The sequence below is a fragment of the Heteronotia binoei genome, chromosome 1 (assembly GCF_032191835.1).
Source record: "Heteronotia binoei isolate CCM8104 ecotype False Entrance Well chromosome 1, APGP_CSIRO_Hbin_v1, whole genome shotgun sequence".
Taxonomy (NCBI): Eukaryota; Metazoa; Chordata; class Lepidosauria; order Squamata; family Gekkonidae; genus Heteronotia; species Heteronotia binoei.
The window spans coordinates 56,848,522-57,136,879 of NC_083223.1; the positions used below are offsets into that span (position 1 = coordinate 56,848,522).

Genomic DNA, 288,358 nt, shown 5'->3' on the forward strand with positions numbered 1-288,358 from the left:
ACTTCCCTGCTCAGCACATTTCTATGAATCTTTTTGGAGCTTGCACTTTCCTTCCTGATCATCAGGTTAGCAGTTGTTCCCCGTAATCTTCAGATGGGCCTAGTTCTGCCTTAGCTTGGTGTCCTGCTTGCTCCTGCAAACATAGCAATAGTATTGCATCCTTATGTATCAACACATCTTGCAGTCTTGGGTCCCCACTCCCTACAAATATACCAAAAGGTGTTTCCCTGGTCTGTCTGAATTAGATCATTCGAAGAGGGTGCTATTTTTTTCAATTCCAACCCTCTGATCAGGGAGGGAGAGTGGCACGGTACAGCCCAGGGGTGGCCAAACTAGCTTAATGTAAGAGCCACATAGAATAAACGTCAGATGTTTGAGAGCCACAAAACATGAACATCAGATGTTTGAGAGCTGCAGGGAGAGAAGGAAGGAGGAGGGGAAGAGAGGTGGAAAAGAAGCAATTTTAAATGCATTCTCCAAGTTGCAAGCTGGCTTGGCCTGGATAAGTGATTTAAAGAGAGAAATGCCTTCTCCAAGCTTGCCAACAGAGAAGTGGGGGCTTTGAGAGCCACACAATATGTGTGAAACAGCCACATGTGGCTCCCGAGCCTCAGTTTTGCCACCTCTGCTATAGCCCAATCTCATGAGATCTTGGAAGCTAAGCAGGGTGAGTACTTGGAAGGCAGACCTCCAGGGACAACTCTGAAGAAGGCATTGGGAAACCATCTCTGCTTCTCACTTGCCTTGAAAGCCCCTTGCTGGGGTCAATGTAAGTTGGCTGCAACTTGATGGAATTCCCCCCCCCCCCCCGCCACCCTTCTGATCCCACACACTGGAACTGTAGTTTCTAATGCAAACTTTGACACCTGGTTACAGATCTGGTTGTTCCTGAGCCCTTTTACCAAAGTGTTGTTTATGTTATTTCTTCCTTCCTTCATCCATCACTGTTGTGAGGCCTGGTGGATAAATCTTCAGCAATGGGAAGTGTAGAATGTATCGGTCATACCATAAGTAACTGAGGGGACTATCCACTGCCTAATGGAGTGTTGCAATATGCCAGCAATGCCTTATATATGCCCTCTTGACTGACAGCTGCTTTTTTCACCAGGACACTTTCTGTTTGTATGCATTGTTCCACAAGGCCATTGGATTGGGGATAATGGGGACTGGAGGTGTTGTGATAAAAATCCTATTCTTCTGAAAGCTGTTTCAGTTCTGAGCTAGGAAGCTGAGGGGCATTATCATTACAGAGTTCAAGTTCTGCAAACTGCACTTTCAGGCTTGCTATAAGAGCATAAGAGAAGCCATGCTGGATCAGGCCAATGGCCCATCCAGTCCAACACTCTGTGTCACACAGTGGCCAAAACCCCCCCAAAACCCAAGTGCCATCAGAAGGTTCACAAGTGGGTCTAGAAGCCCTTTCACTTTGCCCCCCCCAAGTACCAAGAATACAAAGCATCACTGCCCCAGTCAGTTCTAATAATATATTTTGATGCCACTGATGGACCTCTGCTCCATATTTTTATCCAATCCCCTCTTGAAACTGGCTATGCTTGTAGCTGCCACCACCTCCTGTGGCAGTGAATTCCACATGTTAATCACCCTTTGGGTGAAGAAGTTCTTCCTTTTATCTGTTTTAACCCGACTGCTCAGCAATTTCATTGAATGCCCATGAGTTCTTGTATTGTGAGAAAGGGAGAAAAGTACTTCTTTCTCTACTTTCTCTATCCCATGCATAATCTTGTAAATCTCTGTCATGTCACCCGCAATCAACGTTTCTCCAAGCTAAAGAGCCCCAAGCGTTTTAACCTTTCTTTATAGGGAAAGTGTTCCAAACCTTTAATCATTCTAGTTGCTCTTTTCTGCACTTTTTCCAATGCTATAATATCCTTTTTGAGGTGCGGTGACCAGAATTGTACACAGTATTCCAAATGAGACCACACCATCGATTTATACAGGGGCATTATTATACTGACTGATTTGTTTTCAATTCCCTTCCTAATAATTCCCAGCATGGTGTTGGCCTTTTTTATTGCAATCGCACATTGTCTCGACATTTTCAGTGAGTTATCTACCATGACCCCAAGATCTCTCTCTTGGTCAGTCTCTGCCAGTTCACACCCCATCAATTTGTATTTGTAGCCGGGATTCTTGGCCCCAAAGTGCATTTCTTTGCACTTGGCCACATTGAACCTCATCTGCCACGTTGACACCCACTCACCCAGCCTCAACAGATCCCTTTGGAGTGCCTCACAATCCTTTCTGGTTCCCACCACCCTGCTATCACTGATGTACTGGTCCTACCTCACAGGAGTGTGTATTTCCAGATATACGGAATAATCATCCATACTGTTCAAGTATGTTTGTGAACTGTAACACGATCAGCACCTACCTTCTCATATTTGGAAGAGTGAGGAATCAGTGGTCCCACTTGCTGCAGCAGTTGGGAATTCAAACAAGTGAAACAGTTGGGCACAGTGTTAGCAATATAATGGTTAAAATGTGGCCAATACATGAGCTTCCATGCTCTCTCTTTTTACATAGTTCAGTCCCTAAATAGCCTTCATACATCTTTTGAATGTAGTATGCCACAGGGTCCTTGGAATCACTATCTTACTGCCTTTGAAAATCAGTGCAGCTATTGCTGATAGTTCATCCCTACAATTCCAATATTACCAGATCCTTTGATTGCGGCTGCTACGGTCCTCTGGCCAACTTTCAAGTATACACTGTTTGAGGACTTCTGTACCGTCATTTTTTATGTTTCATCCTTAATTTGTTGCAGTTTCCTTTCCGAAATAGGCAGAGACCTCTGTCAGGGCCTGGGGATTATGGGGATGAGTCGGGCAAGGCAGGGCCCTCTAGAGTTCCACTTTCTCAATGGCTCTTTGACAGACCAGTAAGAATCCTTGTTGGGGCTGTGATTTTTCTTTTGTGCACTCCCTCCCTCCCCAATGATGGGCATTTCACTTACTTGTTGAAATAAGAAACGGAAGGGCTTAGGCTGTAGCAGGTTGTCTACAAGCCAAAATAGATGGATGAAGACTTTCAATTCCCAGCCAGTGGTAATCTTCTATTTGTGTTTATTAGACTCCTGTCATTTCAGGCACATAACATCATTTCTCTTCTCTGGTTAAATAATCTTTATGGACTGTTGAGACTTAAGGGATCACAACCATGTATTTCGGAGAAATGTATATTTCAGAGGGAGGAAGTGACAGACATAGAAAAAGATAATCAGCCCCAGAAGGTTACAAGAATTAAACCTTTTCTGTTCTCTTTTGAGAAAGAAAATATCTGAGTACCATTCACAACTCTGTTTGTACAATAGTGCTCATGTTTACTTCAGTGGATAGTGAATGTGGAGGCCCTTGAGTGCATCATTTTATAAGCTCTGTATTGGGAGTCTGGAGATGAACAATGAGATAGCCAAGTTTGGACACAGAGGCCAATATGGGGGAAAGATCTGAAGTGATTTATAATAAAAGAACATGTCTCAATGGACTACAGTACTGAAAATTCAATTTCAGATAATTAAAAAGGGGAAAATAAAACAGTAAATTATATTTCTATCAAATAAACCTATGAAAGAGCTATATTTGTGAAACTGAACTCTCTCCCTAAAAGCTAAAATGACTAAACTGAGTCCTTCATACATTGGTCATGTTATGAGAAGTCAAGAGTCATTGTAAAAGACAATAATACTAGGAAAAGTTGAAAGCAGTAGGAAAAGAAGAAGACTACATGATTGACTCAATAAAAGAAACCAAGGCCCTCAGCTTGAAAGAGCTGAGTAAGACTGTTAATAACAGGACATTTTGGAAGTCTTTAATTCATAGGAATGCTATAATTCAGAAGTGACTTGACAGCATTTAATACACCTATAGAGTTCAGGTTATCATCTCAAAGAGGATACCACAGTGCTGAAGCAAGTATATAAAGATAATAATTTAGATAAAGCTTTGTGTTTGACAAAGGCTTAAAATGGGAGCTTTTTAGTTCAAGAACAAACATGACTAGTGTGGGAATAGTTTTATAAAACTATGCTTGATATAAAGATAATATCAGGCTAGACAGCTCTTTAATCTCTTTCACCAAGGAAGTTTACGCTCTAATATTCTTAGATTTAATAATGTTTTGTTTGCTGATTGGAACGAGAATTTAAATTTCAGTTTGCTAACTGTGTGGGAAATTTTGCATTAATAGTTTTTGTTGATAGAGCTTTGGAGAAAATGACTATAATTAAATATCTGAAAAGAGAGAAAAGAGTAGATGAGTTTTTGACATTTTCCCCAGTATTATTCCTGTTTTTCTCTTGTTTTGCTCTGATCTTTCCCAGACCTGGTTTGATACATGTTGTATGGATGGAGTGCATTTTTACCACAAGTTCCTGGGAGGAAAATAGTAAAAATGTAATGGACAGGAGTGCCCACAAATCACAGCTGTGTGTGTGGGGTGTGTGAGTTTTGCCTGTGGTGCTGGACAAAGAGACGTTTAACTCTTAGACTACTGCTCTTTTTCCAGTATATGCTGTTTGCCCCAAGTTACTTACTTGTGGCATGTAGTACCCCCAGGAAGCCTATTTGGATCAAGAAAAGAGCACAGGGAGAAGAACAACACTTAACCAACACTAGTGGACCTGCTGGTGGACCTCCTGGTGGCAACAGAGTTTTGGCCACTGTGTGACACAGAGTGTTGGACTGGATGGGCCATTGGCCTGTTCCAGCATGGCTTCTCTTATGTTCTTATGCTCTATCACCATGGTCCTAATCCAATTCCTGTGCTCCAATGCTGCTATTTAAAGAGATGGAATGTCTGATTGTGGATCTCCAGCATCTCCCCTGTTTTACCCTTAAGAACTATGTGAACAGCATATGAACCAAGGGTCATGTTTTTTTAATAACCCCATAATAGATGCCTGATGCTTTAGGCTACTTCTAACATGGACACAATTAAAAGTAGCTAAAGATCGATTCCTGTAAGAAGTAGAATATCACATGATCACATTTTTGTTGGAAAATAAACATTCCTCCCAGTAAGCTTAATGTTGTTTTAGCTATCATATTTCCCCTTTGGTTCATAGAGGAGAAAGAAAGAAAACAAAATTGCTGGAGTAAGGACAGCAAATTGGAAAGTCTGGTCTGTGGTTTAATGCAGTACTACTGCCATCTGAAAGTTTTATCAGTTATGAAACTAGATGGCAGATGTAGCTGTAGAGAGAGGGAAAGATCATTTTCCGTAAATTCAATTGGAAGGCTATCCAAGCCTTTGGAAACATTTAGGTAAAGACACATAAGCCCTGTTCACACAGCGTGTTGAGTCTGTGTTAAACTGACACAGTTCTGTTCCGAATATCTTTGTTCCGGATATTTTTCAATCAGACTGTCATTCGAATCACTCCGCAGTGAAACCCTCTTCTGCCGTCCACACTATGGCACCATGCAGTTCTTTTTTTCTCCACTTTTATGCACATATGCACACATGTGCATAATGTGCATGCGCATAGATTAAAACATGTGGTTATGCAGTTATGTGCATATCGCTAAGTAGTAAAAAAACCGGCAGCCATAAACTGGATGTCTGAGGCTCCTTTTGCTCCGGGACAGCCTTCAGACTTCCGGAAGTTGGTCGAGAACTATCCAGACGGGGAAACTATGAGGTGAAACCGGATAACTCAGAAAACACTGCAAAGGAGCAGGTAACAAAATACTCCAGTTCCGAGACGGAATTTTTTTTTTTTGGGGGGGGGGGGCGCTACTACGAGTTAATACCGGGAGGCAGATGTTGCTGTCTGATAAGCCACTTTTACTCCAGTATGAAACAGCAGCGACAACTGATTATACAATGTGTCTGAACAGCCCCATATAGTATTTATTACTAAGAAAGTAAACCAACCTAGGCAATTATGAGAGTGCATATGGGGGAATGTATGGGAGGTAGCGATGGATGAAACTGTACATGGAGTTTGTTTCATTTTTCCTTTTATAAAGAGTTTGTGTTGTGTAGTGGTTAGAGTGTTAGTGTGTTAGCCTGGAGAAGTTTGGGTTTAGCTACTTTGTCATGATCAGGGCTTTTTTTGTAGCAGGAACTCATTTACGTATTAGGCTACATACCTCTGATGTAGCCAGTCTTCCAATAGCTTACAGTAGGCCTGGTAAACTCTTGGAGTTCCTGCTACAAAAAAAAGCCCTGGTCATGATGATCATGGGATGACCTTTGGAAAGCCACTGGTATTCAGCATAACCCATTTTACAGAGTTTTTTTCTGAAAGAGCAATGAGCTCCTTAAGGGAACAGTGGGGTGATTAATGTAGTAGATAAAAAAAAAGATAAGTGTTCTTGGTGGGATCATAATCATCCCAATTTGTTGTTTAAAGGAAGGGCTCAGTGAAGGACAGGGAGCTGTTGGGGATATAAGTTTAAGGAAAAAATACTGGGCACCACAGTATACAGTTAAGACTGGAGAATCAAAAATACCACATGAAAAGCATTAAAACAATAAACATTATTATTAAAAGTGTCTGTGTTTAATCCTATAATGTGTGCATATGTTTTACAAACAGTATCCTGAATTATGACAACCAAACATAATTCATTAAAGTTCATACATCAAAGACAGTTAATTATACATCCTATATTAGTAGAAATCATTCTCCAATGTCAAGTCCAGAGTAATTGTATAAGAGAAAGCCTGCTAAGGAGTGTATCACATCATCAAAGTACTGCAACTCTGGATTTCAGATTCTCTTATAGATGAGTGGTTCACTCCAGCCGGACTTCTTTCAAAAAGACAAGCCTATAACAAGACAAGGATCCAAGAGCCCAATATACAACCGATGTAAGTCATTTTGAAGACTCTCTTTATCAAGAGATTGCAATCCTTATAATGGTTAGCCTCTTCTGGGAACAAAATGCTTCAAGATGGAATGTTACAGCCTGCAATATCAGTAGCAAAATGCAAGTACCTTTCCATTAGGCTTAGTATTCCTGCCTGCTTTCCGTGACTTATATCCCCCTATCCTCTCCACTTTCCTTGCCTCATTCTCTCCTTCTCAGCCACTCACCAGCTTGTCTTTTATCTGCTTCTCATCTTCTACTATGTTTATTATTTATTTACTTCATTTCTCCACAGTGGGGACTAAAGCAGCTTACAGTATTCTACTATCTTCTTTTTTCTTCACAGCAACTCTCTGAGGTAGGTTAAGCTAAAAGTATGTAGCTGGTCCCAAATCACCCAATAAGCTTTCACGACAAGATGGGGATTTAAACCTGGGTTTTCCAAATGCTACTCTGAAGCTGTAACTGTCACACCACACTGGCTTTCATGGGCGGCTGCTGTCGAACAGTAAAGCAGTGAGGCCTAGGCGAGTCATGCAAGTCAGGTGGTGTCAGGTCACCTTGCAGTCGCTGCCAGGCCTGGCCCTGATCAATCCTCCCTCAAAGGCCAAAACTGAAATCAAGCCTAGAATATTGAAGTTGCTTAGTAACTGCCACCGGGGGCTTCCATTTTTTTGAAGCAACAGGTGTTCCTTTTATCATTTGGGTTATTTTAACCCTCCCCCCATGTATTTTTTTCGTTTCAGATTTTTCTGAAAACCTGGAGCATTTTTCAGGATTGCAAAAAGATCTGCCTTCTCTGTTTACAGCTCAAATCATCGGATTTAAATATGCACAGATTTGACCAACTTTGTGATGAGAATATACAAGTGCGAACCCACAATACTTGTTGGAGGATCCTTCCCCCCCTCTTAGCCATGCTCCCCTTATCATTGTTGCTGTTCTCAGGGAGCCTGCCACTGTTCCCACCCTCCTTTCACTTCTGCTGCCTGCTTTGGCTCTCCCCAGTGCCTCCACCTCAGCACAGTCTGTGCTGCCAGGCCCTTTGCATCTCCTGCCCCCCTGTCACTTCCAGTGCTGGCAAGCTCTGCTTCCCTCCAGTGAGGCATCCAGCTTCTGCTACTGAGCCTGCCCACTTATGGCTTGCATCACCAATAAGCTAGACACAGCTCTGGTTCCTCCCCTGCCTCTGCTCATAGTGAGCACAGCATGCCTCTACAAGTGCACCATGACTCCCAGCCCTCCTTGGCCCACACTGCTGGTGATCATGACACAGTTCTGGGTCCTCCTGCCTTTTCTTCTAGCATGGCATCCAGTCTCTGTTGCTTGACTCACAGCAGCTCCCATCAACTCCACCATTTCAGCTGCTGCCAGAAGAGATAGGTTTGTTGTCTGTGTGAGCACTTGGCTGCTGGGCTCAGCAGGCTCCCCACCCGCCACATCAATGGGAGCAAGCTCTGCACAGATTCACCTCGGACATTTTGCTCCTGATTTCACCTGACCCTTTCCCCCTTCTATGTTGAATAAAGTATTTGGTTATTTTGGAGCTTTCAAAAGCTCTTGTGTACCATTTTCAGAAGTATAAATTAAGGAGATTATCTTGTTTCTTCCTTCAAGTCCCTGGGCTGGGCCAGCATCAAAATTTGATATCATGACAGGATGGGACAGCCGTAAACTTTCAAATAAAAAGCAAATAGATTAAAGGGGCTGCTCAGCCAGAGCAGGAAAAAAACTGAGGGAAAATCCTGTGTGTGAGGGAGGGAAGAAGGTGAGATTGCCATATTAGCATATTTGACACCCAGGGCTGATAATTTTTTAACACTCCCTTCCTCTATAACAACAATCAATAATAATTATTAAATAAGTGCACCTTAGAGAGCAAAAAGGGTTTCAGGGAATAAGTTTTTAAGAATCAAACCAGAAAATCTCTGCAGCAGAAACTGAAGGGAGGGGATGTTTTTGCAAGCCCAGAAGAACCAGTGCACTGTACGGGGTACCTAGCAGTACCAGTGCAGTCACAGAATGCCTAGCAGACTCCAATGCCATTGTGGCAATGCCAGCTCAACAGGACTGATGTCAAGCTCAGAATCACAGTTGAATAAAAAGGTGAGGGGGGGGGCTGGAAGCCCAGCAGGACCAGTGAAATGTACAGCACCCAGCAAACTAGTGCTTTCTATTAATAATATTAACAAATGTTTGCTACTGTAAGACTCTGAAATACATTCTGTCACCAAGCAGGATAGAGATGAGAAGGTCTTAAGGCTAAGAAGGAAAAATGAAAGAGGAGGGCACACAGAAAAAAATAGGTGAAGGGAGACAGAAATGAATGAGAACAGTATGGAAAAGAGGGAGATAAATTAAGAGAGAGAAAGGTTGTTTCATCTTGCTGCAGCACCCTAGCCCATAAGATATCTTCAGCCCAGACGATATCTGAGTGTCTTTGATCAGAGCCAGGGCCTTTTTGGCTCTGATTCTGACCTAGTGGAACTCTTTGTCGAATAACATCCATATCCTGTGGGCAGGGCTGGCTCTCCCTCTAGGCAAACTAGGTGGTTGTCTAGGGTGCCGGCAGGGTGGGGGTGCCAAAATCGGCCCTCCCCATACCCAAGACAAACCCCTAGTGTGCCTCTTCCTCCACTCACCCGCGCCTTTTCCTCACCCATAGCTTGTCCATCTGACCTCCTCCCCGTCACTTTTCCTCTTCCTCCATCCACCCGCGCCTTCCTTTCACCCATAGCTTGTCCATCTGACCTCCTCCCCATTGCTTTTCCTCTTCCTCTGCCCCCCTCCCGTGCCTTCCCCTCACCTGTAGCTTGCCTGCCTCACCTCCTCCCTGTCGCTTGTTCACCCTTTGGGCAGTGGGGCATGGTGCCACAGGGCTGCATTGGGGCGGGGGCACCAGGTGGCATAGGGCCACCAGGTTTGCCCCACCTCATCCGGTACTCCTCTCCCCTGTTTTTCTGCCCCTCCCAATGAGACAGTGGCACAGTTTGAAGTTCTTAGTGCCATCTGGAAATGTCTTAACTGTTGTAATTTTACTCTTCTAAATTGCCTATTACTGTAGGCTATTATTGTGCAGCTATCAGTGTGCTGGCTTGGTTGCCGGGCTTAGCATGATCTGTTAAGCAAGTCTGCTTCAGTCTTGGAGAAAGGGAAGTCTAGTTGGTCCTAGAGGGCTTTTTGCTATGCTCAGATTTCCCTGCACCCCTAGTGGCTACAGCCAGAACTGATTTTTAAAAATAAAAGGAAAGACATTCAGCTGCACGCAGCATGACACTAGCTTCAAGGGCCCTCCTTCAAGGGCCTTCCTTAAGCAGCACCCGGGGCAGACCACACCTGTGCCCTACTCTTGGAATGCCATTGCTCCAGGATCAAGGAAGGATAAACTTACAATAAGAATTCTTCCCACTCCACTCTACTTACTCAGTGGCACTTTTTGCAGTCCACATACTACTCCGCCCCCCTAATTAAATTGACTTACAAATATGCCATATTAGTTAGCTGCTGAGAATCAGAAGGTTGACTGAAATGACTTTTTTGAATTGGTACCACTTTGTCTTTCATAAGATGAGGGCATAAATTTCTTTGGTTGGATCCAGTGATCTATCAGTAGATCTATCACTCATAGTTGCAGATTCTTTCCCCAAAGCTGAACTTTCAGTCATCAAACTGACAGTTCAATGCAAGTCAAAGCCTCAATCAGATCACCTTTCCCTTTTGCTTAGCATTTGAGCTGGATGCCATGTTGAGAAGTTTTTGCCTCTGTTTAGTTAGCTGCTTACAAGGCTTTCTTGCATATATTATTTAATATGCTACATGGTCATGGCAGGTCAAGCCTTGGAAAATAAGCTGTGTTTTATCTTATGAGTTGCAGCTTGCAGTAGGTTTTATGTCTGTGCAGTCAGTATACAGAACCTTCTCAATCACTGGTAAAGGTACTTAACCCTCCATCCCACCCTGATCACACCCTGATTAAAGTAATCCATCGAGCACAAATCATCCCGTCTTTGCATCTACGTGGTCACAATAAGACATATAAATGACGAACAGAGTATTGCTGTTTTTGTGCTCTTGGAGCCATGGTTTCATCAGTTGTGTGTCTATATCGTTAAGGAGATATCACCATTTTTTGTTAATTGTTAAAACTCCTTTTATAGTGATTTGTACAGATGTGAGTTGTGTCTCTGCCTCTTATGTCTACGTTAATATATATGTATAACTTGGACTCTGGTGTAACTGTCCATTGCATCATTTATATTTATAGGAAGTTTGCCTAACATTTTTTAAAAAGTTGTGATCCTTTATTTTAAAAAAGTTAATTGTGTTGTTTCATCACAACAGTTAACTAGCTTTTGTAATTAGCCTAAATAGCAAATCAATTATGTACTTCATTTATAATCTGCATTTCTTGCTGAATTTCAGGGATTGCAACTAAAAATAATGCAGTAAAAACAATACAGTACATAAAACTAACAAGATAAGATATGCTGATACAGACTGGCCTTGTTCACATGTTACAGTGAGCACATGTACAATCCATGTACAATGTATAGTTGATTGTGTTTTTATGTGTGCATTGATTAATGCTCATGTTACAGTCAACGCATGTACAGCTGAATATGTGACATGCACTCCATTTTATCCCAGTACTGGTCTGCAGTTTTATTTGTAAAGCAAATACATGTTGGTTCTTTCCTGCAAATAGATGTGTACACACATACAGGCAGAATGTACATACGTTCATGTAACATGTGAACTAGGCTATTATGAAGGAGCATCACAAGACTGAAGAAAAATGCAGCAAAACACTTTATATACAGCAGTAATAAAGGTGGATTATGATGTTTGATTTTCTAAATAAAGCTTAATACACCCAACGAAGGCTACCTTTAATTCCACAGACATTAATATAAATGCCACTGAACAGTTTTGTTTTACATCCTTATTTTTTGTTGTGCTGATTAATGCTTTAAAAATAATTGACCAAAAATGATCAGGCATTTGACAAAATAGTTTTTGGTGCTTCAAAGGGTCAATTGTTGCTTCTTTTAACGTATTTAAAATCTTACAATTGCTTCCCACATGCTGGAGCTTTAAGGATCTTGTATTTGAAGATGCATCTTACCTTTATTTTTGTTTGGCTTTTGCTTGTCAAAGCATTTAAAGCTGACCTAACAACACTGGAAAGAACATGTTGTACGGTTCAAAAGAGCAATGTGGCCTGAGAGCTACTGAGGAGCTTGGAGGAAGGAGGGAGCGTTATGGTGTACAGTTCCTTTAGGTGTCTGTTGCATCAATGCCTAACAAGTCATTAAGGCCCTTTTGGGCATGTACTCATTTCCTAGTGCTAGGGTAGTTGAACATGCCCATATAGCAATGGTTGTGGAAGGCATGAATGCAACTGAAAACTAGCCAATGACACAAGTATATGAAAGGGCAACATAACAATGGGTTACAGCTAAAAGCCTGTAAAGACTTAATGATAAAATCATCGATTCAGATAATGCCATTGATACAAGTGTTCTCTCCCCGCCCTTGAGATATATGCAGATAGAGTGCAGCATCAATTAAGCTGGCAACAAGCAGTACATGAAATGTGATTTAGTTACCTGGAGTAATAAAGTGCTATGTTGGCTCAAGTCCTGTTCTATTTCTGGGAAGATATAGAAGATTTATATTTAGAACAACATGAAGAAAATAGGGTAGAATATGAGAGGAAGGGGAGAGAGAGAATTATATATCCACATTTTTCCATTTTGGACAGTTTCCTCTTTTTGCTGTTTTCATCCTGTGCTCATCTTTCTCCATTTCTACCCCTAAGAAGAAGAAGTGGTTTATACCCCACCCTTCACTTGAAGTCTCAGAGTGGCTTATAGTCTCTTCCCTTCCTCTCCCCACAACAGATACCCTCTGAGATAGACAGGGCTCAGAGAGCTCTCAGAGAACTGCTCTTGAGAGAACAACTCTGAGAGAATTGTGACAGACCCAAGGTCACCCAGCTGCTGCATGTAGAAGAGTGGGGAATCAAGCCTGGTTCTCCAGATTAGAGTCTACTGCTCTTAATGACTATACCAAACAGGCACCAAAACCTTATAAATATTAGAGACTAACAAGAAAATGGGTCATGGTGAAGTGGCTTCTGTACATCTATATGGTTTGAGCCTCTATGTTAGATAACAAATAATTGGTGGTTGTTACTACTAAGACATGTGACTAGTCAATCATTTGATCAGCAAATACCTGTTACTATTTATGCCATCCTGGGTAAAAAGTTGCATTGAAGCTGCACAACCCAGGACATTAAAAAACTGAAGGAAAGTTTTAACAACCATTGTGTTTCTGTCAACAAGCCACAGGAGACCAAGAAAGTACAGAAGCTGTTCACTGTGGACTCTTTAAGTTTTATATTTTCTCACCTCCATTTTTAAATACAATATGGAGGCTGCTCTTGGGCCTCTCCTACACTTCAAGAGAAAGTTTGTTGAGCAGCATAGCAGACAGTGGAGGGTCTTTTGAAGCTCTGCTGCATGACCAGAGTTTACTTTGTGGAGAGCCCTAGAAACACCCAAAGCAGTTGTCCATAGCTTGATTGGCAGCTCTGAGAGCCAACCACAGAGCTCCTATTCTGCTCTATGGGAGCAGATTATATACGAATATACCACCACACCCTGACTCAGCTGCATTCACTTTGCAGCACAAAGAGAAAAAGGTTAGTTCAATTGTTGTTTGCTGTATGGCTGACTTAGGGGAAGCTTTGAGGGACTCTTCCTCCCCCCATACAAGGTGGGATAATTTTTAAACCACCTGTCCTGGCTGGAAAGGTGTTCCTTGCTGTGGTTTCAGGGACCGAACCTAAAGCTGAAGCTGGACTTTCTTGGGGTCTTCTGCTTTGGGAAGCTATAACTTGGACATTCCAAATCCACTCTTCACCAGACTTGGAGGGCTGGTGGAGGAGAGCCTGCTGACAAATTCCTGTGAGTTTAGTGTCCCTAATTTGTGAGGGGCTGTTCTACTACCTCCTGAACCGAACAACCAAACAAGCCACAAACTGGTTCAGGATATGAAGTGACCCATGAATCAACACAAACCACCAGTTCAGGCAAGGAAATGAACCACCATTTCCTTGTTCATGCCCATCCCTAATGGACACCATAAGCTCTTGTGTATATTGCTATCTGTCTTAAGCACCTCCTTGAATCTTGTCTCTATTCTACATTAGTTGCCATGTTACCTTGTTGCCTTAGAATCAAAGAGTTCTTTTTACTCTCTACTATAGAAATTTATCTACACTTCAGCTAGATTTAATCTTTTCTAAGTCCAGTGTTTGGAACATTGAAAAGTTGCTCCCCAAACTCACATTAACTCCCACTGAATGCAATTGGACTTGCTTCTGAATAAGTTGCTTTAAGGATTTCAGCCTTAAACTCGTGGTTAAACTGCCTTGTGGTTTTTGGTAGTATTATGTCTACACAATTTCAACACCATTTTGTGTAACAGATCAAAACACTTCATTCTATCAGCAAATGCAAAGGAACCATACTGAAGACCAGGCACTGGATAACTGAGAGGCAGAAGGAAGCCACGATCAGAGAAGTTGGTCTTGATTTCTTCCCATGTTAACAAGGCTTTTTTTAACTTAGATGATATGGCTTCACATATGGCAACAATGTTTTTTATAATCCAGGCAGCCCTTAAAGAGACGTTGGGGAGGATCAGTTTACAGCTCAAGGCACCAAGGGGATCTCATGTCGACACTAATAAGATTTTTAAAAACTTAATGACCCTCTGTGGGTCTTTTTAAACCGTTACCACTGCAAATTCAACAACTGGATATTCAGGGGTATCTAACATAACTCCTTAATTCTTCCATAGGACATTTTTACATATAAAATGACATGTTAATTTATGCATGCCAGTAATTAAAGTTTATATTTATTGCTCATTCCACCATAAGATGCTACTGGGCTAACCAGTGTAGTAACTTGGGGAATGTCCTTTTACTTAAATCACACTTTAATGCTTATTAGACACATCCCTGTTTTGTGGAAGCAACTCAATGGATTCTATATATAGCATTGTGGCTGCCCATAAATGGGAGGGTAGGGGCAGTAGTCTTCTTTTAGAGTTGGACATTATTTTTGTTTTCCTCAGCCCTGAGCTTAGTAAGCTGGGCAAGACTGTTCTTCCTCTCTGCTCTGCCACTTTGACATCTCACTGGTAGGTATGTGTTCATTTTAAAAATGATATGCAACATTCAATGTCAGATGAAATGATTTTTAAGAAAATACATGTACTGTTATTTTTCCTTTGTGACATGGCTTAAGTGTGTGTTGATTAATTGTTCATTTTACCACAGGGGTCTTATGTAATCTTTCCCTCTTCATTTTGTGTCCAGGAATACCACCATGCTGCATGCTGGTGGCTGCTTAAATCCTCTCAGAGTCAATGGGATTTAAACAGATTACTTATGAGCTGTGTTGCAATCTAATGGTCCAAATAACTCGGCTCCATTAAAGTCAATGGGAACTTAACAGAAGAGGTTGTGTATATATATATATATATATATACACACACACACACATATACACCATCCAAAAGGCAAACATGCATAATTTCTTTCCTCAATATAAACACAGGAAAATGTATGAATGTTGGTGGCATTTATTTGCGTGGGCATAAATTTATAACTTGTGTTTGGTCAATTATTTTCAAGGAATTCTTTTCAGAGAACAAGCAAAAGAAGCCATTGGTCTTTAATAAGTTTCCAAAGCAATTTTTTTTTTAAAAATCCAGATTCTGCTTGTCACTGATTTTGAGTTGCTTTATTTTAAAAAAAAAAAATGATTTCTGATCTGCTGTTGTCTTTTGTTGATGCTTGGTACCTTTAAGTATCTTTTAAAATTTCCACAGTATTCCTTTTGAAGGAGTTTGGAAATAATGTCTGTGCTCTGATGCCTGATAGAAAGAGAGCAGAACTGGATGAAGAAGATGCAGACAGGAGCCAGTGAAAGTGCTGTGATGAAGGCTAATGGAAGCTGGGATGGCTGGAAATAGCTCTCCCTTTTATTGCCTCCTTGTTTGATTTTCCTGGATGCCTAGTGAAAAGGATAAGGCAGTAGCTGGGATCTGCAAATTTAACAAGGCATCTACAGCAAATCCCTTCTGTGTCCAAGGAGTTGGGTTGGTTACTTTTTCAGATCAATCCAAATTAGTCTACCATCAATTTGTGGACCCAACTAGCCTCTGGGCCCCTATTAAAGTCTATGCAGTTGAATAAAATTGGTGCCATTTATAGCATTTTGTCAGCTTATATTAATGGGGCCTTTTTTGTAGACCCCAAGAGGAAAATAAAAGGTCACTTCTTCCAGGCTCTGTGTAGTACATATAAATGCCTAGCAATCCTGATAGAGAAGTACAGTCTCTTTTTCAGACCTATGGCTCCTCTTCCTTATATGCTATCACAGGGATTTCTTTTAAGAAAATATATGTCTTGCAAGTGGACATGGCGATTTTGCTTACCTGTAATAGAATGGCTCCAGATCCCACTGATGCCTCTCAGGGGCCATTGCCCCACACTACTCTGCCCATAAGTGTATGATGCTGGCAACATCTCTTCTCAACTATTATTCAGCATCAACATAACAGGAGGGCTCCAATGACTGATCAAATGTCTCATTGTTTTAAAAGCTGGGATAAATAGAACCATTTTTAAATGCTTTTCAAGAAAATGCACGTGTTTCTGGGAAATTATTTTCTAATAAAGGTATTTCACAGAAGCATGTATAATATGTATAGGTTAGATGTGGAAGGTTTGATCAGTATGCAGCAAGTGAAGCCTATGCATGGGATGTGTGCAGAAACTCCGAATCTATTCCTTTCAGAGGCAAATTGGTTGAGGATGCTTTGCCAATGCTAGTGTACAAGCTGAGCAATGGAGGGAATGGTGACAGGTGCTTCCTTTTTCCTCCTCTCTCTTTGTTGCCTGAGGCAAATGGAGAGAAAGATGAGAGGGCAGAGTCCCTTGTGTATGTGAGTGTGTGCTTGTATAAGGGAAGTGCAACAAAAGAAGGGTTTACTTTGATTTTGCCCCATCCAATAGCTTTTCATATATATATGTAATGAAATATGTGTCTGGAAAAGAGAAGAGCAAAACCAAGATTTCCACCCTGTCATCCTCACCAAACAGCTGTCATGATGTTTGGGTATGTTTGTGTGCCTTATATTGGTGTGCAGATTTCTGCAACCCTTTGGCTGGGTCCAGACGGGCAGTTTTAAGCCAACACAGGGATGGCATGCAGATGGATTAAAAAATCAAGTTCAGATGTGCACATTTGCTTCCTGTCCCACTCCCGTACTTACCCCATCCTCGAGTGTCTCTGAGGCAGCTCAAAAAGTGGTAGCAAATTCTTCTGCCACACACCATCTGCCTTTCTTGGGATCTGAATGCGAGAGTGCACAAATGAGGTAGACTGGTGTTGTGAACCTGCCAGGATGCCCCAAGCCACTTCCGGCTTTTTTTAAAAAGAAAAAACCGCCACCGAGCACATGAGCGCATATGCGTTTGACCACTAAAATATATGGGGAAAAAGAAACCTGAACTGTGCTAAGGGGATGGTGTACAACAGCTGTCTGACCATGCCAAAGTGTCCCCCGCATGGGCTATGGACATCTTGCATTGGAGCACAACGGGAATAATCCTCTCCATTTGGGATGCCTTCCATGCACCTGAAACTGCCAGTCTGGATCCAGCCTTTGTTTATTTTTATGGTGGGTTGAATAGGCTGATGTAAGTCTTGTCCCCCACTCCATTTATGATGGGCCCCTGTTTTCAAAACTGTTGTTTGTTTATAAACACTAAAGTACCAGAAGTCATCAGGTTGCACTGATTTCCACCAGTTCCCCCACCCCTGGACTTGGGAAAGCCCTGAAGAGAGGTGCCAGTACTCAGTTCTGGTGAGTGGTCGAGGATAATACCATCACGTTGCAGCTGACTTATGATGACCCCACAGGGTTTCAAAGGCAAGAGATATTCAGAAGTGCCTTTGAATCATTACCCCGGACTGCATTGGTGGTCTCCCTTCCAAATGCTAACCTGGGACAACCCTTCTTACCTTCTGAGATCTGATGAGATCAGGCTAGCCTATGCCATCCAGGTCAAGGCTTGGATCAGTACCCTTATAAAGAAGCCCTGCTTATTTGTATATCTTCATTAGTTTTAAAATCAGACATATAGACACAGCACTGGTTCTAGGGCGCATGGCACCCCATGCAGGCTCCCTGCTATGGCACCCCCCTACTGCCAGCCCCCTCCCTTCTGCTGTGCTCTGTTGCACCCCCACTTGCCGTAACGAGGCTGCCTCTCTCTCCCCCCGCTGCTGCCAGCCCCCTTCCTTCCTGTCTGCCATACCTCCCTTCCCATCCTTCGTGCCTCCCTTCCAGTCTGCCGTGCTCTGCCTGTTCCCCCACTCGCCAAGACGAGGCTGGCCCTACTGGCTTTGAAGCAGCTGGCAAGGCTGCGTTTTGAGAAGAGAAAGCTGGAGGGGACTTCTCCCCTCTCCTTTCCAAAAGCCCAATTCAGCGCACTCCCTTCCCGGCTCCCTAGGCAACTGCCTAGTTTGCCTAGTGTGCGAGCTGGCCCTCTATAGACATCAATTAGGGTGAGAAGCTCTGCATTAGGAGAATGAGTTCCACTATATTTCCTGTGACATGAATTACCATAACAAGTTGACAGCCATCCAAAAATGTCTTGAATTGCATAGAGTTTGAATCTAGTAGTCTACTGATCTTGGGTGACAACTACCCAACTAACTGTATTCTTTTAATTGTCTGGATGCACATATCCATCCATTATAGTCAATAAGTGCACTCTACACATGGGCAGATCATTCATTGAGTTTCCCCTCTATCACTTGTGAGTCCATTGAGTATCCCAGAGTGTACTGGGAAACTGTCAGCTACTTATATTGTTCTTCCTTTGAAAACAGTGGAGGTATTTGCCTGCCAGAAGCCACCATTGGTTATTTATATTATACTTCTTCATGTACTACTACAATTGGTGGCTATTTTCTTCACATTAGCCATTGTTGACACTGGTCTAGATTTTGATCTAATCTTTTCCAGTCCTTCAAAGGCTAATATTTCATAAACAGGAGACTAGTGAATGGGCTGTCTGTCCTCTCGCCCAGCATTGGGTGTCCTTCCTACAGAGCCCTGCCTACATCCAGGAGTACTGCAAAAGAAGTAACCTTAAGACTATCCTAGGTCATGGCTTTGGAGTTTGGTATTACATCATTGTGGCCTCCTCTGAAAGTACATACTTGGCAAAGGGGCAGGGATGTTCCATATATGCACCTGCCCCAGGGAATGTACTCACACTATACTGTTCTACACTAGCCCTCAGCTGAATCCATTGTGCACAGGTAAGGGAAAAATTAAAGTACAAAATGTTTTGAAAATGGATTATTCATAAAAGTTTCTTTAAAAAACCCTACATTTTAATTGGTAGAACTTTTATTTCAACTGACTTCTAATATATTTATATCTTCTATTGGAAAATATGCTAATATTTACTGCAGTTGCTAATTTAAAATTGCATTATTCTGTACATTTATATGTTCTTAAATTCTTAACTTTGAATGGATAAGGATTTAGATGTATCAAGGATCGCTTGGACTGTGTCTCTCAAAGCAATTTGTGAAAGCAACCCTGGATTTCCCAGCCAACTTATTCCCTTTATGTGATTCAATCTAAAGAGCATGAAGCATATTGTATATTGAAAACACAATTATTTTATTTGACTTTGCTCACATTGTGATGATGAAATTTTCAAGAAAGTGTAAGCAGAACAAAGCAATAATGTAGTGGTGGATTTTCCTTTGGTTAATTGTTTAAAATCCACCAATGGAACATACTCTGTGTCCTTTTTTTACTCTGCCCAAAGCTTTGAGCTTATCTGAGAGGCAGTGTTATGTACCAGTTAATGGGCTAGCACTGGGAAGGCTTCACATTCATGAAGCTTATTTGGTGGCCCTGGGCTAGTGTCTTTTTCTCAGCCCAATCTATTTCACAGGCATGTTGTGAGGATAAAATGGAGGCGATGAGGAAGGGAGAGACATGCATGCTGCCAAAAACCCTGTGGAGGAAGCTTAGGATAGAAAATGTGACAGGATTTCTTCATTAGGAACTGACAGTATGACTCTTAACCAGGCTGACTCAGTAAAGAAAAAATAACAACCTGTATTGTACTAATGGCTGGCAACTCTGGGTTGGGAAATTCCTGGAGGTTTGGGATGGGTCCTGGAGAGGGTGGGATTTAGGAAGGGGAGGAACCTCAGTGGAGTATAATGCCCAAGGGTCCACCTTCCAAAGCTGTCATTTATTCCAGGGGATCTGATCTCTGTCAATTGGATATCAGTTATAAGTTAGGGAAACCCCAGGCCTCACCAAGGAGTTGGCAAGCCTAACTGTAATGTTGCATAAGCATTAGTGTAGGGTTTCAAGCTGGTACTTGATACAAATGGGGTTCAAAGACTAAAACGTTTAATATGTTCATAGCATAACTACATGAAATGGCTGAATATATGCTATAGATAGGGTTGCCAACCCCCCCGGTCCGGGTGGAGAATCTCCCACTCGGGAGGTTCTTAACCCGCCGGCCCACATCGGGCTGGTGGTGGGAGCCTCCCCCTGCGATGATGTCACCCGGAAGTGACATCATCAAAATGGTGGTGCCCGTGTGGGGCCGCTCTAGGCGGTTCCAGGAAAACTATGGTTTTTCCGGACGCTCTAGCCATTTGGGAGGTTAAAAACTCTATGGTACTTTTGCACCATAGAGTTTTAACCTCCCAAATGGCTAGAGCGTCCGGGAAAACCACAGTTTTCCTGGAAACGCCTAGAGCGGCCCCGCACAGGTGCCACCATTTTGATGACATTACTTCTGGATGACGTCATTCATCACATGCACATCTCATGCGCGAATGTCCCCCGCTGGGGGATGGAGGACTTGGCAACCCTAGCTATAGATGTTTCTTTGAGATTCGTCTAAGAATATCTTTAGTTAAATTCCTTTCTAACTGAAATCTTCATATGCAAGAAAATTACTACTAATATACCGTCAAGTTATTTAGAAAACTGCAGATGTGAAATATTTGGAGACTTGAGCTAGATTATTGTCATGTCTTTCATTTTTTTTTATGCAACCAAGGGGCTAAAAAATTCTGTGCAGTCTCTTTGTTTAAAGAAAAGTCAGCGAAGGTGTCAGGACTTCTTTGTTTCTTTAGGAGGCATTTTCTTCTGCAATTGTCCCAAGAAATGCAGTTACAATTTCATCCCTCAGTGAAGAGACAGCTATCATGTTTCTTTTCTACACCATAGGTGTGGATTTTTAGTGAAACCAATGCACCAATGTCATATTCTGATGGAAGCTGGCCAGGGGTTCTCGCAGTTTGAAATGGGCTTGGCCACCACAGTGACAGACACTTGTTTGGTGACAGAGCCAGTTTAGTAGTGGTTAAGAGAAACAGATTCTAAACTGGAGAACCAGGTTTGATTCTCCACTCTTCCACATGCAGTCAGCTGGGTGACCTTGGGTAAAATACTGTTCTCTCAGAGATGTTCTCTCAGAGCTCTCTCAGCCCCACCTAGCTCACAGGGTGTCTGTTGTGGGAAGAGAAAGAGAAGGAGATTATAAGCCCCTCTGAGACCCACTCCACATTAAGGGCAGGGTATAAATCCAACTCCTCCTCCTCTTTATTATGCAGAGGCATAGCCAGGATTTTAAAAGTCAGAGGGCTTTTTAAAAAGTAAGGGGGTACTCTTTCTCATCCACTGTGGGGCTTGCCGCTTCTCAGAAGCTTTCTGGGGTAGGGGCAAAAGCTGGAGGCACTGAAAGTGGCCTAGTCAAGGCAGCCAACCCTAAAACTGTGGAGTCAAAAAGGGACTGTACCCTGCGTGCAAGCAGAGGGTTTTCCTTCCACCCCTCTTTCCCTCACCCCAGCACTTTGTTGCCAGCTGCTCCATCCATCCCCCCTCCCTGGCCCATTCCACATGGCTTCCTTCACCTCCAGCTCCTCCATCTCCCTCCTCTCCACCTGCTGCTTTTGCTGCTGCAGTGAACTGTGCCCTGCTCAGCTCTCCCAGCTCCGGCTGCCACTGATGACACTTTGCTGGCTAAGCCATGGCAAAAAAAGAGGGAAAAAGTAGGCTGCTCCCTGGAGGGCCCCCTGGAAGTTGGAGGTCAGGGGCAGTGCCTCCTCAGCCTCCCCCGCCCTGGTGACTATGGGCCTGGTAGTATGTAATCTCTGCTCAGCTGCTTATGGCAGTGCAATCTAGCTGTTTAGGACACAAAGTGATGAACTACCACATCCAATTACAATTTTTGGTAGAATAAAAACAATCAGGATGTGATTATATACATTGGGATTGGACCATGTATATATTCCACTCCCCCCCAAATGGCTCCAAAGACCCTGTCATAAACTGAAATCTTTCATCTGATGGAAAGAATCTTCATCCAGTGGCAAGGAGTCTTTGGCTTCAAACTGTAAGATTTGGATTTAACACTCACCAGTACCACAGTAGATTCCCTTAACAGCATCCTTGGGAATTAGTTTAGTTCTCATTCAATGGGAAGTCTGCCACCTACAGAAAGCAGTTAACATTGATCAAGCCCAATCATGCTTTATGATGATGGTGATTTATATAGCACTTTAAGCTAAGCACTTTACATGGAATTTAACAAGACCTTTGAGAAGCCTCATAGTCTAATTATAGATGAGACTCAGAACAGAATCAGGCAGGGAAGACAAAAAGGAACATTAGAATATGGCAAGTAATGCATAATTTATAAAGGATGGCAAATCCATATAAGTGAACATTTGTTACAAGACACAGAAGCTTTATCTTTTGGAAGGGGAAAAAAATCCCTGCCTGTGAATCCAGGGGCTGGATGGCACAAAGGAACAGTCATTCATTTGATCCGCAGTGTCCTTTGGGCTAATATGGTTATTGAAAGTCCAGACTCCTTGTCTCCTTCCTTCTGTGGGTGGGAGCAGAAGAAGCTACAGGTAGACTTTGGGACTGGTCAGTGACAGATCTCATTAGTGAACTCAGCCATGAGCATTTCAATCAGGGCAAAGCATAGGTCGTTTTCGCACTCACCTCCAGCCGGTGTGACCCCCCCTCTTCACTGCGCAGGATCTGCGCGGATTTCCCACTAAATGCTGCGGAGCAGCCTTTTGCGCTGGAAACTCCCGGCGCAAAAGCCACTCAAACGTAAACCTCCAAAAAGCAGTTTCCGGCGCAAAAGGCTTTTGCGACGGGAGTTTCCGGCGCAAAAGGCTGCTCCGCGGCATTTAGTGGGAAATCCACGCAGATCCTGCGCGGTGAAGAGGGGGGTCGCGCCGGCTGGAGGTGAGTGCGAAAATGACCATAGTAAAATGAGGGGCAGAGCATTTTCTGCATTGGATGAAATTAAGCAATACTTTTTTATTTTCTTTTTTTACAGTTGGCATGTGTTGTGATTAAGATCTCTCTGAAGAATTTTAGAGAAGTTAGAAAATCTGTTATGTGTGAAACATAAGAAAATTTGCATAGCAATCTCACCTGCCTTGGCTACAGGTGGTACATGACAATAAATGAGAAAGAAGCTGATCATTTCAGCAGAGGATCATTTGTTAAAAAGGAGAGAGGTGTCTTGTTGCAGAAAATAGGAGTTTGGTTATTCAAAGGTAATATATCTCTGACTACCAGACTCTAAGAACAAATACCAGTGAATAGCCATTGATATCCAAAAACAGCATAATTAATACAACATAGTGAAAGCAAAGTAAATTGCTACACAATTTGAGAAGAACAAATCCAGTAATACCAATGATATTCAGAAAAGGTTCTCAGACTCTTCAGTAATGGCCTTCTTTTGTTTCTTAAAACCTTTGCATTTGCTCTGGAGCTTAGGCAGTGCATTTCATTGAACTCATTGTTCTAGTCAATAATCATGTATTTTCAAAAGTGCATACAACAGACCTGGTGCAGTAGATTCACAATCTAAAAAAATGACACATTTGCTCATGGTGGCTCAATGTCATCCACATTCAAAGTTCTGTATCCTTCAGACTGATAAAACCCATTAGCAGGGCCAGATCTAGGGGGGGTGGGACGGGACAGAGAGGGGTGCTTGCCCTGGTTGCCAACAGAGGAGGGGTGCCAAATTGGGTATGGAGTCCATTGTATTCTATGGGACCATAAGATTGGCCCACAAGGGGGGCGCGCCATTTTTTGATTTTGCCCCCCCCCCCAAAAAAAAGTGTCGATCCGGTCCTGCCCATTAGCACAGCCTGACATGGCATGGTAGGCACAGCAACAAAATGACTTCTATTGGAAGCAGAGTCGGACACAAAATAACCATCACAGCTTAACTTCAGTAGCACAGTGTAGATCCTTGTGTTGTGGTGGCAGCTGTTGCCAAAACAACATTTAAAAATCTGCCCAGCCAATCAAATCTCCAGTTGTCAATCAGAAGCCTTGCTGGGCAAAAGCAAGGCCCCACCCACTTCCTAAAAACATTTGGCAGGCACCCCAAAATGTGTTGTAGGTGCTGTGGTGCCCCCCTGGCACCTGTTGGGGACCCCTGTATTAGCATAATGTATCTAATAAATCTTTACTTCATTTTCAGTCTCATCAACCATAGGTTGGTGGAATTATGGATTTAAAAATATAATAAATAAATAAAGCAATAAATACTAAGAGCATTTAAAACGTGGAAGAAATTTAGCAACAGCTTCCAGCTACCTTATATAATTTGAAAACAACAGTTTCAGAATAATGTATTTACTAGAGCACTGAATGTCAGAGTTGACGATGTCAGAATGACAGAGTTGTCTAGCTTCACTAGACAAAGAACAGTTTAACAGTACATGTGAGATGGTTGCTATTGTTCCAGATGCACAAGTGTACTTTCTTTCAAAACAGAGAATACCTTTAAGCCTTCATGTATATTCGGCTGTTGGGAGGAAATTACATCTTTCCAAAAGAATTAAACATCTGTGTTTGGGATTTTTTAATAGTAACCAAATAATAGTGACTGTGAAGGAAATTGTAGGGATGTAGCCACAATACAAAGGAGAACACTTCCTGCATGAATCAGTAAGTAAACCAGATGTGATAAAATTGCTTCTGTTACTGTTTTCAATAGGTAATCAGAATAGTAATTAAACAGATTATCATCTCACGAAAATCCCAGTTCACACAGTTCATCAAAGAAGGCATTCACGCTTGATAAAAATAAGTCTTGCCTCATTAGATGTATTAGTTGACTTGGGTTTCTAATACGGTAATATTTTTAACCACATCTTAATGGTATATTTCCATGTGACTGATTGTAAGGAATGCTGTCTAATTTTTAATTTAATTACTGAGTTGGAGACACAACTGGGAATTCTTAAGATGGTTTGGAAGAAGCTAGTTTGCAGCCTCTTAAGGTCTTTAGCAATAACATGCTGCCATAAAGTGCCCCTTATAGTTTTGCAGGTAAGATTTTGCAATTGCATAATGTATCATCTACACAGAAAGCACTTTAAGAAAAAGTGTAAAAATAGCATCAGGCTTAATATTATTCTGCTGTGTTAAAATTAGGTGATGACATAAGTGAAAAAAGATGTAATGGGTTTTATTTGTTTGTTTGCTTGCTTATTCTGTCCTGCTTTTCTCCTCAGAGGGAACCAAAATTGCTCCAGAGAGCTGCACAGTGGTATACTACATACCGTGGTGGTCCTGGACTTATGCAATGTGCAAACCAAAGGATAGGTGTATAGGGGTCAAGAGCAGTTTGACAGAGCCAGATGTTGGGGTGGCAGAGGGGGCAGCCATCCTGGGCACCAGAGAAGGGGGGGTGCCACCAGCACCCATTTTCCCCTCAAAAAATAGGGAGATCTTCATGGTGGGAGGGTAGTGGGGTGCACAATTTTTTAACTTTTCTCCCCCTCCAAAAATAGGTACATCTGACCCTGCTGTTTGGTACTTGCCCTATGATTCACACTCATGCCTCTGGCCATGTCCAGTTTTATAGGTACTGGAACAGGAGGGGGAAAATATCCTTAACAATCTGCAGCAGCTAGCAAAGGTGTTCCTCCATGCTTTCCTGACGACGATGAACCAAACTTGGAGTTAAATATAGTTCTGGGCATTTTTAAACAGTTAACACTGTTGCAGTCCTGATAATTGTGAATTACATGCACATTGCTATGTCAGTCTCCTGGATGAGACAGTCCCTCATAATTAATACATTTCTCTGTATGAGGTTTATCTATCTGTCTAGGTGGAAAGATGCTCATGAGGCTGTATCTCTTTCTGACACTTTGGATCAAAGTTGTAATACCAATCAAGCAACAACTCTCTGCCAGAATATAAATATAGCCTGCATTTGGAAAGGCATTTAGCAATTTATTGAGACTGTCACTCTGCTAATAAATGGTGTCCTGCTGGATCACACTCCTAGATTCATAGACTCACTGTCAGTTTGTCTGTTTCTTTCTTTGTCTGTTTTCCATGAAGATTTCACCAGCATGCAACAATCTAACAATTACATGCACATAATTTTCATTATGTATTCCAGGATTCCCTAGTAGCGATATTTAAAGTCTCATAGCTGAGGTTCTTACATGTATGTTCATTACTCAGTGGCCCTGATCAGTTAGTTGGGACTAGAGACGAGCATGAATCAATGGATGAACTGATTCCTGCTTAAAATGGCTGATTCGTGGTCCATGATGAATCAGTTTAGCAAATGGTGCTGCACATGAAATAAAAACAAAACAGCTTGTTTTTTTTGGTGGTTCTTCTGTGTCATTATTGGTTCATTATCATAGAGTTTTTTCTGGGTGATATCATTGTGCCGGGTGATATCATTGCACGAGGTATGCTGCGGCATGCTAGTGCTTTCTAGCCCTCTCAAGGGCTGTTCCATGCCTTCAGGAACCAACAAACCATGATTATTTTTTAAAAAACAAACACACGCCCAAATGTTTCACATTTAATGTATATGGATTACTTGAAAATACATAGAAATTTATCCTCAAAGACTGATTCTTTACTAAATATAATTTGCATATTCGGCAGAGATATAGTAATGGAATTTGGCCTTGACAAATGTGCAGCTTTAGCGATGAATAGATGAAAGGTCGTTGAACATTAAGAAATCAGAATGCTAAACAACAACAGCATCAAAACATTGGGCTTCGAAGAAATAACAACTATTTTGGAAGCTGGCAACATCAAACATTTCACAGTGAAGAAAAATACATCATCATGTTGTTGTTGTTATTATTTCTGAAACTATTGCCAATCAGTTTTAAAAATTCTACCATTAAGAAAGGAGACCACCTTTGTACAGAAAACAGCTCTGAGCAAGAACAGCTATTGGTATACCTAACACACACAAAAACAGGAATTATTGTGGGCATGCAAAGGCTATTTACTGTTTGGACTCCAAATGAATGACAGTGCAGGACTTTAGGAAACAGATGTATAATTTTTATGATCAAGCTATGGGAAAATCCAGCTCAGCACCAAATTATCCTTTTGGCAGGCTTTTGTTTCTACTCTGTAAGTAATCTTTAATGCCACCTGAATCTAATATAGCACACTAACAGTACAATCCTAAACAGATTTACACCTTTCTAAACCCATTGACTGCAAAGGGTGTAACTTTTTCAAGGAAGTACTGCAAATCTGCTTACTCTGTAATAGGGTTAACTGGATTCAGTTGGGTTTCCTTTCAAGTAAACTTGCATGGGATTGAGAGGCATGGCTTTTATCATGCGATCCTAACTATTTAATCCAATCCACCTTCATGTTCCTGTTATATTGACACAGCAATGGGCACTCTTGATCTAAGCCACTTATTTTTGGAGGTGTATCCCACTTTGGCATAAAGTTGTAAGGAAAAACAACAAAGTGGGTTTGAAAGCCTTGGCTAAATAGAATTATTGCTGTTTAATTACAGGCTCTGTAAACAGCAACAGATCCCAACATGTCATCTAAGAGAGTGCCATTCTACCAAAAGAGGCACAAGCACTTTGATCAGTCCTACCGCAACATTGAGACCAGGTATTTGCTCCAGGAATATGCAGCAAGAAAGTAAGTACTACACTTTTTATCCTCGTGTGTACATGGCTTTTCAGAATTCTGTTTGACCTAATACATACTTTTGACCCATGGATCCACACAAGAACCACTAATTGTGCATGGGGGCCCACTTGCAATATGACAAACCTATTGTGTTTTATGGCCTGTTTGGGACTTATAGCATCAAAGCACAGGAGTGGTCACAATTCATGACTAATAGGCTATATTTGGCTTGATTGTCACAAGTTGGGTATGCCTTTTCTCTGGTGATGATCAACAACTTCAGCGGTCATAGGATTGTTTTTAAGGGTCTCAGTGCTGTTGTATCATCGTTGTTACTTACATGGTGTATAGATAGGGTTGCCAAGTCCAATTCAAGAAATATCTGGGGACTTTGGGGGTGGAGCCAGGAAAAATTGGGGGTGGATCCAGAAGACATTGGGGGTGGAGCCAGGAGTAAGATTGGGACAAGCATAATTGCACTCCAAAGGAAGTTCTGGCCATCACATTTAAAGGGACCTCACACTTTTTAAATGCCTTCCCTCCTTTGGAAATAATGAAGGATAGGGGCACCTTCTTTGAGGACTCATAGAATTGGACCCCCTGGTTCAATCTTTTTGAAACTTGGAGGTTATTTTGGGGAGAGTCACCTGATGCTATGCTGAAAATTTGGTGCCTCTACCTCATGAAATAGCCCCCAGCCCCAGATACCCATGGATCAGTTCTCCATTATACGCTATGGGAATTGGTCTCCATAGGGAATAATGGAGTGCCCAGCAAACATTTCCCTCCTCCACCCCGCTTTCTGATGACCCTAAAGTGGGGGGGAGGGCCTCCAAACCAGGGGATCCCCTACCCCCACCTGGGGATTGGCAACCCTATGTAAAGACCATGCAAAGATTTTTATTCTTATCATTGATAGTGGTGGGAAAGAAACAGGGTCTAGTTAATCTCAATGTAGTGCCAATGATTGAACTGAATGAGGCAGAAGCTACACTACTGGCAGGGCCTGATTAAGATACGCTAGAGCCCTAAACTATGCCAAGTTTAAGAGGCTCCATAGCATAACATTGCAAAAATAATGTAATTTAGAAATCCCCCCCCCCCCATATTTTGTTGTAATGCTTTCTTGGGAGGGAAGGGGTGCCTTGTTCTCTCAGTGTTAATGTTGGTGTCATATGACATACCTGAGAAGACACTTTCTTTCTCAACTGCATAATTATAAAGAGCTAATGTTAAATCTCTACCCATTGAGATGTCCTTTTTGACCTTCTGCATATTTGACACTTCTACACTATTTGACTTATATTTTTTTGCTGGAGAGCCGCTCATTAAGTTCTCAGTTCAGGCTAACAAAAGCTTCTCAATTTAAATTCTGGTATCATCTAAGCTGTCTGAGATTGTTTCCTTCACAGCTGCAATTGTTCTAGATACCTGGCCAGTTTCCCCTCCTCTTCTGCAATGCTGAGCAGAGGAGAATTCTAAATTTATACATATATAAGTGAACTGATGTCCAGTACTCTATGTACATAGTAAGAAACAGAAACCCCAATTCCACAGTATGTTAAGTTACTATTTCTTTGATTTTTGGAGGGCTGCTTCTAGACAGGCAATTTCCTATCAGTCATCTTCCAGCCTGGGAAAAACAACCTGTAGACTTTGTGCCCGGAGGTTTCATGGCTTGTCTGAAGAGGAGTCACAAGAACACCAGAAAAGGTAACACTGGCTTCAGCCATTTTCTTACTGTAACGAACTAAGAATGTTTGTCATGTGTGTGGTGATGAATCAGCAGGCAATGATTGGTTGAGTTGTCTTAATGGAACAGGGAGTGTGGGGAAGAAGAAAGCTCAGGCTGTCTAGCATTGTCTAACTACTTCCCTTATTCTAGAGGGAAGTAGTAAGGGCTGGGAAAAGGAGGAGAAAGAGCCCTTTGAAGGCCAGGAGAGATGCATTGGGATGAGAAGACTAGGGGCGTTTTTGCACTGACCTTAATCGGCAGCGACATCCCTCTTCACCACGCAGGATCTGCGCGGATTTCGCACCAATTGCTGCGGAGCACCCGGAAGAGCTGCAAAGTCCCGCGGCTTTTGCAGCGCAAATGGAAACCACCAAAAACCAGTTTCCATTTGCGCCGCAAAAGCTGCGGGACTTTGCGGCTCTTCCGGGTTCTCCGCAGCAATTGGTGCGAAATCCGCGCAGATCCTGCGCGGTGAAGAGGGACGTCGCTGCCGATTAAGGTCAGTGCGAAAACGCCCTAGGAAAAGGAGAGTTGTAGAAGAAGGCAGTTCATCAGATGAACAAGAAGGCCAGAAGAAAGAATATCAGAAGAAAATGAGGAGAAAGAATGGGCAGAGAAAACCATGAAGCTACAGAGATGCTTATAAGCTGATTTGAATGTTGTCAGATTGTTGACAGCAAACCTCTGGTTTTCTTAATTTTCTCATGGAATATTATCTTATCTCTGTAGTCCTGGAGAATTATGCTGTTGTACACATCACTTAATGTCCAGCGGGACAATGTATAGTGGCTAACTGCAGGACAGCAAAGTCCTCAAACCCTGCCTACCTTAAAAAAATGTCTTTCAAATTCTTCAGAAAGTTCAGGGTTTGGGAATACCAGAGCATGCCTCATAAATCTCACAGTGACATATGCTGGTACTGAAAAAGACTTCTAGAAACTGGTGCAATAAGGGAATTAGTGCTCAGAGCAAGTCCTGCACCTCAGCAAAGGTACTGTGGTATTACTAAATGCCTAAACTGTGTATTTTGGCAGCTTGCTCATAATATAGTTATCTTCATCACATCCTATTTATCACCAGGGGGTTTAAGGTGACTTCTCAGTGGCAGCCAAGAGATGTACTCCTATAATAAATATGCTGACAACACTATTCCTGTTTTGTGAGTGGCTGCATGCCCACTGACGTACTGTACAACAAATACAGCAGGAACATGAACACGATGTATTATGAAAGGTACAGTTAGGGCGACATCATCATTTCCCACCTTCACACAAGTTAAAGATCTCAAGTTACCTGTTGGCAACAGCAAGACTGTAACAAACAGAAGACAAATGCTAATTGCGCTTTTAAAAGTGATAAATTAAATTTGAATATTTGAGTTTACTAACATTGGAACATAGAGATTTCATATAGAGTGGTGGCATGCCTTTGTTGTTCTCTTGTAGCTGGCTCTTGTACTGCACCAGTAAAATACAAATAGTTTGATCTCACAGGCTGGTGGGGTCACATGTGTACTTGCCGTGCTACTACTCATGAACCAGGTAGATCTTTGATCACTCAAGTATAATTGACCTCCAGTCTGATCTAGAAATAGGTTAGCTACACTGGACAGTTAGACTGCTAAACTAACTCTTGGTGTTTCAAAAATCTGAAATTATCTTGTTTACCTTTAAGGTACCTACTGGTCCTTGAAGTGATTTCAAACTCTTTCTGCAGGTGTGGCAACATTCTTAGTGATATGGCTTTTACAAATAGAGCTTCCTCTTCAGCCATGTACAATGTTAAAGAGTTGAAAATAAAACACAGCATAAATTAGGGGTGCTTAAACCATGTTCAGTAAGGTGTCCAAACTGCACTACGTCATCTTACCGGGCTCTCACCATAAGACTACCACTACCATTTGTTGGTCCTTGCAGAATTCAGACAGACAACCTGACCTACTTCAGACTAAATTAAAGGGGTATATTAATGATAACCATGTTCCTTGTTGATCCAAGCAGGCAATTGTGTTTTTTTGCTAGGCAAAGAAACTAAGAGGGAAGTTGAGACACAAAGAAATAAGCTATGCTTATTCATGAGACATCTCTTGCTATGTCTCAGTAATGTATTTGGAGGATAAATGAAGAGACCTTTTTGAGTGGAAGGAGGGACTGAAATTCTTGATTTCCTTTAAACTCTGTTTAACCTCTGCTTGACCCTTGGAAAGTGCATACATGAATTAGGTTTGTGGTGTGTTACTCCTGAATATCTGAAACAGATCCTTAGAGGAACCATATCTCATTTTGTTCGTTTACAGTTGGCCTTAGTAGCAGTCAGTACTAGCTAAGGAAAGCAAAAGAAATCCAAAACTTGAAGTATTCCTTGAGATTTTTATTATACCACAAGAAGAGGGTAAAATAGTTCACAATACAGAATTTGCATCTGCTTAATGCTGCTAATGATACTTCACCTGCTTGCTACAGCATTTCAGTAGTCATATGAAAGCACTGAAGCTAAGTCCTAAAAAGTTTTAATTTGGGTTGTGCAGAAGTCTTGAGCAAAGCTCTCATGTGAGTGAACAGAGAAGAATCCGGTTTGCTACTGAGTTGTCTTCCTTGGAACAAGAGATTCACTCAGCCAGACTCCATGCTAGAGAACAACTGGATAAAGTCAGCATACAGAGGATGGTACTGTAAAATGCATCTTTGTTCTGTTTTGAAGTAAGACCATAAATCCCAGTTGAGGGGGTAGTACTGACTTTCACCATCTCTTGGTTTTGACTGTATTTCATTGTCACTTCTCCCTTGGTCCAATCAAACCTGTGAGTCTTTATTTTCATGCCATATTCTGTTTCATTATGCTAATTTTTTCATATTAAATGTAAACATTTTGGCTAATAATGTGTATAAAAAGCATATCACATGACAGCGATTTTCAAATGAAGTCATCAACCCAAATACATTGGGGACACCAGCACCAGGTTTTTAACTGTAAACTGCCAAGAACAAGACTATGAAGAGGTGACATAGAAATATTATAAAGAAAGAAAAGTAGGTGAGATGAAAAGTTTTATAAAGGCAATATTATTATTATTATTATTATTAATAGTGAGCCAAAACGAAGATGGAGGTGGAAGTAAAGAGGAGGGTGCTGGCTATAGTGGAACTGTTGCTGCCCTCAGCCAAAGGCCTGGGAGAACATCTCTGCCTTATAGACCCTGCAGGGCCCTTATGGTATTTTGCAGAGGGTTCCACCAGGTCAGGGGCAGGGCCCAAAAAACCCTGGCTTTAGTTGAGGACAGCCAGATAGCTCAACGGAGTGTAACATGCTTCTAGGGACATACTGGAGGAGGCAGTCTTGAAGATATGCAAGCAGACCACTCAAAGCCTTAAAGGTCAAAACCCAAGGCTTGAATCTGACTCAGTATTCCACTGGGACCCAATGAAGCTGGTGCAGCACAAATTGTATATGTGCCGTCTATGGCTTTCCTGTCAGAACTCATGCTGCCACATTCTGGACAAGCTGGAGCTTCTGGTAGGGTTGCCAATCCCCAGGTGGGGCAGGGGGTCCCCCGGTTTGGAGGCCCTTCCCCCGCTTCAGGGTCATCAGAAAGCTGGGGGGGGGGAGGATGTCTGCTGGGGACTCCATTATTCCCTATGGAAAATGATTCCCATAGGGTATAATGGAGAATCTGCTGGTATCTGATCTGCTGGTATCTGGGGCTCTGGGGGGCTCTTTTTTTGAGGTAGATGTACCAGATTTTCAGCATAGCCTTCAGTGCCTCTCCGCAACCCCCCCCCCCCGAACTTTCAAAAAGATTGGACCAAGGGGTCCAATTCTATGAGCCTTCAAAGAAGGTTCCCCATCCTTCATTATTTCTAATTGAGGGAAAGCATTTAAAAGGTATGCAGTCCCTTTAAATGTAGTGGCCAGAACTCCCTTTGGAGTTCAATTATGCTTGTCCTGACCTTTCTCCTGGCTTCATCCACAATGTCTCCTGGCTCCACCCCCATAGTCCCCAGATATTTTTTGAATTGGACTTGGCAACCCTAGCTTTTGAGTAAGTCTCAAGGGCAGGCCAGTGTAGAGCAAGTTACAGTAGTCTAATCTGGAGGTGACCATTGCATGACTTACAGTGGCTAGGTCAGGGTGCGACAGGAAAGGGCCAGTTGCCTGGCTTGGTGTAGATGGAGAAACATCAGCCTAGCAATATTTGTGACCTGGGCCTCCATAGTCAAGGAGGCATCCAGGATCACACCCAGACTCTTGATGGAAGATGCTGGTATCAGTGGTGTCCCATCAAGAGTGGAAAGTCTGGGCCCCAACCCTGAGGGCCCCACAGAACCTCCATCTTCACTGGATTCAGTCTCAACCTGTTCTTTTTTAGCCTTGCCAACACGGCCCCCAAATCTTTCGCCAAATTATCAGGGATGGTATCAAAGGGGTGTATATAGATGTTAAGTAGCATTGGAGAGAGGAACATATCAGGAGTACCCTGGTGACACCATCTCCCCTAGTGCCACCCTCTGTTCCTGACCATGAAGAAAAGAGGTAAGCCACTATAAGGCTTACATACAGAAGCGAGTGTAAGAGATGCTTTGGTGGATCAGACTAGTGATCCATGTAGTCCAATATCTTGTTTCAGGGTCTAGCTATAAGATGTGATACAAGCCAGAGATCCCTTGACTTGCAGTCACATATAACATTGGGAAACTCAGCTTATTAACTGTGAGTTCTGCAAGGGTGGGGAACTGCACTGAGTGACAGAGCCATTTATAAGGTGAGTCCCCTGATGATATGTGCAACTGTGAGTTGGCTTGTATCACATCTATTGTATAGCTAGGCCCTGCAGCCAACTACTTCCCTTACAGGACCAACAAACAGTCATAAAATCCATGGCCTCCCACTGATGTTCTCCTAGCACTGGTATTCAAAGGTTTACTGCCTCTGAATGTGGAAATCCTTTTTAGTTGCACGGCTAGTAGCCACTAATAGACCTATCCTCCATGATTCAGTCAAATCCTCTTTTAAAGCCATCTTTGCTAGTGACCATCACTGCACCCACTGGCAATTAATTCCACAATTCAATCCTTTGTTGAATGAAAAAATACTCCTTTTTTACTATCCTCAGTCTATTGCCCATCAACTTCATTGGTTGCTCCAGTTCTAGTGTTATGGTAGGCATAGGCAAAATTCTCTGCTGCTTTTACCACCCTTTACTAACTTTTCTGTATCTTGTATCCTTTAGTCATCTTGTATCTGAAATGATAAGGATTATCATGTAGATTTATGAATACAGAAGATATTTATACATCTCTTTCAGATCAGTTTATTGTCATGCTTAGAAAAACCAAAATTATTTGTTTTCCTTCTTCGTACATCATAGCTAACTCATTCTCTTTATCTACTTTAATATTTTTTTTGTCTCTGTTGCATCACAGGTAGAAGAAAAGAAAGCTCTGGAAAGATATGCTGTGGAAGAGACTATAAGCCGAGCCCCGGAAATTTTGGTACGGCTCCGATCTCATACTGTGTGGGAAAAGATGGCTGTGAAGCTATTCTTCACTGTCCAAGGATTTCCTACCCCTGTTGTACAATGGTAAGGCTTTGATCCATTCCAAGAATTTCAAAATGCTGTAAAGGGTTTTTTTCAATTGGTAGCTGTTGCTCAGCTATTCAGTGTCACATATATAATGGCTTAAGTTAAAAACTTTTTATAATCCTTTATGGAATGCTGAATGGCTACTGTTGACAGTGCAGTTAAAGGAGCAGAAGGTTTTAGACCTTATACTGCAAACTCACACTGGATATTGCAGAAATCTTAATTTAAAATATCAGTGCTCTTAACTTCAAATCTATTTCACACTAATCTAATTGCTTAGGAAAGAGTGATTGGAGATGTGCCATGCATTCTTCCAAACAGCATCTATTCTAATGTCTTACATTACTTCAATGCAAATGAAGAGCTAAAACTCCTATTAATTTTAATAAAGGTGGATAGCAACCACATATTACTGTGTCTGGTTGAAAGTATGAGGATGAATGCTGGAATTCTGTCTAAGAAAATGAGATTCAGTTGGCTTTATTGGTTTATGTGTGATTATCGAGCAGAGGGGGTTAGTAGAATATTTTTTCCTCAGTCTTCGGTAGAAGTGGATGACCTTTGGTGTGTCCTTCACTGAAACAGATCTTAATGAGCAATGCTGCTAAATCTCTTCCACCCCAGGGCAAATACACATATGCATATGATGCCACTCAGTGCCTGCAGTATCCAGTAATAAAGGGCATGTGTAAAAGCAACCTTCACAAATCAAACAGTACAAGAAACCTCAAACATCTTTCGTTCAGCACCAGACATTCAAAACACTTTTCAGTGGCAAGAGTTTCATATCTGTTGATCAGTCATTGAGTCTGTGATTTATATGCATGTGGAAACCTGCCCTTAGTCTAACCTCACATGGAAGTACCAGGATAGCTCTCCTTTCTTAGTGACTTCTCAGATTTTCTGTTTTAACCTCCCTCCTAATCTAGGTAGCAGTCTCTCATTCAAGTAATCATCCAATTTGTGCAAAAGTTTCTATTCCATTCTTTTTCTCAGTAATTTCTGAGGTGATTTCTAGGGAGGCATGACATCCCTTCTGAATTTTCCTGTAAGTGACATTATGCTTTCACTGACAACAATTGTAAAAAAACCCCATTCTGCTGGTCTCTGGAGCACTAGACCCACTGAGGCTGGGAGAATTTCTGCTGCCAGGAGATACAAGGCAACCCTTGGCTGTGTTCACTTCTATCATTAACCATGGAACTAGAGATTGGAGATGAACACCACATCATACAACAGTTAAAGACTTCATTTTGTAAGCTTTTACATGGCTCCTGAACATCTCAGTCAATCCAAAACAGAGGGAGAGAAGAGCTAGTGATTCTCTCCCCATCTGAAAATTCCCACAACTAGATGCAGTGCTGTGGATGCAATCAGAAAGCAGGGTACCCTTAAAGCAAAGAAGAGGCCATTACAGTAGGCAGAGCTTGTCAGGGAAGGGTGAGAAGAGCTGACCCTGTTCTACACATCTGTTCAAGGTACAGAAAGCCTAATTAGACTGCCTTATAAGGGACAGTCCTGAGAAAGGGGCCAGTAACAAAAAATTTACAGTAAGTCATCATTTTAGCACTGTTCCTATAGTGTCATTTATTTTCTATTCATCCACAGAAGGTCATTAAAACCTGAGCAAAGAGCCTGTGTTCTTTCCCTTTTGTGTCCAAACAGCACTAATTCTATCTTATTTACTGTTGCCATTTGTTTACCAGCACAGTATGTTTTCTTTTCCTTTGTCAGGTATAAAAATGAAGAATTGATTACCCCTGCAAGTGAGCCCGGAAAGTACAGAATTGAAAGCAAATATGGAGTGCACGTGTTGGAAATAAACAGGTAAATTATTCTGAGATATTACCAACCATTACATGAATAACTGACCCCTGTAAAATAGTGCACTGTGCAGTGAAAATGTGGGACACAAGACTCTATGATCCTATTGCTAGAACAGAAAAATAACTGAATATTGTAGTAAGCAAAACAGCACAAGGCAAAAACAGAGCAATCCTAAGCAGCGAGGCCAGGGGTGGAATTCTAGCAGGAGCTTCTTTGCATAATAGGCCACACACTCCTGATGGAGCCAATCTTCCAAGAGCTTACAAGGGTCTTTTTTTGTAAGCTCTTGGAGGATTGGCTACACCAGGGCTGTGTGGCCTAATATGCAAAGGAGCTCCTGCTAGGGTTCCACCCCTGAGCGAGTCCAATGAAATCAGTGGGTTTAGAAGGGCGAATTTCCTTTTCTGCTTAGAATTGTACTGTACTCTGTTTAGAATTGTACTATAAGTCCATATCAAGTCTTTCCCCTCTCACCTGCACCTACCTGTCCTTCTACTTCCCTGATTTTTATCTGTTCCTGGGAGAAGCTTTCCTTGGGGATGAGAGGGTATACTTCATAGAACTTATACTGATAGATCCAGGTGGGCAGCCGTGTTGGTCTGAAGCAGTGGAACAAAGTTTGAAGCCAGTGGCACCTTGAAGACCAACAAGGTTTTACTCAAGGTATGAGCTTTAGTCTACATGCACACTTCCTCAAATCTAGTGGAATGGAAAAAGGAATAACAGTCATACATATAGAGGGTGGGCAGTCAATAATGAAGGTATTTTTTAACAGATTAAAAGAATAATGAGCTTAGTATATGGTTATCATCTGTTCGGGCTCAACTGGAGGGGGGAACATACCGAAGGTTATAAATATGTCAGAGATTGATGTGAGAGTCTGTCATAGATTCCATCCATCTCCTGTCAAGCATGGACATGACCTTGCAGCATCTTTTTCTTTGAAGTGGGGCAATTGGCTGTTTTTTCCTTGTTCGTAGACCAGAAGTACATTCAAATCTACCATTCCAAATTACACAACATACTTAACTACATTCTTAATTGTTAAAAGTAGTAAACTAAGGCTGATTCCGCACTCACGTTGGTCTGGGCAGGCTTTCGTTTCCGTGCGGAGCAAGCTGGCGATTTCGCACCAGTTGCTCCGCGTTGCCATTTTGCGCGAGGCAAACCCGTGATTTGCCCCGCTGCAGTGTAAACCTGAAAAAACAGGTTTACACTGTGGTGTGGCAAATTGCGGGTTTGCCTTGCGCAAAATGGTGGTGCGGATCAGCTGGTGCGAAATCACCAGCTTGCTCCACACAGAAACGCAAGCCTGCCCCGGACCAAGGTGAGTGTGGAATCAGCCTAAGAGTTAACTAACAGAATCTTTTTTCTTAGAGGTGAAGTGTAGTGCTATGTTGGAGATATCTCTCTCTATATATTGCTTAGCCTTACATGAATGGAAGCAGATATGAGTAATGGTTAATTTTACCTTGGGGAGGAAAAACTGCTACATTTAGAAATCATGAATGACTTTTTGGCCAGCTAGATTGATTTTAATAATCGGGCTGCCAACCTTGGTTTCTGGGCAGAAGTAATTTGCAGGAGTTTAAGTAGCCATACAATAAACAAGAACTCAAAAACATTCTAGTAAATCTTGGAAGTTGTTGTTCTTGTAAGTGCAAGAAAATGCTAAGATTCTATTCTCGCACATCCATTCTTGATTGGCAATGAAAGCCCCCTGTTTCTTATCAGGAACTGGTCTAAAAACAGCTTGGGCCTCATGCCAGAATGATTTTTCTGTGGGCTAACAGCAGCTGATTGCCTTCTATGTTTTTCTGTTCAAGCAGCCTCTTCTTGGCTACTTCCACATGCTGTTATCACTTTTCCTGGCTTTTAGGCCCACTTAAAAAAAAAAAGGAACATAATCTCTAGAAAGGCCAGTGAATGAGGATCCTGGATACATTTGGAAAATGTAATGTTCTTCTAGGTTTCTTTGTTTCCAGTGAAGGTGTCTGCATGACTGATTTTATGAAATTGCCTTATACCAAATAAGATTTTGGTTCATATAGCTCAGTATTGTCTAATTGGATTGACAGTGCTGTCCATGTTTTCAGTTTGAGAAAGATCTTTGCTGCTCTAATAATAATAATAATAACAATAAATTTATTCTTATATCCCGCCCTCCCCTGCCAAAGGTGGGCTCAGGGCGGCTCACAGGCATGGAATTCCATGATTCAATAAAACAATACAGTACAAACAGCAATTTTAAATATAATCAATTACATAATAAATTAGTTAAAATAGATAAAATAGGTGCTAAATTACTATGAGTCATAATATCCACAAGATGGCTGGGTTTCAGTTTAGCCAGGTTCTGTTTCAAAAGCAAGCTGGAAAAGAAATGTTTTGCAAGCCCTGCGGAATTGATTCAGGTCCCACAGGGCTCGTACCATCTCTGGAAGATGATTCCACCATCGAGGGGCCATTGATGAGAAGGCTTGCTCCCTGGTTGTCCTCAATCTAGCCTCTCTTGGCCCAGGGATTGTTAGAAGATTTTGAGAGCTGGATCTCTATGAGATCCTTTAATTGGAGATGGCCAAGATTGAATGTGAAAGCGTCTGGAAGAGTGTGACATTATTGGGTGTGCTTGAATAGTGGGATGACAGGACAGTAGTATGCATTTAGTGTTAGTGGAGAATTTTCTGAACGCATGAAGCTATCTTGAACATATGAACATATGAAGCTGCCTTCTACTGAATCAGACCCTTGGTCCATCAAAGTCAGTACTGTCTTCTCAGACTGGCAGCGGCTCTCCAGGGTCTCAAGCTGAGGTTTTTCACACCTATTTGCCTGGACCCTTTTTTGGAGATGCCGGGGATTGAACCTGGGACCTTCTGCTTCCCAAGCAGATGCTCTACCACTGAGCCACCGTCCCTCCCCGCTGAGTTGGGTCATTAGTCTATCAAGGTCTGTACTGTTTGCTCTAACTGGTGGTGGCTCTCAAGTAGAGCCTATATTTTTAACTGGAGATGGTGAAGACTGAACATGGGATCTTCTGCATACAAAGCAGATGATTTCCCCATTGAGCCACAGCTCTGTCTAGATATTTACAGTATATTTGGGTATGAGTGCTATTTATTAGTGAGCTTTGGACAGCTGGGTAAAACAGGCATCTCTGAATTTGAGCCTGTTCATTTCATACAACCTGAGATTCTTACAGTACCTTCTTATGTAGAGTAAATCTGGTGAAATCAATGAGTTTAGATGAGTAAATTGGCATAGGATTACACTGTAAACCTTGATTTAATCCCAGTTTAAATCCCCATTCATGGGGAATAAATAAATTCTGGTTCATTGAAGGTGCATGGATTCCTGATCAAGTCAGGAAGTGTTCAACCAGGATCCATGCAAAGTGTGCACTTGAACAAACTGTCTTTTAGGTTACCAGCCTACAGCTGGGGCCTGGAGATCTCCTGCTTTTACAACTGATCTCCAGCTGGCAGAGATCAGCTTCCCTGTAGAAAATTAGCAATAGCAACCGTAGAGTATCACAAAAGTAAGAAATCACAAGTAAGACTTCTCACCCCACTATGGTGATTTGGGGTCCTATGGAACATGTAACAATGACCACTGAAACTTAATTGCACGATAAACCATAGTACTAGCATCCATTGTTATATTGTTTTAACTGATATTTTAATATTGTTTTATGCTTTGTCTTATGCTTTATGTATTATCAATGTTTTTATCTTGTTGGTCATTTCGACCCTAACCTGTGAGCCACCCTGAGCCTGCCTTTGGTGGGGAGGGTGGGATATAAATAAAATAAATAAATAGTGCTACTATTGCCGTATTCAGAATCACAATCAAATACAACGTTGTAAAAGTTTTTAGTCTATTCATGAGTGCATGTCAAGTGCTGCCTTCAGAACCTTCAAAAGATGATCCGCCGGCTCCTGCGGGTTGATTTAAAGTGCTAGTGCTCAAAAATGATTCTGTTCGCAAAAGTTTCTTCATGTTCTTAAGAAGTTCTTTTGCTTTCCAAAGAGCATGATTAATAGCTTCATCTAGTTCCAAAAGATGGAATTCAAAAAGGTGGGTAGAATAGGAGCCTCTGATGGGAACGCTAGCCTCTGTTGCCATACAATTGACTCTTTTTCGAAGAGGCATCTCCCACTCATCACCTTCCAATGGACCACTCACACAGCACTATGGACCCTTCTAGTTACAGTTAGATGCCATTGTGCCCTGTTGTGGCTTGATCAGTTAAGTTTTTTAAAGTGTTCAAACTGTTTCACCTCTCAGTGATTTATGACAACAGCCATATAAGATAGAACAGTATTGCTATCACCATCTTTCAGGAAAGGTCTTGAAAATAAGTAAAAACATTTGGCCCAGAAATCTAAGTCTGAAATCAAATCATATTCTTGAACTGGGAAAGAATGTCTTTATCTGCAGTAGATAAAGCTTGTGTGCTTTAACTTCAATTAGCCCTTTTTCTTTCAACAACTCATTCCTTTTAAAACCTCATCAAGTGGACCACAATAAAATGAATTAATTTCCAAAGCAGATAAATACAAGTTACTTGAATGACATCACTGGATGAAATGAAACTTTACTGGAGTTTTCTTTTCCTGTAGGACTGGTTTGCAGATACTACTGGACTTCCAAATTGAAAATGACATGGGTGATTTGGACTTTTAGGCTCAATACAGATGACCTATTTGGGCCGACACATGAACTCCCCACAGCCAGATTTTAATTGTGCATTCAAATGCGCACATCTGGGTCTCACCTCGCTCTCGCCCTTATGTCGCCCTCCAGTGCCTCCCTGCTGCCTTAAAAATCTCTGAAGCACTTCCCTGTCACCTTTCTTAGCCATCTGAATGGCTGGGGAGTTCCAGGAAAGTGTCTCCCAATGTTCTTAAGTGGTCTGACCACTCCTCCAGAGTGTGCGCAGCCCATCCCTCTTCCAGCAGTGGGGCACGCACTGTCTGACAACCACCTTGGACTGTGCTGGCTTTTTTCCTAACCCAGGAGGCTGCCACTCCAAGCTGCCCATCTGTACCAAGCCTTAGAGGTATATTTTCTGAAGACTTAGAAACTTGCTTTCCTTTGAGTGGAGGCAGAAGGTGTTGCTGGTTATCAGAAAAAAATTGGTTTGTTATATTTTTGGGAAGATTCAAATAGTTATATAACATTAGTTACAGTGGGGTTTTTTTTGTTAGGATTCTCTGCCTATTTCTGTATTCTTCTCAGCTGTTCATACCAATATGCTGAGCTTCAAGTCATCTGATACATGACCATGTAACGCAGCTTAGGAATTTCTTGGCTGTCATCTTAGCACTCCTCTGAAGCTTATGCAGAGAACTTTTCCTTCTGATGCAAGTGTGACATTTATTCCTATGAATATACTGGGTGCTCCCTGGCTCCAGTGGAAAAATTCTTGAGGAGCCAAAGATGTGGCATCACCCCATCACTTTAGAGCAGCAACTGGATCCTCTTTCATCTACCCGTTTCCCTGCCTCAGAAGACTCATACATCTGCACAGGAATTTTCAGAATTTCTGGTGTGCTAGATTTCTGTCTTTTTTTTAAAGCACCAAGATCTATTCACTCTTGGTTTTCACATATCTTGATTTTGAGCACATTCAGCAAGCAGTAGTAGATCCAGGTGGGAAGCTGTGTTGGTCTGAAGTAGCAGAACAAAGTTTGAGTCCAGTGGCACCTTTAAGACCACAAAGTTTTATTCAAGGTATAAGCTTTTGTGTGCATGCACACTTCTTTAGATACATTGAAATGGAAGTTTCCAGTCCATACATATATAGGTAGTAATTTGTGCAACAACTGGTTGGTAAACTATAACCTTCTACCTGTTAATATAGGTAGGGAATCCAGTGCCCTTAGTAAAAGCTATTAGGATACAGAAGCAGAGGAACTGGGGCTATTTCAGCGCTCTACAGGAAGGTTGCTAATTGCATTTACATCCCACCTCTGCTCCATCATGGAATGCAAAGTGGCACATATAAACTTCTTAAAAGATTTCCTGTCTCCTCTCTGAGAACTGATCAGGCCCAAACCTCTGACCATTCCCTGAAAGAGATCTGCTGAAGTGGTAGCAGCTACTGGCATGGGCCAATGATGTTTGCAGATGCTTCTTTCCATTTGGCAACCTTGCTCCTATCTGATACCAAAGTAACAGCTCTGATGACTGTGCAGCCATCTCCTGAGGTTCTCTAGTCAGGGCTCCAGAGCACTCTTACCTATTCAGTAAGGGGCTAATGTTAATGTTTCAACAGTTATCTGCAATGTGGGCATTTTTAAAATTTATTTATTTTGGTAAATTAGTATTCTGCCTTTTCCCAGATGGGCTCAGGGCAGATTACATCCAGATAAAACCAGTCAAATACAATAAAACCAATAAAATGCAATTAAAACAGCAACACAACATAGAACTGTATAACAAAGGCGGGCGGGCTCATAGTGCAGATTGGAGTATAATCAGTGGCCCAGATATAATAGTTCAGATGACAGATCACTGTGGGGGAGGATAGCTGATGGTACAGGCAATAAGGAAAAGGGTGCCCACTTGCCTTAACCAAACGCCTGGCAGAACAACTCCATTTTACAGGCCGTATGGAAAGGTAACAAATTCGTTAGGGCCCATATCTCTACAGGGAGCTGATTCCACCAGTATGGGGCCAGGGCTGAAAAGGTTCTGGTCCTGGTCAAGGCAAGACAGACGTCCTTTGGGCCAGGGCTGACTAGAAGATATTGGTTGGCAGTTTGTAGCAACCTTCGGGGCTCATATGGGGAGAGGCGGTCCTGCAGGTATGTCGGTCCCAGGTCACGTAAGGCTTTGAATGTCAATACTAAAACCCTGATGTGGATCTGATACTCAACTGGTAACCAGTGCAATGTGCATAGCATCAGTTGACTGCTTGCCTGTACAGGCAATTCAGTTAGGAGCCATGCTGCCGCATTTTGCACCAGTTGGAGTTTCTGGATCAGTCTCAAGGGCAAGCCTGCATAGATTGAGTTACAGTAGTCCAACCTGGAAGTGACCATTGCATGGATCATTGTCCTGGGACGTCAGATAGGGCACCAGCTGTTTGGCCTACCAAAGATGATAGAAGGCAGATCATGCAACTGCTGTGACCTGGGCCTCCATGGAAAGGAAGGCATCCAGTATTACCCCAAGCTCCTCACCTTCTGAGCTGGCACCAAAGGGGCACCATTTAGGGTAGGAAGTCGGATGCCCAACCCTAATCCAGGTACAGGGCCTCCGTCTTAGTTGGATTAAGCATCTCATTGGATTCTTTGGACCTTATGTTTCTACTTTTTGTTAGCAAACTGAATACTGATCTGTTCATCCTGGAATTACATGTGAGATTCTTATGCATGGTCTTTGTTTCCTTCCACTATGGTTTCCTAAGATGTGTCCTATGAATCCCTACAAACAGCTGCTGTAGATTTCCTCTGCATATTACTGTGTGGTTTTTTAAACACAGTGGTAATATTGTGGTCCTTATCAGTGGTTCATCCCAAAGATGTCTATGAGTAATTTCAGGGATGACTTCTAACATGCCCACAAAATGTGTGCTAGGCCTGCATAATTTAAAACCAGCCATCAGAAATTTGGTCTACCCACTACTTGACAAAGTGTAATAAGACAATTTTAGTTTCCCATACATACCTGATGAGTTGTGTTTTGTCTCAGTAGGTCATACATTGTTTTAGCTTTAATTTAGATTTCTTCCCCTGAAACTGTATCACATACCAAAAGAAACAAAATGTCTTTTCAGAGAAAAGGGATAGCACTATACATTCCAATTATAGAATGAATAAATAAATAGGTACATAGTGATGGAAAGGACATCATGGGTCATTCAATCTAACACTTCTTAACATTTTGATCAGATGCCAAAAAAGCAGGTGGACAAGGTCATCTCTTTCCCACTGCCTAACCTGCTCTGTTCCATCAAACCTCTAGGCAACCTTATCCATTGTCCCTTACATTCAAAAGGCCTTCCAAAACTGTATTCACATTCTTACAGAGAATATGGAAATCACTTTGTGGTTTCCACTATGTAACCAATATCCATTTATCAGGTTCCATCTCAGTTTTCCCCAAGAAACCAAATCCTTTACAGTATTCCAAATTCTTCAAATCTCTGATCAAATTCTCCAAATTTGGCATACAACTGCCCTTGTATGCCAAATTGCCAAATCTCTGATCATTTCTATACATAGATTAGGTTCAAATCTTGGAGCCAAGAATCAGACCTTTGGTAATGAAATCTGTGGTATATGGAGCTGTGCTGTGGCATATATGCTTCAAATGAAAACAGGGACGCTTGTATAACTGGGTTGCCCCTACTCTCACACCAAGGATCACTGCTTGACCAACCCCACCTCATCCTGCTGTTACGCACTGTTGATGACTCTTCTTTTCTTTCTGCATTCATTTGCTCTGCAATAGTTTGTTCTTAGTTTGCTAAGAAGCATTTGGACCCCTTTTAACCTCTGTCACTAACTGGAGATCCCATTTTCAAAGGCAGTGTACTACTGGATACATTGTGGAAAATAATTCCATGTCATGCTTGGAAACTCTTCCAGACTATTGTAGGAATCAGAATGCTGGGTTTGATTGAGATCAAGATCTGATCCAACAAAGCAGTCTTTATCTATCAAAGATTTCAGGTTTTCACGGCTAGTAACATCATTAGGGTTTGTGGAATCTTTCGGGCTCAAGTGCCATGTTCTACTGGAGAAAGTTTTTCTTCCAGACATTTCGTTCTCAGCTGCAGAGAACATCCTCAGTGGCATTGCAGCCAGAGCAGGCGCTCTTGTAGTGTATCGGCAGCGCGTCAGGCCTTGCGCGACGGCGACCAGGTGGCTGGACGCCCAGCGCAAGGCACGACGAGCTCCGCCCCTGACCAGCAGCGGCGGGAAGTTCAACAGGCCACTATTGGCCTGACCTGTCCAGTAGGCTGAACCGGGGTTTGTATATAAGCGGGGCCCGGCCCGCGTGTTCTCTCTCTTGCAACGTGCTCCTAATAAACTATGTTGCCCTACTCTCATCGGCTACGACGGAGATCGAGGGCAACCACCGACCACCATCGCCACCATGGCCACCCAGGGCGGGACCACCGGCTACATCGAGACATTCGACCCCGCCAATCCCGAGGGCTGGGAGTCCTACGCGGAGCGGGTCGAGTTCTATCTCAGGGCCAACAAGGTCACCGACGCCGGCACGAAGAGGGACGTTCTCCTAAGCGTCTGCGGGCCAGCCACGTTCGAGATCGCCAAGGGTCTCTCGGCTCCCGCCCGCCTCACGGAGAAGTCCTACGAGGAGATCATCAGGCTCCTCACCGGTCATTTCTCGCCACGGCCTTCGCGGGTGGCCCGTCGGTTCCTGTTCCACAGACGGGACCAGGCAGCGGGGGAATCGGCCGCCGACTACCTGGCGGCTCTCCGCAAGATCGCCGGGAACTGCAACTTCCCCCAGCTGGAAGAAACCCTGGCCGATCGCTTCACGTGGGGTCTCCGCGACGAGAGGCTCCAGCAGAAGCTCTTCGCCAAGGAAGAGCTCACCCTACAGAGCGCCTTCAGCGAGGCTGTGGCGTTCGAGCGGACTTCGAAGACCTTCCCCAGGGGTCGACAGGACGCCGTGCACCATGAGGACCTGGACCAGGATCGCCCAGAGGAGGGGGAAGCCCACCAGCTGCGCCGGCCACCAGCCGGCCCGCCCCACCGAGCTTCGCAGCGCGCCCGGGCGGCCGAACGGGCCCCATCGGCGGAAAGGCCACCTGCCCCCAAGTGTGCCAGTTGCGGGGGCCCCCACGACAGGCGGGACTGCCAATACAGGACCTGGGACTGCCGGAGCTGCGGAAAGACCGGGCACATCGCGAGGGTCTGCCGGGCCAGAACGGGCCGGTGAAGGCCAGCAACGCACCAAGAGTCGGCAGACTACCACTCCACGGCATCCACCTCCCTACAGGTACTGAACTTGCCCCCATGCGTCCCTAACAAAATCAAAATGGCGGTCCGCATCGAGGGCGCTCCATGCAAAATGGAGGTGGACTCGGGTTCCTCCATTTCGATTATATCGGAGGAGACCCTGAGAGACCTGTGCCCCGGGAGGTGGTTCCAGACAAGACCAGCGGACTTTGTTCTAAGAGACTTCCAGAAGAACCCGGTCCAGACCGCGGGGTGGGCCCGGGTGAATGTCGAGCGGGGGTCCTTCAAGGGGCATTTGGACATTTTGGTGGTCAAGCGCCAGCTTACCACCCTGTTGGGGCTGGCGTGGTTTAAACCCCTGGGAATACGGTTGGAGGGGGTGGGGCAAACCCTATCCACCAGCGGGGTCGGGGACGTATGCCGAGAGTTCCCCGATGTGTTCGATGGGTCCCTGGGCAGTTACAAGGGGCCGGCCATCTCCTTACCGCTGGACCCCACAGTCCGACCCATCAGGCTCAAGGCCAGGCGGGTGCCGTTCGCGCTCAAGCCTAAGATTGAGGCGGAACTGGACCGATTAATGGCCCAGGGGGTACTGGAGCCAGTAGAGTACGCCACGTGGGAGACCCCAATAGTCACACCGGTCAAGCCCAACGGAGAGGTGCGCATATGCGCCGATTATAAATGCACCATAAACAGGGCACTTCAAGACAATCCGTACCCAGTCCCGGTAGTAAGCCACGTCCTGGCGGCCCTAGCCGGGTCTAAAATCTTTGGGAAGCTGGACCTGGCGCAGGCCTATCAGCAGCTCCCGGTAGACGAAAAAACTGCAGAGGCCCAAACTATAGTTACGCACAGGGGGGCTTTCAGGGTGCGGAGGCTACAGTTCGGGGTGAGCGTGGCTCCGGGGATTTTCCAAAGCATAATGGATGCTCTCCTTAAAGGAATCCCTGGAGTCCAACCATTTTTTGACGATGTTCTAATCGCCGCCCCGGACCCAGAGGAATTCAACAACCGCCTCCGAGAAGTACTCCGTCGGTTCCAGTCAGCGGGGCTCAAGGTCAAGCGGGAAAAGTGCTTACTGGGCGTCCCGCGAGTGGAGTTCCTGGGGTTCGCTGTAGACGCAGCAGGGATCCACCCAACGGAGGAGAAAACACGAGCCATTGTTCAGGCCCCAGCCCCAAAATGCAAGGCCGAACTCCGAAGCTTCTTGGGCCTATTAAATTTTTACCACACGTTCCTCCCACACAAGGCAGCCCTGGCGGAACCCCTACACAGGCTGCTAGACAAAAACGCCCCTTGGGTCTGGGGCAAACGCCAAGCCGCCGCGTTTCAGGCGGTGAAAGATACGCTGGTTTCCAATGCGGTGCTCCACCACTTTGACGAGAACCTCCCGGTCATACTGGCTTGCGACGCATCGCCATACGGGGTGGGCGCCGTCCTCGGGCACCAACTCCCGGATGGGAGGGAGGTGCCAGTAGCATATTACTCTCGCACCCTCACGCAGGCGGAGCGAAATTACGCGCAGATCGATAAGGAGGCGCTGGCCATAGTAGCGGGGGTCCACAAGTTCAATGATTATCTTTATGGGCGTAGGTTTACGATCGCCACCGACCACAAACCGCTCTTGGGTCTTCTAGCGCCGGACCGCCAAACCCCCCAAATCCTGTCCCAGAGGGTACTGAGGTGGAACCAGTTCCTGAACTCCTACATGTACACGCTGGTCCACCGGGCGGGCAAATCCATGGGCCACGCAGACGCCCTCAGTAGGTTGCCGCTGCCCGAGGAGGGTTCAGACCCAGCCCCCGCGCACCACATCATGCTAGTGGAAAGCCTCCCGGAACAACCCCTACACGCGGCGGAGGTCGCCAAGGCCACTCAGAAGCACAAGATACTGGCACGGGTGCTCGACTGGGTGGTGAGGGGGTGGCCGGAGGGGAACATGGGGGAGGAATTCAAACCCTACAAGACCAGGAGGGAGGAACTGATGGCCCACAAAGGGTGTCTCTTATGGGGAAGCAGGGTGGTGGTGCCGCCCCAGTTACAAAAGCGGGTACTAGAGTCCCTACATGAGACCCACCCCGGCATAGTTCGTATGAAGGCCCTGGCCAGAAGCTATGTATGGTGGCCGGGGATGGATGGGGAAATCGAGAGCTGGGTGCGGGGGTGCCAGGCCTGCCAAGAGTCGAGGCCCGATCCGCCTAGAGCGCCCGCCACACGTTGGGAACCCTCCAGGAAGCCGTGGTCGAGGCTTCACCTCGATTTCGCCGGGCCCTTTCAGGGGCAAATCTTCCTGATTCTCGTGGACGCCTACACCAAATGGCTGGAGGTTTTTCCCGTAGCATCCACATCCTCAGCCTCTGCCATCCGGGCCCTACGCAGGGCATTATGCACCCACGGCATCCCGGACATTATCGTCTCGGATAACGGGGCGGCGTTTACCTCGGGGGAATTCCAGGCGTTCCTCCAGAGGTACCTCATCAAACACATACGGTCCGCCCCGTTCCATCCGGCCACCAACGGCCAAGCCGAGCGCATGGTGCGCACGACAAAGGAGGCCTTAAGCCGGATAGTACAGGGAGATTGGGAACACCGGCTAGCGGCCTTCCTATTCGACAACCGGGTGATTCCCAACCCTGCCACAGGGGTGAGCCCCGCAGAACTCCTAATGGGCCGCAAGCTCATTACACGACTAGACAGGCTGCACCCAGACAGGGCTTCAGACATTCGCGGGGACCCGGAGGTCAGGGACGCAGCCCGGGGGTTCTTCGCGGGCGATCCGGTGTACACACGAAACTACGCCAGGGGCCCCGAGTGGGTGGCGGGACGAGTAATGAGGGTCACGGGTTCCCGCCACTACGACATATCCACAGAGGGGGGCCAGGTAGTGAGGCGACACATCGACCAAATACGCCGCCGCACAATACCGGAGGAACCAGTGGGGTGGGAAGAAGGGAAACCCGAGGAGGAGCCGTCCAGGGCTCAACCGGAGGACACAGCCCCCCCACCGAATAGCCCGACACCGGAAGCGGCCGGGCCGGCAGCAATCGATAGACCGGCAGAATCGGACCAGCAGCCGCGGCCGACACCAGCGGAACCACCAGCCGAGGTCCCCCCGGAAACCCTACGCCGGTCCACCAGGGAACGGCGACCCCCAGCTTATCTTCAAGACTATGTGCATTCACTACGAGGGGAGGGGTGTAGTGTATCGGCAGCGCGTCAGGCCTTGCGCGACGGCGACCAGGTGGCTGGATGCCCAGCGCAAGGCACGACGAGCTCCGCCCCTGACCAGCAGCGGCGGGAAGTTCAACAGGCCACTATTGGCCTGACCTGTCCAGTAGGCTGAACCGGGGTTTGTATATAAGCGGGGCCCGGCCCGCGTGTTCTCTCTCTTGCAACGTGCTCCTAATAAACTATGTTGCCCTACTCTCGTCTCCGCTTCGAGTACATTACAGCTCTGACCTTCTTGGCTGCTGTGCATTGAGTGAGGCCAGGGCTGCTGGAGAGCTGCTATTTCTAGGCTGGAGGGGGTGTGGTGAAAGGGCAATTGGTTTGTGGATGTGCCCATTGTTTGGTGGGGCTTCCTGGAAGGGTAGTGATAAGGAAACTGGCTGTTGAATGTGACCATTGTTCTGTGTTGCTGGGAGGGTTGGAAGGGGTGTGAAGATAAGGAAGATGGTTGTTGACTGATTGTTCTGTGGAATTTGCTGGTTGTTCTGTGACTTTCTGCAATTTATAGTCTGTAGGGTGTTTTGCAGAGCTGGGTACCAAGACTGGTGGATGAAAATGCCTTCTTCCTTTCTGTTAAGTAGTCTTTATCTGCTTATGAAGAGAGTAGTCTGAGTCTTCACAGCAGTTCTCCTCATTGCAGCATTTATGGCACATTCTTAAATCCAAATAATATGTCAATATTGACTTTTTCTGTGCTGTGTACAGTTAGGCTAAATAGAAATGGGATGCAATATGCTATTAAACAGGCTGCATTAATCTGACATAATTCAAAACCTCCTGACTGGATGACATAGTCATAGTTTATCTAAATCCAACAGTAGTTTTAATTACAAATTGTCCTTTTCAGGAATTCTCCATGAGACCAACCGGTTTAATGCAAATCTTTTACATTTACACGCTGCACACAGCAATTCTCCCCAATGCCTGTATAATACATTTTTCTGATAATGAACAGAACAATGTATAGTTTTTCCCCTCTCGACTGCTGATTATGGTTTTTTGCTTCAGAGTTATTTTGTATTTGCAATGATGTGCCTCTAGGAGGAGCTGTAATCCTTACACATCGCAAAAGCAACCCCTTTGGTATCTCTGCAGGTATACTATTTTTCATAGGCAAGTGATCAAAATAGAGTCACATATGTTCCACCTTTGAATGATAAGAGGCGTAGTCGACAGTAAGTGTCCTGGCTGCGGCGCTGCCCTTTTTCTCCCCCTCCCCGTTTCATCTTAGCCTTTTCCCTCATGGAGCAAAGCACGACTGTGACATACCTATCTGCTTTCACAGAAAGCAAATGGCAAAATCAGCATCCGCCACCATGCTTGGTATCCAGACTCTCTGTGTGTCTCATTCCTTGTCAGCCGCATCAAGGGTTCATAACATCACAGGCAACTGAAAGCAATATTTGTATCCCTTTTGCCTGACTTTCCCAAGATAAAAGACGCCCCATCTTTGAAGAGGAAATCTGATGCAAGCATGCTAAATGTTCTATTTTAGTCATGGAAACTTCAAAGCGGTGACCTCTGACACTTCTCAGGTGGAGTCAGGAGGGGGGGAGAGGATTGTACAACAAACAGAGAGTAGAAGTCACGATGAAACTGGTATTTTTGCAAACGCATGCAAGCAAATAATCTGGGACCTATCATGGTAGACGTTTTTAATAGATGAGGATGGAAGTGTAGTTTTAGAAAGTGTTCAGGAGAGTTTGATTCAGCTTGTGCATCCCTCTCTGCCTGCTTGTGAGCGGCCTGCTTGTGAGCAGATTTGTTACAATGGCAAGTCTATGCTGAGTCTAAGATTGCCAGATTCACCCTGGCCACTGGTGGGGGACAGGGGGTAGGGTTGCCAGATCCAGGTTGAGAAACTCCTGGATATTTGGGGATGGTGCCTGAGGAGGACAGGGACTTCAGTTGGGGTACAATGCTATAGAGTCTACCCTCCAAAGCATCCATTTTCTCTAGGGGGATTGATCTCTGTAGTCTGGAGATGAGCTGATTCTGGGGGATCCCAGGTTCCCACCTGGAAGTGGGCATCCCTAGTTGTGATCCAGATGTGAGGCCACTGCAATTTGATGTGGGAACAGTGCACCACTATATTTTCAGGCCACACACTGTGAGATCTAGCAGCAAAACTTTCCTCAAGACCAACAGAGTGCCAAATTTTAGTATTAATAGCAACCTCTCTACTCCTGCCAACAGAGTTTTGCATTGCGGTGTCAGCTCTGGGTTAGGGAAATTCCTGAAGATTTGGGGGTAGAATCTGGGGTGGACAGGGTTTGGGGAGGTGAAGGAGCTCAATAGCATATAAGGCCATATAGTCCACTTCCAAAGCAGTTCCAGGAGGGCCAGTTGGGTATAATGGTTGAGTGCGCAGACTCTTATCTGGGAGAACCGGGTTTGATTCCCTACTCTTCCCCTTGCTGCTGTTGGAATGGCCTTAAATCAGCCATAGCTCTTACAAGAGTTGTTCTTGAAAGGGCAGCCTCTGTGAGAGCTCTCTCAGCCCCACCTACCTCACAAGGTGTCTGTTGTCGGGGAAGAAGATAAAGGAGATTGTAAGCTGCTCTGAGGCTCTGATTCAGAGAGAAGGGCGGGGTATAAATCTACGGTCTTCTTCTTCTTTAGTCAGATCATTTGTAATTCTTCAGGCCCCACCTGGAAGTTGGCAACACTAGTTTTGCTCGTGAACCTATATGGAATATATTGCCTTAAGGCCAACTCCCAGAAGACCTGCTAGCAAAAGAGGGTTCTTGTCAAGTGAGTTAACAGGGTGCAGCCTGAATATAGCTCACGTTATACTAGCTTACATTTTTTTTTTTGTTCATCCTATCTTCACTTGATTCTTTATCAAACAAGAAGTATCATATTATACAAGCATTAGGGATGCTACGAAAGAGTAGTGACTGCAGGTGGATGAAGCAAACCGTTTTCTGGGTAGGCACACCAGATTTGCAAGTTTGTAGTAAAAGCCAGCTGTGCATGTAGCCAATTGGCTAGCTCTTGTGCTATTATGAGCTTCTCCCTCCCATTCTGGAACTGGAGTTTGCAACTCCAGCAACTGAAGAGTGGTTGTTTTTTAGAAGATGCTAAATGAACATTTAAATCAGTGAATGTATATGACGCTCTTAAACGCTTCTAAGAAGCAGGAAGCTGGGGAGACTGAAATAAAGCTCAAATAGATCTAGTATGTAGGGTGTTTTTTTTTTTTTTAAAAAATAGCAAAGTCTCACTGGGGGGAAGACAGCATCTGCCGCTTTAATGTGATATGTACACAGCCTTTGTTTGCATTGCCCCATATAATTTATTGCTCCCATATTAGTTCTATGATACCTGATCTGGATAGCCCAGGCCAGCCCAATCTCATCAGATATTGGAAGCTAAACAGGGTTGACCCTGGCAAGTACTGGGAAGGGAGACCTCCAAGAAATACCAGGGTTGTGACATGAAGACTGGCAAAGGCAAACCACTAGAACATCTCTTGCCTTAAAAAGACAAGTCTAGCTTGTCACTAGTGGTGCAAAATGCTAAAAGAGCTAGAACTTCTGACTGCCAATCTTAGGATCTCCTGGTTATACTACACACACTGCCATATGATAAGAATAACAATTATTATTAGTTGCATAGTATTGACATAAACAAGGAAGAAGTAACACCACTCGTCCCCTTGCTATTTTAAACTAACCGTTATGGTAGCATCTAGGGTTGTTAGTTGATTTTGGTCATTTTGTTTCTTTTTAAGTAATGCTAATAAAGTTCTTGAGTCCCATTTTTTTTTTGTGCAACTGGATTAGTGTGGAAAGTATAGAAGCTGCCAGCACTCTCCACTAGGGAGGTAAACATGAGCTGATGCAGCTTTCTTTAACATCTGTCTCCACAAAAAAAAATCGTCAGAGTGTAGAAAGAGGTGAAAAGCAGCAGTTAGTTTCTGGCAAGGCCTAGCTGGTAAAAAGTCCTTCAGGAATCATTACAAAGGCCTTCATGTCTTACTGCTGTCTCATCATCTGGCCTGTAATGAAATCAGAACCATTGTAGAAAGACAAAACTGCACAAAATTAGGCCCTTTTCCCACACAGAGAATTGCCTGGATGCAGTTGGAACATGCAGTTGTGGCAACCCATGACTAGATTTCCCCCCAAATTTTTGAAGGCTAGTAGCTGCTGACCTCAGAGCCTGGACAGCCCAGGCTATCATGATCTTGTCAGATCCTGGAAGCTAACAGGGTCAGCCTTGGTTGGCACTTGGATGGGGGACCACCAAGGAAGTCCTGAGTTGTTATGCAGGGGTAGGCAATGGCAAATCACCTCTGGATCTCTTGCCTTGAAAACCCTATGAACTGACTGAGTCTTGATGGCAAAAGAAAAACCTGCTGCCAGGAATTAGGAACTGAAGGTACAATATTCCATTGGTCTGGGTTGCTTCCCAGGTCAATTTGGGATTGGGAAATTTTTTGGAGGTTTGAGGGTGGAGACTTGAGAGGGGAGGGACATTAGCAGGATATAATGCCAAAGAGTCCACACTCCAGAGCCTCTCCAGGAAAATTGATCTCTGTAATCTTGAGATCATTTGTAATTCTGGGAGATCTCCAGACCCCACCTGCAGTTTGGCAACCATATACTCAGTGCCTGGACAGTCCACTGGCCTCATTTTGATCTCATGCTCACCCATTATGAAGCTTCCAGTTTGGGGGCTATATCTGTACCTTTGAGAGAGAGAGAGAGAATGCTTGTAACTGTTTTACTGATCTTTTGTAAGTAATTTTGTTTCATCAATAAGGTTTCTAAAATTCATTGCAGAAAGTGGAACTTATGGAACATAGGAAGAGATAATAGAGCAAAGGCCTAGTCAGGTACAGTCAAGTTAAAAATAATACAGAATACAATGAGAAGTGAATCCCTTATTGCAGATTGCAGCTAATTGCCCTGGCATTGTCCTAAAGCATTCTGAATTTCAGTTGTGGTGTCAATATCCCAGCCAGCCCATGGAAATTGCCCATAATGTCCAAGTACGCTATCCAGAATGAGCTTGCCCAGTTTATGATGCATTGAGCTGAATACAGAGCACCAGCTATGTGCTGGAGTATACAAGGAGCCTGACAATCTCAGTGTTTTTGAAATACAGACAGGGGACAGAAGAGTATTTATTTATTTGGAGTCCCTCTTTCTCACAGAGAATATTTATTTATTTATTTACCATGAACTGAACCAGATAACAAATTGGTGCCCTGACCTGGATGGCCCAGGCTAGCCTAATCTCATCAGATCTTGAAAGCTAAGCCGGGTTGGCCCTGGTTAGTGCTTGGATGGGAGACCACCGAGAAAGTTCAGGATCACTGTGCAGATAACAAGCAATGGCAAACCACATCTGAATGTCTCTTGCTTTGAAAACTCTATGGAGTCACTATAAATTGGCTGTGACTTGATGACACTTTCCATCACCAGCAACATATGGGTGGTCACTGGAGTGTCTGCAGAATGGGAGTAATATGCATGCTCTGTCGAGCTCCCAATAATAGCCTAGTGGTGGTTTTCTGTGCCAGATGGAATTTCCAAGTTGATTTTGAGGAGAGAGCAATGTATCATTCATTGCAATCATCTAGCTTTGATGTTACTGTGGTGGGGATCCAGGTAGCCAGATTAGTCACATCAAGGAAATGGGCCATTTATGGGCTATGTTGAGTTGGCAGAGAGTGTTTTTTTTTTTTTTTTTGCAACTGTATTACCTTGCTTCTCCAATTATGAGGTTGGGTCTAGTAAAATGCTAATACTTTTAACTGGGTCAGCAAGGGTCAGTTGGACTCCATCAAAAGTGGGGAGAACAATGTCCTTCAAAACCTCTACCTTCCCAACAGACATTACCTTTGAATGTCCTTCAAAACCTCTACCTTCCCAATTGGCATTACACACACACACACGTGTATATGACAGCCAACCCCTAATCTGTGAAATGATTTGGCCTAAGGGCCTTATATAGAGATTGAAAAGTGTGGGTCCTGCATTGAGGACAATTGATTTCCAATAGCAACCCTTTTGGTCCTATCTGCAAGGAATGATTTGAACCAGTTCTTTCCACATCCCTGATACCCATTTCTGCCTCCCAGCATCTTCTCAACAAGAAGACATGACCTACTGTAACAAGGGCTGCAAATAAATCCAATAACAGCAACATAGAGACATGGTCTTTGTCTACGCTCAGATGGAGGTCATCAGCTAAAGCTAGCAGCGTCATCTCTGTCCCATAGCCTGGCCTGAAGCCAGACAGAAAAGTGTTTAGAGCAGATGAGTTATCCAAGAAGACTTGGAGATGGTCTGCTACTGCTTTCTCAGTCATTTTGTCTAGAAATGGTAGATTGAAGACCAGGTGATAATTGGCCATATCATTTTTCTGTAGTAATTTTTTTTTAAAGAAGCAGATGGATAACTACCTCTTTGGGAGGTATAGGGCAGGTACCTTGAGTTACTGACTAATTTATAGTAGATGCTAAAGGATTGTTGATGTGGTTCTTACATTATATTAGCAGCCAGGATGGGGAAACATTTAGGGTACAAGTAGTGGCCTTCACAGACCCCAGGATTTTATTAATATCCATTATGAAAACTGGGTTAAAATGGTCTATGAATAGACTAAACAGTGTATTAGTTCTTTCTTCTGGTGTACCTGCGTTACCACTAACATTCAGATCAGTGCAGACTCTCAATATTTTGTCAGTAAAAAAATTGGCAAAAGTATCACAGCTAATTGTCTGTGCCTGGACAGTAAAGGTTCAGATTTAGGTATCAGCAGGAGCTGACTTATCTTGAACAACTGAGATGAACCTGAAGTAGCTGGTGTAGAGAACAGCAGAGAAGTAACCTTCGTTTTCTGCATAGGTCTTACAATAAGCTCTATAGCATGAGCTATCAGATTCAGTAGGATTTCTTTGCTAACACCATTCTAGACCTCCCCCAACTCTTTCCAGATAAGCAAGCTCAACAGAACACATTTGGAATCCTAAAATTGCCCAGAGCAATCTGGAATCCAGTGGGATCATTTGCCTCCATGGATGAACCATGAACTATCTGGCCAGCATGCCTGCTTTTCCTGCCCCACCCCCAGCCATCTGATTGATTTTTTTTTTTTGTGATTTTGTGATTTTAACCTTTTATTGTATTTTATGAGTATTTTGATGTACACTGCCATGAGCCCAGTTCTATGGGAGAGGGCAGTTTAAAAATTGAAATAAATGAACAAACTACTTTAACCAGGCTTGTTCTCGTGCAGTGTGTTGGAGCCACATTCACCTTGACTTTAAGTTGGTGGTTGCAAAATCTCTAGCCCTGAAATAAAATCTTTTCTCAAAGGCTCAGTGGAAAAGATTAAGTCCAGACTGTGTCCTCTTTCATGTGTTTAGTTATGATTTGGGAGGGACCCAAGGCAGTCCTAAAGCTATAAAATCCTGGTCTGGTCTGGTCTGACAAGGAATCCTCAATGTGAATGTTGAAGTCCCTCAGAATGATTACTCCAAGGGTGTCCAGAACCACATCTGACAGTGCCTTGCCAAATCAGATCATCATATAGGGTGGCAAATTTAATATGTTAGCAGTTGTGGAGGACTTACTATGTCACAAGCTGCCCTTTGATGTGTAAGTATTAGGATTCTTTCTTTGTTTCTGTCCCTGTTTAGAGCCAACTATGATGATACTGCTACATATTCTGCAGTTGCTACAAATGTGCATGGACAAGTATCCACCAATGCTGCAGTAATTGTGCGGAGTAAGTCAGCCTTAGAAAAATAATCTATATAGTAATAGTGAAGTTGGCCAAATCTGAGGATATTTAAATTCAGTGATTGGAGCTGTGACAGAAAGACAGATTTTTCTACAAATCTGAAAAGGGCCCCAGGTTTGCAGAAAAAATGTGAAATTAAAAGAAATATATACATCTGTGCAAGATTTGGGAAGGAAAGAGGCCTCAGCCAAATATAATTCCATAGAGTCTACCCTCTGAATAGTAATTTTATCCAGGGGGACAGATCTCTGTCATCTGGATTGCAGTTGTATTCTGGGAGATCTTCAGGTCTCACCTGAAGGTTTGCAAACCTAGGTCTGGCAGTTACCTGTGGGTGGCTTGATACCACTTTACTTGCATGACTCAACTAAACCTGGCTATTTGCTACTGTTCAACAGTAGCTACTCTATGAAAGCCAGTGTGATGTAGCAATTAGAGATTTAGAATAGGGTCTGGGAGATCCGAGTTTGAATTTCTATCTTGTTATGGAAATCCGGTCCCCTCCTGGCCATGTCACGTCAGTGGCTAAGGCTGGGGGCCGTTATTGCCTCCTCGCCCATCTGGGGATTGGCAGAGGGTGGGATGCTGGGGGCTTATATAACCCCAGCCCCGCCCAAGAGCACACAGTGCTCTTTCAGATCTCGGCCTTCCCTCCTGCCCTATAATAGTGCAGTCTTTGCTGGTCGCTGTGTTTTGGGGCCAGGTAGGAAATTTTTCATTCCAAAAAATTGGCCTGGTTTGGGTTGTTTTTCACCTGTTCAGGTGTGGTTGAGCTACAATAGTTGAGTTCTTTATTTGGTCATTGGCAGAAGTTAGGTGAGGCATTTCACATATTGGTGAGCACCTGGGGTCCTCCCCCATTTGGGGCATGAGGCTGGCCGGATCGGCAGCTGGGCTGTATGGCTCTCTGTCATGAGGGCCGGCCTCTTGGGTGCCCTCGCCTGTACAGGCTCCTTTGGTTAGGAGGCCAGGCTAGGGAGGGTGATCCTGACTCAGCTGCTCGGCAGTAGCTATGGAAACGGCTCATGCCGGAGGCAGGGTGGCTCGCCCTACACAGGACCAGGCCGGCTATGGTAATATCCTATGCTGGTCCTGTCATTGGTTGCCCCACGCCATTATAAAGCTGTTAATAAAGTGGCCCTGATTTAAACCCAACTTCTGTGTGTGCCTCATTATTCCGACTGGGGGGGGGCAATGAGATGCCTCCCACAAGTCTTTGTGGGTTCCCACCTGTTTCATCTATAGACATCCCTGCAACAATGCTTTTGGGCCTCATATTATACCTGTCATTTTTTTACAGGGTACAGAGATGAAGAGCCATACCCTGGTGGAGTTTTACCCATTCGTTGTAAGTTCACTTTGCAATTCACAAGTGGGTCATAAAACTCAGGAGTACTTTATCATAAACCTGTGCCTGGTTGTCATTTTGCTACTGTGCCCAATTTAGAAAGCTAGTTTAACCTGTGACTCTTTCAACAGCCTGTAAACATTTCGGTAACCTCTGGATGTTTGAGGTTTGTGTATTTATTAGTGTTTGAAAGCATCTTTGATTTTGGTTCGAAAAGTGCAACAAAAACACAGATAATAATATCCAAGACATCTTAATCTTTACTTTTTAGTCTACTATAAGAGCCAGGCATAATAAATTTTTGTTTGGAAATTACTTTGATACTGTAAAAAGTGGATAGTTGACCACACTATGCATAGGGATCTACGTATTCTTGTTTTTCATGCTGCTTTTACCTTGCCAAGAAAAAATTACATTGAGCCCAGTCTTTGCTCATCATCTTTAGAAACTGATGAGACCTATTTGGATTAGATTAGGGCTGGACAAAAACCATGTATTGAACAATTAAGAGTAGCTTGGGTAAGAGTACTTGTGAAAAAGCAGGTAAATGCAGTCTGAGCTGCTGTTGTATGATTTCCCTATTCTTGTTTGATGAGGATCACTATATTCATTTATTACTATCTGACAGTTTGAGTTGATCAGAATATCTATGAGAATGGAAACACAGCAATTTCAGCAGCGTCCAAGCTATAATATCTTGCTTTGAGTGGACACAGATTTTTTGTTCTTTTGAGATAGAATAAAAAGCTGTGCCATTGTCATTGGTATATCCAAGCACACATTTCTTTGTCCCTCAATCAACCTGGACAAAACAGGTTTTTCAGGTTTTTGAAAACTGTAGACCTGTTTACCAAGAGTGTAATGAGATGAATGTGGGTAACAATTCATCCCATATGCTCTACTAATGGATGGTCTTTCTTTTTTAAATCCAAGTGGGTAGCCGTGTTGGTCTGAAGCAGTAGAACAAAGCAGGAATCAAGTTTCACCTTTAAGACCAACCAATTTTAATTCAGAACGTAAGCTTTCGTGCACTCTCTTAAGCACACTTCATCAGACGAGGGGATCAGGTATTGTGAGCTGAAATACAAGCAGTCTGGCAAACTAACTGGTCACATGGTCACATAAAACAGTGTGGCTAGGCCATTTGGTCTGGATAGCCATAAAATAAAATAAAATAAAATAAAATAAAATAAAATAAAATGGCTATCCAGACCAAATGGCCTAGCCACATTGTTTTATGTGACCATGTGACCAGTTAGTTTGACAGACTGCTTGTATTTCAGCTCACAATACCTGATCCCCTCGTCTGATGAAGTGTGCTTAAGAGAGCGCATGAAAGCTTACGTTCTGAATAATAATTGGTGGGTCTTAAAGGTGCAACTTGATTCCTGCTGTGTTCTATTTCTTTTTTAAAGTCCAACTTTTGTCTTTATGTTCCTCTTTCAAACTCCCTGGCAGTATTGCCATCCCACAATAAAAGAATACATTTGAGCTATTCATCACATTTATCTCTTCCATTCTACTTGTCAATATGTCTTCCTTGTGGCTTTGCATACAGTACCTCTGCCAGATGTGTGCTTCACCCATTTTGATGTTCAGTTTTTGGAGAGGTTTGGTGTCACCTTTGGTATGGAAGGTGAAACTCTTGTCCTTCGATGTGATCTCCTGGTCACTCCAGAGCTGACTCGTCTCCGACCTCGTGCTGAGTGGTACAGAGATGGTAAGATTTTTTTTTTCTTTAGGGAACATAATGTGTGCTTGTCCTTAAATTGGTTTTGGATTTGTCAAGAGATACAGTATAGTGATATCACTTTGAAATTGCTCTGCTGGTGTCCTTCAGCAGATCCTTTGCCTTGCAGGAAATGGCAGTCATCTAGTACTTGTTGCTTTTCTTTTTGCTGTCATGTCACAGCTGACTTATAGCGATCCCATTTCCAAGGCAAGAGGCATTCAGAGGTGGTTATTCTCTGTCTCTATGTCATGACGGTATCCCTTAGTAGTCTCCCTTCTGAATACTGACCAGGGCAGATCCTGCTTAGCTTCTGATGAGATCAGGCTAACCTGGGCTATTCAGGTCAAGATGCATGCAAATATTATCATGGGTTCCACATTCTATTATTAATAATATTAGACAGAAAGGCCAGTTAAAAGGTAAGGTTATCAGTGGGGTGCATCTGATACATATTGTTATGAAAAGGCTGTGATATTATAGTACTTGGTATGGAAATGCTTCGGTTTGCATTTATTATGTCATACAAGTCATGTTTCATTTTTCTATTATTTTTCCCTTTATCTCTTTTTTTCCCTGAATGTGTTTATATGAATGGTAAGGTGCTGAGAGGGACATGTGTGATTTATGTCTGCTAATTAGACCCCTTCTAATGCTGTGCTTGCTCCAAATGACTACAGTTTAAAGCATTTATTGTCTATTAAACTCTGGCTGATATGTTAACGGTGCAATGCAAAGCAGAATCACGTTTCCAAGCCCTTTGTCTTCAATGGTTTTTAACGGGTGTAACTTGTGGTCTATATTGCACTGCCAGTCAACCAAAACAGTTTCTGTGGGTTGGATTTCACAGAGTGTTTCTGCTGACAGAACGCTTTCCTTCAGTGGGATGTGGGATATTTTATGCACTCTGGAAATAAAAGTTTCAGGGGGTAGCCATGTTGGTCTGCTGTAGAACAATTAGAATCGAGTCCAATAACACCTTAGAGACCAGCAAGACTTTCAGAGTATAAGCTTTTGAAAGTTTATACTCTGAACATCTTTTTGGTCTCTAAGGTGTTATTGGACTGAAATCCAACTGGAAGTATAAGGAAAAACACTCCAAATTCTGGCTGCAGATTAAAATGCAAGAAGTCCTCTACCAGACCTGGTTCCAAGTTTTGGGGTCCTGGGCAGAAAGTAAAATAACAGAATCATAGAGTTGGAAGGGACCTCCAGGGTCATCTAGTCCAACTCCCTGAACAATGCAGGAAATTCACAAATACCTTCCCCCACCCCGCAATTCACAGGATCGACATTTTTGTCAGATGGCCATCCAGCCTATGTTTAAAAACCTCCAAAGAAGGAGAGCCCACCACCTCCCGAGGAAGCCTATTCCACTGAAGAACCGCTCTATCAGGAAGTTCTTCCTAATGTTAAGCCGGAAACTCTTTTGATTTAATTTCAACCCATAGGTTCTGGTCCTACCTTCTGGGGCCACAGAAAACAATTCTGCACCATCCTCTATATGACAACCTTTCAAGTACTTGAAGATGGTGATCATATCACCTCTCAGCTGCCTCCTCTCCAGGCTAAACATGGCCAACTCCTTCAACCTTTCCTCATAGGACTTGGTCTCCAGACCCCTTACCATCTTTGTTGCCCTCCTTTGGACCCATTCCAGCTTGTCTATATCCTTCTTAAAATGTGGTCCCCAAAACTGAACACAATACTCCAGGAGAGGTCTTACCAGAGCAGAGTTAAGCGATACCATCACATCATGTGATCTGGACACTATACTTTTGTTAATACAGCCCAGTATTGCATTTGCCTTTTTAGCCACCACATCACACTGTTGACTCATGTTCAGCATATGGTCCACTAAGACCCCGAGTTCCTTTTCGCACATATTACTGCCCAGGCAAGTCTCCCCATCCTATAAGCATGCATGAGATTTTTCTTACCTAAATGCAGAACTTTATATTTATCCCTGTTAAAATTCATTTTATTGGTTTCAGCCCAATTTTCCAGCCTGTCAAGATAATCCTGGATCCTTTTTCTTTCTTCTACTGTATTTGCAACCCCTCCCAATTTAGTATCATCTGCAAATTTAATAAGCATTCCCTCTGTTCCTTCATCCAAATCATTTATAAAGATGTTAAACAAAACAGGCCCCAAGACAGCTCCTTGAGGCACTCCACTTGTCACTCCTCTTCAAAAAGATGAGGAACCATTCACAAGCACTCTTTGGGTGTGATCTGCCAACCAGTTACAGATCCACCTAACAGTAACAGGATCCAAACCACATTTTACCCATTTGTCAACAAGAACAGTATGTGGAATCTTATCAAAAGCCTTACTGAAATCAAGATAAACTATGTCTACAACATTCCCTTGATCCAGCAAGCTAGTCATTTCCTCAAAAAAAGAGATCAGGTTAGTCTGACATGACTTGTTCTTGAGAAATCCATGCTGGCTCTTAGTAATCACAGCCATCCTTCCCAAATATTCCTGGACTGACTGTTTGATGATTTGTTCTAAAACTTCCAGGTATAGATATCAATCTGCCCTTTACTTGTACACCCTGGCCCACCTGCCTGCATTCTCCTGCCCCACTTGGTCATTTGTGCATCCTTCCTCCACCCACTTGATCATTTGTCAGCCCTCCCAGCCCTCTTAGAAGATATTGGATTTATATCCCACCTTATACTCTGAATCTCAGAACGGTCACAATCTCCTTTACCTCCCCCCCACAACAGACACCCTTTGAGGTAGGTGGGGCTGAAAGCTTTTTACAGCAGCTGCCCTTTCAAGGACAACTCCTGTGAAAGCTATGGCTGACCCTAGGCCATTCCAGGAGGTGCAAGTGGAGGAGTGGGGAATCAAACCTGAATCTCCCAGATAAGAGCCCATGCACTTAACCTCTATACCTAGTTGTAAACTGCCCTGAGCCTGCCTTGACGGGAAGGGCGGGGTATAAATTTAATAAACTAAACTAAAACTAAACTACACCACGCTGGCTCTCCCTTCCCCAGCTGTATTGGGCAGTATATACAGCTGGGAGCAGTGCTGTTGGGAGTGTCTCTACCAGTTACTTCCTGTATACCCTTCCCAGTCTGGGCAGTGCATGCAGACAGGAATATAGGTAGTGGTGGTAGAGCATATGGGCAGCAGGAGAGGTGAGTGGGTGGGGAGAGGTGGCAGCAGGCCTCTTCAAAAAACCTAGGCCTTGTCAGCTGCCTCACCTCAGGCTATGCCGACACCTGCCCTGTCTAGGGTTGCCAAGCGTGGTACGGTCTACGTCTTTCAAGCAAAGGAGAACTAAGACAGTGGACCATAAAGTACTGCCTTACAAGAGTGATGTGAAATAACATTCTGATTATGAAAGTACTACATTACAAGAGTGGTGTGAAATAACTTTTTAATTTTTCTATGGACATTTAATGAATTTTGGTTTGTAATGATAATAATATAATTGCATCATTATGAAAGAAATTGCTTAAGCATTTATTTGCAACATAAAAACACAGTGGTTTATAGTGTTTGCTAATCCCCAGTTGGGAGCAGGGGATTCCCCAGTTTGGAAGCCCTCCTCTGCTTCAGGGTTATCAAAAAGTGTGTGTGTGTGAAAAATGTCTGCTGGGTACTCTATTATACCCTATGGAGACCAGTTTCCTATGGAGAATCAGTCTGCGGGTATCTAGTGTTTGGCGGGAGGCTGTTTTTTCAGGCAGGGGCAGCAAATTTTTCAGCATGGCATCTGGTGCCCCTCCATAAAACACTCTCAAGTTTCAAAAAGATTGGACCAGGGGTTCAATTCTATGGCTGATTTCGCACTGACCTTTTACTGGCGCGACCACCCTCCTCACGCCGGCGGATCTGCAGGGATTTCGCACCAGAAGCGCCGGTGCAGCCAAAAGAGCCGGCAACTTCCGTCCCGAAGCCAGCTCAAACGGAAACCGCCAAGAAGCAGGAAAACGTTTGAGCTGGCTTCGCGACGGAAGTAGCCAGCTCTTTTGGCTGTGCCGGCGCTTCTGGTGCGAAATCCCTGCAGATCCGCCGGCGTGAGGAGGGTGGTTGCGCCAGTAAAAGGTCAGTGCGAAAACGCCCTATGAGTACCAATAGAAGATGCCCCTGTCCATTATTTTCAAATGGAGGAAAGGCATTTAAATGTGATGGCCAGAATTCATTTTTAGTTCAATTGTGCTTGTCACATCCTTGTTCCTGGTGCCACCCCCAAAGTCCCCAGATATTTCTTGAGTCAAACCTGGAAACCCTAGCCCTATACATGCTACAATTGATAAAGCCCCGGTCTGCGAACCGTGACGTAATTGGCAGTGATGCTCAATGATGATCATCAGCTGTTTGGCAGAGAGGGATAGGAGCAGGATTCAATCTAATTCTGTTCTTCTTCTTGAATGACTGACCTGTTGTATTGGTAAACTGTGTATATGAAATATATGCAATCCAGACTGCTGGATGGACTGGGAAAAGTGAGTGTGGTTGATTGCCCAATCATGCTAAAAGAGTTTAAACATTTTGGTTCCCCATTATGGGTTGGATCTGGCTAGCTTTTTCACTCATTCTCACCAAATTCTCCTTCTTATCCAACCCCCTGTCCAACCTGCCATTTGTCCATACAGGTTCTATAATCCCAAAAGTAGTCTTCTTGATGATCAGAGGGAAACCTTTCTTTCCTTTGTTCCCCAGTGTAAAGGGGGGGGGGGCTAGATCCAGCCCTATTGCCCTTAGCTGGTTCAGGCTAAAGACTCTTAAGTATTTTGACTCTCATTGAGAGGAAATTTGTCAATATATGTCTTGTCGAGAAATATCTTAAAGGAATAATTGTAAGTAAGAATTAGGGCAAGTGCAAACCTTTTCAGCTTCTAATTATTTGTTATATTTGTAATGTCATCAGTGTCAGAGGAAGTTAATAGGTCTTTGTCCACTTGCTTCTTGCCAGGTGTCGAGAGTTTGCATCAGCTAAATCAAAAATCCTTTTTATTCAGATTTATAATATGTATGTACGTATAATATGTATTGTTTTAATTGTTGAAGTGCCTGTGCTGTGAGCCGCCCTAAGCCTGCTTCGGCAAGGAGGGAGGGATACAAATTAAATATTACTATATTATTATTATTATTATTATATTAGGCCACACCATCTGGGATAATCAAGTGCAAACTGAATTGTGACAGAAACTTTTCCAGGCCCTGCAGCAATTCTGGCTGGCCAGCCAGGCCTCAGGGAGGCTGCCCCACAGTACATCTGGGCCCTGTGATCCCTGCCTGGCCCTGAGGAGGCTGCTGCACAGCGTGGCTGGGCCCAATGATCCTCACTGGCCAGCCAGGCCCCAGGGAGGCTGCCATATGGCTCCATTCAGTCCAGCAATCCTCGAGAGCCACACCAAGTCTATGCCCATTCATTTCAAAAGGATTATATTGCAGTGATGTTCATAGATTGCCAGTTTGAAATTATGTCATTGGATTTCATTACAGGGAAATTATAATTGATAAGTGTTCCACAAGGCCAGAAGCTGTGGCTCTCCACATCAAGGCAACTGGAGTTCTCTTACTTTTTCAGAGAAATCACTTTCTTGGTTCTAAAAAATAGCAAAGACTTAACAGTTTAACTGCATTTTTGAAGACCAAAGAAATTATATGGTTTTGGATCCAAAGGCTTTTTTCTCCTAGTGGTGCAAGGAACATTCCTCATTAACCAGTGAAAGTTTCTTTGCTCTGGAGGAAGACTTGACTGTGATCAGAACAGAATCTTTGTTTTCTGGTTGACTGGAATCTTTAAAAAGGAGTTTTGGCTGTTCATACTTATAATGATAATAATTTTTTTATTTATACCCTGCCCTCCACGCTGAAGCAGGCTCAGGGCGGCTTCTTACTTCTTCAAGGTGTCTTCCACCTGAAGATCTTTTCCAAACGGGATTAAAATGTTTTTGTAGAACTTGAGAGAAAGCACTGAATGCAACCAACATATAAAATATGCAAACTAGGGTATGACTGAGAGATGGGAGGTAGAGCCATTATAATGTGAAGCATTTCCATAAAGGGGTGGGGAACACTACAGAAATTTTATGGGTGCCAAAGTAACAGATGGTTTTAATGTATATATGCAGATAGTTGCTTCTCAGCACCAGCCTTGTTATTTGAAAATATGGCAAATTTGTCAGTTATGAGCACTTTATCTTTCAGTACATGTAGTTGCTGTCCAAAATGCCCAGCCGGTAGCTTTTTAAATAGTTGTTTTATATTTTTATCACAACTGTGGAATGTTCATCTATATTCCTGAAGTGGATGGTTCATTATAACAAGACGATTGTTGATTAGAATAGATCTGTGCAGAACAGCTCTTGGGACACACTCTCCTCCTGGGAAAAAGTAACAATTATTAAGGTAATAGGTAGGAACAGGTAAGAACTTCTTTGGCCAAGAAAAAAAAATATTCTACACATTTCAGTGCACCAATTGCACTAGTCAATCAGATTTAATTTACATTAATCAGATTTAATTTACATTAATCTTGAGTCACAACCTTTCACCTGTGAGAAGTTCAGACTTCATTTGATTCACTGCTCAGCAGGAATACCCAACAGATTTTAAATTAAGTGTGTATTTATAGAAGTTTCAGATTAAACTGAAATCTGGCCTTTCTCCCACTCTTTCCTGCTTAATCTGACATATGCTTTGAATAGTGAAGTTTATTAAAAAGGATCAAAAGTGCACACCGTGATAACTCTTGATTAAGGGTACAATCCACCCAAAGTTAAGCACATTTCAGTGATTTCAGTGGGAGAGCAAAGTACATGTTTAACTCTGTTCTATTGAAATCAATAGGATTTTAAAGTGTTTATCTACCTCATGCCCTAGATTAGGTTTTTATGACATAGCTTCTAAAGTCCACCCTCCCTTTTGGATAAAAATGGTGGTGGTGAAGCATCTAGTCATCAGGTCTCTGGAGGATAGCACAGAATAGTATAAAAATAGAGGACATACATCTTTATATAATCAGAGGTGGCATGAATTTGAAGACTGACAGTTCCGTCTTTGGAAAAGTAGAGTTTTCTAAGGCTTAAAGTCCTCCTTAAATAAATGTACCCTAAAATGGCTGCTTCCGTGATTTATGTGGGAAGGTCAATCATCATCCCTGCTGACTTTGATGACAGATGCTTAATCCCAGTTCTCTTCCAGATGTGCTGATTAAAGAAACCAAATGGACAAAACCCTACTTTGGAGAAGGCCAGGCAACTTTGTCTTTCAGCCACCTGAACAAAGATGATGAAGGCTTGTATACGATGCGCATAGTGACAAGAGGCGGAGTGAATGAATATAGCGCATTTCTGTTTGTGAGAGGTGGGGCTTTCTATTTTTTTTTCTTTGTACAATTCTGCTCCATTTTTTTACATCTGATTATAATAACTAAACATAATAGGATCCTGACCTACTTTTCCTCAGCTCCATCACCACTGAAGTTAGGAGACACTCAGTTTTAGTGGCTGTGCCTGACATTGTAGAGAGGCTGGAAGGAAATCTTTGCATACAAGGTCCATGCTCACCAGAGAACTGTCATATTTATGTAAAATAATAGATATGCAGATGAAAATCAGATGAATATATGGAAGTAAGGAGGGTTATACTTTGACCTTATATTTGCATTCACAATTCCCCTGCAAGTAAGAATAAGGTTACAGAAGTCCTTATGGGGAGAAACCCAGCACTACATTCCACTTCTTTTTAAATGAGCATATTCCTCTATGTGCAGAAGTTAGATTGTTTTAACCTGCAGCATATCCTGACAAATGCAAATAGAATTGTGGTTGGCTATATTCTTTGACAATTGAGCCCTGATCATAAACATATTTACTTGTAAATAAAACTAATTGAGTTTCAGGATCATGGCCTTTGAAAATATTATAGCCTTCATGACAGGACATAGTTTAGTCATTTTCCCTTCTGAAACACCATTACTATCCTGTGAGGTTTTTTCTATTTTTTTTCTCATTGAAGCATGCTGCCATTATCTCTGCAATGCAGTTGTTCACCTTTATACACAATCTTAAAGAGAAAATTATGTCTCACAACTGTTAAGCTGGTGGGAAAAAAGACAGTGAGTCGGAGGCTGGATATAAGCCATATCCACCAGTGGATTTCTGAACTAGTGGGCCTTGGGGTTTGTTGATAATGGGATCTTTGTGCTTCTCTTTCCTCCTGATCCAACCATTTAGAAAACATCTGATCTGGATATTGAAGGACTTAGCTCTGAAATTTTAACTAGATCCATTATATTACATATTAAAATTACCACATGCTTCATCATGCAATTCTTTTGCATGAACAAGCCATGAAATGTAGTTAACTGATATTTAACTTTTCACTTTCAGATGCCTTGGGATTAACTCCTTGGTTTAGTCAGAGACTCAGAATGATCCACATGGCAGTTATAATGCCATTTAAATTATGGTCACTTGATTGAATCTGGATGTTTCCTTGGTTTTAGATGCTGATGCTCCGGTAATTGGAGCTCCTGGAGCACCAATGGATGTGAAATGCCATGATGCCAACAGGGATTATGTTATTGTTACTTGGAAACCACCAAATACAACCCATGAACCTCCAGTTATTGGATATTTTGTGGACAGGTATGGTTCTGGTGGGATTGACATTTGGTTTGTTTTTGTTTGAAATCTTTCAACAGTAATTTAAAAATGGAAATATAGTGTGGTTTATGAGCCTGTGACAGCTCATTTGTAAGTGTGAGCCATACTTAAATACTGCAGTCTTCAAAAAAGCAAACATGCTTATGCAAACAACCCTTTCTATTAGGTCTATAGACAGACTTCCTCATTTGGTGGGGCTGCCACATTTCCGTGTGGGATTTCAAATGAACGAATGGGGAAAATATCAAGAGTTTTAGGGCGTTTTCACACTGACCTTAATCGGCAGCGACGTCCCTCTTCACCGCGCAGGATCTGCGCGGATTTCGCACCAATTGCTGCGGAGCACCCGGAAGAGCCGCAAAATCCCGCGGCTTTTGCAGCGCAAATGGAAACCGCCAAAACCCAGTTTCCATTTGCGCCGCAAAAGCCGCGTGACTTTGCGGGTCTTCCGGGTGCTCCGCAGCAATTGGTGCGAAATCCGCGCAGATCCTGCGCAGTGAAGAGGGACGTCGCTGCCGATTAAGGTCAGTGCGAAAACACCCTTAGACAAAATTTGCCAACCCATTTGCCGACTCATGTGTTTCCATGTATTTTAGTGTCTCTGAATAAGATCCCCCCCCCCAAAAAAAAAAAAAAAGTTTGCCTGGTCATAACTACTACCTCCTATAAATAAATGAGAAGTTCCTGAAGTTGCCTCTTATCACCTCTAAGTATTTTGCCCTATTCACAATTTTAGTTGCTAAAGAGAGTGTTTTTTTCAGGATACCTGAAGGGCATAAATGTCTGGGAGAATATTGCCTGAGCACATCAGGTGGGTAGAGGCTGGAGCACTATAGCTTTTGGAGTTTAAAATACCCTCCACTTAAAAATAAGTTTTTAATTTTTTTTTAAAACTAACTTTTTTCTTTAAATCCAAGAGACTGTCATGAATCTAAAAGATTAGCAAGAGCCTGGGTGTAAATGTGCATGTTCAATTTCTTTCCTGATTTCCTCCTCCTTGCTGCAGCCCTTACTGGAGGTTTTTCAGGATTATCTGAGGACTTCCGGGGGAATGAAGGAAGGGTCATCTTTTGAGTGAACTCCTTCCATTTGCTCATCCATAGTATCCAACTTTCTAGCATTCAATATATCTGGTAAACTATAGGACATATATGAGGACATGATTTCATATAATTATTCAGACAATACTGGTCTCAAATAAACGATTTTAAAGCATCTTCTGTTAAATACTGATTTCACATATTTGGAGAAATGTTTATTTTCTTCTGTTCGCTTTGCAACTAGGTGTGAAGTAGGTACTGAAAACTGGATTCAGTGCAATGATGCTCCTGTCAAAATCTGTGTATATCCAGTGACTGGATTGTTCGAAGGGCGTTCCTATGTATTCCGAGTGAGAGCAGTCAACCAGTCTGGTATCAGCAGACCATCTAGAATCTCTGAAGCTGTGGCAGCTCTTGACCCTGTTGACTTGGAGAGGTTACAAAGTAAGTTACCAAATAAAGAACTTTTCATTATTCATCAGGCAGTAATTGAACAGAAGGTAGCTTATTGACATTTGGTGGTAGGTGAGATGTTTTCTCCCTCTTTCCTACTATTACCATCTGTGGTGGACAGGTTAGGTTCCACCTCTCCATAAGAGTGGCCAATGAAAGTTGGTGAAATGTTAGCGAGTGGACAGTTGGAAAACAGCAGTTAAGAGAACAGTTGACCGTTGGCAGCTAGGGAGTCAAGAGGGAAAACATAATATCTAACTGAGTGAAACTGTCAAGAAAAGTTGTTTAGAGCTGGCTGAAAATAGTCGGTTTATAACAAAGGATTCCGATTGCTGGATTAGGGAAATGGTACAAAAGTTCAATTGGGAATGAAATATTGTAACTTGTACTTTTCTTTCTTCAGTGTTCTATCCAGGGGCTACATGTCTCAGGGGAAGAAACACATACAAGTTAATATCTTGGTGTGTGCATGTGTGTGCGCACGCACATGTATATAAAATAGGATATGAATAAATGATGGCAGTGTGTGAATGGAAGTGTTTGAGAGCCTTCAACTTCAATAACTTTGTGTGAATGAGGGCATATTGTTAAAGGGGCTGGGTTACCTTGTCTATTGATGTCTCTGAGGATGCGAGAGGACCTGAGAGGGGAAGCCTTCTATACGTTTTAAAAGAGACAAAAAAGGTTACATACTGACCTATGTGTAACCCAGAACTAGGCAGGGGCACAAACTGGGAAAATGGTGGCTCATTTTGGCTTGTGTTTCGTTTCATTGCCCAAATTGGTGTTTCATGGTTTGTTTGATTTCCCAAACCAGTTTGTGGTTCATTTGGTTTGGGAGGTGTAGAATAGCTCCCAGTGTTAGAGATGCCAAATTCACCAGAAGTCTTCAGCAGACTCTCCTCCACCCACTCTTCAAGTTTAATGAAGATTGGGTTTGAAATGTTCGAGGTATAACCGTTCAAATCAGGTGCCCCCAGGAAAGCTCAACTTCAGCTCTCATGTCAACTAACTCTTCTTCCTTCATGCTACAACGTGAAATCTGCTGTGTCAGTGTGCCTGCGTCCATAGAGCAGAATGGGAGCTCCATAATTGTCTTCCAGAGCTGCCAATCAAACTATGGACAACTACTATGGGTGTTTCTAGGGTTCCTAGAAGTCCACCTCTAGCATTGCCTAGGAACTGATTGAATTGGCATCAGGCTGTCTGGGAAAACAAACCACGAAAATGAACCAAAAAGGAAAAAAGATGGTTCATTTTCTGGTTCAGGCATGGTGTGACCAAATGAACCAGTTTGAAACAAACCATGAACCATCCTGGTTCATGCTTGAACTGCAGTTCATTTTTTCAGTTCATGCCCATTCCTACCCAGAACCTGCCAGAGAGAGATGCCTTAGAGGGTGGTAGGTACTCTGTGTGAATGGAGAGGGGCCATAAGAACATAAGAGAAGCCATGTTAGATCAGGCCAATGGCCCATCCAGTCCAACACTCTGTGTCACAGAGTGGCCCCAAAAAATTATATATATATATATATATATATATATATATATATATACATACACACACACACACACACACACACACACACACTGTGGCTAATAGCCACTGATGGACCTGTGCGCCATATTTTTATCTAACCCCCTCTTGAAGGTGGCTATGCTTGTGGCCGCCACCACCTCCTGTGGCAGTGAATTCCACATGTTAATCACCCTTTGGGTGAAGAAGTACTTCCTTTTATCCGTTTTAACCTGTCTGCTCAGCAATTTCGTCGAATGCTCACGAGTTCTTGTATTGTGAGAAAGGGAGAAAAGTACTTCTTTCTCTACTTTCTCCATCCCATGCATTATCTTGTAAACCTCTATCATGTCACCCCTCAGTCGACGTTTCTCCAAGCTAAAGAGCCCTAAGCGTTTCAACCTTTCTTCATAGGGAAGGTGTTTCAGCCCTTTAATCATTCTAGTTGCCCTTTTCTGAACTTTCTCCAATGCTATAATATCCTTTTTGAGGTGCGGCAACCAGAACTGCACACAGTACTCCAAATGAGACCGCACCATCGATTTATACAGGGGCATTATGATACTGGCTGATTTGTTTTCAATTCCCTTCCTAATAATTCCCAGCATGGCGTTGGCCTTTTTTATTGCAAATGCACACTGTCCTGACATTTTCAGTGAATTATCTACCACGACCCCAAGATCTCTCTCCTGGTCAGTCTCTGCCAATTCACAACCCATCAACTTGTATTTGTAGCTGGGATTCTTGCCCCCAATGTGCATTACTTTGCACTTGGCCACATTGAACCGCATCTGCCACGTTGACGCCCACTCACCCAGCCTCAACAGATCCCTTTGGAGTTCCTCACAATCCTCTCTGGTTCTCACCACCCTGAACAATTTAGTGTCATCCGCAAACTTGGCCACTTCACTGCTGACTTCCAACTCTAAGTCATTTATGAACAAGTTAAAGAGCATGGGACCCAGTACCGAGCCCTGCAGCACCCCACTGCTTACTGTCCTCCACTGCGAAGACTGCCCATTTATACTCACTCTCTGCTTCCTATTACTCAGCCAGTTTTTGATCCACAAGAGGACCTGTCCTTTTACTCCATGACTTTCAAGCCATCACACCATCCAATGCCAAGTCTATTGAAAGAAAACCCTGTTCACACAATATATTTGGTTTGCTGTTGGAACTGAAGTTTGCCATCAAATTAGTCATTTTGAAGGGTCACTGTGGCTGATTACAGACCGGCACTATGGGCTGACTCAGAGACAGTTCTGAAATCAACCCCAAAAATCCTTCCGCACACAAATATCTGCCGCCTGTCCCTGTCCTATACTCACCCCATCATTCAGCCTCTGCAGGCCAGCTCAAAAAGCTATCACTTCTGAAGTGGTAGCAAATTTTTGAGCCAACAGCCAGTCGCCCAGTTGGCGTCTGAAAGCGGCAGGGTGGATGCAAGGCAACTTGACTGTGTGAAAGCACCAAGCCATCCTAAGCTGCTTCTGCCTTCCTTCCCCCTTAAAAACTGTTGGGAGCGCTTGAGCGCATGAGCACTTAACTTGTTGGGGGAAATAAGAGCAGTCCGGCTTCAGAGGTGCTTCCATGTCCGGAGGCGCCCAGCCGCCTGGCAGGCAGGATGCAGGCGCTTCGCTGGGGAGTGTGTGGAGGCTATGGGACGGCTCTTTTTGAGCTGGCTGAATTCAGGATACCTCCCAACTGCCCCAAACTGCCCATCTGCTACACCCTGTATGTTTATTTTCAAATTATGATATACTTTTATGTTATACAAATTATGATATACAGCATTATGATATACTTTTCAAAGATAGACCTCAATGCATGCAGCAGAATAGTTTGCTATCAGGTGCCTCTCCTACCCTCCTATTTGATATTGTACCTAATGAGCCTCAGAAGCTCTTCTATCAACTGTGTATTATGGACAGTTTATTTCCAATTTGTCTGTGAATGGTCCTTACACCATTTGTATGATGAGGTGTCTAACACTTGCCCGGACATCTAGAAGTGACTTTTGTTTACCTCGGGTTCAATCAGTGCTATTCCAGGTGATGGCCACTATAGATGATTTGTTTGTAGGTGGTGTTATTTAAAAATTGTCTGGTATACCAAACATATATACATCATTTGAACTCCATTTTGAATTAGTCCACTGTACAATTAAACCTTTAGTCCATAAGGGAAGTCAGAATGTCCTTCATGGTCCACTAATTAAACCCCTTCATCTTGCAACAGGTGTAAACTGCTTACATGATACATCTCATGTAAGTGCCATGATCAAGTATCTGACTTGGTTGGATTGCTCACGAGATACCCCTTGGAATGGGCTTGCTTGAATGAGCAGTCTGAGGGAGTGGGACCCCTATTTAGAATGTGACATCTGGTTAGACTGGATTTCCCAGACATCTTTACCAAACAGTGAATAGTAGATCTATCATTCATGAAATTGTCTAATTCTTTTTCACGGTGTACCTTCACTGCAGATTCCATATGCAACTAATGTGGTGTTTAAAGGATTACTTCCATTTATTCTTAAGTAACTATCAATTTTGATGGATTTCCTCCATGTTCATATGACACTGAATGATATTCCCATTGTAGATAATCTCTTACAATATTTTATAATGATACAGGATAGATACATAAGATTGATCATTCCTTTTATTTAAATATAATATTCATAGAGGATGAATCTTCATCAATAGTTAACAGCCTGTGTTTGTTTCAGTTTTCTGTAAATCCTAGCACACTGATTATTAGATTACTCTTCCTGCTGATTGCATCAACCTGGTTATCAGTGAGAAAGTCAGACTATATACATAGTGAAAAAATACAATAAATACAGTAATCTCAAATACAAAGAATTAATTTTTGGCTTGGTTTCTCAGCTATTCATTTAGATGGAGGCAAGCAAATCGTTATCTATCAAGATGACCTTGAAGGTATGTCTTTGTGTCCATGATTTTATCTCCATATGTCTCTATTTGTGCTCCTCTGCTGCTGTTCCCCATGCTGTGTTCTATTCTGTCCTCTACTCTTCTCAGTGCATTTTCTTTCCATAAGGGCTCCCTACTTTTGTTTTCTTACAATGCAAAATTAAACATGCTCTACATATGTAACTAAGATCTTGGGGATGAGGGGTTTGGGAGAAAGGAATGGGAATCTTGATTTACTGTGCTTTTGAATGTTTTACAGGCCCTGCGGAATTGGAGCAGGTCCCGGATCTCCAGGGGGAGGTCATTCTACCAGGCAGAGGCCAGGGCTGAAATTTTAAATTTGGGCTTTTATTTTTTTAATGTACTTTATTTTATATGTTTTGTTTATGTTGTAAATCACCTTGAGCTCTGTAAGGAAGAAAGGTGGCTAATAAATGTTTTAAACAAATAAAAAATAGCAGCCCCAATAGAAGTGCAGACCTTTGGCAGTGGCCATAATGACTGAGGAATGTATTTAAATATTTTCTTAAATAAAAACAATTTAAAATTTCAGCCCTAGCCTCTGCCTGGTGGAATGACCTCCCCCTGGAGATCCGGGACCTGCGGGACCTGCTCCAATTCCTCAACATAAATTTGGGCTTTTATTTTTTAATGTACTTTATTTTATATGTTTTGTTTATGTTGTAAATCACCCTAAACTCTATAAGGAAGAAAGGTGGCTAATAAATGTTCTAAACAAATAAAAAATAGCAGCCCCAATAGAAGTGCAAACCTTTGGCAGTGGCCACAATGACTTAGGGATGTATTTAAATATTTTCTTAAATAAAAGCAAAGGGCCCTGGAAAAAGGCACTTGTCTTTGGTGAGAGTAGGCTGGTGTTCCAATAGCCTAATTTCCCCCTGCGCTCTGAATTAATACATGAGACGCTAATCCAAGTTGACTAGAAGACTGCTCTGCAGAATTTGTTAATCAGGTTTATTACCATATATCCCACCATTCTAGAATGGATCATTGTCTTACAGGCAGCCTATATAGGCTGCCTGCATGTTGGGCAATCCTCCCTTGTCTCAAAAAATAAGCTCAGATAATGCTGCTGTGCCATGCTTTTGCTCATTGACACCCAGCCATATGCCAAGGGATGCCAAGCCCCACATGCTCTTTCCCAACTATGAAGAACAGCTGTGGGACAGTTGATGCTGACCAGCACCAACAGAGCTTCCTTACCAAATAGCAACAGCCAATAAGCAGCTGGTTAAGGTGAGCTCCCTTTATCTTTATTATTAGATGCTTCAGGGTGCTTGCTAATACTCTCCTACTTAAATAACAGTGACCCACAAGAATATTGCTGCTACTATGTACAACCATTCATAATTAAGTTCAGAAAAATAAGCCCACATAATAATAATATTTTATTTATATCCTGCCCTCCCCGCCGCAGTAGGCTCAGGGCATCCCACCATGTTCAGTCTAGGGGAACTACTGAACTTCCTGCTCAGCCTGTGTGTGACTCATTGATGCCAATGTGTCTTTCTCTGGGGTGGGAAGGCAGAGTAATGGCCAGGCAAAAAGGCCTGCCAGTGATAACTGGCATTTCCTTAAATGGTAATGCTGTTTCCTTCACCCATTGGCTGCAATGAATGAGCCAGTTACAGCTTTCTTTATGCAAAAACATGCCTTGTTGTCACCCTCTTAAAGGTGTTGTGGCCAGATGAAGTCTGCCAAATATAAATTAGCTCTCTAGGTTTTGCACTAAAAAGACATGCAAGTACCAGAAGGATCAGGATGTAATTAATTTTACAGAGCATGCAAAGTTGTCTTCAGAATCTGTTTTCCTTGTGCCTCCCCCTTCCATATGATCCAGTAATATAAAAGACTAGTACTAGCTTGATATGGAATTAGATGTAACCTGCCAGTCACTTAAATTGTTTCTGGAGTAAATCAGGCCAGCTGAGCTGGTGTAGCCATACCCTGAGATCCACATACTCTCATACAACTCTATGAATTGCTACTTTGTGGTAATCTGAGACCAAAGGTATCAGGACTATTGGAGTCTTTCATTCCTAGGGTATAAAGTGAATGCAGCTGGATCTACCATCCACAAATGAAAGGAGATTGAAAAAGATCTTCCCCTTCACCTGCAATCCCATTCACTGATAAGCCTCTTCTGAGGGTCATGGGACCCTCCTGAACAACCTGTCAAGTAGTGTGGAAGGCTGCAGGAAGAAGGGGGAATAGTGCAAAATACCTCTTCCTCTTGGAGTTCTGATCCAAGGTTTGCTGTGTCCGTGCAAGAGGCAAGGGGAAATTTCATAATTTCTTCTCCTTGTAGCAGCAGGAGAGTCCCATGAACCTAAACTTTGGGGCTGCACAGGTTATTTCTAGAGGAAAGTGAAGGTGGAGAAGATCTGCTTCTGCCAGAGCCTTTCATTTCAGTAGAATGTGATGTCTCCTTTCTCATTGTCATTGTTAGTGGAGAGGGGAGTTTTCTTTTATTTCTGTGTTTTACATGTATTGTTTTTATAGTTAATTGCTGTGATCTTTCATGAGCATTCTTATTCTTGCTTGTTTTTCAGCAGCAGAAGTTCTTGGTCTCATGTCTTTGATCAGACCTTTCTTCTATTTGCATAAAGCGTGAGGGCTTTATCAAGCCACTTAGTAGAGCAGATTAAAGTGATACCAGTGTGATCAAAGGAATAAAAAACCTGTTGTGAGATGATTGCACATGTTGAAAATTTTGCTTTGACTGTAAACAATCAGTGCCCCCCCTTTAATTGTCTTGTGTTAGTTTCTCAAAATAGAAATGGGGCAGCCTTCTAAATAAACTGCAGAGATGATATTAGAACCCTTTAATAGCCAAGCAATGCACTCCAACGAGGGAGTTCAGAAAGACAAGCTCTTTCATAAACTCTGACCTGGGAGGTTAATCTGGCATTTAACACTTACTGAGTCTATTACTCCTCTAGGCGAAGTTAAGATTCCAGGACCTCCCACCAATGTACATGCTTCAGAAACCAGCAAAACATATGTTGTACTCAGCTGGGATCCACCTGTTCCCCGTGGCAAAGAGCCATTATCATATTTCATTGAGAAGGTACTGTGCCATGTAGTTGCAGTCAGCTGTAAGGCATTTTGTGGCCACATACCATTTAGTTTCAAATCATTCTCAGCAGAGGCAAGAAAAACAATAAAATGAGCAAACCCAAGGCTATGCAAAGGGTGGATAGAAAAGCATGGGAAACTGGGTATTTTGTTGCATTACTTAATATGAATTGAAAAATGAGGCATGGCAATAGAGAGATCAACAAGGCAGAGGTTGTGTTGTAGGTACCACTAAGAAACTGTGGCTTTTTGGTGTTCCTGTTACAAAAGGCTAGTGGAATAGCGGGACCATTTAGTGAGCTTACCTGAATGAGTAACAATTGATGGGTGTGCTTCCAAAAGAGTAATGAACAAGGCTCTTTTTTTTTTTTTTATGAAGCTCACTTGTCATCTACTGGAAATACATTGAATCTTAGCCCAACTCTGGAACCTGCTGTTAATTTTATGCCAGGATGGAGCAAGATGTTTTTGGGTGCAATAGGACAAATGAATACAAAGCTACTTGATTCTCAAAAATGACAGTCAGCTGCAATGATAGTCTTTCCCAAGACACAGCAGTGCTCAGAATGTGGTTCATACTCAGTTTTCTCAAAACAGTTTCCAAACTGTCAGTGAATAATGCCTGCCTAAAAGGGTATCTGGTTCATGTCTTTTTTTAAGTCCTCTTGTATAATTCATAGAATTGAGTCCTAGATTTTGATCCCATTTAGAGGCTCTGCAGAGAGAAACAGAGCTGATTCTCCTCTCCCAAGGAAGACTTCTGACTCCCACCCAAGCTATTCCTGGAGGTCCCCCATTCCCAAGGAGCAGAATTTTTAGGGGCATTTGAGGGTTCAGTGGGAAGGGGTGGTGGGAAAGTTATTCACTATGGGCAGGAATCTTACAGTTTGTGGAAATTTTAAGCAGAAGTCAAGCCATAAAGTCCTAGATTTGGAAAAAGTCTTGTAGACCATTTGTTCTTTACCTTGCTCAGTTAAGGAAATCCAAAGCTGAAGCATTCCTGACAAATAATTGTGCATCTTTTTCTTGATTACCTCCATTGATGAAGATCCTCTCTTTTAGATTATTAGTTACATAATCAAATTTGCTATTTTCATTATGAAGCATCTTTTTACATGAACAAACAAGTGCCAGGTGAAATTAAAAGATCATCTTAGGTTGCCTTTAACTTAGTGATCTGACATTATGTCAATAACCAAGCATATAGCTAGCAGTCTTGTCACAAGACAGAGGAACTCTATTGGCAGCTCTCACAAAATAGTAATACTGTTTCTCATTTTAATAGTCTATTGTTGGCAGTGGAAGCTGGCAGAGAGTCAATGACCAAGTGGCAGTGAGATCTCCTCGCTATGCAGTGTTTGATCTTGTCCAAGGGAAGTCCTATGTGTTCCGAGTTTTGTCAGCGAACAAGCATGGGATTAGTGATCCTTCTGAAATAACACCTCCTATTCAAGCACAGGATGCCATTGGTAAGGCAGTGTTATAAATCTGAGCAAAATAAGTCAAAGACATTCAGATAACACTTAAAGCAGGCTGTTCTGTCAGCATATTCCGTTCAGGTCACACTGTAATATATTCGGCTACGTACAAAATGATATGTCAATACTGTGGGTAATTGTTGGTTGTATCAAAGTCTAGAGTGGTTTATATATTTATTGAAAAGTTTTCTAGGCAGTCCTTCAGGTCCATTAACCTAGTAGATCCTAGCAACTGGCAGTCTCAAAATATTCCAGTCTAATAAAACAGGTGCTTTCAAATTGAAGTTCTGCCTTTTAGCTGTATTGGAAAGTTTCACAATCTTATTAGATCAGAGCTATAAAATATGTGTTGAGTGTATGGGAATTTTTAGAATTTTGAGAGAGAAAAGTAAGTACCACCACAATATACCATGAAGAACCTTCCCTGCATTCATACTTTTTTTAAAAAATAATTTTTCCATTAAATGTAAAGTCTATTGGCAAGGAGTGGGAAATGGAACATTTCAGCTTTTGTAGGGAATCCATAAAACATCCAGGTATTAGTGTAAACACCTGAGCCTATTAATATTTATCCCATTGAAACAAATTGTGGCTTTAGTTACCATCTATAAATTTTTATAAGAGCAGATTCTCTGCTAGTGGAATCTATTTGAGATCATTACTGGGGAATAAATAATCCTGTGTACAGAGGATTTTATCTGGCATGTGTATGAAGGTATTTTGGGTGTGAAAGGTGCTAGGAGAGTAGAATAAATTAACCTGGTAAAGGCTGTAAGAATGTAAATCCTGTTTCTCCTCCTCTATCTTTGTCTCTTCCATTTTCTTTTACTCCTTGTGGTGGGTGGATTGTCTCCCCCTTCCTTTTTAGAGTTGTTGTGGCAAAATAGTCTCAAACTATAACAAATTTGCTACAAAGACAATATGAGTCAAACTGCAAGCACAGGGCACCTGATGCCATTTAAGCTCTGCCTACTACTCCGTCTTCTTGGAATGAGCTAAAGCTCCCTGCCTCTCCTTCCCCCCAATTTCATCACCATCATCACTAAGAACATAAGAGAAGCCATGTTGGATCAGGCCAACGGCCCATCCACTCCAACACTCTGTGTCACACAGTGGCAAAAATTTTTATATATACACACACACTGTGGCTAATAGCCACTGATGGACCTGTGCTCCATATTTTTATCTAAACCCCTCTTGAAGGTGGCTATACTTGCGGCCGCCACCACCTCCTGTGGCAGTGAATTCCACATGTTAATCACCCTTTGGGTGAAGAAGTACTTCCTTTTATCCGTTTTAACCTGTCTGCTCAGCAATTTCATCGAATGCCCACGAGTGGCATGGGATAAGAGTCAAGGACTCAACAGAAAAAATGGAAGGAAAGAATGTGAAAGTGACAAGGAAAAGCAGAAAAGGAAGGGGTATGAGAGGGTGAAAGAAAACAGTGAGAGGAGGGGAACTTGAAAAAGGATAATGTACGAAAGCTGTTTGGAATCAAGGCAGCAAGTTAGTAGGCACCAGATTGGAATTGTGATTAATTTTTATCAGTAGTCTTGTTTAACACACTATTTCTATTGGTGTCTTTCTGAAGAACCTTAATAATCATTTTAATGCCACAGGGCACAATATGAACCCCAATGTGATTTATTGGAAGAAGAATCTGTTGAAGTGAAGCATTGTTAAGATCTCAGTGGAAGTAATAAGCACATGGTCCTTCCATTCAAATCAGTTGGGCTTAAAACTGTCCAGCTTTGACTGAGCAGTAGGACTGTCAACAACAACAAAAAAATTCGGTAATATCCGGATTCGGAAATATTTGGAAATAAAATTTTTGGTATTCCGGATATTACCGAATAGGGTATTCGTATATATCCGAATATACCGCTATATTCGGATATATATGGTATTCGGCTCCCATTATACCCTATGAGCCATTGAAGTCAATGGCAAAATAGGGTCAATAGCAAAATAGAGAAGTCGCCTGGAGGGGAGGGGGTTTGAGGGAGAGCCCCCAAATTTGCAGGGGACCTGCAGGGGACTCTCCCCTACAAAACCCCCAAGTCCCAAAAAGATTGGGCCAGGGGGTCCCTGTCTGTGGGCTCCCCAAAGCCCCCAAAACTGCAGGGGACTCTCCCACATGCAACCCCCATGGCCCAAGAAGACTGCACCTATCTGTGGACACCCCAAAAGGTACACTGCTCCCAATGGTGGGAAAAAACCAATTAGCCACTTCCCCCACTGTAATTATCATGGGAAAAGTGGCTCTGGGAGCAGCGTTTTTTGGCGAGAGCCCCCAAAACTGCTGTGCATGTCCAATTCCTGGGACACCCAAAGCCAAACCTACCTTCAAATCAGAGAATTTCTATAGGACCCCAATGCACTATATTCATCTATCTACTCTGTACGCACCCTGGCACCAACATAAACCCAGTTGCCAACCTCAGTGCCACACAAAACACAATCTGGTCAAGGTCTGCTCTGCAGACCGGGCTGCAGCAAACCCAGATGCCAGCTCTCCAGCCCTGCCCCAAACAACGCAGGGAGAGCTGGCCAAGCACACCAACCATCCTGGTTCTGGGTCTCTCACCCAGATGCCAGCTTCCCTGCCATAGAACACATAATCTACAGATGCCAGTTCTCCAGCCCTGCCCCAAAGAACACAACTCTCAAACAACAGGAGCAGTGTACCGCACCTAGTCCACATCTGTATTTGACACAAAGCAAGATGAAGCATTTAGACTTACCTTGAGCGATGAATGGTTGGCTGGTCTAGACTCTTCGGCGTTACCCAGAGTGCACCACGAGGAAGCGAGCCAGTGTTGCACCCCAAATGAAGGAAATATATGAGAGGGCCTCAGAGAGTGAGAGGGAGGGAACCATTCCTTCTCTCTCAGCAGCAACACACACCAGCCATAACTGTCCCACTAGGGGAACTTTAGCCAAGGTGTCACTGACCTCCTCATCACAGCCCCCCCCCCCCCACCGTCTTTTACCTCCAGTGAAGAAGAAACAGAAGGAAAAGAAGAAATAGAGGACAAGAAACAAAGACGACATTGGATTTCCCTCCTGCCCTTCACTCTGAGTCTCAAAGCGGCTTACACAACAAGTCGCACAGTCTCCCTTTTGTCTTCTCCTGCCCTCCCCCCACAGCAAATGCCTTGGTTTGGCCTGAGAGAGCTCTCACAGAAGGCACCCTTAAAAAAAAACAACCTCTGAGAGCTCCATGGCTGACACAAGGCCACTCCAGCAACTGCTCTGCCAGCAGAGCAGTGGGGAATCACACCAGTTAAAAAAAAGATAACAGTCCATATATTTAACCATTATGGCACTCTGACTGGAGCTGCTGGCTTTTCTTAGCCCTTTCAAAAATTCTATTGGCTATGATGACTTCGGGATTGGGAAAATTTTCTTTTACTGCTCTGCACTGACTTCATGCAGCATTCTTTCTGTGTCAGGCAGGCAGCATGATGGGAGAAATGTTGGGGCTGGGCCATTTTCCCACCAATCAATTGACCAATTACTGGGCTCTGGGCTGAGGCTCCTTCTGGGCTCTCTCTACTTTTATTTTAGGAAGGAGCGTTTCCCTGACTTCTCTGATCAGACTGAGAGTGGATACAGGCACAACCAGGTGCTCACTTCATACACCCTCAGAGTCCATGTCTGGGCAGCAGAACAGTGGCATGTTGACCTTCAAGAAGACCAGCATTGCCACTGTGCCGGGACTGAGGCCTCGCGATGCAGGCTGACAGTGCTGCCCGCATGGAAAAAACTCGCTCTCAACGCTCGTCGGTGGGCACGAGAGGAACGCCTGGGCCACAGCAGAGAGGTCCAGCCAGATCGTCTCCTTCGAGACCCAGTAGTCCAATGGACTCATGTCCATTGCGGCGTGCAGGGCTCCTCAAGGTACACTCTGACCTGCGCAGCATCTGTGTCTGCTCTCATGGGCCCAGCGCTCCGGGAGCAGCCAGAAAACCATCTAAAGAGTGCCATCTCTGCAGTCTTCGGTGTGGGAGCCTTGTGGGAAACGCCGCCTAGCAGGGGAAGGGGGGGGGGTCGAGCAGCAGCCAGCAAAACAGAGGAGCTGCTTTCACCCCTCACTTCCTCAGCTCCTGCTGACCTTGCTTTCTTGGCCCGCCTCTGCTCAACCTCTTGCGAGAGCTTGTCTCACCAATGTTTGAGGTTGCTGACTCATTCAGCAACCTTGCCCTTACAGCATGGGTCACACATGGCTGCCTGCATGTAGACCTTCTGCTTCATGAGTGCCCCAAAACGTTGCTCAAGCCCGCTTTGAAGACGTCTCATGAGCGCGCGCACTGCTGGAAGGTAGTCTGCACAGTCTTCACATCACACCAGAAACTGGGCCAGTATCCCCTGGGCCATGTGGACCATGGGAACGACCAGTGCGATGCTTGCCGTGTCAGATGAGAGCATCTCCATGAAGGTCTTAAAAGGCTGAAGAACCTCCACAGTCTGAGGCACAGTCAACCAGTCCTCCTCGTTGAGCTGGCTCTCCTCTGAAGTGACCCTGCTCTCATCGATCTGGCCATCCAGGGCAGCTCTCAGCTCCACCAAGCGCTGCAGCATGGCACAGGTGGAGTTCCAGCAAGTGCTTACGTCCCCCATCAGGTGGTGATCTGGCAAGCAGATCAGTGCCCGTTTCTCCTCCAGCAAATGAGCGTCTGTATTGCTGTGGGAGAAGTGACTCACCATGTGTCGGCATTTCTGGAGCAGAAGCCGACACTTGTGAGTCGTCGCGATGTAATCATCATCCCTTTGGGATGACTGACCCACAGTGTCCATCACCACGTTGTGGATCAGGTGGGTTGTGCAGGGAATGCGTATAATGCCCACACGCTCGGTCATTGTGATCATGTTCATGCCACCATCTGTCACCATGAATCCCGCAGTGACCCCACTGCCTACCCATTCCTCTATCAGCCTAGTGTTGATGGCACTGATGTTGTCCCGCATGTGTGGCATGTCGATTGGCTTGGTATGCAGCAAGGCCTTGTGATAGCTGGCCTGGGGGCCCTGACCCTGCTTGTCGCTTTCACCCCCCCCACCTCCTTGGCTTGCCACCAGTGCGCAGTCAGGGACAGATACCCTTCATTTGAATTGTGGGGAGTCCACAAATCTGAGGTGAAGTGAACAGTTGCCCCGGCAGCATGGGACAAATGCTCCCTCACCACAGACTTCATTGCCCTGAAAAATTTTGGCACAATGCTCCCGCTCATTGTTGTGCGGCAGGGAACCTTGTACCAGGTGGCAAGTTTATGGAGCATCCCCTGTAAGCCATTACTATCCACTAAGGAGAACAGACGTCCCTTGGCTATCATCTCGGGATGTACCAAGTGATCTCCGCACTAAGGCACTTCCTCACTGCCCTTGTTGGTATGCTAAAGCCACCCTCACCAAGCATCTCGGTCACAGTTGCCGGGCGCTGCCTCCTTACCACAGAACTCCCTGGGAGAGCTCTGGAGGTGGATACAGCAGGAGGATCCACCTCCGTGCTGGGTGGTGTGGCCAACTTGGGCACCCCACTGGCAGCCTGTCTCTCCCCTCGAAGAAGCACTGCCGCATGGTGCTTCATCAAGTGGTTCTACATCCCCACAGTCAAGAGATGGGCAAGATCCCTCCCATGACTGATGCAGTCCCTACAAAGCTGGCACTGTGCAAACTGGGATCCTCCGTGATCTGGAAGTGCTTCCAGACATTGGAGGAGAATGAGTGCCCACGCTTACGGGAAGATGGGGTCACCGGAGCTGCCTCCTGCGAGGGGCTCAGGAAAGGCACGTTGTGCCTTGGGGTGATAGGAGTAGATGGCCCTTGGGGAGGAGGGGGTGGAGAGGGCGGCACCTGGGGGTGCCTCTCCATCTCTTCCTCCTCCACCTCCTTCAGTGGCATCTCCTCTTGTCCATCCCCAGAAGGCCTGCTGGAGTCCAGAGGAACCAGAGAAGTGGGTTAGTCAGTGGGCACCATCTTCTTCAGCTCTGCCATAACCCTCTGCATCCTTGGGGTGATGCTGAGAGACAGAAACTGTCACTCAGCCCCAGCCCCAAAGGCGACTGCTCTTGCTCCCTTTCCTCCCACTGCTGATGCTGAGCAACAACAGCTGGAGGAGCGAGTTCCTGAGCAGCAGACTCCTGCCCAGTGCCAGCAGCTACAGGCACCTCTACTGGGGCAACCCCTGAGGCAGCCACGGGGAAGAGGCGGGGTCTCTTCCTCACACCACTAAACCCCAAGGGTGGAGTGGTGAAAGGTCCCTCTGGAGCAGTCCCACGCACAGGTGTGGGGGTCCTCCCCCTTCCCCTCCCCTTCACCCCTCTGGTCTTCTACTTCGCTTTGCCCCCAGGGCCCCTCTTAGTTCCCTTCCTGCCACTCATCTTTCCCCTTGGCCAAGCTCTGTCTAGACTGATAGTGTTTGGGGTGTTTAGATCACCCAACCTGCTACACCATGCAACCTTACCAATTAGAACCTGACTCCTTTTTAATTACCCTCCTCCCACCAAATTTTCTTTTTTAAAAGAGGTTCCTAATCTATTCTGCTAAAAATTTCCTTTTTTGTGTTTAAGCTGGTAGTTTAAACTAGGGAAACCTGACTGTACCTGGCTGAATGTTTTAAAAGGCTTCCTCGAGATGGACAAATAAACTTTTTAGTGGAACTTTAAAGCTTCCCCTAACTGAATGTACTAGGACAAACCTGATTTCCGTTTAAACAAGAAATGCAGGTGTCCCCTAAATGAAAATAAATCTGGTGTAACCCTGACTAAATCAAATAGGCTGGCACTGACCGTCAGTCACTGAAGGCAAAGTGCACAGTTTTGCTACGCAGTTATTTTTAGTACAACCCCCCCTTGCCTAGGTTAGCTGCCTTTACAGTAAAACCTTTGCTCTTTTTAGATTCCTGACACTTCCTATTAAATCACCAAACTGCAACCCTACACTAAGTTAAGTGAAAGGGGGAAAAAAAAACTATCAGGCAGTCCCTCCTAACACCAGCCTAACAGATATGGATCCTATTTAAATGCCCTGCCAAAAAAATCAAAAACTGCAAGAGCACCAGACCAGAAGACCAAAAAACACCAGGCAAACCAAGCACCCCCCCAAAAAAAACAACAAACAAACAAAACCTCAGGCCACAGACAAGTAGACTTTGCCAAAGGACCACCAGACCAGGCTACTGGCTAGCAAACAACAGAGCACAAGGCAGAGAGACCAAGAAGGGTCACCAGCCCTCCCCCGCAACCTACCCACAAGCCCAAACTAGCACGCCAACCAGACCATGTAGGCTAAGTTGGCACTGAGGCCACAGGAGAAATAAAAGCCAAGGGACTGACCAGACCAGGCTACTGGCTAGCAAGCAACAGAGCACAGCAGAGACCAAGAAGGGTCACCAGCCCTCCCCTCTCCCCCGAGCCTTCCCACAAGCCCAAACCAGCATGCCAACCAGACTAGGTTGGCTAAGTTGGCACTGAGGCCACAGGAGAAATAAAAGCCAAGGGACTGATCGGACCAGGCTACTGGCTAGCAAGCAACAGAGCACAGGACAGACACTCAGGCCACAGAAAAATGGCCTGTTCCAAAGCAAACAAACAGAGGCCCAAAACAACAACAGAGCAAAGCAGAAATTATTTTAACAAACTAGGCAAAAGTGATTAAAGCAAACAATCCCAGCCAGGCCAGGCCAAAGCCACTCCCTTCCCCCTCAGCAACTCGTCCCCTCAACACAAAACCACCCAGACACCTACCCAAGGAAAACAGAAGATTTTCTAAAAGATAGAAACAGAAACCTACTTTTAAAAATTCCCAAGTCCCCTTCCCCACAATAAAGAAAAAAAAAGGAAGGATCTCACCCAGATGCTGAAATCCAGGTCCAGGATTCAGGATCAGGATCACCACACCAGGCCACAGAGAGCAGAGCAGTGGAGCTCTTTGCCAAAGCAGCAGAGGCTCAGCACCAGCTCACAGTCTCTCTATGGCAACAGGAACAGCAATGGAGTCCAGGGGGCAAGAGATGGTAAATAAATACCCTCTCTCTGCCCATGAACAGAACAGAACAGTTTGAAAATAAATTGTTCTGTTCTCTGTTTGGCTTGAGGGGGAAAACATGCAATTCCATTGGAGAATTGCAGTTTCTCCCTTACCCATGCAGAAATAGCCCTGCAGGATCCTGCAAAGCCACAAAGTTGCACTTTACAGAAATGCATGCCTCTGATTGGTCAGAGGCCTCCTTCCCCCCTCCCCCCATCCAGAGGCGGAAAAAGGCCAGGCAAAGGCAGGAAAGGCAATCACAGACTGCCTATTGCCTTTCCCTATTGTTTTAAAGGGAAGGAATAGCTTTACCGAATATTTCTGAATAGTACCGTAAATATTCGGAAATCAGGTTTTTGGAATTCAAAAATAGGCTCAGATGCCTATCCGGAATATCTATTTCCGAATATTTACCAAAATGGCTCTATTCGGTAAAAATTTGGTAAAGCTTTATCCGAATTGACAGCCCTACTGAGCAGTATTAACATTGTGCTGATTCCACAGTTGGGATATCCTGTTCTAAGAACTTGTTTACTGGTACAAGTTATTTTAGAATTGGGAAGCAAGTGGTTGTAGGTTATATATGTTACATAACTTGCTCCAAATGAAGTAAATGCTTCTTTCTATGGCATAGTTGTTCCATCTGCTCCGGGACGCATTGTAGCAACAAGAAATACAAGGACTTCTGTTATAGTACAGTGGGATAAGCCAAAACATGAAGAAGATCTGTTTGGCTATTATATTGATTGTTCTGTGGTGGGATCAAATCGCTGGGAACCCTGTAATCATAAGCCTATCAAGTATACCAGGTACAGAAAAATCTTTATATATTTTGTTTCATTTTCTACATTCCTCCCCCCTTCCCCAAACAAAATCCAGTGGTTTTTTTGTCTTCAGTATAGCTTCAGAAACACATATGGTCCCATTTCACATCTAAATCTAATATCTAAATGACACGACAATACAGAAAGGGAGAATACCTTGGATTCATTCTTTATAGGTGTTACCTAATACCTAGGGAGGAAAATGCTGCTATGGAAGGAGCAATATTAGTTGGTCTACTTATATGTTTCCTCCATCCAGACATTACTGGAGTTGTACAGGACTGGATCTCACTCCTACACTATTGTGGCAATTACATATTGGATCTCAGAGGGCTCCATGAAGAAGATGCCATAAGCTTCCATACAGAAGGTCCCAGGTTCAATTTGTGGAATTTTTTATTCGATTGTGTCAGCGATGGGAAGGATCCCTGCCTGAAACTTTGGACTTCTGCTGTCAGAGTACATAATACTAGGCTAGATGAATTAATGGACAACTTGATGTACTCATTTGTACCTTTTAGAGGCTACTGCTGGCACAGAATGCTGAGTAGGGATGGGCATGAACTGGCTCAGAAATTAGTTTGTGATGAATTTTTGCTGATTCGTGGTTTGTGAACTCAAGTTTGTGGCAGGGGGTAGAACTTGGAGGGCACATAGAGGAGCATCTAGGGGAAGTCCACTGTGAGTTTGATGTCTCTAGCAAGACCTGTTCTATACATTCCTGAACCTTCACCTGTCATTTTCTCCAAAAGCCCTTTCTTGGGCAGGGCCAGATCTAAGGGGGGGGGGGCAGAGGGGGGTGCCAAATTTGGTATGGAGTCCATTGTATTCTATGGGACTAAGATAGAATGGCCCATAAGGGGGTGCCATTTTTTAATTCCCTCCCCTCAAAAAAATGTAGATCCGATCCTGTTCCTGGGGCATCTTCTTTGGAGAGAGGGGAAACTTGGACCCCATAAATCCAGTCCTCACCAAACTTGGAGGGCAGGTAGAGAAGAGTGAGTCAGAGATCCCCTGTGAATTTGGTGTCTCTAGCACATTGGGTGGAGGGCCGTTCTACCACACCACAGACCTCACAAATCAAACCAGTTCATTTGGTGGCTAAAAGTCAGTGATAGTTCTTTTTTAAAAAAAATAAAAAGAGCTTTATTAAATCAGTTGAAATTAGCAGTAATCACATGTACAACTGGGGTAAAAAGTTCAATAAGATACAGTATGGTAATGAATTGATTGTGCTACAATACTCTGTTACAACAAATATAAAAAACAAAAGATAGACTGGGTATTCCACAAACCACAAACTGAATGTCATTTTCCTGGTTCATGCCCAGCTCTAACGCTGAGTTCACCCTTACTAATGTTCATTTGTTGAGTATCTTCACTGTCTTTCAGAATATGGGCACAATTTATTCTCATTCTTAGTAAAAACATTTCAGTGCCACTTTTCTGCCCAAATAGTCTCCAGAAGGCAAACATTGGGCGTTTTCGCACTCACCTTCAAGTGGTGCGACCACCCTCCTCACGCCGGCGGATCTGCAGGGATTTCGCACCAGAAGCGCCGGCGCACCCAAAAGAGGCGGCGACTTCCGTCGCGAAACCAGCTCAAACGTTTTCCTGCTTCTTGGCGGTTTCCGTTTGAGCTGGTTTCACGACGGAAGTCGCCGGCTCTTTTGGGTGCGCCGGCGCTTCTGGTGCGAAATCCCTGCAGATCCGCCGGCGTGAGGAGGGTGGTCGCACCACTTGAAGGTCAGTGCGAAAACGCCCATTGAAACATTTCATTTCAAATGAAAATAGTTTTAAAATAAAGTGCATATAAAAACAAATAATTCAATAAAAACATATGGACCCACAAACACACATAAGAACCCAAATAAGGAAGGCTATTCCAAACAAAACACAAAAGTCTTCACCCTCTGGCAGAAGACAATGATAGAGGGAGATAAACAAATCTCCTGGGAGAGGGAGTTTCAAAGTTTTGGCACCATGATCAAGAAGGCCCTTTCTTGAACTGCCACCCTTCTATCCTCAGATGGTAGGGACAACTGAAGCAGCATCTCTAAAGATGAGTGGAGTGGATGGGTAAGTTCATATGGTAGAATGTGATCTTTAATGTATTCTGGCTACAAGTTATATAGAGCTTTAAAGGCCAATAACAGGACCTTAAATTGGGTCTGGAAGCAAATATGTGAGCCAGTGTAGTTAGAACAAGACTGGAGTGATGTAGTCCCTGTGACCCACTCCAGTGAACATTCTGGCTGTAGCATTCTGTACAACTATAGCTTCCACACAGTCTTCAAGGCCAATCCCATGTAGAACACATTGTAGCAATCTGTATGTTACCAGGGCATGCACCACAGTGACAAAGTTTTTGCTGCTCAGGAAAAGTTATAGCCAGCTCACCAGTCAATACAGGTGAAAGGCACCTCCAGCCACCACAGTCACATTTTTATTCAACAGAAGGCTCTGGTCGAATAGCACCCCCAACCTACAAACCTGCTCCTTTAGAAGAAGAAGAATGGGTTTCATACCTCACTCTTCACTACCTGAAGGCATCTCAGAGCAGCTTACAATCATCTTCCTCTTCTTAAAATAGACACTTGTGGGGGAGGTGGGGCTGAAGGTGTTCTGCAGAACTGTGATTGAACCAAGGTCACCCAGCTGACTTCAAGCAGAGTAATGGAAAATCAAACCTGGTTCTCAAGTAGTTACGAGTCCACTGCTCTTAACCACTACACTAAGCTGATTCTCTTTAGGAAGAGTACAACCCCATCCAGAACAGCAGGCATCCCAATCCATAGTTTGAACCTCCACACCTCCCGGTAACATCTCCATTTTGTCAAGAATAAGTTTCAGGTTGGGAACCCACATCCATTCAAAAATTGCCTCCATGCACCAGTTTGTAGTTTCTACAGCCTCCCTGGGATTCTCTGGAAGCTCAAAACACAGCTGAGTGTCATCCATGTATTGGTAGCAGCTCAGCTCAAATCTCTAAAACCTTGCAAGACCCTGTAGGCTAGATGTCAAAGGGTGGAGCACCACAGCCCCACACTCTGAAACCTACCTTTCAGATAGGACCAAAAACACACAGAACATGCCTCCCAGTTCAATCCCGAAATGTAGTCCAGAAAGTTACCAATATCAATGGTATATCAAAAGCCACCAAGAAATTCAGAAGAATTAACAGAGGTGCTGTTAGGTTAACCAAGGCCATTAGGTTAACCAAGGCCATTTTAATTCCATAACTAGACCTGAAACCAGATTGGAATGGATCCCATCTTCTTCATTCAGAATTCTCTGAAGTTGTTTGGTGGCAGTTATTCAGTCTAATCAGCAATTTACCATGTGCTTTAAGCAGGATGGCCTGTTCCTATGGAAAAGTCCATGCTTTCCTTTTGTCATGATGTTCTCTTTAATTGGATTAGCTGACTTTGTCATGCCATCCATACATGATCTCCTGGTGATAAAGGCACCCAGAAAGATATTCCTAATGGCCGTTCTATAGATAAAGAACCATAGACATGGTGCCATGTCCTCATAGTCTGGGCCTTAGATTCTGTTGTCTTTCTGTCACTTGCTGAAATTACTGGAGTGGTATCCACTTTTGATTTATATGTAGGACTGGAATTCTCTCTATGTAACATAACCCAAGCACATAAATTGAAAGTGAAAAATCCGCTTCCTGTTTCTTTTAGGTTTGCTGTTCATGGCTTAGAAACAGGAGAGAAATACATCTTCCGTGTAAAAGCAGCAAATGCGGTGGGAATGAGTGAAAATTCTCAGGAGTCTGAGCCTATAACTGTACAAGCAGCCCTCAGTAAGTGACTTTTTGTAAGGCTTAAGCTTTGAAATAAAACAGTTTGCTAACCAGAGCCCTAGCCAGCTGCCTTCATCACTTAATGGAACTGCCACATTTCCAGGTGAAACTTTAAAGAAATTAATGGAAAATCTGGAGATTTCTCATCAACAAAAAATCTACAACCCATTTACCAAGCACATGTGCCCATTTTAGAGCTTAGAAGTTGTTCACCAAATGGGGGGGGGAGGGGAATCTGTTTGAAAATGTTTGCCTGCTTGATCAGCACAGTGGGCCATCTAGTCCAAATTCTGTTCTACACAGGTGTCCTGCAAGGCCTACTAGCAGAACATAGAGACCAAGGTTTCCTCCTCTTGGCACTGGTACTCAGAGTTTCACTGCCTCTGGATGCAGAGGTTACCTTTAGTTATAGCTAGTATCCACTGATGGATTTATCCTTCATGGCTGTCTAATCTTCTTTTAAAATCATCTGTACCAGAGGCCATCTCCGTCTGTTTATTGGCAGTGAATCCCACAATTTTACTCACTGAGTAAAGAAGTACTTTTTTTTTGTCTGTCCTGAATCTGTTGCCCATCACCTTCTTTGGGGGTCCCAGAGTTTTCATATTATGGAGGAGGAAAGGAAAAAAAATCTCTCTCTCTTTTTCCACCCCATGTTCCTCTACATTTCCCTGGCATGTAGATGGCATTTGGGGAGGGGGATTTCATTTGAGATGGTGAAAATAGTTAAATCCTTCCATGCTGAAGCATTGATTTTTTTTTTGCCCTTCCCTCAGTCTGCTTTAAAGAAAAAGAAAGAAAATGGGAGGGAGGCCTTTCATAGTTCTCCTTTTGTGATGTCTAGGTTGGTTCCCAATTAAGAGAAGAAACTTGGCATTCTTTATTTAGACTATTGTATTTCTGGACATAAGTCTAATGTTCTGTCTGCTTAACTTTTTAAAGCTTGTCCATCATATCCTTATGGAATCACACTTCTCAACTGTGATGGTCAATCAATGACTATTGGCTGGAAACTTCCAAGATACAGTGGGGGATCAAATATTCTGGGTTATTATATAGACAAACGGGAGGCTCATCACCACAATTGGCATGAAGTCAACTCTTCTCTTACTAAAGTGAGAATTTACACGGTCAGTATTGGGGTTTTTTCAATTTTAATATTTAGATTTAATTTTGTTTTTATTTTACTGTTTAGGTGATTGCACCCAGTCAGGTCTGAAATACTTGCTGAAGGAGAAGTAAAGAGAGCCAGTGTGGTGCAGTGGTTAAGAGTGGCAGACTTTAATTTGGAGAACCAGGTTTGATTCTCCACTCTTCCAAAAGAAGAATGTATCTGCTCCTAGGAATCTAGATACTCTACTTGGTGTTGCTCAGGCTCCAGGATGTCCATTCCAGTCCAAAGATTAGGATTCCCAAGGTCTCAGATTTTGTGGGGGAAGGTGGCTGAGTCACTGGTGATCCTTCTTCCCATCATACATGGATCCCTTGCCAAACAGGGCTTCCCTCTTGTGTTTTCTCTCTCTGTACAAAACCCTTCATATGGCAGTCTTGTGCTCAGTCTCCTCCTTGGCCTGGGTTTTCTCTCCACTTTTGAACATAATGCTACTCCCTCCAGATGACTTGCCCTGTTTCCATCCCCAGCTGTGATTCTGCCCCACAAGGCTGAGTCAGGGAGAGGGTAACACAGGTGGCATGCTGCTTGCATGCCCCTTCCTTCAAGAAAACCTTTGCCCCTCCTGTTCATACATTTCCTTTCATGGTTCATAACTAACTGGGACTCTTGGTACAACTCCATCTGTGTGTATGTACACATATGCATACAAAACAACAATGAATGTGATGATGAATTTATTCTAAGATGAACTTGTGTGGACATCTCTATACTGTTTTTCACAAAAGCTCACACCTCAAAACCTACTTAGTTGAATATCCCAAGCAATACTTCCTCTAAGACGTGAAGTCTTGTGAGCACCAATTCTACTTTGTGAGCTACTGGCATTAAAGTTGTGAGCTACTGCATAAATTAGTTTGTTTTGGGGCCATTTTTCCTGAGCTAAGACAAAAATGTGTGAGCTGGGAGGCTAAAAAACTGTGAGCTAGCTCACACTAACTCAGCTTAGAGGGATCACTGATCCCAAGTTACCTTTTCTTTTCCTTTTAAAAATTGCAATAGGCCAACCCTTATGAAACTTTGTCCCAATTTTTATAAAAGCAGTTAGAGCAAGACCTTTTCCCTTGCACATTAATCTTCAAATGGCAGTGAAGTTAAATATGAATAAATATATGAATTGAATATTTTACTACTATTTGAAAAGACACAGGAATATTATCTGCATTAATTTTTTTAATGTCAACTGTTCTGCAAAGGTAGAGGATTTGACAGAAAATTCATATTATGAATTCAAAATCGCTGCTGCAAATATAGCTGGCATAGGACAGGCATCTGATCCCAGTGATCATTTCAAATGTGAAGCTTGGACAATGCCAGAGCCGGGTAAGTCATTTGGCTATTCATAACATTAAAGCAGGTTTTTTAAAAAGTGAATTAGAGTTTAACATTTGTCATGCACTGGCAATAATTAACACATTAGATTTTTAACCACAGTTTGCATGATCAGTTTACTGGGGTGGGCATCATACAGTAATCACGTGTTTTCTTGTTCTCCATGTATCTAATTCCATATGGTTGCCCACTCTGGAAGTTTTGTCAGAAGAGTCCTGATGGGTCGATAACTGAATATCACCTCTATGGTGCTTATTTATTGTTTGTTTAAGAGATTACTATCCTTCACTTGCGAGGGTCTGTTTGATGTAGCTTCTCCTTGTGTTAGGAGTAGCAAATTAATACAACTCCTACTTGGTCCTACAAAGTAGGTAGTCCTATGCTGACATTTGGATTTAAAAGATTGCTAAATTTTGGGTTAGTTACAAACCAAGGAAAACAACACTTTCTGAGTAATGCATTTTGTTTGCTTGCTTGCTTGTTATGTTTTAGTGATGTGGTTTTTTTTATCAGCAAGGCTTTGGTTTTTGATTCATTTATAAAGGATGCGGTGGTTCTTATTCTGATATCAAGGGAATTGTTACTTAGTTCTTGGAGGCTTTTCTCTAACTTCCATTTCACAATCCTTCTTTATGTTTGTCAAACATGCCATCTTTTGTATATATCCAGGGCTTTTTTTGTAGTAGGAATTCCTTTGCATATTAGGCCACACACAACTGATGTAGCCAATCCCCCAAGAGCTTACAGTAGGCCCTGCAAGAAGAGCCCTGTAAGCTCTTGGAGGATTGGCTACATTGGGGGGGGGGGGCGGTGTAGCCTAATATGCAAGGGGTTCCTGCTACAAAAAAAGCTCTGTATGTACTGTATCATACTGCTGCTACATATTCTAAATTTCATCCAGACTGTTATAGTTGAATTACAGAAAATGCTAGATTTATATATCTGCTGTTCTGTTGTTCACTTTTAAAAATAAGATAGCATTACATTAAATTAAATTTGAAGGTCGGCTGAAACCTGCTATGGTCATTCTTGTATAAGGATATGTGAATACTATGGAATAACAATGATCAGTGCCAGCCTAAGCAGGTTTTACACCTTTCTAAAATCTTTTATTTCAATGGATTTAGAATGGTGTAACATTGCTTAGGATGGCACTGGATATTTACTTCTTGGATGAAATATGAACAAATAGACAATGGTTACTTGGTTACAAAAATGAATATGTGGATATTTTAATACTGTGGTAAGGAGTTTTACTGGGACTATTTCAATATAGAAATATAGCTATATAGAAATTTAACTATAGAGTAAAACTTCAGATTTACAGGATGGAAAGACATGGAAAAGTTATCTGTTTGTAGCTGGAATCATGAAAACTATTGTTCAAGCATTCTTTCAGTTTGTTTCTCTGCTACAGCATTGTTTGCTCTGTTAACTTGAAAAGTACTGTGCCACAAAACATAAGCAAATAGATATAAATTCCTCTGAGATAAAAATTGAAGTGTACTTATTCTTTGGAGAACTTTAATGGAGACTCCTAACTTCCATTCCATGTGTACTACTGATATAGAAACAGCAAAATCAATATAGCTGGAAATAAAACCATTCACAATCAATAAAAGAGTTGATTCCAGACTCATTGTACAACTTGGTACATCAGAATAATGGCATAAAACTACTTTATAAGTAATCATTCATGTCTACCTTCTCTTATATAAATGGTATTTGCATTCATGAATGCTCCTAGTAAAATATTTGCTATACCAGAATGAAACCATTAGGTTCTATTTAGATATCTATCTTACACCTGCATATTACACTTTAATACCAAACAATAATTCTTGCCCAAGGGGAAAAAAACCCAAGTATATACATGTGTCAAATGGCAACTTTCCCTCCAGTGTGCACCTAACTACTTTGTAAACTTTTAATCAGCACTGCGCTATCAAATTATGAGGAAAACTTCACCAGTCTTGTCCTCCTCAAGATTTCAGATTGACTTCAGATTACTGAATTGTGAAGATGTGCAGCAAAACATTGATAGGTGACCATCTGGTAAATTCACTGGTATTCAGCCAGTATGAAATAAAATTGTGTAGGAAGGAGATGGTAAAAAATTAGAAGGGGAAATCTGCTACTACTGAAGAATGATGAGAAAATGTAAGGTTTCTGAGAAATATCTGTTTGACTAAATTGCTGTCATCTATCGATCCATATACTTTAGGTCCTCCCTATGACCTTACATTTTGTGAGGTTAGGAACACATCCCTTGTGATTCTTTGGAAAGCTCCTATTTACGTTGGCAGCAGTCCTGTTAGTGGATATTTTGTGGACTACAAGCTTGAAGAAGGTGAAGAATGGATCATGTTCAATGAGAAACCAACATCACACCGTTATTTGAAGGTAGAAATACATTTTATGTAATATGTTTATTGTTTAGAATTTATTAATTTGTTAGAATTAATTCATTGTGTATCTCCTTCAAGGTTACTGAGTTACAGGAAGGGGAAACCTATGTATTTCGAGTTCGTCCTGTGAACGATGCTGGTATTGGCAAGGCATCTGATGTTTCTGAAGCTGTATTGGTTCAGGCTAAACCAGGTATGAAAATACAGGGCTAAATCCAGCCAGTTTTCCTACTAGTGAATAAGAGAAGATGGGGTCCCCCAAAAGGCTATGTAGAAAATGATGGAACCTGCAGGGGTGAAAACCATGTAGGTATGAGGGTTGTAGGAAGGAGAGGAAATGGGTGACGTTGGATAAAAAAGCCTCCTGGATCCAAGCCATGGTATTACATTTGGTGGGCTGGATACAGAGTTCATTTAGCTAAATGGATAATCTTCTGCTGAATGAAGACTTGCTCTGTTGAAGAGAGGACTCAGTCTGTGTTAATCTACCTGCCACTTAAATTTCTCTTAGCAGTTTCTGTTTACTGTGTCCCTCATAGAAACATTTACACTTCTTTAGCTTGGGCTTTTCTACAGACTAGGGGCCATGGCTCATTGACAGAGAATAAGCTTTGTCTTCAGAAGTTCCCATTCCTGGCATCTCTGGGATCAGGTGACAGGTGATGTGAAAGACTTCAGCCTGACCCCGAAGAAACATTTCCAAGTAGGAATAGACAATATTGATCTTTATCATCAGTGCTCTGATTCAGTATAAGTAAAATTCATGTGTGTACTTGTGTGTCTGTGAGTGGCCTGCCCGAGTTGGCCAGGCGGCTACTCTTATTTTGGGTTTTTAGAAAAAAGATCTATCTGATCTTTAATAACTAATCTAAAGGAGTTGAGTATGTTATTTTATATATATAGATCCAATTGGGAGCTGTGTTGGTCTGAAGCAACAGAACAAAGTTGGAGTCCAGTAGCACCTTGTTGGTCTTAAAGGTGCTACTGGATTCCCAACTTTGTTCTATTACTTTATATATGTTACATGTCAAGCGTTATGGTGACTGAGTTTTTAATGAATTTGTTGTGTGCCATCTTAGCCCTTTCAAGGGAAAGGCAAGTTATAAATATTTTAAATTAATAAAGTCTTCCTATGACAGCCAGGATAGCTATTGGACCCATTCCAGGCCCAAATTTTGACATTCTTACACAAAAGAAACTGAAGACAATCACAGGAATAGATTGGGCTGATTTAATTTCTTTTTCTTCTTTGGCCATAAACTGTAGTTTACTTTACTTATCTCTAAATCTGGTTCTGATCCAGTCTTCTAAAATGCAGAAGGATGTTTATGTGTTTCTTGATATTTCTAAAATGACATGAAAAATTGACTTATTTTTATGTAAGATAAATAGTATTGGAATGAATTAAAAACAGGAACAATTATTTGAATCCACCAAACTATAATTTGTATGAAAATGGCAGAGGGTGCATATGGGGATTTTTATAATAGAGGCTTTTGGGACTGCTTAGTTTTCTAGTCCACAATGAGGGCAATGCTTGGATTCAGGGTGCCATCTAGAATTCACTAGAAATTACAGGTTTGAAGGAACCACACAGCAGGCTTGATGAAAACGCCTAAGGAATATGTTTATTGCAGTGGTATGCAGGGCTTGTTTATTTCTTCATTTTAGTTTTCTTCAGGCCTCTCAGTATTACAGTAACAAAATTATTGGAGAACAGATGTCTGAGAACTTATAACAGTTACAAAACAAGTTTCTTGTTTGTCTGATCCTGACTTTAACTGTTTTTGACAAGAACAGCACCCAAATCCTACTTATCTTCAAAACAACTAAAGTCCCTAATGGACTCCCTGCATAACCAGCAAGCTGCCTAAGCCTTTTCCCTCTCAAATGTGCCCTAACTCTGATTGACCAAAATCAATGTCACTTTTCTGGCAAATGAAGAAAAACAAGGAAGGCCATAGTAGCTAAATGTATATGAGCCTCTCTACTGCCATATTCTTCTCATTGTCAAAGCATCCCTGAAATGGTACTGCCAACTATGAAATTTTAAAATATGACATAGGGAAAAATCCTTCCCATTGATGGATTTTTTTATGTTGCACCTATGGATTTCCCCCCTGTTTTTTTCTGGGTTTTTTTTCTTTTGAGGTTTTTGAGCTGTTGGAGCAAATTTGCAAACACATGAGTTTTGTTTTATATATTTTACATACACGCACACACTTATGTTTGTGGAATATAAGGAATTCATGCCATATGCTTATAATAGTATGTAGTCTTCATTCTGGCCTACCCTAATCCTATGTATTGGTGAGTCCAATGACTCTCAGATATGGATCCTGTGAGAAAAATCTCCTGGTTCTTAGCACTTTTAAAAAACATTTCATTATTAGAGAGTATGATGTACCTTAACATGATAATATGCAAACTAGCTCCCCATATTCTCTTGTTGAAATCCCAAAAATGAAAACTGTGGCCTTTGCCTCCCAGCTGAGACTTCATTTTGTCTACATGTTGAATAAATTAAAACTGTTCAGACTTTAAGCACACAATTAAATGCTGAAATGAATCAAAACTAGAGAGATGTGATTCCCCAACCTCCCCTTAGTAGTTATGATTCTAATCATATATTACAGACACCAAAGAAATCTCAGCAGGTGTGGATGAAGAAGGTAATATTTACCTTGCCTTTGACTGCAAAGAAATTACTGATGCTTCTCATTTTACTTGGAGTAAATTCTATGAAGAAATAGAAGATCATGAGAAGTTTAAAGTGGAAACAATTGGAGATCAGTAAGTTGGACCATCCTTTTTTTGAAATTCCAGGAAACTATTCAAAATTATTGCTACTTAACAGAAAATTCTGTTTTTTAGTTCTAAACTATATTTCCTAAATCCCGACAAAGATGATTTGGGAACGTACTCTGTTGCCGTTAGCGATACTGATGGTGTTTCATCCAGTTATATTATGGATGAAGAAGGTAAGAACAACTACTTCCTTGTTTTAGCTTAGATAGGCAGTTTTTTTGTAACACATGGCAGAGCAATGAAGACCATTAGTAAACCATCATCCTGAACTCCCTGAAGGAAAGACAAGATTAATTGCCCCCCAAGGTGGAATAAAGAGGCAGACTCTCACCTGACTTTTTCAGTGGGCGAGAGACCCAGCCCCCCAGCCGGAGCTGTGTGTCACAGCTCCCGTCAGGCAGGCCCAGCAGGGAGGCTCGCACTGGAGGGCCCAGACACCAGATGCGCACCTCAGCGAAAGGCACCCATCCAATTGAGTCTCCAGGACAGTCTGCATTCACACACCTCGGGTCACTAATACCCAAAGGTTGATCCTGCCAGACCCCTAACTCCCCAAAATGGGGAGGCTAACCGGTCCTCCCCAGGCCGCATGGCACCATAAACCCAGTAAAATCTGCCACAACTAAGGCCAAGTCTCTGCTTAGGGCTTAGCACCCACCGAGAGGCCCAAAGCCAAAATAAGCCCTTGCTGAAGATCCCTCAAGAAAAGCATATTATCCTTTTCCGAGAGATGCACCCCATCCCCTCTGTAGAGGTCAGGATATTCTGTAGAAATATCTGGATGGGGCAAATAGTGGCCCAAACCACCCTCCAATGCCTTACGAATCTCCTTATTTGCCCTGTAATGAGCCCTCTCTATCCCAGCTGGATTCCAAGCACTGCGCCACACCAAGCGCGGAATCATGGCCGACCAAACTATAATGGTACCGAGCCGTCTCTTCCTAATGTACTTGAAATCATCTCGAGCTTGCAAGGTCAAAGCCTTGCCTTTAATCAGCCCGAGATCATTCCCCCGCAGTGAATAATTAAAACCTGAGGAGGAGGGCCCACACACCCATGAAATAAAAGTGGGAGCAAGCCGGGCCACTGAAGACCTTGGCGCCCGCACCATTCAACCATAACATATTTGCTGAGCCCCAGCTGAGAGCCAACAGCAGTTCTCCAAGCTTGATGTGCCGCCCAAAACACATAACTGTGCCCACAGATGAGAACTCGTCTCCTCCAGCCAGGAACAACAGCATCTAAAAAGAGAAACAGAAAAGTTATAAAACCCAAACCTTAAACTATCCCAGCTCCTAATAACAAAGCTAAGAGTGGAGCAAAGGGCGAATATAACCTTTATAAGCCTGAGACTGTCAACGGCCGAGGCGTTGGATGGATGAAGAAGAATAGCCCAAGGCCGTGGCCATAGAGGCCGCCCCAATTCTAAAGGAGTGAGTACCGAACCTCACTCCCGACAACCCCAACAAAGCTAAAGCCCTAGATGTCACTGCCCAAAACTGATGTTTTGTCAGAGGGCTGCCTCCAATATGACAAAACAACAACCCTTCGCAGCCTCCCTGCACAGCCAAATAATCAGCCAATGCGGAAACTGGGCAAAGCTCCACCTCGGAACAAGGACCCAACTCCACCACAGTCCCAATGCCCTGTTGATCCATCTTGGATTGGCGGATGGTAAGAGCCGCCTTACCCCCCATTAACCTAATATCCCTCAGTGACAAGGCCCTGCCGGAAACATCATTCCTGGAGCTTGCCACCAATTTACTGATCCGCAGCACCCCAAAGAAGGACACCAAAGAGGCTGCATGAAACAAAACAGCCTCAAAATGAGATGCACAGACTGCACTCCACGTCCCTTTCAAACCCCTAAGAATCTCAGGAGTTATAGGGTTCCTGGTATCGGGCCTAGGCCCGACCTCTCTGGACCACCTTTCCAGCATTTTTCAAATACAAAAATCTGCTGTTTTCTCCTTATACCCCAACGCCTTGCTAGCAAAAGCCAGCGCAGACATGCGGCCTCTAATTGATTGCACGGCCAATCCCTTACCTTTTAAGGAAACACAGTAATGAAGCAACTGCTCCACTGGGAGCGGCCAAACAATGCGATACCCTACCTCAGCCCTAAAGTCTTCAAACTGCCACACAGCACGTTCGTAAGACTTCCTGGTGCTAGGCGCAATGGCTAGGCCTATTGCTCTGCAGGCCTCGGCTCTCCAATCAGCCATAGCTCCAGGGGCATTGGTGCCGCCTCCTGATCGGCATCCAGGGCCAACTGATGAAACCTCTCCATCTGTTTACGAGAGAGCATGTCAGCCACCCTGTTATTCACCCCAGGAACATGTTTGGCCAAAAACAAAACGTTAAGCTGCAGACAATGCAGAGTGAAGGCCCTCACCAATCTCATAACCCGTTGAGATTTAGATGAAAGGGAATTAATAACATGAACAACATCCATGTTGTCGCACCAAACATGAACAGTGCGATTGACCATATCGCTCCCCCACAACCAAACCACAACCAAAATGGGAAAAAATTCTAAAAACGTGAGATCCCGGCTCAAGCTGGCCTGCACCCATGAATCTGGCCACACCTCCATGCACCAGTGTCCACGGAAATAGACCCCAAAACCTAATGACCCAGTAGCATGACCTGAAGCTCTGCCTCAAGCCTCATGTCCTTTCTCCAAAAAGAAATCCCATTAAAGGATTCCAAAAACTCCTGCAGCACCCGCAGGTCCTCCCTCATGCTGCTGGTAACCCTAGTCCTGTGCTGTGGCAAGTGAAGGCCCACCATAGCATCACAGAACCTACGAAGAAAAGCCCTACTCGGAACAACCACTTTGCAAGCAAAGTTAAGGTGCCCAACTAACTGCTGAAGCTCAAGAAGCGTAACCTTTTTGAGGAGGAAAATACTAATCCTATCTCTCAAATCCTCCAGCTTCTGGCAAGGAATCCTGGACAATTGCGCTAAAGTGTCCAGCTCAATCCCCAAAAACACAAGGCATTGGGCCGAGCCCTCTGTTTTTTATTCAGCCAATGGCATACCCAACTCAGCGGCCAGCTCAATAAAGCTGGACAGCAACTGAGCGCAGAGCCCGCAGGGCCCACAAACAGGTAGTCATCCAAATAATGAACAACATCTTGTAAACCCACTTTCTCACACACAACCCATTCGAGAAATGTGCTGAAACACTCGAAAGCAGCACATGATACAAAGCAGCCCATAGGCAACGCCCTGTCCATGTAAAATTTACCTGCAAAAGAGAAACCCAACAGCTCAAAATAATCCGGATGGACAGGGAGAAGGTGAAATGCAGATTTCATATCACATTTAGCCGATTCAGCCCCCTGACCACAGCGTCGAACGACGCCCACGGCCTGATCAAAGGTAGTATACCTAACTGAGCATAGCTCCTCAGGTATCCCATCATTAACAGAAGAACCCTTGGGATAAGAAAGGTGGTGAATCAAATTAAATTCACCAGGTGCCTTCGTTGGCATCACCCCTAAAGGGGAAACCCTAAGGTTAACCACTGGAGGACTAGCAAATGGGCCTAAAATCCTGACCTCCGCCAGCTCCTTGGCAATCTTAGACTCCACTACATGCTCTAAACCCTTAACTGAACTGAGGTTCCAAGACCAAGTTGGTACCTGAGAACCCTAAAAATGAATTCTAAAACCTAACGTAAAACTGTTCAACAAATATAAACTGTCAGCCCTAGATGGGTACCTACGAAGCCATTGCTCAAGAGGTCCCACCTTTATCGGGCTGGGCCCCTTTTCCAGTTTGGGAAGGATCCCCACCCAGTCTTTTCTGACCCTTGCGTGGCCAAACTCTTGGACAGTTGTTAAATGAGTGTGGGCGAGCACACAGGGGGCATTCATGCTTGAACTGGCAAACTTTTTGACTGCACGCTCCCTGCGACCCAAACTCCCAGCAAAGCAAGCGGGGTTGAACCACCTGCCCCACAGAGCTGCGGGAAGATGATGATGAACTGGAAGGAGAAGAGGAGCCCTTAGAAACTAAGCGACCGCTGTCAGAGCGGTCCCCCAGATTGGGCCACACAGGTGACATCACCTGCAGCCACAACTGTTGGTGAATCCGATCCCAAGGGAGGGAAGGGTACAAAGCGGCCCTCATCCTGAATTCCTTGTTGTATTGAATCCAGGCCGGGCTGCTGAACATCGTATACCCTTTGTATATTATGTCCATGTACTGAATCAGCGCTGCCACCCACCAGGGCTGAGCACGCGCTATCACTCCCACATATATAAAAAACCCTGGAAGCCAATTGGCCCAGGTCCGATCAACCTTCCTCTTCTTAAGTTTCTCCTCTTTATCATCAAGCTCTTCCTTATGCATTTTCTCTAATTCCCTAAATAAAAGGGAGAATATGTCAACATATTCTCTCTTAAGGGTTTTTTCTCTTGTGGCAGGCAGCAGGTGATCGCCCAAAGGTAAGGCAACCTCACCAAAGGGCATAGCACCAAAAGGGACCGCCCCGTAAGGAGATGGGAAACCCCAAACCGCAGTTAAAGCCGCAGCTGTCCCCTGCTGCCCTACCCCAGGCCAATTACCAAATGAGCCAAACTGACCATGTGGCCACATCCAATTATTCTGCTGTTCCACACCCGAAGTTGAAGGAGTCCCAGAACCACCTGAAGCAGCACCAGCCCCATTAGGTGTGGCAGATCCTCAAGGCCCCAAGGGCCACACAGGCCTCGAATAGGGCAAAGAACCATCCCCTAACTTACCAGGAGGTACAGCAGGCACCAATGCTGTTCCCGCACCAACTGCACCAGACCGGCTAGATCCAGCATCCAAGCTGACCTGCCCAACAGCTCCTCCATTAGCAGTCGCAGCAGACCTGCCCTCCAAAATAGACAAATGGGTCAGTATATCTGTCTGCAAAGCCAACTTGGGAAACCACCCTTTCCTTGGCATCTTGAGAACCTATATATACAGAAGGCGTCTGCTTTGGAAATCACCCAATAACGAGGAGATTTGGTTTAATAATCAAGGGGGGGTTATTATAAAATTCCAGACAAACATACAAGGGTATAAAATCATACAACATACATACAGGCCTAAGAAAATAGGGTTGAAATAGACAGGGGTAAACACGAGGGTAGACAAACAGGGTATACTACCTTGTTCAGATGTCCTTACAACAAGAAGATATGGACGTGCATGGCCATGTGCCATGTCTCGTGCTCCTTACTTAGAGTAGGGAGGGAGGAACACTCTAGTTACATATTGCTCAGGCAGAGAGAGAGAGCAAGCATGGCTTGCTCTCATGTATATAATCTTAGGAGGGGGTGAGGCCCTCCCTGAAAAGGGGGTGGTTTGCAGTGGGCAGTGATGCTTCTTTCCTGGGTACCTGATTGGTTGCTCACCTTAAGCCAATGAGTAGAGCTGACTCTGGTCACCTGAATGGATCTCCAGGTAACAATAGATAGTGGTGGCTTAGTAATGTCCTCCCAGTAGGTTACAAAAGGCCAGGCTATGTGTTAATGGTTTGGGTGGTTCAGCAAAGATATCCCTGGGGAGAGGCAAGTATAGAAAACAAAGAATCTGTCCAGGTGTCAGACATTACGATAGTAGTAGACAAAGAGAAACTGAGTCGCAGAAAGAGCCAAGGAGATGATAACTGATTAATCAGTAGCTGAGGATTAGGGTGTGAGTGATACTTTCCAGCAGTCCCCATCGTTATTATGCATCCTGTTTGGGTGGAAGTGGAGGAACTGGGTGGGGTTGCACTGAGAGGAGGCTTCAAGGGGATGACCAGAACAAACTCTCTGCTGGGTTCACTCCATTTTAGATGGAGTGTTTTCTTGGCCTGTTTCTGGTCAGACTCCATTTTGTTTCCAGAAATAGGAGCTCCATTCTCTCTCTCTAGGTATTGGGGTGCTCCGTATTAACAGGCAGCGCCTCTCAGTTACATGTGAGAGCCCAACCTATCCCAGCCAAACTAGGCCATAACAGTCAAATGACCAGGCCTATTTTATCCAACCTCCACGATGATCTTATGAAAAGGGATTCCCCTTATAGCAATCCAGATAAACAAAAACAAACAAATGACTCCTGCGCAATCCCAGTGGTGACTGACTAATCCTAGGAGAGAGAGTAGATAGGTCATCAGCCACTGGCAAACGCTTGGCCGGAGGAGATGCACCAAATCTACAGCTGCACCTCCCCATTGGCTGAAACCACTAAGCACTGCCCAATGAGCCGTGTGCTATATTTGAATTTATGGAGCCAAGACAAACTGACCTCCAGTTTTAATGACAGGAATTCCCCATTTCATTGATTTGTACATATGTCACATGATCTAATACCAATCTTTGAAAGCCTACTAAAGCTTGAAATATATGGAACTCACTGACATGTACTATATTTTGGAATGAGATGAAAATATCTGTTGCCTTTCTTAATTATTCAGTTGCTAATTTTGTCTTTTTGTTGCTTGCAAACTTGCACACCACGCAATTAGTTCCATTTTCTGAGTCCTTATTAGCAATTCTAATATGCTAAGTAGGCTAATCTCCGTATCCAGCTATGTAGAGCCCAGGCTCTTGCACAAGTTCCAGGAGGATTTTCTGACATTTATGATCGATCTCTGTAAATACTTCTTGTCCACCAGCTTTCATTCTCTTTTGCAATCTTGTAAAAAAAGCCTTTTCAAAATGATGTGCTGGGGAACAGGGTCAACAGAGTGAAGTAAAAGGTAGATGTAGGCTTCATGCTGGTTTACTTAGTGAGTTTTCCCTCTTGCTTTGTTGTCTATTTCATTAACAACACTTGTTAATTCTGTGAGCCACAGTTTTTTTTTTTTAAATTGTCTATATATCTCAAATGTTTGGGTCTTCATCAAAAACTGAATTTCATAAGTGTTTTCCTCATTGTGCTTATTGGCACTTTATGGAATCCAACAGTGTTCTTAACATTTATTTTGATGATCGGAATAAACTAGTACCTGAACATTATTCATTTCAGAGCTTGAACGTCTGATGACACTAAGCCATGAAATAAGGAATCCAAGTAAGTAGGTCTTTTGAATCTAATATTCAGTCCCAGTAGAAATATATTTACACACCATTGATGGGAGTAAAGTAATTAAAACTTTTTTTAAATACATAAAGCAGCTTGCTTATCCTTCTATTAATTAAATGCAAATATTAGTTTCTGTTTAAGAGAGATCTTCTTCACCACTGCAAATGTATTTGGAGGAATGGATTCAGTTTGGATATGTCTAATATTTACTGGATTATGTATTTAAATGCCCTAAATAGTGCTATCAATACACACTTCAGCTTGTACTCTGACTCATAGAGAAACAGCTTTAATACACATCTGTGCAAATACAGTTGAGATTTTCCCTTTGGTTTTCTGAGCATTTTGCTTGTTTGTTGCTTAAAATGTTCAAAAGCTTTATCCTGCTGGGACTTGCATTTTGCGATATTATTTCCAGCAGGGTTCACATGTTGGCTTTGCGCTTTGTTCTTTCCCTGCAGCAATCCCTCTGAAGGCAGAATTAGCCTATGAGATTTTGGATAGAGGACAGGTTCGTTTCTGGCTCCAGGCTGAGAGCCTGTCAGCAGAAGCCAGCTACAGATTTGTCATCAATGACACTGAAGTTGCAGACAGTGATGTAAGTACATACCTGGTAGGAATGTGCGTGACAGGCTTTAATAGCATAACTTTTATTTGAAAAGGATCAGCTTTAACAGTGAATGAACTTTGTTTTTCACGCCGCATCACCCTATATATAGATGGCAGGTACAAATTCAGACACCAGCACTGTCTTATGAAACCTGTTCACATGGCAAGACCCTACTTTTTGCCAGTAAAATGCTTCACATGAAACAACAGAAAGAGGTTTTAATGTATTATTTTAAAGCATCAGTGGGCTGATTGACTGGCAGTGGTAGGCATTGAGGAGGTATTATCAAATCTGGAAGAATTTATCTTCCTCAAAAGGGGAAGGGGTAGAAAACTGAACCAGTGAAAATGGATTAGTTAACCCAAAAGATAAGTGGGGGAAAAAAAAGGGGGGGGAAGCTAAGTAGTTGAAATGTCCTTAACTATAAACAACAGATTCCTTTAATGATATTTAAGAACATCTCTCCATCATACAGAAGAGTCTAATGTGTTCCCTGCAAGAGCTACATATGGATGTCATGTGCAAAAACACCACAATAAAATACAAAGATCTGAATCAATGCATCACACATAAATGCAAACACCTGAAAATTTCAGGGGGAAAAGCCAAAATGGTATAATATGTATAATAAAAGATCAAATATCTTTCAGCACATGTCTTTTCTTTTCTATTTTCATGTAATCCAGTCTCCATTTCTCCCTGTCCCCTCTTGACTTACCTCCTGAACTGAAGGCTGCCAAGCTCATAATAGTCCAGAAACATTTTATTTATTTATTTATTTATTACTTTAAGCTTATATCTCGCCCTCTCCGCAAGCGGACTCAGGGTGGCTCACAACATCACATTACGTCCATTAAAAACCAATAAAACATATAAAACATAATTACATATTTAAATTATTTAAAACATTTTATGGTGCTGTATTAATACAGTACAGTATAGAGGTTCTGAAAATTCGATGGTGACCATTGGTACTCTGCATGGAGCTCTATATGATGTCCAGTAGCAGCTCTCTCTCGGTTAAATGTCGAAGGCCTGTCAGAACAATTCGGTCTTACAGCCCCTGCGGAATGTAGACAAATCCCGCAGGGCCCTTATGGCCTCTGGGAGAGTGTACCAGAGTTCTGGCACTGCCACCAAGAAGGCCCTGGCTCGTGTTGTACACAACCTGGCTTCTTTTGGTCCAGGGATGGACAATAGATTTTTCGTCCCTGAATGCAGTGCTCTCTGGGGAATATGCGGAGAAAGGCGGTCCCACAGATAGACAGGGTTTTAAAGGTCAACACCAACACCTTGAAACGAACTCGGAACACAACAGGAAGCCAGTGCAGCTCTTTCAGCACCGGCTGAATGTGCTCCCATCGAGGGAGTCTCATTAACAGCAGCGCCACAGCATTCTGCACTAGGTGTAGTCTCCGTGTTAGCGTCAAGGGTAGCCCCATGTAGAGAGTGTTACAGTGATCTATTCTTGAGGTGACCATAGCATGGATCACCATTGCTAAGTCATTGTGCTCCAGGAACGGGGCCAGCTGCCGTGCCCGCCGAAGGTGGAAAAAGGCAGATCTAACTGTGGCCGCTACCTGGGTCTCCATTGTAAGGGAGGACTCAAGGAGCATGCCCAAGCTCCTGACCTTAGGGGCCGGTATTAATGGCACCCCGTCAAGAGCCGGCAGATGAACCCCTCCCCCCGGACCACCCCAGCTGAGATAGAGAACCTACGTCTTCATCAGATTCAATTTCAGTCGGCTCAACCTGAGCCACGAAGCCACGGCTTGAAGGGCCAGCTCTAGATTTTCCGGTGTACATTTGGACTGGCCGCCCATCAATACATAGAGCTAGGTGTCATCTGCATATTGATGACAACCCAGTCCATACCTCCTGACAATCTGGGCAAGGGGGCACATATATATATTAAATAGCATCGGGGATAGGACTGCTCCCTGTGGCACCCCACAACTGAGATAGTGCCTCTGGGATGCTTCCTCCCCTATCACCACCCTTTGTCCCCAATCTTGGAGAAAGGAGATCAACCACTGTAAGGCGGACCCCTGAATCCCCACATCGGCAAGGCGGCTAGTCAGTAGCTGATGGTCAACCGTATCAAAAGCAGCTGACAGATCTAATAACAACAGCACCGCTGAGCTGCCCCGATCCAGATGGACTTCTTTGATTGTCCTTCGAAGATGGAAGTTCCATATGCATGTGCACAGAGCTCAGCATTAAAATGCTTAGCTTCTGCTTATTTAATTACTTTATTTAAAACATTTATTCTGTCTGTATCTCTGGAGACTCAAGAAAGGTAATACATGCAAGAACAATAAAACCACTACCAATAATTTCACGTTTCAATGAAAATGTACACAGGGCAACTTAAAACTGCCTGAAATACGTAATAACCCATCCTAGTAGCTTATACAGAGAGCACCTACTTCACTCTGACACATCTGCCTGCAATTCTGTACTATTTTATAGGAGACAGTGAGACTTTTTGCATTCAATAGCCAGTGATGGTAGCCAATCTGATTCTTGCCCCTCGTAAGCTGTTGATCAAGCACTGCTATGCCATACCCTCTGCATGCAGTGTAGGTGCAAAATTCTGCCAACAGGGCCCCTGTATTTCTGTGTCTTGTACCTCCTTAGCTCACCCCTGGAAATGAGTAAATTTTAGCAATAATACCATCCCTCCTTTTTTTCCTACACTGTGGGATCTTTTTAGTGTCCCTTACACAAAAACCTCTTAACAGCCTTATATAATAGAGGAACATTGTATGGATCTTTTCTGTTTTTGTCAACTCTCAGGAGCAATGATAACGCCACTGGTTTATATAAAAACAGGCCCCAAAGGAAACATTATTCATTTTTCTTTCTTCATTTCCACAATTGTGTCCAGGGACTTTTTCTTTTTCTTTTTTTGCTATTTCCAGAGCTACATAGAAACTTAGTATTTTTAGCAATGCTTTGAAATCATTAGCAGCAAAGATACATTTTTTAAAAGAAACAGAACTGTAATGTTATTTTACCTCTTTAATTAGCAAGCCACAGGTGACGTTTACATTTTTAGATGGATGATATTTTTGTGGAAGTTCTCATAAAAGCCTTGTATTTATGGCTGCCATAAAACCATTGAACTTCATCTTGCTGCATAATGGCAATAGCTAGAAATCTAATTATATTCTAAAACCTGCCTAGAGACAGGCACTGCAGCTGCTGATCTTGTTCAATAGATTGTCATTCTAGCAAGAATATTGTTGGGTTCTCAGCATTGGCCAAAAATAGATAATTTCTTTCAAAGCCCTAATTGGAACAGCTTTCCCCAGTCTTTCTTAAAAATATGGTTGAAATGATGTAACATGAAAACATTACTAAACTCCCATTTTTTTCAAATACAGTTGACCATTTTATTTGCAGATTGTCTGGCTATGAAAAATATATTCCAGTGTGGTATAAAGATCCCCATGCCCTACCCCCTGTCTAGTGGAGTATTATTATTTTTTGGGAAATATTCCTTTATTTATGCCATTAGAAGCTTTACAAGCTTTAGAAAAGTTACAAGAAAAAGATATCATTAATCACTTTAGCTACAAAAAGAAAATCTTTAAACTTATACAAAATAACTTATTCTCAATTAAAACATTCCATATGATCTAACATAAAGTCCAGACCTTCCTAGCTGCACAGCTGCATGCATTTCGCTTCTGTGAACTAAAACTACAGTGACCAATTAGATATATTTTTATATAACTTCTTTGACCTGTTCTCTTGGCCTATGTCTATTCCAGTATCTAATAAATAGAGTTCAAAGTTCAACAAATAATTCTTGGGAGCCCCTTTTTCCTGTACATATCCTCTTATATGCAGTTATCTTATTCATCAAAGCCAGCATGCTGTACCTTGCTCACCCAGCCATCTATACCTGGAAGATCTGGCTGCTTCCAAAATTTTGCCAGAAGTTACCTTGCTGCAACCAACAAGTTTTTAACTAGATATTTTTCCTTTTCTGCAATACTCTCCGGTAAAATAGTTAGCAAGATTACCTTGAGGACACACGGCAGTTTGCAGTTTAGAATATCAATTTCCTTAAGTCTGTTGCTCCAGAATTTTTCAGCCAGTGGGCATTGCCACTGAAAAGGGGTCCACACCTCCCTATTACATCACTGGCACAGACTGGACTTGCCTCTTGATATCTTAGTAGTCCTATCAAGCATGATATATCACTGTTAAGATATTAGAAGTCGAGTGGAGTATTTAAACAATTATGTTTCTGCTTTAATAATGGCCTACTATAAATGTAAACTTTGCCGCAGCATACCTGTTGCATCCAAATGTAGCCAGGAGCTATGTGTGGTGGCCGGGAATGGACGGGGAGATAGAAAACTGGGTCCAGCGGTGCAGCGCGTGCCAGGAGTCGCGGCCGGACCCACCCAGTGCCCCGGCTACACGGTGGGAGACGACAAGGAAACCATGGTCCCGGCTCCACATAGACTTCACGGGGCCATTCCAGGGGCAGATCTTTATAATCATTGTAGACGCATACACAAAATGGTTAGAGGTCATCCCCGTGGGGTCCACCTCTTCCGCAGCGGCAATTAGAGCACTGCGCAGGGTCCTGTGCACCCACGGCATCCCGGACACCGTGGTCTCAGACAACGGGGCAGCATTCACCTCGGGGGAATTCCAGGCGTTCCTCCAAAGGTACCTCATAAGACACATCAGGTCGGCCCCCTTCCACCCGGCCACCAACAGCCAGGCTGAGCGGATGGTTCGTACAACAAAAGAGCCCTGGGCAGAATAGTGCAGGGCGATTGGGACCACAGACTAGCCGCGTTCCTCTTCGACAACCGGGTCATCCCGAACCCAGTCACCGGGGTCAGCCCAGCCGAGCTCCTCATGGGACGCAAGCTCACCACAAGGCTGGACCGACTGCACCCCGACCGAGCCTCCGACGTGCGAGGGTCCCCGGAGATCAGAGACGCGGCTAGGGGGTTCTTCGCGGGGGACCCAGTGTTCGCCCGCAGCTACGCTTCGGGACCAGAGTGGGTAGCCGGGAAGGTACTACGGGTCGTGGGGTCCCGCCACTACGAGGTATCCTCCGAGGGGGGCCAGATCCTACGCCGGCACATCGATGAGATGCGCCGCCGGACCCTACCAGAGGTACCCACGGAAACGAGGGAGGTGGCGGGGTCCGAGGAGTCACCAACAACCCCTGCGCCAGCACCAAGCCCGCAACCGCAAGCAGAGGGGAACCAACCCCCAGAGACAGACCCGCAGCCCACCGACGCTCAGGCCCCCGGAGGGACCCCAGAAACCGAAGCCACCCCGGCACCGCAAGCAATCCCAAGGCGTTCAACACGGGAGCGCCGACCTCCCGCCTACCTCCAGGATTATGTCACGAACTAAGGGGGGAGGAGTGTAATGTATGGCATTTGCAGAACGCAACCATTTCATAATAGCGCAACAGCGAAATAGCGTTAGTCCGCCCAAGCAGCAGAGGCAACTGAGAACATCCAGGTGCCTCCGCGCGGGGCGCTGCCACCCGCCAATCACAGCTAGTGGCGGGAAATATGACCGGCCTGCATTGGACTGGCCAGCAGGAAGAATAGTTCCGGGGCTGTATATATGCGGGGCCCGGCCCGCGTGTTCCCTCTCTTCCTTTGTGTTTTGTACCATGTATAAACTATGTTGCCCTACGTTCGTCTCCGCGACTGGTACATTACAGTAGGCTTAGGCATTGGGGCTCAAACATTCTATACCTTTAGATTCTTGGGCCAATTAATGCAAATAAAACTTGATGGCATCTAGCAACAACACTGTGTATCCATACTTCTACTAAGTAGTAAACTGATTTAATGTTTAAGTGAAGAATCTGAGCAGGACAGATATGACAATATATACTTATAAAATCTTGTCTGGGTCTACAGTAGTCCTACTAGATCAGGCCAATGGTCCATCTGATTCCTTTTAAAGCCATCTAAGCTAAAGGCCATCACTCATACCTTCACAATGTAACAGACAGGACTAATAGGAAATAACAATTCCATTTGATCTGGTTTCTAAATCACTGGTGCATATTGTTAAGCATTCTCATCCACAGTAAACCTATTCAGTAAATATTCTCTTCTCAAATCTTCAGACTCATAGAATTAAGTGTGATCATTCAACTGGTGTTATTGAGATGGTCATGGACCGCTTCACTATTGAAAATGAAGGTACCTACACAGTGCAGATTCAAGATGGGAAAGCCAAGAATCAGTCATCACTGGTTCTCATTGGTGATGGTAAGTTACTAACCTGCCTTAGCTATAGTGTATTTTCAATAGTTCTGAACATCTGAATGACCAATTTCCCACCATATCTACTTTTTAGCATTTAAGGCTGTGCTGGCTGAAGCTGAATTCCAGAGAAGAGAATACCTGAGGAAACAAGGTAAAGTAGGAAGGCTTGGTCAACCAGCTTTCCCAAACCCAGGTTCATTTTGAGTCAGGAGCTAGGCAGGTGGAGCCATCTTTCATTACAGAACTTTCTTGCTGCTTGTTTCATACATAAATGCAAGTTTGCCACAAGTGCAAGTAGCAGAGAGCAATGGCTAATCCTGCATGTAAAGTTCTGCATTTAGGTAGGGAAAATCCAATGCATAGTTATCGGATGGGGAAGACTTGTCTTAGCAGTAGTATGTGCAAAAAGGATCTAGGGGTCTTAGTGGACCATACACTGAACATGAGTCAACAGTGTGATTTGGTGGCTTAATAGGCAAATGCAATTTTGGGCTGTATCAACAGAAGAATAGTGTCCAGATCACATGACGTGATGGTATCGCTTTACTCTGCTCTGGTAAGACCTCACCTGGAGTATTGTGTTCAGATTTGGGCACCACCTTTTAAGAAGGATATAGACAAGCTGGAATGGGTCTAGAGAAGGGCAACAAAGATGGTGAGGGGTCTGGAGACCAAGTCCTATGAAGAAAGGTTGAAGTCCTATGAAGAAAGGTTTAGCCTAGAGAGGAGGCAGCTGAGAGGTGATATGATTATCATCTTCAAGTACTTGAAGGGCTGTCGTATAGAGGATGGTGTGGAATTATTTTCTGTGGCCTCAGAAGGTAGGACCAGAACTAATGAGTTGAAATTAAATCAAAAGAATTTCCATCTCAACATTAGGAAGAACTTCCTGACTGTTACAGCGGTTCCTCAGTAGAACAGACTCCTTCAGGAGGTGGTGGGCTCTCCTTCCTTGGAGGTTTTTAAACAGAGGCTAGATGGCCATCTGACAGCAATGAAGATCCTGTGAATTTAGGGGGAGGTATTTATGAGTTTCCTGCATTATGCAGGGGGTTGGACTAGATGACCCTGGAGGTCCCTTCTAACTCTATGATCCCTTCTTATGAAAGCAGTAGTGGTACTTACTGTGATTTCAATTGTTTCTTGGGTCTTCATACACATGACTGGATTAGTTGGCCATAGATCTTTATTCACATGACTGGGGACTGTTAGGGTATATTTAAGGGGCTAAAGGTTATCTCATGGATACTGCCTAAATGCATGGCTTATTTTCCATTTCTCCCCAATATATAACGAGGTGGATCCTACCCAGATCCACAACACTAAGCAATGTTTATTAAAATATTTTCACCCTAGCTTTCATTTTGGCTCAAATGTGAAGTATTCAATCTGTGGAGTCTTCTGTTGTAGGAAGGACTATTTAAATTGGAGGAAGGCTACTTAAAGGGTGGTTGGATCCACCCCATTATTTCCCTGAAGTGACAGAAATGGCAAATAATCACTTGGAGATGTATGAAAATCTGTCTTGTTTTTCAGGTCCTCATTTTCTGGAGTATTTGTATTGGGATGTTTCAGAAGAATGTGAAGTGCTGCTTCTCTGTAAGGTGAACATGTTTTTAATATGTTTTAGTTAAACAACTTTCTAAAATTTAAACAAAGCATATTTATAGCTGAGTAGAAATGTGAATGAATTACCATATTTTAAAATAGTAGAAAACTGAAAAATTGTACTGATTTTAAATATTAGAAGTAATGTAGTAGAAATATGAGCATGATCTTAAAAATATTATGTATATTTGAGAATATAGCCCTTCAGGTACTTAGGAACAAGCTCCACTGAACTCAGCAGGGTATACTTCTGAGTAATACATAGAGATGTAAAATTTCCGAAAATTCTGAAGCCCGGAAAAACCCGGAAATTTCCAGAAAAAATGAAAAAAAAAATGCTACATTATCACTTTTTTTCTTTTCCATATTGAAAGTCATTCTGTTACTTTAAAAACATAAAATATGACTATAGACAGTTTTACTTGGCATGAAATTATCACAACTAGCATATTAAAATATAGTGTATCCAAATAATTATTACAAACAGCATTTACTTGTTAAATAATATTTATTTGTAATTGTAACAAATGGAGCAACAATCTCCTGAACTGTTTACTGGCTTATGTGGAACAGACAAAAAAACCTCCACAAAACAATTTTTAAAAATCCAGAAGTAACAATTATTCATATTTTGTCTCTACAGTATTAAATAAAAATAAAAAACTCATTCTCATAAAAAGAACTGAAGAGGGGGGAAGTGTGTAGAAGGGAGTGTATGACTAAGTTTCAATGAATGAGCATGGCCCAGGACTTGCTTGTCCTCAGTGCACAGTAATTAGAATAATCTGATACCATACATATTTTTTAGAAATAATTTGGAAAATATCTGAACACCTTGTCTTAAAATATTTTATTCATCATGTTAAAAATAAAACATTCCATAACCATTTTTTTTCAATTTTTCCAATTTTTCAGAAAAAAACAAAAAAGGCTTCAGGGGAAAAAACATTCCCCCCTCCCCAAATTTTTCTGCTTTTTTCCCGGAGCTTCACATCTCTAGTAATACGCTTAAGGTTTGGCAGTATTTCCCACTGACTTTTGATAAAAGAGTTAAATGAGTAACAGCAACTGGTGGTGGGGGGGCGGTCATAAAAGTGTAATGCAAAATCATGGTATATAGTAATGTTTTTGTTTTGTTTGTTTGAAAGGGTTTTAAAATCCCTTTTGCCCCCCCAGTCGGAAGAACGAGACAACGCAATGTGTGGGTTTAAAACAGGGCAACTTTATTTTGAACCAAACAGCCTGGGGCAACCTAGCAACTAACCGGGCAGGCGAAGGGTATCCAAACCCTTCCCAATCCGGATGGGCGAGCGACCCAGCCCCCGGCAGCAGCCCGGTAAAACTAGCTGCTGCCAGGCCGGCAGCGGCCGGGTATCCCACCCAATGGCGCCGCCGCCCGCCCAGGGCGGCTCACCAAAGGGGATGACCCTGTAGCGGGCCAAACAGCAGAGGGCCGTCAAACCCAGCTGCCGTCCGTCCCCCGCTACTTCCCTTAACCGGGAAAACCGTGGGTGCCCACCGGAACAAACCTGAAACAAGTCCCGCCCATAAAGTTACCTAACACAAAAACCCAACCTCAAAGCAACAGTACAAGGTAGGCAAAAAACATCCCCACCAGAGCCAATCAGTGGAGATGAAAAAATTCCTACCTGGCCCCGATAAACGGCGACCGGAGGAGCCTGTACTATTGCTGGGTGGGAGGGTGGGCCAAAACGGCCAGCAGAACTGCGTGGCCGCAGGCGTGGTCGGGCTTATAAAGCCCCTGCTGTCCACGCCTACCAATCCCCGGATGAAGGGGCCGTTGCCTCGCTCCATCCGGGGAGGCAAAATCGGCCCCCGCCCTAAAAGCCGGCTAAAGCCGGCGCGGGCGGGAAGGGGCCGGATTTATGCTCCAAAGCCCCGTTGGTTACCATATTGTGGGAAAATGTGACTAATTTAGCTGTTTTGGTTTACAGAAGCCTTTTCCTGCTAGCAAGATCTAGCTCTGCATGGAGTATTCATTAATCTAGTTGGTCATTCATAGCTTGCTTAGGAAAGATAGAAGAATGTGTAGCAATTCTCAAAGAAGAAGCTTTCCTACAACATTCATTTTTTCCCAACCTAGACTGGAACCACCACAGTATACATACCTACAGACTAAGGGACCAATCTTAAGCAAGTCCACTGATGTTACTCAGTGGGGCTTACTCCCAGGAAAGGGTTCTTAGGATTGCACTGTAAAACATGTACAGATTGTCCTATAGTTCTGTCCTATAGCTCTGTCAAGAAGAGGACTAAAGCACGCATTCTTGGCTTGTGTAAGATGATACATCTGCACTGACTTTATGAGAGATTAAATGCTGGAATTTGTTGTTTCAGGCCATAATTTAGTATCAAAGCACCAAATTTGCTAGATTTTTTACAAGTTTTAAATTATCTTGCAGTATGTTTTGCAATTAACAATGAAAAAAGAGCCACGTTCCTCAGCTTTCCTCCCAATTCAAGTTACTTTCCTTTACTTTGCGTATTTTCTAAATCTTCGAGTGCTCGGTAACGAATATTGCTGGGGACAAGGAAGCCTGCTCTTGCTGTACTTTTTTTTTAATGCTCGTATTTTTCTGGCCCCTGTAACATGAGTGTGACAAACTGCGGTTACAGAACAAACACCAGCTCTTTGATAGACAGCCTGTTCCAAAGTATAGAAGAGCATCTCTGAAAAGCAATCATCTTCTGTTCTTTTTGAAAACTCTTTCTAAAATTGCTTCTTTGAAGTTACAGTTTAAACTCGCTCATCGAACGATATTTCATATGTCAGCTGAGACACAACTATATTTCAAGCGTAAAGCAACACTGAAAATACTGTTTCTGCTTTGGCATTATACTGAGAGCTGAGCTCCAACTGGTGTTTCCAAAGGCCACCCTTCAAACAGTTTGCTTTGGAACATTATAACCTAGACAAGGACCTGTGACTAACAACAGCCATGGTCGCAAAAGACCATCACTGATCCCTGGACTGAATATTTGGTAGAATTGTGACATTTCTAACAGTGGCACCAGAGACATCATTACAGCAGACCCAAATAAATGCTGTGTACTTATTTGTGATAGGTTTGGCTTTACCTAGAGTCATAGGGTCAGGCCAGATGAGAGACTGAAGGTCTGTGAATGGCTCCCAGTGCACTTTTTTTTAATAAATAGCAGTGGCTGACGGGACACTAATTTGGATCAACGCAGTGTAGGGGAGGATGTTTAACTTTTTCTCCCAGCACCAGAATTCAAACACCCCTCCCACAGCCATTTCCTCTACTGGGAAAGCATAGGGGTTATCTATTTCGTAGCCAATGCTGCTGTTGAAACTTTTTCTAGTATCTGACGTGTTTTGACCCACAGAAGATGCAATGGGCAGATGGTGTTTCTGACTTTTTATATGGATGTCTGCAAGAGAGACAGTGTAGTGTTATGGATAAGAGCAGCAGACTCTAACTGGAAAACTGCATGAAGCTAGGTGACCTTGGGTCAGTCACAGGTTTTTGTCATGGGTGACGAGGATGACCTGGCATCAGAACCTATAGCCATGCTTCAAGTGCTCAGGAGGTTGACAGCCTGCTGCCCCCCTGTCTTGACCCAGCAGCAGAGGAGGAGGGGCAAGCACAGCTGCCAGCAGGGAGCCCAGCTAACTCTCTTCTGCCAGTAGTCCAATTAAGGGAACGGCTACACTGTGACTTAGCGACCGGGAGAAGGGAGGCACGCCAAAGGGGAAGGCGTTTGATTAGCCCTGAGTATTAGCAGGAGCCTCTGCTCGGGGCTGAGGGCCTCTGTGGAAGCAACACATCTATCTTGCGATGTGTGTCCACCTCAACTGTCTTTGAAACCTGATCCTTTGGCTTCTTGACTTCTGACTACGAGTGACATGGTTTTCGGTTTGTGTTTTGGACTTTGCTCTCTATTGGTTCCTATTCTGCACTGTTGATTCTGACCTCAGACTGGATTTGCTGCTTTGGACTTGCCCTGGTGGTTCCCTGTCTGCTTTCCAATTCAGACCCCGGCTGGAATTTGGTCTCTTTCCCTGCCTGTACCCCTGGGCATGACAATCTTTCAGGACTCTCTCGACCCCACCTATTTCACAAGGTGCCTGTTGTGGAGAGAGAAAGCTGCTTTGAGACTTCTCTACCTTAAGTGGGCGTTAAAAATCAACTCTTCTTCTGTAACAGTCCATAGAGTTTTCACTATTTTTACATAGTCTTCAATTGATCAAATGTGTTTTTAAATGGCACTTTCTGATTATTTCCAATAGAAACAAAGATGGTGGTATAACATATGTCATTGGACCTTTTACTGAAAGGCAAATGACACATCAAGAAATGTTGTCCCAACCAAGATTTAATACTTAATGGATTTTGTTATTCTTTTGCAGGTTGCCAATACGAAGAAGGAGACTGCTTTCAAGTGGTTCAAAGATGGAGCTGGAATTGAGTTGGAACAGTTGCCTGACTTGCAGAAAGAATTACTCTGCCTGACTATTCCAAGGGTATGGTGCATTTGATTTCTAAATGACACACACTGCTGTTGACCATCTTCCTAATTTTTCAACAAGAAGTTTAAGATCGTAGAGAAGTATTTGTTGCAGAAATAGTATTCTCTTTTCCTAAGGTACCTGTTGATGCTGACATCCCAGGCCTTTATTTCAGTTTCATGACAGAGGCTACCCTTTGCAAGTGTAGATGTTTTGTAGGTGGCACCTTGCAAAGTATATTTGCATGTTATGACTTTAAATAACGAACATGCTGTAAATACACAACATTCATGTGAAACGGTCATTACTGCGTACAGAGGAATTAGCTACTCTAGCTTCAAATTCTGTTCTGACTTCAGTGTATTTAAAGGACCAATGATGAATGCTGAACATGCCTACTTGATGCAAACTCGATGGTTCCAATGGTGAGGGGTGGTGTTGATGGGATCAGGTAGAAGACAGATCTCTGATAATATGAAAGCTTGCTCCTACCCCGCCATAATCCAGTGATAAGAAACAACAGTGTAAAATGCTGCAGTTGCTCAGGAGTATGCAGAAGATCATCTTAGGAATACATGGTATAACATTATTCACAATGAACTAAGAAAGAACATGAGGCCTAGCAGAGTCATTCATAGCACTTTTCCTAAGCAGTTTAATGAGCCCAAAGTAAAATGTGGCTTGGAACTTGTAATGTACTGAGTGACGAGACGTGTTGAAGGCAACATGCTTTATTAGCGAGTACATCACAAGGCAAGGCAACGTAGGCCGGGTCCCAATTATATACATACCCCGGAACAACCCTCAGTCTGGCCAGGTCCAATCCTGGCCAGTTAAACTTCCTGCCACAGATCTTGATTGGCGGAGCATATTTGCGGAGCTACATCCGGGGACCAGTGGACTTCCACTGGTCACCTCCGTAGCGTCCGCTGTGTTGTAATTTCAGGACTGAAATGCAAGACACAACACTCCTCCCCCCCTAGTTCAAGACACGAAGTCTTTCAAGTAGGCTGGCACCCTACGTTCCTGGGTCGACCTCCTCGGGGTTATTTGGGGAGTTGGAGCGGCCGCCGTGGCTGGCGGGGTGGCTGGTTCCTCGTGGTGGGGTGACGCCAGAAAAGGGCTGTCCGTCACCTGTTACTGTTTTGGAATCTCCTCTCTGGGGGGGGGGGTGCTCCCTCCGCTGTGGTGCTCTTCCACCCGCACAGTCGGTGCGGCCGGCATAGGCTGGGCAGCTTCCGGGGGTGTTGCTGTTAGTACTCCCCTGCTTCCCACTCCCCCATTTGCTGTCGGTTATTCCAGCAATGTGCGATGGTGCAGCTGGTCAATATGCCTCCTTAGGATTTGGCCCCCCTCTGACGAGACCTCGTAGGAGTGGGACCTGGTGACCCGCAGCACCCGGGCGGCTAGCCACTCCGGCCAGCTTGCAAAGTTTTTTGCGTATACTGGATCCCCTGGAAAAAATCCCCTAGCGGCTTCCCTGGTTTCGGGGGAACTGCGGAGGTCCGTACCGGTCAGGATGCAACCTGTCTAGCCTCGTGATCAACTTCCTCCCCATTAGTAACTCGGCAGGGCTTAACCCGGTGATGGGGTTGGGGGTGATTCTGTTATCAAATAGGAAAGCTGCCAGGCGGTGATCCCAGTCTCCCTGTACAATGCGACCCAGGGCCTCTTTAGTGGTGCGCACCATGCGTTTTGCTTGGCTGTTGGTGGCTGGATGGAAAGGGGTGGACCGAATGTGCTGGATGAGGTACCGATGCAAGAACTCCTGGAATTCCCAGGAGGTGAAAGCGGTCCCATTGTCCGTGACGAGGGTCTCAGGAGTCCCATGTGTGCAAAAGACCCTTCACAAGGCTCTGACTGCCGCTGCGGTGGAAGTTGAAGCTACGGGAATCACTTCCAGCCACTTGGTGTATGCATCGACTAAGATAAAGAATATTTGGCCCTGGTATGGCCCCGCAAAGTCTAGGTGTAACTGGGAGCACGGCCTCCTGTTGGTCTCCCAGCGGTGGATAGGGGCACTGGGCGGATCAGGTGGGGACTCTTGGCAGGGTTGGCACCTTCAACCCCCCCCCCTTCTATCTCCTTGTCCATCCCTGGCCACCATACATAGGTACATGCCAGGGCCTTCATGCGTACTATCCCCAGGTGTGTTTCGTGTAGGGCTTCCAGCACTTGCTTCCGCAATGGGGGGGAGGGAACCACCACCCTGCTACCCCAGAGAAGGCAACCCTTGTGCATGGAAAGTTCTTCTCTGCATGATGCGAATGCCCTGAATTCTGCGTCCAGTTTGCGTGTGGGACACCCCCTTCCCACCCAGTCTAAAACGCGTGCGAGGATGCAATCTCTACCCGTGGCCCTAGCTACCTTGGCGGCATGGAGGGGCCTCTCTGGTAGAGTCTCTATAAACATCACATGGTGGGCGGGGGTGGGATCCGGGTCCATAGAGGGCAGCGGCAGGTGGCTGAGGGCGTCCACGTGTCCCATAGCTTTGCCGGGGCAGTGGACCAGGGCATATGTGTACGAGTTGAGGAACTGGTTCCACTGCAGGATACGCTGTGACACAATTTGCGGTGTCTGGCGGTCTGGGGCGAGGAGGCCCAGTAGTGGCTTATGGTCTGTGGTGGTCGTGAAACGCCTACCGTACAGGTAGTCGTTGAATTTATGCACACCCGCCACTATTGCCAAGGCCTCCTTGTCTATCTGGGCATAGTTGTGCTCTGTGGGGGTCAGGGTCCTTGAATAATAGGCCATGGGAACCTCCCTCCCATCCGGGAGTTGGTGCCGCAGAATGGCGGTCACCCCGTACGGGGAAGCGTTGCAAGCCAGAATCACTGGTAAGGATTCGTCAAAATGGTGGAGCACATCATTGGAAACTAGGAGGTTCTTGACTGCCTGAAAAGCAGCGGCCTGCTTCTTTTCCCAGACCCACGGGGCATTTTTATCGAGGAGCCTAAGAAGGGGTTCTGCGATGGCCGCTTTGTGGGGCAAAAATGAATGATAAAAATTTAATAATCCTAAGAAACTTTGTAACTCCATCTTGCACATGGGGGCCGGGGCGTGGACAATAGCCCTGGTCTTGTCGGCCGTTGGGTGGATTCCTGCGGCATCTACTGCAAACCCCAAGAACTCTACCCTCGACACCCCGAGCGAACACATCTCCCGCCGCCTGGAAACAGTGGAGTACCTCATGCAGACAGCTGCTGAACTCCTCAGCGTCTGGGGCGGCGATCAAAACATCATCAAAAAACGGTTGCACTCCGGGGATCCCTTTGAGAAGAGCATCCATTATGCTCTGAAAAATCCCCAGAGCCACACTAACCCCAAATTGCAACCGCCGCACCCGAAAAGCTCCCCTGTGAGTCACAATGGTCTGGGCTTCTGCTGTCTCAGCATCCACCGGGAGTTGTTGGTACGCCTGGGCCAAGTCCAGTTTCCCAAAAACCTTAGAGCCTGTTAGGGCTGCCAGTACGTGGCTGACCGCCAGAACGGGGTATGGGTTGTCCTGAAGTGCCTTATTTATTGTGCACTTGTAATCAGCGCATATGCACACATCTCCATTCGGCTTCACTGGAGTGACTATGGATGTTTCCCATGCAGCATAGGATACCGATTCTAGCACTCCCTGGGCCGTGAGGCAGTCCTGCTCCGCTTCTATTTTTGGTTTAAGAGCGAACGGAACTCGCCTGGCCCTTCAGCCTTATCGGTCTCACATGGGGATCGAGGGGTAAGGTGATGGGAGGCCCCTTGTAGCACCCCAAGGACCCATCAAACACTTCCGGGAATTCCCAGCACACATGCTCGAAATTTTGCATTTGCATCTGCTGCACCCCCACTATTTGAATACCTAGCGTTCGAAACCAGGCCAGCCCCAGTAATGTGGTGAGCTGGCGTTTGACCACGGGAATGTCCAGCTTGCCCTTAAAGTTCTTAAACTCTACCCTCACAGTGGCCCAACCCAAAATCTGTACAGGGTTTTTTTTTGAAGTCTCGCAGTATGAAGTCCGCCGGTCGCAGCCGGGGCCGGCCACGGGGATAAAGTTTTTTTAGAGACTCCACCGAAATTATGGAGTTGGAGGAGCCCGAGTCCAGCTCCATTAGGCATGGAGTGCCCTCGATTAGGACCGACATCCTGACCTTATCTGGGGTGGTGAGGGGCAAGTTCATTACCTGCAGGCTAGTCGATGCGGTCGAGTAGGCATCAGTCAATTCGTGGTTGGTGGACTGGCATCTGTGGATGACCTTGGCCCAGCAAGCCTGCGCTATGTGGCCCACTCTTCCACAGTTCCTGTTGCGGTAGGGGCAGTCCTGGCGCTCGTGTGGATCCTCACAGCTGGCGCACTTGGTGTTGGCTGGTCTCTCTGTCGTTGGCCGCATTGGCGCTCTCAGCCCCATTCCTGGTTGGTGACGTAGCTGGTTTGCCTCCTCCTCCTCTGGGTTGCCCGGTGCCATCTCCTCCTGGTGGACGGCTTCCGCTCATGGGTTGTTGTAAGCTTTGGTTGCTCTCTCGAACGTGGTGGCTTCATTGAAGGTGAGTTGGAGGGTGAGCTCTTCCTTTGCAAAGAGCTTTTGCTGCAATCTTTTGTCTTGGAGGCCCCAGACGAAGCGATCCCTCAAGGCTTCCTCTAGCTTGTTGAAGCTGCAGTGTCCTGCAATTTGGTGGAGGGCGGCCAGGTAGATGGTGGCTGTCTCTCCCACTCCTTGATCCCTCTTGTGGAAGAGAAATCGGCGGGTGATGATGGAAGGCTGGGACAAGAAGTGCCTGGTCAGGAGTCTGACTATCTCCTCGTACGTTTTCTCTGTGATTTTCGCAAGGGCCAAGAGACCCTTTGCGATCTCGAATGTGGCCTCCCCACATACACTCAGGAGCACGTCTCTCTTATGGCTGCTGTCTGTAATCATGTTCGCTCGTAGGTAGCAGTCGACCTGCTCCATGTAGGTCTCCCACCTATCAGGGTTGGCGGGTTGAACTCTGCAAGGTGGCCCATCGTTCCACTTGGGTTAGCCATGGCAGCAGCGGCCACTTCCGTCTCCCTCACATGTGTGCCTTCCTCGTCTCCGGCCAGATCAGCGAAGTCCCGCTTGGGGAGTTACCTGGCTAGAATCCCACCTTCGCCGCCACTGTAATGTACTGAGTGATGGGACGTGTTGAAGGCAACATGTTTTATTAGCGAGTACATCACAAGGCAAGACAATGTGGGCCGGGTCCCAATTATATACATACTCCAGAACAACCTTCAGTCTGGCCAGGTACAATCCTGGCCAGTTAAACTTCCCACCACAGATCTTGATTGTCGGAGCGTATTTGCGGAGCTACCTCCGTAGCATCCACTGTGTTGTAATTTCGGGACTGAAATGCAAGACACAACAGAACTGCTCCAGATTCTGATACTCAGGAAATGAAATAAAACATGGGCTTCTAAATATTGCAAAAGTGGGGGGAGGGATGTAAAACAAGTGACTGGCAAGAGGACTTTTAAGGAATACAGGTGAAGCATAAATATTTGGTAAGCAGATCCTTGAAGTGGCAGCATATGATACCAGTCACTTTGGGATGAAGCCTGTAGATAGTAGATGCTCCAAAGTGACTATATATACAAAAACAATGTTGTACATTTTGCCATCTGCTGTCATCCAATAGCCCCTTTCAACTTCTAGAGCCTACAAAGGCTTCTCAAAAAGCATTTGTGAAGGAGGGAGGGGTGAGTCACAAGGCAAAATGCCATGGCAGTACAAGAAGATACCTAGTTCTAGTTTTGCCAGGAAATGTTAGGGCTTCCTATGAAAACACTTCCACCTCACAAACAACACTCTCTGCATTTTTGAAGGTAAATAAATAATGGGTTTCTTATTCCTAGCTTCTCAGCATCATCATAAATTAATTCCTTCAGAAAGCTTAACAGATAGTGTTTTGTGGTTTTAAAAATTTGATCGCTTTGTTCATTCACTTCTCTCTTTAATACGTCTTCAAATGGTGCTCATTTCTTTTGTTATATAAAATATTAACCCTTCATGGTAAAGCCTGGTGGTCCAGGGGGCTTCTGTTTTCTGAGCACTCTCAGTGCATATGCTGCCATGGGTGGTGTTGTCCAATGGTCAGTTTAGGTGAGATGGGATTTCCATTTTTATGTCTTCCAAGTGTTACTCTGCAGCCAATAGCTGCTGCATGGGGTCTGATTTGGATCCATATCTGGCACCAGGGGTGGAGGTGGTTTCCCCAGTCTCCTTTTCGAACCTAAAACCGTCATGAAAACAGCTGTTGCTCCAGTTTTGCAAATACAAGACATTTCATAAATTACTTGTGGCTTTGTTTCAACAGAGGAAATAGAAGTTAAGGAAAGATTGGGAGGGAGTATCCCCTTCCCTTGCATTGCAATCCCCCATGGACTCTATACGGTTGCTTTTTACAAAACTAAAATTTTGGGAGCTCCAAACATGGTGTCTGATCTATTTTGGCCCTAAAATGACCCATAATCATGAACATGATCTAAACTGTTAGCCACAGAGAGACTTTTAAAAGACAAAATGGCTTGAGAAAATAATTTTAGAAGTGTGGCCGTGTCAGGTCGTTGCAGCAAAAATTAGCAGGAGTCTTCTGGCAATACAGCCCACTAAATGCATATCCACTTCTTCAGATGCGGTTACTGAATCCTCTCAATGCAATCATCTTAGGTAGGAGGTATAAAAAAAAAATCCAAGCACAGCAGGGACAAAAGGCCATTAAGTGCAGGAATTATGAAGTAGAATATAATTATGTAAAATTATAATCAAGAAAAATATAGAGACCATTCACTAGTTCTGCTAAGGAACTTAACATCTGTGGTGGGTGGGGGTTCCCATATTTTGCTAAAGAACATCTGTAATGCGTAAGAAATTCCAACTCTTCATTCAATCAAGCAGGGGAGATAGTGTGACCAGTCTTAATGAAATTGGTTGACAAACAAAAACAGAATCAAAAGGAATCAGCAGGAGTGGTACCTTGAAAATCACCAAATTTTATTTCAGCAATGTGGCAAGTTTTCTCAGGAAGTTACTGTTACTTTATTATGTTTGTCTCTTGAAACATGGTTAATGATGCCAAATTCAATATAATGGGTATACGCAAAACCTGAAAAGGCATTTTTGATTTCCTTATATGTAATCAGTTAAAATCTATGATGATCACTCCCGTGGAAGAATGAATCATGCTTTAAATTTTATAAAACTAGTTTTAATTTATACAGATTGAAAATGATATTTTCAGAATAGAAAAGCTTTGATAGCTTAGTTTATTACTTATAGTGGACAATATGAATGCAATAAAATTACCTCATTAACTATGCTTTCACCTCGGTTTCCACTCATGTTTTTATTGTTTAGGCAACATTCAAAATAAATTATTTTTATGCTATAGATACTATATCACATTTAAAAGGCTTGCATTAATTTTAAGCTGCACTGTAACTATGCCATGTTTGATTTCTAGTTGTCTAAAAAGGAGCAGGGTGAATATAAGGCAACCCTGACAGATGACAGAGGTCAAGATGTCTCTACATTGGATGTATCAGGCAAAGGTAAAGCTCCATTTTTCTACACTGAAGTAATTAATGATTTCTAAGCCTTCCAGATCGTGGGAAGGCATTTCTCTCAACTTCTCTAGCTGGGAGGAAACCTATCTGGAGCAGAAATGATCTGGAATTCTGAAATATTAATAGAAGTTTAAGCCTCCTCCCTGAAAACAAACCTGCCTTCATTGACCCCAGTGATATAAGCCTCTATTAGCTCTCTGTAATGTTTAGACTCCAACCCTTACTTTTTAATTAGTACTATTCTTTGTGTTGTCATTGTTGTGATCAGTGCTTATGATCTAGCCATGTACCATATTGTCAGTAATCTGTGGTCTTTCTAAATGCAGAACAAATAAATGAGGAGAGTCCCTAAGACTTCACTTTCCAATAGCAATGTAAACTTGCTAAAATCAGCATGAGTCATGGATGTGTAAGGATTCATCTGGACTGTGGGTTGTGCTGTTCTGCCCCCAGCACCCTTTTTCCACTCCCACTCACTTTACCTTCTACTTTCTGCTCCTTATAGAATCACAGAGTTGGAAGGGGCCATAAAGGCCATCTATTCCAACCCACTGCTTAATGCAGAATCAGTCTAGAGCATCGCTGACAAGTGTTTGTGCAGCTGCTGCTTAATGACTTCCAGTGGCGGGAGCTCACCACTTCCCTAGGTAGCTGATTCCACTGTTGAACAACTCTTACTGTTAAAAAGTTTTTCCTAATATCCAGCCAGTACCTTCCTGCCCTTAATTTAAACCCATTATTGCAAGTCCTCTGCTCTGCTGCCAACAGGAACAACTCCCTGACCTCTTGTAAGTGACAGCCCTTCATCTATTTAAAGAGAGCAATCATGTCCTTCCTCAACCTCCTCTTCTCCAGACTGAGCATTCCCAAGTCCCTCAGCCTTTCCTCATAGGGCTTGGTCTCCAAGTCCCTTTTCATCTTCATCACTCTCTGTACCTGCTCCATTCTGTCCACATCCTTTTTGAAGTGAGGCCTCCAGAACTGTGCACAATACTCCAGGTGTATCCTGATCAATGCAGTATACAGTGGGACTATGACATCTTGCAATTTGGATGTTATGCCTCTGTTAATACATCCGAAAGATTGCATTATCTTTTTTTGTTGCTGCTCATATTTAACTTAAGGCCCACTGATACTCCAAGATATTGTTCACACATACTGCCAACCAAAAGTGTATCCCCATCCAGTATGTCTGTTGCTCATTTTTGTTACCCAGATGTAAAACTTGGCACATATCCTTGTTAAATTGCATCTACATCTACATTTCCAGTGTGTTCAGATCTCATTGAATTTTATCTCTATCTTCTGGTGTGTTTGCTGTTCCTCCCAATTTGGTGTCATCTACAAATTTAATGAGTAGCCCCTCCACACCCTCATCCAGATCATATATAAAAATATTGAAAAAGTACCAGACCCAGAACTGAGCCCTGTGGCACTCCACTGGGCACCTTCCTCCATTCAGATAAAATGCCATTGACAACTATTCTTTGAGTGTGGTTCTCCAACAAGTTCCCTATCCACCTAACTATCCTAGAGTCTAGTCCACAGTCCTCTAGTTTATCCACTGGCATACCATGGGAAACTCGGTCAAAAACTTTACTGAAATCCAGCTGAAATCCTCCCATTGTTACTTTCCACTGCTGCCTGCTGAAATGGGTGCCATTGCTGCTATTTTAAATATAGCCCCCAAGCATTAAATTAAAAACATTTATTAAAAACAATAATTAAATTAAAAATGGTGGGACAAAACATATACAGATTCTCAACCTGATCTGATTGTCCATATCTGAAGTCTGAAGTGGCCTGCTTTGGGTTTTTCCATAGTTACTACTAAAATAAGTGGGAAACTTACTTTCCATTTGCTCTCTTCTTTGTCAGTTGGAGAGGTGGTTTTCTATTTCAAAGCATCTTTCTCTCACTCTAAACACTTTGGGCTTTTTGAAAGACATTAGTCTTGTATGAGTGGAAGTGCTTAGCACCAGAGGAATGTGTGCTCCACAGCAGAGGACTGCCCCTGAAACTGATGAAGAGGAGCACAAGTGGGAAGGAAGTGTAGGAGCCAAATGATTGTTGCCAGGTGTAAGAGGCAGACACGCAAGCGTGAGCATGATAATAATATAAAGTAAGCTCTTCTGAAATAACCATTACATCCTTATTGTTTTTCCCTGCTTAATGTAATGCCATGTGAATAATGCAGAATTACTTTTCTTACATTGATATTTTGTATTATCTCTCCTCAGTATATGATGATATGATCCTTGGGTTGAGTCGAGTCAGTGGTGAGTAAATGCATTTTCTACTTCAGTTAAAAAAATTAACATTTCCATGGTCTAAGATCAAATTCACATGCACTACTTGAAGGGCTTTTCAACTACTCTCTTGCTATGGCATTTTGTGCTCCTGATTCTGGAGGAGCAGGAAATTTGACTTAACTTTCGTGTTCCAAACTTTGCAATGCTGTGTGATTTCATCCGAAGGGAGTCACTTGTCATTAAGAACAGGAACTCTCAAGGACTCCGGTGATGCATAGCCTAGCACTTTCTGAAGAGGTCCTTGATAAGTTGTTAATTGACATTATTAAAAGGAAGGAATTATTTCCCTCCCTGTCTTGTTTGTGTCATTTATTAAAAGAGACTTAGGACAATGCAGCTTGTTAGCTTTATGATAAGACATCACCTTGGGACCAGCAGGTCTTTGTTCTCTTGGCCATTGGTGCAACACAAGAGAGCCTCCAAAAGATTAAATCAGTTATAAAATCACCTTGAGTTCTGGACTGTATTCAGTGCATTAAACTAGCATCTCGAATTTGACAGATTACATTGTACAGAGATATACACATTACTGGAATCATTGGGAAATCCGCAAGGTTTAATTGATTTTTAAGATTTATGGGGACCCAATTAAAAAAAAAAAGTTAGATATGTTTGTGTCAACAGGCTAGTTTTTGACATTTACTTCCACAACATAGGTAATGCACTGGATCAAGACAGCTTTTGTGCTCTGCATTGGCCAACTCTCTTTCTTATTATAGGCCCAATTCCACATGGCTCTTGTCCATGCAGGTCCCATGCTCTCAAACATAGCCTTTTGGGTGGTTAAAGTGGAGTCCATCCTCTCTTTTTCACCAGTGGAAAAATTGTTTGGATCCAGTCCAGTGTTCTTTATTAATAAATGGTAGATACGAGGATGACATGCGAACATATACAGAGAACAGTCTTGGTCAGCTTTTAGATCTAATAGTACATGTTATAATTTTTTTTGACACTTGCCTTGGACCTATTACAAGGTAAATGCTGTCCAAATTTCTCACATTTGCTGTAACATGTATTTGACATATTGGCAGGGCTTATTTTTTGTAGAATCTGCATTTGCATATTAGGCTACACTCCCTGATGTTACCATTTTTTCACACAGGGCTTTTTTTGTAGAAAAAGCCCAGCAGGAGCTCATTTGCATATTAGGCCACACCCCTGATGCCAAGCCAGCTGGAACTGCATTCCTGTGAGTTCCTGCTCAAAAAAAGCCCTGCATATTGGTAATTCCTGAAAAGAACGTATTGCTTTCTTCAAAAACGTTAACATTTTTAGGTGCTAATTTAAGATCTTAAAACCTAAATGATTGATATGAATGTTCTTTCATGCTTGCAGGTAAATCTGCTTCAGAGCTGAAGATCCACTGTACTCCAGAAGGAATCAGACTTCAGTGTTTCCTGATGTATTACACAGAGGAAATGAAAGTGAGCTGGTATCACAAGTAAGTGAGAGGCTGGCTTTAACAGTGCCATCTTAAGCACAATTGTATTCTTCTAAGTTCATTGAAATCAATTGTCTTAGAAGGGTTTAATTCTGCCAAGCAGCGGTCATTTTGTAGAAAAATAGATGGTGGAGCTCATCCAGGGATTGTTATGCAGCTGCACATACTATTCAATGGACAAGGAGGTGGAACTCTCAGAAGGAGGAGGTGGAACTCTCAGAAAGGTTCAGGAGCTGCACTCCTGTGAGCTCCCACTGAATCTGAGGCCTGCTGCCAAGGATTGTGCTATAAGTCCTGGTTTGAGTTTTGCCGGGTATATGAAGACCTGCTAATAAACATTTTTGTATTGATAGTAGGCTTTGAAGAAAAAGTTATATTCCTGATTCTCCTTTCTCACTTTTAAAAAAATGCAATGCTCAGGGAACGTTTTTCATAAGAAATGTCCCAATCCTTGTTTTTTATACTGTCATCTGCGCAGCTGGCACTATTGCATGTAAATCCCCAGTCAGCCCTGAATCATCCCAGTACTTTGCATAGCAGGGAGCATAAAACAAATCCTAAAGCCAGCATGCAATCATCCACTCATTGCACTGCAGGGAATCTAGCTGAGTTTCCATCTTAGAGGTCTGCTCGGTCTAGTGAGCTGAAGCTAGTATAGTTGGGGGCGGGGGATGAATAACGTTTCATTCTTTTTCATACTAGGCTTTTGTCATCATTAGGCCAAATCACCCCATTTGGATTACTTTTGAGCTGATCAAAGAGAAATCTAGTCTTTGTATTACAGAGTTAAGTGAAACTCTGTGGAGAATTTAAAGTGAAGTTATCAATATTCTGGTCACATATGATTAACCATTTCTGAACAGAAATACTAAAGAAAAAAACAACAGATAAATCAGTATTGGGCACTTCTTTGTCCCAGTTTTAATTGCATCAGTTCAGTGTAAATTGGATTCTCCATGTACTGTTGTTTACAAACTGACTTTTCAGCCTCTCCCCTTTACCCGATAGCTTCCTAATCCACTGGCAGGTATCACCAACAGTCCCAAATCCTTAAAGAGAAAAGCAGTCTCATAACCTGAAGGGCAGAAGATATAAACGGATTAAAAATGTAAAGGTCATGGAGTCCTGATAGTGGAAAAAGATATCCAGAAGTCAACCAACGATGATCACAAAATCCCATTAAGCTGGATTTCAAAACTGAATCTCCATCACTAACTTTCCATTGAATTTAAATCCTGCTTCTGACAGGATTTTCAACCAATTTACATCCTTCCCCCCTCATTTTTTCCCAGTGTCTGTGGTTGTTACCAACATAATTTTTTTTTTAAAAAAAGTACTATGCGAGCATACTTTTAAAAGCCTCCAGTTCAAATTTTATTTAAAAATATACTGAGACATTTGCTAAGATTCTCCAGTATCTATCAAATGTGAGCATCTTTTTAAAAAAAAACTTCTTAAGTACATATACAAAACCCTATTCCTGTGTGCACCTCACCCCTAGTCAGATTGGGACTTCTGTGTGTAAAGCACAGTTTATGGCATGATAGTAGATTAATGGAGTGGAGATATCAAAAACATTTACATGTATATGCTGACACTTCAATCATAGCCTAGATATTTGCAACGCATTGAGTTGAGTGGAACTCTGTGGAGAATTTAAGGACAGACCAAGTTGCCTGTCCTTGAAACTGGGAAAAAAACCAACAATTGGAATTTCTGTTTCAATGTGTTTTGGGAACTAAAGGGACAGATTTAAACATAATTACACAGTTCATACCAGAGATAAAGGAGGAGACAAAACAAATACCTCATTTGCCATTGCTGCTTTTAAACCTCATGGCAGTTATTCATGTAACATATAAAGGCCCTGTTCAGGTTTTGAACATGTGAATTGGCCACTGTATGTTCTCAGTAGGTGAGAGTCTCATATCAAGAGGCAGGCACCTGCAGCCAACCTTTTGGTGCTTGGATGAAAGCGGTGGCAGTGGTTGGTATCCTGAGAGCAAAGGGCTCACTCTCTCTGCTAGGGCAATTGAATTATCTTATATCATTCTCTCAGTCCTGCTGCTGTTGCTGAGGTCCTTGGCCCTACAAGATCTGTCATGACAGTCAGTTTGAAGTGCTACAGTGCTAAAGTTACTGGTGAAATTTCAGCACTGGCTAGGTCAGTAATGGTCTGGCCAGATGTACAGGGAATTCTGAAGCAGAATTATATCCTTCTGAATGATTTCCCACTAGCGTTGCCCTGCCCTAAGGCTTCTGTCCCCCCCCCCCCCCCGGCTCAAGTGATTAATTTCCCGTCAATTGCTCCGTGAGCACCTTTTGAGCCGTGGCAACCTCCTGTTCTCTGTGTCATTTTTAGATGCTGTCTTTTCAGGATTATGTTGCCACACAGAGAACTGGAGGTTGCTGTGGCTCAGAATGCACCCGCAGAGCAACTAGTGGGAAATCTGTTGCTTGCCCCAAGGAAAACAGAAGCCTGGGGGCGGAGCAATGCCAGTGGGAAATCGGTCTCTGAGTCCACTGAAGTGAAGAGGCATTGGAGGAGCTTAGGTTGTAACTTTGCTTGGTTAGGATTACACTGGTAGCCTTGATCAGCTGGAGGAAATACATGATTTTATCTAAATTATGTGCTTCGGTCATAATCATACGGGTCTCTTTCCATGGCGCTACATGTGTCTAGATAGCCCTTCCTAAGATGGTTTCTATTCTTGTTCCTATTCTTCAGATCTGTCTTGAAAGCCCTCTTCCTTGGCAGAGATCTTTCCTCTGTGCTTCTGCACTGTCTGTACTTCTGTTCACAAAATTTCAAGTAACCTAATCAAATAAGATGTAATTACTTTTGCTTGCTTTCAGATGGCATACCCTTTTATCTCCCCTTGTTCCCCTTCCCTCTGCTGTCACTCTTGCTTTTCTTGTCTCTTTGCATATGTCTTTTATTTTACTCTGAGAATGGCATGCACATCTTGAAAGCACTATAAATGATAAATAGCAGAAGTAATAGAACACTCCCTTTGTGACAGATGTTCTTCCTTGGGGAAAAAAAAGCCCTTTAAATTTCATGTATATTATTACATTGAAATATGAATAGAGCAAAAATAAGTGTAAAATAAATTCAGAATGAAATAGAAGAGAGCCAAATGTTCTAAAGAGAAAACAAAGGCAGATACTTTGTCCTCTGAAAGAAACACTTCCAAAAGACATTAAAATATTCCCATAATTATTTTTGGGTTATAGATTTTATCTTCATGACTCAGAACCTTCAGGCACCTTCTTGTGTCTTTTTTTTTTTAAGCCAGAGTATTAATCAATCTAAGCATGAGAGACCAAATTTTCTCTCCACGCGGTCTTATTAGAGGACCTACTGTAAGCTCTTGGAAGATTGGCTACATCAGGGGGATGTGGCCTAATATGCAAAGGAGCTCCTGCTACAAAAAAAGCCCTGATCTGTTCCCTGACTTAATAAGAGGTGTGTTTTTGCTCCTGCCCTAATGATGTCCAATGAGCATGATGTCCAATGAGTCAAACTGGACCAATGGCCTTGTACAGCCAACCAAGGTGAAGTTAAGAACAGTTATTTAAGATAACTCTGCACCCATTCCACTACCTTTCTGGTGTGGCTGCAACCACCCTTCCTTGAATAATGTAGGATTAGCTGGTTGCTTTTAGGACAAAGCAGTAATTTTCTTGGGTATCATCCATAATAACAATTAGGCCTTGTCTTTGGAACCAATTAGTTTCTAACTAAGGTTTTTTAGGAATTGTTCAGGTAGCTAGTGAATAATTGGTAATTGTGCACCATTTTGATGAGGTAATTGGTGAACATCCTGAGACATCTAGAAATGAAGAGTTTTATTGTCACCCTACCTTATCCTGCCATTCTGAGTTTCCATAGTTATTTGCATGCAGCCTTTTAATATATTTATTTTAATATCTGAATGGGATGCCATTTTGAATTTTGTCTATCTCTTGACAATGATGTTTTCATTGTTCTGTGTTTGAAGATTTTCCTGTGTTATAATTTGCTGTCTAATTGTTTTACTACTTTTTGTTTTTTTCCAATGTTTTGTGTGCTTTTTCTGTTTTCATAATTGTACTGATTTGTATTTTGTAAGCCGCTTGCAGATTTTAGTATGTAGAGGTGGTACAGACATGCTGTAAAATAAATGAAGCTCACACACATGCAGACGTTGCTTTGAAACTGCAGCTATTGGAGACACTCTGCAGAATTTCTGTGGAAATAAGCTATCATGGGTCAAATCAGAAAAAGACTTCAGATATAAAGGGATGAGTTTTGCTCATGCTTATGTGTACCCACTAGAGTGAGTTGTGCCAGTGAATATAATCAAAACTGTAAAACAGTGGCTAGAATAAGGGAAAGCGCCTTGGGAGGGCAAATGCCCCACCAACTGGTAACTCTGGGTTTGCCTGTGTTTAATATGCTTAAATGTCTGTGCACTGAATGAGACTTATTGTCATTTTCTCTATGAAACAGGATTCAATATTTTTTTTTTAAATGTAATTATAATTTCAGTAGATAGGATTCAAGAAGCTTTCCTAGGCATGCTGAAAGGTTTGGGCCTAGGCAGTGAAACTATTAGGGTTTTTTTTCCCCTTTGTTTTTGAACAGGTACACCTCTTGGATTGCTATGTGGCATAGATCTGTTGCTTGAAAAACATAAGCCTAAAGTCCTTAGAAGGAGGTCATGAATTAGCTTTTGGGATCCTAGCCACAATGTTTTTCTTTCTGTTCAAACACATAAAAAAACCCCTCTGGTCATTTTCCTAGGGAATCTAAGATTTCTTCTAGTGAGAAAATGAGGATTGGAGGTAGTGAAGAAGTTGCCTGGATGCAGATATGTGAGCCCACAGAAAAGGATAAAGGAAAGTATACTTTTGAGCTATTTGATGGAAAGGATGCCCATAGGCGAACTATTGATCTCTCTGGACAAGGTAGGAATCTTTAACAATGGTATAACATTTTCCCCTACTGTAATGAAAACAGATAATATTTGGCCCATTTTATAGCAGGAAAATTACCTTTTTTTTAGATATATATTTCATGGCAATAATTTTCAAAGGTGTAGGACTACCTTCATTCATGCTATGTCTGCTCTTATCAGTGCTGACTTTGATCCTGGTTCTTATTTCATTTGATGTTTCTGTACCGTGTTATAAGGTGTTTTTTTTTTTTTTTTTAAAAAAGCACATTCCATGACAATGTCTTAAGCGAAGTCCAAGGCAAACTTTATAATACACTGAAATATTTCATTGCAGCATATGATGATGCCTATGCAGAATTCCAGAGACTCAAGTAAGCTTTCTAACTTACATATATACTAATTCTAACTACCTGCTGTTGACTATTAATGACATTACATGGTATTATAATATTAATTTTTTTATTTCCTTTTTTCCCCTTCTTGCCTTTAGGGCAGCTGCTTTTGCTGAGAAGAGTAAGTAAATTATTTATAGAGGAAGGAAGTTAATTATATCATGTAAGACCAAGAACTAGTAATGCAATGAAAAGGCCGGAGGGGATGGTGGTAACAGCCATAATACGCACAATGAAGATGAAATAATGGCATATAGATGATGCTTTCCTTCAGCAGATTTCTCAGTGAACTTATTCAGCTGTTGAACTTGCCTTATTCAGCATGTGATCAGATTGTGAGCAGATCAGGATTATGTTCAGATTGCATTGAACAGCTACAGAACAAGTCCATAACTGGTTGTTGGTCAGAAGTCAATGGACAGCTGATCTGTCATCAGTTGGGAATTGGCTTGTGATAGCTGCAAGTAGCCTGTTTTTGCAGAAACACACAAACAGGCTTCAGTGGCCAAATGAACCATTGATTAATTGGCTGCCTGATCTCTGCTGGCAGAACCAAATTGGCGGGTTTTGAGCATTCTTTCTTCAGACCTCTTTCAGAGCAAGCATGGTGCAGTTTCAGTGTCTGGCTTATTAAGCATGTTGTCTTAGGCCAGGACCACCCAATGGATTAGGCCCATAAATCTTAACATTACTCTGGATTTATTTTACCACACTATGGCGACCTTGGATCCTTTTTGGAACATCTAATACCGACCATCCAGTTATATTGTTTCCATTGAAATGTTAACTGTTTGTATGAATTATAGAACTAGCATCCATTGATATTGATCTTTTAATAATGGTTTTTATGTTTCATTGCTGTTTTATCTTGTTTGGTCATTGCTTAACCCCAACCTGTGAGTCGAGCCTGCCTTAGGTGAGGAGGGCGGGATATAAATAAATAAATAAAACCCACCAATCTGAACATAACTCAGTGGCCAAGCCTGGTGGTCCACTAGTGGCTTGATTAACCATCTGTCTGAGACTGCAGTGGAAAGTTTGTTCAGCAGATTTGTCTTAAGTGAAAAATCTAATTATTTAGTTTTTTCTGTGAAAATGAATTAAAATGTATGAATGGAAAAACAAAGCAGGAGAATGGACACCAACACCAATTTTTCAACTCAAAGGCTATGACAAATTGGGTATAAATAAAATAATAAAGACAAATTATTACAAGTACTTATTTATTTATTACATTAGATTTATATCCTGCCCATTCTATGAAGACTCAAAGTGGCTAACAACATAAGATAACAATGTTAAAACAGTAAAACAGTCAGATAAAATCATAATGGTGCTACTTCATCTATTCAGGCAAGATCATATAGTATTTTCCTTTCTCCAAAGCAGTCAGATTCTAGGCAGATGGTACTAATGCGAGATAGATCCAGGTGAGGTGGCAGCCCTCTCCTATTTAAATGTCATATGCCATCCAAAACAATTCAGTCTTGCAGGCCCTTTGGAACTGTGATAAGTCCTGCAGGGCCCTGGTGGCTTCTGGGAGGGCGTTCCAGATTGTTGGGGTTGCCACTGAGAAGACTCTTGCTCTGGTAGAATTTAACCTAGCCTCTTTCAACCCAGGGACAGCCAAAAGATTTTGAGAACTTGATTGAAGTGCTCTCTGGGAAACATGTGGAGCAAGTATATATGATGGTGGGCAGAGGTGAACAATGACAAATTAGGTGTCTATGGTAACAAGGATGGGAAAATACATTAGCTGGGATACTCCTGAATCATTCCTTTATAAGAATTCTGTCTGGAATATGCTACTACATTTCAAGTTGCTTATGTCACAGAATGGAACTGCGTGCATACCTTTTTGCAGGTAGATGGAAAAGTGGGATGGGAGGAGGAAATGTTAAATGTCCTTCATCTTCCCACCCCTGATGCTGTCTCCATGCACATACTTCTTTTTCACCAGCAACTAGCAAACTCTGCCCCCCAATCACAAAGGTAGAGGGAGGTAATATCCAGAATGGATTGGTTTCCTCAACAGATTCTGGTTTACAGATGAGGTTTATAAATAACTGGAGCTAGCAAAGATTTCTGAGGGTGGATGAGATTCTATTTGTGGAGTATGACTTCTTTGTCTCCCTCTTCCACTGCAGAATCCCCTGAAATGTTGCTCTGGGAAAAGGGAGCCCACTAGACCAGCACAGGGGGAGTTGGAGGTCTTGAGGAATGGGGAGAATTGGCAAAAATTATCTGCAAGATTCAAGCCTGAGTGTATGTTATCATTATGGAACTGCCCTGCCCGCACTAAAAATATGTATTGAAATGCCCATCATAATGCATATCCATACAAATAATTCATAGAAATCACAGGAGAGCATCAGAAGTATCTAAGTGGAATACTTCACACTACAAACTATAGAGCAAATATGGAATGAAATGAGTGACATTCCTCTAACCAAGCATATGGGTGATGCAGAAGAAATAAGAGCAAATATAGTTTGGACAATCTGCTATTCATCAGCATGGGTAATAAGTTTCACAGTTCAGCTCCTAAACATGCATACCCTTTACTTCCATGATGTATGCTTAGAATTGCAGGCTAAAATTGTAGCTTCCAGAAGAATGTCTGGACATCTTATTCTATCATATTGCATTATGATGACACTGAAGAGGCTAGTAATTTACTATATCCTCTGGCAATAATTTTGCCTGAAATGGTGAAATAAAGTGTTTATCTGCTGTTGTGTATGCAGGGCTAGCCAAACCCCGAGAAGAAATGGGAAGCTACCTATAGTGCTTGCTTTAGTTATGACAAATTATTGGAAAAAGAGAGAGATGCACTTTGGGCTTTATCCATTTTCCCAGCACATGAAATAGAGATTCTAATTTATATGAGTGACAGTGCCCTGGAAGCTGAAAGTGGTGTTTAGTCCAGGTCTCAACTGAAGTGGAATATAATAGGATGGTAATTACTGAAATTAAAAAATAAGAAAATTGTATTGCAATTAATTCCTGAGCATTGACAATAAGTTCTTAAATTGGTCCTAAACCTATCACAGAAAGTGAGATTAGAAGGGTATGACCCTGTTTAAGATTGCACTGTTTGGGGGCTGTTTAGCATATGATGAAATGCGACAGGGCAAAAGTTTAATTCAGCTAGGTCTGTAAATAATCTTGGGCTGGTTCTGTATGACAGTGGGCAATGGAACTTAAAACATTTTGGTACTTTGAGCTAGGAACGGTGGGATCCTTTGGTTTTTATAGTGTCTCCTCAATTAGAACAGGTTTGCCCTCTGTAGGAGAAACCGGGGAATATCTGTAATGTTTTTGCCCCCCCAGTCGGAAAGAAGAGGCAGACACAAGTGTTGGGTTTTAAACCGGGCCGCTTTATTAACGTTAACAAATATATAACTGGCAGGGGGGTAAACCAAACCAGACAAGCCCTGGGGTCAACACCTGGACCCCGCCTTGTCCAAAGGGCGAGCCACCCTGCCCCCAGCACAAACCCGCCGTGATCGGGTTGTAACTGAGCGGCCAGGCCTCAAGCCATCACCAATCGGGCTGGAATCGATCCCCATGGAAAGATCCACCCAGGTGAGGCCCCCTGTGATCTGCATCACCGTACTGAGCCGTTTAGCCCATCTACGGTTCCTGCAGACCACCGCACCAACGGTGCTAGGCCATAGGTGCTCCCCTGGGAAACCCAGTGGCCAAACCTCATCCAGCCTGCGACCAACTAATAATTAACCAAACCTAACCTACTAGGCAGTACAAGGTAGGCGAAAAACACCCCCGCAAAGGCCAATTGTGCGAGGGTGAAAAAATTCCTACCTGGCCCCGAAAGGCGACCGGCATACACCTGTACTGCCAATGGGAAGGGTGGGCGGGCAGAGAGCCGAAAATCAACTGCGTGGATAGGCGTGAGCCGGGGCTTATATAGCCCCAGCTCCGCGCCTTGCCTAAACACCCGTATGTCGGGTGATGCTACTGCCCCTCCCTCCTTCCGGAGAGGCAAAGACGGCCCCCAGCCTATGGCCAGCAAGCTGGCTCGGCTGGGAAGGGGCCGGACCTTGCCCCCCCAGTCGGAAAGAAGAGGCAGACACAAGTGTTGGGTTTTAAACCGGGCCGCTTTATTAACGTTAACAAATATATAACTGGCAGGGGGGTAAACCAAACCAGACAAGCCCTGGGGTCAACACCTGGACCCCGCCTTGTCCAAAGGGCGAGCCACCCTGCCCCCAGCACAAACCCGCCGTGATCGGGTTGTAACTGAGCGGCCAGGCCTCAAGCCATCACCAATCGGGCTGGAATCGATCCCCATGGAAAGATCCACCCAGGTGAGGCCCCCTGTGATCTGCATCACCGTACTGAGCCGTTTAGCCCATCTACGGTTCCTGCAGACCACCGCACCAACGGTGCTAGGCCATAGGTGCTCCCCTGGGAAACCCAGTGGCCAAACCTCATCCAGCCACCGCCAATGCCAAGCCTCTGCTTAGGCATTAGCGCCCCCCGGTTGGCCCAGAGCCAACCGCACCCCCTGCCGAATCTCGTCTAGGAAGGCCCGGTTGCCCAAATCGGATAAATGGACACCATCCGGCCGATACAGGTCGCCTTGATTGACCCGTATGGCCGGATGAGGGAGGAAAATACCTAAACCCTCCTCCATGGCTTTCTGAATGGCCCTATTGGCCTTACGTCTGGCCCGCTCGATACCCCCTGGCGAAATGGCATGTCTCCACACCAAACGCGGCAAAATTGCCGACCACACCAGTGTAACCCCAGGCCACCTGCGACGAATTTCGCGGAGGTCAGCCAACGCCTGCTGGGAAAGAGCCTTCCCACGCAGCAACCCCAAGTCATTCCCACCCAAGTGAACGACCAGGATGTGAGGAGGCAACGCCCTACGCTCCCTAAACAACAGAGGCATGATCCTGGGCCAGCGCAGCCCCCGACGACCCAGCCATTCCACGGTAGCCCATGCACTGAGACCGAGCTGGGTGCCCACAGGCGATCGTCTGGCGAAATGGGCAGCCCAGAAAACCATGCTGTGCCCGCAGATGAGAACCCGCCTTCTCTCACCCCGAGCCACAGCACCTGAAAAAACAAACAACAGTCAGCAACATGCACAAAGATTAAACAACCCCCCCACCTACGTGCTAGGTGACCAGGGGGCGAACATAGGACTTGTAAGCCGCCGACCGCCATCGGCCGATATGCCGGATGGCAGAGGGCGTGTAGCCCATAGCCGCAGCTGTGGAGGCCGCCCCAATCCGGAAAGAATGCGTCCCGAATTTGACGCCAGTGAGACCCAAGCGAACCAAGGCCTTGTTTGTGACCGACCAAAACTGATATTTGGTAAGAGGGGAGCCATCATCATGCCTAAGAAAAGGACCTTGGACCACGCCCCTAAGCTGGGCGTAACGACGAACGGCCCTGACCGGACATAATTCCTGTAATGCGCACATGCCAATCGTGATTGTGGTCCCCCTCTGCCTCTGATCAGTCTTGGACCGGCGAATCGTCAGAACCAGCTGATTATTGGCAATTTTTACGTCTCCGGATTGGAGCGCCCTACCGGAAGTGTCAGCCTTAGACTGCACTACCAGCTCGCTTACGCGCAGGGCCCCAAAAAAGGCCAGCAGCGATGCAGCGTGGAACAACGCCGCCTCAAAAGGGGAAGAACAAACACTGCGCCAACCCCCAAACAACCCACGGAGGACAGACGGGGATATAGGCTGTCTATCATCCACCGGCCGGGCCCGCTCCCGTGCCCAGCCCTCTAGCATCTTCTTAACTCTGAAGTCCCCCGTGGACTCCGGGAGGCCGCGGGCCTTGCTATCAAAGGCTAAAGCGGCCAAGTGTCCCCTAATGGTTTTTAACCCCAAGCCTCTTTCCTTTTGGTGCACGCAATATTGCATGATGTGCACCACAGGAATCGGCCAACAATCCGGGAGAGCGGCAGCCCTCCTGAACTCACCAAACTGAGCGGTCGCTCTGGCATATGCCCTCCTTGTGCTAGGGGCTAGCGCCAACTGAATGGCCCTACCGGCTTCCTTTTCCCAAGCCTCCAGAGTTCCGCGGGCATTTCCGCCGGACATGAATCTGCCTCTGGGGCCAACAGCCGGAAACGCTCCATCTGTTGGCGAGACAGAGCATCCGCCACACCATTACATACACCCGGTACGTGCCTAGCCAGGAATAAAACATTCAACCGGAGGCAACGCAGGGTAAAAAACCTAACCAAATTCATGACCGCGGCCGATTTAGAAGTCAAGGAATTGATGACATGTACTACCGCCATGTTATCACACCAAAACCAGACTGAATGGTTGGCAAGCTGCTCCCCCCAAAGGCAAACGGCCACCAAGATGGGGAAAAACTCCAGAAACGTGAGATCTCTGCAGAGCCCGCTATCCAACCATTCATCGGGCCATTGCTCGGCGCACCAATGGCCCCTAAAATATACCCCAAAACCACTGGCGCCAGACGCGTCTGAAGAAATCTGAAGCTCTGCTTCAATCTTCAGGTCCTCCCTCCAAAAGGAAACGCCATTGAAGGATTCCAGAAACTCCTCCCAGACCTCAAGGTCAGCTCGCATACCAGCACTGACCCGGACCCTATGGTGGGGGAGGCGCAACCGGCCCATGGCGTCGCAAAAGCGTCGCAAAAAGGCCCTGCCGGGGGCCACCACTTTGCAAGCAAAGTTAAGGTGGCCCACCACCTGCTGCAGTTCTAACAGGGAAACCTTACGCTGCCCCTTCAAAGCGGCCAACCGGCCCTTGAGGTCAGAGACCTTGTTCTCAGGTAAACGTGATGTCTGCTGGAGAGTATCCAGCTCAATGCCCAAAAAAGTAAGGACCGTGCTGGGGCCCTCAGTTTTTTCATGTGCAAGCGGCACCCCAAGTTCGAGGGCTAAATCCTGGAAGGAGCCTAACAACCTGGCGCACTGACCAGATCCCGCTGGGCCGACGAAAAGGTAGTCGTCAAGGTAGTGCGCCGTGTCGTTAACCCCCGTCCTATCCCTGAGCGCCCATTCCAAAAAGGAACTGAATCGCTCGAACGCAGCACAGGAAACGGAGCAGCCCATTGGCAGTGCCCGGTCCATATAAAATTTTCCTTCAAAGGAAAAACCCAATAACTCGAAATCATCAGGGTGGACAGGCAAGAGGCGAAATGCAGACTTGATGTCACATTTCGCTAACTCTGCCCCAACCCCGCAGCCGCGGACTACCTTGACCGCTTGGTCAAAGGAAGTATACCGCACTGAGCAAAGTTCCTCGGGAATAGCGTCGTTAACCGAAGCTCCCCTAGGGTACGACAGGTGATGGATAATCCGATACTCACCCGCTGCCTTCTTGGGCACCACCCCCAACGGGGATACCCTCAATGTTGGAACGGGCGGTGCCTCGAAAGGTCCGAGGACCCTGCCCTCCTGACATTCCTTGGCTATTTTATCCCGGACCACATGTTCAAGCCCAACAACCGACCTTAGGTTGGGAGCCAAAAAGGGGGCCCTAGGCCCCCTGTACGGAATCCGAAAGCCCCAAGTAAACCCATCCCGTAAATATCTGGCATCCGCCCTGCATGGGTATGCAGCCAGTAACCTACTGAGAGCCGGCAGGCGGATGGGGCTGGGTCCCTTTTCCAGGTGGCTGTGGGCCCCCGCCGCCGCCTCCGGGGCGCTTACCGCCCGCTCCCGGCTTCGATCTACTGCAGGCCGACAGTGCGTGGGGCCCACTGCACAGCGGACATTCGTGGCGGAATTTACAGGGCTTCCTGGGGCAGACTCCCTTGGAAGCGAACTCCCAACACACCAACCGGGTTTGAACCGGCTGGCCCGCGGACACGCGGGCACCTGTGGTAGACTGCTGCTGCTGTGCTCTCTGCACCAAATGGCCGCTATCGGCCCTATCCCCGGCGTTCGGTTTTGCTGGGGCCATCAGCTGCAACCACAGCTGCTGATTTATCTGGTCCCACGGCATACCAGGATTGACAGCGGCCCGCATTCGGAAGGCTTCGTCATATTGCAGCCATGCTGCACCGGCGAAGTCCGTATAAGCCCTGTAGACTATGTCAATATACTGAAAGAGGGCCGCCGCCCTAGCCGGCTGGGCCCTAGCGATGACCCCGGCATAAATCAGGAATCCGGGCAACCAATTTGCCCAGGCCCTGTCAACCTTCCTACGCTTCAGCTTTTCTTTGTCCCTGTCATCGAGCTCGTCCTTACTTTTCTTCTCGAGCTCTCTAAACAGGAGACCAAAAACATCCACGTATTCCCCGCGGAGAATCTTCTCACGCGTGGCCACCGTCAGATGGTCCCCCAAAGGCAAGGAGGTATCCCCATAAGGGAAAGCGTGGAAGGGGATACTAGCATAAGTGTTCGGGGGATAGAACCACCCGCCCAATTGAGCTGCAGGCCATGCTCCCTGCCATTGCGCCCCCTGCTGACCGCCCCAAGGCAAAATGCCAGGTGTGGGCGGGGGGGGAGGGGCTGCAGGAGGCGCCCCGGCGCCCACCTGCTGACCAAAAGGGGGAAGAACCGCACTAGACAGCAAGCTGGGTGCATGTAAACCCCAAGCCCATGGCTGAGCGGGGCCCGACTGTTCGCCAGCGCCTAACCACCCCGGCCCCCACCCCGCCCCGCTCACCCCCTGAACATAGGGGGTTGGCTGGGCGGGGCCCCAAGGCCAACCTTGAACAGGCAGAGTAGGAGGCTTACCACCATCACCCGGTAAGACGCCCGAACCTCCAGGGGGCTGCGGCCCCCCGCTTCCCGATGCCCCGTCGCCCGATGGCATGCCCGATGGGCCTTCGCCTGGATCCTCCTCCTGGTCAGGGTCCAGCGGCGCTTCAGGCTCCGACTGTCCACCCTGTAAAGCAGACAGCCGTGCAAGCAATTCCGATTCGAAAGTCAGCCGCGCCGACCGGCCGGTGGCACGGCGGCGGCCCTCCCAAATGGGAGCACCCCTGGCCACCCGGTCCTGTTCAAGGGCATCCAGTTGGGACATAATGGCGAGCCGAACCCGCTCACTCTGGCCCTGATCATCCGCTGGGGCTCCTTGCTGACCCCGCCCCCGGGGAGGGCGAGCGGGCTGCTTGCCCTTGGACTTGCCCTGTCCCTTCTTTGGTGCCATCCTCTACTGGTGTATCTGTAATGACAAGGCTGGGACCCACCAGCCACCCAAAGGCCCTTATCAGCTCCGCCCACCTACCCTGATAGGAGGAGATGGCTATTACTCCTGACAATGGGGTAAACCCAAACCCAGGATAGGCACCGCCTGTGGACCCTCCAACCCCAAGGGGGAAGGAAAGGAGATGATGAGGGAGGGGGGGGGGGCAAAGGCACGAGCCAAAGCAGGAGGCCGCGCGGATATTTGGCCAACAACTCTCCACCAAACAGAGAAAACTGTGTTGAGGGGAGGGAAGGGGGGGTGGGGGGAGTGATGCACTACCCCCCAACGTAACAACCAGGAGCCTAGCTCACCCACCAGTGACAAACACAACCGAGGAGACCCCTCTGAGAAGGGTCCGCCCAAACTTGGCCAGCCGCCTGCGCTCCCGGCACAAGGTGAAGAGAATGGCCGCGCTAAATGCCGCCCAGCCGAGCCCCGTCACGAGGGGCCTGGAGAAGGAAGCGTCCGTGTCGCCCAGACCCGTCCCGGCCTCCCCCCCCCCCCGATACAACGGGGCCTTTCGCCCCACTACTCAGCCGCCGCAAGCGCGCCCGCCGCGCGTGGCCTCCACGCCCCGCCGAACAGCTGATCCCCGCCAAAGGCTCTGCCGCGCCGCTCAGAATCGCCGCCGCAAGCGCGCCTCGCCGCGCGAAGCCCTGAACGCAGCGCCGATCAGCTGATCCCCCGACGAGGTCCCGAGCCCAGCTGCCCAGGCCACAACCGCAGCTACCAACGAACGTGGCTCTCGCACAGAGAGCCGAAAATCAACTGCGTGGATAGGCGTGAGCCGGGGCTTATATAGCCCCAGCTCCGCGCCTTGCCTAAACACCCGTATGTCGGGTGATGCTACTGCCCCTCCCTCCTTCCGGAGAGGCAAAGACGGCCCCCAGCCTATGGCCAGCAAGCTGGCTCGGCTGGGAAGGGGCCGGACCTTCCTCATCACGCTAAAACTGTTGCATTTCGGTGTGCAAAAAGCGGAGTTGTTTCTTACCTCTGACTTTTTAGAATCTCCCATGAATTGGATGCCCTTCCTCATATATAGGATACTATAAGTGAAAACCATTTAGAAAGTATGAATTAAACTGGGACTGATTCCTCACTAGCAGTTGCTCTGCCCCTGGGCTTCTGCTTTCCCTGGCTCAAGCTTCTGCTTTCCCTGGGTCAAGTCCCCACCAGTTGCTGCACGGGTGCATTTTGATCTACAGTTCCCTTCAGTTTCCCTCATGGCTTCCAGAACTCTAAAAAACCAAGAGCAGAAAGCTGCGAGGGAAATTGGAGGGAGCCACGGGTCAAAATGTGCCTGCACAGCAGCTGGTGGAGAACTGATTGCTTGAGCTGGGGAAAGCAGAAGCTCAGGGGCAAAGCAACTGTTAGTGAGGAATCAGTCTGGGTATGATAGCAATATAGAATAGGTTGTGCTGTTTGACAATATGCATTATATACTTGCCTTCTAATGTTGCTGGGAGAGCTCACATTTTTGCATTTCCCTTAATAGTCAGTGCTGGAGAGGCTGCTGATTCAAAGACTTTGTTGTTCCAGCATTTAAACCTAACTTGCTGTAGAATGCAAAACACCTTGAATAGAACAGAATGCTGCACACTTATTGTATAGTCTGAACTCTGGCAATTTTTGTATGATGAGTTTTTTGTTCTTATTTTCATAGACCGCGGTAAAGTGATTGGTGGATTACCTGATGTTGTGACTATAATGGAAGGAAAGGTAAGGCTCTCTTGTGCTTAGCCATTTGGGAAGGGGTGTGAGGCTGAAATGCTGGTCAAGGCCTGTGCAATATATACTTATTCCCTCATCCTGTGCTGTTTGTTGCTGGGAGCAAGCCCAGCTGCCATGGCAGTGGCAGTGCTGCAGGGGTGTAGCTCAGATTTGTCTGGCAGCAGGAAAGGTGTTGTGTTCAAATACCATCTCCCCTGTGTTGCCAGAGGTCAGTAGCAAGCCAAGCCTTGCAAACTTTGGTTTTTGCCTCATTATGCTGTTCTGGGCTCTGGTGCTGGTAGAAAAGGCTATGAACACATAAATCCAGGGGTAGAATTCTAGCAGGAGCTCCTTTGCATATTAGGCCACATCCCCTGATGTAACCAATCCTCCAAGAGCTTACAAAAAAGAACTTTGTAAACTCTTGGAGGATTGGCTACATCAGGGGTGTGTGACCTAATATACAAAGGAGCTCCTGCTAGAATTCCACCCCTGAAACCTTTATATATGAATAAGATTAGATTCGTCTTAAAAATGCATGAATAAGCACATGTTACGTCTGTTCAATAATGCCTCAAAGCCAAATTCCAAATTCTGGTTATTAAAATAACAGTTAAAACACATCAAATAACAGTCAAAACACATTCCTACAGCTTCATTCACTCCCACTTCCTACATACAACTCTTCCCATAACAATAGTTCTCTTAAAGAAACATACCCCTACACAACAGGACATACACTTCCGACCAGCTGAATGGCCACTCTGCTGGCAAAGTAGTATATAGTCATAGGGTCTCAAAAATTATTAGCTGTATACAACATTTTTAGTTATGCAGTGGGACTAACACTCAACACTTAGTGTAACACCACTATTGCTATAGTGGATGTATCTTGGAACTTGGACAAAAAAAACCACGCCTGCTGCAACTTTGGCCCCATCTTTTCTTGTAGTAGCTGGGATATATCCCCCATGCTTCTTAGTGTTAAAAAGTTGTGGCTAGTGTAGAACTTAACTGAAGGGTTCTAGAATTTCACAAATATTGTTGTACCTGTTGAAAAGTGCCTTGCAGGGATGGGCAGAAACCAAGGAAATGCAGTTCAGTTTGTAGTTTGAACCAGAATGAACCAGGAAGCTCCTTCACAAACCAAATTGGTTCATGGTTCATGGTCCTGCAAATCCCATTGAAGGGGATTGCAGTCCTTTTAAATGGGGCTTACAGAAAGCCCCCAAAACAGCTGAGCCTCATCACCACACGTGTATTTTGTGAGCTGTCTTCTGCCGTCATTTCAAAATTTAAAGGGACTGCACAAGACAGCCCAAAACAGCTGAGCAGTGGGGAGCATCTCCCTGAGGCTCAGTTGTTTTTGCACCTTTTGCAGGGAACAGAAAGCAGAGTTTTAAAGGGACTCAGATTTCTCAGTGCTAGCTGCTCCAAAAGGTTGTGGAAGTTTCATGATGGTAGAGCCATCACAAACTTCTGTTCATGAATCATGAACAGGGCAAAATTTGGATAAATTTTGCTTTGTGTTTCAGTTCATGCCCATCCCTAGTGCTTTGTGTTTTAGCAATTGGGGATCAGAACACATGAAAAACATAGTGGGGATGTCTGATTAAAAAAATAAATAAATCAGAAATTCATACACTTTGATATACAACAACGTGGTTTACAACATCTCTTAGTGCATATCAATTAGAACAAAAAAAATCAATGTATATTAGTATACAGAAGTGAACATTTAAAAAGAGCCTTAACATGCATTATTGAAGGAGTTTTAAATTTCACTATTGTTTTTAAAGCCAAGTATGTACATCTGCACACAGCAACAAGGACTTTAAAACAAAACGGTTCCTAACATGCATTGGCATGCACATCAGCTCACAGCAACCGAACTGAAAAAAGAGTGCAAGATAATGTCCTTTAAATAAAAAAAAAATGGCAGACAAGCAGCAGGGGAATGATTGCTGGGAAGAGGTGTGAAAAAAATTGCAAAACACTGGAAGGGAGATATCCCCCCCCCCCCACAGACTTTATCACGCCCTTCGAAATGACAGTTTTCGCATCAAAGAACAGAACATCACAAAAATTTGTTGCAACACGAATTATGTTATTTAATGCAGATTGGGCTGCCAATTGCTTATGTTGGAACAAATCAACACAACAAATAACTCCTCAATAACCTCAGTGTGACTCAGATTAATTAAGGTCCCTCGAGATTTTGTATCTGCAACGGCTTGCTCGGTATTCCCAAACACCATGCATGGGGGAAAACTTCAAAGACGTTTTTAAATGTATCACTGTCTGAACATCATGTCAAGCTAATGGTGTGATTGGGAGCCTGCTTCAGGCAAGTCTGCAATGACATTCCAAGTGACATCTTCACATAATGCTGCCCTTGGGCTATTATTGCATTGTGCTTGCTGGAAAGATGGAGGAATACCTGCATCAAAACAAGTACATTTTCAGGAATATGCTTTATTCCTCTGTGTTGCAGCCATGATAAGTCTTCCACATGTGCAATACTATCCAATGTCAGCAAACCTATTCAAGGTGCCATCCCCCCCCCCCCCCCAAACTCACACCAGGCTCTCTCCTTTGTAATGTTTTCTTTATTAGCAGTTTTAATAGCAAAGACTTTGTTTCAATAAATGACATGTTGGACTAACCCTTAATTTTCTCCCCTACCCTTTTAGACCCTGAACCTGACTTGCACTGTCTTTGGTAATCCTGATCCTGAAGTGGTCTGGTTTAAGAATGAGAAGCTTCTTGAACTTAATGAGCATTATGTAGTTACGCTGGAGCAAGGGAAGTATGCCAGTTTGATCATCAAAGGGGTGTCATCAGAGGACTCAGGAAAGTACAGTATAAATGTCAAGAACAAGTATGGTGGCGAAATGGTGGATGTCACTGTAAGCGTGTACAAACATGGTGAAGAGATGCCTGACGTTAAACCTGCTGCATCTGGTAAAACGAGGCTAATACCAGCAGACCCAGCGCAAGAACCTGCAGCCTCTAAACCTGCAAAAAGTGGCAGGAAATAGAGAGTTGGGTGTGTTTGACACAGGATCGGATCTACATGTTTTTTGAGGGGGGGCAAAAGTAAAAAATGGCGCCCCTTTATGGGCCCATTCTACCTTATGGGCCCATAGAATAGAATGGACTCCATACCCAATTTGGCGCCCCCTCCTCTGGTGCCGCTTGGGGCAAGCATCCCCTCTGCCTCCCCCTAGATCCGGCCCTGGTTTGACAAATGAAAAGCTAGAGAGAAACTGTAGGAGCCCCCTCCCCCTGATAGTGTTTCTGCTGTAGATAACCAACAATGTCCAAGGAACAGTCAAGGTTTTTAAAGTATGTACCACAGTCTCAGTTGTTGAACGGTCTCATCCCCAGATGCGATTACATCATTATGAATAGAAATATGATTTGGTTTGCAAACAACAACAGGCCATTAGGATGACGTCTGTCATTAGCGTACACTCAAACTGTTATTATTTTTGTGAGATGCAGCTCTGATTATCACAACTGAAATGGGCAGATGGTTTAGTTGTACATGTAAGTGGGGAACTGAACCTTGCTTCTTAATATGAACTGTGACCCTCAGTGTTTTTTTTGTAAAACCCCATTGAGTGTGGATGGGCTGCAGAGAGGTAAATACATTGAAAGCTGTGGCTTCAGATGATTAAGATGAGCTGAAAAATGACCTTCTGAGCTATCCTTAGTGGCATTGCTGTTTTGTAGTGCAAGCTGATTTTGGTAGTATTTTACAATCACCGTGGACTCATTTAAACCATAAGTTTCACAGTTCTTGTTTGTTTTTTTCCCCTCCCCCTGCTTTGTGCTAATAAAAACTTTAAAAGTCACCTTGTGTCTCTCTCTGCACCAAATTACACTTAACTAGTTCTGTTTACTCTCTTTCACTGTTTAATTACGGCTTATTGCACAATTTCACAGCTGGTAGCATGCAGACAATGGACTTACAATAAAGAAAACAAATTATGGATCATCATAGTCACTCCATGGCATTTACTACATTAATTTTACACTTTATGGTATGGTCAGTAAGCAGTTAGGAACTGGTATCAGGAGACACCTTCTAGGATAATTATGCTTCCAAATTGGGACTCATCCCAGGAAGGCAAAGTCAAAACTCTCTTAAGCTTCCATAACCAAAGCAGCTGACTCTGAGCACTGTTCTTCTCTACCACTGACAGATGCATATTTTAAATGAGATTAATATATGTGCACTGTATCAGTGAGTAGTTGGGGAACTATTACTAAAATAACATGCTATAAATGGAACAAATAATCTTTATATTCACATGTTGTCAACAGAGAATTGCCTTGTTGCAGTTCATTTTCTAGTCTTAGGCTTGGATCTGAAGAAGAAGAAGAAGACGTGCAGATTTATACTTTGCCCTTCTCTCTGAATCAGGGACTCAGAGCGGTTTACAATCTCCTATATCTTCTCCCTCCACAACAGACACCCTGTGAGGTAGATGGGACTGAGAGGGTTCTCACAGCAGCTGCCCTTTCAAGGACAACCTCTGTGATAGCTATGGCTAACCCAAGGCCATTCCAGCAGGTGCAAGTGGAGGACTGGGGAATCAAATCCAGTTCTCCCAAATAAGAGTCCGCACACTTAACCACTACACCAAACTGGCTCTCTAAGGCGATGCTCTGTTGGCATAATGGCAGATCTTTTGATGAAACAGTATATAGAAGAGGGGAGTGATTCCCGCCCCCATCCCCATTTCTGCTGCTGAGTCCCTCTGTGCCTTCCACACTTAGCATGGAGTTCTTTGACCTGCAGAAGTACTTTTTTTTTTAGGGGGGAGGAGAGAGTCCTGGGTGGTGGGGATGGGAGATAGAGAGGGTGCCTTTTTACAGTGTAATGGTGCTCCCACTGCTTGGAATCCATTCCTCAGTTTGAGTATGCAGAATCTGCCTGTTGCAGGGAAGATGTAAATATGTGGGATCCAAGAACTTGGCTTTATCACTCCGATATCACATCATTCCTCTCTGTGTTGAATCCAGCAAAGACAGAGGTCCTTTGTGTGGGCTGCGGCGTGGCCGCAGCGGGCCAGAGGAGGAGATCTCCCTACCAGCCTTTGACGGTGCATCGCTGATACCAGTGCGCAGGGTCAAGAGCCTGGGAGTGCTTCTGGAGCCTTCCTTGACAATGGAGGCACAGATAGCAGCCGCTGCTAAAGCCGCCTTTTTCCATCTTAGGAGGGCGAAGCAGCTGGCCCCTTTTCTGGAATGTTGCAACCTAGCAACAGTGATCCATGCAACGGTCACCTCGAGGTTGGACTACTGTAATGCCCTCTACATGGGGCTGCCCTTGTACCGAACTCGGAAACTGCAGCTGGTGCAGAATGCGGCGGCCAGGCTGTTAGTGGGACTACCTCAATGGGAGCACGTGCAGCCTAGTTTGCGGGAGCTGCACTGGCTGCCAATTGTGTTCCGAGTTCGTTACAAGGTGCTGGTTATTACCTTTAAAGCCCTATATGGCCGAGGACCTGTCTACCTTAGGGACCGCCCCTCTCCATATATCCCCCAGAGAGCACTGAGATCTAGCTTCCAAAATCTCTTAAAAATCCCTGGACCAAGGGAGGCCAAACTGAAAACAACCCGAGAGCAGGCCTTCTCAGTAACGGCTCCCCATTGGTGGAACCAATTACCAGCGGAGGTTCGAGCGCTGCGGGACTATAATCAGTTCCGCAGGGCCTGCAAAACTGTCCTTTTTCAAATGGCCTACAAGATTGAATCCTGAAGTGACACCTAGCCATCTGACATACGCTGCCTTGTATTATAGCACCTTAACTGTAGTGGTTTTATTTAATGTATTTTATTGTATAATGTATTTACTATAATCATGGCACTCCCATGCCTGTGAGCCGCCCTGAGCCTGCCTCGGCGGGGAGGGCGGGGTATAAATAAAAATTATTATTATTATTATTGTGTGATGGACATGAACTCAGTGTGATCTAGTGGATAAGAGTGGCAAACTCTTATCTAATTCGGAGAACTGGGTTTGATATCCTGCTTCTCCACCTGAAGCTTGCTGGGTGACCTTGAACCAGTCACTGTTCTCTCAGAACTCTCTCAGCCCCCTGCACCTCACAAGGTGCCTGTTGTGGGGAAAGGAAGGGAAGGTGACTGTAAACCTCTTTGAGACTTCTTAAGGTAGAGAAAAGCAGGGTATAAGAAACTCTTCTTCATGCTGACATGCCTTCTGCCTCCCTCTCCCCTCATGTGTGGACAGTATGTGGAAGATGCTTGGTTTGTGAAGACTTCAATAAAACTCCAGTTTGCCTTGACATATCAATGCAGCTGGGCAAATGGGAGTTTTTCTCTCTCCACAAACCAGGCATCTAAACTGGGATTAAATTATGGTTTGGAATCCCAGTTTGTGGAGGAGGATACAAGTTCCAGTTTGCTCAGACACTTACATTCAGATGTCATTTGAACTGGAGTTTGATTGAAAGCTTTGTCAACTAATTTACTTTCAGTCGAGCTTCATACACGATGGAGTACATGAGCACAAGCAGTGCTTGTGGCTTTCAAGGATGACATCTGAAGGTGTGGCCTTCATTGGAACTAAGCCAAAGGCACGCTTCCTACATGATTTACTCCTACAATAAGGCAACCTCTGTGCAGAGAAAAGCAAGTATGCTGCCGTTCACAAAGTACAGCAAAGGAAGATTGGGGATACAGTGGTTGAATACTTTGGCATGCATTATCACAGTATTACAAGATAATATCAAAATGATGGGCAGTTCACTTTCCTTGGTTCAATCCTATTGTAAGTCTTTTTGGTTACATGGTCGTTTAATCAGTCTCTTTATTAATAAATTAACCCCCCTCCTCCACACACAATGATCCCAGTTTTGTATTCAAAAACTTTGATCATGTTAAACTATTTCTGGATGTAGTTAACAAACTGTGGAAGCTGATCAATACAGCATAGAAAATAAGATATACTCTGTGTTATTGTTATGGGCTTGAGTATACAGGTTATATTTAGCAGAGATTCTTGTGTATTGTTGCAGCTTTTCAGAAGTATCCTTGGGCACTGCAGGCAAGGTTAGACTCATCCTGGCTGTGCCTTTTAGTCAGTCTTTTTAGCTAGCTAAGCTCTACCCGCTTCCTTTCAGGTAGAAGGGAAAGAATTTATGGTGGCATTTAATCCTTTGCTGAAGCAGAGAAATTAGCACTTGCTGGAACGCTATTTTCAAAAGGCTGAAGATTTGTAATAAGCACTTACTTTTTGTCCAGCATGCAAGGCTGCAGAGTTCTACTTTGTGTGATTTTTTAAAAAAAAGTATTTGTTAGTACCAGAGATATTAAAGGACCTACTCTTTAATAATGATTGTTCAGAATATTGAATTGTACATGGGACCAGCTGGTTCAGCTACAAGCTATATATACTACAAGCTTCTATGCAAGTATCCTTTTCTGAGGACCAAACTAGATGATATCATGTTCCCAACTTCATCAAGGGGATACTGAACCATTTTAGAGCCTGCTTTTTTAACTTTTAAAATTGCAGCAGGGGTCCAATCCTGCCAGAGATTGCAGCACAGAAAGATGAGGGGCTTCTCTCTTGAGAATGGAGCCCCTCATCTCCTTCAGCTGTGGTCCCTAGCAGGATCAGTGATTACTAAAAAGGCTCTAAAATGGTGCAGTGTCCCTGTGGCAGCCTCAGAGACATGGTATTGTCTGGTTTGGCCCCGAAAAGTAAATAGTGGATGTAAGTGGATGTAGGGTAGCCAAATGACCTGTCTTTCTAATGATGAGAGGTTTAGTAGTAAGCTGTTTACTAACTGATGTTACTTTCCTTCAGGCATCCATTTTCACATACATGAAGCTGTCACCGAAGGATCAGGTCATCTGTTGGCAATCCTAAATTGATACTGGGTGTGCAATTTCCTTGTCTCTCCAGTTATTAGGATTTGTGCATGTATAGTCCTTTCATATTAGTCTCTCCCTCTTATTTGAACACATGAGGTTGTCAGACTATTGATCCATAAAAGTCAATGCTGTCTACTTTAACAGGCAGGGACTTTCCAGGTTCTTAGGCAGAAGTCTTTTTGCATCACTTATTTCCTGACCCTTTTGACTGGAGGTGCCAGGGACTGAGCCTGGGACCGCCAGTATGCCAAGCAGATGGTCTACCACTGAGCCACAGTCCTACCTGTAAATGATTGACTGGCAAAAATTTAAAGTTGCTTAGAAGGCAACTTGTTAATGGTTGCAGTTTTCCTGACCATACTTTATTGGATCTGAGTCAGATAGGTTAACCTATGCTCAATGTTAAGGCAGATGGAATGGCCTAATGCAAGTTAGCAGGATCAAGTGAGATATGTATGAGAGCCAGACTAATTTAAAATGAAGGTCAGGAAAACAGGTGTATTATCTCTAATATAGGATTATCAACCAACTAGAAAAAGGCAAGAGCCTGGCCTTGACAGTGTGTTTGGAGGGTTTCAGGTTATTTTTGATCTAGACTTTTATTTAAAACAAAACCAAACAAACCTCTGAGGCAGCAGAAAAATTGTTTTGTATGTAACAAAGCCAGAACTTGAGCTATTTGCGAGATTTTTTCAGTACAAATCAGTAGCTGCCTAGATAGGCTAAATTCACATATGCGGCTTAAATTCTTTTTCAACTTCTTCCCTGCGCTTGGTGTGCATGTGAAAAGCAGAAAGGCAGTTCTTAATGTGCTTTTAGTAGGTTTCTGAACCAACAGATGGCCAGGAAGGAAGGTGGATTTACAACTGCATTCCCACTTTCCTCTACTTGACAACATGTATGTGATTTTGCACTTAGTGGGCATGTTTGAGCTATACTTGCTCAGCAGAGCCAGGTTGTTTTGCTCAGCCCCACAGCACTGTTTCCTATATGTTATGAACTTCCACTATCACCAGCCCACAGGAGGCAGGCAGAAAAGCATGCTGACTTTGTGGTGGCACCCAGTGCTCTTTCACCAATTTTCCTGTGCCACTTAACTCCATACTCTAGACTAAGTACATACTCAGTCCCCTGTATCTTCCGGCACCAATCATGGGCAAACAGAAAGCTTCTACTCTTAGTCTGTGTTTCCCCTTCAGACCACCAGACTCTGACCCTTGGCTTCTCTATTAATTAGCTCCTAGCCCTGCCCCCATCAACAGATTTACAACCCCCCCGCCCCCCCCCCAAAAACAACAACACCTGGTAATCCTACTCTTTGCTAATGAGGAAAGGAGGACTCAAACAGATCTAGGATGCGGTACAAGCAAGTATGTATGAAAGAACAGATCAAATACAAGGCCCTGTTAGGTAAGGTTGCCAATCCCCAGGTGGGGGCAGGAGATCCCCTGGTTTGGAGGCCCTCCCCCAGCTTCAGGGTCGTCAGAAAGCGGGGGGGGGGGGGAATGTCTGCTGGGAACTCTGTTATTCCCTATGGAGATTTATTCCCATAGAAAATCATGGAAAATTGATCCGCGGGTATCTGGGGTTCTGCGGGGGCTGTTTTTTGGGGTAGAGGCACTAATTTTTCCATACAGCATCTAGTGCCTCTCTCCAAAATAATCCCCAAGTTTCAAAACGGTTGGACCAGGGGGTCCAATTCAATGAACCCCCAAAGAAGTTGCCCCTATCCTTCATGATTTGCTATGGAAGGAAGGAATTGAAAAGGTGTGTCGTCCCTTTAAATGTGATGGCCAGAACTCCCTTTGGAGTTCAATTATGCTTATCACAGCCTTGATCTTGGCTCCATCCCTAATGTCTCCTGGCTCCACCCCCAAAGTCCCCAGATATTTCTTGAATTGGAATTGGCAACCCTACTGTTAGGTGGGTCTGAGTAGTGGCAGGCCCTTGGAAAGGAGAATGGATATTAAGAGTTGCAGTCAACCTTTTGATTGGCTGAAGTGGTATCCTGCGGCCTTCTAAAATTAGAGGGAAGATGTTACCCAGAATGTGTAACCAGGGTTATGACACACTGCTGGGTGTGGTTTCTATGATAGTCAGCATACCAAGGCCACAGTCAACTTCTGGTCTTTCTTGCACATAAAGGGCTAGGCTTGGATCCTAAGCAGAGTCATGCTGGAGAAAGGCAACTGGTGCAGCCATTGAAATGTTAATAGGTTTGCCAGATCCTTCCTCATCACCAGCAGTGGACTTTGGGGGTGTTTCTGAAGGGGGCAGGGATGTCCCCAATGTGATGATGTCATGCAGAAGTGACATCATCACATTGATGACTGGCAACCCAGATGCCTGAACTCCAAGCAATGAATTCGTCACTTGCAGTTCAGGCATGAGTACTTGCAAAAAGCATTTAAAGGGTCCCTTTAAATGCTTTTTGCAATAAGGGAGAGGGGGGCTGAATTCCAAGCAACAAATTTGTCACTTGGAGTTCAGGTGTCCAGCCAGTGGCTTCCCCTCTCCCTCCCCCCTGCAAGTTTTAAAGGACCTTCTAGCTGATCAGCAGGCCATGTGCTATTGCACATCAGCTGGAGAGTCCTAAATTGGGCAGGAGGGGAGGGAGAGGAGTAGCTGCTGCTGGTTGCTGTAGAGCGTGGGGCTTGGGGTGCGGCAGGAGCTGGCTGGCAGGAGCCTATGATATCAGGGGATCCCCTGCTTACTCTGGGGGACTAACGTCCCTAAGCATTAGACCTAGGGTTGTCAACCACCAGATGGAGTCTGAAGTTATCCTGGAGTTACAACTGATTTCCAGACTAGAGATCAGCTCCCCTGGGGGAAAAATGGCTGATTTGGAGGCTAGATTCCATGGCATTATAAGCTGCTGAGGTCCCTCCCCTCCCTGTGCCACCCCCAACTCTCTAGGCTCCACCCCCAACTCTCCAGGAATTTCCTAAACCAGAGGTGGCAACCAATGCTCCCCCGATCAGTGAAATCTTGTGAACAAAAATTCTGCTTTGCAATCTACTTGCATTAAAATTGTGAGCTACTGCATAAATTAGTTTGCTTTGGGGCCATCCTCCCTGAGCTAAGACAAAAATGTGTGAGCCAAAGGCTAAAGAACTGTAAGCTAGCTCACACTAACTCAGCTTAGAGGGAACATTGGTGTCAACCCTAGTTAGACTAGATCTGGGAGCCCTGGTTTACATCCTCACCAATGTTCCCTCTAAGCTTCAGAGTCTTGTGAGCAAAAATTCTACTTTGTGAGCTACTGGCATTAAAGTTGTGAGCTACTGCATAAATTATTGTGCTCTGGGGTCATCCTTCCTGAGCTAAGACAAAATCTGTGAGCTGGAGGCTAAAAATCTGTGAGCTAGCTCATGCTGAATCAGCTTAGAGGGAACACTGATCCCCACTCTGCCATGGAAACTCACTCTGTAACCTTGGGCCAGTCTCTTTCTCTCAGCCTCACCTACTTCTACAGGGTGGTTGTCAGGATAAAACAGAAGTGGAAGAAGAGACTGTTTTAAGTTGTTCCAGGTCCCCAGCGGGGAGGAAGATGGAATATGAATATCTAAACAAATAAAGTTCCCTACCACTCTCACTGCAGCCTTTTGTACCCCAAATTTGTGCTCCTGCAGTTCAATGAAACCAAAAACATAGTGGAGAATAAATTCTGGAGTCTACATCAGCAGTGGGGAATTGACCAAAATCTTCCTCTCCCAACTGCAGCAGGAAAAGCCATTCGATCTGAGGTGCTGCTGCTCTGCTCATGAAATAGCACCTCAGCTTCCTAGCCCTAGACTCTTTGACACTGTTTCTAAGGTTGAGTGAGAGGTCCTAGAATAATTTCAGATAGTGTATGTCAATAAGCACAGACTTACCAAGGTAAAACTGAAGCCATGGCTAATGACAGCACTCTGGCACTCTTCCCCACCGAGCAGCCCATGACAGAGAGTTATCAGCTTCCAGTTGTTCATATTAGACTACTTTTCTGTCTTGCTGCTGAGCTGGATGTTGGGTAACTTTCCTGTTGTGCTTTTCAAGGCAGTCACAGCCTGAAATGGAGCGCTGCTGGCTTCACAGGAGGCAGATAAGGAGTCAGCCAGTTTTGCTGACGGGTGCGATGTTGCTTCTGGCTCTGTCATGTTGTCAGGCTGTTGTGAAGCTTCCTTCCCTCCAAGCACCTGCTTGATTTATTGTGCTTTTGATTTGTACGCGGAGGATATCCTGAAAACAAAGCCTATGCTCCTTGCCTCACAAGGGCAATTTACAGGGGATGTTTTTGCTTTACAGGTAATTTTTTTTCCAGACTGTTTAGTCCTTTGACGGAGATTGTTTCACAGCACAGAGGCCTCCCGCGCCAAATACAAACAGTTTCTGTGTGATTCAGGCAAGAGGGATAAGAGTTTCTGTAGTAATGGTGCCCTAAATGATGATAACCTCCAGATTGGTTTGAGAAGAAACCTGTGAGGAAAAAAAAAAATAAGGTACGCTCTTTGCAGAGCTATCAAGTTTATTAAAGCCTCTAGGTGGCACCAAAAGAACAAAATAAGGAGATTTTAAAAAAACCAAAAAACCCCTAAGTCTGTCATATCAATCGTTTTGATGCAAACACATCACTTAGGGAGCAGGAGATTATTAAAAGCATTATGCTTGCGCCAGGGACAAGGACAGGTCCAGCAAATGATGGTTTCCAGGAAACCAGCGATATTTGTAATAATTCAGCCTATTCATCTTTGCATGATACATGCTAGGTGAACTCAAAGTGCAGTCTGTGAGTTATTAGGGGGCTCTAATTACAGTGAGATTTTGTGGAGAAGATGACATAAATATAGCATGCAACATATCCACTGTAAATGCTCATTATGAAACAGAAGTAAATGTTCCTGAAAGACCAAAAAGTACATCCAGTATTAGACAGCTCACATTGTCAGCTTTTGTTGCTTGCGTAATTTACGTCAAGATTCCCACTGTTAGGCACAGCAGGCTACAAGATTTGCCTGTACGTGTTTAGTTTTAAGGTACAATGGTGTCAAAGTTATTACGTTTCACAACCATTGAGATGGTAGTGATTGGTCAGAGTAGCCAAAACAGTTCCTGGCAAAGTTTGTGACCAACTCTGGGAGGAACAGAACACCCTGAGCTAGCAGCCTAGAAGGAACTATTGCCATTAGCCTTATTTATTTTAAAATATATTAAAAAGACAGCTGCAAGTCTGGAAAATGCCTTTGTCTGCCCAGTCAGCTCTTGCTCCTTTCTGTTACACCTTTACCTCCTGTATTTTCTCCCTCCTTCAACCCGTTTTGTTCTACCATTTTCTCTGCCTTCTACTTTTCTCTCTCTTCCTTCTGTAATCTATATCCATTCTAATCTCCCTCCTTTCTAATGCTTCTTTCCTTTGATAACCAGTTTGGTGCAGTGGTTAAGTGTGGAGACTCTTATCTGGGAGCACCAGGTTTGATTCCACACTCCTCCATAAACACTTGCTGATGTGTTCTTGGGTCAGCCACAAGTTCTCTCGAAGCTGTTCTGCTCAAGAGCAGTTCTGGCAGAGCTCTCTCAGCCCCAGCTACCTCACAAGGTGTCTTTTGTGGGGAAGGGAAGGGAAAGGAAATTTGTAAATTGCTCTGAGATTCCTTTGAGTAGTGAAGGGCAGGATATAAATCCAATCTCTCTCCTCCTCCTCTTGGTTTCACTCCTTCTCATCCCTACCCTTGCTGGTGGAATTAAAATATTTTTAAGGTTAGAGCAGCAGATCTTTGTTAATATTATGAAAGGTTTGTGTCCAACTATCTTTGAGAGGAGTAAAAGGGGGACTTCTTTCTTTCTTTAGAAATGTTATATGCTGCCCCAACAGAGACCTGCTCAAAGCAGCTTGCAACTAATAAAAAAGTCCAATCTTGTCAGATCTCTGAATCTAAGCAGGGTCAGCTTTGGTTAGTATTTGAATGGCAGATCACCAAGGAATACCAGGGTCACAACTCAGAAGCAGACAATGGCAAACCACCTTTGGATGTCTCTTGCCTTGAAAACTCCATGGGGGCGGGGTTCATCCTAAATCAGCTGTGACTTGATGGCAAAAGAAAAAAAGAAGAAAAATTACAACAGAGGAGTAAAAAGGAATTCCATTAAAACATGTGCATTAGAGTCCATACCAACGCCATCAAAGCATAATAAATAAAAGACAGGCCAACACCTTTAAATTAAACTGGGAACTAGCAAGATGATTCTCCCTTTCCTTAGATAACTCCTTTTCACCTCCCATGTAATAATTAGAAATGCTTTAATGATGTTTCAAGAGCTCAAGCAATGTGTTGTTTTATTATTGTTATTTAGGTTTGCCAACTCCCAGCTGGGAAATTTCTGAAGATTTGGGGTGGTGGAGCCTGAGTTCAGCAGGTTTTAGGAAGGGGAGGGACTTCAGTGGGATATAATGCCCTTTAAAGCAGCAATTTTCTTTAGATGAATTGGTCTCTGTCATCTGGAGAACAGCTATAATTCCAGAGGACTTCCAAGCTCTACCTGAAAGTTGGCAGCCCTATTTTATTGTAAGAGTGGGACATCAGACACTTGTCCTTTTGCAAATCCTACTAGAGGCATGAAAGGGGATTACAAGTACAAGAGTGTCAGCTTCATTTTTTGAATTGCAGAGATGTGAGAGATATGGCTGTGAGTACCAAAGCAGCCAGAGATTGAGTCACATTGATTTTTTTTTGGTTCCATCTTTTTCTTTGTGTCCCATAAAGCCTCCAATGATCTAGCAGTGCTATAAGAGAAGCATATCATTTAGCTTCATTTTGTGTTGTTCATACAAGGGTAAACTGAAATAGATTTCTTACCGATTTACTAAGTACAATAAGTTGTGGTGAACTAAATCCCTACTACATTAGCTGCAAGAAGTGTATCCTATATTTGCAGACATATACATTGCTAGGGTTTCCTGCTGGGGTGGGTGGGAGATGCCCTAGCTCCTGTTTCTGGCCACTGGTCCTGTGGCTGGCAGGAGAAAAATAATGTGATCCCCCCAAAAAAACTAGCAGCGGGCAACAGCATGATGTCACTTCTGGGGGAAACCGAGAAAAAAATGCCAGTTTGCTTTAGGATTCATTGGCAGCTGTATAGTTTTACCACAGAGTATCCAGCAGATCCTAGAAAGGAATGCAGTCTTTTCTAGATTTTTCCTAGAAGTGACATAATTTAGACTACTGACCCTGGGTTGGCAAATTCCTTGAGTTTTAGGGGTGCAGCTTGGGGGTTTAGGGAGTGGAGGAACTCAATGGGGTATAATGCCATACAGTCCACCCTCCAAAGCATCCATTTTCTCCAGAGGAACTGATCTCTGTAATCTGGAGATCAGTTGTAATTCCAGGAGCTTTCCAGGCTCCGCATAGAGACTGGCAACCCTAGAAGAAGAAGAAGATATTGGATTTATATCCCGCCCTCCACTCCAAAGAGTCTCAGAGCGGCTCACAATCTCCTTTACCTTCCTCCCCCACAACTGACACCCTGTGAGGTGGGTGGGGCTGAGAGGGCTCTCACAGCAGCTGCCCTTTCAAGGACAACCTCTGCCAGAGCTATGACTGACCCAAGGCCATGCCAGCAGGTGCAAGTGGAGGAGTGGGGAATCAAACCCGGTTCTCCCAGATAAGAGTCCGCACACTTAACCACTACACCAAACTAGACATCATGCCATCACCTGATGGCAGCACGTATGTTCCTGTTCCCCTGGATTCCTGCCATTTGCCAGGGCATGCCTGTCAACCCTTAATATGTATAAATATAAAACAATAAAATTAGATCCATGGCACAGACTGTGGAAATGGAGCATACACTATTGTGAGAATTCTCATCAGGTGACCTAAAGAGAACACAGGCTCTAGAGTTGCCAATCTCCAAGTGTGGGGGGGGGTCTTGAATTCTTCCTAAATTACAATTGATCTCTAGATGACAGAGATCCCTTGGAGAAAATGGTAGTTTCAAAGGCATCACATCCCTGCTGGACTCCACTCCTCCCTAAATTCTGCCCTCCAAGGCTCCAGCCCCGAATCTCCAGGACTTTCCCAACCCAGAGCTGGCAATCCTATGAGTTTCCTGAATCCTAGACAGGAGAAGTGGACATTTTGACAGCTACAGCTGGCCTCATAAGAGCTTGCTGCTTTTATACAATTACAAATTACAATTACAATTTATATACACCTTTTATACAATTACAAATTTTATACAATTACAATTTATATACACCTATAAACTAATGAATGATATGAAGACAATAAGGAGTGAATATTTTATTTCTGTCTCACTTCTAGCATTTTGAGTCAATCATAGTAAACTTGATTAGCAGTACAGGTCAGCCAAAGGAAATACTAAGAGCCAGCTGCAATGTAGCGGTTAAGGAGCTGCAGACTCTCATCTGGGAGAACCAGGTTTGATACCCCCACCCCTCCACATGAAGCCAGCTGGGTGGCCTTTGGTCAGTCACAGTTCTCTTAGAGCTCTCTCAGCCCCATCTACCTCACAGGGTGTCTGTTGTGAGAGAAGGGAAACCTCTCTGAGACTCCTTCAGGTAGCGAAGGCTGGTGTATAAAACCAACTCTTCTTCTTACTATGAAACATTCTGCATAATCAATTTTTGGAATTAACTAGCATAACAGGTGACATCTACTGGTTTAGAAGACTTTAAAAGAGAATAGAAGGATCCACACAGGTGGATACACTATCATAGGCCATCAGCAGAGAGGGTCTTAGTGATTCTGGGGTCCTGGCCAAGGTCTAGCATGGAGCCCCAGAATCCCTACCTTGCCAATTCCAGCTCCCTGCCAGAGCCAAATAAGAGCCAACACAAGCATTCTTCTGGAACCCAAGATAGATTGGGTACTAATTGCGGAAGGAGTTTGCTCTTTATCTTTTCTCTGCTTCAGGGTACAGGGCAACATTTTTAAGTATGTTCATGAATTGCGTGGGAAGAAAGAGGACATCGGTTTTTCAGTGTTGAGAAAAAGACATTCTGCGCATGCCTAGAAGTATTTTTCTCTCAGGACTCACTCCTACTACTGAAAACAATTGGACTGAGACCAAGCGATGTCTTGGAACAATCTGAGTAATTAATTCCAGAGACAATTTCTAGAATGCTACCAATTATAGGAATCTTGTGTCACTATTAAAAATAAAAACAGGTTTATTGTAATTTCAGTTATCCTGGCTGGATTCATGAAGTGAATTCTCAGTCTGCAGATATCACCACACACATGGGGGAAGTTGTGAACATAGGTGTTAAAAAACTGTGGGATGCTAGCGCTAGTTAATACTACCTATTTTGCCATTAGGTCATAGTTAACTTATGGCAACCCCATGGGTTTTTCAAGGCAAAAGATATTCAGGGGTGGTTTGCCATCGCCTGTCTCCATGTTGTGACCCTTGCATTTGGTGGTCTCCCTTCCAAATACTGACCAAAGCCAGCCCTGTTTAGCTTCCAAGATCTGACAGATCAGGCTAGGCTGATACTACATATTGTTAAATTCAGCAATTATCTATGCTATGTATGTGAGTTTTGTGATTTCCTCAAGCCATGTTTGAAAGGAATGAAAGCAATGGTAATGCCCATTAAAATGCATTCTGCTATCGAGCTATCGTCCTTTGCAATGAACCAGTATTCTGTATATTAAATTTTAAAAGCCCATGTGGAAGGCAAATAGAAGACAAAGCCTACAATCACAACACTCTCCCCAGAGTAAGCCCAAATGAATAAAGGGGAACTGTGACGCACCTTTCTCACTCACACAGAGATGTCTGTTTCTTGCCTTTTCGAAAATATAGAGAAAGCCATGACCATTTCACCTCTCAGTTGTTCTCTCTCACTCTCAGGAGATTTGGCCCGATCTAGCCATGCCTCCCATCCAGATTTAATGTGCATGATCGCATGCACACATCTGCCTCCCAAGTCCTGTCCATCCTTACCTTATCTTAGGATGGGCTGGGACTGGATTAAATAGCTACCAGGAACTTCCTAGTAGCAAACATCTAAAATGTATGTAGGACATGTTTCCCAGCTGTCTGAACAGCTGGGGTGTGGAATGCATGTGTCCCACATGCGTATGAACCATCTGAATGTTCCTCCTGCACATGTTTGGCCCATGCCCCTCCTGGTTGCAAGGCAGGGGCAATGTGAATGCCCTGGCATGCATCAAAGAATACCAGCTTTTTCAAAGTCGGGGTTCTGCTGCTCCAGATTCCTTGTGTGATCACACCCACAGAGACATCAGCTGATAGGATAGCCCAGGTCCCATTAATAATTTTCCTCCACTCAAACATTGTGCAAAGTAATTGAGGCTGGGGAATCAAACATTGTTCTATTCATATCCTGCCAACATTTATTCATATCCCCAAATATATATAGGCCAAGGTCTTAGCTTTTGTGTGTGTGTGGGGGAGGGGGGTTCTTATCCTGAGACAACTAGCCAAGAGACTTTAAAAAAGGTTAACTTTTATTTATGCTTTGAGAACAACACTGGAGAAAGTTACAAGTTTCTTTTCCATTGAACCTTTGAACTTTCTCCCTGTTTCAGCATTTGGGCTCTTTTGTTATACTTTGACTCTTTCAGTCAGCTTGAATCTGCTCACCACAGCTTCATTCAACCAGACATACTCTCACCTCCTCAATTCCCTAACTGTTCTCTCAGCTGCTATTTTTCAACCACCTCTCACTAACATTCTATCATCTCATTGGTCACTCTTAGAGAGAAGCAGAACCTAATCAGTCCTTCACATGGACTTAATTCTCAGGAGACCTGTTTATGATTACTCTCTAAAGTTCTGGTCAGTCCTATACCTTTTATTTAGCTAGTGATCTGTACATACCATCCTGGAGAATGTGTGATGGGCTGCTGTCTTGTTTCATGCTTTAGTATGAATGAGCGATTGCTACTGATTAAAAAGAGAGAGAGTACCCAAGGCATTGCATGTTTATTCTTACATCTCTGGGAGTTGATTTAAGGACTGTTTCATCTCTGGCCTTTCATGAGGGTATTGTATTAGTGGGATATTGAAAGCTGTTGTTCCCTTATTTTATAGTATCCTGTATTTACATTCAATAACCAGATCTGGGAAATAGCACAGCTACAAATGAGCTATTTTTGTGTTTCTTCTACAATGCCAAACATCACATCACTTCTGTGTCTCTCACTCTCAGAGACATCTGTACATAGAGTAGCCCAGCCCCTCATTAATAATTTCCCCCCACTCAAACACTGTGCAAAGTAATTGAGGCTGGAGAATCAAATACTGATTTTATTGCTTGCTTCTATTGGTCCAGTTCCTTCTTCCTGTACTAGTTGCCATCTGTCAGTTGGTAGAGATGTAGGGATCCTGACTGTTGCCCTTCTAAGGAGATGCTGGAATGGAGAAAAATGTGTGTCTGAACCCATTTTTCTCCATTCCAGCATCTCCTTAGAAGGGCAACAGTCAGGATCCCTACATCTCTACCAACTGCTTCTACAGAATTTCTTCAGCACTGGGGACCAAGATACAGTGAATGCAGGCCATAAGTCTGAAAGCCTGGAAGTTCTACTAAGAGAGTATAATTTTTCTTGCTGTGGTAAATGAGAAAGTATCACACTTTAATAAACCCAAAGTTATCATTAAATGACCATAATTAAATTGATGACAAGACTACATATTGTTGTCAAGGAAAATAAATGATAACAATAAAGTATTCAGCTTAAACACATATCTATTTTCTGGTCACAAAAATGTCCTATCGCCAAAAAGAACCTTTTTGATTATATTCACTGAACAGTTACTTGCTGCTACAACACAGTAGACAAAACAATAATATGATGTACAGCTTTAATGACATGCTTTTGTCTGTAGGATGAAAACTCATAAATAAGCCCTCTTTATCTAGACAAATGTGTTGCCCTTTTTTATTCTACCCACATTTGTTGGTGTGACTGCAGAACAAATTACTTGGTACTAATTAGCATAATTATCAACATTTTGTGTCAGACATCTTGAATTCAAAAACATCTGATTGAAGCATTCGCTTTTCTTGACAATATAAATGAAAATACTTCTACCTCACAGAAACCGAGATAACCATAGTGGAAGCTCAGCTTTGTGTGGAGAAGCCAACTGGCATATGTACTGATTAGAGCCATTATTTAAAGTAGACTCTTCTACATAATTGAGACAATACCCATCTATCCAGCACAAGGTGTTGCACTGAAAACCTTGTTTCTGGGCTTGGTTTCTCCCCCCTACTCCAGGTGCTCTGGCTCAAGGAAGAATGTAATGAGCTGTTGGCCAATGCAAGAAATGAGAAGAGAGCTTGGGGTAAGATTCAGCATTTCAGCAACAGAAGAAATTTGCCATGTTCTCCTTCCCCCTCAGCAATCTCTTGTGCCGACTAGAAAGTTGATTCCTTGGATTATGGTTGTGCTGACCGATGAAGGAGGAGAAGCAATTTCATCTCCTTGTCCTTCCCCTCCTGAACTATGAGGCTGTAAATCTATTTGGGTCCTACAGTTCCAGGAATCAGCTTTTGGGAGGTCAGAGAGGGCTGATGGGGAGAAAGAGTTTGATCCCGCAAGGAAAAATAAGTCATCAGGTGGTGGAAATAACAATAAATGAAGTAGAGTGGCTGGACAGGATCTAATGATCCATTGAGGGAAGAAATACACACACACACACACACACATATTGTCATGCACCCCTGCTCCCATCCCAACTTCCTGGTACACATTGGAAGTGATGTCAGTCGCCACATCACCAGTGACATAGTCTGATAGTCCTGGTAAGTCCTGTCCACCCCCTGCCAGTTTCCAGGAGGAACCTGACAACCCTAGGCTGCAGTGACAAAGGGGTTATCACTCTCCTCTTCCATCTTCTATCATCATAGCTCTGCTGATGGAAGAAGAGAATGATTCTGCCCGTTCTCTCTCCTCATTGTAACCTGCTGTCCCATGTGGCTGTTTGTTCATATGAGTCCTGCACTGTTATGGAGATCAGAAGGGACTATGCTTGCCTGGAACCCTACAGGGGGAAACAGGGTTGGGTTGCAAGGAGAAAGTAGTAGTCCGGGGAAGTGTCCCTCTGCTACTACTGCTCTCCCTTCCTCCAAAAGTTGCTTTTTCCTTGAGAAAAACAGCCACTGTGGCATTGTTTCAGATATCTGTATGGATAACCGCATAGTTAGTTCTATGAAGTCTCCAGCATAAATAAAAGTCATTTTGAATAGAAAGATATTTCATCAATGCTTATGCAAAATGTGACAAATTGCTTCACCAGGAAATGTCAGCTTCAGAAAACACCAATCTTTATTTTTCTGCCAACTTAGGACATGATATGCACCAATAAAATCTTACATTGTGATAAACCCAGTGTGCTATTTTCTTTCGCTTGTGCCGTGGAACAATCAGTATATAGTCTGTTTAATTGTAGAACCACACGTACTTTTAAAAGGTGTGAGATGTGAGTTCAAGCCCTTCATTTTTCAAGCCAGTGGAGACCCAAATCTTCTTACAACATCATTTGCTCATTCTCTCTTTTATACTCACAACAACCCAATGAGATAGCATAAACTGAGAACAAATGACTACTGAGTCATTCAACAGCTGCTGCTGTAATGGCTACAAAATAAATTATTACAATCATGAGTGTGTATTTTCTCTCTTTTTTATTGCAATTCACTCACTCCAAAAAATGTTGCGAAAACCAGATTCTAAGGCAACACTATCACAATACAAAAGGTCATACAAATTACACAATTTCAAAGTACGGGTTACAGACTCATAACATCTGCGTTCAAGTGTAAAGTACACCAATTCTGGATAATTGAAATTCACAAGTTCCAAAGTTCACACAAGATTCCATCTTTAGTGAACCCTGTATAACGAAGCAGGCTATGACCAGTAATATTTTGTCAAGATTCTAAGTATTTATGCCATATACAAACTTATTTTAGAAGAGGCACCATCCATATCATTCCTGGACTTAAGCACTGTCTTTTTCCTGTGGTTATCTGGAAATCTCTTGTGAACTTCGGAATTTGTGAATTTTGATTGAAATTTTATGCTTGTTTAAGGATCAGTCCTACCAATATAACAATCAATGCTCCCTCTAAGCTAGGGGTCCTCAACCCCCACTCTGCAGACCAGTACTGGGCCATGGCCTGTCCTTAATCGGACTGCCCAGCCTTGCTGACCCCCCACCCCCGCAACCCCATGCAGCCTCACTGCCCTCTGCCTACGGTGCCTCCTCCCTCCGTCTTTACATTATTAAGGCTGGGGAAGGGGCCGTGAAACACCTTCCAGGCTCTGTAAAGACTGACCCCTCCCCCGCCAATCAGGTGATCGGTGGGGAAACATGCAAAATGACAGCAGCCAGTGGCCGCTGAAAAAGCCGCACTACCCTTGCTTCTTTCCCACTTCCTTCCCCCACCCAGGAAGGAAGTGGGAAGGAGGCAAGGGTAGTGCAGTTTTTTCAGTGGCTGCTGCTGTCACAGTTTCACACAAAGGGGTTGGCCTTTACAGAGCCCAGAAAGTGCTTCACAGCCCCTTCCCCAGCCTTAATATTGTAAAAACAGAGGGAGGAGGAGAAGGCACCGGGGGGGGGGGAGAAGTGGCGAGGTTTCGCAGCGCTGCAGGGGAGGGGCAGCGAGGCTTCGTGGCACCATGGGGGGTAAGATAAAATTCAGTGTCCCCATCCTGCTGGCCCTGGGGCTGCTGTGGGCCGGCCAGCCCTGGGGCCGAAAATGTTGGGGACCACTGCTCTAAGCTATGGAGTTGTGAGCAAAAATTCTACTTTGTAAGATACTAGCATTAAAGTTGTGAGCTACTGCATAAATTAGTTGTTCTGTGGGCATTTTTCCTGAGGTAAGACAAAAATGTGTGAGCCGGAGGCTAAAAAACTGTGAGCCGGAGGCTAAAAAACTGTGATCCAGAGGCTAAAAAACTGTGAGCTAGCTCACACTAACTCAACTTAGAGGGAATATTGCTTACAATGATATCCTTGGGGAAAAGACCGCATGGCTAATGCTAATCTCAGACCACAGTTTTACTCCTTTAACCCCCTCAGCCACAATGGAGCATAGGATTCCAGCCAACTCATCAAAGGATTATGACATGCTCCTATGACTACATAAACTTCAGGAAGAGAAACACATCATATATCTCCAGATGCATGACACAATACTGCATCACTTTGCTCCTGTGTTCAAAAAACTGTGAATATACAAGTGAGAAGCTGATAATGGGGAACTTTGCACAATGGGGATTCCTTGCCCAAACAACTACTCAGCAATGAGACGACTACTCAGCAATGTTGCCCAAACAACTACTCAGCAATGAGGCTAAAAAGGCAGATGTAATTTTGGGTTGTATCAACAGAAGTATAGTGTCCAGATCATGTGATGTGATGGTATCGCTTTACTCTGCTCTGGTAAGACCTCACCTGGAGTATTGTGTTCAGTTTGGGGCACCACATTTTAAGAAGGATATAGACAAGCTGGAACAGGTCCAGAGGAGGGCAACGAAGATGGTGAGGGGTCTGGAGACCAAGTCCTATGAGGAAAGGTTGAAGGAGCTGGGGATGTTTAGCTTGGAGAGGAGGCGGCTGAGAGGTGATATGATCACTATCTTCAAGTACTTGAAGGGCTGTCATATAAAGGATGGTGTGGAATTGTTTTCTGTGGTCCCGGAAGGTAGGACCAGAACCAATGGGATGAAATTAAATCAAAAGAGTTTCCGGCTCAACATTAGGAAGAACTTCCTGACCGTTAGAGCGATTCCTCAGTGGAACAGGCTTCCTTGGGAGGTGGTGGGTTCTCCTTCCTTGGAGCTTTTTAAACAGAGGCTAGATGGCCATTGACAGCAATGAAGATCCTGTGAATTTGTGAGTTTCCTGCATTGTGTTTGTGAGTTTCCTGCATTGTGCAGGGGGTTGGACTAGATGACCCTAGAGGTCCCTTCCAACTCTATGATTCTGTAATTCTATAATTCAACCTTTGTCTTAGGATTCTGAGAAGTTATAACTTTTGATTGGTGCCTTCTTTGCATAATCAGTGTGGAGTGTCATTGTGATTGGTAGATGGTGATGAAGTTTCCAGCTACATTTTAGGGGCACTTGGTGATGGTGTTTCTGTTTCTCATGGAAAATGTACCAGGATCAGCCTGGTACACTTTCAAAGCAAAAACGTGGAGGAAGAATGAAGTGTTGCTTAGCAGATGGTTCATTGAGGGGACTATATTCAATTATTATTTTATGCCTGAGAAAATACTAATAACAGGACATCGTTTTTCAGTGAGCTGCTGGTTTGCCCCACAAGAACAGTGCAGCACAAATCATGTAGGTGTCAGGATAAGGACCCTGTACACCAACTTCTCCCATTCCTTGACTTTTATTTCTGTTTTGCATTCCATTTTGCCTGGTTAAGTACAAGAGCTAATTTTGTTTTAATTGCAAAACCCAGATCCAAGAAAGCCCCTTTAGCAGTATCAAAGGACCATTCATCTGGGGAAATGTTTTAACAGAAAAGCAACGTTATTACAGAAATTATCCTTCAGCACAACAGCATCCCACCCGTCACTTGTCTCAGTGTGATCACATTATCACATGTGGAAGCTGCCCGCCTGCTTGGATGTCTGCTTTTGGATGATAAGTATTATCTATTGCATTGCAGAGTTTTCTGTCGGAATGTTGTGTTTTGCAGCTTTCTAAATATATTTCCAAGATCTTAACTTTGGCCATTATCTTCTGAAGATAATTGCTATGACAAACTTGCTGTAATTAATCTGGTCAAGGAACAGAAAGCAACATCTGCAGGCAGGGGTGCCAGTGTGGAGGAGATGTGTGGTGAACTGGAAGGAAACAGGGCATTCCTAGAGGGAAATGTTTTCTTGTCACCTTGGCAAATAAAATCCATGCTATTGAAGGAACAAATACAAAACTCTTAGGGCCTGGCAGAACTACAACTCACCAGGAATAACATTCAATCTGTAAAAGGGTATGCCTGCCTATCTTTGCTGCCTGATAGAATAGTTCTTTACATAGGTAGTGCTTAGAGTTCTGGCAACCAGTCTGCTCTAGTGTTGTAGAACTCTGAGGGAGGAAACCCCTGAGAATTTTCATTATGAGTTTTTGCCCCATCTGTTTGCAAAGAAAATGTTGAGACAGAGTTTTAGAAGTCTGCGGGGGGATCTTTCAGAGGGCTGGTGACATGCAGGCAAAGCTATGGCAATGGAAAGAATGGAGGAAGACTAATATACTAAACTAAGAATATTTCTCACACTTAAAATCCTTTTATGATACATGGATTAGATTGTCTCCATAGTGAACAATTCCCTCATAAGAGGGATGTGATTTTCTGAGCATCCAAAACCCGTGGCAAATGACCATAATTCCAAAACTGTGAGTAGGGAAACAAAAATAGCTGTTATGTACACACATGGCAAGATGGGTGGGATTTTCCTCAGAGTCATGCTTCTGTGAGTAGTATAATAAAATGATTTCACTATCTGGAAGGCCAGCTGAAGGAATGTGCCTTTTTTGCTTATTCTGTATCATGAGAGGATAGGGATGGATGTAATCTGTTTTTGCCTTCTTTGTTACAATGGATTAGGTATTGACTGGCAATATTGGGTTAGATGGAAAAATATAGCATCATGGTAGCAAAGGGAGTCTTACCCAGACCAATGAATGATGGCTTATTGGCTCAAGGGTGTTTGATGTGGATAGTACCTTAGGGCACTAATAATATTGTTGATCTGGGGATCACTAGACTTTCCAGGCTAGAAAAAGTGAATATATGGCCATAGTCCCCCCTTGTAAGAGCCCTGTGGCTCAGAGTGGTAAGCTGCAGTATGGCAGTTCAATCTCTGCTCACAACCTGAGTTTGATCCTGGTGGGAGCTGGGTTCAAATAGCTGACTGATCAAAGCCACCAAGTAATACACCATCTTACAGTTTGCAAAAGTATATTACAAGGATTGTGTAAAACACATAATAAACAATACAATATTGATAGAGGCCAGCGGTGCTAAGGCCTTTTAAAGTAACAGAAACCCCAAGGGGGCCAAAAAATTCCATCCCCAAATGAATAGGTAAAAGTCCAAACTTGGAAACAGTACTACTGAAATTCACAACGCAGGTGCTCCTAAGGAACGTAGCTTCAACGCAGCCGCTTTCTTAAAAAGACGTATCTCTAGATTTTGATGACGTTTCAATTCCTTCTTCAGTTTTAACGGCTCAACTGTGCTATATTGTTTAGGAACTACAATGATAATAATAACTACCAACCAAGGCTTAAACAAAAAAATATACAAAGTACATTTTAACATATAAAAACAATAATTATATGCAAAGGCTTACCCCTGTTCTACATTCTCGAATCACAGTATTTAGCTTCTCATTTTCAGTGTGAGCATTGGGCTCTTTCATTAAGGAGCCTGCCCCACCTTAGTTTTAAAGGGATATTTGCTGCTGCTTACCAGGTATAGCCAATGAAATTTAGATAAATGCTGTATATTCTATCTCCTTGTTAAGACCATATGGTTCAGATGTTTAAAATATAAATATAAATTTCTCCTCCATCTGTAATAAAATCTTTTTCACATCCTCTTTTTTGTATTCTTTGTTTTTATATACATAAAACACAGAATCTCATGTCCTCTGGGGTTCAAATAGCTGGCTCAAGGTTGACTTAGCCTTCCATCCTCCCAAGGTCACTAAAATGATGGTGGTAAAGTGTAGATGATTGGGGAAGGCAATGACAAACCATTCCATAAAAAGTCTGCCAAGAAAACGTCATGATGTGATTGTCACCCCATGGATCGGTAATGATGACCCAGTGCTTGCACAGGGGACTACCTTTACCTTTAGTCCCCCTTGTAAACTGTTAAAGTGTATAATAGTGAACATCAACAAACATTTAAAGTTCTGATATGTTGTTCTGAGTCATCTGGTGGCAGGTGATCCTCCAAGCCTCAGGAAACTTTGTTGGGAGTAAGCCCTACTTGAATGATATGGGAATTACTTCTGAAAATACCAGCTTTGTATTGTTCCCAAAGTGTCCCATTTCTTACCTTGGCAACAAATAACCAGCTCAAAGAAAGGAGAACAATGCCATTTAGCTGCTAATCATCTGCAAATGATTATGGTTATGTTAATGAAGTTGGGATCCTTATCCTAATTTGCTGTAGTACACATCTTTATTTATCCAGGAAGCCTTCAAGGGTTTTTGTTCCTGGTCGTTTTCGCACTCACCTTAATCAGCAGCGACGACCCGCCTCACCGTGCAGGATCTGCGCGGATTTCGCACTAATTGCCGTGGAGCACCCAGAAGAGCCGGAAAGTCCCAGCGCTTTTGCGGCGCAAACGGAAACTGGTTTTTGGTGGTTTCCGTTTGCGCTGCAAAAGCGCCGGGACTTTCCGGCTCTTCTGGGTGCTCCGCGGCAATTAGTGCGAAATCCGCGCAGATCCTGCGCGGTGAAGCGGGTCGTCGCTGCTGATTAAGGTGAGTGCGAAAACGACCCCTGAATATGCCAACTGAGGTGGGAATCTAATAGGATGTCCTCCCTTTACAGGGCTGTCTTTGCAAATGTGGGAGATTTTGAAGACAGTACTGGGGAGGGTAAGTTTAGGCAGGTTGTAATGTCACTTCTGGGTTATGCTGTAGGAATTTCTGCAAATCTCTGGCTGTTTTTGCACTGACCTTAATCAGCAGTGACGCCCCTCTTCACCGCGCAGGATCGGTGCGGATTTCGCACTAATTGCCGCGGAGCACCCGGAAGAGCTGGAAAGTCCCGCGGCTTTTGCGGCACAAATGGAAACTGGTTTTTGGCGGTTTCCGTTTGCGCCGCAAAAGCCGCGGGACTTTCCGGCTCTTCCGGGTGCTCCGCGGCAATTAGTGCGAAATCTGCACCGATCCTGCGCGGTGAAGAGGGGCGTCGCTGCTGATTAAGGTCAGTGCGAAAACAGCCTATGTGTTAAAGACCATAGAGACTCAGGGTAATTCCTAGAGCATCACGACGGAGATCATTTTCTGGCCATTTCACCCCTCTTGCTTCTCAGTTTCTTGAGGGTGGGGGACTGAGGCACAGGCAGAGGTTTACCCAGAGGCAACCCTATCCCTTTCCCTGTTATTTTCTTTGCATCTTCATTAAATTTGTGTTACATGTGTGCATGCTGCAATTGTGCCAAGGCAGGCTAATATTAAATTCCATCTAAATGTTATTGAAATATCAGTTTTCCCATCTGCTTTTAGAACTGTTAAATTGCAAGTTTTGTACAGTTGCTGTAATAATGAGAGCTTAAATTTGTTTCACTTGATATTCTTAAAGTCCTATGATAGTTCATAGTGCGTGTTTGTGCTTTCCGGAAGTTTTATAGTGAAGGGATATGAATGTATCAAGGGGTGGAATAGGTTTTCCATCATTCCCAACCCTGAGACTGTGTGATGTGATGACATGATATCTGGGCCCACTAATGTCATGTAGTAGTACCTGGTAATGTCACATTAAGCAGTATTAATTATAGTACTTCCATGCAAAACTAGGTGTGTTACCACATGGTCTACATTACATGTAGAGATGCAGTTATGTGGCCTGGAAGAGAGGGCTATTTACCACACTAAGTAATAATGATTAAAAATGGAGATCAACTAGATGCTAAATGTAATTGAAGTGGCAGTGCCACATTCTTGCTCCTATCACCAATTTGCATGTGCAGTTGTTACCACAAGTAGGCAAGCACAGGAAAATGTGATTTTCCTTTGAGCCCGAAAGATTCTACAAACCCTAAAAATATGATTTGCTTACAATCATACTATGATTTATATGTTGATTTAAATATATTTTATTGTGCTCCTAAGAGATGTTGAAAGGCTGGAGAGGAGTAAGATTGAAAAGTATGTCAGATAGTTAAGAGGTGGGGCAATGAATCAATGCTTTCATTTCTAAAATGTGAGATTACTAAACTAAATCTGTCTGTACTTCAAGCTACAAATTATCCATAATGCCAAGTAGGTAGATGTGTGTGGTTCTTGTACTCAAGATTTTTTGTGTAGCAGGAACTCCTCTGCATATTAGGCCACACCTCCCTGATGTAGCTAATCCTCCAAGAGCTTACAGGTCTTTTAGTACAGGGCCTACTATAAGCTCCAGGGGGACTGGCTAGATCAGAGGTGTGTGGCCTAATATGCAAAGGAGTTCCTGCTATTAAAAAGCCTGCTTGTATTGAAGAAAAAGTGCACTGCATGTGATTCTTGGCATTTGTAGAAATGTTTATTCTTTATTCAAATGTATTTAGATTCTCCTACAAACTTTATTTTTCTGTATTGCATAGTATTCTGTATTTCAAGACTGTATTTCAAGACTATTATGCCACCTTGGCCCTTTGATGTTTTGTAGTGAAAGATACAGGAGTCCAAAGCTGCCTAAGCATTATGCCAGTTCAGTCCTTTAGCCCTAACCTCAGTGTTTTGTGAAAGTGTGGACAGCGGTTATTCATCTGAGAATAAAAGGTGTTTTGCACATGCTTAGGGGCACACACAGTCAAATTACAGAAATATGGCTTGCAACTTTTGATTTTAAGAAGATAACAGACCAATTGATTTTTTAAAAACTCCTGGTCACTTTTTGTTGGCAGTATTTTATTATTGGGATTGTTATGCAGCTAGATGAGTACCAGTCAGCAACCCATTTGGACTTAGGGGTCTTGCAGAATCCCTCTGTAGCTGTGCAACATGGGGTGAGGAATGCATACTGCCTTTGGATTGCCCAAATAGATGTTCCACTTAAGCTGTGCAGTTTAGGGGCAAGGCATCTTCAGGACATATCCAGATTTCTATGCCAGCTGGGCATGAGCCACTCTGAGTTGGCTCAGCTCAGTGGCAGGGTGGCTGCCCGTTGTTCAGCAAGGAACGGTTGGACTTCAATCAATCAATCAATCAATCAATCAATCAATCAATCCACTTTACCCTGGTCTTGACCATGCCGCTAGTTAACTGTTGCCCCTGCCATGATGATATGTTAAATTTTAATAAAGTGGCTCTTAGTTTCCCAACCTGCTATTGTCTCTTTCTTCTGAGAGTAGGGGCAATCTGGCACTTAGACATGGTGTTCTGATACTGCAATCCTAGACAGTTACAACCATCTAGGCCTATAAAGGTGCAAGTCTCATTAGGATTGTTCTGTGAGTGTCTTGATGGAGCCTCATGATAGCTGGGTATATATGGAGCCAGCTCAGATCTTGGACTTTAACTTTGTTGGTCTGTTGTATGTTGGACTGGGATTTAGAATGAGAGACTGGAGACCCTGCAAACTACTATGTAATCAGATCACATCATCCCTCCAAGGCTACTTCTTTGGACAAGCTGTTTGTAGAGCCATCTCAAAATGGTAAGAATATAAGAAGAGATGTCCTTAGGTATTCCATCACCCTTTCACCTGCCAAATTGTCAAAATGATGAAAGACACTGTGTTAAGGAGCAGAAACCATCTCTTCATTTCAGGCAATGATGTACATCACCCAGAGCCCAGCGTGGGGTGATTAATTAAGTCATACACACACACACGAAATAAATGTAAATACTCTTCTTACAGGTCTGAAATAATGTAGCGGAGCAATGAGGAAGGGAATTATGGAGCTCTTCATCTGCCTCCCTTTGCAATAATTGCTTCTACATATTTCAGTGACTGTGGTAGATCAGGCCCACTTGTGGGTTGTAGTTACTTTAGATATGGTTTCCCAGTGCTTAACAACTGTTCACCACTAAGTGTTTAAGACACATTACTGTTATACAAACTCCCATCTAGGACCTTTTCCACATGTTTGACTTACTCCTGATTTTCTAGGGAGTCAATCCACAAGCACTGAAATCAGTTTTGGCATGGTTGCTCTGCATGTCTCTTTCCCTCCAAGATGTGGAGTTTTTTTCTGTGCACGCTTTTAATAATGAGGACTTTCAAAGGAGGGTGCTGTCATCATCGTTGCCATGGTGTCATGGCACCCTTCCTTAAAACAAACAAAGAAACAAAAACACCTGCTTTCTTCACAGCGATATGCTTTTTCCATTACATCTCTGCCAGGGAAGGGGCTAGAGTCATTTTTTTAAAAAAAACTAAAGCTGGGAATTCAGAGAACCTGCTAAGCCTATTGCTACCACGCTACATAAATATAGCAATGTTTTAGGTCTGTTTTAAAAAAATAAATAAAAACTGAAACCACCCATCTTCAGGATGGGGGAAATGATTTGATGATTTGATCATGATGACAGTCCAGTCATCCAAAAGAGGTCTGGAGATTGATGGGACGAAGAAAACTGATAGAAAACTAACTAAAACAGAAAAAGATAAGGGTAAAAGTGGTTTGAAAGGAACTAGAAAAAAAACCCCTGGGGAATAACAAAAAAGAAATAAAAAGGCAAAATGAAAATTAAGGACACAAAAGTGCATGCGGAAATTGGTGGTGTGGGGGGGAGAGATAAACTGAAGCAGTATGGAGTCAGAACCAATGGGGGAAAATGTGGGAAAGCCCCAGAGCTATCATTTTTTATTTAATTGCCCATAGCTATAGCTGGATCAGGGACAACATTTATGGATTCTGAAATAAAAGAGTTGGAAAGCACTTGTTGTTGTTGTTAAGACAATGACTTGGATCTACTGGAGCATTTCCATAGATGGAAAGATTTCTGCTCCTGTGATTTTCTCACACTCCTTAAAATGGTGTTCCTGGGGACAAGAGACCCTCCCCTCAGGAACAGTATTTCATAGGGAATTGGGAGCTGCTGTGGGAAGGGGAAGATGAGAAAGTCGTGCTGTTCTAGTGGAAAACCTTGTTAGAAGGACTTCCAGCTGTCTCTTGCCACAGACTACAGAGGCAGAGCTGGCCTTAGACTAACTAGCACCCTAGGCAAGGCTAACTTCTGATGCACTCCCCCCCCCCTTGCACTGATAATGTCACTGAGTCACATGGAGACTCCCAGAAGGCTGGTGTCTTAGGCAATTGCCTAGTTTGCCTAGTGGCAGGGCCAGCCCTGTACAGAGGAAGACTACAAGAGAGTCAGAGAAATAGACAGATTAGGACACTAAACAGCCTTCTCTTTTGCCCCCCTCCCCCCGTCGAAATAAAGAGGCTGACACAAGAATGTTGGGAAACGGGCCACTTTATTTAATTAACACAACTAACACGGCAAGGGCTACTTGCAGTTGGACAAGCCCTGGGGTCTTCCTCCGACCCCGCCAAGTCCAACAATGGGCGAGCCACCCTGCCCCCAGCACGAGCCATATGACTATGGTTAATGCCAGGCCGGCCAGGCCAAAAACTACCCTCCCTTAAACTTCTGCCCTGATACCCAGAAGGAGGCGAATTTAGGGGGAGGCACGACTACAATCTGCATTATACAGCATTGAGCCGTAAAGCCCATCTGCCGCTCCTGCATATCGACTGCAGAGGCCTGGGTGCTCACCTGCAAGGTATAAACCCCTTGCTCCTTCTGCCACCACCAATGCAAAGCCTCTGCTTCGGCATTAGCGCCCCACCGGGCAGCCTAGAGCTGCCCGAAGCCCTTGCTGAACGTCGCTTGAGAAGGCCCGAATACCTGCATCCGACAGATGGACTCCATCTGGCTGGTACAGTTCTCCCATATCCACCCAAATTCCCGGGTGAGGAAGGAAGGTGCCCAGACCTCCTTCTAAGGCCTTCTGCAGGGCCCAATTCTCTTTTCATCTGGCCTGCTCAACCCCAGCCAGGTCCCAAGCAGCACGCCAGACTCTTCTTGGAAGGATGGCAGACCAAATAAACCGGACCCCCGGCCACCTTCGCATGATGGCCTGAAGGTCTGCCACCGCCTGCAATGAAAGAGCCTTCCCCTTCATCAGCCCCAGATCATTCCCACCAAGGTGAATGACAAGTACGTGAGGCAGGGGACCGACCCTTCCTGAAAACAACAATGGCAGGAGCCCTGGCCACTGCAGCCCCCGGCGCCCCTGCCATTCAACAACAGCCAACTCGCTCAGCTCCAACTGGGTACCGACTGGCAATCTCCTTGCATAGTGGGCCACCCAGAAAATCATACTATGCCCGCAGATGAGGATCCGCAGCCTCCCCTGGTGAGACATAGCACCTGGAATGAGAAAACAGTCAACACAAGTGAACTTCAACTTACGTAAACTAAACCACCACCCCAACACCCTCATGGAAACACCAATGGGCGCACATAGGCATGGAAAGCTGCTAAGCGCCAACGGCCCACCTTTTGGATGGCTGGACCCGGATAGCCCATTGCTGCAGCAATTGACACAGCCCCTATTCAAAAAGAATGGGTACCAAACTTGAACCCTGACAAACCCAACTTGTCTAAGGCCCGAGCCATAACAGCCCCAAACTGATACTTAGTGAGAGGGGCCCCGCCCTTGAGGCAAAATAGCAGCCCCTGTGCACTCCCCCTTACTGCCACATAGCACGGCAACGCTTGCACAGGACACAAACCAGCCTCCTCACAGGGAACAATTGTGATCTTGGTGCCCTTACACCCTTGATCAGTTTTGGAACGCTTAACATGCAGAACCACGTGTCTGCCCACAAATTTGGCATTGCTATGCTGCAATGCCCTATCTGACTGGTCATTCCGTGACAGCCGCACCAGTTCGCATACCCTTAAAGCACCAAAAACTGCAGTCAGTGCTGCTGCTTGAAGCAGTGCCATCTCGTAGTAGGAGACACACACCTCAGGCCATACGCGGCCCAACCCCCTAAGTATGGATGGCGAGATGGGTTGCCGGGCATCCGCCCGCACCCCCTGCTCCCGAGACCAACCTTCCAGCATCTTTTTGACCCTAAAATCCCCAACCTCTAACAGAAAGCCCTGCGCCTTGCTGATAAAAGCTAAGGCGGCCAACTGCCCCCGGATAGACTTAACTGTTAGGCCCCTATCTTTCAGATGCACACAAAACTGCATCAGGTGCAAAAGTGGAATGGGCCAGACATCCCCCAATTCTGCTGAATGTCTGAACACCTTAAACTGTTGAACAGCGTGCTCGTATGCTTTCCGGGTACTTGGGGCCAAAGCTAACAAAATTGCCCTACCGGCTTCAGCCTGCCAAGCTGCCACAGGTTCTGGAGCATCTACTCTGGCAATGGGTCAGCCTCCGGGGCCAGCTGGCAAAAGCGCTCTATCTGTCGGCAAAACAGGGCGTCCGCCACCCCATTACAAACACCAGGCACATGCTTTGTCAGGAACAACATATTTAATTGAAGGCAGCGGAGTGTAAAAGCCCTTACCAAATTCATAACTGGTAGTGACTTAGATGTTAGTGAGTTAACAACGTGCACCACCGACAAGCTGTTGCACCAAAAATGCACAACTTGATTGGCAAGCTGTTCCCCCCAAATCCAAACTGCCACAACAATAGGAAAAAAACTCCAAAAATGTTAAGTTCCTACAAAGCCCACTGTCCTGCCATTCCTGAGGCCACTGCTCAGCACACCAGTGCCCCCTGAACATAACCCCGAAACCAGTCGACCCGGCCGCATCTGATGAAATCTGGAGGTTGGCCTTTACTTTCATATCCTCACGCCAAAAGGAAACACCATTAAAGGATTCCAAGAAGGTCTCCCAGACCTCCGAATCGCTGCACATGCTAGCCGATATATGCACCCTATGATGGGGTAAACGCAGGGACCCCATGGCATCACAAAGGCGCTGAAGGAATGCTCTGCCTGGCGCTACCACTCTACAGGCAAAATTGAGATGCCCGACAAGCTGCTGTAACTCCAGCAGCGACACCTTGCGTTTAAGTCTAATGGCTGCGAGCCGCTCTCTAAGTTGCTGAACCTTTTCCTCCGGCAGCTTTGAGGCTTGCTGAACAGTGTCTAACTCAATGCCCCAAAATGTCCACCATGTGGTTGGACCCTTGGTCTTTTCATGCGCCAACGGCACACCAAGCTACTCTGCCAGCTCCATAAACAGCTCCATTAGCTGGGCACAATGCCCTGTCCCTGCCCTGCCCACGAACAAAAAAATCATCCCGATAATGAACCATTTCCGCCCGCCCTGATCTTGTCATCAACAGCCATTCCAAAAAGGAACTGAATCTCTTGAAGGCTGTGCAGGAGACAGAGCACCCCATAGGTAGGGCTCTAGCCATGTAATATTTCCCCTCGAACTGAAACCCCAACAACTCAAAATCTTCAGGGTGTACTGGTAACAGGTGAAATGCCAACTTAATGTCGCATTTGGCCATTTCTGCGCCCAGCTCGCACGCCCGCACCACTTTGACTGCTTGGTCAAAGGATGTGTACGTGACTGAGCAAAGGTGGTCGGGAATTCCATCATTCACCGATTCGCCACTAGGATATGAAAGATGATGAATCAACCTATATTCGCCAGCTGCCTTCTTAGGCACCACTCCAAGAGGAGAAACCCATAAACATGGAACTGGGGGGTCATCAAAAGGACTGATGACACGCCCCTCTGTACACTCCTTTGCTATCTTCGCCCTAACCACCTGTTCAAGCCCAACAATGGAACGGAGGTTGGAGGCCCTACAAGGCACCTTGGAGCCTTGAAATGGTATCCTAAACCCAGAGGTAAACCCTTCCAATAAGTAGGCCCTGTCCATAACCTTGGGGTAACCCTCTAGATAATGCTTAAGCACTCTCAGCTGAATGGGACTGGGGCCCTTTTCCAGGCGTCTGCGAATTGCCACTGCCCCCGGGGTGCTTTGCCCCCCCTTTCTGCTTCGTCTTACTGCATGCTGAAAATGTGTGGAGGCCGCCGCATAACGGGCGTTCATGCCTGAATTTGCAAGCTTTTCAGGAGCACACTCCCTGAGAAGTGAACTCCCAACATAACAACCGGGGTTGAACCGGCTGGCCCGCTGCTGAGCAGGCAACTGAGACGCCAGTTTGTCTATGCACCAAGTGACCACTGTCAGCCCTATCACCCAAATTGGGTTTTGCTGGGGCCATCAGCTGTTGCCACAGCTGCTGATTGATTTGGTCCCAAGGTAAAGCCAGATTAATCGCTGCCCTCATCCTAAACGTTTCATCATATTGTAACCAGGCAGCCCTAGCAAAGTCTGAATAAGCCCTATATATAATATCACAATATTGAAATAAGGGAGTGGCCCTACATGGCTGTGCCCTCGCAATAACTCCCGCATAAATCAGGAAACCCGGAAGCCAATTGGCCCAAGTGCAGTCAACTTTCCTATGCCGAAGCTTCTCCTTTTCTTTCTCATCCATTTTGTCCTTATTTTTCTTCTCCAATTCTTTGTAAAGGAAGCTGAATACATTGACATATTCCCCCCTTAAAAATTTTTCATGCGTCGTGGGGGTCAAGTGATCCCCCAAGGGCAGTGCGGTATCTCCAAAGGGGAGAGCCAGAAAAGGCACCACCCCATAAGGATTCGGGGGATAACTCAAGGCATTCCATTGCCCCCCAGGCCACCCAATGGGCTTGGTAATAGATGCATGCCCACCCCAAACGAGAACCCCCGTTGATACCAATGGTGTGGAAGTCCCTTGAGAGGCAACCACCCCCGTAGAGGCCACTGGCGACTGGCACCACCCAACCGTGGCGCCCTGTGCTTGCCCCATAATGGGACCACCCGCCACCCAAGATGGGCCAGGCTGTGCAGGGAAAACCCATTGCCCACCCCAGTCCAATGGTGTAGACATTTGCCCCAAACTAGAGGACCCCTGCAATGTATTATAGCCCCAAGGCCCCCATGGCCAAACTTGGGAATGTTGTGTTAGTGTAACTGTACCTTCACCACCAGATGACGTCACTGCCACTGCCACTGGCTGGTCAGGCTGTTGTCTTTCGTCCACCACCTCCAGGTCCTCACTACCATTACCTGACAAGGCGTCCTTACTTGTACCGGCCTCCTGACTCTGGTCAGGCACTGGCCTTGGTCCCATGCCCTCCTGCAATGCAGACAGTCTTGCCAGTACCTCCCATTCAAATGTAAATGCGTTAGACCGCCCTGAAGCCCTGTGGCGACTGGACCAGACTGAAGGTGCCCCAGTCGCACCCCTTTCCCTCTCTAAAGCACCCAACCTGTCCATTATGGCCTGCCTCCTCTCCTGACCGTCCAACTGCTCTTCCGCCGGTGCCACCGGACGGACCCACTTATAAGGGGCTTTGGTCGGCTGCTTCCCCTCGGAAGGGCCTTGTCCCTTTTTTGGCCCCATAATAAGCCCTTCCCAACAAAAATACAAAGGATGTGGGGGGGGGCTCCAACCCTCTTGCCACCAAGCCACTCCCCAGCCACTGGATACCCCTGCATGTGTGTGTGTGTGGGGGGGGTGAGCGGCCCCAAACACTAACCACCTCTGCTACCCTCCTTCCACGCCTTGACCACCTCCTAATAACCACAACTGCCCCAAAGTCCTCTTCCCTAGCCCCCACAGGGCCCGACGGCCTCAGGCAGCCACCGTGCCCCTTTCTACCACATCGTGTTCCATGGCCCGAACAACAATGTCTCGATCAGCTGCATCCTTTGAAGCTTGCCACCTCAAATACCCGGTCCCCTGCCTCACGCAGGTCCGCAGCCAACGCTGCACGTCAGCCCAACCCGCCAGGGACCCCTCCTCCGCTTTTGGCCTTGGACACTGCAATGAGCCTCCGACCTAGCTGAGAACCAAAAACAAACTGCGATGCATGGGCGGGGTGGAGGCTATAAATAGCTCTGACGCTTCGCCCGCATGCAGCACCCAGATGGCCCGGAAGCTCTCCAGCCTCCCATCCTTCCAGGATGGCAAAGAGCAGCCCCGCGGCGCGCAACCACCTTGCGGCGCGGCAAGGGCGGGGCCGAATTCTCTCTGATGGTATCCCCTTGGAAGTGTAGATTGCTACTCTTAGGGATACTTCCTTCCTTCTGGCTTTGACACTTCTTTCTCCACACTTCTCGATCTTGGCAGCATGAGAACAGGACATGCCTCCTCCATCTCTATCATCTTAGCTAGTTAGAGACATTAGGAACCTATCTCTACCCTACCCGATCTAGAATGGAGTTCCTCATAATAAAGAGGTCTTATTAGTTGAATAGGTACAGAGGCTCCATGAGTAACTTTGTTTCTTGCTAGCACACACTGACCGGATGGGCTCTGCTGCGTTGCAAGCTCCTTCTAAGCACTCTGCTACCCTACTAAAATTCCAACACTTCTTTCTGCAGAAATTGCAAGGGTGGATCCAAGCATATATCCCTGTTATTACAATGCTATATTTCTTAAGGACAGCTGCACTATATTTTGCCTGATTGTTGACATTTTTACTCTGCAATCTCAGAACAATTGCAGGCATTAAGCTGGAAAAATTACAATAGATAATGTTTGGCCTATTATAAAGAAATTAGTAGAAATATATAGCAACAAGATGTGTTCATCTGCTTAAAACTCTTTATCATATTGAAGTTCAGCATTAATTTGTGTGTATGTGTGTACATATAGTCTTAGCTTTGTAAATTAAAATCTGTTTTTGCTTTTGCAAAAGCAGCTACACTAAATTAATACTTCAACTTTTCTTAAGTGGAAATGTTTAAAATGCCATTAAAATGGAACAGGCCATTTTTCACTTTGAGAGAAACAGAAAGAAGTTGTTTCATTTCTCACACAAGGTAAGGGGACCAATTAGTCTAAGTCTAATTAATACTTGAATTATGCTCAAGTTGATTTATTCTGTCTAGAGCTGGGCTCAAAAAATACAAACGGCATGTGTTATACAGAGCTTTGTTTATCACTAGTGATACGCTTTTCTAAAGGCAAAGTTAAGGTATAGGCTAGGGTTGATTGGAAGTAAAGCAGGCTTGCCAATCTTCAGGTGAGCCCTGGAGATCTCTCAAAAATACAATGAGTCTTCAGACTTCAAAGATCAGTTTCTCTGTAGAAAATGGCAGCTTTGGAGGGTGGAATAGCACATCACTGTTGAGCTCTCTGCTCTCCACAAACCCCACCCTTCCCAGGCTTAGGCTTGCCTATCCCCAGGTGGGAGCAGGGAATCCCTCATTTCATAGGCTCCTGTCCATCACCAGGCAGTTGTCTTGTTGGGGAAACCCTGCCTCCAATAGCCATGACCCTGCATGATCTCCCCAACATGATGATGTCACGTAGAAGTGATATTATCATGCTGGGGATGTCACATGGTGATGCTCTGGTTTTGGGGCAAAACTCTATAGTTTGAGCTCAATTTTACCATAGAGTTTGCCAAAAAACCAGAGTGGTGTTGTGTGACATCTCCGGCATGTTGATATCACTTCCACATGATGTCACCACACTGGAGATGTTGTGTGTAATGTCCTACCACAACTCCTGGAAAGCCCACTCTCACCCCCTGGCACAAGATAGGGACCTGGCAACCCTACCCAGGCTCCATCCTCAAATATCTAGGAATTTCCCTGGCCACACTATTGGGAGCAACCCAAACTGAGAGGCCCCTTAGCCATACAAGTCAGCAATGCATGGATAACTCAACTCAGACCAACAAGGGATGCTAGTGATTTTCAGGAGGAGGGAGTCTGAGCTAAGCATACTCAGTGTTATCTCTAAAGGGTCTGAGCCAAGTGACTCCTGTAACACTACTGGAGCTCGATGCTGCTTGCTCCTGGCCTCCAGTGGCATCCTCGCCCAGGACATCATCCCCACTAGGAACATTCTTGTAAATTAAACAGCATGTCTGTACCTGGTATTTAGTCAAAACTGCCTTATAATGAGTCAGACCATTGATCTTTCTATCCAGTATTTTGGTTACTTTCCAAAGTCTCAGACAGAGGTCTTTCCCATCCTGTCTGGGAGTGAGGAATCAGTGGTGGTACAGTGGAGACCAGTCTGAAGCCCTGGTTGTAGCAGCCAGTGCTGTTAAAATTGCAGGTCATTTTTGGCAGTGGTGTGTATGTGTGAGGCAGAGCTATACCATGTGCATCTCGCAGCTGTCCCAACCAGGGTGGGGGAGCAGCAGTAAGGCATAGGTGAATATGAAAGCAAAAACCCACCGTCAAGAAGACTTAGTGAGACTGAATCCACTCTATCCCTAATTTACAAAATTAAAACCTATTGTTTGGCACATATTAAAAAGGGGATTGTTCTCTCTTCATAACTACAACAATGATGGTGCAAACCTATGCAGATATTCTGGTCAAATCCCATTGATTTCAATGGGTTTCAGTGGAAATAACTCTGCATAGGACTGCAGAGCCAGTAAAGATAGTCAAATCACCATGTTCAAGCCTCTCAGTACTGCACAATATGCTGCACCATGCAAAGCCAACAAAAAGACAGACAGAGAGAGAAAAGCCTGAATTCTCAAAGCTACATCTGTCAGTCATCACCTTTTACAATATGAAAATTATGGCATGGAACACACATTTCTGTGTTCCATGACACAACAAATACATGTTTTAAAATGGGCAAAATGACTATGATTTCAGCTCCAAAAGGAATCCATCAGTCCAAAAGAAGCTGAGTTACTTTCATTCAGGACATAAAGGAAACACATACCATGAAACCAATACAGAAATAACAGGGTGAGCACCCGGCTTTGAAGGACCTGGAGCAGTGTGTATACTTCAGTGCCCTCTGCTGGGATTTCCAGCTGACGGTAGCAGAAGAAATTATTCACGTTATAGCCCCCCCGAAGATGGCAGAGATTGAACTTGAGACCTTCTGTATGTGTGGCAGGTTTTGCTCCTTGCCTTGAATGGCACATTGCTCTGTATTGTATTGTATATTGTACTTACCAGCTATTGCTTTCATAATAGATAATTACTACGTACTTATGTTGCTGTCTAAGCCCATAGGAATTCTCTTTTTCTTGTACACACACACAGAGGAACAAAACTTGTAACAACATGATTACTTTGCATTGATGGCAATGGTAGATTTTTATACGGTATTGTAGTGAGAGTAGATGAAACTAGATGTGGTAGCATCCTCATGGATGCTATTTGAAAGCACCTCAGTTTGCTGCACTGCAGCCTTGCAGCATTTTTTGAACAGCGTTGTTGTCATTCTGGCAACCACAAGGATGCTGTCAAATCTAGTTCGGCCCTCAGTGGCACTAGTTTACATTATTTTGCACATAGAAAGCCTGTGGTTTGAACCTTGGTACCTCTATGTAAAGAGACAGGCAAGGGAGGACTCTCTATGTAAAGAGACAGTCAAGGAGGACTCTCATCTCCCAGCTTTCTGCTGCAAGGAGCTAGAACTGAGGGAAGGTGGATAAGAAGGGTGCAATAAACCCTCTTCCAGACTGAGGCCAGGGGAACCAGACCATGAGGACTGAAAGAGAAGTAGGAGCTGAGTGTGGTATACCCCAGCATCTTGGTACAGCTAGGGCTGCCAAAGTGTGGGACAAGGTCACTTGCAGGATGGATCTGGGACAAAGCATTCTAAAGCAGGGGTGTTGAACTAATTTATTATGAGGGCAGGATTTGAAATAAATGAGAAGGCAAGGGGGAGGCACCCACTACCAAGATGAATGCAGGAACTCTCTACAGGCAGAAAGCTAGCTGTCGGGGGGGGGGGGAGTTTATTAGCTTGCTGCAGACAGAGGTTATTTTTGGAACAAGAGAGCATTCTGTCTTGCACTGCAACCCAAGCACAAGTTTTCTGCCTTGATCAGAACCAAAAAAGCACCAAAAAAGGTCCACCACAGGGTGGCCGGAATCCCCATGGGAAGGTCTCTGCAAAGGCACTGCTGAAGCTGAGTGGAGATGCTTTAAGATGTCTCCAGGAAGTGTGGAATGTAAAAAGAGATGCTTCAAAATCCCTTTCTTGAAGGCTTTCTCTGGAGCCGTTGTCTCAGAGAATCTCCAGTCTGTGTGAGCAGGGATGGTGGGGCGGCAGGTGTGCTTGGAGGTGCTCAGTGCTGGACCAGTTGCCACTGCTATGCTCGCTCTCACCACCACAGGCATGGGGACAGGGGAGCCCAAGGACTTGAGGTGCCAGAAACCCTGGCTCTGCCCCTGCACAGGCATTTACAGAATCCAGGGAATGTCTATGTTGGAAGGCCGTTCCTATCCTCTCTATGTCTTGGCTCTAAGTTAACAGAATTGCCCATTTTTCGACTAGCCTTTGGTGTAGGGTCTTTAATGACTTTTAGATTTTCAGACATTAGCAGATGGATTGAAAACTGCATTGAAAAATGTCACCTGCTGCTTCCTGAAGGTCAAATGGCACACAGCATAAATATAAGAATTAACTGCAATATAAGACACCTGTTAAATAAAACAACCATCTGTACCACTTTAGCTACATCAAGGAATTTTGATTGTATAAACATTTAATTGAATAAAGCCTGCAACAGGGTAATATAGCTGAAACAAGAAGTGTTTCAGTTCTCTGGGAATAGGAATTATGACTCATTTTTACTACCACTATAGATAATAATATAATAGACACGAATCTACACTTAACAGCATGTTAATGTCTATGGGGCAAAGTAAAATTATTTTCTGCTTCACAAAAAGGTCCTGTGATACAGCTGATAACTCAACATGAAAATGGTGAAATTGAGCTAAGGGGGTTTCATTTTTTCCTTTTGAATCGTTGAATTATGCAGCTAATAAGACACTCAAAATGTATTGAAAGTTTAATGAAATTTACTACAGTTTCACACCGCCTTTTTCTTTTCTAAAGGGTAATTATAACTATGGGAATTCATCACTTTGTAAAAAGAGGTTTAAAACAAATTGCCAAAAAATACAGAAAATTCTTTCCAGGCTTTAAGAATAAATGCAGTGTTTTGTTACTTTGGAGATGTATTTTGTGAAAAAGAGCATCTGCTCAACCCCGCCCCTTCTGCCTCTCTCATAGGAAGCTAATTCCTTTGCTTTTCACTGGATTATAAATTTGAGCTGACTGCATAGCCTGAAGTGGTCAAGGGAATTCATAGCTAGAGTTTAATTTGTAAAGTTGGTTTAATTTGTAGAGCTGTTAGAGTTTATGTATCTCTGTCAGCAGTACAAAGGATCCATTCACCCCTGCAGCTAATTAATAGAAGGGAAATGAACAGTGGATCCATTCTTAGCCTGTGTGAAGTTTGCATAGAGTGAGGAAGACCTGTTGAAATTTTTGTAGTAGAGTTGCATCCATCAGCTTTGTGACAGGAGATTATTGTTGAGTTTTAAAATAATCATACTGCTGGACTTCTCTATTGGGAGGAGAATTCAGAATGTGCTGCAAACTGGTCAGCCTGAAAGTATGAGCCAAGAGCAGAAAATTTCTTTTAACTATGTGTTGATTTAATTCTGGTTGAGTCTGTGATGCATTTTTTAAAACCTTAGAAGTGTTGTACAAGCAGGATAAAAAAATGTGAAGGGTTAATTCTTCACAGAAACAGAGAGTCTTGAGTGATAGGCTGCTCCTAGCAATCTGATTGGTTTGCATCAATTGAGTGAGAAAGACTTGAGAGCTGCTTACTGAGGAGACAGTCAATCAGATTTCTGCCTTGACTGATTTCAGCCTCAGCTGAGAGCAGTTTTACAGACAGAGAACTGGGGGAGAAAGTTGGCAAGAAAGTTTGGGAAGTTAGGGCCAAAGAAAGAGATCTTCTAGTAAGAAGAGAATATTCCTATCGAGTCAAAACAGATAGTTTGATCTGAAGAGTACAGAGATCCCTGGACTGCTATGGTTAGAAACTTCATTTAGAGATCTTAAGAGTCAGTAAAAAACTCAAGATGAGTTCTGGTATTTCAAGAGAAGAGGTTTGGGTATTGGAAAGAGTGCACCAGCCTTCTGGAAACCAAAAGAGTTAGAGAATGCTCATAGAAAGTGTACTGAAGTGTTTGGGGAAAACACTGGAACAAGAGCCTCTCAACATAAAGATTGATGTGAATAGCTTAAGAAACTCTCAGTAGACTGATATATAAGAACTAAAGTCTGCACATGTACTGATTTTACCTCAGAGTTATCTATATTGAGTTACCTCAGAAATTTTAACCCCTGATTTTACCTGACCTTTCCCCTCTTTGTTAAATGAACTACGTTATTATTTTTGAATTTCAAAACATCTTGAGTTCCATTTAAGTTAAGTTAAAGAAGGCTCCCAATCAATCACTCAGGTTTCTGGGCTGAGCCAGCAGCCAAAATATCAGGAAAGAAGAAAACGCATTACTAAGGTAGTTCAGTCAATAAAGGGAAAGAGAAACGGAAGGAAAATCTTGCCTCTGAGGAAGGGAAGTGGACAGGGCCATGACAGATGCATAGATCTGGATTTAGTTCCAGTTCAAGCCATAAACCACAAAAGCACCCTGGTAAGTGGTATGACGCAGTTAAGTCTAATTTGTCGTATAAATTTGCTTATCAGGACACAGATCTTGATCATACAAGATTAAGATGGCCTAAAAGACCATATTAAAAGCCTTGTCACACAACAAAACTAGGCCTGACAGACTTCACTAAGATTAATTCTATGGAGTGGGATCTTTATCTTATATAGATCCACTCAGAATGATATTGAGCGAGTTCAATGCATCTCTCACTTTATCTTTGTGGCATTTGTTCCCCAAGCATGTTTTTGACCTGCTCTAAGCCATCTGGTTTAGATCCTATGACACTATTCTCTTCACACTTCTCTCTGGCCACTGTGATGCTTTCTTTTCTAAAGGGTAACTCAACCACCCACTGAGGCACTCACTTCCTTTTGTGATAACACTTATGTGTATGCAAGAGCAATGCTTTTCAACAAGCCCTTAAACACAAAGAGGCGGCAGAGGAAGTAACCACTGCAGTGGCAGAAAGCCTCCCCAGTGGATGGAGAGAAGCATGAGGGAAACAGTAGTGTCATACAATCCAAGCCTCTGACACTTATGTCCTCATCTGCCATGATTTCATGTGAATGTTGTGCTTTATTTTTTATAAAATTATTTGTTGTCTGGATGCTAGGACCCCACCCTTTCTGAACCTGCATTGCTTCATGATAGGTAGCAGTAGACTAGGAGCTTCACTTTACGCCAGGAATAAAACTTAAGCCAGCAATTCTTTAAGCATGCCAGTGAGAGGCAACAGAAGGATGTTTTTCTTCCATATGATAGGTTCTTTTAGTGTGTGTTGAGGTTGAGTTGCTAAGTAGGCTGCACTCATACTGACACATGTCTCCCTGACAACACACAGTAACAGTGGGGGGCAAGCTCTGATAAACATTTTAAAATGCCTGTTGAGCATTTGTGAGTGTTTGGCAGGTTTGCCTATAAAAACATGAGTGGTTCAGGTCAAGCCTTGGGATATTTTGCCATCACTATGCACATGATGAATGAGCCAGCTGAATCATTAATTGGAAATATAAATTGCAGTTCAGTGAACTACTACAAACCTTTCTTATCTGGGTTGTGCAGGAGCATCAAAATCATTATATCTACTTGTGTGGGGGAATTATTCAGATAATCTATTAGCCACATGCATGACATAGTCCAGGCTGTTAAAATCAACACAGCTGGCCTTGCATAAAATGACGGTGTGAATCAGTCTCTAGCTGGAGAGAAAATACTATTCTGGTGATGATCTGAGATAACAGTTGTCTTTACATTATTAGTAAGTGAAATCTAGTTGGAAAGGTTATTTTTGTTGTTGTTAAAAGTAATTCTGGGAGCAGATTTTTTATCCATTTGGTTTTGATCAGCCAAATTACAACAAGACTTAAAAAAAAAAAAAAAGGTAAGGTCCAGGTTCCCCAGAATACTAAATACTCAGTGTGACACTTCACAGCTATGCAGATAACTCTCTATCAGGACCTTTTGAGTTTGGGGAAATAGTGTGTATGTGGAGCAGGAACCCCTTCTCCCCAATGCTGTCGTCGTAAGTCAAATTGGGGCCCCACAGGCTGTAAAAATGGCATTCCCTGTAGGTGCTGTGTGGCTGTGAGAAAGCAAATTCTTAGACTCAGCCTGTTTTTTTTAAAAAAGTCCCACATAGTTAGATATGTCGGTGTGTATAAGTGATTGGTCTCACAAAAGAAGAAAGAGAGGGAAAAGCCTCGTGGAAGCTCCTTATACAAGCAGCTAGCAAACAACCAAAACAAAACCCTCTACACTCTTTTGGAGGATAATATCAAACCATGTATTTAAAGATTCATCACCTATGGACTCATATGCTTCACCTGACATTTGGGAAGTGTATTTTAAGAAGATATTTGAAGACTCTCATATGATCATCTTCCCCAAAAGTTGGAAGACCTTCCTATATGGCCCCCAGTAACCACAGGAGATCTCTCATAAATCAGCTCAAAAGAGGAAAAGCCCCTGGGGTAGATTGTATTCCTCCTGAGCTTCTAAAGAACAATATAGAGTGGTGGGCACCACTGTTGGCATCACTCTTTGCATGTATTGACACCTCTGGACATATATTTAAATACTGGGGTTTAGCAATCATAGTCCCTTTTTTAAAAAGATGGCAGAGGGAGGATCTGACAAATTACAGGCCAATTAGTTTGCTTAATAGTATAGCCAGACTTTAAGCTAGTCATCTTACAGAAAAGTTTAAAAGCTGGTTAGAGCAAAGCAATCTATTAGCAGAAGAGCAAGAAAGGTTTAGGGAAGGAAGAGACAACACTGACCATAGCTTGATATTACAACATCTAATAGAAAATGTGACTTCCCTATATGCTGCCTTCGTAGACTTGAAGGCAGCTTTTGATTTTATTTCGAGGACTAAACTTTGGGTAAAATGAGAGAGAATATGTTTTTATATTTAATATGTGCATTGATAACAATGCCACCCTCAAAGATAGATGTAATAAGAAAGGTCATCTTACAAATACAATTACCACTACTGAGGGAATTAAAGAAAGCTGTATTTTGGAATCACTACTTTTCATTTTTTACATCAATGATATGGTTATCTAAGTGATCCAGACTTCTATCCCTCTAAGATACAAGATCATCAGATCTCAGTGTTATTACATGCTGATGCCATAATTCTATCAAGAACTTCAATGGGTTTGAAAGACCATTAGAGATGTTTGCAATCATAGTCCCTTTTTTAAAAAGATGGCAGAGGGAGGATCTGACAAATTACAGGCCAATTAGTTTGCTTAATAGTATAGCCAGACTTTAAGCTAGTCATCTTACAGAAAAGTTTAAAAGCTGGTTAGAGCAAAGCAATCTATTAGCAGAAGAGCAAGAAAGGTTTAGGGAAGGAAGAGACAACACTGACCATAGCTTGATATTACAACATCTAATAGAAAATGTGACTTCCCTATATGCTCATCTGAGATCATCTGACAATAAATTACCCACCCACCCCCAAAAAATGGCATTTGGGAGAAGATCAAAAACTTGGGTATGGGAAATAAATGACCATATAATAAACAGGTAGCCAGTTTTAAGTATTTGCAGGTGGTACTACAAGCTTCCAGCTTGAGAAAGGCAGATCATGATTATGTAGCCAATGTTGGACAAAAAGCTGCCCATAATATAATTAAGTTTCTATGCACAAAGGGTTGTCATTTTATTTCAGCAGCTTTTAAATTATTTCAGGTCAAAACACTGATACAGATTTTATATAGGATCATGAGAGGGCCATCTTCCTCATGGTTTCTACATCTGGAATGAGTGTAATCAGGGGTCATTTTATAGAAAAATAGGTGGTGGAGCTCATCCAGGGATTGTTATGCAGCTGCACCTACTATTCAATGGACAAGGAGGTGGAACTCTCAGAAGGAGGAGGTAGAACTCTCAGAAAAGTTCAGAAGCTGCACTCCTGTGAGCTCCCACTGAATCTGAGGCCTGAGTGTAATCAAACTTTCTGAGAGCTGCCCTTCACCTGCCCTAATTTTGTTTAGAATGCTAACATATTCCTGGAAATGTCTGCACATGGTAAAACTTGAAGCCAGGGTGTCCCTTACCTCATTTAATCTTTGGTTAAAGTTAGATCTAGAACATTGGGACTTAACTCCTCTGATATTTAATGATAGTCATTAGTCAACTTGGCTAAAGGCAGTTAAAATAAGCTGAAGATTTTGGGGTTTTCTCCTTTTTCTGTCCTGGAACTTGGATACTAACAGGCAAAACCAAATATGAAACAAATGGTGTTAGATACTGAGTAGTAGACAGATCTAGAGAGATCACCAGCTTTTCTGTCCACGAACAGCTCCAGATATGTCATTTAACCAGCTGCTTATCTCTCTCATTTGGAGATACCAAGTCACAGGAGAACATTTACACTTGCTAGAAATCAAGCTCTCCCCTCAGCAGTTCTAGAAGGGCAGTATAAAATTTTTTCTGATTGAAAAAAGATTATGTCCTTGTAGATCAGGGGAGATTTAAATTATAGAACATGTTTTATTTCACTGTATTAAGTTTATCTCCTATAATTAGAAGATACCCTGGCCATCCTGAATCAGTGTATACTAGAACAGTGCTAACTGATGAAAATTTGCTGGTTTTAGTGAGTAGTGCGAAGTTTATTGCAGCCGCTTACAGAATTTGACAGATAAAGAAGGTTTGAGAAATGTTAAAATTGTACTTTTAAATATTTTAAGTATTTTATTATTGCTTTAAATACTATATCTATTAATAGTTATTTTTTTTAAAAAATCTGGAGTATATGAATCTGTTTTATTCTGCACTGGTCAAGAACCATTTTGATAAAGATTGATTGATTAATATCTCAGGACTAGACTTAAGGAACTTTGAGGAATCTAAGTGCCAAACACCCATTTACTCAACTGATCTCCATATTATATTTTCTGCATTCAGTGGAATGTCTATAGGGCACTTTCCTAGCCTGTTTTGTTTTGCTTTTGTCCTTGTGATGTAATACCATGGTACAAGATTTTTATTTTATTTTATTTTTTTGCTATTATAGGAAGAAGCAAATACATTTTAAGTTTATGATAAAATATCCACACAGTATAGAGGCTTGGCTTTAAATACAGCCATTGTTTACTTCATTCTATAGATGACCATATGGTTTTTTACTTTCAATGGCATTCATTAGTTGCTGTAGCAGTACCGTTGAGTTGTCTCACTGTTTTATTGCAAGTGTTTCTTCATCAACAGCTGTCAATAAGTTCTGAAAGTGATTCCATAGATTTTAAAACACAGATGCAGGACACCTAAAAATATTAGGGTTAGACTGCTTTGATGCAACTTTGTAGCAGGCTTTTATCTGAGATCAGACTCCTATTCTGGATATTGTGACGATAAATCTTCCAGGTATGACAAGATAGCCAGATGGACTTTAGTGGAAACTATGAAGATGAGAATACTGGAATGCCCAAACAGATAGAGATCCTTTGCTGCTAAGGATAAAACTTGAGAACCAGGATGGTGTAAGGGTCAGAGTGTTAGATGAGGATCAGGGAGACCCAGGTTTGAATTCCCACTCTGCCATGGAAATTCAGTGGGTAACCCTGGGGCAGTCACTCTCTCTTAGCCTAACCTACTTCACAAGTGGATTTGTGAGGATAAAATGGAAGATGATAAAAGGACATTATAAGCTGCATTCAGTTCCCATTGGGAGAAAACCAGGCTCTAAATAAATATAATTGCCCCCCCAAGTCAGAACGAAGAGTCAGACACAAGGTATTGGTATAACTAAGGGCCACTTTATTAAGTATAATAATAAACGGCAAGGGCAACCAGAACTGCAGCCTGGTCAGGGCCAGAGATCTCAACAGATCATTCCCCTGCCAATAGCGAGCGAGCGATCCAGCCCCTAGCCGGAGCTGGGTGTCACAGCTCCCACGAGGCCGGCCCAGCAAGGAGGCAAGCCCCAGAGAGCCCAACCACCAGACGTATATCTCAGTGGAAGGCCCCCTCTAGTCGAGCCTCCAGGACGGTCTGCATTCTCCCACCCCGAGTCATCAGACCCAAAGGCTGATCCTGCCAGACCCCTAACTCCCCAAAAGGGGGATGCTTTCTGGTCCTCCCCTAGCCGCATAGTACCGTAAACCCAGTAAAACCTGCCAAACTAAAGTGACCAACCTATTTAACAGCACCTTCCTATAGCCAAATCCACAATCCACTGACCTGCTATGTAGAGAAGGTGAAAAAACACCCCAGCAAACAGCCAATCAGCTGGAGAGCAAAAAATTCCAACCCAGCCCCCCAAACCATGAGGCGACCAGCACTTGCCTACATAACAAACAGGGCGGGCGGAAGGGCCGAACTTCAGCCGTGGACTGAGATAGAGTGCGGATGGTCCTGCCATTACTACAGCAAAGCCCCGCCCCCTCCAAAGCATGCCCAAACGGGCTGCAAAAGTCTTCCCTTCCCTTCCAGGGAGGCAAACACGTTCCTGCAGCCTAGTAGCATTGCTGCTGGCTGATAGAAATGGATTGCCCCCCAAGTCGGAATGAAGAGTCACACATAAGGTATTGGTATAACTAAGGGCCACTTTATTAAGTATAATAATAAATGGCAAGGGCAACCAGAACTGCGGCCTGGTCAGAGCCAAGGGTCTCAACGGACCCTGCCATTAGTGGGTGAGAGACCCAGCCCCCAGCCGGAGTTGTGTGTCACAGCTCCCGCCAGGCCAGCCCAGCCCAGCAAGGAGGCAAGCCCCAGAGGGCCCAACCACCAGATGCACATCTCAATGGAAGGCACCCTGTAGTTGAGCCTCCAGGATGGTCTGCATTCTCCCACTCTGGGTCATCAAACCCAAAGGCTGATCCTGCCAGACCCCTAACTCCCCAAAAGGGGGATGCTTTCTGGTCCCCCCCTAAAATGGCTGCTGCCACAGCAGTACCTAAAATGGCCACCGCCCTGTAAGAAGGAAAGCCCTCGGAATATGCTTGCCAATCCCCAGGTCCCAGCGGGGGTTCTTTCGCTTTCCCAGGCTCCTTCCAACCCCCAGTCAGCTGGCCAGCGGGGGGAAGCCCCGCCCCCACAGGACCATGTGCCTTTCCACCTCCAGAGGCTTCAGTCTCCAGTTGAAAGGCTTCCTCTTGGAATGGGGTGTCTATGTTACTTTGAAGAAGTTGGCAGCAACTCATGAGTAGAGAGGCCAATCCCTCGCTTCAGAGTCGCCAGAAACAGTGGGGGGGGGGGACGTCTGCTGAGCACTTCATTATTCCCTATGTAGAGATCGATTCTCATAGGTTATAATGGGGAATTGATCTGGAGGTTTCGGGGGCTCTGGGGGGCTGTTGTCTAAGGTAGAGGCACCATATTTTCAGTATAGTATCTAGTGCCTCTCCCCAAAATACCCCCCCAAGTTTCAAAATGATTGGACCAGGGGGTCCAATTCTATGAGCCCCAAAAAAGGTGCCCCTATCCTTCATTATTTCCTATGGAAGGAAGGCATTTTAAAAAGTGTGCTGTCTCTTTAAATGTGATGGCCAGAACTCCCTTGGAGTTCAATTATGCTTGTCACACCCTTGCTTCTGGCTCCAACCCCAAAGTCCCCAGATATTTCTTGAATTGGACTTGGCAACCCTATCAGGGAAGCTAAAAATAGGTGCAGCAAAAATGGCCCCTGCTCTAAAGCACCTAAAATGGCCGCCTACCTACTCGAGAAGAAAGAAGAAGCAAATATGGCTGACCCAGCCCAACTAAGCCCACCAGGCTGAAATGGCTCACAATAAAAATCCCCCTAATGTCCTACAAAATGTAAGATAAGGGGCTTTCACATCACCTGCTCTTCTACCAGCAGATAAAAAGCCAGTACTAAGGACAAAAAAATCTGCAAGCTAAGGGGGGGGGGGGGCACTGGCCATAAAAAGCAGCTCAATAAGGCTGCCAAACACTGCCCACCACACTGCTCAAATTAGCCCTTCCCTTCCATCCTGGAGGGGGGGGGAGAGAAGGAGGGGTTTCAAACAAGCTATTTATAAAGTTGGCTGTCCCAGCCCCTATCTCTTTATGCACACTGCAAAAACCACCTTATCAGCCACCCAATCAGAAGCCTTGATCTCAAGGCCAATGCCGCCATCACCTCCACAGAGCCACTGCCTTCCTGCCTTATCAGCGATCCGATCGCTGATCGGATCGCTGATAAGGGAATGGACAGGGCCGAAGGAGGAGCAAATGAAAATGCTTTTCCTAGCCCTCCGATCGCTAACAGCCACAAGAACGGCCAGGAGTGATAAAAGACAATCCCCTCAGTCCCCGGCACTGAAACTGACAAGGAAAAGCAGGAGCCAGCATGCAGTGCTCCTGCTCTCCCAAATTTCAGCCCTGGACTGAGATAGGTGGCGGATGGTCCTGCCATTACTACAGCAAAGCCCCGCCCCCTCCAAAGCATTCCCAAATGGGCCACAAAAGTCCTCCCTTCCCTTCCAGGGAGGCAAATATGTTCCTGCAGCCTAGCAGCATTGCTGCTGGCTGCTAGAAATGGAATCCTTCCCTACTCCTAATATCTTTAAAATTTATATGCCAGGGACTAAACCTGGGAGCATATGTTCTGCCATTGACCCAAACTCAATGGGAGGGACCTCAACATCTCGTGGCTGCATACCCCTGAAGGAGGAGGGACAAGAAGAACAGAGTCTTTTTGTTACTTTTCCTTGCCCCATCTGGAGTTAGGGCAGGTAGCTTCTGACAGCAACTCTTGCCTACCTCACCTTGCTTGGTCCAGAGGGGGTGTGTGAGAAACAGCGGTTTTGGGTCCCATCCTGGACTTTTGTCCAGGGTCCCTGATTCACTAAGACTGCCCTTGTTTCTTGTTCTAGTACTGCATAACCTCTGAAGTCTGTCTATTGCTGGCTGAGAAGCTAAGTGGTGCCGGTGCTAGGCTCCTGCCGATTAAGAACTTTGCCACCACACCTTGCAGTTCTGCTCTGCTCTGCTCTGGAAAAGGAGTGAAGTGGTTGCTATAGTGGGCAGCCTGCTGTGACTGTGCAGAGACTACCATCAGTGAGACACGGAGGGAAAATAGAAAGAGACACCTACAACTGCTTTGGCCGGCCCAGCAGAGCAGAGATGAGCCTCGGACTGGAGTGAGTGGCTGCCAGGCAACGGGCAGGAGGCACAGACCCAAGCGGGGAGCTGAACAAGGAGGTGTGGAATGGCGAGTGGCAGAGCCAATGTTAGTCGTGACGGTGGAGCGCTCATGGTGGTTGGGAGGGGCTTTCAATCCCCCCCTTCCTCCCTCCCTCTTCTGGTGATGAGGAATCATCTTCGACTCTGCAGCCGCCCTGGCTTGCCCCCCCCCCCAGCTTTGCTGAGCCACAGCTTGGTGCACCTCGGACTCTGATGGTGAAGAACTTGCGGTGTTCGGGAGGGGCTTTCAATCCCCCTACCCCCCCTCTTCAGCTGACGAGGAATAATCTTCGACCCTGCAGCCACCCCGGCTTGCCCCCCCCCCCCGCTTGGCTGAGCCACAGCTTGGCACGCCTTGGACTCTGATGGTGAAGAGTTTGCGATGGTCGGGAGGGGCTTTCAATCCCCCTCCCCCCTTTTTTAGCTGACGAGGAATCATCCTCTATCCTGTAGCTGCCCCGGCTTGCTTCCCAGCTTGGATGGGGTTGGCTTGGACGGGGCTTGACTTGGAGCGGTGGTGTGTGCTCCTGCCAAGACTGCACGCACACAAGCATATACTGTAGCACTTTAACTATAATGCACTTTATTCCCATTTCTATTTTACACTATTGCCTATTGCTGATAATGTGCTATTAATTAATTATCTATTTATGGTTTAGCTGCTAAATTTAATGGAACCTAACTTATTAGTGGTTGATTGATGTGGGATGAATGAAATTGGGAGATGTATTAATCTGGGAGAATTAAATGTGGGTTTAATTATTAATTATTATTAATTAGCTATTAGGAAATTGATTTACTGGCTATTTGTTGGAGTATGAATTGGAGTAAAAGAGGGTTTAGAACTTAACTAGCTTAAGCAATTATTATTAGCTGATTGATTGAGGGACCAGGTTAAGGGTTTAGTATTAATCGGCCATTTAGGGTAGGTTAAATTGGCAGGGTTGATAAAGTGATTGGGGGAGAGCTCTTAGTTAGCAAGGGCAGTGGTGACAGAGACAGAACTAGCATAGGACTACTACAGGCTATCTGACACTGGTTGGAGGTAATTGTGGAGACCAGTGGGGGGATGACCGGACTGGGGATTCCAGTACTCCTGGGGAGGGGAAGATATGATGGTGGGAACAGACAGAAATGTAATGAAAGGTGGCCGAGATGTGTGGGCGCTCGGCACCCTTCTAGTCTGTGTCCCATCCCAAGGGTGACAGGGGGTGGGGACAGCTTGAACTACCCGCCTCTGTCACTGGTGTTATGCAATGCCAGGTCCATAAATAATAAGACCGCAATCCTTCGGGACTTTCTGTGTGAACAGGATATGGACCTGGCATGCGTGACTGAGACCAGGGTATGTGAAGGGGAGATGGTAGCCCTCTCCCAGGTAGCCCCCCCAGGATACTCAGTCTTTCACCAGTCACGGATTAGTGGGCAGGGGGGGGAGGAGTGGCATTATTCATACGGGAGGCTTACTCCTTCAGGGTGCTACCGGTGCCAGAGATCAACGGCATTGAATGTGCAGGTCTGAAGTGGGATGTAGGAGAGGGGTTGGTGATCTGGCTGGTGTACCGGTCGCCTAGTGCACCAGCCAGCGCCTTACTGTCCCTGATGGAGGCCACAACAGGCTGGGCATTGGAACACCCAAGGCTTTTAATCCTGGGTGATTTCAACATCTATGCCGATGATGCGGACTCCAATCGGGCGACGGACCTAGTGTCATCCATGGCTACGCTAGGACTCTCTCAATTTGTAGCCACACCCACTCACCAGGCCAGGCACATGCTGGATTTGATCTTTGCGTCGGGGGTTACAGTGACCTGAATTACTGCTGATGCGGTGCCATGGTTGGACCACTATGCCCTGAAGGCCCGCATGGATGTGCCACCCCAAACCTGTCTAGGCGACGAGTGTATTTTAGCTCGCCCAAGGAACCTAATGGACCCACTACAGTTCCAGAGGAAACTGAGGGATCCCTGGCCCCCTGGCGACTCGCTCGATGACATGGTTGAGCTATGGCAAAATTAGCTCACCATGGCCATTGATGAGATAGCTCCTCAGCATCCTCTGCGCCCCCAAGAAAAGATGGTGCCATGGTATAATGCAGATTTGCGATCGATGAAATGGAGGCTCAGACGACTAGAGAGGCAATGGCGGTGGACTCACGACAAAGCAACCAGAGCATCTTATAGAGAGTATATGAGATCCTATGGGATGGCAGTCAAGGCCACAAAGAAAACTTACTTTGCGGCCAAGATTGCATCCGCGAATTCACGCCAAGCACAATTATTTAGTATCATTCAGACTCTTACAACTCTGCCACAAGGCAAACCAAACTATAGGGAATTGGAAATAGGCTGTGAGGCTTTTGCAACATTTTTCATGGATAAAGTCTCGTTGTTCTGCCGTAACCTCCCTGCCACAATTGAAACAGTAAGTGAACTCGAGGCTCCATGCCTGTTTTTAGGGTCAGTTTTAGACAGTTTTGGAACACTCAGCTTGGAGGAAGTTGACAGAATCCTCTCAACTGTACGCCCAACAACATGCAATTTGGACCCTTGCCCATCCTGGCTGATTAAAGCTTGCCGGATGGAGCTTCAATATCCTGATATCGGTGCCTAAAGTCAAGAGCTTGGGGGTGCTACTGGAGCCCAAATTGGCTATGGAGGCCCAGATAGCAGCCACTGCGAGATCCGCCTTTTTCCATCTTAGGCGGGCACGACAGCTGGCACTCTTCCTAGAGCACAGCGACTTAGCATCAGTGATTCATGCTACGGTCACCTCGAGACTAGACTAGTGTAATGCCCTCTACATGGGGCTGCCCATGTCTCGAATCTGGAAGCTGCAGCTGGTGCAGAATGCTGAGCCAGGCTGCTACTGGGTCTCTCTATTCGGGATCATGTGCAGCAGGGGCTGCGGAGACTGCAATGGCTGCCAATAGTATTCCGGATTCGCTACAAGGTGCTGGTTATTACCTTTAAAGCCCTATATGGCTGAGGTCCTGTCTACCTTAGGGACCGTCTCTCCCCACATATTCCCCAGAGGCTACTGAGATCTGGATCACAAAATCTATTAGAAATCCCCGGGCCGAGGGAGGCGAGATTAAAGGCTATCAAAGAAGGAGCCTTCTCTATTGCTGCCCCCCACTGGTGGAACCAACTCCCTGATGATGTTAGAGCCTTGCGGGACCTTGCCCAATCAGCAAGGCTTGTAAAACAACACTTTTTCGAATGGCCTTCAACTAAAGTACAGAGCTGCTTAACATCATGGTATGGAACTTAGCACCAAAACTGTTTTTAAAATCTGTTCAATATTTAAAGTGTAATTGTTAATTTTAATTGATCTTACTGTAATTGTTTTTATTGCTTTATGGTTTTATTGTGGATATTTAATGATGTTGTTAGCTGCCCTGAGCCTGCTTCGGCGGGGAGGGCGGGATATAAATGCGGAAAATAAATAAATAAATAAATAAATAAATAAATAAATAAATAAATAAGGTGCCTGTTTTATTTTATGCAGCCTGATTCTGTGAATATTTATTCAGAAATAAATCCCACTGTGTTCAATGGGGCTTCCTCCCAAGGAACATGTATATAGGATCATAGCTGTAGTTTTAATAGATCCAACCATCATTAATTACTAATGGTAATTAAGACCAGGCTTATCTTTATTTGGCATTTCAAATGCTGAGGCAGCAGTGGTCGTGTATCACAATAACAGTTGCTGTCCTCCTCTGCATTTGCTTTTGTGATTGGTTATATGCGAGCATGCAGGTATTTTGGAACTAAATAGATAGCGCCATGGAAGGGCAATGGCACTTACCTGAGTGCTTGATTTGAGCATGTGGGATAACACAGGTGAGTCCTGCAGACCAGGATGTTGATCCTGACAATGGAAAGATATTTCCCTGTCAAAGTTAGAAATAATTTAAAAACCATTGGTGTAGGCAATGAGTGATAGTTTTTGTCAATTGGATATGATGAATCTCTTCATTTTGTGTGAACTGCAGAATTAAATCTGAGTGATCAGTTGATTGAAACCAGACTGTTCAGTGCTTAAACTCATGCCAGCTTTTATTAGGGATAAAAACTCAGATTTTTATGGCAGACAAAAACCATAAGGTATTAGAAAGATAGGTTATGAAAGAATCAATTTGTAATTAATTAGTCCATTACTTTCCAGTGCATATTTTTCATCAAACTTGAATGCCACTTTTTTCCTTAACTCAAAAAAACTTGCAATTTTGAATAGGAAAAAATGTAAAACTGACAGGATATTAGAGAACATAATACAGGCAACCGGTAGGTCATGGTTTACAGTGTTCACAAGTGTAATACCTAAAAAAGTGTTACTATATATCAAAGACAGCAAGTTAAGTCAATAATGTTACTAATGTATGCCATACTTTTCAGAATGAAAAGCTTTTGTCCTCATACTACATTATCATGATGCCGATGTGACTGTTAAGTAAAAAATTCCTGTCATAGCACTGAAATAGCACTGGAAATCTTTAAGGAGCTCATGAAAATGATTTTTTTAAAAAAAAGATTTTAATGTGAAAGTGCAAATGCACAACTACTGACTCTAATCATGACAAGTTGTTCAGCTTTGATTCCCTGAAAGCAAAAACAGAGAAAAAAAAGTTTGTTTTCTTCGGTGTCAGATATTACATCTATATTTGTATCTTTGCTTTCAAAAATCCTGTCAACTCTTACTTCACTGTTTCCCTGCTCCTGTTCATAATTGTTATTACATTGAACAATCACCAGAGATTGCAGTGCAGATCGTTGTGGCACCCAACGTTTCCTTCTTTCAATTTTGAAAATAGACCACTTATTCCTGTCTTTCATTTCCCATTGTATAGTCGATTGCTTATTACTTTTGTGACATAACTATTCCACTTTGTGACACCTTTGCAATTGGCCTAAAAGCTTTTTTTTTTAAAAAAATCAAGCATTTGGGGCTAATATGATTCTTGCTTCTATAGATTTGACACTTTCAGTAACATAAGATATGTTAGCTTTTATTTCTATTTACAGATATTGTGCTGACTGCTTGTCGACATCCTTCTGCATCTGATTGTCCATGGATCCACACTAAATTATCCATTAACAGAAAACATTTTGAAAAGCAGAATGGAAATTTCCTGCCATCCACTGAGCTCCCTCCAAATTGTCCTTATTCTCCACAGAAGCAGATCATTGGGCTGCAGTGGGAGGCAGAAAATTTCCATTCTGCTGTTGGAAGCTGCACTGGCACATGAGAGCGAGCATGGGGGTTGGAGCCAAAGTCCGATTTCCATTAACAGAAGGCACTTTTGCCAAAGCCATGGGAATTCTACCTCCAGCTGCAGTCCACTACTCTGATCTTGGGGACAACTTGAATCATTTCAGGGAATTCAGTGGGGTGCTTCTGGAAGGGAGTGGCAGAAAATTTCCATTCCATTGGCAGAAGTGCCTTCTGTTAATAGAAACTCGTCTTTGGCTTCACCTCTATACTCACTCTCATGTGCCTGTGCAGCTCTGGAGATCTTCTTGGAAATTTTACTACTTGTGTATGTGGCTTGATTAGGTATTGTGAGGAACCCCAGAGCATAGGTGAGAAGTCAAGTTTGCAGACACTTCTGGAGTATCTTGGAGGGTTGACACCAGCATGTAAAATATCCTGAATGAGATGTCCTCTCATGTGGCAATATTCAGTTGTTCAATGAAGCAAACTATTTACTGTTCATCTTATGTGAAAGAAGAACAAATTGCCAGTTGCACTTCATAATTTCACACAGACAGGGTATATGAAGAGAAAATTCAAGGTAAGCAAACTTGAAGGGAGAGTGTGTAGTGTGTGTGTAGAATGATGGTAGATAACAGGCTACTGAGACAAGCCAACTAAAGAAGAGGCTCAGAAGAATTTTATTAACATGATACAGGAACAATTTAATGCTGGTTATAGAGAAAGAATGGCGGTGGGTCAAGAGTCCATGTATTTGATGGGAACAGGACACAGATGGCATTTTGTATATTGATCTGAACTACCATGCTTAGACAATTCCTTGCATAGAATGAGCAGATTCAGGTGGGTAGCCATCAATGTTCCCTCTAAGCTGAGTTAGCCCACAGTTTTTAAGCCTCCAGCTCACACTTTTTTTGTCTCAGCTCAAGAAGGATGGCCCCATAGCAAACTAATTTATGCAGTAGCCAAATTGCTCACTCACAACTTTAATGCTAGTAGCTCACAAAGGAGAATTTTTGCTCACAAGTCTCCTCAACTTAGAGGGAGCATTGGTAGCCATGTTGGTCTGAAGCAGCAGAGAACAAAGACTTGAGTCCCATGGCACCTTTAAGTCCAACGAAGTTTTATTCAAAGTATCAGCTTTTGTGTACATGCACACTTCTTCAGATACATTGAATAAAGCTTTGTCATTCTTAAAGGTGCCACTAGGCTCAAACTTTGTTCTTATAGAATCAAACAATTATTCAATGTTTACATGCCAGTCATTAGCTTTAGTTTCTTTAGTTTTCTCTAACTTTGTAAAAGTTTGGTACTAACTCAATTATCAGAATAATGTTACATAATATCAATATAATGGCTTGAGTTTCTCTGGACTATTTTTATTATTTTATTTTTATTTTATTAGATTTATATCCCGCCCTCCCATAACTTGTATTTTTAAAAAATACAAGAGGGAACATGAACATATGACCATATGAAGCTGCCTTGTACTGAATCAGACCCTTGATCCATCAAAGTCAGTATTGTCTACTCAGACTGGCAGCGGTTCTCCAGGGTCTCAAGCTGAGGTTTTTCACACCTATTTGCCTGGACCCTTTTTTGGAGATGCCAGGGATTGAACCTGGGACCATCTGCTTACTAAGCAGATGCTCTACCACTGAGCCACTGTCCCTCCCATACGAAACATGCAAGGACTTGTGGAATGCATCTCATTCCCCCCTCTCCCACTATTTTCTTTTTTCCATTTCCTGAAAGCCCCCATATCCTCTCCCCCTTTTTTTTTGCTTCATTCTCTTCTAGTATTGCAGTCTCCAAATGGGACTTGTAGAAGAAGAAGAAGAAGATATTGGATTTATATCCCGCCCTCCACTCCGAAGAGTCTCAGAGCGGCTCACAATCTCCTTTACCTTCCTCCCCCACAACAGACACCCTGTGAGGTGGGTGGGGCTGGAGAGGGCTCTCACAGCAGCTGCCCTTTCAAGGACAACCTCTGCCAGGGCTATGGCTGACCCAAGGCCATGCTAGCAGGTGCAAGTGGAGGAGTGGGGAATCAAACCCGGTTCTCCCAGATAAGAGTCCGCACACTTAACCACTACACCAAACTGGCTCTCCAGTTAGATATCCTGGAATCATAACAGATCTACCAGCTACAGAGATCAGTTCCCTTTAGGGTTGCTAGCTCCAGATTAGGAAATTCCTGGAGATTTGGAGTGGAGGCTTGGGAGGGCAAAGTTTGAGGAGGAAAGCGAACTCAGTAGGGTATAATACCATAATATCCAACCTCCCAAGCACCACACTCCAAACTGTTCTATGCCACCTGGAAAGCAGTTATAATTTTCTGAGTAATCTCCAGCCCTACCTGGAGGTTGGCAACTCTAGTTCTCCTGGAGGATATGGCTGTTTTGAAGGGTGGAATCTATGGCATTGAACCCCTTTGGGTTTCTTCCCATACTCAAACCTTACTCTCTCCAGGTCCAAGAATTTTCTAACCTGGAGTTGGCAACTCTATCTCCTTTCGACTCAAAAACCAACCTACCTTTATCTGCCCCTCTGCTTTAAGTTTTCCCTCTCTACAGCCTCTATATAGGAAAACTGTGGCCCAATTGTGTGGTGCCACAGTTCCCTGCCTGTCAGAGTTAGGTTCTTTAAGGGAACAAAACTGCTGAGTAATGATTATGTAACTAAGCTATACAGGAGTGATGAATGTCACGAGAGTAACAGGTGCAGCTTGTTAGCAATCAGTGATGAGGATTGGATAGCTGCACTATAATAGTACAAGCCTTACTCTCAGCCAGTTGGGTGATGAAAAGGAGGAGAAGGACGGTGCGTGAGAGAAGGAGAAACATCTTGGCTGTTATACTGTTATTCTGGAGGACTGGATAAGACTGGCTTATGTAATGTATGGACTGGATTCTTGACTTCTCTAACTGGAAACTGATTTGGTACTGTATCTTGGAAGGACTGCTTTATGTGTATGAACCATTGGACTGCCTGTGACTGCCTCTAACATATTTACCCAAATATAACTGTTGACTGGCTGTTTGGAGTTTGTCTCTTTATCACAGCTTCTGGAGTTGCACTCTTCAGTTTACCCATACAGGGGAACTTCCCATGCACACACTGTCATCGGTTATGGGCTCAGCGTGGTCTTTTGGAGAGTAAGCTTTGTCTGTGCCAACAGTTCCTGTGGTCTACTCGTGAGTAAACAGCCGTTATTTGGGCGTGGCAGTTTTGTGTCTACATAGGTCAGAACAATGGAGTCCTGTGTACAAGTCTCCGGTTTCCTTATCAAGAGGCTCAACGGAGAGAACTACAGTACGTGGTCAGAGAAGGTCACTATGCTGCTCAAATTTCAAGGTTTGTGGGAGTATGTGGCGAATCCACCCAACTTAGCTGCTTTAAATGCTGCTGATGACGCAGACGTAATTGCTAAGCACAAGAGTAACGATGATAAAGCCTATTCCTTAATTGGGCTTACTCTGGAAGACTCTCAGCTTATCCATATAAAAACCTCCAACAGTGCCAAGTCATGTTGGGACGCTCTTAAAGCTCTTTATGTGAGTGAGAGTGTGGGGTCCCATATCTATTTGATGAAAAAACTCCTTAGTGCACGATATGAGTCAGGTGGGGATATGAGTAACCACCTAGAATACATGCAACGCACCTTGCACCAGCTGCAAGAGAAAGAAGTAATTTTTTTCTCCACAGCAGCAAGCATATATTATCCTCTGTTCTTTGGATGAAAGTTATGACCAGTTCGTGGCTAACCTTGACGTGCTGCCAAGGACTGAGATAACAGTGTCCAACATCGCTCACCGGCTACTGAATGAGGCCATGAGGAGGAGTGACGCAGCCCTTTTCCGGGAGTCTCCAGCTCATTCAGCAAAGTCTCCTGCCCGGGAGGTCTTTAAAGGGGCAGACATTAAGGCAGCAGCTGATAAGGCATACTCAGTGAGGAAATGTTATGTGTGTAATAGCAATAAGCATCTCAAATGGCAATGTGATCGTATCAAAGTGAAATAGTCTCCTGTTACTCCTAAGGGAGGAAAGCATGTGAACCTTGTTATTGACAACTCTTCCTGCAGCAACCAGCAGTTCCTGATAGACAGTGGTGCTACGGTCAACATTATTAAAAACAGGAATCTTTTTGACACTTACACCCCCGTTTCAGGTCAGTGTGTCAAACTAGCAGACGGAATTTGTGCCAAGGTAGCTGGCAGTGGTTTTGTTGACATTCCTAATCTTAAAAGGAAACTACATATGCTTCATGTGCCAAGTATAAAATACAACATGCTTTCTGTTTCTGCTTTGACTGAGCAACGTTTTAAAGTTTCTTTTTCAGCTGAAAACTGCTTGATAAGTGCAGAAGGCATTTCTGTTGTGGCAAAGAGGAAAGATAATCTTTATTTCCTGGAGAAAGAAAATGTAGTACACCATGTGAGTATGAACAAGCCTCCTCACGATGAGTGTATTCATTTGTGGCATAGAAGATTGGGGCATATTAATTTTCAAGCTGTGAAAAAAACCTTGCAAGCAGCTGGAATTACCCCCAAGTCTTGTGGTTGTTTTGTTGACTGTGAAATATGTAAAGCAATAAAATCAAAGGCCGCTCCTACAATATCTCCTACAAAATTCCAGACGGAAGAAATATTGGACCTTGTATTTCTCGATCTGATTGGCCCTTTTCCAACCAGAAGTGTGGGCGGAGCAAAGTTTTGTTTGTGTATAGAAGATCACCATTCCCGGTACGGTTTTTGTTTTCTTCTCAGATCAAAAGCAGAGACGTACCAAGCATTCAACAACTGGCTTCGTTTTGTGAAGAGGAAAACAAATAAGGTTCCAAAATCTATTATTTCTGACAATGGGAGTGAATTTTGTAACGAGAAAATGTTTTCTCTGTTTAGGAGATATGGTATCAGTCACCAGCGTACAGCTCCGTACAGACCGCAACATAACGCCTTCTGTGAGCGGAGGAACCAGACTTTATATAACATGTGTATCTCTATGCTCAGAGATAGCGAACTCACAATGAGCTATTGGGGTGAGAGTATTATGTGCGCTTCCCATGTTCTAAATTTAACTTGGTCTTCAGCTACTGGGAAAATACCTGCAGAAGTGTGGTATGGCAGGAAAGTTTCCATTAAACACATTAAAATCTTTGGGATACCAGCTTATGTGCATATCCCAAAAGAGCTTCAAAGGAAGGGGAAAAATAAAGCTGTGAGGTTGTTATTAATGGGCTATGCAAATAACCACCAATCTTATAGATTTTCTCAAGTGGGAGAAAAGAAAATAACAACCAGTTGCTCTGCAAAGTTTCTGGAAAATTCTGTGGGCTGGCAAAGAACGTCTTCTACAGTGTTCCTGCCAACAGCGGTGAAAACTGACACGCAGCTAGCATCTAGAGGTGAGAGGCGGAGTCCGTCACCCAGCAGCAGAACAATCAAACCAGAACCTGTGACCCCTCCATTGTCGGGAGCTGGAGTGTCTCAGCAACAGCAGACGGTGGATCAGCAGGCTGTGTCAGACGGGGCAACAGAACCGGTGCTCAGACGGTCTTCTAGAGAGTCACGTCCTCCAGATCGTTATAGCCCGGGGCAAGCATGTGCAGTTCTTGCAGAACCTTCTTGCTATGAAGGCATCAAACACTTATTGCAAGATGAGCAAGCAGGATGGACAGCTGCTATGAGAGCGGAACTTGAATCATTGAAAAGTCTACACGTCTATGAAGAAACTGTTTTACCACCAAACCAAAGACTCATAGGCTGTAGATGGGTTTATAAGCTAAAATCTGGGGCAGATGGCAATGTGCAGTACAAGGCTAGGCTTGTTGCACAAGGGTTCTTGCAAACTGAGCAAGACTACGACGAAACGTTCGCCCCCACGCTGAAAGCAACATCAATTTTTATGTGCTTTGACTTTAGCAGCCAAGCATAATTGCTTTATTAAACATCTTGATGTTAAAACTGCATATTTACACGCTCCTCTTGAACACACAATGTACATGAAAGTGCCACCAGGTGCCTCTGGTGGGAATGGTAATGTAAATGTATGTTGGAAGCTAAAGAAATCATTGTATGGTTTGAAGCAATCTGGTCACCAGTGGAACCAGTATTTAACAGACTGTTTGAAAAAGTTGGGATTCAAACAGGGTGTAGCAGACCCATGTATCTTTACCAAGGGAAAGGGGGAGCAGCAATGCACAATACTTGTATTTGTTGATGATCTGGCAATCATTTGTAAAAGTGCCAAAATTTTGAACACTATTGTTGATACTCTAAAAACCCAATTTACAGTAAGGGATCTTGGCAACATTAGACAGTATGTTGGCTTAGAAATTGAGAGTGTAAATGGTGGATATAGAGTCTCACAAAGAGCCAAAATTGCTCAGCTACTGAAGAGTTATAAAATGGATCAGAGCAAAGGAGTTCAATGTCCTATGTTACAGAACAATGATGCTGATAACGATCAGAGTCCATTGTTTGATCAGAGCATTTATCAATCTCTGATTGGTAGTCTGTTATACATAGCTAACTGGTCTAGGCCTGATATTGCGATGGCAACCAACCAATTGGCCAGAGCAGTGAAACAGCCCAGACAGTGTCATTGGATAGCAGCAAAACATATTCTTAGATACCTAAAACAAACTTTAGATGTCAGTTTGTTTATAACTCCAGCTGGGGAACTAAGAATACATGCTTATGCTGACGCAAGTTTTGCAAATGACCAAGACACCAGACAGTCAACCACCGGCTTAGCTATTTTCTTGGGTGGAGTACTGGTGGGATGGAGGTCATTAAACCAAAGGAACGTAGTGTTATCGACCTGCGAGGCCGAATATTCAGCACTTAGTACAGTGTGCAGTGAACTTACCTGGTATAAACAATTGTTATCTGACCTTGGTTTATGTTATGTTGAACCAATAACTGTTTATGAAGATAATCAGGCAGCTCTTAAACTAGCTACCAATCTTGGTGTGAAAGCAAGATCAAAACACACGGATGTCAGATTTCATAATGTGAAACAATGTTTAGAGGATAAGTTAATCACTCTTGAATATTGCGCTACTAATGACAACATTGCAGATATCTTTACTAAAGCTTAGACGCATGTAAAGCATAGAGAGAATTGTCTCAGGCTAGGTCTGAAGTAAAGTGGCAATACTACAATGTTACAGAACTGTATAAGACTGTGTATAGACTATGAATGTTAAATAGTTTATATGACTGTATAGCATGTATAGTTACATAAGGGGGAGAATGTCAGAGTTAGGTTCTTTAAGGGAACAAAACTGCTGAGTAATGATTATGTAACTAAGCTATACAGGAGTGATGAATGTCACGAGAGTAACAGGTGCAGCTTGTTAGCAATCAGTGATGACGATTGGATAGCTGCACTACAATAATACAAGCCTTACTCTCAGCTTGTGTGGGATGATGAGAAGGAGGATAAGGACAGTGCATGAGAGAAGGAGAAACATCTTGGCTGTTATACTGTTACTCTGGAGGACTGGATAAGACTGGCTTATGTAATGTATGGACTGGATTCTTGACTTCTCTAACTGGAAACTGATTTGGTACTGTATCTTGGAAGGACTGCTTTATGTGTATGAACCATTGGACTGCCTGTGACTGCCTCTAACGTATTTACCCAAATATAACTATTGACTGGCTGTTTGGAGTTTGTCTCTTTATCACAGCTTCTGGAGTTGCACTCTTCAGTTTACCCATACAGGGGAACTTCCCACGCACACACTGTCACTGCCCCATTCTCTCCTTCTCAGCTATTCACCAGCCTACATTTTATTTGCCTCCACTTTATTTATATAGATATTTATAGCTTGCTTTTCTACCTGATGGGGATCCAAAGCAGTTTACAAGATTATTTCCCATGCCTTCATTTTCCCTACAACAACAACCTATCCTCTGAAGTAGGTTGAGCTGAAAGGGAGCGAAGGGAGTTAGCTTTGCTTGTTTGTGTAGGTCACAGGAAACAAGAAGTTGCTGTGAGTAAGTTTTCAATAGGAAAAGGATGACAGATACTTGATTTTAAAGGAATACAAAGTTTATTGAGGGGATATATACAATGGGGAGGAATAACTCTAAGCAAATACTAGTAATACAAAATCAAAGTACAGACACATTCCTTATCCTAATTAATAGAGCAACAGTGATCAAACTTTCAGCAGAGATACTCTGAACTAGAGCAAGAATTACTCTTTGAGTTAAAGGTGTACAAGTGGTTTGAAAAATGAGGGAGGAGAGATTAAGAGGGATAGCAAATATTACTGGTCCTATTCTGTGAATAAATCAGATGGAAGAAGGAGGGATCTAATGTGTATGCTGGGAGTCTGTGTCAAGCATGGTAGAATTCCACTGGTAATTAATTGTTTTAGGGTCCCCCATAAAACTGGTCTGTGAAATATCAGGGGGACCAATATCATGGTGTTGCCTAGAGCGGTGTTTCCCATCCGCAGGATTGGGACCCGGGACTGGGACCTCTGGCTACTGGTCCGTGGGGAGACTAACACAGTGCCCGGGCTTCCCCCGTTTAAACACCCATCAGGTGTTTAAATGTGGAAAAAGGCAACTCGTCCGCCTTTACAGCCTCCCCACGAGGCGGGAAAATGGCAAAGGCAGTTCCCGGGCTCTCCCACCCAATTAAACATCCGCCGGGTGTCTAAATGGGGGGGGGAGGAGATTGCCTGCCTTTCCCATCTCCCCGGCAGGCAGGGAGATGGCAAAGGGAGCTCCGGGCTCCCCCCCCTTTTAAACACCCAAGCAGGGTGTTTAAAAGGGGGGGAGGAGATCACTTGCCTTTGCTGTCTCCCTGCCAGGCAGGGAGATGGCAAAGGGAGCTCCGGGCTCCCCGCCCCTCTTTTAAACACTCTGCCAGGTTTTTAAAAGGAGGGGAGAGGAGATTGCCTGCCTTTGTTGTCTCCCCGCCAGGCAGGGAGATGGCAAAGGGAACTCCAAGTCTCCCCCTCCCCTTTTAAACACCCCCGGCAAGGTGTTTAAATGGGGTGTGTGTGGCAGATCGTCTGCCTTTGCAGTATCACCAGCAGGTGGGGAGATATCATTTCTTGTCTCCTGGCTCCACCTCCAAAGTCTCCTGGCTCCACCCCCAAGTTTTACTGGGCCAGGAAGGAGCAGTATAAAAATAACTGGGCCAGGAAGGGGAAAATTTTGGGAAACCCTGGCCTAGAGCCTTCTACCTGAGATCACTTTTAATTGAAGATGTCAAAGATTGGATCTGGAATGTTTTGCATACAAAGCATATGCTTTACCACTGATCTAAGAGTCCACTTCCAAACTACACTTAAGAATATATGGTGAGTCAGACTAGTGATCCATCAAGCTTGGTGTTATCTACCCAGTGGACAGTACTTCTACAGGCATCTGACAAAGATTGATGCTACTGCCAGTAATAATTTTAACTGAAGAAATGGGGGATAAAACTTGGGACCCTCTATGCATAAAACATGGGCTCTACCACAGAGCCACACACCCTGCTGTGACATGTTCTGCCTGTCTCTCCCTTGTGTTACAGACCTAAACAATTTTTCATCATTTTTGAAAATCAAGTGAATGAAGAAGGAAAGGGGTCACTGGGAAAAATAAAGGGACAATTAAATGTCCTAGAAAGAATTTCTTGCAGAGTATCCAACACAAATCTTTTTCAACCTCAAGGGGAAAAAACCCTTTAGGATTTTGACAGCGAGGCATGTTATTCCAGAGGAAATGCTCACGTAACTGAATGCAACAGAACACTGCTTTATAGAAACCTCAGGAGGACACAACAGACCAAACAGTTGCTGCTTCTGAACACAGCATGAACCTCCCAATAAATTCAAAAACAGTTACAGCACTGGGGCTCAGAAAATAACCAAGGACTTCACATGCACACACAAAAATCCGATTGCTGTTTCAGATCCAAATGAGAAAGTCTCAGAAAGAACGTTGAACCCGGGTGTGAAGTACCCAAAAGAGAATAATTAAGAGTGAATGCGGGTGGGGTGGGGAAATCAATCAACAGAGCTCAAGCAGAAGATCCACTGATGGTGCTAAGCACCAGGGACAGCATGAGAGTCTCTGCTTTCCAGAAAAGCCAGCCGCTGCTTCCTCAAGCTTTTTAACACTATGTTGCTGCTAAAATAAAATGAAGGGCTGACGATTCAGCTGAAGAGTCCCACAGGATTGCCACAGTGATTGTACAAAGCCCTAGTTCTTGTGTCTCTGAATTCATCGGACTAGTAAGGCTACCATGCTTAAACAGGCTAGAGCATCCCAGTAGCACAAATATAATATTGTTGAATTTGACACATCTAGCCCTCTGAGAATGTCATTCAGGAGCTTTTAAGCAATGTAATACTTAGGGAAAGGGAGCAATCCAATAGAAATCTCATTTTTACATGTTTTTTCTCACTCTAGTAGTCTTACCTGGCTTACCTCATGGTGAGATCTTTAATAGAAAATAACAAATAACTAGGGTTGCCAAGCTCCAGGTGGGGCCTGGAGATCTTCTGAAATTACAACCAATCTTCACACTGCAGAGATCATTTCCACCCCACCCCAGAGCAAAATGGCCGCTTTGGAGGATGGACTCTATAGCATCATACCCTACTGAGGTCAAATCAAATAAAATCAAATAGTTTACTACAGTCTATGACCAGAATACAAGAGGTAACAGATAAAAACACAGATACTAAAAAACCCAAAGGATATATAAAAATCTATACAATAATACAGAACAGCAAATACCATCCAAGGAAAAGGCCTCTAAAACTGATCAAGGTTTATCATGTTAATATTAATGCTAATAGGGTCATTTTGTAGAAAAAGAGGTGCCAGAGCTCATTAGCACAACTCATTAGCACAACTCATTTGCATATGCCACATACCCCTGACATCACTGGAAAGTGTACTAAATTATATCATCTCAGCATCTACCTTAAAATGCTTCTTGAATTATATTTGTCATAATAAAACCTTACTCCCATCATACTTTCTAAATTACTTTCTCCTATGTGGTTGCAGTGGCACGATGAAGATTTCCATCTGTTTGCTTTATATGCTTTGGTTAGTTTCCCATTTTTTGTGGGGGAAAATATTAGAAAGTTTGTTAAATCTTAGAGTTCAGCAAAATTCTCACAGGAGGATGGGGGGGGGATAATGGAGTCTAGAAGCAAGTATTATTTTTGGGGGGAGGGGGGTTAAGTGTTATGTATGTTGAATTGAATTGGAAACCACTATATTATTCTCGAGCTTCGCTCTTGTGAGCTCCTGCCCAAAATGAGGCCTGATACTTATACAGAATCTACTAACCTCTAACCTCAGTTGGTTATACGTCTTCTGAGGTCCATCCCCACCCAAACCCTGGAATTTCCCAACTCACAGTTGGCAACCCTACAAATAACATTAATAAGTGCCAAATAGTCATGTGTAGCATTTATATGTCACTCAATTGTTGTGTCAAGTCAAAAAGTATTATTATACCCTTGGTTTTTCTGGGGGTGGGGAAGAGGAAATATATCAGTATTCTGTTATTTGAATATATTTTATTTCATTGATCAAGAAACCATCCCTCTAATCACGTTCTCTGATCACCATCTCTTTTTGTTGGGGCACTTAATAAGCAGGGAGGGCAAGGGTCTTTTGTGTTGGTTCCATACTGCTGTCTTTGCTGTTTATATGATTAACTGTTAATTGCTTGCACTGCATTTAAAATGGTCAGTTCCCTCCTCCCTTTTCAACTATCCCCTGTAGACAATAAAAATGAACTTTAGAATTCAGAACTACCCCATCATGCTTTCCAAAATATTGCTTCAAAGCATGCTTGTAGACACAAAAGATCCCAAACATGTGTCAGTGAATACATGCATGGGGGTCACATATATGTATCTCCTACTCTATGGCAGTATTGAATATTCATTAAAATAGCCGTACATGTTCCATGGACAACATGGTTAGTACTACATATGTAACAGCTCTCTGTGGAGCTCCCTGACATGGTTACTTGCAATTATTATTTTTTTTTGTTTTTTCTGCTTTCTTCCCTCTTTTTCTCCTGTTAATCACAGACTGCTTTAAAATATGAACCCTTTCCTCAGTTTGCTCATGTGTTTTTTTCCACTTTAGAGGCAGAGAGAAGTGGTCTTCCAGCACTTTAGCAGAAGTAGTAGCACAAATTTAATATTAATAATTAATAAAATAGAACCAATCAGTTCCACACATTTCACCCCAGAAAGGGAACATTGACAACAAATATCAGTTTTCAAACACAAAATGTGTTTGAAAAATGTGCAAAAATGTGCAAAAGTACTTACACAAGCAATGATGAAAATGCCTAGATCCATAGCTGGGGCTCAACATAGTTAAGTGGTTTGTAGTTATTATCTTGAAATTTAATTATTGTGGAATTTGGTAACAATCCTACTTTTTTCTACATGAGCCTCCTACTTTTCATCACATGTATTAACAATAGAGCAGTATCATTCCTTCTTTGTTGAATCTAAATTTCTGAAGATGTAAGGACTCATGACAGCCTTCCTATATGTCAGGGGAAATTTATATACTCATTAGAGAATCTGATTTTGCAATTGTAAATTATTTATTCTCAGATTTGTTCCGTTTCCACATTGAACCACCCTTTTTTGTGTGTGCACTTCTTTTGACACTCAGGACAATTCTCATTTCTCTTGTAAAACAATATCCTCTTAATTGCCTCAGAGATCAAATTTGGATTGTAATGTGTCAGCTACCTGTCACTGGAGTGCCATGGATTGAAATCAAAATCAAATTATGCCTTTGCTGGTATGAGGACACCTTTGATTAAAGGCTTGCTGGTGAATCACTTTTATCCTTCAAAATTTATATCTATGATACATATAAAGTCTTTTTTCTTTTGTGTTCTGTTGCTTTCATTGAACCCATGCCTTTGATTTGTTAGATATTTATTAAAATAGGCAGTTTGAGAGGTTTTTTTCCCAAAGAGTATAAAAGGTGACAATATAATCCAGGCGAAGGTTACAGATTTGTAGTATTGTGTACACCAGTTGTTATGATCCAGTCCATGTCAACAGCTAGCAGTATATGGATTTTCCCCCTATTGCTGAGTGAGAATCCCTTAAATCAAGTGGGATAAACAAGTTTTATGCAGCTTAAACTTAAAAGAGTTTCTGATGTCTACAAATTCTGATTTATTTATGACCATACAATTTCTTAGCATATCATTTAAGCCTCCTTCAGAAATGTATTTAGCCCTAGTTTAGCTATACCAATCAGCTGCAGTTCTCTTTCTCCACAGCTCCTTATGGAAGAAGAAAATATAGGTAAGCAAAGAATCTTAATAAATTAAAGGAAGGACTGTAGTTTACTGACAGAGCATCTACTTTGTATGCAGAAGGTCCCATTTTCAATCTCTGGTGTTTTCCACTACAGGTTCTCTGGTAGCAGTTGTTGGGAAAGGTCCTGAAGATCCACTGCTGGCTAGAGTACTGAGTTAGACTGATCCATGATTTGACTAAAGCAGTTTCATATATTCAAAGCTGCATAAAACACTGTTTCTTTTCATGATGGTTCTGAAAAATGGTGGCCACAGGCCAAACATTTGGGAAGTGTGGTTGACTTACTGTGAGGCATCTTCATGTGTCAGTACTCCCTTGTGTTTTCTCACAATCTGTGCAGTCCAATTTCTCCTTCATGTTCTATCTACATACTGTGGTGGTTGAGGCCCTATTTTTAAAAGCCAGGGAGACGATATATTGTTAAACTTCTCCTTCTCATTACTTACCTCATCATTGCCTCTTTTCATTTGTGACTTTGCCCCCAAGTGGACTTTAATATAAAATGTGAGCCAAACTGGAAGACAAGCACTTGGGGAGGAGGAAAGAGAAGCTATAGAGAAATAAGAAGTGGGCACAGGGCAGGTCCCCCTCCCTTCATTGTTTTGGCTACTGTTCTTTTAGACCTCCCTCTCTACTCTTGACTAGGCAGACCTGGAATTCTACAAGCACCCTCACATGTTGTTTCAACTACTATAACTGACTTGGAAAAATAAGCAGTTTTTACTAGTTCGAATTCCCTTTACAAATCTCTTCTTAAGTCAGTTCATTAAATTTAGACAGATGTGATTCAAATTGATTCTGACCCCCACTAATATATCAACTTTTTCCTGTTCTGCACTGAAGATTTTCTACGTGTGGATTATATTTACTTAAAAAAAGAGGAAGGAGTATCTGCAGTAATGTTATTGTAACCAAAGGCACTTTTGCTATCTTCAGTTTCTTTGTAGTTGCTGTTGCAGGTGGTAAATTGGCTGTTTGTGTTCGTAAGCAGCTCTTCTTTAATGGTTCTAATTTGTCTGTCCTTTTATGTGATTGATCCTGTTTGATTTTGAGCCTAGCTCGGTGTAGCTATTTTAATATTTATTTTACTTTACAAACTCAAACTCAAAAGTAATTCTTCAGCTGAAGCACCATCAGGAAACACCTGGTCTTCATTTTTTTTTAAAAAAATGATGCTTGTGTTTATTTATATGCAAAACATTTACTTGATTGGCAATAACAGATATAGCTCTTGATCCAGAGATTGCTTACAGGTGCACCACCAATACGCAGTCTCTTTTTGTTTCAGGGAAGGCATCTGAAATGTGCAAGCCAAGGACTGCAAGAGTATATTGATTCTCTCCAGTGAAATGAATTGGGTTCACCATGTACAGGGGCTTTGGGTGTGTTGAGGCATGGTAGTCCCAATTCAATAGGCTGCACGATAGCATCTTGGACTCCAGAATTCTAAGGACTCAAGACCATAAAAATCTCATCTCAGCCACTTGGGACAACAGGGTCTATGACAGGAGAGAATGTCTGTTCAGGACCTTTTTTAAAAATTTAAATCACATCATGTTTCCTTTGTTGTTCATCTACCTCTCCGAAACCCAGCTAGAGGAACAACAAAGGAAACATGATGTGAGTTTTTTTCAACACAAGTTTGTTCAATACAAGTATAATAAAAACCATACATGCACTTGCATGGGGTAGGGAAAAATGGCTATATTTGGTTAAACTCTTGAAATCATTACAGAATTCTTCCTCATACCAGGTCCTGTTTTTTCAAAGGACTGGATTTGGGTGTCTATATGGGGGGGTGGCATATGTTCCCCATTCCATGTTTCCCCAAGGCTTCCATTTTCTTGAAGGGCATATGAAATCTCCCATTCCTGGCTCCTGTTTCCCACCACTGTGGGAATAATGTTTTTAAAAAAACCATCAGCAATGGTGTTAGGTTACTTCCAGTATAAACTTGGAAGTGGCATTAGTCTGCTCTTGGAATTGCTGGTTCATAAAGATTCCTAGAAAGGTGTCCCTAAAAGTGATGGCAGGTTGGTGACAGCACCCCCATTTCCTCTGACTTTTCTAATTTCAGTCTCTCCCTTTCTTGAGATAAAGAGGCCACAACTGAGAAAACCTTAAGGAGAAAATGTGTGGTGGGAAGGTAGACAGTAATGTTAGTCTTTCACTTAGATCAGAAAAAAATGTTTGAACAGGCTCTGATATGAAAGACAACTCACACATGGATTATGATGAGTTCTTATATACATTATAAAAGAGCACATCAATATACAATCAGATGGGAAAGGTAATAGAAATAAGTCTTGCATGCATGTAATTGTTACTCGGAAGCTCTCTAACTGTCAGCATCCATGGCAGATATGCTAATGCAGATCAATTACAACTGTTAAAGCAACGGTGTGTGTGTGTGTGGGGGGATGGACTTCTGCAGCCCTGGAAACACCAATAGTGGCCCTCCAAAGCTCAACAGGCAGTGCTGGCTGCAAGTTAGAGAGCTCTCATTCTGCTCTGGGGGTTGGGCATGTACAGGGGCATCCTGGGGAGATCTGCTGCAAGTTTGATGTTTGTGTGTGTTTGACGCACGCCTGAACCCGATTTCCCCAGAGAGTACTTTCCTGGGGACACCTGATTTTTTTTGGGGGGGGGCGGGGTTGTAACTCAGCCCCCCTAAATCTGATCCTTACTAAACTTGGAGGGCAGGTAGAAGAGAGTCAACTTGAGACTTACTGTGAGTTTGGTGCCTCTAGCACACAAGTGGGGCATTTTACCTCATCTCAAACCTCACAAAATGAACCAATTCAGTAAACAGGAAGGTTTGTGTGGTTCCACAAACCTGAACCAAAATGAACCTTGGTTTGTGCCCATCCCTAGTGTATATCTTATGACACTGTGTGTTGCATTATTTGGCAACAATTCTATCTAATCTATTAATCTGTCTAATGAATTAATCAAAAAATGATGGCTATTTGATTGGTTTCATACTAGTTACATTAGCTGGGGTCTTTTGTACATGACACCATCAATGGGCTCCAATCCACATTTGCCTGCTCAGCTGTCCCTGGTTTTATTTCCTGCTCTTGTGGTTCTAAAGCTATGATTTGAAAACATAATAGGTACTAACTATTGAAGTTCCTATAGAAAAAAGAAACATTAGTACTATGATGTTGTTATAGAAGCCCAACAGTCATCCAGGGCTACTAGTACTATGACAATATAAGTCCAGTAGTGCTCCTGGTAGTATAGGTGCAGGACTACCAGCAGAAGCAAATTCATGGTGTGTGTGTGTGTGTATGATACACGTTAATCTTTCTTCTTACATTTCCTCTCCATGTCTGTCAGTTAACCATACTCTAAACTACATTGTGGATGATACAAGAGTTGTTCTAAATTCTTTGTTCTGCTTCATTCCTGACTTTCTGAGAGCTTGACTACATAAATAAATATGTCCTCTCTTTATTTATTAACAAAACATCTAATTATACAAGGAATGGTTAGTCAAAAGTTTTGGGATAAGGTAGAATACCTATCATACATAAGAAACTATGCCGGGGTAGTGATTCCTTTACAACCCTCAGAATTATTTACATAGAAAACTTTGTGTAGCCCAAAGGAATCTTCCTGCAATTTAGTTTTTGTTGTAGAAAGGAAAGGGAAAGTTCATGGAGCATTTTGCCCCCCCCCCAAGGACGAAATAACGAGACAGACACCAAGTGTTGGAATAAAATTGGGCCACTTTATTAATTAACTTCATAAACAGCAAGGGTACCCCACCAGAGGCGGCCTGGCCAGGGCTAGGGGTCACTGCGACCGCTCCCCTGCCATATCGGGTGAGAGACCCAGCCCCCCGGCCAGAGCTGAGGGCCTAAGCAAAGGCTGCACATAGGCCTTATATGCCAATGAATGCCCTATATGAATGCCCTATATGCCAATGAATGCCCTATAACCTAGCGCCTTGCTGGACCTCTACCCGAAAGTCCTCAAACTGCCGCACAGCCCGTTCATAAGACTTCCGAGTACTAGGCGCAATGGCTAGACCTATCACTCTGCACGCCTCGGCTCTCCAATCCGCCATAGCTCCTCGGGTATTGCAACCAGCTCTCTGTCAGCCTCCGGGGCCAGCTGATGAAACCTCTCCATCTGTTTACGAGATAGAGCATCAGCCACCCCGTTACTCACACCCGGAACATGCTTGGCTAAAAAACGAAATGTTAAGCCGCAAACAGCGCAGAGTGAAGGCCCTCACCAACCGCATAACCCGCCCGGATTTGGATGTAAGGGAATTAATGACATGGACAACTGCCATATTATCACACCAAAAATGCACTGTGTGATTGGCCATATCCTTCCCCCACAGCCAAACTGCAACTAAAATGGGAAAGAACTCAAGATACGTGAGATCTCGGTTCACACCCATCAGAGCCCAGGATTGAGGCCAACTATCCGCGCACCAATGTCCACGAAAGTAGACCCCAAAACCTAACGATCCCGCAGCATCAGACATGACCTGGAGCTCAGCTCAAATCGTCCCTCCAAAAAGAGACTCCATTAAAGGACTCCAAAAATTCCTGCCAAACCTCCAAATCATCCCTCATGCTGCGTGCGACCTTAGTTCTATGCTGAGGCAAGTGTAAGCCTGCCATAGCATCGCACAACCGACTTAAGATTACCAGAAAGAAACGGAACTCTAGGCCCATGAAACGGGATCCTAAAACCAAACTTAAAACCATCCAACAAATACAAACCATCGGCCCTTCTGGGATACTCTGCCAGCCACCGTTCAAGAGGTCCCACCCTTATCGGGCTGGAGCCCTTTTTTAGCTGGAAAGGCTCCTCCTCCTCCCCCCGGCTTTATTGGGTTCTTACATCCCCTGACTCTGGGGCAGCTGTCAAAGGAATGCGAGCCCCTGCACAAGGGGCATTCGTGCCTAAACTGGCACGCTTTCCTGTTGCAAACCCCGAGGGAACCGAACTCCCAGCAGAGCAAGCGGGGTTGAACCGCCTGCCCCGCAGCACCGCGGGGAGACCCTGACGAAGCCGACACAGTGGAGGACCTATTTACCAAATGACCGCTGTCAGAGCGGTCACCCAGATTAGGCCTAGCATGGACATAACCTGCAGCCAAAGCTGCTGGTGGATCCTGTCCCACGGAAGAGACGGATAAAGGGCAGCCCTCATCCGAAACTCTTCATCATACTGCAGCCACGCTGGGCCACTAAAGGCCGTATAGCCCTTATATATAATATCTAAATACTGAAAAAGGGCTGCAGCCCTCCAAGGCTGGGCCCGGGCGATCACCCCTGCATATATACAGAACCCTGGAAGCCAATTGGCCCAGGTTCTGTCCACCTTACGCTTCTTCAATTTTTCCTTCTCCTTTTCATCTAAATCCTCCTTATCTTTTTTTTCCAATTCCCTAAAGAGCAAGGAAAATATATCCACATACTCCCCTTTTAATATTTTCTCTCGCGTTGCAGGGAGCAGGTGGTCACCCAATGGCAGAGCAACATCTCCAAAGGGCAAAGAAGCAAAAGGCACCATCCCACAAAGGGAAGGTGCCTCGCTGAAAGGGCTGGCCATACCCAGTTGACCAGCACCCGCACAAGCCCCGCAAGGCCCCCCTTGCCCGCTAAACCCAGGCCAGGTAACAGGGAACCCAAACCCAGAGGCAGAAGGCATGCCTGAACTAGACAGGTGGCACCCTTGTCCAGCCAATAAGGTGGGGCCACAAGGACCCCATGGCCAAGTCTGACCACTACCCACTTGTAAATTTCCAGTCAACTTACCAGCCCATCCAGAAGGAGCAACCGCCGTCCCCAGACCAAACGCTCCAGCAGCTGCTGCTGCATCTGCCCCACTGGACCCAGCATCCACAGATGCACCAGCAGACCTGCCCTCAAGGAGAGAAAGCCTAGTTAAAATATTAGCTTGGCGACCCCTTCTGGATGTCCCAGGACCGTCTAGCCTCCCAGGACAAGGCAGACCTGACGCTTGCTCCAGTGCCCTCAGTCTGCTCATAATACTAGCCTCCACCACCCCATCACCCTCCTCATCAGACGAAGATGCAGGAGGAGGAGGTCTCTTAGGCGGTGCCCTAGGTGCCTTGGGCGCCGGCTTCTTGCCCTTAGACTTCCCAGACCCCTTACCACCAGCCATGATGACAACACAAAACTCTTAAGAACTTTACACAAACCCTTCTAATGGATGAGCCCCAAAATGGCCAATGCCTTGTTACCAGGCAAATTGGAGCCTAAAATGGCCGACAGCCCTGTTACCAGGCAAAACCGCAACTTAAAATGGCTGCCGCCACCCCCACTGCTGAATAAGCCCAAGATGGCTGACAGACCTGTTGCTGGGCAAAATGCTGCCTAAAATGGCTGTCGCCGCCGCTTCAATTGAATAGACCCAAGATGGTGGCCCGCCCTGTTACCGGGCATAAAATAAGGACCACAGTGCCCGCCTGGAAAGCTCTAATGGTACCACCAGGCCACACCCTAAAGGAGCTGCCTAAAAGGCCACAAACCAGCCCCCCAGCCTCAACAACTCTGGACTTCCTTGGTGGTCTACCATACAGGTACTAACCAAGGCCAATCCTGCATAGCTTCCAAGATCTGATCAGATCAGGCTAGCCTGGGCCATCCCAGCTGGGCAGAAGAATGGAAGGCTGAGTCAACCTCGAGCCGGCCACCTAACAACCCAGCTTCCGCCGGGGACCGAACCCAGGTTGTGAGCAGAAGAATGGAAGGCTGAGTCAACCTCGAGCCAGCTACCTAAACAACCCAGCTTCCATTGGGGATCGGACTCAGGTTGAGCAGAGCTAGGACTGCAGTACTGCAGCCTTAACACACTGCACCATGGGGCTATATCACATGGAATGGATGGCATGCTTCAGGCACCCAGGGAAACACCCCCAATGCCCTCCACAGATCCCACCCCCGGGATTCCAAAACCACACACAGAAGCAGCCTGCCGTCCAACAGCACAGCCTCCCAACGCTCCAGAAGCCCATGCCGGACCACCCCCCTCCAAAAACAAAAAGGACTCAGCCAAGACGCCAGCAGAGCAGATCAGCAATGATGAAATCCTCCCGACGCAAGCAAAAACGTTCCAGCTGACCACGGAGCTTTCAAAACGTCCCCAGCCGACTACGAAGCCTTCAGAACATCCCAGCCGAAGACGCGCCCGACGCAGACTGAGAGGAGCGCAGGTCTGGCTGTCAATCAGCCAGACCTCGCTTCCCAGCCTGCGTGCCAGAACGGGTGCCCTCTGTCTCTCCCCGTCCGGGGAGGCAAACTCATGCCTTTGCAGCCCAGCCGCTGTGCAGCGGGCTGCAGGCACCCGATTACCTACAAATGTGCCATCAGATTACAGTGTGTTCATTTAAATCTCATGGAGGTAGGCGGAAAGAAGATGCAAAGTTAGTACTGAAAAAGCCACAAGAAGACTTAAATTGCTCTCTATCCTGTCTCCACAGGGCAAAACGAATGATAATGTTACTAATAAAACAACCGCAGAATAGTTGGGTTATGATATGAAAATTCATGTTATCACCAGCATGAACACTGGCTTCATGTGCTGTCCAAGTCCCCTTTCTTGTCTTGCAGAAACTGGTCTTGTAGCTGCATGTAGCTCCAGAAAGATCATTAGTAAAGGGAATCTAAGGTCTTGCTCCTACTTTCAGAAAGGTGCTGTATCTCATTCTTCCTCAGTTTCAGAATAATACTATCAGCAATCAGCAAGCTCAGTATCCCTCAATTCATTCATCATGTGTCTTAATTTCCTGGGGATCATTAGACTGCCATCCCTTCTAAAACCAATTCTCTTTCTTGATATTAATAAATTTTTAATGTTATTTCCCAGGAAACTTCCAGTTAGGCTCATAATATTGCCCATTTATCTATATGCATACGATCTAAAACTTCTAATTTCCTTGCTAAGGATTCTGCAGTTGGAAGTAGGCACTTTAATAACCCTGTATTAATGCACTTACTTCCTCCTTTATTAGCCTCCATAAATCCAGATTTAATCTGTTATTAAACTCTTTTCCACCTTGAGTGCACACTTCAGTTTTATAGTTTTATCACCCTCACTTTCTCTACTTATTACCCTCTTTAGATTTATTATTTCCCCCCTTCTTCCACTCAGAGCCCCTTTCCAGGAATTTACTACTCATTTCTGATTAGGCAACAAAGCAAAGGACTGCACCATTTCTGACTCATGTTTTCTACATGGCCAAGATATAATGGCCTTGAGCCATTCACAGCAGGGGGCTGCTATGACATGTAAGTGTAGCTCATTCAAATAACTACCAATAACCATACCATATGCATGCTTGTGTACTCTTTCCTTGTTCTCAGGCAGATAACTGGTGATGATCAGAACTATATGCATGAGGTTACCTGCTGCTGGATGGGGCCAGGAAGTTTTTTCACTATAAACATGAAGAATGGTAGGAAAGTGGTTCCAGGTCATGATCTGGAGGCACAGGAAGCAGCAACATTGCTGAAGCTTAACAAATCAAAGTGTGGCCACATGCCTGGAGGGGAGACCTTCGAGTAAACCCTGAAGGTAGGTGGTGAATGTAATAAATAAAACTCCCAATGGTATGTGAGAATCATCCCATTCATCCAGAGCTTATTGCTTTTGCAGTTTGGGTAAGAATCAATTAACATTGGCATCCTAAGAAACTACATGATTCTTAAAGGTCTGAAGATATCTACCAAGATCAATGAGCAAGGCTGAGAGAGTTGACAAACAAATGGGAATCCAGTTAGTCTAGAGACCAGCAGAACTCTTATAAATAATAAATTGTACTTTAAAAGGTCTTGAACATCACTGATGGAGATCCCAAGTTCAAGTAGCCAGTTTTTGTATGGTAATACTCAGGTTATGGAACTTGAATGGTAGTTAGACAGCAGGCAGTCACTAGCTATTAGATCGCATTTTAAGCTTTAAAAAATGTTTTATGCAAGTATTTTAAAATCTTGGAAACTTTATATGTTTGTATTTTCCTTCTGTATGATTGGTCTAAAGACCGCTATAATAATAACAAACATACTGTGGGCTTGAACATCAAGTAAAAAGATCCTATTGTCATCTTTCAGTTTGGATTTGGTCTCTAATTCACTTGCCAACACACTGCTAATTTCAGCTTAATCTGAAGATGTGCAGGTTTTAATAACCAACCTGTTAGCAATGTACAGAAGGTTCCCACTAATCCCATGATTGGATGAGGTTTTAACAAAAGAAGATAAAAAGAACTTTGGGACCATATAGTAGCTATAGTGGTATTAGATGAAAAATAATACAAATGTCACTTGTTTGGAGCTACATTGACTGCTTACCTATGTCCAACAATGAACACAGCATGTGATCAGGTATCTGAATTCCCACATCCATACTCCTAAAGCTGTATGGCTCAAATCAAGCTGAAATGATGGGAAAAACTTTTGATTTTTGCACTGAAAAGGATCATTACAGCAGTCATTCCTTTTCATCAGCATAGCTGTTTCCTGCTTGCATCAGGGAATGGAGCAGACTTCTCAGTCTCCTAACATAGTGGGAGGAAGGCAGATGTTGTTCCTCCTGCCCATTTTCTTCCTTCTTGTGTGCTCTGTAATGAGAAGGATCCTAAGAGTGCCACACAGTGTGTATCCAGTAGCTGCTGCAAGGTACTAGTCCTGTATGTCCAGTCTGAATAGCATGATATTCAAATTAGCTATGCCGCTTCAATCATTGTTGGGGCCAACAGAGTCTACTTTTCTTCCTTCTGTGTACCTGGGTGCAATTCATTGGACTGTATGGAAACAATAAATCAAGTCACTACAGGGGATAAGAGGTATATGTATATGTTTCAGGTTCCAATCTAGCTCCTCTGTCTGTGTACACCTCAAGTTACTTTATATAGGCCCTGCTGGGACCCCTCTGTGTGCAAATGTTGCACCCCTGGCTAGGGAAGGATAATTAACAGATATTAATCAGCAATATCAGACTAAATGTTGCTGCTGGTTTTGATTTATAAACTAACTATTGTTCTCAGCTCTGCAGAGTCTTTACACCCTCCTGTGTAACCAATTAATTTGTCATGGTAATGAGTTAAAATGCAGCATACCCACACATTATCTTATGTTAGACTCTTCCTCTGCCTGTATTTCTGGACTACTTACTGCAGTGGTTTGGAAGCCACTTCATTCTGATTTCTTTCAGGGTACTTAGGTAATGTTTGGAAAGAATCATATCATTGGCCCTGTATACACAATCCCTGTATCCAGATTTTACTGGAGTGCTGTGAGACTAAGCCATAGAGAAGTGGATTCAATCGTGTGCAGCTGCCTTAAATGACCAAGTTACCATTGGTTACTTAGTTCAATACTGTCCAGCAGCAGCTACCTCCAGAGTAGATAGATCCAAGTGGGCAGCCGTGTTGGTCTGAAGCAGTTGAACAAAGCAGGAGTCAAGTTGCACCTTTAAGACCAACCAATTTTTATTTAGAATGTAAGCTTTCGTGTTCCCTTAAGCACACTTCATCAGACGTGGAATCCAGCACAGTGAGCAAAGCCATACATAGCTGAGCAGAGCCATACATAGTTGGTGGGCAGTCTGACCCCTGCTTTGTTCAACTACCTCCAGAGTGTCATTTGGAGATATTCCGCACTCCTGGTACTTGAGATCCTTTTAGCTAGAGATGTCAAGAATTCGGCCTGGGCATTTCTGTATGAAAAACATGGACTGTACTGCGCAGCTTTGTTCCTTATGTTCATTGCAGCACTGCAGTAATATAAAATGACCCTTCATTGCTTTTGAGCCCATAGTTTTCTTTGGCTACCCACTTTTACTGCCAAGGTACTTAGCAAAAGAGATGCAGTGTACTTATTTAACAGTGTAACTGCTAGGCAAATCTAAAAAACAGCTCTAAATAATAGTGCTGGTACATACAATCAAGAGGTCAATCTAATGTACTGTGTTTGGTGATAGCCACTGGTGAACATCTAATAGATACAGGAAATCACAGGTACAGGAGTGTAGCTATTTTCTTTCTTGGAAAATATTTCCCCCCCCCAGGGAAAATCTGACCTTGCACATCCAGATGCCTGGGGATGGTTGAGTAGGATGGCATGGTGCTAGTATGCATTTCCTAATCCTCAGCAGCTGATAATAAGAACTATGCCATGTTTTAAATGGAGATAGTACATCTGGCTACTCCATTTAACATTTGTGTTAACAGGAACATCAATAGGCATTAAACCCTTTTCTGGTTTGTAGAAAGCATAAATCCATAGCTATAAAGGAACAAGCATGTGAATTGTCCCTTACTGAAATAAATTGGAACTCTTGTGTATACAAAGAACTTCAGGCTGGGACAACTTCCTTTAATGTATCCATTTTTAGAAAGATTTGTGCTAGTGACAGTCGTATGTCAGTGACCTACATGGGTTAATTTTGTGCTAAGGAAGAAGTAATACCTTTGACTTATCTTGAAGCTACTCTATCTTCAGTGAGTAAGCTACAGTGTTTTAAATTTATTGTCTGCAGTACAACGGTGGCCATCTCATCTGCACAACATCCAAAGTACCATCAAACTAGCTGAACTGGCACAATGCTTTCCACATAATATATAGTAGTTGGCTTTTAAGTGGTGATTTCTATGCAGGTCTAGTGCAGTTGTACTATTCTAGCACATGGTGCTATGTGCCCTGTGGCAGCTATGCTCATCTATTGTATCAGGAAGACCTGGTCATATTTTTCAAGGGATGTCTAGGAGACTCAAAATCAGAGCTTAACTATGCAGGGAATTTAAATTGACATTTTACCAAAGTACTTCTGCAAAATCTGTGGATTTGGGATTGATATGAAGTCAGCTAAAATATAAGGACTATGAATTAAAAGGATCCTGTGAGGAGGAGGCAGACATCTGGGGTTCAAAAGACTGGTCATTAACCCTAAGTCATAGAAGGAATACTATCATCTGTTGATCGGTGTGAAGAAAGGATCTGTTGCTGCATATAGCTTTCAAAACATCTCCAAATCCACTGATGGGAAATTAAAAAAAAAAGTGTTTTTTTCACACTCCAGGCAAAGCTAAAGAAACTATGCCCACACCATTTTGTTTCTAAAGAATGCAGCTGCTACGTCTGAGGTGGGGGGTGGGGGGAGGCAGGCTGGCTTGGAGTGGTTTGCCTCTGATTTTTCTCTTGTCTACAATTCTCATTCCGCTGCACTGAACAGCATTTTGATTTAAGTCTGCTACCAGGAAAAGCTTCTTACATAGGCATCCACTTCAAAAGTAATTTGACTTGAGAAATAAATGATCTCAACCCACTCAGTAGCCTAATAGAGGAAGAAAAAGAAAAGATCATGTAAATATGTGTGACTTGCAGATAGATGTTCAGTCAGCCTTGTTTACCACCCACTATCCTAACTCCCTTTCTCCTGTATATTCACATTGAGTTGAATTTTTGAGAGGGGTTTGATGAAACTACTTTCCCAAAAGCACTCTGAGGCATTTGGTCATATACCAGCTTGAACTCTTTGTGCCTTGCACAATGCACTTTACGACGTGTCCCTCCATAATGGAGACTAACCCTTCTTTACCATTTTTTCTTGGATGTTTCAAAACTTGCAGACTATTCTGAAATTTTCAAGATAAGTCTTCCAATGAATTTTTAAAATGATACTCAATGGTACTGAGTACTGACACCTTTTTCAGGGCTCTCCCAAATCCAGGGGGTGGGGGGGTGGGGGGGGGAGGAATTGCTGGAAATTGGCACAACCTTATATACAAATACTGTTCCCCCCCTTTTTAAAAAAAATGCACTGTCCCCAATTATTGGCTTCTTGTAAGAATCATAGTAACTTGTATGATGGTTGTAAGCAGGGCTTTTTTTGATCAGGAATGCACAGGGACACAGTTCTGGCTGGCTTGGTGTCAGGGGTGTGGCCTAATATGAAAATGAGTTCCTGCTGGGCTTTTTCTACAAAAAAAGCCCTGGTTGTAAGTTGGGATGGGCATGAACTGGGGGTGGGATGGTGGTTTGTTTCATTTCATGATTCATTTGATTTCTGGATTTTTTTTGGGGGGGGGCAGTATTTGTGAATTTCCTGCATTGTGCAGGGGGTTGGACTAAATGACCCTGGAGGTCCCTTCCAACTCTATGATTCTATGATTCTATGACCCGGTTTGTGTTCTGTTGGTTCATATGGTTCAGGAGGTGTAAAACTCACTGGGAGTTTTCAGCAGGCTCTCCTCCATGTGTCCTCCAAGTTTGGAGGAGGAAAGCCCCAAGTTATAGCGCCCCCCCCCCCTGCTCAAAGCAGGTCCCCTCAGGGAAACTCAGCTTCATCTCTCATGACAACTCTTCATGCTGGTGAGTGGAAACGCTGTGATTGGCTTCTGGAGCTGCCAACTAAGCTGCTACGGATGTTTCTAGGGCTCTCAGAAGTCCACCCCAGTGTTGCTTCAAATTGACTGAATCAGTGCCAGGCTGTCTGGGAAAATGAACTGTAAAAATGAACCAAATAAAGCACCAAGGTCTGAACCGGTTTAGAATGAACCATGAATCCGCCTGATTAATGTACGAAACACAATTTGTGGTTTGATTTGTGCCCATGTCTAGTTATAAGACTTGCTGAAAAGTTCTTTGCAGACTACAGAGCACTAATAATATTGCTGCTGTTAATAAAAAATGTTATAGTGCCTATGCATGACTAAAATTGTCTGTCAAATTTCTTCTTGGACATTCCTTCACTGGAACATGAAGAAGAGATGCCTATGCTTGATCTATGTGTAGAGACTGTATGGCCTTTTGCCTGGGACACTAAAATTTCTCCCCATGACAAAGAGTAGGAGAGCCTCTATCAATGAAGTCAGAGGCCAATGTGATACTGGCATATCTGCTATTCCTGATTTTTCATTTTGACAGTTCTAAGCTTTCAGAGCCCAGCTAGTCCATACTACTGAATTAATGCACAAGCTAAATACACTACAGCTCAGGGCCTCAGATTTGGGGTTGGGGGTCTTAAGAAAATTACTAAACTTCATTGTTAAACTAATTTTATTTATTTACATTATATTTATATCCCGCCCATTCCATACAGACTCAAGGCGGCTAACAGCAGAAAATAGATAGTAAACAAAACAATATTAAAACAATAAAACAATCAGATACACTAATACACATTTTGGTAATATTACGGAACCTGTTAAAGTTCACCTGGTTTAGGGCCTCAGCATGTTCTAATACAGTCCTGACTGTAGATTTCAAACATCCCCACCATTTGGGAAACATTGTTTTATGATGATGATCACATCCTGTAGGGAAAAAGCAAAACTGATTACACAGGCATGTTTGATAGTTGGCTCTGGCAGTCTTTTTCCCTCCAAAAAATCCATAGTTCAGGTTATTTTTTTATGTTCTGACCTGAATAGCCCAGGCTTAGCTTGATCTCATCAGATCTCAGAGGCTAAACAAGGTTGGCCCTGGCTAGTATTTTGATGGGAGACCTCCAAGGAATACCATTGTTGAGGCAGACAATGGCAAATCATCTCGGAACATCTCTTGCCTTGAAAACCCCATGACATCGCCATGAGTCAGCTGTGACTTATACTGAATCTGATACCATCATTGCACTGGGTATTGTTGAACTCTTGAAGAAAATCTTTGCTAATATGTTGCTGCTAATTTTACATTTTAATTAGCAACCCCATTGTCACTGATTAAATTAATATATTAATCAGCAGGTACAAATGTCTAAATCATTAAGAGCTTGTTATTTAAAGTACATAGAGTAAATTACAGTCTTACATCATTATTTTCAAATGACATCAGCAGCCAAAATAAAAGTCCAGTGGTTCTAGAGGAAGAGTAAAGCATGTGCTAAGCAGTGCAGTCCTAAACAGGTCTATTTAGAATCCTACTGAAGTCTATTTAGCAGGGTTTTCTCCCACGAAAATGTTCTGAGGATCGCACTGTAAGTCTATCATTGGGTTTAATGGAGATCAAATATGCTTATTGTGCTATAGTACTTGCAGAAATGTCATGCATAGATGGGAGAGAGTGGTCTTGCATGTATGCACTAGCTATTTGGGAGACAAGCACCAAGCCCTGTGGCCTGGCTGCACTTGCCTTATGTAAACCAGCCAATGAGACTCTTTGTTGGTTGGACAACAGTGGCCCTATGTTTGCCTCCACAGTATAATTGCTAGCCATCTCAGCACATTCCCTCCCTCCCATCTATTTCAGCATAAATCTAGGCTATCACTGTTAAGATTGGCATTTTCTCTGGGTTGTTGGGGAAGGCAGGAGTTCTCCCTCCCTCCATGGAGATGATCTGAGCCTGTTTGGGTTCTCCTTTTTCTTTCTGAAAAACAAAAAAAACATTCCCTGCAGCTGTTTTGTGGCTGCAGGGAACCTGTTGGGTTGAGACCCAAATCTTTTAAAATATGAACATGCAGTTTGTCTCTACATAGGGACAATCAGGTTGCTATACTGGTTATGGTGTTTGGACAAATCCCTATTCAGTCATGAAGCTTGTTGGGATGACTTTGAGCCAGGTGTGCACTAACTCTTCCTCTCTCAAGCTAACCCCCCTCACAGGGTTGTTAAGAGAATCAATCAGAAATGGGGGGAAGGATGTACACTGCCCTGAGATTGGAAGAAGGCTGTAAGAAAAACATGACAGAGAGGTACATGTTGAATATATTCCAGCTTTGTCAGGGACAGTAGGTAAAATTGTGGTAAAGGAAGTATGGAAATGATGAGGCATGACCTTGATGCTGAAAGGGGTTTCCTTGGTTTTTCAGGGGTCCAATAAGAGCTGGAGCAGGAGTCACTTTGGACTTTGAATCACTCACCAAAGCTAAGTGGTGACTTGGCAAGGCCATTTTCAGCAATTTGTTTGTGGTTATCAGGATCCAGGGACACTTAGATAACTTCTTCTGGACTTGAAATAGGATAGGGGTGAGACATGATGTATCACCACCTTGATTCAAATTAGCATGCCATTTGGAAGTTAGATAGGTTAAGAATTAATGTTATCTCACTGTATTAACAAGGTTGTAAACTGTTACTTATTACTGGCATGTGTACCAATGTTCCCTCTAAGCTGAGTTAGCATGAGCTAGCTCACAGATTTTTAGCCTCCAGCTCACACATTTTTGTCTTAGCTCAGGAAAAATAGCTCCAGAGCACAGTAATTTATGCTCACAACTTTAATGCCAGTAGCTCACAAAGTAGAATTTTTGCTCACAAGATGCTGCAGTGTAGAAGGAACATTGATGTGTACACGTTTGGAAGACTGTATAATCTACTCTATTTACTGTAGAGCAAGATTTGTGTTCTTAACAACTTGAACATTTGTACCTGCTGATGAACACAATAATTCAATCAGTGGCAATGAGAATGTTAATTAAATGTGGTATTTGCTATCCATGTATAGACTCATGCGGGTTTTTTGTCTGCTTGGGATAATATCATATTTAGCCATCCAAGTGGATAATCAAGAATCTTCCATGCAGAGCTTCTGTCAACTACAATGGTGAGAATGTATCTAAGGGTGAAAACATGCCCCTGTATTCACTAGATAATAATCCCCAATTTGGTTTCTATTGATTGTATACTTAGCGCATCATCTAAAACTAATCTTCAGCTTTGCTAATATACGATTACCCCCCCCCCCTTTACTTCTGCTTTCTGCCATTCCAGAGAGCAAGGAGTTTTGATTAGTGCTAGAGTTAGATTCAAACAATGGCTGGCTTTTATATTTTCAAAGGGAAAGAGAGGTCGTTTCTACTTTGTCCTAGTATTTTTTTTTTTTTTGAAAGCTGAGAGTTTTTTTCAGTAGGCAAAATCTAGCCTAATTAACAGGGCAATCCTGCGTGGAGTTACTCCCCTCTTAAATCCGCTGATTTTCCCCCCCAAAGCCTGATGTCAGTAGGCTTAGACTGGAATAACTCTGTGTAGGATTGCATTGTAAATCTGCCTAAGGCCTCATGTATTTGAAACCATTTCACCATGCCAGGAATAATTTTCATGTGGGTTTTATATTCTGTTGAAACCTTGTAGCAAAAGCAATGTCTTCATATGAAATGTCTCTCTCATTTAGCATCTTTTCATCTATTTTTGTAGAGCTACCTTTTTAAAAGCCCCGCCCCCCCTTGTTGTTAGGCCTCTGTTTAATTTGTTGAAATAACAACAATCAGATAGGTGACTCCTGAATACTGCTGAAATGCATGCATGTTAAAGCAGAGGAGACGGGTAAGGTCTCACTTCAGGCATTATAAAGGAGGCAAGGGCAGCTCTAGTGATTCTGGGACCTTGGGCAAAAGTCCAAGACGAGGCCCAAGAGTCACTGCCACCTGAGTACTGGTTTCTACTGCCAAGCAAGGGATTACCCTCACCCCACACAAGGTGGATGGGAGCCACTACTGCCACTGGAAGCCAGCTGCACCAAACCATGATGGGGCAGGTGCAAAAAGTGCAGGAGCCTGCTCTTCTTCTTTTTCTCCTTTTCTGGAGAGGTGGTCAGATGGACACCCCAGTGTGGGGCCTGGGGCAGCTGCCTCCATTGCCCGTTGGCTTAAACTACCCTCAAAAGGAGGGACAATTGAGGGATAGTTCTTGCTCACATCCTTGTATAAAACAGCAATGTACAAAGCTTACACAAAATGGGACAAACCCAGAGCAGGCCACAGCTATTTATTAGGAAGTTTTCTTCCTGCCTTTGGATATGAGAAAACCTGATGTTTTTGTCATGGCAGTCTCTTGGATGGTTGCTCAGGGTGCATCAGGATGACCGAGTGCTGTCCTGAACATACTTTTCCCATTTTATTTTGCATATCTTGCACTGAGGAGATCTGTCTTCTGTTGAGAAGCATGAATATCATTGAACCTGTCACAGAGTTGCACAGCATGGCGTCGCCATTGGGCTTCTGCAAGAGACAAAAGTAATGTGTGGCTGAGGAAATGGGCTGCCACTGCTTTGCCTGCAGGGATGTTTGTTCTGCACGGGGCTGGCTAATTTATGGCTGGCAAAGAAGAAGAAACACCCTTCTTCTTATTTCTGACATTTTTAAACTTCCAAATGCATTGCTTTATTTCTCAGAGCAGTGAGGAAAAAAACCCACAAACAATTCTGTTTTGGATATGTAAAATTAATAAAATACCAGAAACACAGAATTAAGACCTGAAAGAGTAGTAAAAAATGGATCTGTTTCAATAACTGTCTGGCAGATAAACATTTTTTTCTGAATGCAAGAGATGCATCATTATCTTCTTAAAAGGCTAAATGGCATTTTAATAAAAACACAATTTACTATATGATCCATCATGTATTGAATTGCTATGGTGATTGCCAAAACCACTTACTCAGATCTAGAGAAGATGGAGATGATGCTGGTCTGTAAGACTTGTGCAATAGGCAGGATATTGCTTCCCAGAATAGATGGACTGCAACCTTCATTAAAAATCACTACAAAAAGCTTAGGGGGTCTTATTCAGTCTTGCTTTCCTGTTTGTATTTGTACTTCTTTTTGTGTATGTATTTTGGAAACAGAATTTGGGAAGAACTCTGTTGCATTATTACGAATACCAACCAATCTAGGGAGAAATTCAGAAAGGGTGGGGGATTTCTAAGGCATTTCTAATATAGCTCAGTTTGTGATACAATGTAAGATAGTAGCTTCTTTGGAATGAACAACTGGATTGCAGTAGAAAAGAGCAAGAGTCCAGGAGCACCTTAAAGACTCACTAGAGTTATGGCAGGATTTGAGTTGTTGTGAGTCACTGCTCACTTCTTCCAACACAGTGGTATCAGAATAAACCAGCAGTGACTCATGAAAGCTCATTCCCTGCACAAATTTTGTTAGTCTTTAATGTGCTGATGGTCTCTTTCTGTTTTCTACCTATCTTGAACTAGATTGCAGATCAATAAAAAAAAGTAAACACCCTTTTGGACAGAGAGATCTTCCTAAACAGTGACAGGGAATACAAACGCTCCAGAAAAATTCAAGAAACCATTTAAATTTTCAAATACCTATCCAGTCTCTGGGACAGTATGGTCTGGAGCCTGTTGTCTTGTTTCATTTGCAACAGATCAGTTTGCTGCATGTTTTCCTCAAGAATTTTTCTTTTAGTGACAAGGGTTTTTTGTTTTGTTTTTAGTTAGGACAAATGCATGGTGGTAGAGAAAGGAAAACCTTTTGTAGGATTCTTTTACATGGTCTATGCTGAAGTGGTTCTGTTAGTTATGTTTTTAATATTTTTGATAACATTTTTAAAAATAAAGTTATTTTCTTGACAGATGAAAAAGAAAGATTTCCCCCCTCGTAACATAACTCTAACATTTGTCTTTTCAGCTTCAGTGGCTGTTAATAAAATTGAAATTTCTTTCCTATCGCATTTTTGATTTCTAATTAAATCTTCTTCTCTCCCACTTTATGTTCATTTTCTTTCTTTGGAAAGATATATTTCCCCATGTCTTCTGAAAATTGAGGTCATCTTTCTTATTTTAATGTTCTTTTCTGTTTTTTTTCAATCTGTTGTTTGAATAAACATCATCAACTCAGTGAGGATAATATACATTGATTTTAAGAAAGCCTCTGCTGAATTCCTACCTATCCTGTAATAGACCTGAATTTACATTTCTATGCCACCTAATTTACAAGTGCAAAAAAGCCTGAAAGAACGGAGAGGTATATTTCTGTATATTTTGCACAATGTTTGCCTGGCCAAGAGCTGATGTGATGATGGAGTTGAGGTGGTGGTGGCGGGGTGAGGTTTTGAGCAAGAATGGGATAGATCATGCTTGAACTGTATAAGATTTTAGAGTAATATTGTTTTTCTGTACTTTACTTCCTCTGATTGAACTTGCGCATAAATATTCAACCAATTCCCCCAGCTTGTTGCTTACAGTCCTAAAGCATCAGATAAAGTAGTCTATTTAAACCCACCCTCTGGAAATAAAAAGTTAAATTTACAATGGGATATTCTTGATGTCATTTCAGGTTCAGTCTCCCAGCCACACTTGAAGTCCATCTGTTTTTGTCCTTTATAATATTTAGAATGGAATATTTATTCTATCTTCTTAAAACCCGTTTTATGTCCTGGATGCCGGCCCTATGCTAGGTGGGCTTTATTTGGTATTCTCTTGTTTTGTCTGTCTTCCTTCAAGGGGCTTTGCCTCTATTCCCCTCCCACTTACTGTGCTTCCCTACCAGCAGGTATAAAGATTTTGTCCCTAATTAGCAGTTGCAAGCTTCAGAGAAATAAATAGCTCACACAAACACAGGACCCATGATCATATTAGAAAGCCCTCCTTGAACTAATAAGACAGAAAGAGAGGAAGGTCAGGAATCACAATGGGTAAACCCAGAATACTAGACAGACACACTTCTTCTTTCCAATTCTGCAGGCTTGAAACAATGAAAGGAAGCTACACCTTTTGAAAGCTATTTTTTAAAAAAAACCCAGGCAAGTGTTTGGTAGATGACAAACTGAAGATGGCAGGAATGTAGATGGCTTTACAAACACGGTATAGGAATGAACATGCTCAAACGTTTGCAAAACAATGTGGAAGAGTTTTGAGTGCTCAGGAACAGGTATACTTTTTAATTGTTCAATTAGTTTGCTTCCGATTTATGATAATTGTGATTTGGCAGGAGAGTGATTGCTAGGGATGGGTACAAACCAGGAGAATGCAATTTGTTTCAATTCAGAACTGTGAACTTTTAGGAACTAAACTAACTAGTTTGGTTTGTGAGGTTCATGATGTAGTAGAACACCTCCCTCCATCATCCTAGAGACACCAACCTTTCAGGGGAACCTCTGGCTGACTCTCCTCTACCTGCCTGTCATGTTTGGTGAGTATGGAATTTACAGCCTCCCCAAAGAAGATGTTCCCATCCTTCATTGTTTCCAACAGAGGGGGGAAATAGCAAAAAAACAAAAATAAGAGCAATAGAAGCTCAGAAGAATAGAATATCTGCAGTAGAAACTAAAGGGGGTGTGGGGAACATTTTTGCAAGCCTAGAAAAACCAGTAAAATGTGCACAGTGACCAGCATTACCAGTGCAATAGAAGAATGCCCAACAGAAACCAGTGCCATTGTGGCAGTGCCAGCTCAACAAATTGATGTGAAGCAAAGGTTTTCCAAGCCCAGCACAACCACTTCAGTTTATAGAATGCCCAGCAAAAGTCATTGTCACTAGCAATCCAAATAAAGGAGGACTAATGTCAATCCAGAGAATCACTGCAGTACAAACTGAAAGGGGGCCTTTTTTAAAGCCCTACACCACCAGTTCAGTGTCCAGAATGCCCAGCAGAACCCAGTGCCACTATTGCACTGAAAGCTTTAAAAGACTGTTCTCAGAGTCTGCATTTTGAGAATAAAATGCATACATGCATAGATTTTCATATATTCTTTAGCTGATGGATGTTGTAGAGCTGAGGATGAGGAAGAAAGGATACCTGAAACGTACCTGGAGCTCATTTTGAGCTTATCTCATGAATGTTAGGGAGCACCAAGTTATGAACTTTGAGAGGGATAGGCTAAAAATCCTGGAGTAGGACATCTGCTAGTAATTATGGATATCTAAGCTTGCAGGAAGTCCCTAACGTTTCTTGATATTAGAATCAACAAACAAGTAGTTTGGAAATTTGGTTTGAGAGGGGGAGATTGAACTTCTGTGTGTGCTGAACCTGCATTCAGCTAGGTTAGATACAGAAAAGGCTTTTACCTCATATTAAATCTTTACCTCATGCTATAGTTTTCCACATAGATACATATTTTAAAGCACATTCATACATACACCCACCCAAACATGCACACATTGTTTATTGTTAGAGTAGAAAGAGAGCTGTGTTTCATCATACAGAAACACGAAGATACATTGGGTGTACACAGAGTATGAAGTACTATAGAGACATAGTAGAGACATACATTTGGCTGTGTGACTATGTAAGCATGCTGTGAAGCTACAAGAACATTATAGAAAGTTTAGGGTTATATAGGATTTCCATAATTAGTTCATAATGTTAGTAAGAAGCAAGCACCGCCCTATACCACATTATGTTTTAACCACACTGACTGGTCCTATTGTTATTTAGTTGCTGTAAGAAGAGAGAATAAGACTCTAGAGTCTAGTATACCTTATTGGAATGGAGACGAGGACTTTTTTTGAGCAGGAAAGCACAGGGACCCAGTTCTGGCTGGCTTGGTGCAAGGAGGTGTGGCCTTGATATGCAAATGAGGTCCTGCTGAGCTTTTTTTACAAAAAGCCCTATGTAAAACAATGGTGATGTCGGGGGGTGTGGTCTAATACGCAAATGAGTTCCTGCTGGGCTTTTTCTACAAAGAAAGCCCTGCTGGAGACTATCATACATAAGCTGATCCATGGCAGATAGGTGGGAATAAGAGAGAAGGTATTGTGAATTCTAAGATGGATTCTCAAATGTTCAGATTCAAAATGGATCCTGAAGGGAGGCCATGGGAAAGAGATGACCTCAGTAAAGAAATGCAGATGAGACATACTCTTATGTAAACATCCTTGGCAATGGAAAGCCCCTAGTTATTGGCATGGAGGAGCTCCACTAAAAGGTCCCTCGTCTACTTTGGCTGTGGATGTCTTTTCACCCTGATTGGTCAGTAGTGGTGGACAGATGCACTGAAAAGTGTATAAAAGCAGAGGGAAAAGCCCAGTAGAAGGCAGGTTGTCTCCCTTGCTTCTTACCTTACAGGTATCTTCAAGCCTCTGTGAAAGGTGAGGCCTTCTCTTGCTGCCACTGTGCTGACCTCCTCTTGCCAAGGTTTCCTTGGGAATGGTTAGATGTATTGCTGCTATGCTTTTGGGATAGCTTTTGCTTTTGCTGTCTCAAACAAAATAATGGTTAGCCATGATGAGAGATACAGGATGTAGTTATGTGAGGATGCAGCTATGCATTCAATACATTTCTTTGTGCAAAAGAATGAATTTGAGAACTCTGAACTGAACTATATAAAGGAAATCATTGAAATAGGCCATGTATTAATAAATTCTTATAAATCTTGGTGCTTTGGAGGAGCAACAGTGTGAGAACTTGTAGTGTCCTGGCCCCACTGATGGACCTCCTGATGGCACCTGGATTTTTTGGCCACTGTGTAACACAGAATGTTGAACTGGATGAGCCATTGGCCTGATCCAACATGGCTTCTCTTATGTTTATAAAATTTAGAATTTGATGTACAGTGTTATCTTTTCCCTGGAAGTATCTTTCCCAGAGTAAAAATCTAAAGGTCCCTTCTTGCAGCCTGGGTACTACACAGGTTAACACATTGCTTTGTTAGATTTTTTTTTATATATATATCTAAATGGAAAAGGCAAGCATGGTAATATTAAACATATATATTTCATGGCAGAGAAATGAAAATGACCCTCCAAGCTATTTGGAGTCTTGTTTCTTTGTTTAGTTATTGCCTTTGACATTTTCAGAACTGAAGCAAAAGTCAAAATGATAGCCAATCCCTGCTAATTTTTAAAAATGCATTTAGAGGCAGCAAAATAACACTTCTCCCACAATTTACCACCCAAAGTGACTACTTTATGTTCTTTATAAGAAGTCTGGCCCTGTTCCTTTTAAAGTAGCACTTCATAAACCTATGTGTTCTGCGTATGTGTTTTAAGTGCTATCAACTTGCTTCTGACTTATGGTGACCCTGTGAATTAATGACCTTCAAAAATGTCCTATTATTAACAGCCTCACTCACATCTTACTACTGAGAGCCACAGCTTCCTTTTTTGAGTCAATCCATTTTATATTTTCTCTTCCTCTTTTCCTAGCATTATTGTCTTTTCCAACGTTTCTCATCATGTGACCAAAGTATGATAGTCTCAATTTTGTCATTTTAGTTTCTAGAGATAGTTCAGGCTTGATTGGATCTAGAACCTAATGTTTTTTTTCATGGTATCTGTAAAACTCTCCTTCAACACCACATCACAAATCAGTCAACTCTCTTCCAGATAGCCTTCTTCATTGTCCCACTTTCACACCCATACATAGCAATGGGGAATACTTATAGCATGCATTAACTTGATCTTGGTCACCAGCAACACATCCTTGCATTTAAAGTTTCTTCATGGCTGCCTTTTCCAGACTCAATCTCCTTGTGATTTCTTGGTTGCAGTCTCCTCATTGTTTGATGATGGAGCCAAAGAATAGAAAATCTTGAACAATTTCAGTGTCTTCATCAATTTCAAAGTTATATAATTACTCAGCAGTCATTACTTTTGTCTTCTTGATGTTCAGTTGTAATCCTGCTTTGACACTTTCTGCTTTAGCCATCAGGAGTCATTTCAAGTCTTCGATATTTTCTGCCAGTAATGCGGTGGAACGAGTTATCTGAGATATTAATTATCTAAGATATTCAGATATCTTAGATGATTAATATTTCAGATAATTCATTCCACCAATTTTCATTCCACCTTCATCTAACACTAATCTAGTTTTCCCTATGAAGACTTCTGCATATAGATTGAACAGATAGGGAAATAAAATACATCCTTGTATGAAACCTTTGCCTACTGGAAACCATTTTATTTCTCCATATTCTGTCCTAACAGTAGCTTCTTGTCCTGAGTATGGGTTGTGCATCAAAACAATCAGATGTTGTGGCATGCCCATTTCTTGTAAAAGTAATCACATACAGGTAAAAGCTTTGCTGATTTTCTTCTGAAATTCTCTTGTAAGATCCAGTAACCAACATGATCTCTAGTGCCTCTTCCTTTTTTGGAACACCAGCTAAGACTTATCACAATTAATGGCCACAATTGCAGCCTGGGCTTGGGGGAGGTCCACAGGAGTCTTCTCCACCCTTGGATGGCTGGCAGCATGGGTGAATGCCTCAGGCTACTGTGCTGGCCAGCCCCCACATCAGCAAGGGACTGGCCAGGAAAGTGTGTGAAGTTTTGATGGCCTTCTATGTAAGGATTACGTACAGCTCAACTGAGGGTATTTAAAGTATACTGCTTGGTGGTCTCAGCAGCAGTTTTTCAGATCTGGTCCCTTGTCACCTCAGCTTCACAGCTCTGTGTTGATCTTCAGTACCAGCAGCTATTTTTATTAGCAGAAGGTAGCTCTTCAGCTCTCTGGTTCATCTTCATTCTGAGTGTCCCATCATCAGGAGGCAGGTCTCAGGTCTTGGCCCATGCCCCCCCCCCCATTTGATTCCTTATCACCACAATGGCTTCAAAAGCTCCTGGACAAGCTTCCTTCCTGGCTGGGCAGCAGGTTATTACCACAACTGGGACCCTTGTGGGAACAGCACACCATGTCTGCAAAGAATCCAGGTAGCAGCCCAAGGAGACTTGACTTTCAGCCTCTTCCAGGGACAGACTATTAGGTAGATAGGTAAGTAGACAGACAGACAGATAAGGATAACAGTTTTAAAGCTGTTGAGTAGTACTACTGCTGTTGGGTATTGGCTGCGGCTCAGTTTATTGAATTTATTTGTTGGGGTTGTTGCTGGTTTCTTGCAAAGTTGCCTTCATTGGTGGCTTGTTGTTATTTTTGTTTAACTATTGCTTGATCTTGTTACATTAGCACCCACCCCCTTCCTCCTCTCTGCAAGTCTTGTAACTGTCTCTGATTACCAATTTATTAATAGGCTCCTCTGTGGCTTCATGGAATCACTCTGGTAGCTAGGATCAATAACAGTGTTTAATCATTGCACATGTTATAGGTGGCAGCACATTATTTATAAGGTTTACATAGCTCTTCTACTGGTTGCAGAGCCTAACTGTAAGACTGCTAAAAAGCCATTCAGCAATATGCTTCCAAATTGTGCTACCCCACCACTGGAAAAACCAATAAAAATGTGTGTCAGGTGCCTTCTGCAAAAAATGCCACTAAAGGCAAGTATACAGCTTCTGCATTAGCAACAAGACCAGCAAAAAGATTAGCTAGGGACCTGCCCCCTGCAAATCCTGGTTCATCTTCAATCATGGCCTGTCACAAAAGATCAGAATGTGCTCCAGCATGGTCTAGTTTTCCATATTTGTTGGCATATTCTTGTTAAGATTAAGAGAGAATAGAGGATTTTCTACTTCCAATTATGTAGTCTATTTGATTTCTTTATTGGCTGTCCAGTGATGTCCATGTGTTCAATCTTCTGTTTGGTTGTCTGTGTTGGCAATGAACAGTTTTTGTCTTCACAGAATTCTGTGAGTCATTTTCCTGCTTCATTTCATGCTCCTAGCTCAATTTTTTTGATTATATTAGATTTTCTTTCCCACTTTTGCATTCTAGTCATTTATTATTATCAGCACATCTGTGATGAAAAAGCTTGTTTTCATGTTCTCCATAGAATTGCATAAGGACCTTAACATGTTCTTCAAGGTGCTAGTTTTGTGTGACCTAAATTTTTGCCATGCTCTTCAATTTCACAATAATGCGTAAGGATAACTCTTTCAATAATCCTACTATGTGGTACCAAAGTGAGGGGTCAATACTAATGAAGCAGTACTTTAAACTATGCCAATAGGGTACAGCATATCTGCATATAAATTTACAGATGAATATTACTGTATTGCAATTCATTAAATCAGAACCATGGAATGGAGGAATTACTTTAAGGTCATTACATTATTACTTTTTAATGCCCTTTCACATGCACAACAACATTCCCATCTTTTTCTTCTGGCTGCATTCTTCTATGTCCTCTGAAACTAAGTTCCCTCCACAGGAAAAACTAATCTCCAAATTATATGCATATCTACTTCAAATGAAGACACAAGACGAAGTTGTAAAAGATTGTATGGTACAATGGGCAAAAAAAATTGGTCATAACGTTACATTAGAAGAATGGGAGAGATTGTGGAAGCTTAATGTTAAATTAACCAGGTCAGCAACTTTTAAAGAAAATTTGTATAAGATGTTTTACAGATGGTACCTGACTCCACAGAAATTGTGTAAGATTTATACTGATATGTCTAACAAATGTTGGAAATGCACTAAACAGGTTGGTTCTTTTTACCATATGTGGTGGACATGTGAGATGGTAAGGGGTTATTGGGAAATGGTGCATGAAATATTACAGAAGATTATGAAGACGCAGATTCATTTCAAACCAGAACTATTTTTATTGAACATATTTCCTGAGGACTATTCCAAAGAAATGAGACATTTGTTGGCACACTTTAACACAGCAGCTAGGATTCTCCTGGTGCAGAGATGGAAATCTCAGGAAAGTCCCACGAGAATGGACTTGATGGGAAAAATTCTGGAAACAGCAGAGCAGGACTTTCTATCCCAGCTGTTGGCTGGAAAATCTAAAGAAGAAGCAAGAAAATATTGGATGAAATTTTATGCCTGGTTAGACACGCAAGACTCTTAAGATTCTCTGGTGTGAACTTATTTCTCCTCCCTCCCCCCCCCCCCCGCATTTTATATTATAAAATTGCCTTTACTAGAATTGTCAAAACTAATAGACAATTTTAATAATAGATTTATGCTATAAAATTTTAAAATGTGTATGATGTTTAGCTTGGCCATAATAATATGGGACAATTCATGTAAAGAAAGTATTGTAGAACTAAGCTTGTATTTTTTGAAAGTATTTTTATGCAGAACAAGATCAAAATGTATTGTGCTCTCTACTTCCCCTATTCCCTACCCTCAATCTTTTTGAAATCAATAAAACTTTTGAAAACTGAAACTAAGTTCCCTAGGAACATAACAGGGAGCAATGCAGAGAACTGTAGTTTGAGTGGGAAATAAGTGAAAATGTCTCTGCCCTTCTTCCATCTATGCTGCCTCTCCAGGAAACATGCCTGAAGAGGCTTATAAGTGAGAGCATAATAAAAAACATTAAAAGTTGCTCATTAAAATCTAGCACAAAAAGCACAAAAAAGCAGGAACATTAAAACATTGAGCAGCTTAGAACTTGCAAGGTATGATTACCCCTTTTAACTAGGGGTTCTGAGGCAGAGAGAGGATAGTTTTCCTATGGCCCTCTAGTGAACTCATGTTTGAACTGAGTTCTGAACATTGCAGGTTATATTTTTCAAGCACCTTTTTCACTTTTGTATTTTTTTCAGTAGGCTGGCTGTATCAAGAGTTCTGCATTCTTCTGATAATCCACTGTGATGTTTTTCATGAACTTTGTTTGGGTAGATACACAATGGTCATTTTGACATGTATTTTACATGTACTCATTTCATTTTTCATTCATGGTTGAATAATGATAAGATACTTGCTCTCTTTCAGCCACTGTATCCTAACATTGGCATGTTGCCCAAAGTAATGCTGGCGATTCTCTTGGTGGTGTAACAACTTCAGGGGATTGGTGGTTGCTCTAGATGAGCATAAGGGAACAAAAGTGATTAGCTTAGCCAGTGTAGAATTAGACGGTTGGACTAGGAGACCAAAATTCACATCTATGTTGATCTAAGAAAGACAGTGACCTTGGGCTAGTCTCTCTCAGCTTCATGGGCTGCTGTGAGGACACATGGGGAAGAACTATGTATACCACTCTGAGCAATCCGGAGGATGTGAGAGATAAATATATAGACTGAAAGTTAGAAAAGAGATGGTCTTAAATAAGAGGCAAGAGGGGATGAAAAACTTGCATTTAAGATGCTAGAGCATAATTTTAGCCATAGTAGAGTTAATCCTTTAGTCCTTGTGACATTCAAGAGTTGGACATTACTCTTCTCACCAATTGCAAGACATCATTCTTCAGTGTTGTTTCCCAAACCTTGATTCAATGTAACTCTTAAGGCAGAAAATACACTCTCAGTCTTCAAGGGCATGATATAAAGTGCATTTTAAAAGGATGTATAAATGGCTTTTTGCTAGATTTATTCACACGTATCGATTTCATTGGGTTAGAAACACTTTCTGTGAAAGCATTAACAACAGAATTGTGATGCTTAGATTTTTATGTCTGTAATAGTGATCAACTAACCTCCAGGAACAAGTTTAATTCAAGAACCATAAGCAGCTCATTCCTTGAGCTTGCCCTTCATTGGTCACTTGAGACCGAAGTTTAGAGCCAAGATGTGAAGCAAAACATAGAAGAAGATGTTCTTGATAGTTTTTCAAAAGAGACTCCGGGGGCTCGTCGCTTAAAACTTTTCTGCAAGATGCACCCAGATATTTTTTAAAGAAGTTACACTTTAATGAGAAACCATTAAGGGAAAAAAAAAAACTATTTACTTCAGAAATAAATAAATGTAATCTTGACATGGAAAGTTCCAAAGTGAAAGGAAGTACACCAAACCATGATTCCTTTTCAAGTCCCAACTTCAATTGACTTACCCAGCCATCTTAATAGTATAACCCAATCAATTTACAAAATCACCATGCAGCTTTGTGCAGAGCAATATCATCCGTAAGAGTAGGCTGCGTTAATTTTCTTTTCTGGATGTGAAATACTAAGGCTAGGATGTGATAGCTATATCCAGTCATAGTGAGATTGACTTTTGAAATCCAGCCTTTTGGGTTCCAAAATACATTCTACCAAATGAACCACACCATCATTCTGCGTATGAAATTATGTACATTGAAATCAACATGTGTAAAGAAGGAGCAGGGATAAGCACATTGGTCCTATCCTGCCTATGCACAATTGCTAACTTGCACAGACAGAGCCTGCAGGTATAGAAAGTATATGGATATAGCCTCCCTCTTTATGTCTGGGAAATGCTGGAAGGTTTTTAAAAAATATTCTCAACCATAGGATAGAGCTTATGCATGTACTTCCTATGCTCATAGGTTCCATACTCATGAGCTGGTGATTGTACATGAGAAAGGCCACCATACCCATGGCTAGTCTCTCCCATCATGTGTCGATTCCAACCCTCATAGTATGTGTAGAGGGTGACAGATCTTTGAGCAATACACCAGGGTTTTCACTAGGATGAGCATTAGTGCTATATTTCAATCTTTTAAATACATTGGGGTTTTTTTTTAAATGATGCCCCTCCCTAAAAGAGGTAGCATCTGACCATCAGATTAGAGCTCCTGGAACAGGTCTGGAATATGTTATACATTTGAGGTTGTTCTTTTGTGATTTTAAATACTGTAAACTACCTTGTGGCTCCTTTTCCATTACAAGGCAGTAGTGGACTATAAACACATTAAGCCTATTAACCTTCAGGTGCTTGAATAACACCAGTGGTAGGTGAAATACAATGGTGGATCCCACTAACTTTTCTACTTGTGAAAAAGGGATCCCCTCTGGCTACCAAAACAACTACACTGGGGGACATGGGACCTTCAAGGACAAAAGTTATATGGGTTGGGGCTACAGGAGAATTAGGTGAGATTAAGTGAAAAAACTGACCCACAGTTAAGTGATTCCAGTTTCTCCAAGTGAACAGAAATTCTAGTAACAATATTTCTGAGGTATGGGATCTTTTGGATGAGAAAACAATTGATAGATATGGCAACTTTATATAAGGAAAATATTAAGGGGATACACACACACTTCCACAAGGCAGCAGATCTGTTACTGCACATCAGATTTCCAAAGAGGAGGAGGAGAGATTTGATTTATACCCCACCCTTCACTCAGAGTGGCTTACAACCTCCTTTCCTTCCCCACAACAGATACCCTGTGAGGTAGGTGGGGCTGAGAGAACTTTCTCAGAACTGTTCTTGAGAGAACAGCTCTGAGATAGCTTGTGACTGACCAAAAGTCACACCACCAGATGCATGTGGAGGAATGGGGAATCAAACCCAGTTCTTCCAGATTTGAGTCCACACTCTTAACTACTACAGCAAACTGACCCAAGAAGCTTCCAGTCTCTCTCTCCTCCTGTTTTGTCCAGAAATGGCAAAAAAATGGCAAAAATCTCTTTCTTCCTCTCAGACCCATGGATAGACAGCTCCTCTCCCAACAGCTAAAGGTATCATCTTCTCCAGCCTTCCATTCAAGAATACATAGAGCTATCAGAAAATCAAATAGCATGTTGGTTGATAAGGCTGATGTTAAGAACATAAGAGAAGCCATGTTGGATCAGGCCAATGGCCCATCCAGTCCAACACTCTGTGTCACACAGTGGCCAAAAAAAATTATACACACACACACATATATATATTATTTATTTATTTATATTTCGATTTGTATCCCGCCCTTCCCACCAGAGTGGCTCAGGGCGGCTTACAGCATATAAAAACTAACATAGGTTTGGCTTTAAGACATCAATTAGCAGCAGTTTAAAACAGCGGTCTGTCAGAATGCACCCTACCCCCATCCAAAATTCTCAGTGTCGGTTAGTTGTAAGCCAGCCGGAAGAGGACTGTCTTGCAGGCGCTGCGGAACTGCCCAAGGTCACCTCTTCCGGCACTGATGGACCTCTGCTCCATATTTTTATCTAACCCCCTCTTGAAGCTGTCTATGCTTATAGCTGCTACCACCTCCTGTGGCAGTGAATTCCACATGTTAATCACCCTTTGGGTGAAGAAGTACTTCCTTTTATCCATTTTAACCTGACCGCTCAGCAATTTCATTGAATGCCTACGAGTTCTTGCATTGTGAGAAAGGGAGAAAAGTACTTCTTTCTCTACTTTCTCTATCCCATGCATTATCTTGTAAACCTCTATCATGTCACCCTGCAGTCGACGTTTCTCCAAGCTAAAGAGCCCCAAGCGTTTTAACCTTTCTTCATAGGAAAAGTGTTCCAACCCTTTAATCATTCTAGTTGCCCTTTTCTGGACAGATTCGTGGAGGCATGATTTTTCTTGTGCTGTCTATAGTCTAAGACAGGATCTACCGCATGATGGTGGTTTCATTTCATTTCACCATGAAAATCATATGAATTCATGAGGATCCATGCTTTGGAATCCTGTTTTTGCACTGGTGAGGCGCCACAAATCTGTGGATGCATGATTTTTGTGGTCCTGCCTAAGACAGGATCTACAGAACATAAGAGAAGCCATGTTGGATCAGGCCAGTGGCCCATCCAGTCAACACTCTGTGTCACACAGGGGCCACATAAAAAACAACAACAACAAGTGCCATCAGGAGGTTCACAAGTGGGGCTAGAAGCCCTTCCACTTTGTCCCCCACCCCCAAGCACCAAGAACACAGAGCATCACTGCCCCGGACTGTTCCAATAATATGCCGTGGCTAATAGCGACTGATAGACCTCTGCTCCATATTTTTATCCAATCCCCTCTTGAAGTTGGCTATGCTTGTAGCTGCCACCACCTCCTGTGGCAGTGAATTCCATGTTAATCACCCTTTGGGTGAAGAAGTACTTCCTCTTATGCATTCTAACCCAACTGCACAGCAATTTCATTGAATGCCCAGGAGTTCTTGTATTGTGACAAAGGGAGAAAAGTACTTTTTTCTCTACTTTCTCCATCCCATGCATTATCTTGTAAACCTCTATCATGTCACCCCACAGTCGACGTTTCTCCAAGCTAAAGAGCCCCAAGCATTTTAACCTTTCTTCATAGGGAAAGTGTTCCAATCCTTTAATCATTCTAGTTGCCCTTTTCTTCACTTTTTCCAATGCTAGAATATCCTTTTTGAGGTGCGGTGACCAGCATTGCACACAGTATTCTAAATAAGACCGCATCATCGATTTATACAGGGGCATTATGATACTGGCTGATTTGTTTTCAATTCCCTTCCTAATAATTCCCAGCATGGCGTTGGTCTTTTTTATTGCAATTGCACACTGTTTTGACATTTTCAGTGAGTTATCTACCACGACCCCAAGATCTCTCTCTTGGTCAGTCTCTGCTAGTTCACACCCCATCAACTTGTATTTGTAGCTGGGATTCTTGGCCCCAATGTGCATTACTTTGCATTTGGCCACATTGAACCTCATCTGCCACGTTGACGCCCACTCACCCAGCCTCAACAGATCCCTTTGGAGTGCCTCACAATCCTCTCTTGTTCTCACCACCCTGAACAATTTAGTGTCATCTGCAAACTTGGCCACTTCACTGCTCACTCCAAACTCCAAATCATTAATGAACAAGTTGAAGATCATGGGACCCAGTTCTGAGCCTTGCAGCACCCCACTGCTTACCGTCCTCCACTGCGAAGACTGCCTATTTATACTCACTCTCTACTTCCTGTTAATTAGCCAGTTTTTGATCCACAAGAGGACCTGTCCTTTTACTCCATGACTCTCGAGCTTTCTAAGGAGCCTTTGATGAGGAACTTTATCAAAAACTTTCTGGAAGTCAAGGTAAACAACATCTATTGGGTCTCCTTTGTCCACATGTTTGTTCACCCCCTCAAAGAAATGCAACAGGTTAGTGAGGCAAGATCTTCCCTTACAGAACCCATGCTGAGTCTTCCTCAATAACCCATTTTCATCAATGTGCCTACTCATTCTGTCCTTGATAATGGTTTCTACCAACTTTCCCGGTATTGAAGTCAGACTGACTGGCTGTAATTTCCTGGATCTCCTCTGGAACCCTTTTTAAAGATGGGGTGACATTTGCTACCTTCCAGTCCTCAGGAACGGAGGCAGATTTCAATGAAAGATTACATATTTTTGTCAGAAGATCCACAAGTTCAACTTTGAGTTCTTTCAGAACTCTTGGATGTATGCCATCCGGACCTGGTGAGTTTTTAATTCATCTATTAGTTGTAGGACCTCCTCTCTTGTCTCCTCAATCTGACTCAGATCTTTCAACACCGCTTCCAAAATTAGTGGTTCTGGAGCAGGCAAGCACTCCTTGTCTTCCACACTGAAGACGGAGGAAAAAAATGCATTCAGCTTCTCAGCCATTTCCCTATCCTCTTTCAGTAATCCTTTTACCCCTTGGTCATCCAAGGGCCCCACTGCCTCCCTGGCTGGTTTCCTGCTTCTAATATTGGTTGATAACGTTGGTTGATAAGGTGATGTTCGTTGATAAGGCTGATATCCTAGAAGGGCTTGTACTATCTCACTGGGATGGAGTCAGTCTTTCCTTTGGTGACTCAGACCATTTCCTCAGTACAGTTTTACTGTACTGTAAAACATTCGGGGTTTTTTTTTTTTTATAAAACTGGTAGTTCATGGGTGCACATGCTCACCCAAGAAATGTTTTCATTTTTTTTAAAAAAATGACCAGACTATATGTTCCATGGTTGATGTGCAGTGTTAATTTGAATCGTCAACCACAGAAGAAATGTACAGTAAGGCCGGATCAGGGTGGGAGTTCAATTGAAAGTCTCTGTCACAAAACAAAACAGTAGTTATTGACATGCCCAAACCATGCCAGCCTTCCAGTCTGACCACAGCCCGTATGTATTGATTACTAATGTCAAGTCTAGTTTGCTTGACAAAGTCAGTTTGAGACAAGAACAGGAATAGCCTGAGCAAATTTTATTGCTGAAGCAAACATCCTTGAACAATCTGCCAAAATGTCATAGGAAGGTCATGGTCAAAAGCAATTAATGCTTTATGATAACAACTGCATGTATATTCATTTGTTTGCTTAGACTTTTAAAAATGTAGGATAGAAGATAATCTGTTTCACTGTAATGAACAAATCATGCAATGTTGATCAATGAAATACAGCTGTATGGATTTTGTATCACATTGCCAAAAGAATCTGTGCCAAGCTCTATTGTCCTGCGGATGTTCAGAGGAGCTTTCATCCTTTGCAGCTCCTGAAAATGACATCTGCTGTCTATCTGACTGTCAAGGCTAAACTGTCTGAAAGAGTTTATGGCTGGAGCCTTAGTTCACAATAAACTTGGGAATTGGGGGTGGGGATCACACAAAAAAAGGTGTTCAAATGAGTTAAGATTTGACAATAGGCCACAGCAACTTAGCTTATGTGGCAACTATATGATACTGGCCAGCTCTCCCTTTCACAGTATTCATGGGTTTAAATATATTCATTTTAATTGTTGGTTTTATTAATTTTATCTTTGGCATAGTTGTCCCTAGGATTGTTACTCTGCCAATACTAGCATTTGATAACAGGAGGTAATACATCCCCACCCACCCCAATTTTGGAAGATGAGGCAGGGAAAGCTACCTTGCCAAACACTGGCTTTGAAAACAATGATTTCTTCTTTTTTTGTGGAAAAGGCTAAAGGAAAAGTGAAGGACCAGGATGAAACAGCACAATTGCTTAATTCTGGTTTTGTTGGAGGAGACTTCAACAGCTGGCACATTTGAATGGAAAATGTTAGATATCTTATGAAAATAAATTTTACCTCAGGCAGACACGGCACCGCATGGTAGCTGCTTGCCATTCTGATTAGCTTTACACAAGATGTTTAAATGTGCAGTTTAAATACAATGGTCTAATTTTAATAGAGTTTTAAAAATGCATTTATTCATTTAGGGAGCTACAGTGGTATAAAGAGGGTTATACACTGCTATTTTAATAGATGAGGGTTTTTAGAGGCATCTCTAAAGCTGAATAGAGGCATCTCTAATAGCAGCCCTGTGGCGCAGAGTGGTAAAGCAGCAGTACTGCAGTACTGTGGTCTGAACTCTCTGCTCACAACCTGAGTTTGATTCTGGTGGAAGCTGGATTCAGGTAGCCGGCCCAAGGTTGACTCAGCCTTCCATCCTTCCGAGGTTGGTAAAATGAGTACCCAGCTTGCCTGGGGGGAAAGTGTAAAAGACTGGGGAAGGCAATGGCAAACCACCCCCCAAAATGTCTGCCGTGAAAACGTTGTGAAAGCAACGTCACCCCAGAGTCAGAAACAACTGGAGCTTGCACAGGGGACCTTTCCTTTTCTTAAAGCCCTGTTTGAAAGGCAGACTCCAAGTGAACCCTTTTAGCTCTCAGAGGGCTTAAATGCTATAATGTAGTATTTGTTGAATTATATGATTTTATTGTATATTGAATTCATGTTGTGAGCCGCTCTGAGCCTGCTTCGGCGGGGAGGGTGGGATATAAATAAAATGTATTATTATTATTATTATTTCTCTCTCGGCTTGGCTTCGTGAACGAAGATTTAAGAAGGGTGCAATAGTCCACGTCTGCTGCAGGCTCGCTGGTGGCTGACAAGACCAATGCGGGACAGGCAGGTCCGGCCACAGTGGCTGCAGGGAAAAGTCTGATTTAGGGTTGGTGCTGTAGCAGTGCGATTCTTCCTCAGTCTCCTTTTGTCCTCAAGACCAGCTATGCGTGCGTTCTCAAAGGAAGAGACAGCCTGGTGGATGGTGTGTCTCCATGCTTTGCGATCTGAGGCTAGGTCAGACCACTGGTGATGGTTGATGCGACAGGTGCCAAGGGATTTCTTCAAGGAGTCCTTGTACCTCTTCTTTGGTGCCCCTCTATTTTGATGGCCGGTGGAGAGTTCGCCATACAGGGCAATCTTGGGAAGGCGGTGGTTTTCCATCCTAGAGATATGCCCTGCCCAGCGCAGCTGCGTCTTCAGCAGCAGTGCCTCGATACTGGTAACCTCCGCCCGCTTGAGGACTTCAGTGTTGGTCACAAAGTCACTCCAGTGGATGTTGAGGATGGTGCGAAGGCAGCGCTCATGAAAGCGCTCGAGGAGTCGCAGGTGATGACGGTATAAAACCCACGATTCGGAGCCATAGATGAGGGTTGTCATCACAACCGCTTTGTAAACATTGATCTTTGTGCCTTTTTTCAGATGCTTGTTGCTCCACACTCTTTTGTGCAGTCGGCCAAATGCACGGTTTGCCTTTGCCAGCCTGTTGTCAATCTCCTTGTCGATCTTGGCATCTGAGGAGATGATGCACCCCAGGTAGCTGAACTGCTGGACTGTCTTCAGAACTGATTCACCCACAGTGATGCAGGGAGGGTGATAATCTTCCTGGGGTGCAGGCTGGTGGAGAACTTCTGTCTTCTTCAGACTAACTTCTAGGCCGAATAGCTTGGCAGCCTCTGCAAAGCAGGACGTCATATGCTGCAGAGCTGATACCGAGTGGGAGACGAGTGCAGCATCATCAGCAAACAGTAGCTCTCGGATGAGTTTTTCCATTGTCTTGGAGTGGGCCTTTAGTCGCCTCAGGTTGAACAGGCTGCCATCGGTGCGATAGCGGATGTAGACACCATCGTCATCATCAAGATCTACTGCGGCTCTTTGAAGCATCATGCTAAAGAAGATCGTAAAGAGAGTTGGCGCGAGAACGCAGCCTTGCTTTACACCTGTGCCTATTGAGAAGGGCTCCGAGAGGTCGTTGCAGTGTCTGACTTGGCCTCGCTGGTCTTCGTGTAGCTGGATGATCATGCTGAGGAACCTTGGGGGACATTGGGATGTCCCCCAAGGATATTGTTATTATAAGAAGGCACAATTGCCCAAGCAGCCTAATGGGGCATGACTGGCAATATGGTACTCCTAATGATACAGATAGATAGGACATTTGGGGGGGGGGCAACGGGAAAGCAAAGCCTGCTCTGTCAATAGAGGGCTTTGGGCCTGAAGGAGGGCAGTTGGTGGAGATGCAGATCTGCTTCAAGGAAACAGAGAAATCTCTAGTTCAGGGGATGAGGAAGATGGAGCAGACTGAAGAAACATGGTCAGCCTGAGGCCTGACAGCTGTTCAAACACTAGGAAGAGTGAGTCAGGGCCAGGAGAAGGCAAGGAATGGCTGGCATGGATTGGGACATTGGGCAGCAGGCCAGGGAAGAGCCATGAAGCTCAGAAACTCCCTTGGAGATGGGGAGGGTCAGAAGACCCAGAGCAGGAGCTTTGTTTGTGTTAACCTGGTCAGGGTGGCAGTGTGCCAGACTACAGAGAGGCCAGAGGTGTGAAGGGAGCAATGTGAGAAATGAAGGCTGAGGGAAAAAGCAGCAGTACTTGGCAATTCCAACACCTAGTGGCCAGACAGGACTCCCAAGGGTCCTGATGCCAATTCAGCCAGACAGGCTCCCAGTCTGAGTCCAAGGACACATGCGACAGAAGGCTTGGTTCATATTCCATCACTCCTATATTTTATATATTGAAGTGAATAATAATAGAAAAAAGTGAACTTGTGGGAGACATCTCATTTCCTCTTTCCCCACTATTTCCCCTTTCATAAAGCCCTCAAGGCCTCTCCCCTATTCCTGCTTCCTTCTCTCCTTCTAGGATTGCTGACCCCCCCAGTGGGGCTTGGAGACTTTCTGGAATCACAACAGATGTTCCAGCTACAGAGATCCATTCTCTCTTGGGGTTGCCAGTTCCTGGTTGGGAAATTCCTGGACATTTCAGGGGGGAGTCTTGGGGGGGGGCAAGGTTTGTCTAGGAAAGGCTATAATGGCATAGAGCTAACCAGGACTTTTTTTTTCCTTTTTCTTTTTTTCTAGCAGGAATGCACAGGAACGCAGTTCCGGCTGGCCTGGCATCAAGGATGTGGCCTAATATGCAAATGAGCTCCTGCTGCGCTTTTTCTACAAAAAAGCCCTGGAGCTAACTCTCCAAAGAACTAGTTATTGTCTTTAAAGACCTTCATGACCTGGAGTATTCATAGTTAAACAACCATTTGTCAAGAAATTAGTCTCCTTTAAGAGAGTTTTTGCCTAAATGTTAACTTGCTTGTTTGTAAAAGTGATTACCTTACATTTGCAAAAGTCATTCCCCCTATGTCAGTATTTTATCAGGACTACTATTTAGGCTGATCAATGCAATTAACTGACAGCAGCTGTGGATTGTCACTTATAGTGAGTAACTAACAGCAGCTGTGAACTGTCATCTAAAGTGTTTGACAGTGCAGTTTAGGGATTCACCCTAGTAACAGCTTTCTCATTGTAGATAGATCCAAGTGGGCAGCCATGTTGGTCTGAAGCAACGGAACAAAGCAGTAGACAAGTGCACCTTTAAGACCAACTAAATTTTATTCCTTAGTTGGGCTTAAAGGTGCAACTTGTCTACAGCTTTCTCATTGGTCAGACAGTTAATGGCCTGACAGCCTAGCTAATGTAAGAATACCCATGTAGAATGCTTAGCAAGTTGAATGAGACAGAGAACTACTGCTGTCTTCAACAGTTCTTGCTTTTGATTTGTACTGGTCATTGGCCGAATAAATTGATTGATTCTCTCTTCAACTTCCACCATGTTCTTATGAGGTTATGCTGCTGGAGACTCTGTTTACCTGGTATACCTGCTAAGATGTCAGAGGTATACACCTGATAGGTATAGTAGTGAGTAGATGAACCAGTTAGGTGTTTTGTCTACATTCCTTGCTGAACTGTACACCTTTCCCCCTTACTTAAGTGTTGTCTTTTTCTCTTTTGTAAATAAAGTTTTATTTGTTTTCATACAAATTGGAGTGAGTTTACTGGCTAAACCCAAGCAAAGCTAATCTAGTGCCATGCCTGCCAGTTACCAGAAGTAAACTATTCCCCTCCTTTCCCCATTTTTCTTCCTTTTGCTTGGCCTGATATCTTCATATGATTTCATGAAGCAGTGTTGATTGTCCCAGTATTTCCTTACTTCTGTCTCTTCTTGTATAGATGAGAGATTGTCATTGCCTGGAAACATTCATAAATTCAAAACACTAATAAATCACAAAATGCCATACCTAAAAAAGAATAATTCCCCCCAATAACAACACAAAAAAAATGCTATGCCCTGTGAAATTTGAGTACTGTCAACTAAGAAAAACACTTCAATGTTGAAAACCCTTCAAAGTAAAGCAGATTTACAGCTCTTCCTGAAGATTTGCAGAAGAGGAAATCCTCCTTACCTTTGTCATGTAATAAGTTCTACAACAGAAAAAAATTGTGGGAAAGGAGCATATGCACCTTGGTGGAGAGATGCTGAAAAGGTACATCAGGTGTAACTGGTGCTCAAGTTCATTTGATGAGAATGGTCAGATGATCTGAAGATGGTAAGTCCCAGGTCATGAAGGACTTAAAAAAAAATAAAGCACTTCAAGCCACACTCAGAGGCAACCAGGTGTGCAGCTGTGTTGGTCTGAAGCCGTGGAAAAAAGTTTGAATTTAGTGGCACCTTTAAGTCCAACGAAGTTTTATTCAAGGTATAGGCACTTTCTCAGATTATTTCAATGTATCTAAGGAAATGTGTGTGCATGGAAGTTCATACCTTGAATAAAGCTTTGTTTGTCTTAAAAGTGTCACTGGCCTCAAACTTTGTTCAGAGACAACCAGATAGCCAGTATAAACCTAAAGCCTCTTCTCAGCCTTTCTAAGTTTTCCAGGTTCTGTCCTCTGAAACTGATGGCTAAGTTGGATTTTGAAAAAAACTAAAGTAGCAAAACAAAGACATTAAAAAGCAATCATTTAAAAATAAGTTTAAAACATAGACCAATTTCGCACTCACCTTACACCGCTGTCACATTCATCTTCTCAGCGTGGCATTCTTTGGATGGCCCACTATCTGCACCAGGGCTGCAGCAAACGAAAACTGGTTTTTAGCTGTTTTCATTCACCACGCAAAAACCACAATGTTTGCTGCAGCCCCGGCACAGATAGTGGGAAATTTGAAGGGCACCGCAATGAGAAGACGAAAGTGACAGCAGCGTAAGTTGAGTGCGAAATTGGTCATAGTGATGTTGCGGGAGGATCAAAAACAGACTTTCTAGGCTTCTCCATGTGGAAACTTCATTGTAAGCTAGTAAGACTGGGAGACACCAAATATTCTTGGAGATCATAAACCATCTCCCGGCTGATCCTTATAAATCAGCTGAGAGTGTACTTCTGGACAACAGAGCAATGGTAAGCCTGCCTGACAGCTGCCTGAGTTGTTTGGTGGGACACAGACATATATGGGATGACTCATGGTCAAGAGTCAAACACAGTTTGTTAAGCCTTGTTCACTATGGAATTCATGGTATCCCTAATGACATGGCTATCACCATATCAGTGACATCTTTTTGAAGGCAATAAAGATATGCTTTGCATGTGTGGATTCTACAGTTTAAAGGCTTTTAAGTGGTAAGACTAGGGATCATTTTGTAGAAAAGGAAGTGCCAGAGCTCATTAGCACAACTCATTTGCATAACTCATTTGCATATGCCACACACCCCTGACATCACTGGAAGGTGTATTAAATTATATCAGCTCAGCATCTACCTTAAAATGCTTCTTGAATTATAATTGTCATAAAAAACCTTACTTCCATAACATTTGTTCGATTACTTTCTCCTATGTGGCCATAGAGCCATGGGGAAGATTTCTATTGGTCTGCTTTATATGTTTTGGTTATTGTCCCATTTTTTTCATGGGGGGGGGGATATTAGAAAGTTTGTCAGAACTTAGAGTTCAGCAAAATTCTCACAGGGGGGTTTGAACAATGGAGCCCAGAAGCAAATATTTGGGGAGGGGGAGTAAGTAAGAAAGAGCATAATAAAATTTAGAGGTTCTGGAGCTCTGCTCCTATGAGCTCTTGCCCAAAATGAGGCCTGGGTAAGACTAGAGATCAAGTAGCCCCTCAAGTACTAGTAGTAATATTCTTGCTAATAGTAATGCAAACTCATACTGTATGTGCATGGCCCACACTGATTCTGGCAGAGAATATTCTATGCTGCATGAGATACAACTTCTACAGTCAGAATGCACCACTCTGTTCACAATTACTCATAAATTAATGGTTCTAATTGCACAGTCAGTAAGTGAGGCTACATGCAGTCAGGCAAGAAAGTTCTTAACTTTATTAAGCCATAAAAATCTCTTTATTAAGCTGTCCTGTGTTATGTGGCTAGACAAGTTCTACTGTTATGGTAGTAAAAGCTATGTTTCTTTTTTTCTTTCTTCTTGCTGGTAAAACTTCAAGTTAATTTTCTTCCAGAGCATAAATTTAATTGTTCGATTTATTGTATTTCATTTCTCTCACTGTGTGAAATCCCTTGGCCTGGATGGCCCAGGCTAGCCTGAACTCATCAGATCTTGAGAGCTAAGCAGGGTCAGCCTGGCTGGTACTTGGAGGGTGATCTCCATGGCAGTCTTTACATATTTTCTGTGGTAAAAATTAATTGACTTTTCACTTAATTTCAAAGGGAGACAATTTATTTGCATTTTATTGTTTTTCTTGATGGTCAGTTTTCTGGCATTTAAACTGCCTGCTTAACTTTTATGGCTACTGTTTATATTTTTGGGTCAGGTAGATCAATGTTGGCTTATTTGGCTCCTTGCTTATAAATTCTTATTTGTTTGACTTACTGAGCCTTGTATCCTTAAGTTTAGGTTTATGCTTCAGGCATTTTGCTGAGCATGGCTAGCAACACTGGGAACAGATACAGACAAGGGGGTAAATACAAGAGTCTCGTGGGGAACTTCTCATATTGCTGCCAGGTGGGAAGGAGGAGGGCAGCTTGAAGAAGCAGATGCTGAGTGCCAGCAGTGTTTTGGCTGGGATGGAGCCCATGCAAACACAGGCCTTGCCTCCCAGTTGAAACATTCGAAGTGTCTTATGCAGTGCTAGTTAAGAGGGGACTGCTGGGATGTGGAAGTTGGCTTCATGTGGTTTCTTTCCCAATACCCATGGCCTCCTTGACCTCACCTGCCACAACATCCCAAGATGTTTCATGTACATTATTTAGGCAAACACAGGCAATGAGTTTCTGCTTGGGAGAATTTTTTGTAACCTCTTGTTTTTAGATTTCCCCCTCTGCAAATCTAGGGGTTTTCCTGAGTCTGTGGAATGATCTCTCTTCTCAGCACATAACTTTAATCTGTGGATTTAACCATCTGCCTCTTGGGCTGCAGTGCAAGTCTTTTGCAGTACTGCTGATTAGGGTTTCAAAAAGGAAGTCCCAGCAGTTCCTATCTGTTGAGACCTGGAGCCCAGCCTATCCAATAGGAAGTTCACAGCCATAAATGCCATGAGTTAACATAGTAGGAATCTCTATAGTCATGGTGTATACCATGTCTTGTTAGCCGCCCTGAACGGGAGGGCGGGATACAAATAAAAATTTATTATTATTATTATTATTATTATTAAAAGCAGCACTTTGTGCAGAACATTTGTACAGCACAGTAAGCCTGGCAAGACAAGCAATCATTTTGGAAATGAACTTGTTTTCATTCCAGTTCAGTTTTGACCTCTTTAGCAAAGTTAATCTTGATCTTACAGTGTAAGCAGCATCTTGGGCTTGATTTTGGTTTTTGCCTACAGGACACAATTTGACTATAAATGATATTTTTCAGCCTTCCCTCCACCCAGTAATACCAGCTAGTCCTATGTCACCAGTAGCTCCTGCAACAAAAGTATGAAGATGCATGATTCAATTCTATGTAGCCTTCACTGCAAGTAGTCGTCCCACTCTCATTATTGGGGAACCCCCACCCCCAAACACACACCTTTTTACCTCTCTGAAATAAAATCAAAACAAGATTGAGCTCAGTATTTACATCTCTGTTAGTTTTAGGAGCCAGTCAAGTTGTGAACTCTAGGGCAACTGTGTATGAACCCCAGAAGTCCATCCTTGGTTTTCTTCAAACAAATACAATCAAAACCAAGTAGAAGGAGATTTGTATAGTTTCTCTTTAAAGGACATCTCTAATCCTTAAAGAAATTAGGTCCAGGTGGCTAGCCATGTTGGTCTGAAGCAACAGAACAAAGTTTGAGTGGCACTTTTAAGACCAACAAAGTTTTATTCAAAGAATGAGTTTTTATGTGCACACACTTCAGATATATATATGAAGTGTGTGTGTGTATAATGAAATGTGTACATACACACAGACACACACACATATATACACACATAGATATACATAGATATATACAGATATAAGAATTCTTGTGCATGCATACAGGCGCTTATGTCTTGAACAAAACTTTGTTGGTCTTAAAGGTGCCACTGGACTCTAACGTTGTTCCTTAAAGGAATTTAAAGTGTTCAAGCAGCAGATGATTTATGGCACATCTTGTAGACTTGTTTGATGCCTAGCTAATTACTCTTATCAGTTTTATGATGATGAGCAAATCCATAGACACAAGTTCCCTTATTTCTGGGATGCAGCCTTTTACCCTTCTTTGATTTATTTAGGGGATTCATAAACTCACTCCCCAGAGACATGCTCAAGGGGCCCCTCTACTAGTTATAGCTTTCATTTAAAAAGAGGTAAACCCCTGTGCACTTGGGCAGAATCCTTTGCTATTTGCTAGGACATTTCCTATGTATCTCTATAGATGTATGAGCACATTCTCCACATTCCCTGAGAGGAGAATGTGCAATCATCATTCTTCCGTCAGATTTTAGGTGCTCCCAAATGTGTCCCCTATTCATCCATTTGTGCAGAGCTAGGTTTACATCTTCTAGAAACCAAAGCCTGGATTATGGCTTTTAAGTTCTGGCTAAAAATTCATTTCCGAATGGATCCAGGAAGTTTACTATACTACCTGATGAGTACTGCACAGCATTACTTGGCTCTCCCCATTTACCCACAAACTACAAAAACTTGGTATTGAGGTGGACACTCTTTTCTTATGTGACAAACTATATATTTTAAGAACAATCCAACTAAGGCTTATGGATCACAAAAAGTGCTCCCCTCACATCCCCCTGTTTGCTCTGCAGCCAATCTAGGTATACTCCAAATACATGGGGAAGATACCCCATTATTTTTTTACTTTAGATTCTCCATTCCATCGTCGGACTTTTACTCTGGCACGTTTAAATGCCTTCCCATCAACAGTTCTCTTTGGTAGGTTTAGACAGATACCTCTCCAAAATAGATTATGTCCATGTGAATTAGGAGTCCTTGGTTCTGTATCTCACATTATTTTAGAATGTCCTTTCCTGGCCTCACAACATAGACAATTTTTAGCTGAATATCTCCAACACAATGTATTTACTAAAAGGGAAACTCTAACCTACTTTTTAGAAGACGTTAATCCCCACATTACTACATGTGTTGTAGAAGCCTATAAAATTAAATCTAGGCATACTTCAGTATTTTAATTACTGGGTGTCTACTTTTTATTAGTATTATTGGCTGCCATTTTAATTGATTGCTCTATGTATTGTTCTTACTATACCTCAGGCCTTTGTACCTACTTTTGATTGTAAATCATGATTGCTTTTATGCCAATAAAGGTCTGAACTGAACTATAGATGTATGAGTACCTGTAAGTTCCACCCAGTCTGCTCTCCAGGTGGAAGCTGGGAACCAGCCTCTCAATGGGCCATTCAGTGGTCCATGAGGGGCCCGATGACTAGCGTCAGACTCCTCAGCAGCGTCCAATTCCTCCCTCTCCCCCCCCCAGATCCCCCACCACATCAGGGGAGAGGGAGGCCTTAAGCTGTGGTGACAGGCAGGGGGAAAGTGTGTCCCCCAACATACCTTGCTTGTTGCGAGGCACTGGTTTTGTGGAACTATTTTGAATTTGACTGCCAGTATTTACCACATGATTGTAAAGGTGCTACAAATGTTGTGGAAAGTGGTTGAGATGCTAGCAAATGATTTGTGATGATGACTCTCCCTTGAGTCCAACTGCTGAGGTCCTCTTTGTTCTAATTCTTAGCCCGGCCATTTGCTCATGGAAACTGGTACAAAAGCAGGCATATAGGAGGATCAGAATATGAGTAAACCTCTGAAATATGTCTTACAGCTCATTTATCAAAAACTGTCTCCCATCAAAAGGCCATATATGCAATAACCATCCGTCCCCATAAAGAGAATGATGGCAACTAATGATTTACCTGTCTCTTTTTATCATACATTTTCAGAAAGTAAGCATGTTTTCTCCCTTTATATTAGTTTTGATACTGCAGCTACTTGCACAGTATTTATTAGTCCTTAGACACAGATCCTCAGGACATAGCATTCAGAAAAGGGCTAAGAATACCTCAGAGAAGATAAAGCAGACTGATGGATTTTCTTTTTCGTTTCTCCAATTAATCTTTTTCTACACACTTTGAGTGAAGTGAAACAGCCATCTGACTTCCACTTTCCCAGCTGATGAAGAAGCCTAAGGATAGAATAAGGGCATTGATTTCATAAACAATAAAGATAATTAAAGTCAACCTAGATTCTCCCTTTGCCTCTATCTCTCCCCAACAATGTAGCAGGAAATTGGAATATGTATGTTGGTGAGATGTACGGAATAATAACGACCCTGAAATTATTAATCAGTGACTCCACAGCTTCATAGCATTTGAAAATGAACTTATTTCAACTATATTAACTCACTGTTTTGTCTGTGATCAAAAGGAAGGATATGCTAGCTCAGTGTTCAGGCAGAGGACAACCGTGTGACGGGCTGCAGCTTTGTTTCCTATGTCTGGTACAGCAGGTTCTGCTGATGAAGAGAAAACCCACACCAGTTTCTTCCCGCATGCTGAATCATACCACATTTTAGAATGTGTTGCCAAGGTCTCTTAAAATGCTCTTTGCTTTCCATAAAAGGGGAATTGGCAGTGGGGACTTATGCTGGATTGCATAAACGCAAAAAAACCCCAAAAAGTTGCATTCATGTATTTTTTTAAAAAAAGTAAAATTAAAATACTAATGATAATACAACAGACATTGAATTTTGTGGTATCAAAGCTGGTTTCAGATGTTGAAATAATAGAGGAATTTCTTGCATGTCTAATACAATGTGAGTATGGCAGGAGTGCTCAGTGCATATGAATTAGAGAGGTCTGATATATAACTGTATGGTCTGATTCCTCTTGATTGGTTAATTCAGGGGTGGTCAAACTGTGGCTTTGGAGCCAGGTATGGCTCTTGAAGCCCCTGCCACCCTGTCGACCAGCCTGGAGCAGGCATTTGGCTCTTTTAAACCCTTCTTCAACCCCCCCCCCCCTTTCATTTCTAATTGAGGAAGCTAGAGAATGCTTGTCAAAATATATTACTTTTAAGGGGGGGGGGATTCAGGAAACAATTCTAGTTATCTAGTAGTTCAGTTTATTACCATCAAAGATCAGTTAAAAATTGAAATAAACAAGATGTTATGCCTGCTGAAGGCTGCTTTTATTCTTGCCCAATGTGCTCTCTCTCTCTCTCTCTCTGTATGTATGTATAATAATATATAGTTGTACAGTGAATTGTGGACAGGGGCATGGTCAGTGCCTCAGGAGCCGGTGGGACAGAGCAAGTCTGGCCACATTCATGTCTTGTGGCTCTCAAACATCTGATGTTTATTCTATGTGGCTCTTACATTAAGCAAGTTTGGCCACCCCTGGGTTAATTTATGTTATGTCATTGACTTCAGAGTTCACTGGGCATTGACCTTCACCACAGGGTATCAATGGATAAATGAGAGGACAATAGAATACAGGCCTAGAAGGGACTTCAGTGCTAGCCTATAGTACCAATGCTGTATTTTGACACACAGGAAGTATAAAGTCATACAAGATTTCATATGAAACAGATGCGAGTAGAAAAGAGGGCTGGTAAGAACAGAATTAATGGCATTTTCACTTTTATCCACAGTGACTGTGGATTAAGGTTATAGACAGACAAGACAGATTTTTCAATAAACCTGAACAAAGTCCCAGGTTTGCAGATAAATCTGAAATCTTAAAAAACACACAAAATTTTGGGAAGCCTTAATCCTCATAAAACTACTGAAAGGCACAGAAGAGGCTTTTTATAGTTCAAAATTAATAAAATATTTTATTCTATGTAGAGGGGAAAATCAGAGGTTAAAAGTCTGAGGTTAATTAATAATGTACTCTGAGGTAAAGCAGTATAGGCACTGATTACAGTTCATACATATCAAGCAGTTGAAAATTTCTCAAACTTTTCGCACAATCTTTGAATCTTTAAGAAGAAAGGCTTTTGCTTCAGTGTTTTATAAACACTCCAGTATACTTTCTTGCTGTCTCTTTCGGTTTCCAGAAAGCAGGGATACACTGTCCAGTACCCAAATTCCTTCACTAAACACACTAGTACACTTTCTTGAGTTCCACTGACACTTCAGGTTTCAAAAGGTGGTCTCTAAACACACCAGACCAGGGATCACTCCACTCTTTGAGCTATTTTCATTTTTTTTTACTGGATAGGGATTTTTTTCTCTTGCTAGAAGATCTATCCCTTTTTCTGGCCTGAATTGGAGTCTTCACCAACCAACTCACTCCTCCTACCAACCTAGGGCTGCCTAATCCTCCCAAATTGCTACAGCATCCAGGAAAACCATAGAGTTTTCCTGGAAGCTCCTAGAGTAGCCAGCACATAACAATGTGATGACATCATTTATGAGTGATGTCATCACACTGGCAACGTTGGTAGAGGATCCCCCTACTGGCCCACTGTTGGGGACCCCCAAAGTGGAAAAAACCCCACCCCACAAAGGAGCTTGGAAGCCCCCCAGTCTCTTTTAGTGTTAAACTGCTTTCAGTCAGGGCTGAAACCCTGTCAGCACCCAACTCTTTTCAGTCAGGGCTACACTCAGATTCTGTCAACATCCATCATAGCACATCTGAACTTTTAAAAGAGCAGTCCATCACAGCAGCCTTCAAGCCTACATTTCTGTCAGGAAAAGGTGGGTGAGGGCTGTTTCCATGGCAGTTTTAGTCTTTGAGGGAGGACTCATTGAGGCAAGGCCTGGTAGCATCCACTGGGCAACTTGCTATCACTGGGCAACTTGTGTGACCCACCTTGTCCTGGCTGCCTTCTACTGTTCAGTCCATGAAAGCTACTATGATGAAGTGGTTAGAGTTTCTTTGAGCTATTTCCCTATTTCTTTGAGCTATTTTCCTATATCCCACTATAATGTAGTGGTCAGAGTTTCAGTCTAGAATTTAGGAGAAAATCTGTAGAAAATCACTTGGTGACTTCAGGCCAGTGGCACATTCTCAGCCTGCCCTACCATACAGGGTTGTTGTGATGAAAAAATGGAGGAGAGGAAGATGATGTTAGCTGCTTTGGGTTCCCATGGTGGAGAAGGGCAGGATATAAATGAAGTAAATAATAAATATAGCTGAAGTTGAGGGGTAGATAAAAGGTAGGTTGGTAACTGGGTGGGAAGGAGAGGAAGGTGCAGGGACGAGTAAGCATATGGGGGCTTCCAGGAGGAGGAAAAGAGGAAATAGTGTTGAGAGGTGATACTGGGGAAAGTGAGGTAACTTCTGCAAATCCTTGCAGGTTGCACACCATGCCACTGGGCCTGGCTCAGCTGATACCTTGCAATTTGGCCAGAGTTTTCCTGGGGAGAGTCTACCAGGGAAAGAAAGCTGAAGATGGGAGCAGATGAAACTAAAGATAAGGGGAGATAAAGACAGGTAGGTTGGTGTGTTGGAAGAAAGAAGCCAGAAAAAGGAGACAAACCAGTGGGGGAGGGCTGCCAGGGAAAGAGAAAATAGTGAGGAAGGGGAAAATGAGATGCCCCCACAAGTCCTTGAAGATCCTCCGCTTGTAGCATTATATTGACTAGAATTGAGTTGAGTAGAGTTGGTGGATATTTTAGGTGTGTCCCAAAGATGAATGGAATATTTTATTTATTTTTTTAAATTTATATTCCGTCCTCCCTGTAAGAAGGCTCAGGGTACTGATGTAACTAACATGAATTTGAGCGGCCTTCGGAGGCTGGTGGAAGACAGAAGGGCCTGGCATGACTTGTTCCATGGGGTCGCAAAGAGTTGGACTCAACTGTGTGACAGAACAACAAAACAGTTAAGACAGTTTAAGACAGAGGCATTGGATTCAGCAGGAGCTCACAGGAGCACAGCTCCTGAACCTTTCTGAGGGCTCCCCCTCCCCCTCCTGGCTTCCCCACCTTGACCATTGAATAGTAGGTACAGCTGCATAACAATCTCTGGATGAGCTCCACCACCTATTTTTCTACAAAATAACCCCTGTTAAGACAGTGTAAAGCTGGTGGTGTTGAACTCCAAAATTTGTTCAGTCTGGCCAGTGCAAGTAATTACAAATGGTGGATTCAGCGGGGGAGGCCATCTTTTTCATTGGATGTCTGCTGCCTCAGCCAAAGGCCTGGCAGAAGAGCTCCATTTTGCAGGCCCTGTTGAATGGTAAAAGGTCCTGCAGGGTCCTGATCTCACATGGGAGCATGTTCCACCAAGCCAGGACCAGGGCAGAAAAAGCCCTGGTCTCAATCAAGGCTTAACAGGGGTCCCTAGGGCTGGGAATAGCCAGCAGATCTTGGTCACCAGAACACAAAGCTCTCTGAAGCACATATGGGGAGAGAAATTATATACTGCAGGGGTGGCCAACGGTAGCTCTCCAGATGTTTTTTGCCTACAACTCCCATCAGTCCCAGCCAGCATGGCCAATGGCTGGGGCCGATGGGAGTTGTAGGCAAAAAACATCTGAGAGCTACCATTGGCCACCCCTAATATACTGTATAGTTTCTCCAAAACAATTTCAGTAGAGTGGGATGGCTCTCAAAACAGCTTGGCATTTATTGTCTTTCATGATGCCTTAGCTCCATAGCCTTCCCAGGGCTGCAGGAATAAAGGGGAAGTGTGCATTATTTTATATGACTTGACGTTATCTGCACATTATCTTAGCCTTTCTTGCTTGACATACTGCATAAGTCATTATTCTGCATGATCTTTGAACAACATCTTTCAAATAGTGCCAGCCAGCATCAGAATTGCTTTTTGCAACTGGGCTTTGCCCAATACCTTACACAGTCTCCATTTAAATTCCCCTTTACCGCTTCCTCTGGAGATTTATAATTAGAACTGTGAAAGAAACACCGCTTTCCCCCATTACTAGTGGTGTGTGATGATGGATTCAAGAGTGAAGAAATATGCAACAGGATATCAATGAGAAGTTTGTTTGAATTATCATTTGAAATGAGGAAAAAAAGGGTTTGATATATATTCATACAGACTTTTGTCAATCAACTATATTTATGTGTTTCTGTGTGGAGAACACAGGCAGCACAGTTGTTGGGTGAAGAAAAATGCCAGCATTAATATTAATTTCAAATGCATCATCCTCTATAGCATGGTTTCTCACCAATGTCCCCCTTCTCTAAGGTTATTCTTGACAATGGTAGAGGGTTTTTTTAAAATGCTGTCTTGACATAAGCACTAGAAAAGTTAAAAAAAAAGCCTTTGATTAAATTTGGAACGAGTTTATATACCAGCCTCATGTCAAAAATAGCAGTCAGCAAAGGAGCGCTGTGAGTCTTAGTTAAAGCTGCTGTAAAGTGAAATGAATGCCCCGTGTCATTTGTCTTGGATTACTGAGCCCATGCTTTCCCCTCCTATAGTCATTTTGAATCCACTTCCATAGCTGATAAAATATTTTTTTAAAAAAAAAAATAAAACACAGATATTTATAACGTTTAATAAACTTTTTATAAAACACAGGTACTGCTGTCCTGTACAAATATGTTTTCATTGCTTTGCTAAACCCACTAGGGATGCACAGTAAATAACCAAAGCCCAAGCACACATTATTTTTCATGCCATTAGTCTAATTTTCTATTTTTGTTAATAGAAAATTAACAAAATACAATGATATTCTGAAATGTTTGGATTTGGTTTTTCTTCTGAAATTCCATCCCCCCCGCCCTCAGTTTAGAGTTTAAGAGGGTCAGAGAGTGCGGAGAGAATGATCCTGCCCATATGTAACTGACAGGAGTGTTCACGAGTCAGCAGGCTTATGCACAGATGTTACCATCAAAGAGGACTGCATTACTCAGTGTTTGCACTCATCTTGGAGGAGGCCTTGATTTGATTCTAAATTCTAAGTGGCTCCTGTTTTCTTCCTAAAGAACAGAGGCTTGCACACTAACAGTAAAACAGTACTGCACTCTGCATGGGAACTAGTTAAGCACCACTGTTGATGCCCATGCCCCACAATAGCCCATGTTTCCTGCTTCTGTCCAAAGGCAAACACTTGATTCATGTATGCATAGAAGCAAGCAGAGCTATTGACCTGAGACAGTGATGGAAAGGAGACAAATGCCACAGTCATATCCCCTAATGATACACAGCATCTGCTGTACCATCTCGGAGTGCATGCACTGCAGTCAGGAACACAAGCACGGACTGGGGCCAGACTAGATGAGATGTGATAGATCAGTGATGAGGATGGGCTTGGAAACTTTCAGTGCCTTTACTATTCCCTCAAAATAGTTAGGATGTAAGTTGTGGCTCTGGGAAGCACTGACTCCCTGCCCCACTTAATTTCCCCAGTACAAATGGCTTCACATAATTGGCCTTTTTCCTGCTAGGGGGAAAAAAAATTAGCACAGGCAACTTCCGTTCACATGTAGGGAAAGCAGTGTGTGCAAGTCTATTTAAAACAAAAACAAAACTATGGAGCATGTGCGTGAGTACAGGTAAAGCCCTGCACCCTTCCTTGGGAGGATGTGACCTAAGGAGATTGTGATCGCTCTGGGCGTTTTCGCACTGACCTTAATCAGCAGCGACGCCCCTCTTCACCGCGCAGGATCGGCGCGGATTTCGCACTAATTGCCGCGGAGCACCCAGAAGAGCCGGAAAGTCCCGTGGCTTTTGCGGCGCAAACGGAAACCACCAAAAACCAGTTTCCATTTGCAACGCAAAAGCCGCGGGACTTTCCGGCTCTTCCGGGTGCTCCGCGGCAATTAGTGCGAAATCTGTGCCGATCCTGCGCGGTGAAGAGGGGGTCGCTGCTGATTAAGGTCAGTGCGAAAACGCCCTCTGAGACTTTGAGATTCAGAGTATAGGGCAGGATATAAATCTGATATCTTCTTCTATCTTCATCTTCTTATCTTACTGGTGGTGTAATCGTGTTCAGATTGTTGGATTAGTGGGGAGATCTGGGTTTGAACTTTGGCCCTTGGTAGTCTAACCTACCTCACAGGGCTGTCATGAGGATAGAGGAAGGAATAGAGAACTATGAATGCTAACTTTCCTTGGAGGAAGGTGTTCATAGCATCTTTCTTCCTGACTAGCTTCTTTCAGATTTCAGAGCTGGGTTGTTTCAAGCACTGGACTGGAGTGCATTGAGAGGCAGAAGAGGGTTTAATTACCTGTTTACTCTGGTTTCCTCCCCATCACTGAGATTAGAGGTGAACAAGTAGATTAATCCCAGAGACCACCCCTTCTTTTTATTATTGTTTTCGCCTTCCTGTTTTCTTGGGTTAAAATGCCCTTGAAGCTTCAGCCTTTTCCCTTAATGCTTGAAAGGAGGCAGGGGGTATCACTTGTATGAGAGGTATAACACCAGAGAATTCCATCTCAAGTGTCTCAAATGGTCTCATGTAAGGATGGCCTGTTCTCATGTAAGGATGGCCTGTCGCCAAATGATGATATTAACATTTATGTTTAAGGGACCACACAGTACATAGCACATTTTATCTTTTTGACAGTGAAGCTCCACTGTGGACTGGTGCATACAGTGATGGGTGATGGATGTAACTACTAAATCCACTGTTTCCTCATATATTGTTTCAGTTGTATCTTACAGGCTGCCTCATGAATCAGCTGTCTTTTCACTCTAGGAAAAATGTATATTCTGGTTACCTTTCTAAAGACCTCCCCTCCATGAATATGCATATGTCTGTTCAGTTCTTTTTCAAATACTTAATTTTTTTTCATAGAAAACAACTTTTAAAAGCTCCAAACATGCTTTGTGGGAAAGGGCAATGTGTTACTCATCACAGATGCTCGTTAACAGTTGTCCTCAAATCTTCACACATCAATTTTAGCAACACCGGTTCTTGTTTGGGCTTTTCGGCATACATCTGGAAGCAGGTGGGTAACTTGCATAATTGGATTGATGGCAGGATGCCAAAGGACTATGACTGTGCTACAGTACTGCTTTACCAGGCTCGCAAAAGCTAGCTCCAGTAATAATGGCTAGCTAGGAATTTCAAAGGTAAGTAGGCTGGATGCAGAATGCAGCCACTAGGTGGCAATCTTGTTCTATATGTGTAGGCTTTTGCTCTCTTGTCCAATAACTGGCCAACAGGAAACTTCAGTCTTCTCTGCAGAACTTGAAATGTTATATCTACTATTTTTGGGGCCTGAATTATGTATGGTGGTTTTATTATATGCACTACCATCCACTAGGGAGAGCATCACCAAACATATTTTCTTTTGGCCCGCAGCGGTTAGTGTCATACTGAGTGAGAGCTATTGATGGAAAGCCGGCAAACTGTGTAGACCAATCTCTTTGCCTTTTCATATGCAGAGAAATAATGCTGGAAAATGGTGAGAATTTGTTAGGCATATTAAGGTTATGCACAATGTGTAACGATGGAGGGGTGAGTAATGTTGGCATCTTCTGATCAGTGTGTCTGCTAAAAAGAGCTCTTATGAGTTCCTTGATGAGAAAGAAAGACAAAAAATCGGGGGAAAGGGAAATTAGTAAGTAAATGGTGAAACACATATAGTGATGTTTGTGTGTAGTTATATTATTTGTAACAGAAACTTGTAGGAACACCTCCTCCCCCGGAACTGTTCTTCAGGATCCACCCCAGACTGTTTAAAGTCTGCAGCAGAAAAATCCACCAGATAGCCCTTTTTATCAATTGACATGGGCTGCGATCCACTCTCATGTTTTCCTGCATGAGCCCCTCTAGAATGTCAGAAATGTTCACTCCTAGGAAGGACAGTATGTTGTTCTCTCTGCATCTGCTGATTGGTCTCTCTCCCCCTATGCCACTCTTGATGGCACCCCAACTTGGATGCTTGAGGTGGCCACTTCCCCTTGCACTATATAAGGATCACCTGACTGTCAGTGATATCTTTCAGGAAGGCATCCATTGCTGGAAAGCATGGGCTAGATCCAAATCATCTTCTGCGAGCGGAAGGGCACATCTGCTTGTGCAGGTAGTGCAAAGATTTGCGAATTCCACTTCCCACTGCAAATTCTACATCACACTCTGAGGTCTCTCCAGGAGCCACATATAAGCTACCTGGGGTGTGTGTGTGAGGAACAACCAGGCTCTGAGCTCCACATACTTTGTTATCCTTTGAATCCTACATTTCCAACTCCATGCATCAGGCCAAAGTGTAGCATTTGCAATAGTCATCTTTCCCCACCCGTTACTTTGAGATCCACTGAAAGCATTCTAAGAGGTATATCAGATACTTTGAAGATAAATCAACTTGTTCAAATTTATAAATAGCTGCAGTCTTTCAGACAAAAGCTAAAATACAGCTCCCAGGATGACAAAAAATATAATGCGGGAATACTCTGATATAGACGGCATACTGCTTAAAGGAACTTCTGCACATATACAAATCCAATTAAGAACATAGGAACATAAGAGAAGCCATGTTGGATCAGGCCAATGGCCCATCCAGTCCAATACTCTGTGTCACACAATAGCCAAAACAAAAAACAACCCCAAGTGCGATCAGGAGGTTCACAAGTGGGTCTAGAAGCCCTTCCACTTTGCCCCCCGCCCCCCCCCCCCAAGCACCAAGAATACAGAGCATCACTGCCCCAGACAGTTCCAATAATATACTTTGGCTAATAGCCACTGATGAACCTCTGCTCCATATTTTTATCCAATCCCCTCTTGAAGCTGGCTATGCTTGTAGCCGCCACCACCTCCTGTGGCAGTGAATTCCGCAGGTTAATCACCCTTTAGGTGAAGAAGTACTTCCTTTTATCTGTTTTAACCCAACTGCTCAGCAATTTCATTGAATGCCCATGAGTTCTTGTATTGTGAGAAAGTGAGAAAAGTACTTCTTTTTCTACTTTCTCCATCCCATGCATAATCTTGTAAACCTCTATCATGTCACCCTCCAAACTCAAAAGCCCCAAGCGTTTTAACCTTTCTTCATAGAGAAAGTGTTCAAAACCTTTAATCATTCTAGTTGCCCTTTTCTGGACTTATTCCAATGCTATAATACCTTTTTTGAGGTGCAGTGACCAGAATTGTACACAGTATTCCAAATGAGACTGCACCATCGATTTATACAGGGGCATTATACTGGCTTTGGGTGAAGAAGTACTTCCTTTTATCCGTTTTAACCTGTCTGCTCAGCAATTTCATCGAATGCCCACGAGTTCTCGTATTGTGAGAAAGGGAGAAAAGTACTTCTTTCTCTGCTTTCTCCATCCCATGCATTATCTTGTAAACCTCTATCATGTCACCCCTCAGTCGACGTTTCTCCAAGCTAAAGAGCCCTAAGCGTTTCAACCTTTCTTCATAAGGAAGGTGTTCCAGCCCTTTAATCATTCTAGTTGCCCTTTTCTGAACTTTCTCCAATGCTATCTACCACAACCCCAAGATCTCTCTCTTGGTCTGTCTCTGCCAGTTCACAACCCATCAACTTGTATTTGTAGCTGGGATTCTTGGCCCCAATGTGCATTACTTTGCACATGGTCACATTGAACCTCATCTGCCACTTTGACGCCCACTCACCCAGCTTCAACAGATCCCTTTGGAGTGCCTCACAATCCTCTCTGGTTCTCACCACCCTGAACAATTTAGTGTCATCTGCAAACGTGGCCACTTCACTGCTTACTCCCAACTCCAAATCATTTATGAACAAGTTAAAGAGCATGGGACCCAGTACTGAGCCCTGCGGCACCCCACTGTTTACCGTCCTCCACTGCAAAAACTGTCCATTTATACTCACTTACTGCTTCCTATTAATTAGCCAGTTTTTGATCCACAAGAGGACCTGTCCTTGTACTCCATGACTCTCGAGTTTACTAAGAAGCCTTTGATGAGGAACTTTATCAAAAGCTTTCTGGAAGTCAAGGTAAACAACATTTATTGGGTCCCCTTTGTCCACATGTTTGTTCACCCCCTCAAAGAACTTTAACAGGTTAGTGAGGCAAGATCTTCCCTAACAGAACCCATGTTGAGTCTTCCTCAATAACTTGTGTTCATCAGTGTGCCTACTCATTCTGTCCTTGATAATGGTTTCTACCAACTTTCCCTGTATTGAAGTCAGACAGACTGGCCTGTAGTTACCCGGATCTCCTCTGGAACCCTTTTTAAAGATGGGGGTGACATTTGCTACCTCCCAGTCCTCAGGAACAGAGGCAGATTTCAATGAAAGATTACATATTTTTGTCAGGAGATCCACAAGTTCACCTTTGAGTTCTTTCAGAACTCTTGGATGTATGCCATCTGTACCTGGTGACTTATTAGTTTTAAATTTGATAATCAGTTGTAGGACTTCCTCTCTTGTCACCTCAGTCAGGTCTTTCAACACCCCTTCCAAAATTAGTGGTTCTGGAGCTGGCAAACACTTCTTATCTTCCATAGAGAAGACGGAGACAAAAAATGCATTCAGTTTCTCAGCCATTTCCCTATCCTCCTTCAACAATCCTTTTACCCCTTGGTCATCCAAGGACCCCACTGCCTCCCTGGCTAGTTTCCTGCTTCTAATATATTTGAAGAAATTTTTATTGTTGGTCTTTATGTTTTTTGCAATATGCTCCTCATAGTCCGTTTTTGCCTGCCTGATCATAGTCTTGCATTTGATTTGCCACAGCCTGTATTCCCTTTTACTACCCTCACTTGGACTAGCTTTCAACTGCTTAAAGGAATCCTTACCTTTTACAGCTTCCATTACTTTGTTAACCATGCAGGCCTTTTTTTATACCTGTTTTGTGCCTTTCCTAACTTGTGGTATATATTTTATCTGAGCTTCCAGGATTGTAGTTTTAAATAGCCTCCAAGCTTCCCCCAAGGGTTTTGACTGTATTTACCTTTCCTTTCAGTTTCCTCTGCACATGCGTCCTCATCTCAGAGAATTTACCCCTTTTAAAGTTAAATGTGGTTGTGCTGGTCTTTTGGGGCAACTCCCTATTTATACAAATGGTGAAATCAATAACGTTATGGTCACTGTTCCCAAGCGGTGCGATCACTTTTACATCTCTCACCAAGTCTTGGGCATTACTTAGGAGCAAATCCAGGATTGCCCCACCCCTGGTAAGTTCTGTGATCATCTGCTCCACAGCACAGTCATTGAGAGCATCTAGAAACTCAATATCTTTCTCTCGACCAGAACACATATTGACCCAATCAATCTGCGGGTAGTTAAAATCACCTATTATGACACAGTTTTTACGTTTAGCCACTATCTTTAATCCTTCCATCATATTATAATCGTCCTCTATCTTTTGATTTGGTGGGCAATAACAAACTCCCATAGTTAAATTTCCTTTTGGGCCCTCTATTTCGACCCAAAGCATTTCTAGAAGGGAATTTAATTCTCTGACCTCAGTCTTACTGGACTGTATACCCTTTCTGACATACAGAGCCACCCCACCTCCAACCTTTCCCTCCCTATCCTTCAGATATACAGTAACTTATATCCAGGAATCACCATGTCCTACTGATTCTCCTCATTCCACCAAGTTTCTGAAATTCCCACAATGTCAATGTTTTCCCCCAACACTAAACATTCCAACTCCCCAGTTTTACTTTGAACACTTCTAGTATTTGTATACAAACATCTATAATTTTTCAGGCAAGTTAGGCCTGCAACCTTCCTGCTGCTGCCTCGAGACTTTGGCAGACAGTCCATACTGTTTGTCACCATTTCAGTGGACAACTCTGATCCATTACCCAGTAGAAAAGTAACCGCTAACCCTTCATCTCTTTGAAATGAGTCCTCCTGAACCAGAGACATTTTTACTAAGGAAAAGAAACCCCCTGAGAAGTATTTTAGCATTTAGAATCTTTGGATTCCTTTTAAAATTTCTAACTCATGACATCTTGTTTTCTGAAGCTTGAAATAAACCACCTTCCAGTACACACTCAATTTACAAATATTAATAAGATTTCTTTACGGCTTTAAGCAGTCCATTTTTGACATTCTTAACTAATAAGGTACACTGAAAATTGAATGCAGCCATTTGCAGTACAGCATACTTTTAAACACAATCTGGGACATTTGTTTTCTAAGACATATAATGCAGTAAATGGCTATAAATACTCATAGATGTCTAGCAGTCTGGATTAATGGTCACTTCCCAATAGGCCTAGAAAAATATATAATATAACCTTTCAGTATCAAATTCCAGTAGAAACTTATTACAAGGAAGCAGACACTGTAAAGTTCTTGAGAATCGGTGCAATATATTGACTAGTGTTTAAGTATACATGTGGGAAACTCCATCCATCTCTTTGCCAAAGTGTGGCTCTAACAAGTCACCATAAAAGAGCAACCCTGCTGGATTGGTCAAATTGTCCACCAATTGTCCACCTACACACTATTGTCATACAGTGGCCAACCAGGTGCTTCTAGAAGGCTTACAAGCAGTGCAAGGAGCACAAGGGCGCCCCCTCTTGATACCCTTCAGCTCTAGCATTCAGAGATTCTGTTTATGAACCTGGACATTCCATATTATGAGGACCCCCTTGGTTAGTGGGGTTCCTCTCTAATTTGGGGCTTAATTGTTTTAATAGGTACCCCCTTTCACAGACTAAGTGCCAAGGGGATCTGAAACAAGGGGAGTCTCATAAAGGCACCTGGGCACAGCCATGACATTGGAAAATCCCAGAGAAGAAGGGGAAAGGTTTATTGGCATTGCAAACTGATTAAGTGCAATCTCTTCCTGCTCAGGGTTCTCAATAAAAATAGGACTTCTCAATAGGACTTCATTTCATTCTCAATAACAAAAGACTGGAATCAGCTACCCAGGGAGATTGTGAGCTCCCCCTCACTGGCAGTCTTTAAACAGCAGCTGGACAAACATTTTCCAGGGATGCTCTAGGGTGATCCTGCACTGAGCAGGGGATTGGGCGAGATGGTCTGTATTGCCCCTTCCAACTCTGTGTTTCTATATCCTGGCATATCCTGGTATGTCAGCACTATGAAGTTGCTACTACATTAAACAACACCAATTCTTTTTTTCCCTCCCTTCAAGAAGGGCACTCATGTCATCAATTTATGCTCTGTCCTGTTCCAGGAGCTATCTTGACTCACCCAAACTTGTGTGTCAATGCAGTTCTGGCTCACCTCAATCTAATTAAAGTATGTCAGTCATGTTGCCATACTCAGGCTCTCTTTACCTATGGCTCTCAATAGCCTAATCAAGGTATTTACCCCACTTCTCCATGCAAGATTTGGGAGTAGTTAACTTTAAATCATCGATTGAGATTCAAAGTTTTTATCTCTCACTCTCTTTTTTATTTCATTTTGGGATATCCTCACTGAGATCCACCCTGGTATAAACCAACTTACAAGGCCCTGCATTACTCATTTCTGGAACCCTTTTAAAGCCAATTTCCTTTTATTTGGGTCCAGTTTGGGTAACAATATAGTCATTGCAATGCACAGCCATTTCTGGACCTGTCCTCTACAAATTTGTCTAATTCCCTCTTCAAGCCGTATAACTTTGTGGCCATCATTTAAATTCTACGGTTATGTGTTCCTTGAGTTAATTACATATTTTGTGAAGGACTACTTTTTTTCATCTACTGTCCATCAACTTCACTGGGTACCCTACAAATTCAAGTATTGTGCAGGAGAGAGAACAAAATTATCTCAACTTAATTTACAGCACAGGACTGGAATAATAATACATATTAAAACTATGCATTACTTCTATTTAAAGTTACTGTGTGGTTTTTGAAAATTCTAGCTTAGGTAAGATGATTAAAAAGTTCATATGAGAGAGAGAGAGAGAGAATGAAAAATAATGATTCTGGACGCTCTTTCAGGATAGATATTGTACATGTGATGCTTTGAACTCTAAAAGCCTTATATACATGCTATTATGAAAGAACATGGTTGCCTAGGATGCAGGTTGGTTGGTTTGGCTGATCAGAGAATGGTGACATTAAATCAAAATAGCTGAGTTTATGCAGTCCATGGTAGGTTGGATTCACTTTGTACAGGTGACATCCATCTGGCAGCATGATGAAACTGGCATAAGTGAGGTTTACGTGACACCTTTTTGAAAATTAAGGGGTCTAGTGCCGCTGATGCAAAGCAAATCAAAGTTCCATTGAATTTGTGTACTTAAATCTCTCCTGTTGACATAAATGGAGCTTCAACGAGCTTATATGGCTGATTGTGCCCATTGTAAACTGTGCACTTCTAATGCTTACCATTTATATAACCCATTTCAGTGCTCAAGACATTTAATACACAATATTTCAGTGTAGGCTTAAAATCATATCAATGGGCCATTTTGCTTAAATCCACGTGGTCACATTTTTTTCACAATAGGCATAAACTAGTCTGATTGCACAAAATTATTAAATTATTGATATGATAGTCTCTTGACAAGCAGGTGGTATTTACCTAATGCCTCGATGTCAAGAATTTACCCACTGTGTGAATGGGGAATTAGTAAGGCATCATGATCATCCATGCAACATTCTTTTAAACCTGTAGAGTCCCTTCTGTAAGACAGAGGAAACTGGATATGTGGTACTTTTCACAATTGCTTTGGGAGTCTGGAAATTATATGCTTCCTTTGCCAAGCACTGTGCATTAGGCATATTATCACCACATTGCCCCACAATTCTCATTGCCTACTCAATATAGGAAACAGTCTCAGTGGCAGTATGCCAAAGGACTCATTTGAACAAGTACATTTGAAATGGGTTACTTTAACAGAAGCCATAGAATTTTCATCTGCAAGCTATGTGTGACATTTGAAAGCAGTGGATGTCTTTAACACTCGGAAAACATCTCCTAAGATTTTATTTTCATCTGTGTTTATGGCATCTACTTATAATAGAAGTTGGATGCGAGTATATACTTTGCTTGCTTGAATAGGGGGATTAAGGAGTAGGAGGAAGCTTAAGGAGTAGGAGGAGGCTTGCGTAAAATTCTGAATAGCATAGTGCTTTGGTGTCTATAGCATATGAAGTTGCTGAGATCAAATATTGAACCCTTGCCCAAAATAAATGAAAACCTTGTCTAGAGAGATTAATGTAGTTTCTGATGTTTTCTCAGCTGTCCAAATTAAGGAGACAGATTTTATGAAGGCAGATACATGACATCACCCAGAATATGTGTTTCCTTCAAATATATGTCTCAGATTACTATCCTTTGTTATCAAAAGGGAAGCACAGAAACTTGTGGCCAAGATATTTAATTAACATGAACTGATTGCAGTTGATCTGCTCCCGAACTACTGCTTTCCCCAGCTCAAGTGATCAATCCCCCACCAGTTGCTCCGTGGGTGCATCTTGACCTGCGGCTCCCTCCAATTTGCCTTGGGGCTTCTGGATCTCTAAGAAACAAGAGCATGAAGCCGTGAAGGAAATTGGAGGGAGCCATTGATCAAAATGCACCCATGAAGCAACTGGTGGGGGATTGATCACTTGAGCTGGGAAAAGCAGAAATCCAGGGGCAGAGCAACTGCTAGGAATTGGTCATTAACCTTGGATGGCAGCTGTAATAACATTGGAGAATGGTTAAGGTTGAATGAAAAATCTTTCTGGATCTAACCCAATAAGCCCCCAGACTCTTTCTACACTAGGTAGCTTCAGAAGTCTCAAACAAGTCTGCATATATCAGCAGCTGGCCATTTCTCAGTATTTTGCCTCTGGTGGTATACTGAGCAACATGTATGATGGGAGCACTTTCCTTAACATACAAGAGTCTTTTTGTTTGTTTTTTTTAATTTGCAAAGCTTCTTTTGATGAACCTGCATATTTGTGTCTACCCATTATATGTTCAGAAGCTTTCAATTAAATCCCATTTTAGCTTCCTTTATCTTCAGACCCACAGTTTTTTTTATTGATGTTAATTGATTTGATTTTTGCAAGTAAGATGTATGAAAACTATTTAGCTCTCTCAACGACAATTGTTTTCTCACACATAGCAAGTGATCACCCTAATGCACAATTTAAAATGAATAGCATTTCCAGTGATTTTTGTCACCAAAAATATTGTGACAACATGACTGGCTGGACAATGGATTGGTCTCAACTGTTAGGCTTGCAAATGCTTCAAGGACATCATGGGATGATCATGCAATATTTAAGTCAACTTCATTTTAAGCAAATATATATATATACTTTTGGCTCCTGTACAGTTGGTTGCTTTCAAATTTCCGCATGCTGAGAACTGACCGGTTCAGAACGGGGATGCTTGATCTCCTCTCTGCCTGGATCTGAATTGTAACACAAATTGTGTGTAGCACTCTCAAACATACACAATTTACTTTTTTATAACATTTAAATTATATCACAAATGCTCTTTGGTTGCTCATTCTTGCACTGCTTTCCCCATCCATGTCCTTCACCTGTCATCCTGGACATATGTTGAACTGTTAACAAAATAGAAAGAGATATTTTAGTCCTACTGGGGTTGAGGGGAAAGGTGCACAACTTGTGTTTCTGTACTGGTCTTATCCATTTTGCCTGGTTGACTTAAATACGTTTATTGAAGTGCACATGTACAATTGCAAATACTATCTGCCACTCCCATTCATTTGCCCAAAGTACTGTTAACCCTGGACCCCCTCTCCCACTATTATGGACTATAGTTCTCTGGCTCTGTTGCCAGGCTCCATGAATTTACAGTTATATTGGACTATAATCATCTTAATTCATATACCTACTGCACTATGGACATTCAGTCTTGCCAGACTATAAGCATTTGGCCTCTCTGCCTACCCTAATATAGACATTTATCCTGTATGGACTATGCAGCAGTGTTTCCAGCCAGGCTCCAGCCAGCTTCTTGCCTATGTCTGCTATTGTTGACTGTTTGTGCCTGCCTTGCAAAAAGGATTCTAGACTATGCTTCCCAGATGAGCTGCTCATCCCTGCAGACAGCAACTGCACTCCTGTCCTCCTGAAGACAGTGCTAGAAGCAGCCCTGACAGAAGCCATGTTTCTGAGATGTATCAAAACAACAACTTCAGCTCCCGCAAACTGCCACGCAGAGGAGATGTGTGGACAACGTACCACATTCCAAGGACCAGGCACGCTTTGGAGATGTAAATGAAGATGACAACAGTAAACAATAGACTTCCTGCAATGTCTTCATGCTTAACAAAAAATTCTTCCTGCCAGTCATCAAGGCAAGCATCTTACACAGTAGAACACTGTGGAAGAAAATTGCTTGTCAAATACTCCATCCTACCATGTAGACCTCCTTCATTGTTTTAGCTAGAGTATCACAATAGGTAACAATTTGGTTACATATTTCTTTGTTTTAATGATGGCTTACGCTAGGTAAAACCATCATCACCCATTAATCCTTTTGTCAAGCTCCTGGAAGCCATCTCTGGGGTGATATCAGGTACCACATGACATCGCCTCAGGATACAAATTTGGGTATAAGAAGGCCAGTTTTTGGCCAGTTTGGTGTGTCTCTGTTGGTGCCCCTACCTTGCTGAGCCATCCCCAAATCCTGATGCGTTTTGGGCCCATTATTGCAGGTGACATTGGTTGTCTCTTACTTCCCCTTTCCCTATTGTTGCTTACTTCACAGAGGATTGCCCTTCTGTTGTTGAGAGATAAAGTATTTCCATGTTTGTCCTTCCTTTTATGTCTCCCTATCCAATTTCCTATCTGATTTCCTAGGCCTGTATGTCTGCTGATTAAATATGTTATCTTTGTGTGTCTGTGATTTTTCAATAAACTCCAATCTCATCATTATTTAAGAGGGCTCCAGGTGAACAGACTCCCATATACATAGGTTATAGACCCCTATATGTTTTAGCAATCTTGGCCCACCTAATTAAATTCCCCACACCTTGTCTGAGGGCAATTTGGCTAACAGTACCCAACAGAGGTGGTGGTGGGAACTTGGAATAGAAGTGTTTTTCTTGCTGATCTCAATTCTGCTTAGGTGGGATACATAGACTGGGAAGCTTGTCTTTCAAGTGTTCCAGTTTTGCTTATTTGTCTTTCTTTCTTCACTACTAAAGCCAAAAATGTTTGTCTTCATTGCATCATGTTTACCTTAATCCAATGAATTTGGAGCATGCACCAGTATGATTAAGGTCACCAACTCTGCAAACACATAACGTAACTGATTTTAAACATGTGACCTGCTCCATGATAACCCTCATGCATAAGTAATCCAAGCAAGCCAATAAGTGGTGAGTATGAATCAAGAGTGTTGACTAAATCCATCTGCTTAGAAGGGTTTCATTGTGCATAAGACTGTGCTGTCAGCCAGCCACCTTACTGAGCAGACACAGAACAATTTGAAATTGTGAATGGCGAGCAAATGATCAAGACAATCTTGAGAGGTGTTTGATTCAGCAGTAAATAGGCATTACAAACAAGAGAAGTTTGATTTTCAAGCACCTGGTTTCCAAATAATCCCTGGTTCAAACTGTGGCTCCCAAGCATTCACAAAGTACTTGCAGTTCAATTTATACATTTGATTAACACAAACACTGGGATTTGGAAGTCAGGCAGGCAAAACTGGCAAGACTGAAATATTTAGAGAAACAAGCCATGCAAATTCTTCCTGCTCCCAGCAACATATCCCTGCAGGATTGACACAACCAAGGAAAGTTCTGCTTTTCATTAAGTTGTGCAAATGTTTTGGGTGTGCACATTCTTGTATTGCTTTCTTTGGCTACCCCTGCTTCCACCCCCCACCCCCGTTATGTTCTGTCTGATGTTTTGAGCAGGCGGAGAATGGGGACAGGCACATTTAACAGAGAGAATGTACATGCCTAAAACCTCTACAGTCTGACTTAGGACCATTTCTAATTCTTATTTTTTTAAAAGTAAATGTTCTTTTTGAGTTTGAGGTAGCTTCATGCAGCAGAGTATTTGCATCTCATTGATGGGCGATAATGATCCTGTTTAGTTAGTTAGAACTACCTACAAGTTGCTCTTACACAGAAAGATTGAACTCCTGCCACAAGCCGCCCACAAACTGGGAGGCTTTTCAGGTAGGTCATGGTGGGCTAGGATTCAGTAAGTGTTACAAGAGCTTTCTTCCTCCCTCTTTCTCTCTCATGTTCAATTCCCTAGATCTGCTGCAGAGCAGAAATAGCTGTGGAGAAACGAGTGCTGCTTAGAGGATATCTCCCTAATTGAAAATGTATTTCAAACTACATATTGCTTGCATCAGGCTGAGGTGTGGAAAGAGGGAGAGGAGTTATCAGCCACATGCTTTCCTCAAATTGGAAGGTGGGGGGGGGGGATGTGCAGAAGGCTCAGGATGATTGTGCTGAGGAAGCCAAAGCCGCCTAATGAGAACCCACACAGAGCACGAGCCTTTACATTAAATACCGTGTCTTAATAAAATAACATTTAATTAGCAAATGCCAAAGCAGTGCATCCTTAACCTTTCAATCCTGCTGCCGTTCAGAAGCTTGCAAGAGATATAAGGCCTGCCATCAGTTGAATGACGTGCTCAAGGAGAAAAGTGTGGCTTACGACCCCTCTCAAAATGAGAGTGATAAATTACAGCATGAGCGCAATTTGGGATTAGACCTAAAGCTTGCTTTGAAATGCTTGCCTGCGCTCAACTGCAGAAAACCCTGGCTTTGCCAGGAATGCCAGCCCAATCCTGTGCAGCTGGTTCTATCTCAGTTTGTCTTCAAACCTTCAAACAGAGTCTGATTTGTCTGAGAATTACCCCCCCCCCAAAAAAAAAAAAACACAAGAGGAAAATAGGGGTATATGTGGTTTGTATTTAAAGTGTACAAGGGGTTCAGGCTGTGCTAGCAAGTCAGAAACCATTCTCATATGCACATAAAGGAGCTGCCTTAGAGTTAGAACAATGGTCTATCAAATGCAGTAGTTATTGTTTGCTCTTATTGGCAGTTCAAGGACCAGGCAAACAAACAAATTTCTCAGCTGTGCTGCCTCTTTAAGCAGAGATGAGAGGACCTATATCTGACACCTTCACCACAAGGAACATAAATGGTAATGTTAAATAATGTCTCCCCCCCATTTCCCTCTAGCTCTCAAAGGATGCTTTTATTTTTTGATACAATGAATCAGCAAATGGCAAATTATGTTTCACAACCATGCTGGAAGCTGAAGATGAGAGTGCAACCACAGAGTGCTGACTTAGGAGCTCTTATCCTGCTCCCAAGATGGCAGCCTTAAGGGCTTCAGGGAAGGGTGGCACAGAGTGGAATGTTCCAGTTTAACAATTTCTGTCATGGTTGCTCAGGATGAAGCTGCTGTCGGCTCCCCCTCATGACAATAATGAGGAAGGTCCAACTACCCCTCCAAGTAGGCTACTACCAGCCGAAGTACTTTCCAATGGAAAAGCCACTGAAGTTGGAGGAAGGCTTCTTGTATCCTATAACCATCACTACATTCTCTGGCAGCAAATTCCACACTTTAATCACTCTCTGTGCAAAGAAGTATTTCCTTTTGTCTGTCTTGAATCTACTGCCGATTAGCTTCAGTTCCCTTGATGCCCTTGAGTTCTAGTAGTTTGGAAGAGGGAGGAAAATTTCAATGTCAACTCTCTCCACCCCATGGATAATTCTGTAAGTCTCTTTCATGTCTCCCCTTAATCATCTCTTCTCTAAACTGAAAAGTCCTGCATTCTTTAGCCCTTCCTCTTAAATAGGAGCCCCAACCCCCTAATTATTTTAGTCACCCTCCCCAATATGATTTTCCAGCTCTGTGATGCTCTTTTTGAGATAAGGTGAACAGAACTGTACACAGTATTCCAAATGAGGTCACATTATAGATCAATAAAGAGGCATTATAATATCGGCTGTTGTATTTTCAGTCCCTTCCCTAATAATCCCTAACACAGAGTTTGCATTTTTCACTGCTTCAGCACACTGAGTTGACACTTTCATTGAACTACCGACTATGATCCCAAGATCTTTTCCCCTCTCAGCCTCAGCAAGTTCAGACCTTATTAGCCTATACATGTCCCAATGTGCATTGCCTTGCACTAAACAACACTGAACTTCATTTGCCACACTGTCACCCACTCATCCAGTTTGTGGAGGTCCTCTGAGAGATCTTCACAGTCAGCCTTGGTTTTCACCATCCTCTGTTTCCACATACTGTTCACTTTCTCAATGAACTCCAAGGTTGGTGAGGCAGGACTTCCATTTTTACAAACCATGCTGATTTTACCTCAGCAGGCTTTGTCCTGCTATGTGCCTAACAATTCTATTTTTTTATTACAGTTTCTACTGATTTGCCTGGTTCTCATCTGGACCTCTTTGTACAAAAGCAGATTTAGGTGGGTGACCGTATTGGTCTGAAGCAGCAGCAGAAAGTTAGAGTCCACTGGCACCATTAAGATCACCAAAAATTTATTAAAACTACAAGCTTTTGTGTACATGCACACTTCTTCATATCTTCAATAAAACTTGGTTGGTCTTAAAAGTGCCACTAGATACCTCTTGTTCTTTTTTTTTCTTTTTTTTTTAATAAAGTGGAAAAATTGCTACTCTCCAGTCTTCTGGGCAGCAGCTAGGGTTGCCAATCACCATTTGGGAGAAGGGGATCCCCTAGTTTGGAGGCCCTCCCCCCACTTCAGGGTCATCAGAAAGTGTGTGTGTGGGAGGGGAGGGAAATGTCTGCTGGGCATTCCATTATACCCTATGGAGATTGCTTCCCATAGGATATAATGGAGACTCGGTCTATGGGTATCTGGGGCTTGGGAGATATATTTTTTGAGGCTTAGGCACCAAATTTTCAGCATAGAATCTTGTGCCTCTCCTCAAAGCACCCCCCAAGTATCAGAGAGATTGGACCAGGGGGTCCAATTCTATGAGCCCCAAAAGAAGGTGCACCTATCCTTTATTATATCCAAATTTAAAAAGAGTGTGGTTCTTTTAAATGAGATGACCAGAACTCCCTTCAAAGTTCAGTTGAGCTTATCACAGCTTTGCAGCTGGCTCCACCCCCAAAGTCTCCTGACTCCACCCCAAAGTCCCCAGATATTTCGTGAGTCGAACCTGGAAACCCTAGCAAGTTAGTTTGGCCCTTGCTGTTTAAAACATTTTCAAATTAATTAAAGTGGCTCTTAGTGTACCCAAACTTATGTGTCTGGCTCTTTCTTCTGACTGGGGGAGGGGGGGGGAGAACGACTCAAGTTCCCTTCCAAGGGTATAACTTCTTTTGTCATTCTCCCACTTACACAATTTAAATATTTGCCCATCTCTGTTAGCTACTAGTTGATCAACAGTATCT

General features: G+C 43.4%; 1 protein-coding gene and 1 non-coding gene across 3 annotated transcripts; one reads left to right on the top strand and one right to left on the bottom strand.

The window, feature by feature from the left end:
- Positions 1 to 14,905: 14,905 nt before the first annotated feature.
- On the top strand, positions 14,906 to 152,238 carry MYOM2 (myomesin 2). Of its 2 annotated transcripts, none has more exons than XM_060234923.1 (37): positions 14,906 to 15,053; positions 27,835 to 27,968; positions 29,550 to 29,672; positions 32,222 to 32,360; positions 35,115 to 35,272; positions 37,010 to 37,102; positions 57,932 to 58,020; positions 59,336 to 59,383; positions 60,942 to 61,103; positions 68,289 to 68,450; positions 69,595 to 69,736; positions 71,039 to 71,238; positions 75,655 to 75,708; positions 78,666 to 78,793; positions 80,087 to 80,270; positions 88,945 to 89,119; positions 92,827 to 92,948; positions 93,891 to 94,078; positions 95,316 to 95,442; positions 97,676 to 97,854; positions 97,938 to 98,052; positions 100,496 to 100,652; positions 100,734 to 100,840; positions 107,664 to 107,708; positions 108,182 to 108,318; positions 114,461 to 114,605; positions 114,694 to 114,753; positions 116,139 to 116,206; positions 120,604 to 120,717; positions 128,168 to 128,255; positions 130,511 to 130,549; positions 131,918 to 132,023; positions 136,813 to 136,976; positions 137,301 to 137,337; positions 137,457 to 137,479; positions 148,189 to 148,244; positions 150,929 to 152,238. In XM_060234923.1, exons 2-37 carry the CDS (start codon positions 27,862 to 27,864, stop codon positions 151,274 to 151,276), a joined length of 4,389 nt encoding a protein of 1,462 aa, XP_060090906.1. In that variant the 5' UTR covers positions 14,906 to 15,053; positions 27,835 to 27,861; the 3' UTR covers positions 151,277 to 152,238. The 2 variants fall into 2 exon arrangements, with proteins under 2 accessions (XP_060090906.1, XP_060090915.1); XM_060234932.1 differs by having other exon boundaries at positions 14,988 to 15,057.
- Positions 152,239 to 207,871: 55,633 nt separating this feature from the next.
- On the bottom strand, positions 207,872 to 207,942 carry TRNAT-AGU (transfer RNA threonine (anticodon AGU)). The gene has a single exon. It is a non-coding gene; the product is annotated as a tRNA-Thr (tRNA).
- Between the last annotated feature and the right edge of the window lie 80,416 nt (positions 207,943 to 288,358).

Excerpts from the sequence above, each read along its gene's own strand:
- MYOM2 (XM_060234923.1), top strand. The coding sequence starts at position 27,862 with ATGTCATCTAAGAGAGTGCCATTCTACCAAAAGAGGCACAAGCACTTT. Across the intron at positions 114,606-114,693 it reads ACTGGTTCTCATTGGTGATG|CATTTAAGGCTGTGCTGGCT; the intron begins GTAAGTTACTAA and ends TCTACTTTTTAG. Across the intron at positions 132,024-136,812 it reads AAAGTGAGCTGGTATCACAA|GGAATCTAAGATTTCTTCTA; the intron begins GTAAGTGAGAGG and ends TCATTTTCCTAG.